This window comes from Tetrao urogallus (genome assembly GCF_951394365.1).
Source record: "Tetrao urogallus genome assembly, chromosome: 6".
In the NCBI taxonomy this organism is placed as follows: domain Eukaryota; kingdom Metazoa; phylum Chordata; class Aves; order Galliformes; family Phasianidae; genus Tetrao; species Tetrao urogallus.
In genome coordinates this window covers 58,372,449-58,657,710 of record NC_136819.1, presented here as the reverse complement: position 1 = coordinate 58,657,710, position 285,262 = coordinate 58,372,449, and the positions used below count along the sequence as shown (strand labels likewise).

The window sequence follows — 285,262 nt, the reverse complement described above, 5'->3', positions numbered from 1 at the left end:
CAATCAAGCCTTGCAAGGCTCGGATGGAAATCTTGGCTTGGATGTATATATGCAAGGTATTTAAAATGCTACATTCAAAACCCTGGTTAGCACAGGGTCACTGCTGGGTAGTGCGCAGCGCCCTGTGGTGTTCCATGGAGTCGGAAGGTGTCTGCGCACTTGCTGCTGGGCTGTCACTCTCCCACCATTGGCTGTTGTGGTGAAAAACATCCAGTCGAGATCTTTCAAGGGTATTTTTCCACATCTGTGAGCGCCAGGCAGATTAATCTATTTCTTTCCCCCGCACTCCCCGTTAGCCGTTTTATGACTATCAGACGGTTCACACCTGAAGAGCAGCCATGCCTCCTGCAAGCACCGCTGCGCACTGCTCAACATCTGCCCCTCAGCACGTATCAAATATCCCTCTCCATGTCAGCAGCATGAGGAAAACAGACAAGCTCACGGAGAAAATATAAATCAAAAACCTCTGCTGCAGGGCAGGATTTTGCTGGACATTTTGGCAAGGCTGAGTCCCCAGTGTGCTCTCCTGGAGGTGCAAGAGTCCTGCTGAGCACCTGCTGCAAGGGCATCCTGCGGTCCCACTGGCCTCAAGTATGTGCAAGCAAGGTGATTTCATCCAACCCATACCTCGCTGTCTTCCCGGGGACAGGTCCCAGGATGGCCCTGAGCCCGCAGCAGGGCCACGGCCCCAGAGCCAGGAGCAATGGGCTCGATTTCCATTTTGGCCACAGACTTCCTGTGTGGTCTTGGGCAAATCATACGCTGCAAGGCCCGCTCTCATTCTGCTGATATTTTGAGAGAGCCGTGGTTTGGCAGGTGAACGAGCTGCATATATCTGTGGGGAGAGGATGTTTTATTATTAGCGCCGGTCGAAACACAAGCGCCGGCTCCATGTGTGCGCAGGCGCACGCACGCGCTGCGATTTTGCAAGTGTCTTGGTGCAAGGTTGGGAGGAGAGTGCTGGTCGGTGCACATGTATGCCGGGGCTTCATCCCCCCCTTGTGTATAAATGGCAGCATCTCTGGGAAAGCAACCCTCATCGATGCGAGCGGCTGTGAAACGAGTCCATCATCACGTACATCCTCAGGAATGCGCACTTGTGTGGGTCTCTGTAGACAACCCTGATTCATCACCTCCAAAGCAATTAATAAAACTCGGCTGGCCATTCCCCAATATATTGAAAATGATTTGCAATTTGAGAGTGAGAGTCAGTGTTGTTTTTCACATGGAATCAGTTTAATTAATCACACTGTTTGAACAGCTGGGTCTGCCATGCCTTTCTGCTCAAGTTCAGCATTCCTAGAAAACTTGTCAAGTATGAATCAAAATAATACCATCTCCCTGCTTCCTATGATTAATCGCATATCTCTCCTTCTCATTCACACCTAAACATCAGCTAAATCAAAAGCAGCCTCCTTCCCCACCATTGAGTTTGCGGCGGCCTGCCAGTCCAGGATAAATTATCTGGAGAAGGCTCTGAAAAACTTTTGGTTTGCCCTGAAATTTTTGTTATCGATGTCTGTTGCAATTTCATATGTATTTGCAGTCTCTAGGAGCCAGGGACCGCACAGGAAATGTGCACATTCCAAAATTAAAGATTTGTGGTGCAGAATTAAAAAATAAAATTAATTTCTAGCATCTGGAAGTCCAAGTGAGGTCTTTGCGGGAGGTCTCCAAAGGGCGTCTGAACAAAGGGCCAGAGTTTTGAAGAATATGGCTCTGATTTCCAACATAAAGTCTGGTATGTCCCGGACATTTCTGTTTGCTTAGAGCAAGACTCTGCCTTTGGTTTTGTGGCAGTTTTCCGGCACAGATGGTGGATCTTGGTCAGTAACACCATGTGTGTGCTGTGAGCTCGGGACATCGGGGCTCGTGCACGAAGCAGTAATTGCAAGGACAATCACACAGGAGGTGAACCCATGAGAGATCTCTCCATGGGTCTGAGGGGCTATCCACAGCCCCGGATGCTTTGCCCAACAAACAGCATTCTGAGTGTGAAAATGTTTGGAGACCTGCAGGCAGAAATGAGATGTTTGGTACTTTGAGGGCAGAGGAGACCACTTTGGGTTGTTTGGATTACCAACACTGAATGGTGTCACGTGAAAGCAAGTCTCATACCAAGCCCTCACCACAGAAACCTGCTTTCAGCCCTGGGGTGGTCATGGCTTGTTTTGCTCCTACCATGCAAAGAGGCAGAAATATGCCACATGGTATGAGCCTTGAGAAAGCAAAAAGAGGTTAGAAATAGCTGAGCCTTCCCTGAAGACCACCCAAGAGGATTTAAATATGGGTGTTGTTTTTTTTTTTTAAGTGGAGTTGGGATCAAAGAAGAAAGGAGATTAGAGCCAATAGGGAGCTAAAAGGTAACATCTGGTCCTCTTCAGTAATCGCCAATAGAAAGAAAACTTCTCTGGAGAAGGCAAACTGCCCGGAGGAGACAGTCCTTGAGCAGGGTGGGGAACACGAGTAGGAAAACTGGGCTCAGAGACATTTATTTGGTGTCTTCTTGCAGTACCAGTATCTCTCCATGTTGAAGAAAAAAGCACCAGGCATGGGCAAATGGCCTTGTGACTTAGAGGCCACCTTAACACACTTCTGCTCCTCAGGAAGATGCTGTCTGGAGGCATTTGAAGTGTTCTGAAGTGAGGAAAGTGTTGTCTGTAGGAAATAAAAAGTGCCCGGGTGCTGCCCCAGCCCTGCCGCAGCGTTACAGGACCAGGCAAGGCAACATGCCCCTTCTCCAGGCAGTACAGCATCCTCCGTGGACAAACAGATGGGTAGGTAAGACCAAGGCCGCTCTCCCACCCTCCTCTCACTGCAGGCTCCCTTGACATCAATGACATGACCCATCCATCCCCCAGGAGTGCATCCTGTCCTGCATCCTGTGCGCTCCCTGATTTCCATGGGAAGTGCTGTAAAAGGGTAAGTGGGGGTGAGGGAGAGCTCTGTGTCATTTCTGGGCTTGCTGTGGAAGGTTCTGATGGGAGGCTATCAATCAACCCTGTCACCAGGGGTGCCAATTAACCAGAGAAAAGTGCCTCAGGGCGATAAGCAAATCCTGTCATTGACCTTCTGAGGACTGAGCGATAGCAGGACAAGTCCTTAACTTGACAGCTTAGTGGGGAACACATGATGAGTCCCTGTTGGTGCTGGCCAGATGGCTTTTCCCAAAGGACCCCTCTCTGCTTTTTCAGCCCACAACCCAGCATTTTGGTTGTGATTTTGTTCATTCTTAAGGAGTGGAAAAGTGCAGGCATCATTTTCCCATGATCATCATGTTTTTCCATCTTTGCCATCCACTGACCCACCTGCAAGAGTAGGCTTCTGGACATGCATATGTTTTGCAAGCTTTTTAATAGTGACCGTCAAGTAGGTTTGCCAGACTACATATGTTGCATAGAATGTGTCCTTATATTACACTGTTGGGTTTGCAAAAATCAGCTACAAAATGAATCTCACCTCAGTCTCATTTACTGCTGGTCAAATTTGCCAAGTAAACTCAGCTTATTCTGCACATCCCTCAGGAGCTCCATGCTGTGCTACCTAGTGGCCGTCTGCTGGTGTTGTTTGCAGCAACAAAGGGAGGAATTAATCTATCCCCTACATTCACTGTGGGTAGAAAAAGCAACCCTGAACTTATCATGGAGCAAACTCAAGGGAGTTTCTAGCAGGGATGCTAAAAATGTCAGGATGGGAATACTTGGGGAGGATGTGGTGTCTCCATCACTGGAGGGATTTAAGAGGACATTAACCAACAGTTGAGGTGAGCCGGGTCAAGCTGGTTCTGCCATGGGGCAGGAGGAGGAAGGAGGAGATGCCTGGAGTCCTTCCAGAGCTTGGACCCACAGGGATGTGCACATGAAGGATATGACAGTAAAATCAGTTTGCTGCTGTCTCAAGCTTCTCACCCACAAATTCCCCATCATATCCCACTTCTATGCATTTCTGGCAAGAAAGTGCATAGTTTGAGGGGGGAGAAAAAAAATAAAAAAAAAAAAAAAAGGAAAAAAGAAAGAAAAACCCTCAGTTTGCTCTCCATAATGATACCAGATATCTTGCCAACAAAAATACAAACCCTGAAATGGATCTAGTTCTTTTCCCACATTTTTCTAAATATAAGGTCTGAATAGCAGCCCCAAGCTCTCACTCATAAAGCTGCAGCTGGAGCTGGGGTTGAACTCAGCAGGGAGATGATTGCCTCTGGTGGTACCTCAAGACTGTAACCTGGACAGGGGCTTCCCTGCAGCCTGCCGACGGCTGAGCTGCTCTATCGGGACTGAAGCACGTGGGCAGAAGGCAGTGAGCTGCACCCAGGCTGGTGATGACTTGCTGGGAGATTAATGGAACTACAGACAGGTGTTGTGGTCCTTGAGGTACCTGAGTGGAATGAGGTGCCATGGGGACTCACAGGCAGCCACTGCTGAGCTCAGCTCCATTCCTTGAGACTCCCTTACGGGCTGTGTTTTGATCACACCTCAAAATTGCCTATCCGTCTTTGCAAACTATCTTCAAGGGAGTCATGCATTGGCATGGAGCGTACTGCCTACATTAGATATTTCTGATACTTCCAGTAGGGTGCATGGAGACTCTTTTCAGTCTTTCTTCCCACTGCTGGAACTGCAACTAGAAGTTTAAAAATAAATAAAATCTTCAAAAAGAAAAGATAAAAACACATTGAAAACAGAAATTACTGTTGTGCACACCTAGTCTAAGCCTTCAGGTCTTGTTGAAGGGTCCAAGATGGAGACCATAGGATCATAGAATAGAGTCATTAAGATTGGAAAAGACCTCCAAGCTCCCCAAGCCCAACCATCAACCCACCCCCACCATGCCCACTGCCCCCATCCCTCAAAGCCACATCTCCATGGCTCTGGATGGTGACCCCCCAACACTCTGGGCAGCCGTGCCAATTCCTACTTTCTGAGAAGAAGTGTTTCCTAATGCCCAACCTGCTCCTCCTGATCTCTTTTTCTCTGAAGTGGCTGGGGATGCTGGAAACGTAGACCCTACCATTTCCACACTGAGCTCTGGAGGAGAGGCATGCATAAAGGCAGCCTGAAGAAAGCCTTCTTAGCAGCTGGAGATGGGTGCGATGGAAACGTGGGGAGCACTGCTGGACCCGTCCCCAGAGAAAAGGCTGTCCTCCTTGGCACTTTCTCCAGTCACACTTGTCAAGCATGGCTTCTGAGGAAAGAAATGACCCGCTTTTCTGAAGGCCTTTTGGAAAAGGTCACCGCTTTGAAAACCGCGTGTTTTATTTCAAAGACAACAGAAAGCACTGATTTTTTCATCTTTTTTTGCTCTTCGCATTTGTTTCCACACTTTCCTATTTCCAGTGTCTGGATCCCCCCCGTCCTCCTGGTAAGTGGAAACGTTGCTTTGAGTGGAAAGCTGCAGGGAAATGCCTGGGTGAAGCTCCCCAGGGACGTCTGGCCCCGTTCTGGGTGGGAACAGACACTCATTCACTCTGAAGGGGCTTTTTAGCGTGGCAGTCCCTGAGAAGTGCCCGGTATCTGCCTGTGCTGTCTCAAATGTCAGTCATTCAAAACATTCCCCGTGTCTTTTAGCTCATAAAACTGCTGCAGTACATCCTGTACGGTGAACAAATTACTCCGTCTTAGGCAGATATTTATGCTAATTATCCACGGGAAGCTGTTTCTGCCGTTGTAGTTTCTCATCTGCTGGTGTAATATTCGCAAGGTTTTATGTGGCGTTAACTATCGGCAGTAAAACCCCCCGAAAGTAACATGAGAAGGAAGAATCTGCTCTGCATACATTTATTTTCTTTAAATGTTCTTGATTTGCCATCCATGAGATGAAAGTGTTTACACTCAGCGCTCCCTCCCCACCACTGCAGCAGCATTCTCTCCCTGCCTGCTCTCGCCTCGGTTTATTTACTGAAGAATATTCATATTTTGTAAATCCCAGGTATTTATTCCCTTGATTATTTTGGCACGGCGCATTCTGAGGATGTTTGCTTTGTTTTAAGCAAATCCCTTTTCTGCCTTTGAAAAGCGGAGCGCTAGTAAAAACAAAGGCAACAGGAATATTTGTTAATGTAAGTCCACGCTCCTAAAATATTTATTCTTTTTTCATATGAAGAAGATTAAATGCTTGCAAAATTCTACAGACACATGCACATATTTGACCCAGAAGGACGTCTCTTGGGATTTGTAACAGCAAATGTGTGTTGAACAAAACGTCTTGGCCCCGTGCAAACTTACTTTGTGTTCTAAAAGCCAAAAACTTCATTTTAGCATGACCTTAGAAGAATAGTGATACTTTTAGTATTTCCTGGTATTTGGTGCAAGGAATGTTTTTATTTGAATGCAGATGTCATTTGGTTTACAGGAAGGATTTGGTAACATGTCCATGCCAGTACTGCACTTATCCCAAATTTCCTGCTATGGAGGAAGAACATATGTCAAAGCTCACTGTTTGTTAAATGGAAAAGATTCAGTACACCAGAAGCTTCTCTTCTAAACATTGTGACTTTGTGCAATTTACAGAATGTTCTATCTCCATTAAACAATAAACCCTTGACCCCTGGAGCTGGCTTTCAGGATCCTGCTATTTGAGAAGGTAGACATAATGGATGGCAATAATAAATGAAAAGTTCAAGAGGTTAAGAAAAACTGTTTAATTATTTCTCTAGAGCGTGGGCTGCAGAAGAATTGCATATCTGCCTTCTCTCTTGTAGGAACTGCAAGGAATGACTCCAGCAGTGCAGCTCGGGCAGGTTGCTGGCCTTCAGCTGTGTTTATGAACAAACGGTCTCTAGATACTCTTCCATCTCCAAACCTTTCAGTTTTCTGTGAGTTAACTCCCTGCCAGCAGCGAGCCCGTGCCAGCCCCGCAAACCTCAGCATCTGTTTTGCAAGCATCTTTTATTTGTTAGCATGTGAAAGCTATTGCTCGTATGTGCTTCCCAGCTGTGGTGGACTCAGGTTGGGTATCTTTAAAGAGATCTTTGCCTTATTTGCTTGTTAAATGCAGGCACACACACAAAGCAGGGGGTTCTCCCCCCTTACCTGAGCCAGCAATGCAACCTCTACTAACAAGACTTTCCCATGTTTTCCTTTTTTCTATCTTTCCTCTACGTGAAAGCAAATTCAGGACAAACTTTATTATGACAAAAAAGGTTTTTCTTTCCTTCTCCTGAGCAGGCATCTCTCTCTCTTGCACTCCTGGTTTGTTTCCGTCACATTGTATTACATTACTACAGGCTTTATCACAGGGCCAAAAGCCCTGAGCTAAAGTCATCATCCTGCTATGCAAATCATTGTACAAACACCTGGCTGCTCCCAAAACATTCTGAGGACTCACGCTCAAAGCCGAGCACGTGCAGGGCAGAGCCCCAAAGAGGAGCCTGCTCTGGAGGTTAGACCATCAGCCACTTGTCAGTGAGCATTTCCTCCCCTTGGACACAAAGTGCCCCCAGTTGTGATGTCTCCTGGGAGGTCTTCTCTATGCACTGAGTGAAGCAAGGCACGTTTGTGAGGTTGAATGCAATTGTAGGGTCACCCAAGGTGGAGCTGGAGCATGTCTCTCATCAGGGCACAGAGCTACGAGGGAGGGAACCACATCAGTGAATCTCTTCCATCTGTTTCCAAGGGCTAATGTTCTGCCTCGGGGTCACAGCCTACTCTGCAGGACATCCAACCCCCATTCTCACATAGCTCGCACGGCTCCAGGCAGCCCCTAAGGGTGCACTGGGAATTGGAAGTCATCACTTAGTGCAGGGGCCAGGAGACAGAGCAGACCCTCCTTCAGAGTAGAACAGCTTGTATTTGTAACTCCAAGGTGCTAGATCAGTCTGCATTGGTTAGAAAGCTGCCAAGGGCTTTTTATGGCAGGTTTTGAAAGGCTTTTAAAAGATTTTTGCATGCACTTTCTCCTTCTAAATGCCTTGATCTGCAACATATTTTATCAGCAGTCATTTTCCCAAGATGGGCCTGCTGTAAGAAGTATGGCTTGACTTTGTTCTTTCTAAACAAGTGCCCCCAAGTTGGCTTTTCCTCCTGCCTACCATACTGGGTATGAAGGCAGCCCAGACATCTCCCCATAGTCCCATCAAGTGGGTAGGAAATGACACATCAGGTTGTGACCCTGATGGGACTCTCTCTGTTTAAATAAACAGTTTCATGTAATGTTATACATCATCATGAGCCCCGAAACAATAACAGAGTGGGAACCATTCACCTGACTTCTCTGGGATATATCACCAAACAGCAGTGAGCAGTCAGGGCTCATGCTGCGGGTTGGATGGGATGCATTTGCAGCATGCCACCAGTTGAGCAAAACAGATTTCCAGAGCCACCGCCTGTAAAGCACGAAACCAAAAACCTGGGGAGGTGGAATATTTTGGCCCTGAGCAAGTCTTAAGAGGAGGTAGATGTGAGCATGGTTTCCAAGTGTAGACATTAGGCAATAGAGATCTAATGTTCATTTGCAGCAATTGAGGGGTCATCACCAAAATGCTTTTGCAAGCAGATTTGCTTTGCACCACTGAGCTTGCAGTGCAGTCTTCTGCACGGGTTTGGTTTCTTTCCAGGGGGTAGATGGTTTGTGTCCATTGGTTGAGTGAGAGCCTGCAACCATGGCTCACTTCTTGTAGATTGCATGTGATAAAAATAATTTTAAAAAAAGAAAATCCATGGAGGTCAGAGGTGTCATGGAGCAAGAACACAGACTGCCTGGATTGGCTGCGCTGTGTGCGGTGCAGGAGAGCTCATCCTGGTGGAGTGACCAAAACAGAGGGCTATCTCCTCTCTGTCACAGTCCTGGAGTACGTGCCACTTTCCTCACACAGGATAATTCTGCAACAAGAAAGCCGTGGGATTTTGAGCTCAGTATTCCTCAGTAAATTCCCCATCAGCTAATGACTAAAATAACGATTCCCCACCCTGTCCCCTCCCTTCCCCTTATGGGTGTGGTGGGACAGATTCAAAACCTCTCATTTCCACTCAAGAAGGTGTGAGGAGGAGCTTTGGCTCATGGTAAAAGCTGTCCCTGCCTGACCCAGCTGTCAGTGGTATCTGGCCGTTTAGCCTGGGAAAGTTGAAGAAGACTGGATGAGATTGTGCCCAGGTCCCTCTCTTGGACACTACTGGCCATGAATGCTGGGAAGGCTCGGGCTGGGAAGCTTCCACCATGCACTCTTGGTGCCACCATGGCCAGGCTGCCCCGGCATCCTGTCATTGCACAACCAACCATAGCACAGAGCAGCCTTTTGGCCATGCTTGAACCACTCACTGCAGCCCTAAAAAGAGGTTTAAGCACTTGTGATCAAAAATGACCCAAGGTCCTTACACTTTTCCCCATGGGTGATGTGTTCCATGCCCTTGGTTCTCCTTTCTGGAGCATCTCCAGATGTTCCTGTCTTCCCCGGACCCAGAGCCCAGTCATAACTCCAGCACTGGGGGCAGCTGAGGGACCTGCCTGGCTTACAGATTTCACTCCTAATTATATGTCACGGTAGGATGTGTGCAATGGTGACTCGGCTTGGCTTGTGGTTGTTTCCTGTGTTTGCACAGTTACAGATTATATGCAGAACCATTTGTTTGTCTTGTATTGATTTATGTCCAGTTTTTCAGGGCTTTTGCTGCACACAATGGACCAAAAGATTATGCTTGTGTATGCTGTCTTTGCATGCATTCCAATTGCATTCCAATCACCTTCATGCAAAACAGCACCAAGAGTGTTCTGTGGAAATGAAGGTTGCTACTGGAGAATGTCCTGAAGCTACCAGTCAGAGCTGCTGCTGCCCAGGCCCATGTCCCAATTGCTTCTGGAGATTTCCAAGGAGGAACACTGTCTCATAAGAAGCTGCTCCAATCCATTCATCATCTTGGCATCCCTCTGTAGGACTCTTTCCAGTGTGTCCGTGCCTGTCCTGTAGTGAAGGGGGAAGAACTGGACGCAGAACTCCAAGTATGGCCTCACCAGCATTTAACATCCTGCCTAATGCAGCTCAGGACACCATTAGCCTTCTTAGTTACAAGAGCCCATTGCTGGCTCACATTCAGATTGGTGTCCACCAGGACCCCCAGATTCTTTGCTGAGTTGCTCCTCCCCAGGCCAGGACTCTTAACTTCCCCTTGTTGAACCTCACTGAGTTCCTGCCAGCCCACATCCCAGCTTGTCCTAGGTCTCTCTGGATGGCAGCAGGAACCTTTTGGTGTTCCCATCACTCCCCTCTGTTTGGTGCCATCAGCAAACTTGCTTAAAGAGCTCTCAGTCCGTCATCCAGATCATAAATGAAGGTGCTAAAGAAAACTTTTCTTTTAATAAGGGAGGGATCCTGGGGCACAAGAGAAACATTACTGGGTAAGGATATGACTAAACTTCATGGTTCTATTTGCTTCACATCATGTGTCAGCAGTGATGTCTCCCTTCTACAGAACCACCCTTCAGTGCAGCTAGATACAACCCTATCATGCTCATGTATTTTTTCTTGTAGAATGACTCAGGTATCACCAGGGGCCCCAGTTCCTAAGCACTAAGTGACATCATACCTTGGCAATTTGATGTCAGAGCAAACCAGCCATCACTGCAAGTGCATACAGATAAAATTGGCACTGCTGGAGTGACCTCCTCACCAGGGAGGAATTGTCCCTACTGGCCTTTGTCCCAAAGGGAATTTTGGCTGCCCACAGCTCTGCCAAAGGGTTGAGGGGGAGGTAGGTGGCTCAAGAGCTACAAAGCTCTTTGGGACACCCCGGTCAGAGGACAGCCAATGAAAATAATGACTCAGTTGACCCCTCAGAAGACAGCCAGCACCCACAGTTTTCCACGCAGTATTGAAAATCACCACGTGCTGGCTTCAAATCACATTGCCCATGCCAGACTCCCACCTGTTTATGTGGAAAACTTTATGCGCCCAAAGCATGAAGTTGTTCAGAATAATATGTTGGGTGGATCAAGGTTTCCATGTGCTCCAGTGCTGTCAAAATATAGTGTCTTAGCCAACACAGGATGATATGAGGAGGGCACTGGAAGCTGAGCCTTCAGGGACTGTTTGCAGAAGCTCTTCTGGTCCTAAGGCAGTCATAGACCTTTCACCTGCTGCTGCTTGTGTGCAGGAGCACTGCAGGTTGAAGCCAGCTATGCAGGGAATAAAAAAAGCCCCATTCCTGTGCTTCTGTGTCACCACACCACACAGGGGAGCCTCAACAGGGGCAATTTCTTGCAACTGAAATTGAGAGGATAGGATGTGGAGTGCAAAACTTGGCTGGCATCAGGTCCCCTTATGAACTTCTGCTTTTCAGGCTTGAGCCCTCCTCCGCTGCTCCCCACAGGATGTGCTCCAGCTCATCTTGGTGGCCTCCTGCTGAGCCCAGTGCAGGTTATTCACATTTCATGTGCACTGCGGGCACTGCATCCCAGCCAGGATGTAATGAGTGCCCACTAAAGGAGAATAACCATATTGCCTCATCTGCTGTCTGTCCCTCTCTCCTGAGTTCTCCTCTCTTTACTTGTCACAGTTGCCACGGGTGCCTCTGCAAGCAGCTAGAAAAGCTGGAACAATGTCCAACAGAAGAGTGCAGTTGCATTTCTCAACCAGAGCAAGAGTGTCAAACAGTCATACAGCAAAGTGATGGTGTTTCACTGAAAACTACATGCCTTGATTACAACGAATTCTGGTGATGAATTGTCTTGCTAGGGAAACCCTGCTGTGAAAGGCTGGGCATCCTGGGGACAGTCACACTTACACAACACTTTTCTTCTTTGATACATTCTGCTCTTCGAGATTGCTGAGTTGAATGATGAGTTGATAGAGGTCCTGGGACTGCAGCAGAGAGTGACAGCTTTGTTAAGCAGTGAATGATGACCTTACTACCAAATTCTGATTAATGCTTCCTTCCAAACCCTCCTTGCCCTTGCAATATGCTGTCCATTAGCCCCTGCCAATATCTGCCTACAATAGCCTTTTTGCTGTGATAGGAATTGTGTGATTATAGTTATCTAAACGTGTGAATAATTGGGAGGTTATGCCATATTACATGCTTCATCAAGTTCCCTATTCAGGTCTCGGGGAAACATTTGAAGTTCAACACTATGTCTCAATTATGCTTGAATTTCTGGCAGGGGAAAAAAAAAAAAGTCACACTAACGAAGCTGTCAAAAACACATTCTGCTTTAAATTTCCTGGGACAATTGGACAATGAGACTCAATCACACAATGAAGAGCTGCCTTCTCCTCGCTCTATTAACAGACTCTTGAGTTTATTGAATTTCTTTCTTAGGCTCTGAAAATGGTTACTGATAAAACTGCATTGTGCAGTAAATAAGCGAGCTTCGTAAACAATAAATTCTGTGCTGAAACTTTTATCTCCTGACAGTTTCTATGAAGAGCAGTGTGCTTCTGTTGGGGTATGTAATGAGTTTGCACTGTGGTGACGTTTGTAAGCTATAAATGAAATAACATCAGTCTGTTATTGCAGCTTGGGTGCAATATTCTCATTACTGAAAGTGAGACTTCATTCTTCTGTGTGCTCTGGAGGTCACAGCTCTGGACTGGGATTTTGCCCCAGGCACCTTTGCACTTCAGGACTTTAACAGGAGACAAGCCTATCTACATTCTGACAAATTCTTTTGAAATTTTAGGAGAAAAGAGTGTTATTGTAGAGTTACTGATCTCAGTAGCGAGCAAATATCAATTGAGGGTGGCCAGGGAAGTCCAAAGGGTGTCCAAGAGGAAGAGTGAGAGGGTAGCAATGGCCATTGCCCCTTGAGCTTGTTCTTCTGCCCTGATTTCCAGTGGCAGACTGGTTTGGTGCCAGGAAGTCACCATCAGATTTGTTGTGCTAGAATTAAACACCATACGGAGATCACTTTTCTTTTATGGAAGCACTGAAGAGCTTTCCTTTGCATAGCTTCCCCATGAAGGATGCCCAGTGTACTGGAGCTGTAATTTTGTGAATGGGGGGTGGGCTGCTGCACCGTGATAATGGATACCAGGGAGGGACCTGTACATGGGCATTCATATACAGGCTCCATGAAGTAACAGAGGGCAGGAACATAGAATCACAAAATCATAGAATCACCGAGGTTGGAAAAGATCTCTAATCTCATCCACGCCAACCATCCGCCTACCACCAATATTTCCCCAATAAATCATATTCCTTAGTACAACATCTAAATGTTTCTTGAACACCTCCAGGGACGGTGACTCAACCATCTCACTGGGCAGCCTGTTCCAGCACCTAAGCACTCTCTCAGAGAATAAATTTTTCCTAACCTCCAACCTGAATCTCCCCTGAGGAAACATGAGGTCACATCAGTGGTATCAGGTAGAAATGGAGGATAATGATTTATGCTCCTGCTCTACACGTGATGAGCAAGGGCCACCAGCTCAGTAGACGTGACTGTGCAACACCAGGTCACATGTGAGATGATGACAGATCCAGTTCTATACCTGCCATGAGGTCTGCCCAATGCTTACTCTCAGGATGCCATCAGAGACCAGCATGACCATGGCCACCAGGCTCCCATTGTGGTATGTCAGGCTGGCAAGGTGCACAACTCACAGTATGCCATCAGCTGATCCTCCCATCCTTTGCTGGGGACAGTACCCACGTGGTTGGTGGCTCTTATCTCTTGTGGTGTGCCCCACTGCGAATCACACAGTGAACGTCCTCTCTCCAGCAAGGGGACAGCCATACCACGGGCTTACTGCTTCTGGCCATGCAGTGATGTTGGAAAAAACAAGGGGGTGAAAGGCCACAGAAAATCTTAGCAAGGTGAATGAATGCAGACAGAGAAATGTATTTATCTTTCCTGAAATATTGCAAAATATATCCAGGCTTGGCCTAGAGTGAATGAAGCAGTGAAGAAATCTAAAGAGTATACATGCATTACATACCAGCATGGAAAAGTGACAGCAACACAGGGCCAAAAGAGGCCAACCACACTCCCTTGGGAGTCTAGGAAATAAGTGAATCAAAGAGGGCTTAGGGCCAAAACAGGCCAAAGGAGGATCCCTCAGGAGTCCAGGAAATAAAATGAATCAAAGTGTGTTTGGGGCTGATACAGGCCAACCACAATCCCTCTGGAGTCCAGAAAATGAGTTTAAGTGTTGTCCAGGCCAAGACAGGCTATTAAAGTTTCCCCCACCACAGAACAAGTCAGCTGTGAACTGTAGAAATTGTAGGAAATTGGGCCATTAATACGAGCAGAACTCTGTTGCTCATCTTCCTTGCCCAGAACCCTGGGCCCTGGTTTGTGTAGCTGTGCTTTAAGCTCGAGTAACCTCCTGCCAGGACCCTCCCTTTGTAGATCTTCCCTCTGTTTCTACATTCCCTCAGTGAGCTCCCTTGTCATCTTCCAGCATTGTCTGGAGGACCAGCCACAGACACCTGGGGTCAACAGCTGTCCTGACATCTGCCTGGCTTGGAGTTTCCTCCTTGGTATGGTTGATTACATGCAACAGTGCAGTCCTCCCACCAGTGCAAACCTCACAGGGAGGATTTTGCAAGAACATGCCTCACTACAATTTCTTCTGAGTGTTTGCCAGGATGGCAAACAGTGGCCAGGCTGTCCAGGAGAGGGCCGTTGAGGGGCAGTGCTCATGGTGGTGGCACTAGTCATCACCCTCACACTGGTGCCGGCTTTCAGCAGTGCTGGCCATGTTGTAGTGTGTTTTTCCATGGTTCTTCCACTCACTTCCAAGGTGCTGCTAGTCATGCCTGTGGCAAAGCTAATTTCTGAACTGCAGAACTGAAAGAGGAACAGGAATAACTTGTTGTCCAGGAGCATTTCCACTGTGTCCACTGGAATCCATGAAGGTTGGCAGAGGATGAGACGTTGACTCCTATCTCTCATGCCCTGTGGCTGCTCTTCTGTTGTGTGCTGCAGACTCCTTGGGAGCCATGAGACTTTGGTAGTTCTAACTCCATTCTCTCTTGTCATGCTTGTGGTTGCCCCATGTCACCGGTTTTGCCTTTCCCTTGGTTATCATACATTCGGGCATCTCCATCTCAGGGGATTATTTTCTTTTCCTTGGCTGACAGTCACCACTACAAACCCTGGGAGGCCTCAGCACCTCCTCTCAGTGCTGTCATTGCTATTGCTGGGGGGTCACAAAGGGAGTAAATCCAGCGGCCGCTTCATTTTATTCATGAAGCAAACCAGCGGGCAAATGGAGAATAAATCAGAGGAGGTACTGACAGTGTGCAGTCAGGCACGGGGATTTACTGCAGCAGAAGGTTTATTAATAGAGTTGTGGCTCTAGCAGCACTGTCTGTAAAGGCTGTGGGATAATTTAATGACCAGCAAGGACAGAAAGCTGAGATAACTGCAGCATCCGTGTCAGTAATGTTTCCTCTCTGCGGTGCCTTAGCTCCCTCCAAAGGGCCAGCCAGAGAGGAAGTAAATCTTGGTGAGCCTCGAGTGTCCCTACCCTGAGCCTCTCCTGTGAGGCAAATTGCTGTTTATTAGTGAGAAAAGGCTTATGTGACAACCCCCACCTGAGGGCTATGGGCAGGTAAATATCCCCTCTGGATGAAGGGGACCATGGAGGCCACCAGGACCATTGATGTCACCCTAGCATGGCCTTCAGAGAGAGAGGTGCCACTAGTTTGGTGCTGCAGCTTTGAAGGGTGAAGCAAAGAAAGACAAATGCTGCCAGTCAGTACCTAAAATGGGAATTTTAAATAAGTGACCTAATCTTAGTCACCCCTGAAAGCCATAAACAGCTCAGGCAAGGTCATGAGGAGCCTCCTATGAGTTACCTGCTGCTGAAAATGCCACCATCACTCATGGAGCTTTTGATGACCTTCAGAGCAAATGGGTTTCTTAGCTTCCTCTGACGTGTTTTACTCTCTGAAGATGAAGCGAGAGCACAAATTTGGTACCTTTGGGGTTTCTCTCAGCCTTTTAGCTTTGGGTTAAATTGATACCAAGGAGGAGAATTTATTTTGTAGAAACAAGTAGGGGCAGAGATGGAGGCAGCAACATAAGAGGCTGTTCCATGTACCAGGCTGAGTTTATTGCTGCCTGTTTTCTTTCTGGACACACCAAAGCAGAGTCCACGAGTCATTCCCTCTCTTGTCTCTGCAATGCTACAGTAAGCAAATTGACCTGCAGTTTATAATTCAGTTTATACTTCAGCTTGTCAAAATAATTTTCTGGGATTGAACTGAATTTCTTGGATTAAAAATTCAAATACACTCAGTGCTGCAAAAGGAATGCAAGCTCCTCTTTATTTGATTTATCAGTGGATGCTCCCCGAAGTCTTCCCGAGGAAAGCCAAAAACCATGTGTGTCTTGTAATTAGATCTAAATGATTATGAAATTTTGGGAAATTGGTGTTTATGACACCTGCTGGGGTACACTTCCTCCTCCCGCTGAGAGACGACAACGCAGGAACAAGACCGAGCCTAACTCGTCTGACCTCCTCCTGACCTATGACAAAATCACTCAAGATGATTTAACTTGAAGAAGTGATGGGCTCTCGGTTGTTTGTTGAGCTGGAAAAAAATCTGTTTGACTTCTAAGTACTAATTTTCATTATTTTGCATCTTACTTCGGGGGAGATTCAGAGTTATTTTGAAACAGGTGACATTACCCCTTAAAATTGGGACGTAAGCTTTGGTTTTATGCAGCAGATGGATAAACTATCAGTCACTTGCCTGTAGGTGGAAAAATCTTTGCTTAAGCCATTAACACTCCCTAGTGTAACACTACCTGTGTTAAGCAAAGGGAAATCTGTTTTCTTACTGCTATTTGATATTGGGAAATAACAGGAGCAGATAAGCTTTATAGCAGCACTGGAAATGTGTTTGCAGTAATAAATGAGACGCATAACAGGCAAAACCATCTTTGCTGCTGAGCCTGCGTTGGCATGAGTCTGTCTTCCCTGCCTCCTCATGAGAAGCCTGGGGTCAAGATAGTCCCAGGATAGGCGATGGACGAAGGCAAGAAAGGATGAAGAGCACTGTGACTCATCCCATACTCTCACCATTTCACATGGTAGTGGCAATAAGGAAATTAGGGCTGGTTGCAGACCTTGTAGAGTACCCACCATCTGCAGCACTGTCATCTTGCTATGGAGAGCAATGCTTTGCAGCAGAAATTGTGTCCTTAGCTGCTCTCATTCATTTCCACACGATCCGAGCATCCGGATCCAAGAGGGGGATGGCTTCCAAGGAGAGGAGGCACAGATGTTGGGAAATTCAGGAAGGAGGCTCATCTAAGTACTTAAATATGTAGCTGCTTAAGTGCATGGCTTACCCATGGAAACTTGTGCTTCTGATAGGCCCATCCAATAGTCGCTGAAGTCGATGAAAAGATGCCCCTAGAGTCAGATGAGGTTAAACAGCACTTGGAGAAACACATTTATGCTCCTTTGAAATGCTGTAGTCTGTCCATCCATCACATGGCCCTTGACTTCCACATTTCCTCCAAGTTATTGGTTTCCATGCTTCAAACACGTGCCTGTTTCAATGTTGTTGGACAATTTCACTGCTATTTGCTGAAACTGATTTCTGCCCAGTAACTGAGCAAAGATCATAGCATCTTTAGCAGCTTGTTATACCTTTTTTCTTGTGGTTTTCCCATGTTGTTTCCTGAAACATCCCACATGGACACAAACAACAAAACTTTGCATGAATGAATGATAATGATTAATTAAAGTTTCAATCCTTACCTGTTTGTGAAAGCAATTTAACAGATTCCATCAACAAATTGAAGATCCATTTGCCATCAGCAACCCACAAGAGATCTATTCCAGCACTGTATCTGTACAGAAAGGTAGAGGAGTTCCCCAGCCAAGAGGTTCCTTTCTCCTGTGGAAATCTGGCTGGTAGAAGAAGGGCCAAGCTCCTAAAGACTTTATTCACCTGTGGAGGACAGCATGCCTTTGGCAACTGAGGTGGCCTTGGTTTTCCTGGCAGTGTTGTGGCAGACCAGAGGTTAACACCCATAACAAAAAGCCATTGCCCAGGAAGGCCTACATCCATCATATCCCATTCTCATCTATTTGGAAATACATTTTGTTCTCCCCAACTCTTGAAACCCTATTGTTTCGAATGCTGTCTCAGCCTACGTGGCCACCCAGACCGTATGTAACAGTTCTACCCCGGGAGTAACGAGTGGATGGATCTACCTTGTCCTCCACCATGGGCTGCAAAGAGTTGAGCACAGTGGCTCCCCACCCTCTAAGTCATTGCTGAGCATGCAGGGTGCCCAATTCCTGGCTAGCACAACTTACACCTCACCAAGCATGAGGGCAGGTGTGCTTACACTAATGGGCATGTACTTCCTCCAGAAGCACGTGCTTTTGCACTTCCCTTCTATTCGTGTTCTCTTTTACAACCGCTAGGGCCAAGTGTGCCTGATATAACTCAGGCATGCAAACACTGGAGCTCGGACTAGTTTGCCCCAGCTGAGGATCCTTGGAGCCACCAGGATCTCCATATTTGAGTTACTCGGGCTCTCAAAGTTCCTAAAACAAGAATGTTCTCCCAGTCCTTCCTTGTGCAAACCAGGTGAATTCTGTTGTTTTTCCAGACGATGCCTCTCCACCAGAACTCCCTCCAGTGCTGTAAGCTATTTATAAGGCGAGCTGTGACTGTACAGAACACGCTGGCTCTCATCAGGGTGTGCCTTACACGTTGGATGCTCCTCCAGAAACAGCCTCTACGTGTGCACGGTCTTTTCCTGATTTCCCCCCTTTCCTCTTTCCTTCCTCTGCTGCTGTTTTCAATCACAGCTGCCCGGGCAGCACGGTGGTCAGGCTTAGAGACTTGCTAGAACTGGATTCAAGATTTATGAGAACTAGATGTAACCAGGCCTCTCCCAGAGGTTTGGGAAGAACAGCTGGAGTCTGGCACTTTCCATCATGACAGGGACTATTAAAAACTAAGAGTTGAACTGAAAAAAGCCAGGGGGAGGCGGGAGGGGGGCAATGTTTAGGCTTAAAATGCAAAACAAGTGCCTGCAATATCCAGGCTGTCTGCGCAGGGGCCAATTCTGACAGCAAACGGCTTTCGCAGCTGCTGGGAGCCCAGCTTATTTTAGAAACCACTTCAGAAACAAGAGGTTAAAAGCAAGGAGGGAGGGCGGGTTTCGATGCGAAGGCTGTGTGTGTGTGTGTGTGTGTGTGTGTGTGCGATCCTACTGCTCAAAGCCCTGCCTGGATGCATGATGGAGCGCTTCACATCCTGCGCTGTCTGGAGGCCGTTTCGGCTGGGCCACCCCACCCAGCGCTGAGGTAATGGCCCCGGCCGGCTGTGTTTGTCGACATCGCTGAGGCGTGCGTACGTCCGGCCCGCCGCGCCAGGACGGCAGAGCTGCTGCGTGACCAGGAGGGAGGGGACGCCATCCCACCCCATGGTTGTCTTCCATCATGGCGCTGCCCCACCTGTCCCATGCCCGAGGGGTGCTGGGGTCGGGATGCCTGTGGACCTCCTGTTTCTGTCAGCAGGACAGGATGGGAGTCTGGAAGGAAGTCTGGAGAATTGTGAGGAGCCACTGGTACGGAGCGTGCCGTCCACAGAGTCTGCTGTGTGCAGAGCTTGTGCCTTCGCCACTGGCAAGGTGGGGGATGCACCAGCACAGCCGGGTGGGTTACATTCGTTCTTCCCAAAACCAGCCTCAGAAAAGCAACCAGAGCTAAGAAGTGCTTAACAGATTGTCGTTCCTCTTGGCGGACAAAGTGTTGTTAAAAAGATGCCCTCTATGAGGACCGAGTGAATTACATCTCCAGCAACCATCCCCTGGCGAAGCAATATCCTTGGTGTCAAGGCAGCCGTCACATACATCATTCTCTTAACCTGCAGGCCACGTGGAGGCTCTTTATTCCCGTGCAGTACCTCATGCTCTGAGGCCCAAAGTCATCTGAAGAGGCAGTGGTGCGTTTGGGCATGTGTGTCCCCATCTCCATCTGTGTAGGACCTGATGTCTGGCCTGGCTCACGCGAGACCTGAGGTTCAACTAAGCTGAAGTCAACAACCAGGAATATCAGAGAAGAAACAGTAAAAGAAAAAAAAAAAGTTGGTTTTTACAGGATGTACATTTTTGCTTTAAGAAATCTCCCTGACCCTGGAGATTCCGCAATATCATTTCAACATAGCTCTTAGTGGGATGTGAAACAGGGCACAGGAGGGCAAACAATGGGAACAAGATTATCAACACTTTTATAGAAATATTTGTTTCTGGCTTTCTCATGTTTTGTTGTTGCTGCTTGTTTCTTTTTTTTTTTTTTTTTCAGAATCTTAAACAATCAGTGTCTTCCATTAATTTTTTTGTTGTCTTTTTGGTAGTACTCTGCTGCTTTGGGTAAAGAGATATGAAGAAATTTGAAATACAAGAAATCCCAAATGGGTGACATTTTTATGCTTGGATTTTTCAGTTCAGGAAAATCTGATGGGAAAAAAACATTGCAGACAACTTGAGTCTCTACAAATCACTTGTCACTTAATTCTGCAAAACATATTTCTATGAACCCATCAGGCAATGCCTTTCCATGTATCTCAGTGACCTCTACTATCTCTACCTCTACTATCCATTATGCAAACATGGAGCTGAACAAGAATCACAGAATCCTAGAATGGCCTGGGTTGCAAAGGAGCACAGTGCTCATCCAGCTCCAAGCCCCTGCTGTGTGCAGGTCACCAACCAGCAGCCCAGGCTGCCCAGAGCCACATCCAGCCTGGCCTTGAATGCCTGCAGGGATGGGGCATCCACAGCCTCCTTGGGCAACCTGTGCCAGTGCCTCACCACCCTCTGGCTCAAAAACTTCCTCCTCATATCCAACCTAAACCTCCCGTCTTGGTTTAAAACCAAAGAGGCTCTCCAAAAGCTTGTAACATCTGCAGGAAAGAAAGCACAGGTTACTGCCCCAAACTTCTTGCTATTCCATGTGAGACAAGGACAGAATCTGGCCCCATGAGGTTTTACAGAAGTGAGATGTCAGTGTGCCAGGGCTGCAGGCTCAGAGCTCTGCTAGGGCACAAAGAAATACAAGCTCTGTCATGGTGGAGGAATACGAGAAGCACATGTTTGGCCAAGCTGGTGGGCAGTGTTCTTCCTGCTCCCAAGGCTGGCTGGGCTCTGGTATGTGCAGAAAAACAACCCCATTTCCTCCCATTGGTGTAGGGGCTTCAGAAAACGCAAATTTCAGCCAATGCTATTAAAACTAACAGTTGCCACATGTAAATATTTATGTTAGCCATCTCGCTTCATCTGTGAAGCTCCTAAAAACAAAGAGCCAAACTCAACCCTGGCTGTTAGAGTAGGACCAAGATGCGATGCAGCCTTCAGAAGCCAAACCAGCAGGTCCAGGAGGATGAAGGGAGCCTGAGCTTAGACACTTGCTGGTGGACCAGCGTGATGTGCGATGCTTGTGGAGTGATTCTGGTCCCATCTACCAATTGGTCACCACCATTGGTGATGCCTGAGAAAAGAAGAACCCTGGTTTCTCGGGGTCCCTGTGAGTGTGGAGTTGGGAGAACCATCGCAAGCACCAATGTGCAAGCTTGTGCTCTGTGTGTGAGAAACCCATGCCCAACCTCTGATTGTGAACCAGCCTCTCCAGTGCTAGATCCTCCAGACATCTCTACCAGTAGAAGCACAGGATGAGGAAGAAGTTCCTCAAAGAGTTCTAATACTCATCCATGCACATTGTACTGGTTGGTTTGGGTCCGGAGAGAGGAACAGAAGGACTAAAAGCATTCATGGTTGCTTGTGCCACTGACCTACATAACACTTACATATGATCTTGTGTATTACTCAGGCTTGTTTCAGTCCAGCACAAGCATTACAAATGAGATCTCTACTGTGCTTACCTCCAGGGGCTCTACCTTTTGGCATTGAGGAGTGAGGTGGAAAATTATACAAGATTTTTTCTTCCCTTGGGAAAAGATGTGCAATCGGGATCATTTCTGTCTTTCCTCGGTGGCTGTCCAAGCAGAAGTTAAAGCTCTCACAGCAATTTCTAAAATCCCCCTCTAGATAACACGGCAGAGAGGTTTCAAGGTTATTCTCAAGAGTGTAATGGCCGTGTTTCTTCTTCACTGCAATACTGTGATCTAATGAGCAGTTTCAAGAAGCATCAGGACAACGTGCAAACTGGAAAGTGTTTGGGGAAAAAAAAAAAAGAGAAAAGGAAAAAAAAAACCAAAACCCCAAGAAACTCTTAATTCCAGTCTGCTTTCTTTGCTTTCTTTGTGCTGTTTTGAATAAGTTAAAAAGCAAACTGGGAAAATTTAATTTACACCGGGGGAAAAAAATACTGCTGTTGAAGTCCATAGAAAGTCCATAGTGATACTGTTCCACTTCAACAAGTATTTGTAGCGTATCCTATATATTCGTATGGGTATATATATACATATATATATATATAAATGTTTTTCCCCCCGGGGTTTTCCTTTTAAAGATTTTTGCCTTTTCACATGTGAACTGTAAACAGACTGACAGATGGAATTCTTTTGTATAAACTGTTTCAGATACACTATTCTTCCATGCCTGTGTCAGTTGTTTACAGTATCAAAAAGCCACAGATACGCCTAAAAGTAAGGAAAGTTGGAATTTCTGCCAAACATTTGGATACCATCTATCCTTCGAGGCTATACCCTCACTGCATCGGGTGGTGCTAAGGAACTTCTTTGCTAGAGGCATCTCCACAAGATGCGTGTCAGCAGGAGACTGGGCTATCTTCAAAGAAAGAGCTGGGGAGGGAGAAAAGAGAGTTTTGCAGACTGTAGACCCCAAAAATTGCTGCTGCCAGTGTCTACACTTGGTAATGAGTGCATAATAGACGGGTGGCTGCTGGGCTGGTGCTGGGAATGTCTGGAGTTCTCCATGTGGGTGGTACACGGTCCCCACAGCTCTTTTGTGTGTGTTTTTCCTTCTTTTCCTGCCCTAGATGCCAGGCAAAGGGTCTAATCTGGGAGGCTGTCATGTACTAGACAGTACTCAGGGATCTACGAGGCTGTGACTTCTGGTGAATGAGCCTTTTATCAGTCTGGTTTGGGCCTTTGAAGTGTGCAAAAAAATGCAGCTTTTGAATAAAGTCCTCCCAAGAAGTCCCATCTAGAGAGAGCCTATTCCACTGGAGGAACTGGTTTAAGCTGCCCGAGCCCTGTCACAACAACAGCTGCACCCAGTGATTCTCAGCATCCTGGCAGTTCCACACTGACAACCTTCATTCGCCCTGAACTCTGTTTCTGACCCTTACCCTGAGAAATGCACTTTAATGGTCTTCAGTCATTGAAAATACCCTCTCATCCTTTGCACTGCTTCTTTTCTGTCTGAACCGTTGTAGGGGTTTCCCTGGAAGGGGAATGGCCACCATCATGGGACTGGGATGGGTTGCGTGCTAAACTGAAGTACTACCTTGAGTGGATTGCAGCTCGTGCAAATTGGAAGAGCTCTCCAGGTCTTGCATATCTTTGCAAATAGCAGCCACACCAGTGTACTAATCTCTGCAATAAGGATCAGTGGAAGTCAAGACATGCAGTGGGAGTAAATGGATGTCTTCTGCTAGAAAGCAGCAGGGAAAGCAAAGGGAGCAAGGAGGTCAAGGCTGCCTGAAGCACTGAGAAGGACGCTGGACCTTCAGATCTAAAAGCCTGAAATGGCCAAAAATTCTCCAGATAATAAGTCCTTCCCCAGGGTAGTGAGAAAGAGATCCCCTGATACAGAGGAACGTTCTGTTAGTTTCTGAGTTTAGAAAAAATGAAAAAAAGGGGCTTCTGAATAGAAATGTGTAGGATTTTGCTCCCAATAAGCTGTCCAGAAATTGTCTTGGTGGCTGACCCCAGTTCTTTCCCAGAAGGCACGGTTTGGCAAACATGCTGGTGTTGTTCACCAGGACATCTATTCACTTGGATGTGGAGATCAGGAAGGTAGCAGAACTAAACACTTAGGGAAAAAAATCTCCATTAAAAAAGAAAACAAAAACATAAACAAAACAAAAAACACAAACAGAACAAACAAACCAAGGAAAACAATCTCCAATTGGCCAACACATCCCACCCTAGGATTTACCATCAGAAGTTGCTCTCCATCAAGTTAAGCCTCTGTTGGAATAAAATCAGTCGGATATTTGTCTGCATGAATGCTGGCAATGTTCGGGCTTGGGAGTGTGAATCCAGCACTGCCCTCTCCTGGATGGACATCAGGAGCCTCCCAGGCACCCAAGAAATGCATGAGAAGTGCAAGAAAAGTCCTAAGAAGTTGCTGTTTAATTCTCCACCCTGCAAGGTACAAAAGTTCTCCAAGCTTCTTCTAGTCCACTGCATCACAAATGCTAAGCACTCACTTTGTAAAGACTATCTTCTTTTTCAATAGAAATTCTCAGCTGGAAGTCAGTCTGACCTCTATCAAAGATTGTTCACTGAGAAGCTGTAGGCGGGATGGTAGAACCCATGCTTGAGCATTTCTAGATCACTGTTGTGCTACCTTGGTGAGAGAACCAGAGAATGATAACTGCAAAGTGATGGACTTGGAAAATGGACAGGCTATGAGATGGAGAACACCAACACAGTAATGTGCAGGGTTCTGATGGAGTTTTAGTTGTGCAGGTTTTTGCCTAGTGAAGTTGTGGATGCCCCATCCCTGGAGTTGCTCAAGGCCAGGCTGGATGGGACCATGGGCAGCCTGATCTGGTGCCTGTGTAGTGGTTGGAAGCCCTGCCTGTGGCAGGGGGGTTGGAACTAGGGGATGTTTGAGGTCCCTTCCGAGGGATTGGGTTTGATTCTGTGATTCTGTGAAGGCTCTTCCTGCAACACAGGCAGCACTCAGCTGCTCACCCAGGTTCTTCTTGCTCAAGGGGCAGAGAGCTGCTTTCCCATGAGCATAAGGGCTGTTGTTCCTGAGTTCTGTGTAGCCATGGTGAGCTCTGTGGTCATGTAAACATTGCACAATGGAGAGCCCCTGCTGTCTGAGGGCAGCAGAGGCACCACAGGGCTCCTCCTCTTTGGACTGCTCTTCCTGGGGGAGTGCAGCTCTTCATGAAGTCACGACAGCAAGCTCTGAAGGTGCCAGCAAGCCTGCAGCCCTCTCAGAATTATGCTTGCATTGCTGAGAAGATGGGTCATGTTTCTGGGAATCCACCCTGACCTCCTCTGGTGATGCTCTGGCACTCTGAGGATAGAGACAGGGAACAAATAGATGCGTTTTACCCAGCTGCTGGTTCCACTTGAGGAACTTCACAACTCTGGGTGATTAACAAGCTCCTGCATTCTTGCATTTGGGGCCTTCCCTTCTGGACAGACCTCCAGGAATATGGTCAGGACAAGGCGATGGTGTGGGCAGCACCTGCTGGGGGTAATGGGGCAGGAAGAAGGAGCAGAGAGAGCGCTCTGGATCTTCCCTCATTCCTAAGGGTTGACAGCAGGACACATCTCCCCCTCGTTGTGCTCCTTGACTCGGGGGCAACATGACTTACAGGTAAGACCTCAGCCTTGTCTGTGATGGCGAAAAACCTACGGACACCTTTTGTTCCTCACAAAAACGTTCTCTCCTGCTTGGAGAAAGGTGGAATCCCGTCCCGTAGCTAAATTTAATACAGATTGACAAACTGTTTTGCCACCTACAAAGCTATTAATTTGCATGCTGAATTTTTCTTTTGACAAAATTGCAGGAAGAAAAAAAAATATAGACAGACATCTTTAGCCCTTCAAGAGAAGATAGCTGCTGGCTGGCCTGGTGGGAAGCGACGTGCCAAGGAGAAGGAAGATAAAAGCTCTGCCAGCAAGTCACCGCGAGTGCTTTTGTAGAAACAGTACGAGTGTGATGAGCAAACCTTTGACCGCCTATTGGAAACAGATTTTTCTCAACACAGAAGCAATCCCTTTGGAACGAGAGCCCTGACCAAAGCTGGGCGTCAGAGAAGGGCTTACAGCGAATTGTGGGGAGGAAGGAAACCCGCCAGTGGGACAGACAGCATTGCCTTTTGTTTTAGTTTGTAGCACTGATTGTTGACTGCTTTTTGATTTCACAAGAATCTCTGGATTTTGTCAACTTCCTTCAGAGATTTTGCTGGGAAAAAAAGTGGTAACTGTGCTTAATGTTCTCCTTTCTCAACAAAACCACTCCACGTTTTCATTCAAATCAAAATTTTCCATGGACAGCGATGCGTGTTCCCCAACCAGCAGCATAAACACTTTGGGCACTGCATTGCTCTCTAGATATTTGTATTCCAGCAGCAAGAACTCAGGTCAGAGTTTTTTTCTGCTCGACCTCACGGAGCAAGAGACAACTTTACTCTGAAGACTTTGTAATCAGAATGGGAAAGACAGAGGATGAGAAAGGAAGAAAAAAAACATTGTAAATATGCTTTAACAGATGGGGCACTGAGGTGGCAGAAGATGAAGTGATTCCTTTGACGTCATAATCATAGGAAATCTAAGCCAAAATGAAGAACTAAATCCATCCCTCTTGGAAGGCTCAGCACATATCTTTAACCACAGCCCATCCTTTCCCTCCAGTGCCGTTGAGTTCTTTGTTGTTTGCGAGGGGATGGCACTTGGCACAGTGCTACTTGCTGAGGATCTGTCACCTTACAGGGACATATCTTGGGTGATTCATGAAGTATGCCTGATGACCACTTGTTCCCATCAGCTCCTCCTGGGGAAATCCAGCACCTGAGTGAAGCTTTGCTTCATCATGGGTGTTGGCAATGTGGATACTGGGGATTCTAGGCTTCATCACCATCTTGGTGATAATGATAATCATGATAACTATAGTAACAACAATAGAAACTGAGGTGGATCCAGGTAGCTTCATCCAGCTGTCTGGCTTGCTACAGCCACGATGGTTGGGGTGAGCAAGGGTGAGCAGAGCACCCACGGCAGTGTTCCCTCTGTGGGGATGGCAGAAGAATGAGGGGTTTATCCATCATCTGGGAACCAGAAAACATGCTTGGGCTTGGTTTCATCCCACCTGGCACGCTGGTGGATCCCTGGCAAGGATCCTCTGACCATAATGGAAAGCATGCATAACACATGATCGAAATCTGGAGATTTACACCCATTTTGCTTCCTGTGAGAGCACAAACCAGAAGATAGCCAAGGGAGTCAACCCTATTCTTTGTCCCTCTCCCGTGATTCCTACAGCTGATGGACAACCTTCACAGCCCAAATGCACGGTTTGGTGATGGAGACACACCACCAGCCCCAGGACCCCAATGCTTTCCCACTTCAGTGGTGGGGGAGCACAGTGTTGCTGAGCCCTGTGCGGGCTGGCGTGCAGAGCAGCGGGGATTAGGGCTGGAACTCACAGCATTTGGGCCATTGTGCAATGCCGGGCAGCTGGAGGGTTTCACTTTTCAGAGGGGAAAAGAAAATATGAAAAACTAGAACCAGAAAACTCTTTTTTTCCTTCCTTTTTTTTTTTTTTTTTTTTTTTTTTTGGACCTATCCAGAGCTTTCCACAATGCTAGTGATTTAAACCAGACCTGGAATATGAATGCAATTCTAATATTTCTACCTTACTGAGTTACAATGATGAGTCAAAGGGCTGGCCGAGGCTGAAGGCAGCAATGTATGTATGTACAGCTACAGCTGAAATCTCCCCTTGCATAGACACCTTGTCAGCTAGAGCTGGATCCAGAAGGTTAATAATGTTCTGTCCTTTTGGCTAATTCTGCAGGCATGGGAAAGAGAATATGAATTTAATTTAAAATCTAGACATTCCTTCCAGCTCTGGGATGGGGAAGACAAAGCTAATTTCACCATCGGGCGTAGGGAGGCACATCCCTAGCTCTGCATCCAGGCTAAATCTGGCCTGGGAACTCACTTCTAGGGGTGCTTGAGCCAAAGATACGGGGAAGTGGTGCCATTCTGTGGGAAAGAATGAGGTTGCACCACAGTATGGGGTGGGGAAGAGGAGCAGGTGACTGGGATGTGAGTCAGGCTTCTCAAGGATGAGCAGCCCTTACTGTCTGGGTGCAGGTGCAGCACTGGGGAGTGTCCCCAGTGTCTCACCAAGGGAGGGATGTGAGCTCAGGGTTGAACTTTTGCAAGGAGTAGAGGAGTTCTGCAGACAAATGTCTGCCCAGAGCTGGGAGCAGGCATGAGGCTTAGCACTCCTCAGCTCAGCCAGACTCCTCTTTCACCCCTCATCCCTATCTTCTGCCTTCTCATCCTCCTGCCAAATAAATCTCCTTCGAGTTTAAATAAATGCCATAGTGTCCTAAAAGTCTTGCTGCCCCGGAGAGGAAAAAAAAAAAAAAAGAAAAAGAAAAAAAAGGAATTAAACTGAAAGAGAAATAGTAGATGTGCATCTTCTTCCCTTTGGTCTCTCTGAAGGCTATTAAGTGATGCTGGGTGACTGTGGACAGGTACATGCAAATAATAGGATCAAGGCAGCAGTACAAAGGTTTGTCTCCCAATCTTAATGCAGGTGTGGGAGACACAAACCAGGTGGCTAAAAGGCTCCTTTGTTTGAAGCTGTCAGGAGAAGAAGCTGATAATCTCATGCCTCATCCCTAAATTCTCTTTCAGCCGTGTCAAGGCATCTCCTCACATCAGGAAGTCTGCAATGACATGGCTATGTGCTAAGCTCAGTTAATGTGGTCCGAGGTTTAAACACTTCAGGTTGAAAGTGGATAATTGGTGGTAGTGGATTTTAAAAGCTCACACAGGTGCCTTTGAAAAGAGGTCAGGAGTCAAGTGCATCTCTCCTATGAGAAATGGTGAGCCTTTCCTAAGGAGATCAAAATTCTTCCACGGAGAGCCCCAGGGCCTTGTAAGAACTGTTATTAATTTAGTTCTGTATGTTCCAAATAATGGAAAAACGATACCACATGTGTACACGCCTAGGAACAGGGGCATGGTCTCTCCGACAGATAGGATTTCACCTGACTCTCATGGGCTGTTAATTAACTAATCAGCTCTCAGAAGCAGCACAGCAGCCCATTTCCCAGCTGGGACATCCAAGGATGCTGTGCCCTCGGCTCAAATGGGCCCCATGGGGACAAGGATAGGCTACCAGCAAGCATCTACCTCGGGATCTGAGGACTGTGGTGCCTCCCGTATGGATTTTCAAAGTAACACAGGGATGTGGGCTCCTGGGTGCATCTTTGCTGCCATGGGTTGCTGCAGCCCTCTGTTGTCCTGGTCACGATGCATCATCTGCAGCCCACAGGCTGAGACCACCCTGCCCCTCCCAGAGCCTTTCCTTGGCAAAGAGAGCTGTGCACCTAACTCATCTGCACCTTTAAAAGACGGCCGCTCTCCATCTTCACTCCATTATTATCCAGAATCATGCTTAACTAAGGGGAAGTTAGAGGAAATTAACATCATTTTCTTACTACGGTGGATGTTTTTTTTTGTGTGTGTGTCAGTTGCAAGACATAAGCTTGCCTAAACACGCAGCACATGAAAGCAGCTCCTGCCTGTGGCATATCGGGTTGCAAAGGCTCTGCGATTGCACCGAGCCTTGCACCTGCCCAGAGCACAGGGAGCAGAGCAGGGCTCGGCGTGGGGCGAAGACAGCTGGGCGGATCGAGGCCAGGAGGAGCTGGTTTTGTCCCATGCTCAGCATGTGTTTGAGTTTGCAATCCGAGCACCCGGGGTGACATGTGCCAGTAAAGCTGGAAATAGCATCGCTGTTACTCATATTTGCGTTGGAAGGAAGGGATGGCTATTGCTAGCTCCTAACCCCGCATGCACACACGTCTCTGGGTCTACCTATGCAAACAGCCCCTTTGCTTAGAAGATCACATAATTTGGTGGTTTGGAGCACGCAGCCCAAATAAGCACAGAGAAGGGCGTCACATGAGAGCAGGCTTATTCCAATTGTGAGAGAGAGCAAGGAATTTTCTCCTTGAAAATGTTCAGATGAAATTGTTGATGTCTTTTGAATGGGATGATATGGCGCTGTTGGCAATGACACACCTACCCATCCTGCTGCAAGCAGGTGGCTCTTTCGCCACCAAAATAGCTATTCCCATCTGTCCCCCTGAAGTCTTTGGCTCCTTTTTTGGCTGGGGCCAATGTGGGAAAGACTCCCACTGGTGAAAAGATGTTACAGATTTGTTATTATTTGCTGTACGCTTATTCGTCTTACAGTAGCACGTCAGAGATCAGCGTGGGGGGCTCTGAGCAGAAACAAAACCCCCAATATTGTCCCTGCTCCAGAAACTATGAGCTCCAGCTCCCTGTCCTCTGCACCAGTGCTCAGGGCTTACCCATCCCATCTCAGTTTTATTCGGCATAGTGTGAAACTAGAAATTGCTGGGACACAAAACCAAAGCCTTCCCCTCTTCAGCACGGAGCATGGGAATTACTGAAATGCTTCATTTTGTTTCAGTTTCTTAGATGAGAAATGATCAAACTGATGCTTTCTTGCAGGAAAGGTTCACTTTTGACAAAGTGATCTTTCCCAAAGGGACAAATAACTCATTCAGAGACATTTCTCCAGCTCTGTCTGTAAGGAACTTAAGAACAGCACTTCTCCTTTTTTATTAATATTGTTTGTTGGTGAAATGGCTTAATGGCCGTGGGGTCAGTTGACAGATAGGAGGTAACATTGTTCTCCTCCTCCAGCGAATGTAGTGTTTGGCATGACTTCAAAATAACCCTATTGTTTGTCATCTTCTCAGAGTACACTATAAAACCCCTGTTAAAAGGAAAGATAACGTTTTCTAAGCATAAGTCAAGTGCTGGGTTGCCTTTTTTCAAGCTGCCTGATGAGAATTAATGGTGTTGGATCTCCTGTTTTAAACACATTTGGCCAGGTTTTCTGGAGGCACCTAATTTATCTTGAGGCTCTTTCATCTATTATCTAGCTGTGAGCTTGTTCGTAGCTCATCAGCCATCCTCGTTTTGACAGGGGGCCTTGTGATGAGCAGCCAAGAGCGCGCGGCGGCGGGGCCGAGCATATCTCTGGCATGGAGGTGATGGGAAAAGGCTAACCTCCTGCCACTCCTCCCAGCACTCCCCGAAAACAGAAACAGAGCCCGAGACCATCACGCCGAGCCCTCTGACGTGTCGGAGTGAACGTCTGACAGATCCCACCTATCGAGCCACGGAGCAATTGTCACCTCTTTCCCTGTGTGGGAGCTTGGGGGAGCTTTGGGGAACCTCCTGATGTAGAGGGGATGTTCTGCCATGGAGAATTGCTTGGGTCAAAGCACAGATGCTGTCCACGGAGCCATTAATGCAGACGAGAGAGTGGCAGTAGCTTTGGAATAAAAATAACGTTATCTAACGAGGGGAGGGAAATAAAGATATTATGCAAACGCTCTTGAAACAAAATGGTAATTTTTCCATGGTTTGGACACCCAGACGAGAACGATCCGGTACGTGATTCAGGACCGTCACAGATGTGCAAGTTTTGCACATCAGCTCCAAAGCCCCGCCGGAATCAGGCGGAGAAGTTTTGCAAAATAAAGACGTCGCCTTCTTTTTTCTGCTTTCAGTGCGGACGGACGCGAGCGCTTGGAGCAGCAGCGACAAAGCTGCTGGGAAGTTTGTCACCATAACACTGGCTGTTTATGCTTTGTGTGGATGAAAGAACAGCTTTCTTCAATTAGGCTTTGTACTTCAGCTGGCAGGCGGGTGCCGGCTGCCTGAAACCCCAGCTCTCGCGCTGCTTGTCCCAGGAGCCAATGGATGCCACGCACGTCAATGACTTCAGCATGCCGCCCAGCCAAGCCCTCCTGCTTGTCCTGGGACAGAACGGGAGAAAATGGGAGACATCCAACCAGCAACAGCAATCATGTGAATTCTATTGTGTTCTATGATTCTCTTTGGATCGGGCCTCGTGCAGCTTTCTTAATGCTTTCCTTCTTTATTCCCTGCTCTGTGCAGGTGCAGGGAGCTGACATACCAGTGAGAAGCCTGCTGGTTCCTAAAGAACAGCTCGTTTTGAAGCCAATGGTCTTGTGGGGAAAGCAGGCTCTTTCCATTGACTTCAGCAAGTTTTGAATAAGTTGCCTGGATACCTAGCGTTGTAACAGCATGAGTGATCGGTCGATAGATATTTGTTTAATAAGAAACAGTGCATGTGAAAGGAACTGCCTCGATACTGATGTGGATTTATAAGATGCTGATTGCACTTTGTCATGCAGTTCTGCAGATTGAGAGAGCTGGAGTTTTATGGTTTACCGGAAGCTGATAGCAAAGCCGTGGCAAAAAATCAAAACGCAACACCCATGGCAGCCCTTCACAGGGAAAACTATTGTATAAATTAGGGCCTAGAGGAATTTGTGATATTGCCTTGGAATTCTTCTAGAGTGAAATGTGTTTCCTGGGTCATACTGTGGCAGAAAAAAAAATAAGCAGGGACTCTGAGGTGCATGAACGACAATATTTAATAATTAAAACCAAACCTCTCTATACCCAAGCAGGTCTTCCCATCAACAAAACTGTAACAACTGAGCTCTGATATTTCTTGTCTCTCCTGTGCTTGTGTAGCTCACCACAACCATCCCACAGAAGGAAGGATTCAGGGGTTGTAGTCTTCTCCAGCTGGGAACTTTGGAGGCATGGTGTGGCCTTGGGCACGCATGTTTCTGGTGACCCCATGTTGAAGCCAGGGTGCTGAAAATGGGCTCAACCATAGAGGATGGATGAACACCCCCAGGAAATATTTTCCCCTGCACATCTCCCATTCTGGCTCCTTAGATTGGATATTAGGAAAAATTTATTCTCCAAAAGAAGGTGCTGCAGTGGCAGGGTCACCGTCCCTGGAGGTGTTCCAGAGACATGGAGATGTGGCACAGCAGGCCTAAGAAGCTTGGGGTGGATGAGTAGCGCATGCAGAGGGAACAGAACTGTGATTCAGATGGCAGCAACACTTCTTGGTGGCACTTCATAAAGGGTTTCCATGGGTTTAAACACCACTGCCAGTGCTGTGAGACCCTGCAGAGAGAGAACTGGTCTTCACGCTCTCCATTCAGTCTGTCTAATTTATGTATTTCTTTCCTTCACACTCTTAATAATAACCAAAGGAGAAACAACGGGCACATGTGGATCTCCACATCCAAGCAAGGTCCAAATGCCACCAGGACCTGCTCCAACCCACAGCCTGGCAGACTCAGGTATGCTCAGCTCTCCTGGGGATTCCCAGTCTGACCCGAGCCAGGTAACTGGGCAGCTAAATCCCTTTAAGCGTTTGGGCCTCTTCCTCAGCTCTCACTCTGTAATTCCTTGTCTCGCAGGTGCGTTGTGAGATTAAACACATGAAAGACTCAAGGCACCGAATGCCGCCGTGATGAGACCCATCTGACAGAAAGATCAATTTGTGCTGGAAAATGCCTGAGATTTTTCTACCCAACAGTAGGATAATTTATCTCCCTCTCAAAAGACTTGAAGTGTGTTTTCAGGAAATGCAAACATGTTGATTTTCGCTACCCATTTCTCTCCATCCCTCAAATAAACTCTGCTTTCCTGCACACGGCAGCTTTGAAAATTGAAGAAGAATCTCATTAACTCCCCCGAAGCCTTAATTGTCCCATTTATTCCTAGGCACTCCGGAAGCCCATCTTTCAGTGGCTTGCTCGCCCTGCTAACAACTCACCGTAATCCTTTCCATAATCCCCAAGAATGCTGATCACTCGGGTGGCATTGGGCCTTCCTTGCTGATGAATTGCAGGGTATTTCATATCCCCTCATCAAAAAGAGCTCTTCTTCTGCCTTTACTCTTTCAGCAAGGAAAGTCGCTTTTATGTCACGCATCAGGCCTTCCCCCGCCATCAGCGACCTTTTTCTCTTCATACACAAAAGCAAATGTTCTGGAAGCTCTTTAAAATACCTGAGCAACTGGTAGTAAATGAGTCATTTCCTGTTGTTCTAACCTTTTTTTTTTTTTGGCTGCTGAGAAGTTATCTCAGCTCAGGATGTTAAGACCGTTGCACGATCCTCTGTGTTTGTGCAGATAAACATTATCTCTTCTCATTCCTGACCTGATCAAGCTGATTTTATAAACAGCCTTTCATAGTGGAAAGGGCTTTTTTTTACTCTTTGCAAACCTTTCGGGCTGGAGTTTGGTGGATGCTGGCATGCGGGAAAACTACTGTATGTGTGTTTGCATTGCGGTAACTGCAAATCTGTCCATTCCAATCTTTGTTGAGTTAACACACTGGGCAAACTAGGTGGTTTTGCAATGACCTCATCCCAGGATCTCAGCAGAAAACAGCCCGTGTACATAGCTGAGCCTGGAATGCGAGCGAGACCTCATTCATAAACTTCCTTACCATTCCTTTACACTCAAAGGCAGGAATAAAAATCAGCCAAAACAAGCAGAAATGGTGTTCCGGAGTTAACCAAGTGGGAAAATATATAGATGTGCTTTTTTTATTTTATTGTATTATTGAATCAGGATGCTTTTAACCATCTGTGGGAGGCTTTCTGTGGTATCACATTCATGCTGTCCCTTGAACTATGCTAGAAAACTTATCATGAAGCTGCCTTCTTTTCCTTTTATTGAAAGTTTTTTTGCGTGTGTGATATCACCTCCTTTGTTGGTGATAGCACCACCACCTGCTTAATGCCATTGCAAATACAGAGCTTGGAAAAATGTGTTACAAACAGCAGGTGGTACGAATATACTGCAGCTCAGAGAAGAGGTCTAAATACAATGACAGTTGTTTTGATTAAAGCTGTTAAGCAGCAAGGGGAGAAAAGCAATTAATTTTTGCACTTTTTCTAAGGACGTCATGACCTTGAAGTCCTTACATTGAGGCAGTCTGTGCACTCACTGTGGACAGTAAGTTAATACACAAAGATCTTCTGTGTTGTTGGACTGAGGACCGAATTCAGCCTGCAACATCTGGCCTGGAGACGTCACCCACCAGTGGCAATGACTGCCACACAATGGTCAGCACAAGGCTGGCACCACTGGGGTCCTCAAACACGTCCCCAGTGGGATGCAGTACTATTTGGGCACATTTGTAGCCCCAGCCAGTTGGGAGTTCCGCCGTGCCAAGCACTTCTAAGTCTCTCTTTGTCAGCTCGGTGGTGAAAATTGGGCTGGATGATAATTGCAGTCACTGAAAGAATTTGTCTGTGGTCTAATCTGAGTGCAACTAAGGAGCTCCGGCATGTGCCTCCAGCAACTTAGATGTCCAAGTGGTCTTGCTTTTCAGTGCTGGACAATCCCAGGAGGAACTTGATTTCCAAGAGAAGATGACAGTGAGTGTATTCAGTCCAACGCAGCTGTAGGTATGGTACAAACACACAATTAGAGACAGTTCCTGCCCTGGAGAGCTTGGATTCTAAATAGACAAATAGATCATCTCCAGATGGCAGAGGCTGGAGTTGAATTGGTGGGAGAGCACACAAGTGTGTGGTACTGCTGCTTCTGGATGCAGACAGCTGGCCACAAGGCAAGGGGAGAGAAATGCTGTAGATGCTGGGGGGGGCCAAATTCCCTGCAAACAGCCCACAGGATGGGGCAAGCATGTGGGGATAGCTGCAGGCCGTGGTATGACACATAACGGGAAGAGCTGGAGGAGGGAAAGGAGGGGAGAGGGAAGGAAGTCCATCTATGGCAGCTCCTGCTGAAATGCAGGGGGGGTGCCAACACACGCCAGTGCCTGGTGGTGAAGAATGGATGAGTGGATGTGATTTAACATTGTTAGACACTTGGGACTTTATTGTAGAAAGAAGGATTGATGAGGGCACGAATTCCAGCCAGTCTGTAAAGGAATAGGGCAGTGGTAAAGAGCTTTTTCACCTTTCACCACCATCACCAACATGGAGCGTAAGACTCATGCCTCGAGATCAGAGGATGAGTTGCTCCAATGGAGCCAAACCAGTAGGACTTCAACAATATGCATTACAAACATGTGAAAGATAATGGGGAGTTCAGTTCCACAAGCACTGCCAGGGTTGTGCTGGGGGATTGGGAGCCTCAGCAGCCCTGGAAAGGGCTGGTGTGGGCAGTAAGAAGCCCAGTGAGACAGGAAATGTTGCAGGGCCTCTGGGCAAAGCAAGGGAAAGGCAATGGCTTGGAAACAAGAAGCCCTGGAAGTGCCTGTGGCAGGACTCTGGATGTGGTGGGGATCCCACAGACGACTCTACAGAGGAGAAATACACTGAAGAGAGCTACCAGCAGTCATTGTTGGCTCAGAAAGTCCCTGGTCTGCCCGTTTTTGTAAGCTGAGTAGGCTCTCACTGAGGACAGTCTAAACCTTATACTCTTCCCCAAACCTCTTGAGGAGTTTGTCACTTCCAGAGGCAGGATATTGGACCAGGGAGACCTATGGTCTGATACACTGATTTGCTTTTACAGCCCTGCTCTCTATCATTTGCTCAGCTTTGGTCATCCCAGCATCCATTTTGAGGGAATACAGCTGAAGTGAAGAGAAGAAACCACCAGTTGCCTGGGAAATCTTCTGAGTATTTATTTCAGACCACAAGCACTGTAGGTGGCTCTAAGATTTGGGAGGATCCAGGTGAGAAGGATTTGTGGGAAAGTATTGGATTTCCAGTGGCCAGAACAATAAAGAATAATAAGTGAGAGGCACCTCTCCAAGCAGACATGGGTTTCAGCAGAGTGGGACAAAGAGCAGAGCGTCCACCAACAGTAGAATGCCACATGCTAATTGCAGGAGTTTACCACCAAACATGGGAAAGCTTTAGTATTTAACTTGGCAAGAAAGAGGTGATTTAACTGGTATAACAGAGATGCGGTCAGGCAGTATAAATCAGTGGGCCACAAATTACACAGGAAATTTAGGTCTAGCTTTCAGAGTTGAGGGAGGTGGGAAGATGGAGGAATTAAAACCTGATACCATTAAAATATTGCTTCAGGGCAGAGAAGAACTTGCTGTAATGCTGCTTAGGATACAGATTGCTGTTTAAAAGGGTCAGGAATACACAGCAGGTCATTCTTTTACAAGAACTATCTGGCAACACGAAGAGCAAATTTGGAGCAGGTAAGATGATGGGAGTTGCATATTGTAAGACATGGGAGCATTCCCAGTTCTTCAGAAGAAAAAACACTATTCTGAGTTAAGGTGACTGAGACAAAATGAACTCATGTAGCCCATCCCCTACTCTTCAGCTGGGCTAAATTGCTAATAAGGATGTTAATTGGAGGAGGGTTCTTATGAGCTGCAGCTGAAGTTAAACACACCAGTGCCTTTCTCTGACAAACCAACTGGCTGAACTCTGCTACGTCAGCATAAATGCAAAGCCTTCTGTGTGCATTTGGTTGTCAATGGGAATATTAGAACCTAGTAGAATTTTATCTACTGCTACAGTTGTACTGTTTTTAGGCTACTGCAAGTTTATTATTGTAGGCTAAGAGGGAATCACTATGATTGGTTTGTAAGGTTTTATAAATTATCTCCTTTGGAAAGATACTCTTGTTTTGCTTAAAGATTCTTCATGGCTGATAATACTTCCCTCTAGATGAACGGAAAAAATACACGATTGGTTTCTGGTCAGAATTTGTTTAGCTGCATGCTTCAGCTGATGGATCTTCTTTTTTTGTTTGCATGTTTGTTTTGCTGTTGATATATTTAGCTTTCCGTCTAGTCGGTAAGCCTATTCCATCAAGCCTAGATGGATTTTCCAGCTGCCTTGTGATTTGATTAAGTCAAGTTAATTCTCATCAGATGATTTGAAACAATCCGATCCAACTTCTTCAGATACCTTGGTAGTTGCAAACTGATCTCTACCGACTCAGAACTGCCCAGGATCACTTCTGATAATTCAGATCATCTGTGTTGCCTTTGGGGACTGATTCAAATTCTGCTAAACCAGCATAACAACCCCCCTTGATCTAACAGGCTTTGGACCAGCCTCCCATCTCTTTGAAACAGCAGGTCATATATCTGACTAAAGGTAAAGATTTTGGCCATATGCCTACAGAGTGCACTGTAATACAAGCCAGCAATAATCGGAAGACAAATTTTGTATATGTGCAAAGTATTAGTGCCCTTAATGATAAAATGTCCAAAATTCTTGGATCAGGCTTGAAAACAGTGGGCTTGAGCTACTTTTCACATGGGAATACCTTACAAGCAGTAAAGAGCAGATGGAAAAGATCAGCATAAAGGAAATGAAGTGCTCCTCATGCTACGGAACCCAAGATCTGTGGATGCAGACTACTGCCATTCTGTTATTAACTGCAGGCACCTAAACAGGAATCCTCACAACAAAGAAAAACCTTCCTGATGGGAAGAGGCCATGCTGAGTAGGTTGTGTTCAGTTGTCAGCTAAACAACTGAACCCACCTTAGGGACTATCTGTGAACATCTGCTGGTTCCCCCTCAGGAGGTTGTTCTCCCACTGAATTCAGCAAGGTCCAAGTCAAACTGAGGACCTTAGGCAAGGATGAGGCTCCTTTGCTCCCACCTCATCCGAGGGGGTTCAGATTCTTCTCAGAAAGAGTGGTGATGCACTGGAAGAGACCAGAGAAGTGATGGGGTCACCGTCCCCGGAGGTGTTCCAGAGCATTGGAGATGTGGCACTGAGGGACGTGGGCAGTGGGCATGGTGGGGTGGTGTTGTGCTTGGTGATCTTGGAGTCTTTTCCAACCTGAATGATTCTATGGTTCTATGATCTCCTTCATCTACACCGATTAGTACAGCACCCAGCATTGACCCAAGAACCCAGGTGTACCCAGAACCACGTCTCAGCTGCAGGCAGTTCTGACCATCTTCAGATACCAAAGAGCCTCAGAAATAACAACATACCAAAAAGTCATCTGCACATGGATTTGGGGGCATAAAGAAAATTTAAGATCTGCCATCTAAATAAAAAAACCTCCCCCAGCCATACCACACTGTGAGGGTTCCAGCCAGATGCTGCTGCTTCTTGGGCTGTGGGGCTGGAACTGCAAAGTAGCTGAATCAAGAGAGTGGCCACACAGAAGGAAGTTGTGGAGGAATATGGAAAAGATCTGTCTGCATCACAGCATCAGTTCATCTCCTTGGCAGGGCCCTTTCTATCAGCAGTGGTGCCTAATCATTAAACAGATGGGCTGAAAAACCACTTTGCAATATAGATGGGCTGAGAAGAGAAGCATGGTTTTAAATCCACGTATAGGCTGCTCGTTCACAGGGTTTTTCCAGGGGGCTGTCTTTCCTGGGGCCCAGCTGACCACATGGCACAAAGAGGTCTGTCTAATAACAGTGGAATCCCTGCCCATGCCTAACGTGCACACCTCCTGAAAAGCTTAAGAGCCGTCACAAGATGCTCCAGCCCAACTGAAGGTGGCACTTAGGGACATCTGCCTTTTGCCCGATGTCACCCAGTGAGGTTGGGACACTTTGCCAATGAAAGTGCATCTACACCAGGGTGTTTTTGCCCACTAAGTGTTGGCTACAGTTTCTTTTTTTTTCATGCATCCAACCAGCAGAGGGAAAAAAACAGAAGTCTATCTAGTGCCCAACATCACACTTGCTGAATGTTTCTTTCTTTTCCCTATCAGCTCCTTGTTTCGCTGTTTTATTTATAGTATGTTCCAGGCCACAATCAAATGCTCTGTTGTATAAGATGTGGGCAAAAAGACAACAAAAACCCCTTGGGGAAACTGAAGGAGAGATATCCCTGCTAACTGAGGAAAGACAAGGCTGGGGAGGATGTGGTAACTCAAGGTCTTGACAGCAAAATATCCCCGAACTCCTGTACCTACAAACCCCTTTTCCTTGGAATGGTCCTGGAGCATTCTCATCTCCCAGGAATGCAACATCCTTCTTAGAAGCACAAGATGGAAGAGCCACTGGGAGCACACAGCTTGGGAGAACACTGAGACTGAGGAGTTCTCAACGGGATCAGAAGAGCCAGTGTTACACAAAGAGATTATTCACCCACTTGTGCTTATCGACTTCTTAAAAATCCGAGTCTATTTTTTATCCTGGTCCCCCAGCTTCCCATTCAACACTGCTGTGTTTCAGCTTGGCGTTATCTCAGTCATCTCCACGTGCTCCTGCAGGAGCAGCTGTGCAGGACTGGTCTTGTCCTTCACTTGCTGCATCTCACCTCTAGTGATGTCATGAAGACATGAGCGCTTCCAGTGGAAATGCACAAGTAGAACACTTAGGAAACAGCCAGGCCGTCTGGTATTTCTGTTGCTCCTACTTACACTCAGCACTGCGTGGGTGCCTGAATGCAGTATCTGAAGTGTTTCTTGCCTGATTTTCATTTGTGTAGCATGCAGGATCAGCTGATGTTTGTCTTCATGTGACGTGCCTTTGATCCTTCTTTGAGCCCTGCTAAGTAACACTTGTTATGTGTCAAGTGACTGTGACTACGACTGCAGGAATGCACCATCAGAACACACAAGAATGAAGCTTCTGGCTCCTCTGATTGTCAAACAGAGGGAAAAGAAAGCGGCTGTTTTTCCTTTCTGTACATAACCACTCTATGTGGACACTAAACTGAGACCTGGGGCAAGAGCTGAGCTGCCTCATGCATCCACTTCCATTAAAGAAGAGTTGCTGGTGCCTAATAGAGAAGATCCAAACCACCCGTAAGGAAAGCACTCTTGCTTGTGTTTCATTAGAGATAAAAATTAGTTCAGCTACTATATCTATTCGTTTAACTGCATGTAACTTGGAGCCAGCAACTCAGACCTCCCAGAAGACCCGAGTGCAGCCTTCACTCTCAGAAGAAAACACATGGTGTGAAATCATCTCCTCTACTAGGAGACAAAGCTCAAGTGCTGTTTACTTCTGAATAGAGTACACAAAGATTTGCTAGGTGTATCAGCAAAGCATGTGCTCAACACGACCAAACCTGCAGGAGGGGATACCTTACCACTGGAGAGTGTGCCAAGGGCTGGGGAAGTCTGAAACAAGAGCAGGTCCTGTAGGACTGCTCAGGGATGTGGTAGAAAAGACAGTGCAAAAGTCCAATGAAAGTGGACAACAAAAACAGGTGTTTCTATGTGCTCAAATCAACTGAGACAGAAAACGAGGACATTTCTACTCACAAAAGGAATGGAGATAAATGAATTATGTACAGGGTGCAGGTTCCCTGGAAAGCAAGCTCCTATTCTACAAAAGAAAAAAACCTCATTTGTTTGAATTCCCTGAAATATCAAGTAGGACAAAGCACTGGGACATGAGTTACAAACGAGATAGCTGTTGCTATTTGCTCAGAGAGGCAATCTCACGCAGCAGCATCCAGAACGTGGTGTCTGCCAGTCAAATTATGATGGGAAGAGCTAGAGCTTACCATTTCAGCACAGGCTGAAAAGCGTCTCCTTCCTCTAGGGACTCTGCTTGCAGTTCTTGTTTGCTGGTGAACTTTTGGATAGTAATAAGTTGACCTTCAGCTGTTGCCTGGAAGCTTTTCCTCTATCTCAAGCAAGTGATTTGAATTCTTTCTAACTTCCGATCTACAGAATAGGATTCCTAAAATTTTACGGAGCTGTTGTGAAGATTGTTAATGTGCATGAGATACTCATGTGTTGGGACTGTGGGCCAAGGAAGCGTCCCAAGTCTGTTCTCAGGGGAAGAGAAACAACATTCTTAGATTTTGAAGAAGCATTACTGTGAATTACACAATAAAATAAAGAGGTCAATGTACCCATGTAACAAATTTCCTATTAATACTGGTGAACAGCAGGTAGCTTTGCAGAAACAGAAGCCAGTCCGTAGACAAGAAGACAGCAGGTGAAACAGATGCAATGGATTCTGAAATATCAACAGAAAGGGAAGAGTAACAGCAGATCCCAGAGTCTTGACTGCAGTCACAACCATGAGCCTTGACCTCAAGGAGCCAAGGGCCACCTCCCTCCCACCCTCTGCTCCTTCCTCCATTCTGAGGATGTAGCCATTCACACATACTGTGCTCCTCACGCAGCACTGCGCCTTCCCAAGTCCATCCCAAGATCCTGTTTTCCCACCCCATGCTGCCATGTCCCTGCTGGGTACCGTCAGTCTGCAACATGGGCTTCTGCCGGGTGCGATTTCATAAGAGTCAGCCACTGCACTCCAGCAAACTTTCGTTGCCTCTAAGTTCACAGCTATAAATAGGGGCTTTCATAAGGTGGTGCCCGCAGAAGTTCTGGCACAAACAATTTTTAACATTTTGAATGAGTGGGGCTTGATGGGAAGCCTGCTGCCTGCCGGCTTTGGCAAGCTCCACAGACCTGTTTGGGTTGAAACATGCCGATATCCAACAGAATGAGCTGTTAGCCTGGCTGAGACCATTTCAGCTTATTGCATAAGTGACTTAGGCAGATGTTTAATGGATTTATGTAAGGCTGGCTGAAGTCAAACACAGGTGTAAGAGATGAAAGGGGAATGGGAAAAATGCACTGTGAAGATCATTTTTCCATTTCTGTATTTTTTTTTTTCCCCTGGCTGTTGATTCTATTGCCCTTTCCATGCAATTTCTGTGCTGTGAGTCACCAAGAAAAAAAATACACACACACACACACAAAAACCCCACTATTTTTATTTACTACCAGCAAGGAATGAAGTTTTACACAAAGCTGTGCTGTAGCTGTACTCACTTCTCCTATTTCAGCTATCCAGTTTATTTCTGCTCCAGCCCAGCTGCATTTTGCTCCCAAGGTGTGCTGAGCAGACATTGCCACTCTGAGGAAGGGGAGCAAATGAAAGGTAGATCCTTGCTGCAGACTGCTCATTATTCAACCTTCCCAGCATGTTGTACATGACATTCTCATGCTGGGATTTGGAACGTCTCCAGCAGCGACAACATGAGCTTTCTCCTCCTGTGGTGCTCAGACTGAAGTGGGTCAAGATGTGGTACTTCAGGAGCGTTCATCACCTAAGCATCTCTTGCAGCCTCCTCCCAGGGCATCACACAAGAACTTTGTCTGTAGAGATAAAATACTGCCTTGCACCAGGTCCTCAACCTGCCCCCCCACCCCCCAAATGCTGGGCACCCACCACCAGGTAGCTTCAGTGGTGAGGAACAGAGAGGAAGGAGCAGTGACCCAGGATGTGCCAAAGTGGGCTTCTGCCAGCCCATCTACAACACATGGACAGTCTCCTGACTCTCCATGGGCACAAGGCAATGAATTGGTGTGTTTCACATAGGTGATTGAGGCACAAGGCAGGTCTGCAGTACTGATGAATATTTCTAGGGGTTTCTCATCTGTCAAACCATCCCCAGCAACTGAAAGCAAAACCCAGTGCATGTTTTTCTGTTGGTGAATCACTGAAATGTGCTAGCTGAGGATGATGAGAGAGTGTCTTTAGCCCTAGATAGCCAAAGGATGGTATTGCCATTGTTGCAATTGGCCAGGCAGTGGCAGTGCTGCCCAGGGAGGTGATGTGGTCACCATCCCTGGAGGTGATCAGGAACCATGGAGGTGTGACACTGAGGGACGTGGTCAGTGAGCATGGTGGGTGTGGGGTGGGGTTGTGCTTGGAAATCTTGGAGGTTTTTTCCAATCTGAACGATTCCAAGCTCAAGGGGGGAGATGGAGAGGATGATGATCCTGGAAAGTCTTGGAAGAGAAACAAAGCAGTAACTATAGCTTGGGGACAAATCCCCAGTGGTCAATACCCTCAATAACTGTGGTGATGTGCCCCCAGCCCTTAGGTGGAGCAGAGCAGCCCAGCCCAGCACTGATGTTGGCCCCAGAGCTGGTGGCAGAGCCAGGAGCTGAGCTCACATCTCCTGGCTCCCCAGCCAGTCCCAGACCCACAGGGCCGTTTTTCCTCTCTGTTCTGCCTCATTAGCACCAGTAAGCACTTCTGTCACCAGGGACATGCATGCTCTGGTGGGGAGTGTAACAGAAATGCCTATTAATAAATGATATAATACTTTCCAGTTTTCGAGGCTCTCTGTGGCGTCCACTCAGCAGCCCTGGCTGAGTCAGGCTCTTTTATTTACACCCTCAGCACTGCCAAATCTATTGTTTGCCATAGCCTGGGCTTGCCCAGAAGCTGATGAAGGATTGACTTGAGCTGGCCATATGGATAGGGACCAAGGTGCCAGCAATGCCAGTGGTAAGGCACGCATGGATGGATGGGAGATAACAGGAAAAGGTCCCCCATGCTGCATGGGAGGAGAAGGACAGCCTTGTAACAAGCAGTTCCTATTAGCCCCAAATCCCTCAGCCCCTGGCTGGGATGGCTCTGCATGCACAGAGCTGGGACGGGCACTCACTCGGCACGTCTTGGAGTTATTGATTCATTCTGCTCACAACAATGTTGCACAACGGGATGTGTTTTATGGGGACATTAACCCACACAGCAATGGCCTTAATGCGTCTCACCACCCGAGGTGTGTATTAGCTGCCTTTATAACATATATCCCAGCGGATTTTATTGTTATTGAAGCATAAATCCTAGGGTTTAGAACCTCTTAAAACTCTCCTCTTGAGATCTACCCTTCCAGGGCCCAATCCAGAAGATGGTGGAAAAAGCCCAAACCCCTCACCCTTACCCCATCTCCAGCTGATACAAGGTTGTCTGGGATATTAGCAGCACCAGAGCTCTCCTCCTGTGCTTTCCATATGGAAGCAACAATGATGAGGAGGTTCAGCATGTTCTTCCTTCTTTTCTCTTCAAAAGCTCAGTACAATGCATTTCCAGTGCCTACCAGTGTCCCTGAAGCCATATCTAAGATCTATATTCTACCAACACCCCAATTATGGGCACCCTTCTCATCCTTGAATGTCATCTTGAAGTGGATCCCCTCTATCTGTCTACTCCTCACTGAATTCCTACAAGAAAAGAGGTAAGAAGAGAGGGAAAAGGTGCTATTTTTTTTTCCAAGTCATTAAAAAAACAAACAAACAAATCCAAAGCTGATAGAAACAGTGATCAGAGGTTCTGCCCTGCCCATGTGCCATCCGTGCAGTGTGGTCATGCTTTAAAGCCACCCCACCATAGTACAGGGCTCCAAAGCCACTGCTTTTAACTGCAGACATGAAAGTTCCCCCAGAAGCTGTCTCCTCCTCTGTTTCCAACCCTTGTGCCTTGCACTGAGCTCTTCAATCCACTCTATGAGGACTAGATAGAGCCTTGTGTTTGCCATCAGAGGTCCCTGGATTATAGGCCCCACACCCAGCCATCTAACAAAGGGAAGGCCATGCACGATGGCCTTAGGAGGTTGTATTTTGGTACCCTTGGATACTTCCCATGCTTGCCCCACACAGCCAGGTCTGTCTGCCCCCACCAGAAAAACAACCCAGCACATTCCTTGCACCAGAGAGCTCCCCACTGCAAATTCACTTCATTGCTGAGAACCAAATTGCATTCATTCACAAAGCCTGCACACCTTGGCCCAGCTGCCACTCTTGAGGAGGTCTGTACTTAACATTTGACAGGAATACCAGTAATTCAGATGCCTAATGAAACTGGGGAAGGGCTTATCGGCTTATCACTCTAACTATGCTAATGTCCCTTCTCATCCATACCAATGTCACCATGCTGGACACTGTCCCAGCCCTATGTTGGAGTGTGATAGTGGCACCAGCCGGATAGGAGAGCAGATTTGGAGACAAGGATGATGGACTTGAGGCTAAGAAATCTGTTTTGGAGGGTTTGGCATGTAGGACCAGTTCTCCCCACATGAGCATGGCAGCCTCTAGCCATCATGCTGCAATGAGTTCCTTACTATCCTCTGTCTCACCAAAGAGAAGCTTTAAGAAGCAAGATGGTTGCCAATTAAACAAAACACCTGGCAACTCTGACAGCAGAGATTTTTGCCTAGAACAGGCATTAACTAACATCTCAATGTTTACCTTTAGGCTGGTGGCCACTTGGCTCAGGAAGGCCACTGAAATTGTCAGAAAGCCATAAATTTTTGGACGATCCCTTTTTCATGTTTATAAGAACACTGTGGCTCCCTGTTAAATCCCTTCTGGGCTGCGTCCACAGACAGATGTGGTTTTCTTCCTCTGATCTTCCATGCTGGGAGTACAGAGACGTGGGACCCTCCAATGGGGGCTGTGGTAGGCTGGCTTTCAGGGGAGGTGACCAGCAGCCCATTTGGGGGGTTAAGTTTTGCTACACCAGTCCCGTACCAGTGACCCTAAAGGTGCTAAAGAGGTGGGAAGAGATCCCAAAGGACATTTTGCAGTAGGACCGAGAGGCAAGACAAACTCACCAGTTTTGGGTAGCAAGGCTGATTAAGGATAGCAGGAGAACATCTACTGGCATTTTTCTTGGGACATCCCCCACCTCAATATAACCAACTTTACACAAATGCTTAGTGGATTTCTAATTGCTCACAGAAGCTGGTTTCTACCAAATGTCATCATTTCACTGTCTTTTTAAGAATTTCACCCTCATTTTAAGAACTGTTGCCTGCAGACCCCATCACACAGAGAGAACTTGAAACACATCTGTCTTAAGCTATTGTAACACTTCCCTCCGGATGCCACTAAGATGGGATCTGCATTTAACTCTTATTCAACTGTACTCCTGTGGTGTTGAGTGGCACAGAATTCTTCCCATCTATTCTTGAATGGTTTGTAATTGCCAGTATCATGGAGAGATGTCCCACCAGCTCATGAGTACATGCTAAAGAGGGAACCCCAGTGCAATAGTATGTAAGGAATTAGAACATTTCTCCCACTGCTGCCCCTCGGGATACGGAGGAGTCACCATGCCACATGCAATTCTTTTCTAGCTGGAAAAAAAATCCCAAGCAACTACAAGACAATAGACCAGGCCTGGTTGTCTCTCCTTGTTTCCAGGAGACATGTGTGGTGGATATGTAGGGCTATTTTTGCTTCACGCTGAACTGGCATCGTCACAGAGAGCTGATTTCTCCTCTGCTTTATGTCCAAAGATGATTTTGGAAGCTGAAAACTCACCATAGCCATGAACAAATACAGTTTTGGAAGGTCAGCTTGCTGCATCGCTGGCTTAATGAAGATATGTGTGCTTATCTGTTTTGGTTATCGAGTGACATAGTTTCTCCCTCTGTCATGGAAAACTCATTTACCAAGCAGAAAGGAATTGAAGCTGTAGTTGACCGATGAAGTGCTTTGCGTGTCTCTCTTCTTCCCACTCCTTCAGACGTGGTCACTGACCTCACGCAGTGACTGGGAAGATGAAGCTGTCCTGCTCTTCAGATGTGGGCTCATATGAGCCATTTCAGTTGGGTACACACTTCCATCCCATTCACATAAAGCCCATAGAAACTTCTTCCTCTTGTTCTTTTTGTCATTACACTGCCTACAGCTTTCAGTGGGGAGGACACTGCAGCAGTTTTGATCTCTTGGTTAAATCCTCCTCCAAGCCTTGAACAAAAGATCTAGCACAGGGAAAAAGAAATGATGAATCTGAATTAAGGACCTTTTTAACATTCTGTTGCAAAGGGAAGGGTCTTGTATTCACCTTCCAAGTGCAGGTAGTGTCACACCAGTAAACGCAACTTCTCACACCACTGGAGGTGGGGAAAGGTTGGGCACACAAGGGACGTGGTACCATGGAGCATGCTCGAGTTTGGTAATGATGCCCCTACAACAAACAGAGTGGAAATCTTAGCAAGTGAAGATGCAGACAATTAAATACAGAGGCTGGACCACATGTGACTTAAAGGCAGGCTTGAAGTTGTGTTTCCTGGTGTGAAAGGTCAACCTGTGAGCAGGTTCCAAGACTTTCAGGGTTTTCCAGCATGGCACAAGCCCAAGGTGATCCCAGCGCTTCATTGAAGACCTTTGGCACAGAAGAACTGAGGAGGGTGGAATTGACCTTGCTCCATTATCAACAGGTTTATATCTTGCCAAAGCCTTGCAAGGTATCACAGAGCTGAGCCAGGAGATGTTTTGGTTAATGGCTGATTGTGGCTGCAGCTCAAGCTGAAGCCATTGCACTCAGAACTCAGCGGCATTCAAAGCCCAGCTTTGGCTGGAGTGTGGTCTAAGAAAAAAGTCACAGCTCTGCTGCTCTTCCTGCAGGATGCGGCTGCTTGCACCATGCATGGGATTGCATGGGACGAAGGAGAGGATCTGGGGGGCACTCGTCTGCAAAGGAAGGGCTGCGCAGTTTTTGTTTAGTCTAGCTAGAAATGTCATACTTTATATATCCTTCACCATTTCCTCGTAAGGCTGCTTCACTAATGGATAACTGCACCAGGAAACTTCTGTGGCTAGACAGCCAAAATTTTACCTTATTCACTTTCAACCTTTCCTTATAACTCTGTAATTCCTCAGGATTTATGTCATTCCAATATTTGCCTCGTTCTTCCTCAGCTGCTGCTAGCCAAGCCAGTGATATTTCATTCATTTTAATCTTTCTTCCAGAACTTCCATTTTTCCAAGCTGAATCTTGGTGCCTTTTTTTCAACCTCATGTTCATCTCATTTGCCAAGGAAAAGCTAAGGTAATATTGCATTAGATCCAAAACTGAAAATGATATTAGAGTAGCCAGCCAGGCTGGAAGAAGAGCTTGTCTTAACCAGAGCTGGTCATCCTCTTTGCCTTTTAACTTTGACAACAGCAACAATGATTGAGACTTAAGTTATTAGCTCACAATGCTGACTGTAATTTCTATAAAGAAAGAAATAAATAAAGACACCTGGGACTTTTGGTATTGCTCAAATTACTCCTACATAGATACCAGCAGTGTCACATAGCAGAGAAATAATCGCTAGAAGGTGTTTTTGTCAGAAGCACTTGGACTGATTACACACATTACACACACTATGATTTTCTCATCATTACCATTTATAATTTTGTGTTTATGGATCTTTAACTTAGAGTCACAGTGCTCTGTGCACAGAGTAACACTTGGCTGAATAAATCTGAGAAACTGCGACCTGTTGAACAAACCCCACAAAAACCCCACAGCCGCAGTCACTGAATATTGAGGGGAATTGCTTCACACCTCAGCTGATGCCTCACGTTGTAATTATTTTAACATTAAATAGGAAAAAGAAAGCGGTTTGCACAGGTGTGTGGCCATATCAATACATTCTCTTTTGGTTGCTTCTGAATCGCTTTGAATTTGAGAAACAACGTGATCCACTTCTTTGCTAGAAATAGCGACCAGCCACAAAAGTTCACATTGCATTTTATAGAGATCGGCTCAGCAGAGTGAACGCAGGGATTTCTCAGGAAGCAGTACTGATTAGAAAGTCCTCAGTTATCATTACATCTTGATAACTTCCATTAAGTGCATTGATCCCGTATAAAATGTTGTGACTCATCGCCACAGGGGTGCAGTGGAACAGCCTCAGGATGAACACACCTGTCAAGGAGGAAGAGCTGCTATTCCAAGGTAGGTGAAGGAGAGGAGCGTTGCCTTGCTCCTTGATTTCTGGTGCCTGAGGTGGCACAGCAGTGATAGCGGTGCTCCACACTCCCTGTGGGAGATGCAGGCACGGCTCTGAGTGCTGCTTCCCACAGCTGCCCAAGGCTTTGCATGTGATTTTCCATCTTGTTCACCCTTGGGAACGGAGCCATTTATCGCTGTGCTGATGAAGACCCCACATCCCTTCCCTGCTGGTGAAGGAGCCCCACAAACCCCCCACCCAGCCCCTTGCCCCTGACCCCTATTTGCCCCATTGTCCTTCTTGCTGACCCAGCTGCTGCCTTCCCACCCCTCAGCTCTGTCCCCTTTCGTCTCCTGCTTCTCTTCCCAGACTCATGGGCTACCTTTCATTTTAAAATGCTCATATTCCAGTCCCTTTTCTTCTGGTGGAAACTTTAACAAATGCACCAACATCTGCTATAGTTAGTCATCACACTTAATGTGCAGGATATTCCAGCTGGATTCACTCTCCTTTTATTATGTATTGGAAAGACGTTTCATCTGCACTCCTCTGGCTTGGCCAGACACAAGCCCAGACTCACCTCTGCATGTTGTGGACATGGCTGGGGTGCCATGGGGTGCTGCATGGCCATGCACGCACAGCACATCCCACTCCAGAACCTCTCTGGACCCAACAACTCATACAGCCAAGATGGGTCGTGCCTGGGCTGTGGAGAAGGCATGATGGGCTTTGAAGGCAGACTGAGCAGCTGGTAGGAGGGTAGGTATGTAGGAAAGGATAGAGGGAGGGAGAGAGGGAAGAAGGGAAGGAGGGAGGGAGGGAGGGAGGGAGGGAGGGAGGGAGGGAGGAAGGAAGGAAGGAAGGAAGGAAGGAAGGAAGGAAGGAAGGAAGGAAGGAAGGAAGGAAGGAAGGAAGGAAGGAAGGAAGGAAGGAAGGAAGGAAGGAAGGAAGGAAGGAAGGAAGGAAGGAAGGAAGGAAGGAAGGAAGGAAGGAAGGAAGGAAGGAAGGAAGGAAGGAAGGAAGGAAGGAAGGAAGGAAGGAAGGAAGGAAGGAAGGAAGGAAGGAAGGAAAGGAAAGAGAACAAAAGAATGAAAAACAAAAGAAAAAGAAGAAAGAAAGAAGGGAAGAAAGAAAGAGAGAATAAAAGGGAAAAAATGAAAGAACAAAACAAAAGAAAAACAAAAAATGAGAGAACAAAAGAATAAAAAGTGGAAAAAAAACAAGAAAGAGAGAGGAGGAAGAAAGGAAGAGAGAAAGAAAGAAGGAGAGGGAGGGAAGGGAAGGAAAGGGAAGGGAAGGGAAGGGAAGGGAAGGGAAGGGAAGGGAAGGGAAGGGAAGGGAAGGGAAGGGAAGGGAAGGGAAGGGAAGGGAAGGGAAGGGAAGGGAAGGGAAGGGAAGGGAAGGGAAGGGAAGGGAAGGGAAGGGAAGGGAAGGGAAGGGAAGGGAAGGGAAGGGAAGGGAAGGGAAGGGAAGGGAAGGGAAGGGAAGGGAAGGGAAGGGAAGGGAAGGGAAGGGAAGGGAAGGGAAGGGAAGGGAAGGGAAGGGAAGGGAAGGGAAGGGAAGGGAAGGGAAGGGAAGGGAAGGGAAGGGGCATTTTCAAAGAGCTGGTAAGAGGGCCTCCCTGCCCCACACAATCTCTGGCCTGAATGGCAAAACATCCTGGTTTATGCTTGGGCATGAAAATTGTGGGTTTTGCAGGATTTGCAGGTAAATCATTTTAAAAGCTCATGTTTGCCTTGCAAGCAATCAGCCCCTTTGCATAAGAGGAGGGCAGAGCAGCCACCCTCTGTCTTTGACCCCAGGAATGAGCTCAGCTCCTTGGCAGAGGAAGGGAGCTGATGGAATGATGGGAACTCCATCCCAAAGCCCTCATCTCATGGAAAACATGAGCCAGGACAATCTCATACATCATCACATGGGCTTCCTGCAGATCAGGCCATAAGTGCAACAGCTGAACAGCTGCAAGGTGTGGAGAAGGGGATGTCTGGGGGCAGCTGGGGGGTGAGGTCAAAGTGCTGGGCAAGGCCTTGGGGAAAAGTAGAGCAAATCTGCTGCAAATAAATAAATATTTGGGGTTTTATTGCAAAATACACAATATCCTTTACCTTCCTTCTCACACCACTGTGCTCTTCAAGCAGTTGGGTGCATGTCCAGCATTGTCACAGACTGCCTTGGGGTGCTCGACCTTTGTTCAGAAAGATAACCTACAAAAAGAAGTCGTCACAAAATTATTGGACAAAACAGAAGTAAAAATGTGAAAAGGGAGCGAGGATGCAAGGAGTTTGAGGGGCACATGTGAAGCAAAGTTGCAAAGTGAGCAACTGCAGCAGGTTGGAGGTGTGTTAGTCACACTGAGTACGTGGTGAAGAAAAACAGCTACAGCAGAAACACACTGAGGCCACGTACGTCCCAAAACAGGTCTTGTGGCTGACTTCACACATGATCTGTGTCCCTGGGAGTTGCCATTTAATTCCCTTTGCTAGACAAGTGGTTTATTTGCCTTCCCAGATAAATACAGACCCACGCCATGCACTTGCTCCCCTGACAGCACTCTACAAAGGAGCATTTTTCTGAAGCGTTTGATGGTCTTTAAGAAAGAAATAGCAGATGGTTAACACAGTTGTCACTTTTCTCTAATTGTAGGTGGAACTCCCAGGTCAGGAGGATTTCCAGCTGCTGGGGCATTCTCCTCATTTCTGGTGTGAAATGAGTCAGTGTAGGAGCAGTGCTCCTGGTGTTGGTGTGCCTCACATCTGGGGTCTTTTGGTAAATGAAATTCTGGGTGAGTAAAAGCTGCCCTAGGACAGCTGTGTGTTTTTTCGATGGATCTGGTGACAAAGATGTAAATTCCTAACGAAAATACCATTGGCAAAAGGACCTGGAGAAAAGCTCATTTCCTTCTTTTGAAAGACAGAGTCTGAGGGATAACGAAACAAAAGAGCTTATCCGTGCTATCAATAATAAAGAGATCCAAGTGGAATCTCCCTAAGGTTAAGCTTGGCACTTCCAATTTGAAATACTGACAGTGAGTTGAAGAGCCATTCCCCTTGCAGAGAGTGACATCACCACAAATGGGGCTGTAGATGTGCTTCATAAATTTCCCTGAAGTTAGTGCAGGTGACAGACGGTGTCTTCTAGGAAATGAGGACTGCTCAAGGAAGCAATAAATAACGTCTGCACTGCCACGACCACAAAGCTCGATGTGGCGAAATATTTAAAAATCCCAATAAGTGTGTTTGGAAATGGCTGATTCGCCAGGGAAGAAGGCAAGAAACTCTTCCAAAAGAGCAGATCATGAAAGTATTGGAAAGTGCTAGAGCGCTAATTAAGCGAGATTAATTTCTACGTGGCTAAAAAGGCGTGGGAAAATAAAGAGAGCTCCACTGGAGGAAACATTTACCCTCCCTTGAACTCATAAACCCAGTGCTTTGCTCTTGTGAGTGCTACCTGAGACTGTAAATTCTATAAATGTTCAACGGCCATCCAGTTTATTTTGGAAAATTCAGGAAATTATTAATTCGAGTTCACTGATTGTAGTGTCCCAGTGCCCATTCACTTCAGACATTTACTGCTTTATTTTAATGCTGGAATTTGCAAGGAAATGCAGGGAGAAATTTATTTTTACATAAGTATATGCCCGAAAATAGATTGCAGTCTAAATACCAGGTAGCAAAAGTGTACATATTTTTAAGGAATAATCTCAACACGGTCTGACCTGAGTGCCATCGTTGCATAAGCTCTGGTATACAGGAATGAAAATCCCAAATATACATTTGCAATGGAGAACATTTGCAATGGAGACTTCCGTTAATAAAATAGGATATTGATAGAACATCACAGTAAGTGTTGATGCAAATCTTCCAAAATGTGTGCTGGATGTGGCTCTGGGCAGCCTGGGCTGCTGGTTGGCAACCCTGCACACAGCAGGGGGTTGGAGCAGGAGGATCATTGTGGTCCTGTTCAACCCAGGCCATTCTGTGGTTCTGTGATTCCGTGATTCTATCCCTGCTCCTCTCTGAAAAGAAATGTTAAATCTAACATGCGAGGAAACCATGGTCACTTTAATAAAAAAAAAAGGCTGTGATAGTTAGCTCTCCAACGTATATTGCTTCTTTTAGCAAAAGCAAACCAGCAGGGCCTTGGAACAGTGTCAGAACTGCTCAAGTTCAGAGGGGCAGTGCCTGAAGTCAGCCCAGCCCTGCTGGTCCATCACATTCTGCCCTCTGCCCTAATGCCCGTTGCTGGAATGGCCAGGCTGTGATTTAAGCCAATATGATACCGTAATTAAAAAAAAATACACAAAGGACTGAATTTAACTCAAAACCCACCATCCCTCATGCTTTACATTTCCTACAAAGGGAGTGAACTGGTAAGATGTACATGTTTATTGGTTTTCTTCTTTGTGCTTTTACAAGTATTTTTCTCTTTGATGATCTAAACCATATGTTGAGGTACTTTGGAGGATTATTTATCAGTTCCTCTACAGTAAGAGAGAAATACCAGGGCAGAGCCCATAGGTTTGCACACATACACGCTCCTAAATCATTTCTTGTTCCTGAGCAGCCAAGCTGCCATATTGATAAATAGTCCGTGTCACATTAATTCAATTCTGAATCACTCTGAGACATCATTTTGTTACAAATATAAATTTTGTGGTGTAATGGAATGTGTTAAGCCTTTAACAAATGAACATTTAATGTCTGCTCATGAAAAAACATAAATAATCAGAAGTAAAATTAGTGGGATTGCTAACGAACGCACAGAGCTGAGCAGCACCGCCTCGCTCCCCATGACAGGGGACAGGTGGGAGCACATCCACATTCCTTCCTTTTCTTTGGTAGCTGTGGCTGGGGTATGAATGTATGAACTTGACATACTAAGCGTTAGACCTATTTTTATGGACAAGCTGAAATCTAAAAAATTGGACTATTTTTTGGTAATGACGTTGACAATAATCCTAGTAACTGCACTGCACCTGCCCTCCTTTCCATTCCTCTCAACCTTTGCTCTCTTGCTATCATTCCCACATACCTTTCATTTATTCCTTTTGACTCCCAGATGGGCTTCAATGATTTCCAGAAAAAAACAACAAAAATCCAACTCATTTTCTCATCACGGGCTCTTAACAAGTTCATTTCATGCCTCATCTGTGTGTCAGCGTTTGCACAGTGCCAGGTCCAAACAACATATTTTTGTATTATATGTATATATATGCATACATAATATATGTATGTATGCATAGATACTATATATAGGTGTTTTTTTCCCCCCTGGTGAACCTCAGTGTTTGTTAGAGGCAGCAGCCCAAGAGGCTGCTCTGGCCTTGCTGGGCTCATCCATGCACCACGACTTGGAGAACCGTACAAGGATGGGAACCCATCAGTTCCTGGGTCAACTCCAGGGCAAGATGTTAAGCACAAAAGTGTTGCGTGATTAGTGGCAGTCATTGGAAAGCAGTTTTAGTATCTGTGGCTATAGGCAGTTGGTGGACTCCAGCCAGAAGTCTCTCTTTAAGCATCAGAAAGTATCCCTAAAATTGCAAGCCTTTTGAGACCGCGCCACTCCGCGCGCGCTGCCAAGAAAAGCAACACAGAGCGCATAAATATGAAACAATCACTTCTTCCAGCTATGGAGGGACCAAATGACAAAACGCTTAGCTAAATGCTTTTTATTTGCATTCATATTTATTCTGAAGCGATCCGAAAGTCGTTGTGCCTCTGTGTGCCCTGGCACGGCTGCTGTGCAGGAATTCCCATCCCCAGGACTGATGAGAGGACCCTCGCTCCCCTCTGCATGGCTGGGATGGGACACAGCCCCTGTGCACCTCACGCTTCTCTCTGCTGTTTCCCTTTCCTTTGCACCAGGAATAGCAATTTCTGCACACCTAAAGCACTTCTCCGGCTTTGCTCCCTGCACCCTTGTGCAGTGCCATCACACAGCATGTCCTCACTGTCCCTTCAGCTCCTGTTCTGTGTTTTCCCCATCCGAGGCTCAGCCCGGTGATATGTACTCAGGGTCCACTGTAAATCAGCAAATCTCTCTCCCTAGGATTTGCTCATGATTTGAAAATCTGACTTGAAACAATTGCCTTTCCCCAAGGGCACCATATGCAACTCCAATATATTAGTGGCGAAGGAAAATATGCTGTGCTTGGCGTTTACAATTCCCACTCTAATTTAGCAGACAGGTGTTTCTGAGGAACAGCTCATCTGGCAAGGAGAAGGAGGGTCGCTGGGTTGGGGCTTTTTTCTCCTTCCCTTTTATTTTCATTAGAGGTGCAGATTTGCATAGGAGGAATTATTTGGAAGCAGGTCGGGAGAAGGTAGCTGTGATTGCTTGGGTCCAACCCAAGTTCCATGACTTTGTGTGAAATGTCTCTCTGATTATCTCCACCAGAGAGGCCGTGGATGTCCCATCTCCACAGACACATTCAGGTTGGACAGGGTGGGTGTCCCCGATCACTGCAGTGGGGTTGGGGCAGGTGGTCTTTAAGGGTCCCTTCCAACTCAAAGGATCCTCTGGTTCTGTGATTATCAACAATGAATGGTGAGCCAGACTGCCCAGGAGGATGCCATGTGGTTGCCCGTGTCCTGAAACAGAGCCAGTTTCTGAAGCTTTCAATGGGATGAGCAATCACTGCATTGGTCCTGAAACTCGTGACTTGCATTCTTGCTCACCAGCCAGCAATTTATTCCTTAGAGAGGAAAAAAAAAAAAAAAAAGAAAAGAAAAGAAAAGGAAAAAATCTAAACTAAATTAATCCTGTTCTGAGAGCTAAATATGGTCAGGACAGCTGTGACCTCCCCCGACTTCACCCTGGCTGAGCGGGGACAATCACTGCCATGTGCCACCCTTTGTTGTTGAGCCTGGAAGAGATTTCTAATCCCTGAACAACACGTGTGCACCCACGCACGTAGGCAGGCACACACACCAGTGTGGTTGAACTCACAGTTCGCATCCAACGGGGAACCGTTGGCAGCAGGACTGCCCTTGCAGTGCTGGAGGGATGAAAGAGCCCCCGTCGGCTTCATAAATCCCTGTGTACACAAGGGTTTTTCTTTTGTCTACAGATGTCCATTTCTAGTGTTACAAGGTGCAAATTCCGAGGTTGGGCAGGCGCTGGGAGCTGTGTTCTCGTGTTGAAATGCCGGTATGTGGTCCGCGTGTCTCTGATCTCCAGAGCTTCCTAGCATGACATCTTTCATCATCATCATCAAGCCGGAGGATGGGGATACATGTGGCCACCAGATTCCTTTGCAGAATGAAGATGGGCCGCATCCTCTAACTCCCCTCTTTCTCTTCTTCCCAGCGATGCTTTAAAGTTGCTTCATAGGACGCCTGGCCTTGTTGCACTGAGCCAAGAGAATCCTGTAAAGAGGGCACGTGCCCAGAAAAGAGCTTGGGGCCCTCTCTCTGGCCAGGGATACTCCAAACAACACCCATCCTCTTTGAAGGGTTGCCCCGTGAGCCCCCAGCACTCATCCCATCAGGAAGCGGGGGCCTTTTGGTTTGTTGGAAGGAAGTGGTTAACTCTTCCTTCACCACCCTTCAGTGGGACATATTAACAAACGTGCTCTACAGTCAAGAGCAAGGGACACCACAGAGTTTGTTGCTGTGGGAGGAAAGGCAGGTGGGAGTGGAATCCCATGGAGCACAACAATGACCACTCACCATAGAGGTTCCCTTCTGGGGGCACTCAGAGCCATCTGAGCCATCCCACCACCCTGTTCCCACAGGTTCCCCATGCAGGAGACCCGCTGCCCCTCTCACACAGCTCCCTCCGGTGCTATCATTTGCATCCAGTGGGTGCTTCTGATTCACATCAAAGTGGAAACTGCAGCAAGCGTGTGTCGTGTCAGCTTTGGCAAGTCTTGTGGCCCTCCCTTTTTTTTCTTTACTTGTTTTTCCCTTCCTTTTTCTTGTTGCTGCTCAGCCCTGCAGAACGTAATTAGAAAATGAGCCATTTATAAAACAAATGTTTCCGGGAGAAACTCCCCTGAACGCCCGTGTCATAAAATTATTGAATGCGGCATCTGAGAGCGCTCAGGATCCAAAACTTCCTCGGGGCTCACCCCTATCCATTATTCTGTCACTCCTTCAACTGGGCGGTGACATTTTACTGGCGCACCCCGTTCTCCTCCCAGTGAAGTTGGCCTTCTGGCTGCTCGGCTACTAAACCAAAGCAGTGCTCCGTTGGTGTCCTCTTCCATCCGTTAAAACGGTGTTGGGGATGCAGGGAGCCTGGATCATTTCCTGGGGCTTTGCTCCCATCCCCCTTCCCAGCACATCCCAGAGGACGAAGAGAGGCGATGGTCCCCAACCCATCTGCTGGTGGCATTTTCAGGGCTGAGCAAAGCCCTGGGCTTTGGGATGTGCCCTCCTTCAAGAAATGCTTGCAGCTCAACAAAAGTATTCAAAGTGATCACTTTGGGAACGTTCTATAGTTCACCCTCCACTGAGACTGCCTTTGCCCAACACTGCAGTTCCCACTGGACCATCGTACAGCTCGCCAGACTTTCCAACACATTCGGAACCTACGAAGTGCTTTGAGATCACTGCCAGCTCCCTCTCTGGTCTTCTGGCGCAGCTCAAGAGGCAGATATTAATCTTAACAGCTATATGCTGGCCAGGCCTTGGTTGCCTAAGAGATTCTCTCTGAATTTATTTATTTGGATTTATACAAAAGAGCATAAGAAGGAACACTCCTCCCGGACTCCAGGCTCACCAGCCATAAATCACGAAAACAACTACAATGAAACCACCCACAGTACCTCCCGCCTCTGACACGGCTGTTTTCCTCCGACACCCAGCTCTGCAGCAGCACATCCAGCTTCCCTGCATGCCTTGGCATCCCCACGTGGAGCTGTCAGCTGCAGCCGGCCCAGGGCTCAGCGCTTCGGGAAGCCTTGTCCTCGTCCTGCTTTGGAGCTGCTCAGCACTTATCTGAGAAGTGGAAGAAGTGGTGGATGCGATTTCCAGCCAACGTCTTTTAATAAGATTCCTTAATAGTCCACCTTGACTAAGCTGAAGTCGTTAAAGTGAATTTGCATCAGACAGATATAACCAGATAGACCTCCAGAGGTTCTTCTAGTCCCTACGGGTCTTCTCATCACCTAGTCTGCCCTGACACATAGCTAAGCAATTTCTCCTTGAAACCCTCCAGTGATGGAGTTTCCACCACTTCCCACACAAGGAATCACAGTTCTCACCCTTGGAAAATGTTTCCTAAAGTCTGACCTCAGTCACCCTTGCCCTTAACCTGATCACTTTATATGCTATCCCCAGCAGACGCCGAGGACTGCTTCCTATCTCCTATCCAGGGGGGAAAGTCAAAATACTTGAAGGCTGTTATCATGTTTTCCCTCGGTTTTTTTCCTCTCTAGACAAAACAACTCCATTTTTTTTCAGCGTCTCCATGCAGGTCATGGTTTCTAGAGCTCTGTTCCCCTTTGTTCTTCTCCTCTGGACCCTCTCCAAGGAGTCCGCATCTTTTCTCAAGTGCAGTGCCAAAAGCTGGATTCAATATCCAGCCGAGGTCTTCCTGGGGCTGCGTGGAGCAGATGGATTGCTTTGCACGTCTTTGGCATAGCACTGCTAGCCTGATGGCTGCTTTGCCTGCAAAAAGCAGAGCACTGCCTACTCCTCTCCAGTCTGTGATATACTATTCCCTTCCCAGTGCACCAGAGCCTCAGACAAGGTCTCCCCTTATCAGGAGAGTCTTCTCTGACTGAAGGTTATTTGGCTTTGCTTTCAGCTCTTTCTGCTGTTCATGCTGAATTTTGGCAAGTTTAGCATAGCAGAAGCAACCCCTTGAGATCTGGGTACCCCAAGGACCAGGTTCCTGCAGTAGGAAGGACGACAGCTTACTCTCATTAAACATTTTGCTCTCACCCCCTCTCTTTGCATCAGGGCCCAAGGATCTATCCCAGTCAGGTGGGAAGTTTCCCAGGGCTTGTTTCCCCGAACCCAGAAGGATGCTATGGATGCTCTGCTGAGCTGATTTTTCAGGTCAGCCCATTTTCCTTTCCATGCTGAGCCATCTGAAGAGCTTCCTTCTGCCCTCTGATGTGAACACTCAAACCTTGCCTTGCCCTTCCTTGAAGGTCTGCCTCTGCCTTGGACCGCAGAAAAAGAAAAAAGTAGATGTGTCACTGAGGGACGTGGTCGGTGGGCATGGTGGGGGTGAGTTGGCAACAGACTTGGGGATCTTAGTCATCTTTTCCATCCTTAATGATTCTGTGATTCTATGATTCTATGAAGGACAGAAGAAGAGAGAAAGGAAAAGCGATGAGATGGCTACCAGTGTGTGTGTGGATGCCCTGATGCTGAGGTTCTGACAAGGAAAGATCCTAGCAAATGACTGGGGCCAGGAGAGTGAGCTTCATTTAGGGACTGAGCTGCAAATCACCTAGAAAATGACCTGATAAACACAACCAGGGTAACTCAGGCTGGAAAGAGGACCTCATCCAATGTCTGAGCAAATACCAGGCTTAGAACTTTATCCAGTTCAACTTCACAAACTTCTAAGGATAGAGACTGTGCAACCTCCCCGGGCCACCAGCTCCAATGGCCAGCTGTTGACTGCTATCATTGTGAAAAAGTTTGTCCTTATATACAGAAATTATACACAGAGATTACACTTGATATTTCTTCTCTGTACATTTGTCTCAACCCTAAGGTCTAGACATAGATTTAAACCAATCCTGGTTACTGCTCGGTTGACTTTTTGTTGCAGTTTTGTTGGCTGAAGGGTCAGAAATGCTGCCCACTTTGTCCAGAGCATGGCACCAACATGGACTTTGTGACAAATGGAGTGCACACGGTGCTATAGGATCCAAATCACAGTGTCAGCAGGAGAAGGAAGCAAGAAAAGAACGTTGGAGACAGCAGGTGAACCTCAGCTCATGCCTGGAGCCTCCCCCTCAGAAGTAGCTAAATGTTTTTTGAGCTAAAACTTCCTCGTTGGCGCATGTTGGTACAAATTCTTGCACAGTGGGGCCTGGTCCTGGAGGGAATCTTCAGATATTGCTCCAATTGCAAAAAATATGCAATCTCAAGCAGGAACGCGGGCTGAAGCACAGGCTGCAGGTGGAGTAACACCATTACAGAGATGTTGGATGCATCCCAAGCCCCAGGAGCTGGGGTCAGAAAAAACAAAATTAAATTGAGATGGGAAAGAAATCCAAACCAGTCCAGGGTGTGTTCATTCAGGATATTCTTTCTTTCACTCTGCCCTACAGTCAAGAAGTAATGACGCAGTTATAATTCAAGCATGGTTATGTCTGTAGCCCTTGATTCAACTAATTAGATTCAGCAAAGATTTTTCTTTCTTTTTTTTTCTGTTTTCCTTTATTCTCTTTAAATTTGCGGTGTCATTTTGGGAGGATGAAGGCTGCCAAACAGTTAATAAACCAGCAAATTCTCAGAACGATCGCCTCATTTTACTCCCAGCAGACCAGAGATGCACATGGGGGAGAGCAGACTTTGGTTTGCTGTTGGCATTGCCCAGCCCTCTGGGACAGTACCTGGGCTAATGGTGAGCCTGGCAAAATTGCAGCTACAGTGCTGGAGGTCTGGTGGATTGCTTGTGGATTTTTTTCATAGTGCTACATTATGCTATAATCCATTTTTGTTGTGCACGAGCCCAAGAGAGGATAGGGCTGGAGATCCCAGTCCTGTTGGACCAAAGAGCGGTGACTCATTGGCACAGCTGCCCAGGGAGGTGGTGGAGTCACTGTCCCTAGAGGTGTTCAAGAAAAGGGTAGATGTCACATGGAGGAACATGATTCAGAACAGTCATAGGCATGCGCTGGTGGTTGGACTTGATCTTATTGGTCTTTCCAACCTTAACAATTCTATCGCTCTAACAAAGTGCTCAGCAGAAAGTGGGAAGGCAAATGCTAACCAAAGCCAGTAAGCTCTGAAGAGCTGGAGGGCTGCTTTATATGCTGAGCATCAGAACAGTAACCATCCCTGCTAGGTATATAATGCAGCATGGATGGTGGTCGGCAACATGAGATGAACAAATTGCAGGAGGCAGAAGCAAGTTGGAGCTACGTAACTCCAGATTCTTGATCTTACTTAACTTACTTACATCTTAAAGGTGCAACAGCCACAAGTTTCTGCTTGAGGACTCAAGGGAAGAACTTCAAGATTTGCTAAAAGTTCAGTTGAATATTAAAGAATAGAGTCCACCAAGTAGTGCAAATGAGAGCAAAATGAGCCTTGCTCATTTTGGAATTCACAGGAGTGGTGACAGCAATAGCATCATGGGCTCTCACTCCCTAAATGTCTGCTTTAGAGTGGGAAAGGAGGAACAGGAAAGAGAGATGTCCTCAGAAGAAGCCCCCACACAGCCAACCTCAAAAGGGTCAAAAGTGTGAACTCTCCAGGTTATACAGGAGCTGATGTTGAGGCACTGCACAGGATGCCCAGAATGATGATGCTGCCCCATCCCTCAGACAGCCAAGGTGAGGGGATGGGTTCTGAGCACTGATGGAGCTGTGGGTGTCCCTGTGCACTGCAGGGAGTGGGAACAGAGGGCCTTGAAGGGTCCCTTCCAACTCAAACCTTTCTGTGATATTGCCCTCCCCAGGGACGTTCCTCATTGGAGGCATTGGAAAATAAGACACAGATTCAGGGCAGGAAAATCTCAGCTGAGCATCTCTTCATAGAGTGATGTTCTGGCTGCACCATGCTCTGCTCTGCCCTCTCCCTACAGATGTTACCTCGCTACCCAAACTACATTTTTTCAGCACTATCAACTTTCTTTAAAACCAAGTCTGGCTCCCTGAAACACTCAATCAAAAAAACCAGCATGTTTTTAAAACATATTTTTTGTTCTTTCTACTGTAAGGGTTTTGGAGGTAATCTCAGGTTTCACACCTTGCTTGAGAAAAGTTTTTAAACAAATACTGAAATTCTCATTTAGTCACATGACTCCATGAACCAAGACTTCAGAAATACCACAGAGCTTGCAATAAAATCCCACAAATTGGCAGCTCTGTCTGTCTTTAAGCTTTACTCAGAGCAATCAGTGTCAGATCTGCAGTTCCTAAAAATACAGAAAAATCCAAGCACTGCCCAAGTGTCCCAAGCCAGTGCAGGAAAATGCTTCATCCCTCTTCAAAACATGGACAGTGCAGCTCACACTTCCTCCAGCCTTTGCTCTCCTGCAGGAAAACCCTCTGCCAAGGCAACACTCAGCACACTGACAACAGCAAATCCAAGGACATTGGGCCAACGTGTTCATTTTTTGCTGACAAAATCATAGACTTATAGAATGGTTTGAGTTGGAAGGGACCTTAAAGCCCATCCAGTTCCCACCGCTGCCATGGGCAGGGACGCCTCCCACTGGCTCAGGCTGCCCAGGGCCCTCCAGGGATGGGGCACCCACATCAATCTGGGCAACCTCACGGGGTTTTGGCAGAGAAGCAGAACCATTGTCCTGGATGAGGTCTGAGACATCCCTGACCCCCTGGATTGTTACGCACACTGTGGTCAGATTAATTTAGCTAAAATGGATCTGGGTGATGGCCGAAGGCCAAAACACACGAACACACCTGTACCCAGCCTTGCTCCAAAGATGACACCTTGGGACAGTAAGCAGAAAAGGGTGAGTTTGGCATCGACAAGCTGATTTTCCCAGGACAAACAGCGAGGATCTCTCAGCCAGGACAGCCACAGGGAGACCCACGGATGCCAGCTGGCTGAGCGGGTAAACGCGAGTGAGAGCGTCATGCATTCCTCTGAGCATCCCTCACCTACAGCTGGGCTGAAGGAGGAGGTGGCCAGCTTGCTGCGGAAGGGAAGGGTGTGTTCAAACAGCATCCCCACTCCCCAGTGAGCCCAGCTATTGCTTGATTAATCAATCGTTCAATCCAGCTCCCTGCCTCCCTCCGCATGCGGGGAGCATCAGCTGAGCAGCACACACTCTTGTGGCCTTCAAGGGCTGGCTTAGGCAGTGCCGATAGTGCTGTTTATACAGCTTCCCGATGGAAACAATGTGGATTTTATTAAATGATCCCATTAATGTTTCTCCATGTTGTCATTGCAGACTTCAAACGATGATTTATGTTGGCTCGTAGGTCTTTGTCCTCGCAGCCGCACCGCGAGCAGCATCCAAGGACAAAGTGTTCTGGGACAGGACGGTGGGAGTCCTGTGCTCCTGCTGCTCCGGCTGCACGGCTGCACCGAGCCCTGCTCTGCCACTGCCACATGCTGGGGAACAAAGGGGACCACTGGGGACAGCGACCCTATGTGAAGTGGCCAGGCTTCTTTTATCACGGGAAAACTGTACCTGCTTGAGCCACGCTGGTTCTTATCCCTTAGGACAACACTTACACCACCAGGCTGCTCTTTCCCTATTTGCCTCTTTTCCTCCCCGTCATTCCTATTCTATCCCAAAAACTATTTTGCCTCTTTGCTGTTTGTTTTGCATGTATGTCTGTTTGCACCAAAACAAGGCGCTCAGGAGACAAAATACAGCCATGGAGAAATTTACCTTTCTTTTGGGTACATGCTGCAGAGCACCACAGAGCAATGTCTGGTGAGATTGAGCAGTTGGTACAGGTGGAGCCAGGAGAGCATATACCCAGGGTAGCTCTCTGTAAGTGCTTTGGGAGGTATCAAAAGCACTGCAGAGCCCACTTTCTTCAAAGCACTCACCTGCAACATTGGGTCCAGGGCCAGCATTCGGGTCTCAGGCTGTGGGAGGAAGGCTTCCCATCCAAAAATAAGTAGGATTTTCATGTGTGGATTAATTTTGTCTGCATACACGAGCCTCAATGGTTTCCTTGGCCTTCCTGTCAGACAGCAAGGAGCTCACTACCCTCAGCCAAACCACTGCAAGAACATGGTACAAGATGAATGCTGGGACCGTCAAGGAGATCTGTAGCTAAGCTGCCTTGCAAGCAGCTGGGACAGCAAAGTGAATCTGTTCCTTACCCTCTTTGCCTTCTGAAAGAGTGGTTGGACACTGGCACAGCTGCCCAGCAGTGTTGGGGTCACCATCCCTGGAGGTGTTCCAGAGCCACGGAGATGTGGCACTGAGGGATGTGGGCAGTGGGCACGGTGGGGTGGGGTGGGCTGGGGTTGGGGATCTTGGAGGTCTTTTTCAGCCTGAATGATTCTATGGCTCTGCAACAGTACCAACACACACAACCAGTCTCCATTCTCTCTCCAATGGAAATGGTAGCACAGAATCCCAAGCCTCAGCTGGTTTGTGGAGCTGCCCAAACTGAGGGCCATTTCGAGAAAGCTGTGGACATGCCTGCATGAGCCACAGCAAGGTGCCTGAGCAAGGTGAGCCCCTCTCTTGGGGTTCTGCAGGAAGATGTTTCTCCTGAGCACAGCATAAAGCCTTTCCATATTACAACAGGCTAACAAAACCCCTAAAAAAGCAAGATAATGCTGAAGGGAAGACTGTGTTGGGAAGGGACTCATATGGCTGACTGGGAAATGCAGGGCTTTAAATGAGGATGGGGAGGGACAGGAAGAACATTCCTTTCTCACTACAAACACTGAGAGCTGCTCAGGAAACATCCAACAGGGCTGCCTGCTCGCACCCTGGGGCGACAGATCCCAGACCACCACCATGGCTGAGTGCTTGGGAGCAGCAGCCTGAGACCAGGTGTCCCAGGGAGAAGTCAGTGTGGTGTGAGCTCCAAACTCACCTTGGCTGCAGTCATCACATGCATGGAGCAGAAGGAATGGGGACGGTGGTGATGGGTCAACAGTTGGGCTTAATTCTCTTGGAGGCCTTTTCCAACCTTAATGATTCTATCATGAGGGATGTGTTTTGCAGCTCTGCATAGGTGGCTTCCCTCTTTCCTAGGAAGCAGAGTGGGTGTGGTGGTTTTGTGCTTTCACCCCAAATGGGAGACCCTTCCCCTCCTTGCTGGGGGCACAGGCCATTGACACCCACTGCAGAGAAGGTCTCCATCACCTTTCCCTCATAGCTCTGCCCCTGTCTATCTCTTCCCCACTGTTTAATTGGGTTCTTCTGCAAATTGCTGAGCTATTGCCAAAAATGGGGTTTGTAGCTATATGGAAGTGAAGAAGATTGCCCCTCTCTGATTCTCCGTGCCAACAAAGCCATCACCTGGGACATCAAGGCCACCCCAAATGACCAGATGAGGACGGTGATTCTGAGCTTCATTCAGGCTCCCCCAGATCCCTTTGTTTGGACTCCTCAGAGGCCCAGGAGAAGCGGTGAGGAAAGGGGCCTCAGCCCTGCCCCCTTATTCCTGCATGTCGTGCCAACAGAGCAGCCAACAGGTAATACCCAGTCCCACAGCGGCTGTATTTTTTGTTTGTTTTGTTTTTATTTTCTTCCTCTATATTTACAGAAGGCTGACATTTCCTTTTGACTTTTCCTTTTGATATTTATCGGTCACACTGATGTGTTTTTGCTCCCTTTGAAGTCGCTTTGCATCTCCACACATGTTTGCTGCCGCTTTGAGCCACGTTTTATCCCAAACTGCTGAGGACACCCATGAAGAGTCATGGCAGGGAAGTGGCTCCACTGACTGTTCCCTGGCAGAAAACTGCACGGGGAAGGCCTCTGCTCCTTCCCAGACAGATTCCTGCTTCCCACCAAGTGCCAAAGGCTCATTTCCTGCAGGTATGCCATTGCGTGAGCTCTTTTTATATAGAAACCTTTACTCAGAGGGCAGTGAGGTCCTGGCACTGCCCAGAGCTGTGGGTGCCCCATCCCTGGAGGTGCCTGAGGCTGTGGATGGGCAGCCTGAGCTGGGGGGCACCCATCCCACAGCAGGTGTTGGAAATGGACGGTCTTTGAGGTCCCCTTCCAACCCAACCCATTCTGTGACTCTACAGTCTCCCCTACGGCAGGCACTGAGTACAAGGCAGAATTCCCCCCTTTATTTTCTCTTCCAGACCAGAAAGGAAGATTTTTGGAGCTGCCGAGAGAGGCGTAATAGTTCAAATCAACAGTTTGCTGCTAGTGCTGAAGAAGCCTGCTCTGCACGTTAGCCAGTAAACAAACCGCTCCGAGGAAGAAAGGCCTGTTTATAAAAGCTCCTCCTGACATTCGCCTCCTCAAACAGAGCAAAGCATGTGCTAGAAACAGTTGCATGAATGATCGAGTCTGTTTTGAGTCTCCTCTCTTCAACAACCAAGGAAATCCCTATGTACAAACATTTAAACTGTAACATCTGGAGCGCAGTAATTTTATCTTGAAGATCCACATCAAACAAACTTGCAGCTCAGCCCAAGAAGATATACAAATACTTCCCCAAGGAGAGCTCGCTCTTACACCCTGGATACCGGGAGACTTGTGATTTAAAAGAAAGATAATTCAGCATCCCTTTATCCACACCTGACAAGAGTGCCTTCGGTGGGCGTTAGCATGAAATTATCGCTCTTAGCGATAAAAGAGATTGTCCCAACTATTCAACGCAGGCTTTGAAACACCCAGCTTAAAATTTACAACCCCAGAAGCCCTGTGTGCCATTTGCAGCTAGAGCTTCACCCAAGAAATTTCACTTGGGCTGCGCTATTCTCTGTGCAGCTGAATGGCTAAAATAAGCACCCTGCCATATATAGCGCACTACGTTGGCACTCGCAGCGGTGGGGAGCGACTGGATTCAATTTTCCATGGAAGATGACAATTAAAATTGCTTTCTTTGGTCTATCCCATCCTTTCTGTTGTTCTTCTGCGCTCTCCAAGTGCAGAGTAAATTTAGGACGCCGAGCTCCTTTCCCTTCAAAATCTCACTTCCAGTTTCCATCTTATTAAAGACATGACTAAACTTTAATGTGTGTAACATAAACGGTATCGTAAAGAGGAGGAATTAAAACAGCATGGGAGCACTTGTAGTTTCAGGAGGGGGGGAAATGGCACAGCTTATTTCCTTTCGGGTTGTTGTTGTTTATCCAGCGGATAAACCCTGGCGTTCCTCTCCTACCGAATTGCAATAATTGGGAATTCCACGTTTTGCAGAGTTGTTATATTATATCCACAAATAATCCATCTTGTCAAGTCCATCTCGTACGTCGAAGATAAAGTTGGAGCTGAGTCACTGCAGACATCTGGAGAAGGTTCATTACTTGTAATTGCGAGCCCCTCTGTTAATGCACCCCATGAGAAAGGAGCTGACAGGCTGCATATTTCTGCAAACCGTTCCCAGAAAGAACCAATTTCCTGACTTCCATGTGGTGTCAATAATATAGGCATGAGATGGAGCAGTGCTTATGAAATATTAAATCTGCTTACAGGACCCGGCTATAAGCAAATGCAGACCACCTGGGAGATGGAGCGCTGGTACGCAGTTTGGCACTCACCTGGTACGTGGGACCAATGGGCTCTGAGCGATGCGTTTTGGCTTCTGTGCCATGCAACTCCCTGACATTACTGGGGGGGGTGGAGAAGAAAGCAGCAGGCAGAGGGGGTGAAGCACATTTCTTCACGTTTAGGATTCAAACCTTTCAAATCGCTGACATTATTAAATTTACTATCACGAGCGGCCAGAGATCTTATTATTCATCAGCAAAAAAAAAAAAAAAGAAAAAAAAGAAGGCTGATATTTCATGGCTTTGGAGTTAGATCATTTTGCTCCGTGCCAATGAAAACAAAGCATTAGTGTTTTGATGTTTTAATATAATGATTTAATTCTCTCATTGATATGAGAACCCAGAAACCCAACCAATGCAAAGACCCCTTCAGACCCTCGAGTCGGGGCAAAGGCTCTTCAACCCCTCCAGCACCCCGACCTCCCGTTTTGCAGCGTATTTCATGCCGGAGACTCTGCAAAGAGGGGGTCTTCAGCATTGCAAGCCTGCAGCTTGGTGTTGCTGACCTGCCTTCGAGCCTGCCTGTGCAGAGAAACATCTGGGCTCTTTCTGCTGGCAAAAGCAGCATCTCCCTGACCTCGGAGCAGATGTGGCCGCTTGAGAAGCAAGGCAGCTTTTTCTCCAGTTTGTCCCCAATTTTCCACTGTTTTTGCAGGGTCCCCAGCACTCCTGAAGATATGGAGACACAGCAGTGGGGAGAAGGGAGTGAGGAGAAGCCATGTCTAGCAGCATCGTGCCTAACTCCTGGTGTTCAGGGCTGGGGGTGAGGATCTGTTTCCATTTTCCCTAGCTGGAGATAAGACTTTTCCCCTCAAAAAAACAAGGAGAAAAAGAGTGGGGGGAATGAGCTTCTTGTAGAGCAGCAGCAAGATGCCAGCAAGCCTACTGGAGATTCATCCCCTTAAATTCAGCACTGTGCTGCATAGAAAATAGAGCTAAAATATTACATGGGACTTACTGGCACAGTTGCCCAGGAAAGTGGAGGGGTCACCGTCCCTGGAGATCTTCAAGGACCATATGGAGATGTGGCACTGAAGGACGTGGCTAGTAGGCATGGGGCAGGTGGGCTGGGATTGGGCTTGGAGATCTTGGAGGTCTTTTCCAACCTGAATGATTCTGTGATTCTATGATTCTGATGCTATTAACAGCACCCTCCAGGAGAACGGGCCATCTGATGGTGGGGACAGGGGCTGCAGGTGGTGAGGGAGGAGAGGTGCACAGAGTCCTGCAGGCCAGGAGCTGCCCAGCCCAATGTGGGTGAGGAGATGGAGGCTGAGGCCATTCTGCCCTGCTGCATTGACCACTCTGCATCTACCCCAGGGTCACCCATCCCAGCCATGTGCACAAGACATGGAGATCTGGGTGCATGGACACCTTTCCATCCATTTATTTCATGTGGGCAGGTAGGGAATACTTTTGGTTGCTGGCCTCTTTGCTGAAGCCAGCATCTTTCATCAGGACATGATGTATAGTGCTGCACGATGGCTCAGCTCCCCTCTCCAGCTGCAGGAATGCCTCCGGATTTCTCTCCTCCAGGCTGCACTGGGGCTCAGATGCAACCAGACCTGGCAAACAAGGCATTCCATGCCCCCCTGCACATGGTCCATATCCCAGTGGAGAGCTAGAAGTGTGTACATGGCAGCTGGAGAAGTACACTAAAATCTTCTCCCACTCCTCATTCTCATCCCAGCAATGATGACTTCCAATGACTGATGGGCGCAGGCTGAGAAGATCTGAGCTGGATTTAGCTCCTGCTATGCTGCTTGTACCCAAAGGCTCTGATGTTGCTATCTTGGGCTTTCTGCTGTGTTCACATCCTGCATCTTCCTTCCATATGTCCCAGAATCATAGATTCATTAAGGTTGGAAACGACCTCTAAGATCACCAAGGCCATCAAAGTGCCTCCAGCAGCCATGTCTCCAAGCGTCCAGAAGGATATTTAGCAGCATTCACATCCAGTTGCAGATGCCACACACTGGTGAGATGTAACGTTTCATGCTTCTCATGCAACAGGCATCTTGCACTACCCAAACAAGAAAAATGGGAATTGTGAATGAAATAAAGAAGAATGGCCCTTTGTGTTCCTCAAAAGAGGAGAACAAAATCAGGCTCTGGTTTAGTGATGGATGGCCTGCTGCTCCCAACAGTGAAGACTCACACTGGGCCTGTTCTGAAGCAAGCACAGCCCAGCTGCTGGTGGTACAGGCAGCACAGAAGTGCAGACAAAAGCAGAGACGTGCAGCAGCGAATCTCACCGTCCACTTACTGCCTGAACAAAAAGAGCTTGGTAACAGGCTGTTATCTTTAGCAGTAAGCAGCAGCAGAAAGAGGACACCAGAAGCAGTCCCCCATGTCACCTGCCTGGCCTGTCCCTTATCAGTGATCGGTGTCTGCAGCTCTCCAGGTGCTTGGTGAGCAGAGATACTGCTCCCCACCTGCAGATCATCTTACCCAGGGACCAAAAACCCAGGCAGCACAGCCAGGTGCTGAGGACCTCCAGCACACATCCAGGCTTCTGCATGCAAAGGTTGGAGCTGCACGACCCTTAACCACGTCGACTTGCCCCAAAAGAGGCCTGCACCCCATGTGCCCTCCCAGCACTGCAATAGATCCCAACGTCCCTCCCTCGTCGGGAATGAGTCACATCACCCCAGCCTCCCCTCTTCTTGTTGCTGATGGATTGTAGGGGCTTTTTCAACGTATTTCCTGGAATGTTATAAGCGTTATCTGAACGGGCCTCTCGCAAAAAACACCATAAACCAAAGCAATTTGGGTAACGATGGCCTTTTGGTCCAGTTTATCCCACCCCAAACTCCATAAATGGCAACTTTGAAAGTTTCCCAGACCTTCACAGTAGACCTTGGAACTGTCTGTCTGATTTATCGGTTGTTTCACAACACATACATCTCTCCTATATAATCCCAATGTTTTACTTATAAGACATATTATAACTGGGAATCAATCTTCTTTATTTGAACACTTAGGACAGATTCACACATCATTTCACCATTAATTAGAATAGACTCAGCCTTGCAGATCCTCCAGCCTGGCTGTGGTGTTTCACTTCTTTGCCCCTTGCTCGCATCACATCAAAGACTTGTGGGCTTCAGGGCTTTCTGCTGCGACTTGAAGAAGAACACAGGTTGTTCCTTGCTGGTTAGGAGACACGCTATCCGGATCATTAATTCACAACAGCTCTTGTTTTCTCTGCCTTTTCCATGCTGATCTGATACACTGGTGAAGTCCGGGGTTGTACTGCAAGTGATTAATGCTGCAGTAAAGTCTAATAAACTGAGATTCCAACAAAAAGTGTGAAAAATGTAATCTCTAGTGTTCTGAAAGCTTACATATGACAAAACCCATAAATCACCCCAGAAGTAGTCATTATGGTGAGTTACTAACTAGATTATACAGCTGCATTTGTCATAATTTCCCATTACGTAGAGAATAAACCTATCAGCCTGATTTATGGCAGAGGGCTTCACAATATGGGAACTGGGACCTGTACTGTTCTGTGGCAAATGAAGAGAAATGTTGTGTCTGTTCAACTGCAGAATGGAAAAGGAGGGAGGGGAGATCTTCCCTCTGCTCGCTTTCATTTGGAAACACTGATCCAGGACCGATGAACCCACCGAGTGGACTTGGGTCCATGTCCATGGGATGGCAAAAGAAGAGGGAACCAGTCTGCCCTACCACCAGCTTCAGAAGATCGTAGAATCACAGAATCAAAGATGCTCTCTACAAGTGTGGGGGAGGGAGAATATTGGAGGTCTTTTGGGGGGAACAAAGTTGGTCATGGGGAAAGTGGGTACTGTAGTCATATCCGGGCATGTGAAAGTTGGCTGTGGGGAAAGTGGGTTCTGCAGTCTTATCCAGGCACATGGAAAGTTGGTCATAGGGAAAGTGTGCACTGTAATCATATCTGGGCCCCTGTTATCTCCAGACCCCTTAGATACATCAAGGAGTCTTGCTTTGAGCATGGAGCTAGGCAGAGCTTTCACAGTTTATAGAGGAAAAGACAGGGAGGGCTGGTATAGGGCAAAAAGGTTCACCCTCAGCCTCCAGAAAAGAATTTAGCCAATTCAAAGAGATGGTCCCATGGCCAAGGATAGGCTGCATTCCTCCAGAGGCCCAGTTGTGCTTTCCAGACCACTACAAAGTAAGCTAACCTGCATCTACCGTGACCCCACATGGCCACACCGTTCTGGATTGCACAAGAATTCCTGCCAAGATTTGAGACTATTCCTGGGCCCTCTGCAGCAGAAAGCAGCACGCTGAAGTGGCTGATTTACAGCAAGCACAGCTGACGAAGGCGGCATCAATAAGGACACTTGGCAAGCCCAAATCCACACAACCAGAGCCTGCCTGTCTGCAGTGGTACAGCCTGTAATTTGCTAGCACTCATCTGCTATATGCAGTGAGGATAAATATTGACAAACTTTCCAAGGGGCTCTGCTTATTCGGCAGCTGCTGGAAGCACCCTGTGGTGTGATGGCTGGGTGCGTGTCTGTCACCACAAGCTGCCATCCCCCCCATGGCAGCTCACAGATAAGGGCAATGGAGAGAATGCCCACATCCTCCCCTTCCAATTAAGTACCACAAGGTCCTGTAATGAGGATGGAGTAGTGTGAGCTCCTCATGGCCTTGTAGCTAAGCGGCACAGCCTTCTGTGTTGGGTTTTGAGGGTTGGTTTTTTGTTGTTGTTGCTGTTATTCATGTCACTTCCTGAGGTTCTTGAAGAAAGGAGGGGTTTGTGGAGGATGCTCTAGGAAAGCAAGTGCCAGCAGTGGGTGCTGTAACCCGAGTGAGGTGTGTATGGCTGTGACACCTGGAAGGCGACCTGCTGGTAGGGTTGGCCGAGCACTTCTTTGATCTACCAGGTGGGAGCAGAGGGAAGGCATCCTGTGTCCTTCTCAGGAGATTTCTCCCTGCTGAGCCCTTCCTGCCCACCTGAGCCCATCATCAGCACACAGCTCTGTCTCAGATTCCCACCCCAGTGAAGCACCTGTGGAGCTCAAACCTACCTTGAAAAAAACAAGAAGAAAAAAATAAAAATCAAACAAATAGGAAAATAATGTTTTTCTCTTTGCAGCCCAAGAGCTGAGCTTCGGCCGGGCAGCAGAGCCCTCTTCAGCACAACAGTGGGTAGTGAAGAGCTGGGTGAACCAGTTGGGCCTCAGTGGGCTTTCATGGTGATGGCACCACTGGGACACAACTAAACACCCCATCACCAAAGTTCTCACCATAGACTGAGGGCAAACATCCACCAAAAACAGGGTTGAAAGCGTGTCATATAATCACAGATCACAATTCTAGAAGGAAGTGTTTTTTCGTGGAGAAATCTTGGGGTGGAGGAGGAAGAAAGGGGAGAATGGGAAGAGACCCACATTCTGAAGCTAATAAATACAAAAAGTGATTTAACAAAACATGTCACCATGTGACAAGGTACTTTTTCTTGCAAGCAGGTGCACCGCAGTTTTAGAAATATGAAATCTCAAGAGGTTCGTGTTGCACAATAGATGGCAGCTAGAAAGCATGTTGATGTTTTTTGGCAGTATTTCAGATGTCATGGTATTTTTTTTCTTTAAAGCTTCCATCAGCAGGAGGGAAAGCTGTGCCAAGGAAAAGGAATCAAATCTGGATGCAGCAAGGCTCGCGTTCAGACGGCGGCTCCCTGCCAGATGCTACGGGGCCAAATCGGAAACAACCACATTGAGTTCATTACGACAACTGCATAATCAAAAGCCTGCACAAAGGCAAAAGGAAAAAAAAAAAAAAAATTAATCTGTTTAATACTTAGCTGAATTCTCAACTGTTGAAATAGATTTGATGAAAAATTCATCACAATCCTCTCTTCCTGTTGAGAAATTCTGTCTTGTTCTCGGAGATGTCCATGAGATGGCAGGAGCGCACTCTCCTCCGGTGGCCAAAGGGACCACAGCACAGTGATGACCCCAGAGCCACCGGTTCCCAACCAGAAGCTTTGCTCCAGCTGCGGGCAATACTGAGAAAGCACTTTATCTTTCTATTTATCCCTACTTGAAAGAGATGGAGGAGCAGCACCAAAGGGCACATCTTCACGAAGTGAAGTGACTGATGCCAGCTTCCCAGGGAGGTGGGAATGGCTCCATTTGCTCCCCTTGCTTTCAGCCCCTGTTTGGGCAGTGCAACCCTGCTCAGAGCAGACTGCTCGATGTGCTCGCCCTGTGCTGTGCTGGGCACTGAGGAACTGTGAGTGTGCAAGGAGAGAAGGACCCGGACACCCGCCAGGAAGAAATCTGGAGGCTATGATTTAGAAATCACAGCCCTGGCATTTATGGCAGGGGAAGGCTGTGGAAACAAAGCCTCAGGGATGTCCCAGTTTTCAGCTCTGTTTACGATCCTGAAGCCTCCACACAATTGGGGCACATCTGTATGCTCTGGTCCTGAGCACCAGGACAAAGGATGAGCTGACAGTTGTGCATTGCTTCCCTTGGCCTGGCTGCAGAAGTGACAGTCCCAACCAAAGGCTGCAGCGTGAGCCTGGAAAGCACCTGGCTGCTCCAAGAGCTTCAAGGGAGTACGTTGCATGAAAGAGCTCCCTTTTTTGGGTTTAAAAGACCCCTGAGCTGCTCCCAGGTCTTAAAAGAAGAAGGTCATCCAGTCTTTCACCTGCTGTTTTGCTAAATCCATGCTCAGTTAATAAAGTCACAGCCCGTTGTTTTGGTTTTCAGGGGGAGGAGTAGGGTCATGTTCTGCATATCTCAGTTCTGCACCAGGTTCTCACCTGCTCCCTCCAAGGGCTTAAGTGAATTATTTTATTTATTTGTATAGGAGGAATAAAATCATGGCATAAACCCCATCCTATTGCCCCCTGATGTCAGAGGGAAAGTCCCTAGCAATGTTAATGGTCTTCAGATTGGGCTTCAGAAGAGCAGCTGCAAGATATTAACCAGCAGGCTCAGGCTTCAGCTTTGCTTTAACTCAGTCTAAACCTTTGTAAATAAGTCACGGTAGGTCAGGGGAAAAGAAGCTCCTCTCTGGCTGTGCTCCCCTGTCCTACAGAATAAGCTCACACTGTTAAGAAAGAGGGATGCTCACTGAACAAAACATTGAGCAGAGGAGTTCCCATTTCACAAACCCAAGCGTTCAGGAAGTGCAGAAATTGCTGCAATGATTCCTCACCTTTTTGCCATGGCTGATAACAATTTCCTCCTTGTTCTGCTTGGCATTCCCACTATGGCCATTTCCTACTGCTCTCGACTGCCAAGAAATCCCTCTTGCTGTGGTAAGAAGTGTCACTGCTCTTTCTGGCACATAGAAGCAGGATGGAGCAGGGAGGAGAAGCAGGTACTTTGGAGATGCCCTGGGCTATAGGGAGCAATGTCAGAGGGGCATGGGTTGGTGCCTCCTTCCTCTAGCTCCACTTGTGCAAACCATTCAGCCATGAAATGAATTGTAAACTGACTGCCTTTATTTCTTTACTATTTTAAGGCCTTTCTGAAGCAGTAGGTGCTAATCTGTTACCGATTACTGCTCCTGCAATATGCAACGTGATTATCACTGCTCAATGAGGGAATGCAGAGCTGCAACGGGCCAAAGATGGGCAGCACGAGCAGCACAGCATATGGAGAGCTTATGTGGGCTGAAGCATGGAAACATTAACATATCTTCCATTATGCAAATAATAGGACTTCTATGTCACACTGGCATACGCTCAGCAATTGAGAGACATTGGCATAAGGAGTGTCATGCTGTCACTTGTGGCAAAAGCAGCCAAAGGCACATCCAGATCGATGCCTTGACCTCTATGTGGACTCTTGGTGATCTTGGCCACTGGTTCCAGATGGGCTCTAACATCTCTTCCAACCCTAGCCTTTCTACAAGTCTGTGATTCTATGATCTTAAAATCCGTCCATGTAAATGTTCTTTTTTGTTTTTCCAGCCAGAGCATTCACTTCCACCCTAAACCTCTGTTTCCCCGTTTGTGTTTCCCCAACTTCTGTGAGGACCGGAACAAGGCTGAGAGATATCAGCACAGACAAAAAATCAGGGAAAATAACCAAACAAAAACATAGAATCACATCATAGAATGGATTATGTTGGAAGGGACCTCAAAGACCATCCAGCCCTACCCCTGCTGTGGGCTGGGTGCCCCCCAGCTCAGGATGCCTGCGGTCCATTCACGGCCTCAGGCGCCTCCAGGGATGAGGCACCCACAGCTCCAGGCAGTGCCATGGCCTCACTGCCCTCTGCATGAAGTATTTCTGACCTCACAGCGCAGCGTACAACCAGATGCACTGCTGTTTTCCTATCGGCAGGGATTACATTGCTTAAACCGTGTATTTGATACTGACTAATCGAGGAGGGCTCGGAGGAGCTGAGAGATGAAACGGGGATTGGAAATTCTGAGCGCACACACGCAAAGCATTCGAAGTGAAATGGTGCAGGTGCACGTTCCCAAATGCAGGCTTTTGTACAGTTCAAAGCAAATGATGGAGTTTTCCGTGGGAGCTGCTGTGCCAGTGAGCCACTTCTCAGGCTCTGGCTGCCATCTCGTGGCCTTGTGAGACATTGTCCTCTTCCCTCTGATTGCCATTGCAGCCCCAGCAGTATTTTTCCAAGACTGGTAATGGCAAAAAATTCCAGGAAATGTTTCCCCTAGGAAAGCCCTACTTGGAAGGCCCCCATTCCCATACTGCAGTGCTTTTGACCTTTTCACCATACATGAGAGAGAATGCTTTGTTTTCCACCAAGTGACATTTGGAAAAGGTGGAATCCAAGTAGGTGAGGGTTAATGTTATTTGTCCATCTGCTTGTCGCCCTTGGGGAAGTTCAAGCAGTGCTCAGCAATATGCTCAAAATTGAACTTGCTGCTGCCTTTCCCAGGTGCTGGTAGTGGGACATGGCAAGGCACAAAATGGGTTGGCACAGCGTGACCCAGCATGGCACAACACAGCTTGGCAAAGCATGACACGGCATGGCAAGGCATGGTGTGGTACAACTCATCATGGCATTGCATGGCCCAGCATGGCAAGACACAGCTTGGCAAAGCATGGCACAGCACGGCATGGCATGGCATGGCAAGGCCTGGCATGGAGCGGCACAACTCCTCACGGCGCAGCATGGAACACTTTGCCTGCACTGGTTCCTCCCCCTGAGCTCTCATTCCAGCCCCACTCCTTGCAGCAGACCTCAGAGCCATCTGCAGCCTCAGAAAAACCACCAGAGCCCTGAGCAAACCCCAAGGTCCATCTGCACAGAACAACTTGCATGATGTAGAGCCCTAGGATGATGTCCTGGCTCCAAAGAAGCTAAAGGGAGTTTGGGTGGGTTTTTTTTTCAGTTTTGAGGTTTTCTTCAGTCAAACCAAGATTTTATCACTGCTCTCCTTTTTTCAAAGTATCAGTGGAACTTACAGATCCTCGTGGGCTACTTTGCTCTGGTGTATTCATTCACTGACGTGTGAAACAATCGTGTTGTACCTTGCACCCTTGTCCTGCTGCATGTCATCCTGGCAGAAACCATCCAACTCCTGTGCAAATCAATCGATTTGTACTTAATGACATCTGTGCAGTCACCACTGACTTCTTCATACACTCTACATTGATAAACATATAATGAATAAGTATGAGGTACATGAGTGTAGTCGGGTCAGTCTCTTCTCCCATGTAACTAGAGATAAGGTGAGAGATAATAGTAGCCTCAAGTTGAGCTGGAGAAGGTTCAGGCTGGATGCCAAGAAAAATTTCTTCTCTGAAAGAGCAGAGCTGCAGTGGCACAGCTGCCCAGCAGTGGTGGGGTCACCATCCCTGAAGGTGTTCCAGATCCACGGAGATGTGGCACCGAGGGATGTGGGCAGTGGGCAGGATGGGGTGGGCTGGGGTTGGGGATCTTGGAGGTCTTTTCCAACCTGAATGACTCTATGATTCTATGATCCTATGACATGAGTTGGAACAGCTTCCTGAGAGACAGCCAGTGGTGGCATCACAGTTAAAGAGAGATCATCTCTCATCTACCTTAGGTCTGTTGGCTGTACACCTGTAGCAGTGCTGTGACAAGAGTGTTGGCAAAGTTTGTGCCCAGTGCCAGGTACCTGAGCAGTCCTAGAGGCATCAAGCTGTTCCACATCATCTCTTCTCTAGTAGAGATTTAGATGGTAAGGGAGGGCAGATTGAGGTTGGATGTCAGAGGGAAGTTGTGTGCTGTGAGAGTGGTGAGGTTGTGAGCTGCCCAGAGAGGCTGTGATGCCCCGTCCATCCCTGGAGGTGTTGAAGGCCAGGTTGGATGGGGCCCTGGGCAGCCTGGGCTGCTGTGAAATGTGGAGGTTGGTGGCCCTGCATGGCACAGGGGGGTTGGAGCTTCGTGATCCTTGAGGTCCCTTCCAACCTGGGCCATTCTGTGATTGTGTGATTCTGTTATGGTAAAAAAAAATCAGTGCCTTGAGGCTGGCACCAAATTTAAGTTCTAGACTTGCATCATTCTGAGCTTACAAAACACTCTCAGAAAGGAAACTTCTATTTTGAGTATCTCCAAGGATCACATCCTTGTAGGACCATTGGACCAGCCGTTACTATAAAATGTCCATGGCTGTGTTGTGTAAGATCCTAATTCCAAAAAAGGCCACTTTTATACATCACTCATTTGGATTAATTTTGGACCAAACCTTCATATTTCGTGATAATAAAAAAAATCCAAGTCTTCCCCCGAAAAACTGCAACCTGTAAACAGCAAAATTAATGGGATGTAACACTGAAATTGGGCAGTGCACAGGGATGCAATCACTGACAGCGACTTCTAATGCCCCAAAGAGCAAGCCCCTGTCACAAGCGCTCAGTGCTAGGTCATGGGGCTGGAGAAGGTGAGATCATGGAAAAACTGAAGTAACACAGAACCTGTTGCATGGATGCATGTTCCATCTCACACTGGCCAATCAGTTCCTTCTCCACTCAGCTTGCCACCAGACCAGGCAAAAGCACATTTTGTGTACTCCATTCCACTTGGAGATAGAAGTCCCTGGGAAGAAAGGAGGGAAATCTGCCTTTTTCCATTCCCTTTCTGGATTTGAGGGGAAGGTTTAACTAAGTTTGGTGCTGTCATGGGGCACGAAGTCAATGCCAAGCCTAGGCACAGGCTGTGTACATTACTGAGCACCCTTGCACATTTCCCAGCAGAGTTGTGCAATGGATCTGATGTTTCTCCGCAATAGTGGTGGGGAATCTTTGCTTTTCTCGGGGTAAAATAGGCATTGCTAGCATGTTAGCTGAGATTTTTTTGTAAAACCACATGATCTGGGCTGTATGAATGAAATTCCAGCCCATCCGTAGCCTCTCAGGCTGCAGTCTCCCCACCCTGGTTTACAAGCCTTCCTACACCACGACTTCCTCTGTGTTCATGCTGGCAAACAGCAAGGCTAAGACCATAGTCAGTTTACTACACAAGGTTCTGATATGCAAACCCTGTCCTTTCCAAAGGGCTTTTGCAGCAAGCTTGGTCTTGCTGGGTGCCACAGTTCCCATGAATTACAGAGGAAGCTCTTGGCAGTGTGCAGGACTTGGCTCATACCATATGAAGGAATGTCTCAGCATCTGTGGCACTTGGACTAGCAGGCTTCCTGCTGCCAAGCAGAGCCAAAGCCGGTTCCTCACACCTTCAACTGGATTAGCCTCAATCTGATTAACATTGCCTAATAAGAAAATTTCAATTTACGGTCATTGACCTTCAAGAAATCACATATGATATAATTTTTTGCAGTGAAAGTCAGGTAACTGCCCTGTGCAGTTTCAATTCCTCAGACTGCAGACATGGCCTCCCCAGGGCAGAGCACAGGGAGCAGTATCTCCCTTGCCCTGCTGGCCATGCTCTTTGCAACTCACCCCAGAACACCGCTGGCTTATGGGCCACCAGGGCACACTGCTGGCTCATGGTCACCCTGTTGGCCACCAGGTCCCTCATGTCCTTCTCCTCAGAGCTCCTCTCCAGCAGCTCAGCCTGAACCTGTACGGGTGCATGAGGTTACATCCTCACCTGGTCCATCCCCAGGTGATGGACCCTACACTTGTCCTCATTGAACCTCATTACGTCCTCTCCACGCAACTCTTCATCCTGTTAATAAGTGCTGGTTTGTTGCAATTAGACTTATTGCTAATTGCTAATTATTGCTTACTACTTACAGTTCTGTGTGGATTTCTAAATCACTCCCTGTATTATCTCCTGGTGGCATTCCACAGAAGATACCTGACACGAAAAATCAGCATTCATCCATCAGTGACGAAAGTATGGGTTTCCAATAGCTACTACTGGTGGATAAATCCGGAAATAAAAGTATGGAGATGGGGGGAAAAAAAAACAAAAACAGAGCCAGAGTATTACAAGGGTAGGCTTGAAAAGACCCCCTTCAGTGATGCCTGTGGAGCCACAGAGGGCAGGGAGTTTAAATCTCTGACCCCCTCATCAAGTGCTTCTGGACAACATTGGCTGCTTGCTTTGCTGTTAGCTCAGATTTCTGGCTTTCCCCAGGCACTACAAGCAATAGGCTCTTGCTTCTTTTTACAAGTAGATACAAGAATGCAAGGTAAAGTAGAGAGAAAAGATGAATAAAAACAGGATCACTGCTTGACTTTGACTCTCATTTGCAATTTGGCTGCTGGGGAAAAAGATACTTCCCCTATCTTAGCAGCAGCCCTCAAACCTGACATGTTTTTGCTGGCTTTGGGTGCTTTCCTTGGATATCAGACTTCGAACAGTTGCAAAAATATGGATTCTTGGCTGGCACCATTAAGTCTTAGAAAAGGAAAGAAGGAAAGAATATGCAGTTATTGAAGAATAAACAAAGACCTCAAAAAACTGTAGCAAAACTGTAGTGGAAGTTGTGTCTCTCGTTTTGAGCAGTTTTCAGGGCACAGAAAAAGCAGCAGAAAGGACAGATGCTTTCTCTAGGCTGCACTCAGTGGGGTCTGCCTCCAGCACAAGGCAATAAAAGGCCCAGTGCCAGCATGCTGACGTGTGCATAGGCTCCAGGACGTCACGGATGTGGATGAGGACAACTCCCTGCCTTTCAGATGCTTTCACCTCTGGAAATCTTCTTCCCTCCTTTTTTTAAGGACTACAGCAGAAAGTATTGAACAAATGGACCGTGTGCTGGGAGTTTTGGCAACTGCAGCCTATCTGTTTTGCTCAGTTGTGCTTTACCATTTCAAGTCATGATCTGCAGTCCTGGCTGCCCACTGAGGCCAGGAGGGATGGCAATACAGAATGTGCCCCTGATTTTACTCCTCCCACCAGAAAATCCTGATTTAAAATCACTGTAAAAAGAGAACAAGGCACAGGACATTACATTTGAGTACAGATGTCCACATCATGAAACCTGTCCTACTTGTGATACTATGGAATACTGACACCAGGTTTGGATGTGTGCCTCAGTCACCACCATCCTCCCTTACGAAGCACAAATCCCATGTAATATCCGGGTGATGAAGTCCCACAGGAAAACCTAACCCTCCAATTGGGGTGTGGGATCAGATGCAGTGAGTGTGACACAACCCATTTGCTCATCCCTCACCCACCCAAAATCCCAGACTCACTCCACATCCATTTTTGAGGGCAGGTACCTGTTTTCCAGTACAAGTGCCTGTGTGGGGAGCAGGGCAGGGATCATAACAGGCATTTGCATTGGAAAACACTGTTTTGCAGATCCTCCCATTGCAGCTTGCTTTACAGATGTGATGTAAAACTCTGGCTGTAAGCTTCTAACCATGCACAAAGTTCACCCGAGGTGAGAGGGCTGTAGGGCCCTATGACTACTTAAGCCAATAAGCCTTTGCCCAGGCTTCTGGAAAGTGGTAGGATGGGAAAATATTCTGCAAGGGTTCGATTACTGCATTTATGCCAACTCGGGGACAGGTCCAGTGGTCAGAAGTGGGAGGGATCTTGTCCCTGGCCACGTGGATGGTGACACTGCTTGGCTGTTTCGAGGCCTTTTAAGTAACCTGAGCCATGACGATTTTCACTGCAGCCAGTTTTGCTACAGATTTCCCATACCAGATGCTTGTTCCTTCCTAGTCTGGTCTGTGATTCTGATTCTGGTCCCCCTGCACCATAGGAGTGCAGGCTGTCTCGTTTCAGCCCATAAGGTAGCAGTGATCTGAAAGAGTGGAACTGAGAGGAGCTCACTCTCCGAGGCCCCTCTTCAATGTTTCTTGCCAGGTCCTTCGTTACTGGCTGCAGCGGGACTTCCACTACAAGAAGAAAGGAGCTCTCATGCCAGACGTGACATGAAAGAGGAGACCTCTTAACAGCATCTAAGAGAAGTGAAAGCATCTGACAAGAGAGACTGAATGAAGTAACAGCAACGTTCAGCGAAAAGCAAAACTGGAGTGTCCAGAGGCTTATGTATTTAGAGGCTTCTGGTGAAAGCACTTCCATGAAATGAACACAGTGTGGTGTATTTATAGCAGGAATCCAAGGCACTAGCTGTCACCTGACTGACATCAACTCCTTCTGGCTGCATGCTGCCAGAGCAGCTTTCCACAACCCTCCTGCACATTTCCAGCTGCACACAGCAAGCATCCCACATTACCCAGTAAAACACAAGTCACGAGGACATTCCCTCTGGGCCAGTATGACTGAGGTCGCTCACCTGCTATTTGGTGTCAGCTTACCGAGACGCAGCGTCTGCATCTCCCTGCAGCCTTAAGGTCTTCTGAATCACACTCTGCTCCAGAAAGACATTTAAGACAGTATCTGACTTTACAGGAGTGTTTCCATTATTGCTCTCCTGCCTGAAGCTACGTCCTTTGGTACCTCCATCAAGGATGCAATGACAAGCACTGCTCTATGCTTTCCTAGAATGGCATGTACTGTGAGGAGCGGGTGATGCATTTTGCATCTCTTATGATTCGTCGTGCCTAATCTTCTTATATTTGAGCCAGAAATGCATCCAGTGGACTGGATTGTGACAGACTAACAATGAACATTTGGGAGGGGAAAGGATGAAGCACAGAGAGCAGCTGAAATCTGAATCCTGATGAAACCAATGGCAATACAGTACAGGTCCCAGTAAAGCCTGCATTTCACACACCACCACACTGACAGTGACTCCAAACTCACTTCTAGTGCCAAGTGTTCTCAAGGTCCTGGCACTCCAGCAACGCTTTCTGGCATCATGAGACAAAACATTTGTGTGTAGTCCTCCAGAGCTGGCACAGAGGGCTTTGAAACGTCTCCAGCCCCCATCCGACCCTGCTCCTGGGATCCTTGCTGTGACCTCCAGCACAGCCCCACACAGCTACAAAATCCTTTGTTCCTCCTTACAGCCCTTTGAGCAGGAGTTCTGGACAACTTATAACCACCTCTCATCCTTTGCTTTTCAACCACTCACCAGCCTGAACTTCTGTGCAGGAAAAAGGTTTTGTTTCTTTTTCCTCTTCCTGATGGCATTTCTAACTTGCGCTGCGTGTATTCCATCCTTTCTGAATGCAAGGCGTAAGGTGCAGGAGATACAGTGGCCTCCAACTCTTTATTTCAGCATCTACAGAATGGAACAAGGTTTTTATTTTCCAGGTCGATGATTTCCTCCAGGGGTCTTTGTGCTTTATCTCTTGGCCTAGCCATTGGCACAACATGAATGCAGAGCCCTTGTTTGCATTTTGATCTGGTCAAGTCCACAGTCAACACTTACCAGAAGGTTACACAATATTCCCCTTCTCTCCTCCAAAATGCCTGTGTCAGCTTTGTTGGCTTTGGAGCTACAAAACTAATTTGCTTTCCACGTGCACACACTTGAGGCACTTCCTACATCCTGTTACATCTGGAGAAAAAAACACCATAAGAATTACCTTTTTCTATCATTTTTATTTGTTCACCACCCCTAGCAAGGAGGAAAGAAAATCAGTAACAGCCCTTCCAACACTGGGAACTGCCCAAATCCCAGAGCAAAGGAACAAAAAAACATTATTGGAAGAGTACCTAGGAGGAAGGAAAATACTACAGGATGGTGTGTATCTGGAGTAGCTGTTGGCAAACACGCAGTTGGGCAATGTCAGTGCTATAAGGAATGATAGAAACATTTAGGCTGGAAAAGACCCACAAGATCATCAGGCCCAAAGACCCGTTAGGAGAGCCTGGATTTGAAAGGCTCTCTCTGATGCATCTGAATTGCAACCACATTTCTGGGAGAGGCCTTTTATCCACGTCTACAAGCACAAATACAGCATTAATTAAGTGAGCCCACATATGACAAGCTCTTCTACAACAGCTCTCATCAGATGAATGCTGAAGGGTTCTGGCTAGAAGACTGACATGGATCCCTCCATTTGATAGTTTCATATCTTTCACATCTCCATCTCCTTCTTTCACAGGGAGACGAGTGCGGAGCCAGGCTATTTTTTTAGAGAAAGAAAGAGCAACATATCCATTACAGTGCTAGCTTGTGTGATAACAGATGGACTCGTGATCAGAAATTCTTTCTTTAGTGCCATCAACCCCTCTTCATCTTGTTGAAGAAGAATGATGTGGTTGATTTAGGTTGGAAGGGAGCTCAAAGCCGTCTGACTGCAACTCCTGCCACAGCTCCCACGGATGAGGAGCCATCCAGCCTAGCCTTGGGGATCTGCAGCGATGGAGCAGTCACCCTGCTCCGACTCAGTCCTGCACAAAGGGCAAAATATATACCCCCAGAAGGAGAGAACAGGAGGAGATGGGGCAGCTGAGCCTAGGCATGGCTCTAGTTCAGCCTTTTCTTTGCCAGCAGGCTGCCTGTGCGTGGCTTTCTGTGGGTCTCATCAGTGCACAGACAAGCACCTAATCTTCAGTCCATGCAAGCTTTACCAGACCAAAATCTGAAAGGGCAAACACTTCTGTCAGGGGTCATCACTTTGCTTTCTTCCTTTTGTTCGCCCTGGAACAATAGCAAAAGAAAAAGAGGGGGGAAAAAACTGTATGATTGAACAATGCTGCCTTGAGAGGGACGGTATGTGATATCTAAGAAATGACCCCTCCTTGCCCCCAGCTCTTGTCTTTTACAGCTAGCAGGATATTCTGTGTCTGCTGGCAGCAGGGGAAAAGAGAGATGAAGCCGTAGCTTTGGAAGAACATCTCAGTTCTAGAGAAAGGCACAGCTGACCTTGGCTCAGGAGATGGACCAAAACTGCTGGTGTTCAAGTAAAAGGAAAACAAGCAGACAAGCTTTCCATGGCTGAAAGCAGAACCGAGGTCTATTTTGGAGGAGGGGTTAATCCAGTTAACCAACATCCTTTCTAAAAGAGCCCGGAGTCAGTGTCTTCTGAGCAGATAATATCAAGATGTAAGCAAAGATTTTTGGAAGCCTGCTCAATTTGATGAACAATGTTTTAGCAGAGTCCAATTCCTAACACTCTCAGTGAACCCAAATATATTTGGATAGCTGTGAAACTGAAAAAAGCAGAAGTGTTTGATAAATATTTCCCGCCTGTATTTGGGACAAAGTTGAATGTTGTTTCTACGTTATATAATGATGATGAAATGCTTCCCATGCAAACAACTTAAAAAAAGAAGAACATTAAACAGCACAGCTGACATTTGAAAAGCAGCAGGTCTAGAGGCCTTGCACATCAGGGTTTTAAGAGCTCGCTGTTCAGATGACTGTTCTCACACAAGGTGGGAAAGTGAGAGTTTAGAATTGGGCCAGAGGACCATTTCTAAGGTGAAACTCTGCGCTGTGTCAATATTTGAAGTGTGTGACTGAGGTAAGCTCATGTCGTTTCACGTTGGTTCGTCTGACACTTCTGACCTACCTATAGAGAAGTGGCATGTACCAATTAATAAGGAGACGGAGAGAGGGGATGTAATGAGATGGCCATCAGCAGTTTTCATGGGAAATGTAAACGTTCCTGTCAAGGAACCATTTTCATTCTGTTCCTTGATAAAATCACAGGTACAGTTGACAGCAGTAACCATGTTGACTCTGAGAGCTGCACAGTATCCAGATTTGAAGAAAAAGTTATGTACAAAATCAATACCAGTGCATAAGAAATGGTTTAAAAATAGCTAATGGAAAGATCTTAAAATGGCTTTGTTAGAAAGGATTCATCAATGAGTAAAGACTGTTACTAATGGACTCCTGCAGGCACTCGGCCTCGTGCTGTTCACTGTATTTGATTTAGGATCTGGAAGAAATCACAAGATGATGGCATCAGTTGTGCATTGTGATCATTTCAAAACTGACCACGCTGTATAAAGTAGCACCAACAGGAGCAGCTGCTCTTGAAAACAAAACTGTTGGGATGTGGATAATTAGAATAGCAGCGACAAAAGGAATCCAAGCGACTAGGTAAAATGAGCTTAATTAAGGGAAGCCCTTTACACTTTCAGTTATAGCTGTGCTACCCAGCTTCATGGGGAACCGTGTTCCCCTTGCCTGGAAGTTGCCAACATGTTTGGGTATAGATTGATGGTCTGTGGAAGCTTTCTGTGAGGGTTTCATGACATACAGGACTGATCTTAGTCTGCATAGAAATTCACGGAGCTATACAAACAACACTTCAAAATTAATGCAATTTGGTTTTAAACCTTCCACGTAGACACTCACATTCTTCCACATATTTCCTCTGTGAGGGAACTTCTGCCCTTGCACACTGACTCTTACTTTTTACTTGATATAAATCAGCAGCGATGGGAGTAGAGTCCTGTGTCACGCCAGGAACTTCTGTGCTACTCCACACCCACAAACTGTGTGTTCCCAACCACACAAAGAGGAAAATGTTCCTCTTCTGAGCTCTAGAGAGAGAGGTCTGGGCTCCCAACTTCCATTCACACCAGTCTACCCCAGCAAAGATCTCCCCCAGAAATTCAAAGTGAGCAGAAATTGGACATTTCTGGGAAGGAACTTGAGGTTCTGCAGGTCCCTTCACTTCACATTCAATAAACCAGTTTTCTGCCACTTGTCTTTCTAGGTCTCCAAAATGGCTCTGAAAAAGAAAAGTCAAATTGCAGCTCTTGATGCTGTGGTTCAGCCTGATGATGATGAACAATCTCTGTTTGCCTATAGTCTACAGGGACATTGCAAACAAGAAAGCAGCGTCTGCAAATGGACAGCAGACATACACTCCCAGAAATGCACAAGAAGAAATAAATCACAGAATCAGAGATCAAGTCATCTGAAATAATACATACATGAGATAAAGAACATGATGTGTCCCTTGGTCATTTAGGCAACCTTTCCTTGTTCTCTCAAACAAGGAGAAAAGGAGGGAGCATCTGAGTAGGATGACATAAATGAAGAGGGGTGAAACACTTGCTGAATGACAAAAGATGGTGAAAACCCCACTGGCTTTGACAGAAAATGAGATGGAAATGGAAATGAGAATCTCATGGGATGTGTCTTCAAAGCAATCGACAGCCTCCGTCCCTGGAGGTTCTCAAGACCCGTGGAGATGTGGCACCGAGGGACGCCTGGTCAGTGGGCATGGTGGGGTGGGCTGGCAGTTGGACGAGGTGACCTCAGTCATCTTTTCCAACCTTAATGGTTCTATGACTCTGTGGCATTCTCCTCTTCTTCCCCCCTGTTGAGGAAAATCTGGGGCAGGTTTCACGGAAAGCATACCTTGTTGAGTTCATTTAGAAATGCAAAATGAAACAAGTAGCTCATGTCCCTGTTGCTAGGCTGATGTGGATATGAAGTCAAGCACAGCTTCCTCTGACGGCTGCCTATATTTTATCTCCTCTCTTTTTACTTTTTCCCCACCTGAGAATGCAGGAGGTGCACTCACAAAGCTCCCGTGGCGAAAGCGTGTGAATGCTAACAAAGTTTTGTGGAGTTTTTAGGATCAAAAAGTGTTGCCAGGCATTCAAGATGCATTCACCCACAGCAAACATTTTTTAAAAGCTTCGCCCATCCTTCCAACCTGAACTTCATCTGGCCTCTTTCTGTTTTAATGCAGTCCATTAACAGGATTCCCCCGCTGAAAGTGGATCTAGCAGGTAGGTCACAAACCTATTTTGGGAGATACAATGCCATGCAATACACGGAAGTTCCCTCGCAGGACAGAGCCAAGCAGAAGGGAATGGTGCATTAAGCATGTGGAATCCCAGTTCCAGGAGGAGATGTGGGAATTGGGGAACACGCGTACTGCATCCTGTTTTTTTCCACAGCTGATGTGCAGGTAGGATAGGAGCATCGCTCACATACCCTCACCCCACCTCCTTGTTTCTGGGGGTGTTGCAATACGGGGGGTTTCGTACAAACAGGTGACCCCACCCCAGTATTTCAGGGTGTGTTTCTGGGAAGCTCTCCCTCTGCCACCCCCACAGCAGCCACGAGATAAGACGAGGGGGACGTACACACAGCAGTGATCCATCTCTGGGTGTGTGTTGGGGACTGAAAACCATCCCTCATCCTTGCTCCTGACGTAACAAAGTGTTTTATCACCCGGCACCGATACGCATCTCAGCACCCCCTCCTGCCAAGTGCCAGGTGTGCACAGGGCAGGGAGGTGGCTGGTTGTGGCTCACACACTCCAACAAGCACAGGTGAGCCCCAGCACCTCTCATTTTGGGGCCCAACACTTCCCTTTTTGGTACTCATAGCAAGCATTCGGAGGACTGGGATCTCACACTGGGCTGAGACATCCCCAAAGCAGCAGGTGTGGCCTCACCTCGAGCACCAGATGCAAGTTGAGCACCACAATATCAGGAGGACATGAAGCCACCATCCACTACGGGGATGGGGAAGGGTCTGGAAGGCAAGGTGTGTGCAAAATGCCTGAGGCCCCATGGTTTGTTGGGCCCAGAGCAGAGCAGGCGGAGGGGAGGCCTTGCAGCTGCTGCAGCAAGCTGAGGGCAGTGCTGAGCTCTATGGGAAACAGCATGGAGCTGCGAGGATAAGGTTGGTCAGGGCAAGGCTCTGCTCCAGAGGCAGTGGGTATGGCCCTGGGCTGCCAGAGCTGAGGGAACACTGGGACATGGCTTTGAGTCATAGAATCCTAGAACGGCCTGGGTTGCAAAGGAGCACAATGCTCATCCAGCTCCAACCCCCTGCTGTGTGCAGGTCGCCAACCAGCAGCCCAGGCTGCCCAGAGCCACATCCAGCCTGGCCTTGAACGCCTGCAGGGATGGGGCATCCACAGCCTCCTTGGGCAACCCTTTCCAGTGAGCCACAGGGCTCGGGTAGTCAGCATGGAGCCAGGAGCACGGCGATCCCTGCGGGTTCCTTCCAACCCGAGATATTCCGCGATTCAGTGACACACGTGCGGATGCCACGTAACCCTTGGACGTGCTGGGGGTTGACGGGGATAAACGCTCGGCAGCTCCCGCAAGCTGCGTAACGCAGCCCAAGCACACGCAGCAGCCGCCAGGAAGCCCTCAGCGCTCAGCCCAGGCCTCCCTTTCCCCCCCCGCCCCGCACCGCCCCCGGCCGCGTCGCGGTGCACGTGACGATGCGGCGCCGCCCCCGGCCGGGCGGAGGAGCCGGCGGCTGCGGCAGCCGCGAGCCGGGCGTGAGCGGGGCGGCGCGAGGGCGGCCGAGGTGAGGCGACGCCGGCGCGGCATGGATTACCCCGAGCCCGGCTCGCCGCAGGGCGCCTGGGAGCTGCCTGGGGAAGGCGGCGGCGGCGGCGGATACGGCGACCGCTACGAGCGAGCAGCCGGCGGCGAGGAGGAGGAGGAGGAGGAAGCGGCGGAGCATCCCCTGGCCCGCCCGCCCCGCCGCCCCCGGCAGCGCTCCGTGCCGCCGCTCCGCGCCGCGCTCTCCACCTCCTCCGAGGAGGAGGGGGAACCGGAGGCGGCCACCCCGAGCGACTCGACCGGCGGCGGTGAGTTCGATTCGGCCGAGTCCGGCGCTTCGCTGCGTTACTCCTCCGGCACCGGGGAAAGCGGCGAGGGCGCGGGGCTGGCGAGCGGAGAGTGCGGCGGCGGCTCCGCGCTGCCCGAGAGGAAACGGCAGCGCTCGGCGGCGGGCGGCGGGCGGCCCCGCTATGAGGTGGTGCGGGAGCTGGGGGCCGAGGAGGTGCGCTGGTTCTACCGGGAGGACCGGAAGAGCTGGAAGCCCTTCATCGGTTACGACTCGCTGCGGATCGAACTGGCCTTCCGAGCTCTCGGCCCCGGCCCCGAGCGGACGGCGGTGGAGCCGGTGTGCGTGCGGAGCGGGCTCTACGAGGTGGACGTGGCCAACGCCGAGTGCTACCCCGTCTACTGGAACCGTGAGTGCGGCCGCTGCCGGCCCGGGGACCCGGTGGGGGGCGGGAGGGGTCCCGCAGTGCCAGCGAGGGCGGCTCACGCACAGGATCCCCGTCGGCTGTGTGGGACCGAAGGACACGGATCTGACGGGGTGCCTTTCCACCTCTGGAAGGACCGGACCCTCACGCCTCAGGCGGCGGGATGCCATCTGCCTCCTGCCCTCCCTAAAAAGTCACTGAGTGTCCCCTGCCCGCACAGGGAGCTGCTATGGGGAAATGGGTTTAGCAGGCGGCCCTTCCTGCCCCCCTGGTATGGATGGGTGCGGGGCTGAGCGCTCCCTGTCGCACCCTTTTGATGCTGACATTTGGGGTAAGGGATGGGGGCAGCTGGGCATCGTGTCTCATACATAAATGGGGCAAGGAGAGACACGCAAGGAGGGCGTTCTTCCCTTTTGGCATCCAGGGGTATCGGGCAGCCTCCTCGAGCCAATGCTGTGCGTCCAGGAGTTGAGGGGCTGTCCAGTGCCATGGAGAATGGGGTACTACTCAACACGGACTTGAGAGGGTGGGCGATGAATCCCCCTAATGCATCCTGAGGATAGGAGGTGCTGGGTACCCCCGCGCTGCATGCGGACTCATGGGAAGAGGAGACCCTGTGCATCTCTTCACGTGCTTCTGGCAAAAAGGGGATCTGGGCATCTTTCCCTCTCTTTCCTCCCTCTGCACCTAAAGGAAAGGGGCATCTGGGCATGCACTCCCTGGCATACAGAGATGATGGAATGGCATTCTCTTGTTCCTTGATAGGTACAGAGGAAGGTGGCTGAGAATGTGCTTCCCATTTCACAGAATCACACACAGAATGGCCTGGGTTGGAAGGGACCTCAAGGATCACGAAGCTCCAACCCCCCTGTGCCACGCAGGGCCACCAACCTCCCCATTTCACAGCAGCCCAGGCTGCCCAGGGCCCCATCCAACCTGGCCTTGAACACCTCCAGGGATGGACGGGGCATCACAGCCTCTCTGGGCAGCTGTTCCAGCACCTCACCACTCTCACAGCACACAACTTCCCCCTGACATCCAACCTCCATCTGCCCTCCCTCAACTCCAAACCATTTCCCCTTGTCCTGCTGTCATCTCCCCTTTCAAAGAGTTGACCTTTTCCCAGATGGGAAAGGGTGAGTGGGATTGGAGATTTGCTGTCCCTACTCCCCTCAGTATGCATACTTCAGGAAGAGCAGGGGGATACCAGGCAGTTATTTGTCCACTGTCTCCCTGCCACGTGCATGCTTCTGATCTCTTTTCTTTGGTGAGGAACCATGGAAGAGCGGGCTGAAACCTGGCTTCTCTGCTACTGTCATCCTCTTTTCTAGGAAAGTGATGGACTTCATCTCCCCAACCCAATCATCCTTCCACTGGGAGAGGCATGAAATGGAACTTTTCTGCTTCAAGGAGATGCAACAGGCATCTCAGATGCGCAGTCCTTGCTTCTTATCCTTCCAAGTGAAGGGTGTTTGCTTTACCACCTCAGCTTCAAAAGGATGTGGTGATGTACACTTTTCTCATCCTTCCTCAAGAGGCACATCTCTTGCATTCATCTGTCTCTATCCCTAGAGGAGACGGAACCTTGAGGAACAGAGATGAAAGGCTAGGCACCTTTCTTTGGAGGGAACGTGTCCCAGGGTCTTGCTGGACAAGCATCAGCTCTCCTGGAGCAGACAGGCTATGCTGCTGCTCACCCTCTGTCCCTGAAGACTTGCTTTCCAACTGTGTTCCTTCAAGGTCGAAGGAACTGTAATGGAGTGTGAGACATAGACTGGTCAAGCAAGAGACGTTGTCTTGGCACGGGCAGCAGGCAGTTTTCTCTGGTCTCTGTAAATTTTTGAGAATTACTTGGGAAATTTGGGGCTGATGGGAGTCACAGAGGAGCAGATTTGAAAACTAGGGCTCTTGCTTGTTTCCTCTCTTCTTTCTTGTCATCTTTACAGGGGGGAGATCTGTAAAAGACTATAGCAGGTGGTACAATTCATTGAGGTGTGTGAAACCTCTGTTTTTCAGCTCACCACCCCAAAAGACAGATAGTGAGCACAAGGAGCAAGGAGAGCTCTCAGTTCGCACACGATTTGAGTTAAAGAAGAGTCTTAGCACAGCTCCATGTTTGGACAGTGGGGATTTTTCTATCACCACTCAGAAGCAATGACTGCTGGTGATTGTTGCATCTGCCACGTGGTTACAGATCACCCAAGGGATGAGGAAACTGCTGCTGTCCCTCTTGCTGCCTGTGCCATGGGGACAGAGGCGACAGAGTGAGCAGAGCTGCCAGGTGAGGCAGGATTGCTCCTGGTAATAGGAGCAAGAGGCTGTGCTCATCAGCAGCTTAAAGGTTTAATTTCTTGACCCTTTGCCTGGTCCATTTTGGAAGCTGATTCAGTCTCCTTAAGCCTGAGGAGCAGATGTTTCAAATAATAATGTGTGCTGCGCAGAGACAATTTCTGATGCTTGGAAGGAGAGATTTCCAGAGGTTAGCACCAGAAGCAATGCTAGACAGAGAAATAAACTCACAGCGCTAAAAATGGGGATAATTTTTTGTCCTCAGAAAGCTGATTAAAGAGTGCTCGAGTCTTTTCTTCTTATCTGGTCTGCTCATTTGCAAGACTAAGATAAACTTCTGGTGTTCCAGGGATCTGTCAGTGTCTTCTGACCTAATGCCTCCTTTGCTCGCACGTTTTGTTGCCTCTTCCTGTAAATGTGAGAGTTCTTGCCTTTCTCCCATTCTCTCCTCCCAGGTGAGGCGGTGCGTTCCCCTGTAGGCAGATGGCCAGCATGGCTCTGCTGCGCTGCCACCTGGTGCTCTCTGCCTGGTTCTCTGCTGCGCCCAGGCCACAGAAGACTGCAAGGTCAGATCCCAAGGATTCTGTCTCATCTCCTGCTTCTGAAGACCTTGGTGTGGCTGTTATTCCCATCTAATGGCGTGCGTGCAATTCTGGATCTGAGGGGTAGATGCTACTTTGGTCTTGTGGGAGGGAGCTACTGATGGCATACCAGATCTCGCGCTAGATACATGTGTGGGTAAGGGAGACAGATCTTACTCTCTGATTGCACGAGCATGACAAACAGCGAGTACAACTGGCAGAAAATATGCTGAGCTGCACGTTAAACAGTACATAAACTGCTGTTTTTGCTGATTCATGTTTTCAGTTCAGAGCAAAGGTCAAAAGCTTTTATCTTTGTTCTTCCCTGTTGTTCTGTTCCACATATGTACTGCTCTTCAGGGACGGCTGCTATCTCACAGCGACAACGTTGGGTGCCCTGACAGTTCTTCAGCTGTTTTGTAATCTCAATGACAGGAAGATGCTGATCGTAGCTCGGCTTCTGCTGAAATATCTTAGGCTCGCCACAGGATTCCTTTGTAACATCAGAAATACCAGACTGAGTTACAGTTTGAAGAGATTAATTACTGAGAATTGTATCCTTACCTTGTGACCTCTGGGATTTATTTAATTAGAATTGTGGAAGTAGCAAAGACAGCACAAGAGAACTGAAATTACTAGTGGAGGCTTCCAGATAAATGAGTAGCTTGGAGCTGGGCTTCTTGTCTTCTGCAGACGTGGTGATGAGTGGTATTTGATGTGCAAGTTCTGCCCTTTGAATCCTCTTGGAGTGCCCAGTCCTCTCTGCCCTCCTACTCAAAGAGGGCTGCTTTGCAGCTCTTTTTCTGTAGATTGACTTAGTCTGGTTTTCAAAGCCCTGGGTGAATCTGTTTAAACTACAGACTTCGGGGTGACCGTCCTATTCATTGGCTTGGGACTCATGCCTTTGTCTCATGCAACTGTTGCCGTGCCTTTCCCTTGCTTTTTGGCAATTACACTGTCAGGTTACTGATTTCTTACGTATTAATCCTCTTGCACTCTCCAGGTAGTTGTGCTCATCTCAGCATGTTCATAGAATCACAGAATGGCCCAGCTTGGAAGGGACCCCAAGGATCATGAAACTCCAACCCCCGTGCTGCAGGCAGGGCCACCAACCTCCACATTTAATACCAGACCAGTTCTCCAGTTCCAGACCATGTTCTCCAGTTTGAATTCAGGCTGTTGAGGATGCATCGCCTCTACTGCTGTCTGTCATGCAGCAACACCTCTTAAAATTGAAGTAGGACTTCTATACAGATCTGTCAGTATGTGGGGAGAAGCAGACCCAGTGAGAGTTTTGTTGATTTCTTTTTGATATATATGCCTTTGTATCTAATAGCTTGCAGGCACCTATTAAGTAAAATACTACATATTGTATTAAAAATAAGAATGCTTCATTAGGACTGTCCTTGACTGAGGATACGGAGGTAATTTCTGCTGCACTGCTTGCTAGCAGAGATTCTGCTTAGTCCATGTGTGAATGCAGAGGGAGTCATTGGATCCCCAGCTACAGATTTTAAAATCCCTGAACTTCAGCCAGGTTGGACGGGTTTAAAATCTGTGTGAGATCCCTTTAAGCTTGTAGTGAAAGAGATTTCCAAGAACTCCATAGTTCTTTTGTAAGGTGTCTGTGAGCTGTCATGGTGAGAAGCCTCTGCCAGGAGAGCTTCCTGCATAACGAGACACGAGTGCCAGGGATGTGTTATCAACCCTTTGAACTTAGAGTTAGTCAGAATCATTGAAAAATCTTGGGAGTATAGTGGCTAATGCTTGGCACCAGATGTTACAAATGGCTGTTTTGTCAGTGGGTTGTTTTGCTGCGCTTGTTTTGATGTAGGAGATGGAGGTCAGCAGCGAGATAGAAACCCTTTTGTACATCAGCCCTGGTGGTTGTTGCAGCTCTACTGTGGAGACTGAAAATCAGCGTGCAGGAGCTGCCAGGTGCTCCCCTGCTGCCTGCTTTGTGCAGGAGTGCTGGCTGCTTGTGCCTTCTCCAGGCAGTGCAAATTTCCACCTTGGCTTCTGACAGGTTGGCACCCTGAGCCCATCCAGAGGCACAGGCCCCATGGCACCGCTTCCCTGGCTGCTTTAATTGACATCTGGTATGCTGAGCCTGCGTGATTGCTTTCTGGTTTTTTTTCTTCTATTCTGAAACAGAAATAGCATTAAAATACATTTATGAGGTAGGTGAAAACTGAGGATTTGGAACTAATAGTTACCAGTATATAGTTTGCATTTTTTTTTAGTCTGTCTTCAGCAGCAGAACACTTCTTCAGTTGCTTCACAGTGTGCCTAGAACATTGCTTTTGGTGTTAGATACTCTTTGAACTTGGTTGATACCATTTCCTAAAGGAGTTTTTCATTGAAGACTGAACTCCTGAATGCTGTCTTCTTGTTTTTCTCACCAGGCATGTTATTCTTCACTTACAAATAAAATATTGATAGTTTCCATGGCAAGGTAAAGCACTACTTTTGCTAACTGAGATCTTTCCTGGGTTTTACTTTCCTGCCTCTCCTGTTAATTCCATTGCTCTCTTCCTTCCCAAAGCGTCTTGCTAGTTTCAGTCCAGCCATCTCCTTCCTGATCAGAATGCTTACGTGACGGCGAAGCAGTTTTCAGCTCTGCAGTGCTCAGTGTGCATAGCTTCTGCTTTCTGGTGCTTTCCTCCCTTTCAGTAGGGGTGAGTTGTGACTTTCAGGATGCTTTTCTAAAGCAGATGGGAGTTATTGGTACTTTTCTTGGATGTGCCTTTGAAGATGAATTCCTTCTGCAAATTCAGCTTTTGTTGTTGTGATTTACAAGCATTGTTTAAGGAAAACTAATCAGTTTTCTTTAAGTGATGTCAGAAACCCTGTCTGCTGAGTGTTGTCAGCTCCAGCTGAGTGATCCTGCTTAGAGTGAGTTGTGCTCACCCACTGGCATGGTCCATCACTTCTGGTGGCTATGATGAACAAGAAGGAAGGCAGAGATGCTAGGAATGCTATGGGCGATTCTATCAGTTTATTTCTAAGGCTGAAAAAGATGTAGGTATGTAATGGCTTTAAGTGTTGGCCAGAAAGAAGGTCAGTAGGGTGGCATGCTCTGTTTGAGTGTGGGCTGCAAGTAGCTGTGAAGCTACACCAGAATGTGCCTGGCAGGAGGCTGGAAAGGAGGCACTGCAGAGACAGTGGGCTTGGTGAACAGCTTAATAAGTGAGCAGTGGGACGGAGGACAACCCTCTGCAGAGAAGGGAGAGGGAAGATGAGAGAAGGAGTTGGTGTGCCCTGAATGTGTTTGTTAGTGCTCTGTGTAGGTGTTAGATATGCACAGGAAAAAGCTTGCGTTTTTTAAGTACAGATATTCCTATGGAGGGACCTGCTTTCTGAAACTGCTCATACTTGATCACTGCTGCATGGTGCTGGAGAGAGCTTGCTAGCAGGAGAGCGCTTCCCAGGAGAGCACAAACCCTCAGCGCCGTGGTTGCGATTGTGCAAAAGTCCCATGACTTTCAATGGGATCAGAGCACGTGCTCAAGTTCAGGAGGTGCTCACATCTGTTTGTCACGTGGCACAGTCATTCAGCTTAGCTTTCACCTAACGCCGTTGCAAAAAGTGCAAGCTCTGTGTGTTAGAAAAAGGCTGATAAGGGACTATTTGCTAAAACTTACCAGCCACAGCCAACAAGTGCTGCTGGTGCAAGTGCCTCACTTCAGAGTACTGGTATTAACGTTGGGTAAACTGTATTAATGGATAAGAATTCAATAAAAATAAGGCTCTAAAGTTAAGGCTGCAACCTCTTCTCATGTTTTAATAGTCCAGGGTTTTTTGATGAGCGTTGTTCCGTACGTCATTGAGGCAGCTGATGAGGTGAGCTGTAGAATTCCGTGTTAAACCGTTGGCTTCAGAACTGTGTAGAGAGTAATTGCAGTGATCTTCCTTCAGCTACCAACTTAAAAGGGAAATCCTGCCTGAAAAACATAATGCATGCTGTATTTCGGGGGTTACTTCCACCTGTTATCGTGAAATTGGCTCAGTAAAGTGAATTAGAATTATTTGGTGGACCAGCAGCATGATATCCTTTACCACTCAGCGAAGGAAATCTCTTGATGTTGGATGCTCAGTAAGATTCTGGCTCTGTGAATTCAGTGGTTGTTTCTATGAAGTTTTCTGAGGGTGGATTTCACCCATGAATTCCTCTTTAGGTGATGTTGGTACTTCTGCAAGAGCAGAACAGGTTGCTGTGTTTGTGGTTAAACAAAGGGAAGTCATTCTGGCTGTGATTAAAGGAATGGTGCCATTTGTTTAAATATCAGTAATCTGCTTTATACTGCAATAACGTACTGGGAAATAGCTGGAAAGCTGCAGAACACTGAGCTGCAACAAAAAGCCTGTTCTGTTACCTAGCAGTCAGGAAATAATGAAATTTTAGCTTTTGTCTATTTCATTACATCCGTTTGTTCGCCCTGTGTGCATGATCACATCACTGCCATTAAATTTAGGGATCTCATTATCAGCAGTCACAGCCATCACTTCTCTTAGTCGAGCTTTCTGTTCTCTTGCATTCTTCTCCCTTTGTGGGGCTCTGCAAACCCTTCCATAGGGGAGCTAGGAGGAACAGATTGCCCTGCAAACTGTGCTCTGTGTATTTGCATCAGCACAAATCGAACCTGCACGTTGCTGTGGCTCTATAAGCAGTGCTGGTGATGGCTGGTGGGTGTGAGGATGCACTCTGGTGCAATGTGAGTAATTCTGGACCTCATACCTAAGTGAGAAGTCTTATGGGTCATGCAGCAGTGAACGTACCTGAAATATCACTGTAAGCACTGGTGAAGTTGGAACGAATGGCTGATATGAAAAAGTCCAGAGTAGCATTGAGGGTGCAGCTGTAAAAGACATTCATTTCAGTGTCACGTTAACATCCAGCTTCTTGTGCCCAGGCTGTTACTGGCAGTGCTGCACTCCAGGGCACAGAGTATTCAGCCTTCTTAGCAGGACTGAAAATAAAATGTCAAAGAATGGTTTTTGCCTAGGTTTTCCCCCTCTGTTAGTAAGTGCGTGGGCTTCTCTCTTCATTACCTAAGGAGCTTTAAGGTTGAGATACCACAGCCTTGCAGATACTTCAGCTTGCACAGATGTTATCCTCATGCACTAGAGGTCGTTCACAACTGTGGTGATAAGGAAGGCAAATTAAAGGAAGAGAAATGACTGCTCTGGAAAGCAGGAGTCCTTGGTATCAAGTCAACAGCACTTCATGGACCTTTGTTCCACGTCCAACCCTTTGGCTTTGTAGGTTTCAGCAGAGCGTAAGTTTTAATTTACATTTTTGAGCCCCTAAATGCCATATTAACCTTTCAGATCTCATTGCTGGGTAAATTGTTACGGCAGTCCGGAGCTTCATGAGTGGATGGCACTGGATGTGGATAGAATCACAGAACGGCCCGGGTTGGAAGGGACCTCGAGGATCACGAAGCTCCAACCCCCCTGTGCCATGCAGGGCCACCAACCTCCCCATTTCACAGCAGCCCAGGCTGCCCAGGGCCCCATCCAACCTGGCCTTCAACACCTCCAGGGATGGACGGGGCATCACAGCCTCTCTGGGCAGCTGTTCCAGCACCTCACCACTCTCACAGCACACAACTTCCCCCTGACGTCCAACCTCCATCTGCCCTCCCTCCACTTCAAACCATTTCCCCTTGTCCTGCTGTTATCCACCCTTTCAAAGAGTTGAGTCACCTCTTGTTTGTTCCCTTTAGGTACTGAAAGGCTGCAGTGAAGTCACCCCACATCCAAAGCTCACTGCATCTTTCTTTCATACTGTTTCATTCTGTCTACATGTCTTCCAGGTTGCATGCTAGTTCAATGTTTCTGAGAGAGACCTCCTTTCATTTTCTTTTGCTTTTAATTAGAAGTTTGTGCGGTCTTATTTTTGCAAGCTTTCTTAGTTCTGAATCAAGTGAGGTGGAAGGGGCCAGTATGAGGCACAGTTTGTGCTGTGTGCTATTAAATTTAGGTATATGCAATTTCAAGCCATGTGTTGGCAGGGAACAAATGATGATGATCAGTGAGTAGTACAAGAAGGAAAAAATGTAGCCGAAATGAGTGCCATAATTTGTTTTCCTGCTGTGTTATGATAGATTTACATAGGTTGTGGATGCAGTTTTTGTTTGGGTGAGGATCTCACAAACACTGGGCAATGAAATGAAGTGGTTGGGGTATGTATGTGTATAAATTACAGCATGGGTGTGCTGAATCATGGATTGTTGGAGTTGGAAGGGACCTGTGAAGGCCATCTGGCCCAACCCCCTGCAGTGCACAGGGACACCCAGGGCTCCATCAGTGCTCAGAGCCCCATCCAGCCTGCTGCAGCTTCTATTTTCCCAGTTCTTCCCTTTGAGAAGATTTAGGAGGCTACGATGGTGTAAATTGCACACGTTCCTGTTTCTTCACATCATTAATTACAGCTTTTGTGTTCTTAGAACTTTTCAGGGAAAAAAAAAAAACAACGACTTTTTTGTTTAAAAATTTATAAATCCTTTGTTGCCATTGCTGGAACTATTTTTCTTTAAAAGTGGTGAAATAAGTATGACTAATTAAAATAAAGTGCCTTTCATTAGCTCCTAATCTCTGCCATTCCAACTTAGGAATCCTTGTGTATGTACAGCACCAAGTGTGTACCGGCCAAACACGTGGGGCCTCACTTTGAAGCACGGCCAGCTGCAGATTACGTGGTGTAAGGCTTAAGGCAGTAAAGAAATCAAGGCAAATCCTTTCCTGGGGATCAAGGTTGGAATGACAAAGATAAACTCTTAACATTACCTCCTACAGAGTTTGAGTTCTGTATCGGAGGAGAGAGAAATCAAATTCTAGTTGGATGTGAATATTTCATTCCTTTTGTAGAAGGAAAGGATGCAGGGGGAGCTTGCCTTACGCTTCCTGAAATCACCGGTGAATATTCAAGACATGAATGAACGAGTGGATAGGAATGCAATTGGGCCTTAAAATAGCAGGTTTGGTACTCTGCTGTTTCATGGCAATTACTGTAATAGCTTGTATCGTGCTGGATGAATCACAGGGTAATCTTGGTGTAATCTTGGTGCACCTGTGTGAGATTAGCGGGGTTGTTTACCACAGCGCAGCTTTGAGGTTTCGCTCAGCCAGGTGATACGGAAAGACCTGCTGCTGTGTTGTAAGTCCCTGGGCTCCCCACCCAGCCTCGTGCCCGCAGCCATTGCCTCAACACACCACCCTTCCTTCACCACCCAGTGCCACGATGGCAGCCGGTGGCCTTGAGGATCAGGAGGTTGCTGTTGCCCTGCCTGGAGCGTGACCTGAGTGCAACCCAGCACTGTGCACTGGTAATGCAGCCATCATAGAACCACAGAATGGCCTGAGTTGCAAAGGAGCACAGTGCTCATCCAGCTGCAACCCCCTGCTGTGTGCAGGTCGCCAACCAGCAGCCCAGGCTGCCCAGAGCCACATCCAGCCTGGCCTTGAATGCCTGCAGGGATGGGGCATCCACAGCCTCCTTGGGCAACCTGTGCCAGTGCCTCACCACCCTCTGGCTGAAAAACTTCCTCCTCAGATCCAACCTAAACCTCCCTTGTCTCAGTGTAAAACCATTCCCCTTGTCCTATCATTGCTTGGTTTTCACAATCATCAGGAAGCTGTTTTTTTCCCCGCTTTGCCAAGCCTAACAAGCAGTGCTGTGCTGCAGTTCATTGTCATCTGCAACAAATCTGATGACTCTGAAAGACTGCGTTCACTTTTATGAAGACCAAACCGTGCTCCTGAGGGCAGGAAGGGGCATTCCCTCTGTACTGGATGGTCTTTTTGCTGGGGTTTCCCAGCAGTGTAACAGTGATCAAGCCTGCCACGCACCCAGGATGAAATACAGCGAGCTGAGATGCTGTGGCTGCAGGCACTAAAAGACACAGAGTGGTCGGGCTTGGAAGGGACCTCTGGAGATCAGCTCACCCAATTCCCAGTTGTTAAAGTGTTGGTGGGGACCAACTCCTGGGTCTCCCTAAAATCCCACTGAGCTTTGGAAAACCTGGCTCCCTTATGAAGCCCTGCTTTGAAAACGAAGCCCTGTAATAATCTATCTCTGGATCCGAAAGTGATTTACAGATGAAGTGTTTTCCAGATAAATGCCCTTTCCAGCCCTAGAGCCAGATATATTATCTCTAAACCAAATTAGGCTGTAAAGATTTTACAATAAATGTTTTCTTATTTCAGTCGTTCCGTTTTTCTTTTTCCTGGCCCAGCTTCTCTGGGAGAGCCTGTTGCCCATCTATTATTTGAGATTTGCTGTTTGACTGCTGTGTTCTACTTTAAAGAAACTCAGTGGGAAAGTTTTTTTTCCAGCAGAAAGAGCCTGAAAACGTTTATTTTAATTGCTAATGCTTCGAATTTTAGAAATCTGTAGGTGGAAATTCCCATGTGAAAACCTCGAAACCCTTCAGAAATGAAAAAGAGGTGTGTTGTCTTCATTTGGAGTACAAAATAGTATTCACATCATTTTTTATTTTTTTTTTTAATTTTTTTAAAATCTTTTTATGGATTCAGTGAATGGAGCCTCATCAGAACGCTTGGTGAAGAATTAAGGAGCTGCTTGCAGATTTTTCCCAGCGAGGATCAACATCTGACACAGTTGTGCCTTTGCTTCGGCAACAATGGGATCCTTTATGCTCACTGCCATGCCTTGTGTGCTTCGTTTCTTCCTGCAGGCAGAGCTGTGCTGTGAGAGCAGCAGAGCTGGATGTGTGTGCATGAGCCCTGCAGAGCAGCGTGGCTGCGTGACAGGTGTAAAACATTGGGGACACAGCCGAGGTGAAGACCAGCACACGATGAGCAGCTACTGCTGGAGTTTGCTTCTTGTTCTCCGTGCTGCAGTGATCAATAATGATTCACAGTTGTGGTGTTTAACGGGTTGAGTTTGAGAAAGTTCATTCCAAAACCTGATGGTTGGCACTCCGTTCGTGGGTTGTCGACTCTAAAATGAGTTTAGTTTTCACAGACAACTGCAGTTTGTGTCCTTTTTCATGACGATTAATTCCTGCAGTTTTGAGTTCTTCTGGTTGTTCGGATCCCTTTTCATTAAGTAACCGTGCCTTTCCAACAGCCCAGCCTTTTCATTCATCTGGTCGGATCAACGATACCCAAAACATCAGAAATCCAGGGTGGAACAATTCAGTGCTGTCTGGAAGAGCTGTTTTAGCAACTGAATGGCAGAAGTGGGTCCTGTGCTGCGCCACGGAATCATAGAATAGGTTGGAAGGGAGCCCAAGGATCATCAGGTTCCGACCACCGTGCCAAAGGTGTCTATTGGCATTTTGGTCAGGCCAGCCAGACTGGTGCGGTCTGGTGCTGCGGCAGTGGTCAGAGCATTAAAACAGGCTTTGAGGATCTTGGAAGGGAGGAACAAGAGGGGATTGGGATGTGCAGGAGGCCGGGATGACAGAGGCTGGGGGTGATCAGAGCCTTTGTTTCAGGGGATTTGCTCCCTGCATCACGCTGCGTGCCTGCTTACGGGGCTGCCTGTGGGTTTCCCAGTCGTGAGTACGCTTGGGTAATCAGCAGAGCACCCACGCCAGCACCCAGCCGTGATGTGGGCCGCTCGCTCTGGTTATCTGCCCGCAGCAGCTGCTGCTTTCCCTGCTGCTCACCTCGCTGTGCTGCAGGAGCTGCCCAGCAGTGCCATCACACAGAGCCTGCCCTGCTCCAGTTGCAAGGCCAGGGCTGTTAGGGGATGATCGGCATTTCTGGTATTGTAGAAACACTGTTGGACTGTAAATCTTCTATGGTGAAGGTTTTGAAACAGGCTTTGGAACATGGAGTGTTCCTGCCTGGAGGGGAGATCACTGCAAGGAGATTTCCCTTTAGTCTTCCTAGCTTGTAGCTGTGTTGGTCTAAGAGATGATGAATTCAGAATAAATAAGGGAGGTGCTTGCAGATCTCTGCTGCTTTTTGTTCTCCCCTGTGAGCACCTGGTATGAAAGTACTTCACATCTGACAGGCTGGGCATCTCTGCTTTCTGTTCCTGTGCTTGGGAACTCTTTGTGCTCTCTGTTGGTTTTTCTGTTTGGTTGTTTGTTTTTTTTTTTTTACTTGGCATTTATGTACCTAGTTTTCCTTTACTGTTTTTGTTTGTTTTTGCATCTATTGTTGCTTTTCCCAGCTGCCCTTATCAGCTGCTTTCACACCATCTGTGTAGGAACAGTTCTTTGAGTAGCAAAGCCTTGGTGCTTTTTTTCCCTCATCTCCTTTTTTAAGTCTCTCCTTTTGTGGCTGAGTGCTTCGCTTCCTTGGAGAGCTGAGTTTGTGTGGTGTGTATTTACACGTGTACAATGTTTGCATTTGATTGAGTCTCTTCCAGCTTGTACTGGAAGTCAGTGGTGGGATTGCTTTCTTGGCCTTGGGTCTCAGCCAGACCCATGGCCACAGCCCCAAAGGCTCTGGAACCCACACACTGCTCTCCTTGATTTTCCAGAGATGGAAAATGGATCAGTCTGGAGAAGAGGAGGCTCAGGGAGATCTTATCTATAGCTCCGTGAAGGGTGGTGGTAGCGAGGTGGGGGTTGGCCTCTGCTCCAAGGCAACCATGATAGGATGAGAGAGAACGGCCTGAAGCGGTGCCAGGAGAGGTTCAGGTTGGCTGTGAGGAAACATTTCTTTGCAGAAGGAATAATTCAGCAGTGGCACAGCTGCCTGGGGCTGGGGAGTCACCGTCCCAGAGGTGTTGCAGAGCCCTGGAGATGTGGCACTGAAGGATGTGAGCAGTGGGCACGGTGGGGTGGGCTGGGGGATCTCGGAGGTCTTCTCCAGCCTGCATGGTTCTATGAAGTCCTGAGCTAAAATGGATAGTGTTGTCTCATCGTGCTTGAGGGTATCTGTGCAAGAGGAGAGTTCTCACTCCCTGCAGTCACAGTACTGAATCTGGGCATCAGTCGTGGTCTGTTGAAGAACCATAGGTGCCAGCACTCATTTTGGGGGAGAATTCTGTTGTATCACATGGACAACACATGCTCAGCACCCAGCTTCCTCGTTCGGAGTGCCGGAAGTGAAACTAGAGTGACAGTGACTGAAAACAACCCCCACTGCAGACTGGTTTTAATTAAGAAGTGACTTCACTCTTTAAAATTGTCCTTTATGTTAATTGATACACAGATGGAGTTATTTTAAGTGCAGTTCCCAAAAGAAACAAAGCTCTGTGCTGTCAAGGCAAGCGTATGTGGTTTGCTTTCTCCTCCTTGTTCTGCATCTTCTTTACAACTTTAAACCCCCAGTTCCTATCGGTCGAATTGTATGCAGGAACATGAGCCTCACAAAGTTCCTCGTTCTTTTTGAAAATACAGGGCAGCCACATAGAGAGGAGTATAAATCCCATTTTTAACCCAACACTCAGGTTTGCAGAATATACATCTTCCTGTCTGTTTCTTGCATCCTCAAACACGCTCAGCTCCATGGGGAAGAAGCGGTGTTTCTCAGTGTGTGGTTGGGGTTTCCTTGTTGGGATTCCCAGCACTGGAACAGGCTGCCCAGGGAGGTGGTGGAGTCTCCTTCTCTGGAGATGTTCAAGACCTGCCTGGATACCTACCTGTGCGACCTGCTGTAGGGAACCTGCTTTGGCAGGGGGGTTGGACTCGATGATCTCTGGAGGTCCCTTCCAACCCCTACAATTCTGTGATTCTGTGATTCTCTGCTGTCAGTTTGGGTTCTGTCGCATAAAAGAATCTCTTGTTTGGTTTTCAGAAACGGAGAAGATCCCCGTAATGCGAGGGCAGTGGTTTATTGATGGTACGTGGCAACCTCTGGAGGAGGAGGAAAGTAACCTGATAGAGCAGGAGCACCTCAACCGCTTCCGGGGCCAGCAGATGCAAGAGAGCTTTGATATGGAAGTATCAAAACCTGTTGATGGGAAGGAAGGTAAGATTACTTTGCATAACATGTCTTCTGGACAGCTGGAATCTTCTTCTTAACTAAGAGCTTGATCTGGGATGGTTTTCTGTTCTGCATAATGGGGAAGGTTACAGGGTGCAGTTTGCTGTCCCCTTCTCCACTGTATCTTCTTGTAGGATTTCCTGCTTTAGCACATTAGGTGAGCACTGTGGAATTATATTCACAGATGGACCTCTTGTTCCCATTTTGCTTAATGTTTCATATCTTTTAATTGTGTTTGAAATCTCATTTCAAACTGTAATCCCTTTATGGGCTAAGAAGTGTGTCAGTGTCTGAAGGCAAACTGGCTATTAGTTCTCTGGCTGGCGTTCCTAATTTCTGCCCTAAAGGGAGCATCCGTTTTACAGATCACATTTCATTTTCCATTCTAGCTCAATCTGTGACTTTATTAGAGTAGTTTTCAGCCAGTCTGAAGTCTCGGGCATTCATTCAGTTATGGAAGTCCTTACGTTTTAATCACCAGGCTGAGGGCGTTCAGTTAGGATTCTTGGCAATCTCAGTCAAACGCATTTAACTTTGTTAAGAATAGTCTTCTGAATTTACTGTGCAGTTGAACTGATTGCTCTGGGCAAATGTAGCACAGCAGAAGTTTATTATTTTTGGCTTTCACGCTTTGCTTTTGTATGTCGGTTGTCCCTTGTGCAACTTTCTCAAAGGAGGAGCTGCAAGCGCAGAGCCCTGGCAGTACGTTTTAGTAGCATTTGGGGTTATCCTTTACAAAGCAACTTTGTGGTTTAAAGGAGCTTAAACAAAACTTGGAACAAAACGGTTACAGAGGTAGAAATGGCTGCGCTTTGGTGCAGACATGCAGTCCTCACGTGGGAGCTGTGCCATCACGTGCATAAAAGCTTGTGAATTATTTAGAAGCCAGATAGCATTCGGGGTTCTTCTGTAATGGGAAAACCAGAATCGCATTTTTTGACTTCAGGGGAATTGTTAGGAATACAGAAAGCAGCAAAGTCCTAGCTCCCTTCATAGCCAGTGAGGACACTGAACTGTCCTGGTTTTTATTTTGTATTTGTGCTACTTTAACAATTCTTTTCATAGAATGGCTTGGGTTGAAAAGGACCACAGCGATCATCTAGTTTCAACCCCCCCTGCTGTGTGCAGGGTTGCCAACCACCAGACCAAACCATTTTTCCCCTGACCAACCCTGCAGAAGCCTTCTGCTTTAACAGCTCTGTCAGGTGGGTGCCTAAAGTCGGGTGACCTCTGACCCCCCAGCACAGTGCCCACAGCTTCTGAAGGGTGCTTTTACCTGGGTTTGGTTGGCCTGTGTCAATTTATCATTTCAGTGCACTGATACAAATGCCAGCATTGTTATCGCAGCTGTAGTCCTGCTGAGAGCACAGTGTCATTTCTGGTTGGTCAGCATGAATTTGCTTGGAAAGCACATCCTTATGGCTGCTGAGTGCTTCCAGCCTTTAGTAGCATAATGTCTGTAGGAAGGAAGAGAAAATGCCTTCAGCTGCACTTGGGTTCACCTCATCGTGTAAGGAATGGGGCTCAGGTGGGCTTTTCTTCCAGCAAATGTCTGGGTTGTGGAACAGAAAAATTCAGATTTGAATCGAGGAAAGGAATGGGAAAGATACAGTCCTTGTTATTTACAGAAATGTAAGAGATCAGAGAGCCTCCAGCCCCCAGGGCCTTTTCTAAAGCTGAACTAGAACAATAACAGTGAGGTATGCAGTCACTTTAAAAGGGAGCGTAAGTCCCAACTCTCTGAAGGCTTTCTCCTAGAAATTCGGGAAGATGCAGAAAAAATGATCAACAGTAAGTGTGAAAAGTGGATTTTTCATCTTAATTAGCCTCTCAAAACATTTCTGATTGGCTGAAATCTGCGATTTCCATCTGCAGGTGGCATGGGGAGAAGCTTTACAACTTGCATTATCCCTGGTGAGGTAAACATCATTAGTTGGAGAAGTGCTGAGTTCAGCTTAAATTGCTTAATTGCTTTGTTGCTGCAACTTGTTGTCATTGCATCCTGTATTAAATACATCTCGGCCCCGTCAAGGTTTACAGGTGACTGTTACTTAAGACTAATGAAAGCTAGGATGGACCTGTAGATATCACTGGGAGGCAAAATGCCTCTTCACAACACTACGATACAACCTTGTAAATGCTGAAAACCTAGCAATCTTATCTGACCCGTCAGCAAGAGGGAAGGCAGTCTCTGCTGATTTGCTGCTACAATGCCTGTTATTACCTAGGAATAATTGCTTTATTATTTGATCGTGCCTCCTTGCCTCACAAATAATGAATAACAGTGAGGCTCTTGCTGATATTCAGCTGACAGTCTTGTTGGGCCCTGATCTTAGGCCAGCTGTGCTTTAAAGCAGTGGCAGCAGGTTGAAAAGTTAAGCGTAGATTTCAGTTATTTGCTTTCTTAATTCTGCTCCCAGATTGAAGCATCTTAAGAAAACATGGATAAGCTTTATCCATGACTTCCAGACATCCAGAACTTTTGTTGACTGCCAATGAATAATTACCCCATTATTAAACTGCCAGTCCAAGAATGCCTTCCTTTGAAAGTGCACAACGTTTCAGAACAGTGGTCCCCAATCTGGCCTGCAGGGATGATAATAATGCTCATCCTACTCTTCAGTGCTCATGGAGACCAAGTATTTAATTTCATGCACTGCAAAATGAAGTGCGCTTTTGCTGCCTGATGTATTTGATTCCTCCTGGCCTCTGATCCTCTGCAGTGGTCTCTGAGTGGTGATCTCAGCAGTGACGTGACTTCCTTGGGTGAATCAGTCGTCAGGTCAGAGCTCCAAAATGGAGCACTTTGCTTATTTCTTGGCATCGTCAAAGCAGATTAATGTGAGCTTTGGTTTTTCAATATCCAGCTGATACTTGGATTTGAGATTTGGGTCCCAGAAGACTGAGTTCCAGAGCTGTGTCTGCTGCTTGTAGAAATTAGACAGATTCCTGATATTCCTGGAGGGGTGGTGAGCACCTGCCATGCTTGCAGGAGGCCACTTACCCTCACCAGAGGTTTCTGAAGTGCAGCATCATGTATATGAGATGCTGGCAAGTGACAGCTGATTTCTCAGGCCACCACACAGCAGGCAGTGTGTGTGTGTGTGGCTGTGCAAGATGTTCTCCTTCCTGCCCCAAACCAGGCAGGAGGAATGCTACCAGAACACCAGTGCAAGCAGAAGCTGCAAAGAAATCACCTCTCACCTCCTTAGCCTGACTGCCCTCAGAGTTTGTTTTGATCCTGGCCAGATTCTGAATACGTTCTTCAGCTCTAAGTGTTAGTCTGATTGTTGATAGACAAAGAAACATTGCAATTCTGCCTATGAAGAAGGGATAACCTTTAGAACTACAGGAGGAATCCACATTGAGGATGAGGAGCAGAGATTTGGCCGCATTTCTCTGACTGCTTTGTTGTGGAAGAGACGATCTACAGCCTGTACAAATCACAAATGTGATATTGGCAGATTCAGGACAGTATCTTCTAGCTTGCCCTCACTTGTGTAGCTTAGAAATCAATTTTTTGAGCAAGAGTAGTGCTGGTGTTGTCCTGTGGCAGTTGTATGGGAGCTCGGTGTTTGCTGCTCAAGTCTTTCCTACAGCAGTCCTGTCTGAAGCCTTCAACCACTCAGTGAGATGCTGCACTGCTGAAGCTGTATCTGTGGGCTCCCACCAACTACCAGCTCCGATTTTTAGTTCTGCCACCGTGCTGATAGGTAAGATAGGATGATGTTGGGGGCTTTTCGGGCCTCACGTTCATTTGCCCATGCGTTGATTGGTTTTTTTTTTTCATCCAGGCTTTTTTGATAAGAACAAGGGTTTTGCTCGTCTTTCTTAGGGAAGGTTCATTCTTCAAGCTGAGCATGCATAGGTTAATATCAGCATGAGGTGTAAGGTGACATTTTTGTTCTTAGGTTCAGAATTTTAAATATAGATATTGACCATTGAAATATGAAACTAAGGAGTTTGTTTGGTCACACTGAGATGGCTGTCACTGCCTTCCTGCAGCACTACTGACCTTTCTTGTACTGTGCTTCTGCCCATGTATTATGCTTGAATATATTGTTGTTAAATAACTCTATAAATATTTGAGACCTTTATTGTAACACTTGTGCTGTGAAGCAGCGTTCAAGGTGAAAACATTTTGAAAGGAATACAAAAAGGGTATTGTAATACCTTGTTAGCAAACAGTAAGATTAAAAGGTATAGAATAAGTAAGATTTAGAAACTTATTTTCATACATGCTTAGACAGCGAGTTTAGGACTTGCTCATCTGAAGAGCAGCATTCTCTAGCAACCTCGGTGAGATCAAGGCCACTGTAAGATAAAAACAAAGCCATGAACTTGGATAATAGCAAGTTCTGAAAGGATCTTAGGCTAGATGCTTTGCTAACATCATTTAACCACAGTAAAGGCAGGAATGTTCTGCAACTGAAGTGTTGCTTTTTCTCCCTTGCTGTGTGATCGAAGCCCACGCATCCCCTGCTGTGTGCTCCTGCAGCACAGAGGAGCTGTTAGCAGGCAGCACAGCTCCAGCTGCAGAGAGGGAGGAGCAGTGTCTGCAGTACAGAGCAGCCTGCCATTGAGCTGCAGGTTAGCTCTTAGAGTCAGGTATAGTTAGGTACCTGTCTTTTGTTCTTCTGTTAGCTTTTCAAGAATATTCATTTAACTGGGGAGAAGTGATGCTGGAAGTTTAATACACATGATGGTAAAATAGGGACAGATGTTTAGAGAGGGCAGATGGAGGTTGGATGTCAGGGGGAAGTTCTTTGCTATGAGAGTGGTGAGGTGCTGGAGCAGCTGCCCAGAGAGGCTGTGATGCCCCGTCCATCCCTGGAGGTGTTGAAGGCCAGGTTGGATGGGGCCCTGGGCAGCCTGGGCTGCTGTGAAATGTGGAGGTTGGTGGCCCTGCATGGCACAGGGGGGTTGGAGCTTCGTGATCCTTGAGGTCCTTTCCAACCTTGGCGATTCTGTGACTCTGTAGCTGATTGTATTTGCAGAGAGGTGGTGGAGCATCCGTCCTTAAAAATGCTCAGATTTCAGCTAGAAATTGCCAGAGCAACCTGATCCAAACGTGATATTACATTCAACTGAAAAGCTGATCCTGTCTGTGGGAAACTGGAGCAGAACCCCCAGCAAGTTCCTTCAATGGAAATCAACTCTGTGATTCTGTGAGAGACTGTAAGAAATGTAGAAATCCCCACGAGTCAGAATCAGAACAGATTTTATAATGCATTGATTTTGAAACCGCGTGAGTTTCTTGGGTTTTGCTATGGGCTTCAGTGTGTCATTACATGCCATGAAAAGTATAGAAATTGTGTTTGGAGTTTTTGCTGTTTTGCCTTAGGCTTCAAATACAGTTTTCTCTGTTGATTAAAACAGAAAAAACCATTAACAATACATTTTTGTTGCAGCTGACTATGCTAACCTTTAGTAAGGAAAGTCTCATTCACGCAGTCACAGAATTGCCAGGATCAGTAGGGATCTGTGGAGACTGAGAAAGCAGCAGAGCCAATGAGGGCAGGTTGCTCAGGATGTTTCCATGGGGTTTTGATTATCTCCAGCAGAGGAGACTCCACAGCATCTCCGTGGGCAGTCTGTTCCTGTATTGCCACAGCCAGCACAGTACTCTGTAGGCTGAATTGTTCCATCGAGTCCCAGTGCAGGAATGATGAGCCTAGTTTCCCTCCCTGTAGAAAACTGATGCGCAACAGTAATGTACAGCATCTGTATGAAGGCATCTGCTGACAGAGCTGTGAGCTGAGAGCATGAGGAGGTGTGAGATGCCCTTGACAGAAGCATGGAATATCACTTGTAAGTTACTGGGCTGTAGAGCATTAATTACTTCTAATGCCTGTAAGGGAGGGTGATGTCAGTTGCATTTTCCCATTCCCCAGCAGGCAAACTGATTGCAGTCTCAGCAACTTTATGGATTCAGAAGCCCAACTGGAGACTCTGATTTCTCACTGGCTTTAAGCACACACATTCTTGACTACATAAGGTTTTTGAGGCTCCTGTTGTTTGCTTACAATCCAAGGCTATTTGTACGAGTGCAGAAGGTGGGCTGGTAGGAGCTCACCCTCAGCCTTGCTGTGTAAGTGCCAAGAGAAGCAGCCACATGACTGCATAACTCAATCTGCTTGGCAGCAGTTTCCCCTTTCCTTCAGGCATTCCTTCCGCAATTGCACAGCACTGATGTGAAGGTAAGTCTGTGAAAAAGAATCTTTGGCACAGCTATGTGGTGTTTCAGGGATGAAGTAAGACGAGTGAACGTCTAGTAGGAGCTGTGGGCTTGCCTTGCCATCCAAGGAAAGCTCCTGCTCACAGTGGGAGGGCTGTCAGTGGCACGGTGTGTGCTGCTGGGTTTCTCTGCTGAAGGACTCACAGCACAGGTTAACAGTGGGATGTCGTTTCTTGCAGTCTTTGGGGAAAATAATAGAGCTGTGCTTGAAGATGAGTTGTTGTTTATTTTTCCAAATGTTTAGAGTCTGCTTAAAAGTGCCTTTGTTCTGCCCTGTGCCAACGTGTGTGTTAATGCTTTGGTACGCCTCGATGCAAAGGCACTCAGTGAAACTGCATGCACTGTCACAGCTTTCCTTTCCTAACGCCCTGAGCTCTGTTGTGATGTCATAACTGTTTATGAAGAGCAAAGAGACTGAATGTGCCTAACGTGACCTGACGCTCATGCTACAGAACCAGTTTAAGTGTGTATGCTTTTTCAACAAATGTATCGACTCTTTTTCTTTTGTGATGGAAATGCTAATGAAAAAAAATGACGCTCCTTTTAAAAATTTTACTTTGAAGCTCAGTGTTTTTACTTTTAGTTCTCTACTACCTCCCTCCCTTCTCCCTCCCTTCTTTGTTCAAATGGAGAGGATATAAGGAGAATTCAGAGGCTGCATGTCTTAAACGAAAGCGTTCCCAAGGTACAGTAATTGTAGATTATTATTTTTTTTCTTGTAGTGCTCCTGGCATAGGAAGCTTTGCATTCTAGTTTGCTCGTGTCAGTTAAATGTGCTAGAATTACATGCTTCACTTTCTTGCACCGTGTTCTTGCCATTTCCCCCACATGGGAAGGAAAAAGCACTGAATCTTAGGAGAAAAACAGCAGTGCTGCGAGTCGTAGAGAAAAGTAGATGCTAGCAATACTGTGCTCTAGTTTTATTATAATTGTTTGTGGCTGTGATTAATGACTGTAAACTTTTGTTTCTTACACACTCACTTTGTGGTTTGACTTTCTCAGTAAAATAGAAGCAACACTTTTAGAACCTCTGTAGGCCCAGCGTAAGGGAGACTGTACTGGGGAAGGAACTGAGTAAAGAGTTTTGTAGTAGGCAGAATTTGGCTGGCCAATCTTGGGATGATGGATGCATCTCTAGTTTTGTGTCAAAAGTTATTTTTACTGCAGCTTTTGTATCAATATTGGAATGAAGTAAGTCACCAGACATAGGATATGAAACAGGGAGGCTGTAGAGAATGCACCATCAAGGCTGCTGTAACACAGGAGGAACTTGGAGCTGTGGAACAGCTGATGTTGTGCCAGTTTGCTTCAGAAGGTGGAATTAGTTCTTACAGGAGCCATTAAGGATTGCAGAAGGTTCCAAAGCACTTTGCCACACATCTTTGGCATTGTTAGAGCTGGCAGTGATTAAACTTCTACTGACCACAGTGACATTGGAACCAGCCTGCTGCAAAAGGCACCTTTGATTTAAAATGTCAGTGCATCTGGTAGGTTTAGAGTTATTCCTGTCATACCGTATATTTTTGTAGTTCCTAGGAGTATTCTGAAGGGTGAGGATCTACTTTGGCATGCATAAGTGTTTGCCTTGGAATTCCTACCATAATATTTTTCTGTAGTTGAGTCTAAAATGCAAATGTCTGAAAGCATGGAGATGCATAGGAAATCATTTCCTGCCTCTTCTCACACATGGAACTCAAATCTGTAACAGGTGAAAAGCATCGTAAAAAATATGATCGTAAAAAGTGAGAAAACTTGTCATCATAATTTTGAAATTATTTTATACATTATTTTTTCTCCAAATCATGTTCGTTTGTAGTGTCAAATGGGTTTGAATTAAGATTGCTTATTGGGCAATTAGTGACGTTCTTGAGTCAGAAGGTGAAAATTCCTGGGGGAAAAAAGAAGAAAAAGAAGACAAGCATGGATTTCAAGCAGTATAAATCTGTTCTCTGGTCTTTTAGCCCTAGCCAGGATGCCAGTGCCTTTGTGGAGTAGATGGAGAGCAGCTCTTAACACTTCAAAGATGCTTTTCCTTATTGATTTTGACTTGCATTGGCACTCTGGTGGGAAAGAATCACCCCACGCTTCGGTCTTGGCTGGTAGATGAAAGTGCCAAGTTAAAACCAGGTGCTTACCTTCAAGGGTATTTAATTTTAAACTGCTGGCCCTATGAGATGCCAGCTTCAGGTGCCTGTCTGCAGGTGCCTTCTGCTGGAAGCATTTGGCTCCTGAAGCACTGGAGCCAGCATGCTGTTTGTGCTGGCAGCACACCTGCAGTCTGCACACCCCAGCTTCTGTGCTATGATGCTGCTCCTCAGCTATTCTCCAGCTGTTGTGGCTTGAGTTTCTGCTGTCTAACTGAGATCAGGTTCTTCAAGACTGGAGGAATATGTACTTTAGATTTTCTTTACCTCTTCGTTCTTAATATTTGAACTTTATAGAGGGACGTTCTCCTCTGTGCTCATCTGGCTTGGTGAGACTGGAGATTTGTGTGATGGCAATTCCTTTCCTATCCCTCACACTTCACCTATAGAATTACAGAATCGTTCAGGTTGGAAAAGACCTCTAAGATCACCAACCCCAGCCCTCCATGCCCACTGGCCACGTCCTTCAGGTGCCACATCTCCATGCCTTTGGACCACCTCCGGTGACCCCATTGCTCCATGTGCAGCTGTGCCACTCCTTTCAGAGGAGAAATCCAACCTGAACCTCCTCTGGTGCAATTTAAGGCCATTACTGTGCTTCTCTCTGCTGTCTTCCATCTGCAGCTGGGCTGGGGCTTCCATTTGTTTGTACTCTAGGTGTCTGTTTGCTTGGTATTCCTGAGGGGGTAAAAAAAAGGAAGATTAATTTCTCTTTCCTAGATACAGAAGAAACCAAAACTTGATCTCATTTTCAAAGGCTTTGGGTTTTAATGCCAAACTGGAAAACTGAGCAGCGTGCAGAATACTGAGGGGTTTTGGCAACAGGGGAAGGGGCATATGCAGTGACTCCTGCTAAGAAAGCTGCACGTGTTCTTAATGTCAGAGAAGGTGCCCATGTGAAAACAAAGCTGCAAGAAGCCTGATCCAGAGGGATGTTCCTGTCCCATGGCTTTGTCAGGAGATGCCTTCGTCTTCTGTGCAATCCACACGTACAGCATGCTCCTGGAGGACCACGAGGCAGAGCTATGAACATGAAGGGCATTCCCCTGTGCCCTACCTGCTGCCTGACCTGAATTCTGCAACTTGCTTCTTCAGTGAAACCACGGCATGCCTTGGTGACTTTGTGACACTCAGTGACACCTGATGGTATGAACAGCTCCAGAGATGTCACTTTGACCACCTCTGCACCGTTTGGGTGGTTTACATCACAGCCTTTGGGTCTGGAAAGAAAATATAAATCGTTATCATCTCATCTTCAGGAATATTTCATTCTTTCTTCTTTGGGTTCAAAATAGCAATGGCAGCGTTTGTTATCCCCTACCTGGAAAACGTGTTTACACTTTTTTGCTTTTATTTTCTTTTTAAATGATTATTTTCACACTGCTATCAAATCTTCTCCAAAGTCATGTTTGCTTCCTGCCTCGCCATTAACAAACTCTGCAAATGTCAGCAGTGAAAGCCCCTTTTATTGGGGCTCTTGATTACCATGAGAATCATAGAATCCTAGAACAGCCTGGGTTGCACAGGAGCACAGTGCTCAGCCAGCTCCAACCCCTGCTGTGTGCAGGTCGCCAACCAGCAGCCCAGGCTGCCCAGAGCCACATCCAGCCTGGCCTTGAATGCCTGCAGGGATGGGGCATCCACAGCCTCCTTGGGCAACCTGTGAACAGTGCATTGAATTTTCTCATTTTAGGAGATTTATATTCTCGTGATGGACAAGGCAGCCGGGGTTGGAGGATGAACTGGCATCCCAGTATTTCTAAGAGTCGGAACTGGGAGACAGAGAATCTCACCCTATCTCAGAAAGAATATGGGATGGTGTTTGGAACAGGTCCGTTGATCCTCAGGCAGACTGTTTAAGCAGTGCATCCCAAGAAGGAAAACTGAGAAACAAGAACCACTTTTTAAAACACTTGAGTGTGATGGGGGAAAGGAAGGATGTGTAATCCAAGTGCTGAAAAAGATATATTGATATGTATTTGTATCTGACCTTGAATGCAGTGTGTGTCTGCCTTGACAGCGTGTCTCAGAGAGGTAAGTTATTCTGTTCCCAAGAGGCAGGGAAGCACAGTCCTGAGTATTACTGATAGTTTCACGTGGTGCTCTTGTTAGAAGCAGACCCAATTTTTCAGGTTCCCTTTTGAATGCACTGCTAAATATCCATAGTGTTGGATGTTCATTTGCAGTTCCTTTGTGCACGCATGCATAGGTTTTAGTTTATTTCTGTGTGTCCTTCAGCAGACATTTTTGAAGAGTATAGAAGTGGAAGTTAGACTTTATTCTTTCCACGTGAGAATAAATAATGCAAAATCAAGAAAATCTACCACTTCCTGTATTTCCTTCCCAATGGAGAGGCTGGCCTTGATTCCAGAAAGCATTTGAGAATTGCTGCTCTTCACACTGCTGTTCTTCCAATGGTAGCAAGCAGTTGAGCCACAGACTTCTCTACTTCTTCCTGTGCATGCTTAGAGTCTTGGGCATGGCGTTCTCCGAAGGCATCGTGCTTCCAGTCCTGCTCTGTCAGCTTCCCCAGAAACGTACTGAGAGAAGGATTTCACAGAGCTCACATGGAATAAACCCCTGCTGTTAAAGACCTGCTGAGTGGATGCATGAAAAGTCTACAGTGGTCGTGGATTCGTGGGTAGAGGAGTCAGCAGCCATGCAGAAGGAAGCCTTTGCCCCTGCACTGCTCAGCTCTCAGCACATCACAGCCTGTTGCATTGGCTCCACGTCTGAAAGAAGTCTTGCTAGGAATTTCCTTTCTTCTCTGATTCTAAACTGAGATCTCTGGATATGGGCTTCTCTCTTCACCTGCAAGGCAAAATCGGTTTGTTGTTCATTGGGTTCTCGCTATATTACTTCTTGCTCTAGCCACTCATCAGCCCAAGCTGACACATCGAAGCCACTCTGGCTTCCCTTCTTCTTCTATGCCACTGTAAAACAGCAGTGTAGTTCTACTTTTTGTGGATCAGCTGTTAACTATGGCGGAAAGGGGTAATCCTTCTCTAATCTCCTTGTTTCTCAGAGACTTAATTTGGTTTTCCTCAGGCTATTTTGGGTCTATCTGCCTTGGAAAAGAAAGAAAAAAATGCTTCAGGGCAAAGGTCACACGACATTTAATTAATTTGTGCTGGAAGAAAGTTAAAATATGAAACCATGACGGCTCATGCTTTCTCAGAATGTTTTTTGACTACAAAAAATCAGAGTAGCTTCAAGTAGAGGACAGATTAGAGCCGAGCTTGTTATGAAAAAATAGCATAAAACCCCTGTGAGTGTTTTCCATGGCTTCACAGCCTTTTTTGCAAGACCCATGATGTGGTTTAACAGCATTTTCTTTTCATAGGGCTATTGCTGTTAGTTGTCAGGTCTCCAAGTGCTGAATGTTGCACACTGGATGAGAGCTAAGCAGCAGGTTTCCAAGCACAGGTGATATCCATGTTGCTGGTAATGCAGCAGCTGTGATGCTGCTTTGTACACAGAAGCTCAGCTGGGAGATTCTGGCTTGCCTTATTGTGTGCCTGCTGTGCTTAACCCCAACAGTCAGGCAGTGTGTCATGAGGTTGGTTCCTGAGTTCAATCCGTTCCAAATCTGGAAAGCACAATCACTGCACAAAAAAAAAAAAACACTAGAGCTCTTTAGGAGCTTTTGAAAGAGCAAAATTCTGTCCTGTGCCAGAAATTACTCATTCGGAGGCTTTCTCACTGAACCACATTTTCAGCTCCTGGACGTTTCTGAAAGAATAGCAGAAGCAATAGAGCCTTCTCATAATGGAGCCTTGAAAGCCTCTGTGTTACTCTGATGCCCCGTAGCCTTGGTCGAAAGCAGGGATCCCACTGTATGGCTGCAAAGGAGAGAAGGTAGGAGTGCACTTTCCTAGCAGAAGTGCATCGGTCTGCAGTATTGTGGGGGTGCATCTCCCTTCCCCCCCCGTTTTTTGCTTTCAGTTAAGGATATGCTTTAGAAGCCTACCAGGCTGCAGGAGGATGACGTGCAATGTCCTCTCCAAACTGCTCTTTGTTCTGGTCAGATTAATCCTCAATGTAAAAGCTTTCCAAGGTAAGAAGCAGTATGGATTTAGGTATAATGGAGCACTAGATATAAATGTGTGTGTGTGAATTACCCTTCTCTCTGTTTGAAGAGGCTTTTGTTTTTCCCCTTACCCATCTAAATTCAATGTTGTTCCTTTTTGCTGCAGCTATTCATAGTCTAAAGTTGAGTCGCAACCATGTGGACTGGCACAGTGTGGATGAAGTGTATCTGTACAGTGATGCAACAACATCTAAAATTGCAAGAACTGTTACACAAAAGTTGGGGTTTTCCAAAGGTAATATTTCTCAGAGTTTGTAAAAAAAACATAATGCAAATATCTGTATCTGAAGTTTTAATATGTGACTGGCCCCTTTTTGCTGGCGGGGTTTTGCAGGGGGGTGTAATAGGTTCCTCAGGTTGCATAATTGTAACTGGACATGGAGTGTTTTTGTTACGTTTGTTCCTTGTTACTTTGGAAGCAACAGTTCTCATGTCCTTACTGCATAATGCTGCTACTACAGTGGCAGTGTCTGATGGCCACAGTGTAAGAATTACAGTTGCCTTTGCAACCTTAGCTTTCTCTCTGTGTCCTTACAGACTGCGATGCTCTCCTTAAAAACACGGTTGTGCCTCCCCCTCTTGCCAGCTTGTGCTTTTTTCATTTCATTGGACAGACCTATGAACTGAGAGGAGGGGTGAAGCACTTAGATCTAAATGGAAAGCATTTTCTGTAGGAATCCAGGCTCATTTGAGCTCAAAATGACCAGTTTTATAACCAGTGAAGCTGAGACAGTTATGAGAGAGGATGTTCCTCCTCAAATAAAGGCAGATTGTTGTCCATCTGGAATACTGGGACGTGTCCTCCCTGCCATGCTGCTCCTGTGCATTACTGGGCAACTACAAAAACAAGAAGAGGCACAGGTTGCTTTTGTTTTTCTCCTTGGTTTCTGAAGAGGCCAGGTAACAGGTCTGGCTTTAATCTGATGCCTGTGTTCTGTAATTACTGCCCTCTTAACCCACAGGGCTCTTGGGTGGATACTTAATTAATGTTTGCCAAGAATTAGTATAATTTAAGGCTCTCGTTGCCCAAGTTTCCAGAAGAGATGAAGTATTCTGTATCCACAGTGTGATTTTGGACAGCATGAAACAGATAATGTAAACATTCTGTCCTGAATGCTTTGGGAAGAAAAATAGCAAATAGAAGCTCCTGTGATAAACCTGTCACGTATAAGAACTGCTCTCACTATTTCTGTTGTGTTTTCCTCCTCCTCTGAAACAAAATGAGTTGCTTCTTGCTGTTTTTTCCCCACGAGGGATGGTGCTGCCTTGCTCTGTGTTGCATCCGAAGGGCTTTGCTGAATGCCAGCTTTTCTGGTGTTGCACAGCTAGCTCTCATAGGAGGCCGTTGCCTTCTGTATGGCTCTGTCACTAGAGGGGGATGAAGCCACGCTGTGCCCTGGGTTTCAGCAGCCACCCACAGGGCAATGAGAGGATACCCATACCTGCAGAATTGATTTTTGCTTTGGCCACTGAACTGGAGAATGCCTGGGGAAACGTGGGGTTTAATTGGCTGGAAAAACATGTACAGTTTGTCACTTTGTAGGAGAAATCTAAAGTCTTTCAAGCAGCTCCTCTAATGCCATCAGAGATCCAATGACAGTGAGTGCCTGTTTTATGGCAAGATCGTTTCAGTGATCACCTGCTGGGGAAGTAAGGTGGAGATACAAGGAATTTTAATGGCTGAGGTGCGTTGAAGAAGAGCATTATGTAATAAAAGTTAATGGGCAATCAGACAACTGTTCTCTGAAAAAGTTGTTTTTCAAACCAGCTCTGAAATTGGTTCTTTTTGCATTGGAAATGGCTTTCTAATACTCTAATACTAATACTAATACATTGACTGAGAGAATGAATGTCACCTTGTTGCTCAGATCTCTCAGGAGTTGAAAACTGCAGATTGTTAAATTGCATACTAATCCTTTCTGTATAATTGTATTTTCAGAATACTTTTTAATGTATTGGTCTCAGACAAATTAAGCTTCTGTCAACGTGTAAGACCATTGCATTTCATGAAATGTAACTGATCTAGGATCATGTTTTTTCTGCAGCTTCAAGTAGTGGGACAAGGCTACATAGAGGCTATGTAGAAGAAGCTACCTTAGAAGACAAGCCACCACAAACTAGTCACATTGTGTTTGTTGTGCATGGTATTGGGCAGAAAATGGACCAAGGAAGGATCATCAAAAATACAGCTATGTGAGTCCTTCATTGTGTTTGCAGTAGCAACTCTAACCTGAATAAAATGCTGACATTGTAAAGGACAGCAGATCCTTCAGTTTAAGCTGCATCTCTTCCAATTTCCTTCTCCCTCTCTACCCCTGAGTCATTACTCTTTGTACTGGGAGTGCATTACTTCCTATGTTAGCTCAACTGTATGAGCCTAAGGGAAAGCAGCTGCAATCAGGAAGAGCAAGGATGTATTTTGTTTTCATGACCAACACTTCTGACTTGTAGGGGACTGTCTAGTGCATTTCCAGCACCAGTGCTCAGTGACTTTGTCAAGTGAGGGAAGATTTTCATTTGACCAAAATCAAGGGGAATCTCCATTGCTCCTGTAGGTTGTCAGAGCAGTGAGCAAGTGAAGTGTGTGCTGGTAAGAGTGAAAGTGAGGAGCTAGAATGAATGCTGGCATTTGTAACTGTGCCGAGTTACTTAATATGGTGGGAAGCTGTTGCTGAGAATCTGCTCGTTGAGTTCATGGAAGCCTGATGAAAAGCAAAACATAATTAAATGCTTATGGGGTCTTTTCATTAAAAGTCTTTTGTGAAGCTTGGTTTGCAAATGGGTTTTGATTTGACATCCGAGCTAACTCAGGAGGCCACTTACAGTGCTGGTGAATAGGAGGGCAAAGTCCTGAGTTAATGAGAATGCTATCCATGAAAATAGTTCTGTTGAATATTAGGAGTTGTGAACTCCTGATGACAGAACTGAGGAGACAAGCTGGTGCTAGGGAATGCTTGATTAGCTGAAAGAAGAGGCTAAAATGTGTGAACTGCAGATCTGTGTCGTGCAGATGGTTTAGTACGTGCGTCCCAAACAGTTCCACCTTCCATCAAAGTCAACAGCAGTAGCAGCGTGCCTGCTGCCTCTAGAGAAAGTGCCACGTGGAGCTGATGTCATGGTAAGGGTCTTGTGACACTGCCTTTAAATCCAGAGCAGCACTGGAGGTCAGTGCTTATGTGAGTGTCTGAGGTGCCATTGCTCTGCTGTGTGCCATCGTGTCGCCAGGCTCCTGAGTTCTGCAGCTCACTGTTCTGCTCTGTTGTCCTTGGCTGTGGTGCAGCAGGCCTCTCGATTTCACTGCTGTCAGTTGTCATCTCGAAGCAACAAGCTGCTCTTTCCTGCTCTCCTCATTCTAGCACTTGACCGCTCTTATCTGTGGTGTTTTAGGAGCAAGCAGGCAAAAACACTGAGAGAGAAATCCACAGCCCTTGATAAAAACCTGAAGCTGGTCACCAAAATATATGTAAAACCTTTTATTTTTTTAGGAGCCAATTGCACTGGTAGTGCAAAGGTCCTAAATATGAGTTGCTGGTTTAGCAGCCACCAGCAATCGTTAAGTCATTAAGATTTTCTACTTTTTCTTTCTGCTCTGTTCTTCACTGAAAATGCAGATGGGATTTGTGTGTGTGGATTAATTTCAGCTCAGCACAGAGTGCGCAGGTGTCCATTCCACGAGAAGTCTCACTACAGATGGCAGCACATTACATGGAATCATAGAATCACAACATGGCCTGGGTTGCAAAGGAGCACAGTGCTCATCCAGCTCCAACCCCCTGCTGTGTGCAGGTCACCAACCAGCAGCCCAGGCTGCCCAGAGCCACATCCAGCCTGGCCTTGAATGCCTGCAGGGATGGGGCATCCACAGCCTCCTTGGGCAACCTGTGCCAGTGCCTCACCACCCTCTGGCTCAAAAACTTCCTCCTAATACCCAACCCAAACCTCCCTGTCTCACTTTAAAACCATTCAAACAAGAGTTTTTGTGCTTCAGGTAATTTCCCTCTGGTCTCACATTCCCTCAAGAAATATCAGGCAATCAGATGGCATTGCATAAAGCTGTAAAATGCTAGTTATTGGCATAAATTGTGTAGTCTGTACAAAACCTACAAAGGAAAGCAGCATGTTAGATGGAAATTTGTTTTTTTTTTTAAGAACTTATCAGTGGGGAAGATCCCATATGTTCTAGGAAGGCATTTTAGAAGAAATGTCTTCCAGGCCAATGCAGTGGCAGTTCTCACAAGCCATGCTAACACTTTCTGTTAGCACTTTCATCTGTGATACGACTGTGTATTATTTTTTCTTCTTTTTTTTTAAACATTCTTTTGCACCAGGGACACAAAAAGTCAAATGCTGCCTTCTGAGAGTGGATAAGGGTAGGGGGATGTATTTTTTGACTTTTCAGACTTGTATGATCTAAGGAGAAAATATTTCAGTATTATTCCCTTTAAAATGGACATGATTTTGTAGGAAAGCTGTAGTTGCAGCCGTGCTAACTGTATAACATAAGTTATTGCCATTGTTGTCACCATTCCTCCTTTCTTCCCTCACCAAATCTGGGTACTACCAGCAGCTGCAACACATTAGCAGCCCTCGGAGCTCATCGTTGTCTTGGGCTGCGTGCAGCTTTGATAGGTTTGTATGTCACTTGGGATATTGATGTTCCAGTGTGGGAATTTGGGATACAGACTGGGAGAGAACAGAGACAAGGCAGGTTAGAAGGAACATGTAGGTCAACTACCAGGCCTATTGCAGATGGCTTCTCCTGGTGTCTCTTCTCCTAGGCCTTTCGGAAGTGCCCAGGATGCTAGTTTAGTGTCACACTACTTAGTTGATTACACATTATAGGATGCTGCTTCAGGCATGAGCAGGTGGTGTCCATGTCTTTGATATGCAAGTAAGTGTAGAGCCTGCTGTAAGCTGTTATCCCAGTATTCAGGTGTGTAGAACGAAGCAGCACACTCCATGGTGCCTTTCATTGGTTTGGTATGGTGCTTGTGGGGTCTCCAGAAGGAGATCTCCCTTTTCCCAAACCTCTCTTCTGCACTACGTCTTTGCCACATGCACACATTATGGCATCTTTCAGTCTACCCTGCTATAAAACCTTTGTATTTTTTTCAGCCTGTATGAGAGCAGCACTTCTATTCAGAGCACAAAACCATAGCCCCACTTGAGCAAGTGGCCTTAAAAGAAAAAGAAAACTAAGTGCAAAAATGCAGCTTATAACTCAGATTTGGAGTTCTCTGCCTGTAACCCAGTGGGCTGAGAGGCACGACCAGAGCTCATTTGATATGCTGTCCTCAGATTACTGCCTCAAGAAGAAACTGGTGCACCTCCTGATGTAGCTGCATCATTAGGCAGATATTGTTCATCACAGAGCTGAAAACAGAACTCTGTTTCCAGGGTAATTTAAAATTGTATGCACTAATTTCATTAAGAAATGGAGTTCAGTCTGCTCATTAATGTGGTTCGATGCTAGGGTTGCAAGGTGTCCTGTAAGTAGGTAAATGGAAAAGATGCATTCTATCAATGTTTGAGTGAATGTGTCTTTGGGAGATGTGACGTGATTTTGTTTCTGCACGGTGCAGTTAAACACATTTATTGTCTAAATGTAGCATGGCAGCTGGTACAACAAGCTGCTCCTGTCAGTGCTGATATTAACAGCAAGACTTGTCTGAGAAGAGACAGTACCTCCTCCAGGCTGGAACAATGATTCAGCTGACCTACTGTGAGCAGAATAATGAGCTGTGAGTTGCTCCAGCAGAAAAGGGGATAGTTTCTTTTAATGGAAGAAGATGCCGTATTCTGAATTTCTATGTAACATAAACCAAGATAGGATGGCTTAGTGTACTCTGCTGGCATTTTTTATTTCCCATCAGGTGCATTATTCTGGTGTTACATGACTTGTGGTACGAAGCAATGCTAACATTAAGAAATAGGAATAATTTGAAGCAATCCCGTTGTCTTACTGCAGATTGATCCTACCATCTTCTAAATTCCTGTGCTTAAAAATTGAATGGAGTAACCTCTCTGCATATTTCCACAACAGCTGTGATGTTACGATGCTTCTCGATTGCCCTTTCTCCAGGCCTGGTGTCTGTCTGCCTCTCTTTGAATCTCTTGTTTTGATTCAGATTCCTATTTGCCTTTGCTGCTGCTCACAGCACAAAAATTGCTGTCTGTGCAGTCGCATCATCTTGGTACTGCACAGTCACCAATTACGTTTTTATTGCACGTCCCCTTAGTAAGCTTTTTAATTGTGGATTGTCATTATAATAATTACTTCAGAATAGCAATTTTGGTAAATTTCCAATGATATGCAAGCTCTTGCAGAACACAGAGCCTCTCAGAGGCCTTCCAGTGCCTTTAAATGCTTGGATCTTAAATCAAGATTTCCTATATGCTTCTTTTTGTAAGCTTTTCAGGTGTTTGGTTGTTCTGTTTATTTTCCATTTAAAAGCTTACATTGCACTGCGTGCACGTTACATGTTTGTTTTCCATTCTCTGGTGCTGGTAATAATTGCGTGTTCTTCTGAAATTAAGTATGCAAATAATAGTGGTTGTTGTACCCGTCTCAACTTGAGCTTTCTTTGGAAGGCAGATGAGAAGTTCAGCCCAAGAGGTAAAGGGTGATGGTTAGGGTATTAGTACTCCTGTAGGAGCTTGTTCTGTGTGCATTAATTAGTTATCTAACACGTGGCTGCATGTTGGACCAAAGCTACAACAGTCATTACGTGCATCTCTACTCACATCTGTCCTTCTTCCCTTCTTCTCCCCAGTCCTCTCCTCTGCCCAAAATTGCACTTACGCTACTGCTGACTCTGTGCTCCTGTTGTAATCCAGATCACTGCAGTTACCAAAGAGCGAGAGCCCCATCCAGAATAAGGGAGAGAGCAGTGAGGAGGCAGGGTAGAGCAGCAGGAGCAGGGAATGTCTCATCTGCTTTGCTGCCAAAACCAGCATCAACCAAAGAGCTGCTTTGCTGCTGTTTGTAAGCTGTGCCAGGTAGGGAGGCACTTGGTTTGGAGTACCTGAACTGAACCTCTGCAGCCTTCTCTTGGAGATCCTGTTGTCGTAACCTAGAATTTTGGGTTCTTTTGATCATGCAGAGTCCCATTAATCTTGAAAAGGATGAAGTATGAATCACAATTACGTTCACTTTGATGGTCTCCTAGAATTTTCATCTTTCTTCTGAAGTAAAATGAGTCTCCATATGTCCTAGAGCAGCACTCTGAGTATCTTAAGGCCTGAGAGCAGAGGAATCCCTGAAGAGCAGTGGCAGAGGACAACACGTGTCTCACAGGTGCTCTTTGAAGTCTGCCTTGAAAAAAACTGCATTTCTGAAACGCAGCTGAGCTTTTGAACGTGGTGTCCCTTTCATTTCCCCTGGCTTCAGTAGAACTCAGTATTTAGTGCTCGTGCCCACTGCTCTCACTTGACTTAGCAAACATAGCGTAAGCCAGCCCCCTGTTTTCCCAATAGCTTGTGGTATTCTCAAGGAGGCTGGGAGTGCTGAGGTCAATTTACAGAGCTCCAGAGTGGTGAAACCAATGCAGGAATGCTTTTGAAGCATAATGTCTCTCCTGCGAAGAAAGGTTGAGGGAGCTGGGCTTGTTTAGCTTGGAGAAGAGAAGGCTGCAGGGAGACCTCATGGTGGCCTTCAGTGCTTGAAGGGAGCGGATAAACAGGAGGGGGAACGGCTGTGTGTGAGGGTGGGTGGTGATGGGACAAGGGGAATGGTTTTAAAGTGAGACAGGGGAGGTTTGGGTTGGATCTGAGGAGGAAGTTTTTGAGCCAGAGGGTGGTGAGGCAGTGGCACAGGTTGCCCAAGGAGGCTGTGGATGCCCCATCCCTGCAGGCATTCAAGGCCAGGCTGGATGTGGCTCTGGGCAGCCTGGGCTGCTGGTTGGCGACCTGCACACAGCAGGGGTTGGAGCTGGATGAGCACTGTGCTCCTGTGCAACCCAGGCTGTTCTATGGCTCTGTGTACAGGTGTGTGACCCAAACAAGGCATCAGTTTGTTTTGTTCCTGGGTTAACAACAGAAAGAATAGAGAGCTGCTCTGAGTGAATTTCTTGTTCATCCCAGGTAGAGTGTAATGTTGTGAGAGTAAAGGTATTTTGGTTGATGAAGTTTTCAAGCAAGCAGCAATGCTACCTGATTTATTTATTTTTTCCCCCACCTTTTTACTGGGGTTCGTTCCTGCTTTTGTGATGAAATGAAAATTGTGGAATGAATAGGAGAAGTTGATTCTTTTATCTTTTATTAAGTGTGCCACATGTTCAGCAATCAACACGGTGTTATTATTCCCACTTTATGAGTGGTGTCATAGAATCACAGAATCGCTTGGGTTGGAATGGACCTTAAGGAGCATCTAGTTCCAACCCCCAAATAGGTGTATTCCCACCTTATAACAGGTGTATTATTCCCACTTTACAAATGAGTGCATGCATTTAGAGCACAAGGAGAGGACGGAAAGCTGTTGAAGGTCGTCCTGTTCCCAGCCACTCACCCTACTGCTCTCTATCCTAAATCTTAGAATCCTAGCATGGCCTGGGTTGCAAAGGAGCACAGTGCTCATCCAGCTCCAACCCCCTGCTGTGTGCAGGTTGCCAACCAGCAGCCCAGGCTGCCCAGAGCCACATCCAGCCTGGCCTTGAATGCCTGCAGGGATGGGGCATCCACAGCCTCCTTGGGCAACCTGTGCCACTGCCTCACCACCCTGTGTGAAAAACTTCCTCCTCGTATCCAACCTAAACCTCCTCTGTCTCAGTTCAATCATGAGCTCAGAGGCAGAAGCTGATGCAGTGGCTCCGAATCCGAGACCATTCCTCATGCTTGGCTGTGGATTGTCTGGCTGAAGAGCATCTGTAAAGATGGTTTGGGAACAAGCAGTGTAAGATGTTCTACCCATCAGGTGTTTTGCAGTGTTACCAGCTATCAAGGTGATTTTATAAAATCTGTGTAGTAGATTGATCTTACTGTAGCTGGTTTCTTTTGTACAAGTTGTGTATGCTTCACAGAAGTAAAATGAGTAGCGTAATGATTAAAAAAAAAATTAGAAGTAATACTTGTCAATATGTTAAAACATCCTTGGAATAGACTTTCTTATGCAAGGATACCTACCTATGTAAATATAGTGGTGTTATTTCATTGCATTAACCAGAGAGAGGCAGCCCAGTGTGTTTTATTTATGGTGAGTCTCAGAAGTATTTATTTTCAGGCCATTGCTCCTTGCTTGCAGCGTAGCAATATGTCACAGTGCTTTCCAAGGCATGCATTGCATCTGGGCTCAAGTGCATTTTCGCTTAGAAAAATCATAAATTCTAGTTGTTACAGTGTGCTGGGGTGTATAGATTTAAGTAATTGTTGCTCTGGGGTCAATATTTCAGCTTCCGTTTGTATTGGAAAGGGGAATAACTCTGCATGTTTAGATGAGGATTTATCACTTCGGTTAGTGTTAATTTCACAAGTGGCTGGAGAGCCTTGCCAGCTAATAAAATAGCTAAAAACATGATTTTTCTTTAAGCCAGAAGGCATTTAATTAAAAGAAAGAAAAAAAAAAATAGCAAAGCAGAGTGAATTGATGTAGCAGGTGTTTTGTGTATGAGCATAGCCACACTGCTTAGCAATTACATCGCAGCTTTGATCAACATTTGTCATCCAAAACTGTTGATGAAAACCAGTGGGAGATGCCACATAGTGCCATTCGCTGGGAATGAGATGTGCTGCTCTGGAAATTGGCCTTCTGATGTGTTTTGATGCCATTGTGACTCTCGGTTGGTATCAGGAGATCGGTGTGACATTGCTGCTGTAACATAGTGGGGGATCTTTCTGATTGCTTTTGGCCAGTGATAGAGCTGGATTATCTCTAAGTTTTAGGCAAAAAATATATATATTTTTTTGTAACTGCGTAGTTTGTGATCTGCAAAATGTCAGTCATGTGTTTTGTAGCATTAACCAGCTCTTTAAGGTTAAGTGGCAGTGTGGGATGGCGAGCTTGGACATACACTGAGAAATGCATTTGCTGCACACTTGGTCAGTGAAGTGGCAGTTAACAAAATCTGTTGAAACAAAACTTGTGTGTACTTTGCTGGAGTGTGTTTTGCAAGGCACCAGGAGGATGCATTGATTTTTCCAACGCGCCCAGGTGCATCTGAGCATTTGGCCTTTTCAGCAGAAGCCTGGAACTCTGTTGCCAAAGGGCGGAATGCTTCTGGGCAGCCACAGCTGATGTGGGGGCAACCCCCAGATGTGGGTAAAAGTTGGAACTGTGCTTTGTGTTTAACAAAGTGTTGTGATTTGGTTTCCTGGCAGGGAGTTCCACTTTAGCTCCTCCTTGTCTTTGGTGTGCAAGATATATTCAAAAAGCACATGCAGCACTGAGCAGAGGAAAGGTTTGTCAGCCTTAACTGAAGCAGATCCTCTTGCCTTTCCCCCACCTCAAATGGGAAGAACGCTGTGCTGTATGTAAACCTTTGGACTACAGACTAGGAGATTAGAAGTGCAATCAAACCAGGCTTTAAAAATAGAGATGTTGATTAGCTGCATTTCTTGGCTGCTTGGTCATGCCACTGGTAACTATTTTGAAACACTGTGTGCCAAAGGATGTTCTCTCCTTTCCCTTTCTTTCCCTTTCTTTCATTTTCTTTCCCTTCCCTTCCTCCCCAGAAAAGCATCAGTAATGGAAAATATTTTGACAGCCCACTTCCATTAATATTTTGGTGCATCGCAGAACGACTTAGTACCATATGAGCTGCCAGTAGGAGCTGAAATTCAGCTCTGCATTTGTTCCTCTGCACACATCTGCCTTCAGCCTTCCTGCACAGCATAAATCCTGTTAGGGAGTTGGGTCTGCACAGGGCAGCAGCTACACTGGGAAATGAAGGATGAATTTCGTCCACACTTCGTTCTTTTCATCTGTGCTGTCACCTCCTGTGGCAGTCTCATGAAAGAGCTTTGAGCAGCCCCTGTCCTGGTGTGGCAGCTCCCTGCTGCCTACTGCTGGCTTTGTTTTGAAGGGGTAAAGATGGACTTGATCTCAAGGCAGGAGTTTGACAGTTGTCTGTATGGGATACCACCAAGTGCTGACGCTGCTCTGGTGCACACAGTTTTGCTCATCAAACAGAGGAGCTTCAGTGATTACTGTCTCAGGTGCTGGTGATCCAAGCTGAATGATTGCATTTCTGTCAAGCAGAACAAGAGCACTCATACTCAAGGAAAAGTATCTCAGCTGGGGGGGGGGGGGGGGGTTAAACTTCCCAAAGCACGTCTGGATTGGTAGAAGTGCTGATGGGAGATTAATGTCACCTTGCATTTGGTCATAGCAGTCATGAGAGGGAGGCTGGCTTTGAAAATAGAAAAAAAAAACCCCACAAGGCTTCAAAGCAAAACTCTGATGGCTGTAACTGGGAAGCAGCTGCTGGAAGCTGCAAGTTGAAATGCTAATAAATCACCCTGTGTCTCTCACTGAGAACTATTAAGCTTTCCATTCTGATATGTGAAGTTAACATTCTGACTTATCAAGCACTGTTTTTATTAGTTTTCTTTGTGTTTAAAAGCACTGAACTGTCTTCCTTAGTGGTCTAAATGGTTGATTTCAGTGTGTTCAGGATTCCAAGACAGTAAAACTGTTAGTTTTCAGATCATATGCTGCTCAAACCAACCAGAGTTAACAGATGTTTGTCAGTTGAACTTGAATGGTTTGGATCAGGCTCAAAGTGAAATCACAAAGAGCTCTGAAGCTCTTTGGAGAATGCAATGCACACAGTTTTCCACTGTATGAGGATTTTAGCACTTTTTAACAAAATTGAGAGGTGAAGTAATTAGCAGTGTTGGTAAGCATACACTGACATACCTTGAAAGCAGTAAGGAGAGAAACGCATTGCACCTGGATGCACTGAATTGTCTGCTAAGAGCACCATTAGCAGCCTTAACAGGAACATATTCTGTCTGTGTTTTTTTTTCAAGGATGCGAGATACTGCAAGAAAAATAGAAGAAAAGTATTTTTCCAACCTTGCAACACATGTTGAATTTCTTCCAGTTGAATGGAGGTCAAAACTCACCCTGGATGGAGGTACATTCTTTGGCTCTTTGGTTGTTCAGTAGCTGCAGTCTGCAAAACTGTCCCCAGAAGTTTTGTGCTGTATTCTTTGCCTGTGCCTTGTTTGGATTTTATCCTTCTCCTGCATGTAACTTAAGCCTCTTTTCTTTCAGACACTGTGGACTCCATTACTCCAGACAAAGTGCGGGGTCTGAGGGACATGCTGAACAGCAGTGCCATGGATATCATGTACTACACAAGTCCTCTTTATAGAGATGAAGTAAGTGGATTTTATATGAATTTTACTAGAGCAGGGCAGAGAGGCTGAAATGAACTGGATTTAGTGTTATTAAAGTTTCCTTCTGAGACCCTGAACTGAGCAAAGACCTGCAAAGGTCTTCGAGATATGGTTCAGTAGCTTGTGGTACTAATAGGAATGGGAGGGTGGTTGGACTAGATGATCTTGCAGGTCGTTTCCAACCTTGCAATTCTGTGATTCTGTGAAGGGAGCAGGAGCTTAAATGCATTTTATTTAGATTGAACAAAGTAAGGCGTCAGTGCCACAGCAAGTGGCGTTGCTTTTGTCACGTCCTGCCAGTCCTCACCTCCTGTATCAGTGACTGCATGCAGCATGCCAGGGTCAGGGATTCCCATTCTCAAGTTGTGGTTACATGTCTATCATCTGGATTTGACAGCATTCATCCTGGGTTTGAAAGAGGAACAGCCAGGCTTCTATGCCAGATGGGCAATAGAAGTGTGTCTTTTGGTATTCTGCAGTGGAAAATAAGCAATATTATGTGTGCAAGCATATAATAGATGAGGGTGATACCACTGAGAATTAATCAGCTTTAAAATGTCCTGAAAGACATTTTCCTTCTGAAAGAACAGGGATTCTGGGTTCTCCCTGTCAGTGAATGTGTAAAGGGTCTGGAAAACATCCAGCATGAGGATCCTCATCCCTGCTGTTTAGGGACTCTAAGTTTGGTATGTATTTTAGAGAAATTAAATGAAAAGCTGATGTTTGCGCTTCAAGTAATCAAAATACAGAGTTCTAATGGGAGAAAAGTAGAAAAACAACAACTATAATCAGTGTGGTTTTAGAGCAGAAATGGTTGTCTAAAATGGGTCTTGATCAGATTAGAAACAGAAGGGTTTTTCACAGCTTTTTCATGCATCTGTGTATGCTGAGCTAAGGAACTCCTTCAAGGTGAGATCCTTCTTACCTCCAACAAACATGTGCTGTTGGTTGTATACTGGAAGTTGCTGTCTTGTCTTCCTGTATAGGCACACATGCTTTAGTCTGTTCAGATGCAGTGTGGCCTCGTTCAATGGAAAAGCCTCAAAGGTTAAAAAAGAAAAAAGAAAAAGAAAGTACCCCAAAGATTAAGAATTTCAGACTGTTGACATAATTACCAAACCTAAAACTCCTAATAATACTGATTTCCTTATAGCAGCCATGGCTGTGAAATTGCTGTGAGCCTTTTCAGCTTCCAGTGCTAGAAATAAGCGTACTGAAAGCTGTGCTCTTGTTGCTCAGTAATGCAAAGTTTATTGTTCAGGGCTTCTGGGTTCTCAGCTGTGTATCAGGTTTCTTTGTTGTGGAACTGAGAGCAGCCTGAGCTGCTGTAGCAAGTGAAGAAAACTTCTCTGGCAGCTCAAAAATAGATTTTTAAAGTGCATTAGAGGCTCAGCATGTCTTTTGGGCAGTGAATTAGCTAGCAAAGGTTAGGTATGCAGGCCACCGGTGCATGAAAAATTCAATTTGTTGCTCGGTAGAGCTGTAGTTTTACAGGTATATCGCATCCCTGAGGTATGAGAATTGGCAAATACAATGAGTGTACTGTGGCTGTGCTTAGATCTGATTACACAAGTTGTTTTCTTCACTTAATCAAGTGAATTTTCCTGAAACGTCTGCAACAATACATGCCAGATTGCCATTACCCTGCCTTATTCAGACTGCACCAGTACATCTTACACCTTTCTCAAAGCAAAGTTGGACAGTTTGAATAGGAGGCAAGAAACAAGAAAGCAATCTTACAGGTGTAATGTTAAAACCTTGAAGAACAGGTTCCTGAAATGAATGCCTGGGATGCAGGTTTGCTGCTTCACTCAGCTGTTCCTGTTCTGACCCTGAGGTACCAGGGATGCAGCTTCTGGACTGATGCCACTATTTCACATGGAGCTGTGTAAGCTTCCACTCAATGCACGGTTCTGTTCATCTTTTCACCTTTTATTTTGCCTTTAGCTACAGAAAGGAGGCTTGTATTTTTTTAGATCCTGCTCCTCGTCCCATTTCATTTCCTGTGCACAGACTGAACAGTGTATTACCAACTAACTGAGCACTCCTCTGGAAAATCAGCAGGTTTTTTTTTTCTTTTTCCTCAGTGTTCACTTTGTTCCAAGTACTCATTCCAGCTGAGAAGAGAGCCTTGTCTTCAAGCATTCACATGGTCACATGCAGCTCAGAATTAGCATGCTCACCACTTCACAATACCAACCCGCTTCTTTGTGTACTGTTGGCACTCCTGAAGCTTTCCATCCAGAAATCTTAGAATCACAGCATGGCCTGGGTTGCAAAGGAGCACAACGCTCATCCAGCTCCAACCCCTGCTGTGTGCAGGTCACCAACCAGCAGCCCAGGCTGCCCAGAGCCACATCCAGCCTGGCCTTGAATGCCTGCAGGGATGGGGCATCCACAGCCTCCTTGGGCAACCTGTGCCAGTGCCTCACCACCCTCTGGCTGAATCTTGAAAAGAATGAATGAAACTTTGCTGTGCCCCATGAAATAAATTGAACAGTACAGTGAGTTTGCCCTAGAGAAGAGTAAAAGCTGTTATCCACCTGAGAGCGCTTAAAAATACTTTGCTATTAATTCTTTTCTAATTCAAAGGACTTTCCCCACATCTGGAATGTAGCCATTGCTTTAAAGCTTCTGATCACTCTTTTAACATCTTAGTAAGGGATGTTCAAGTGGGTATGTGTTGAAGAAAGAAAAGGAGAAGCTTTGTTGTATTGGCTTTCACCTTAGATAGCAGTCAGCTGCTCCAGATGCAGCTGGATTGTTCAGCGAAGCGTTATGGGATCCTGGCAGGTAACCCCCTCTCTGATTGCAAGTATAATTTTCTCCTGCAACACAGTAGAATATCCCAAAGGTGCCTCTTACTTGTGATGTGCAACGTGATACCAGCCAGATATCAATAATTCAGCAAGCATCTCGGGCAGCCTGGGCTCAGAGCTCAGGGTGGAGGATGTTTGCAGCCCACACATTCAGCGGTGGCATTTGTGTGAGCTGAGCGTGGTGCTGTGCAGCTCCTCATCTACGCTGAGGTCCCTGAGTAAAACGGGATCAAAACTGTTCAAATATTGCACAGATGCCAACTTAGTGCTTTTCTTTATCTTTTGAGGCATGCATGCCTACCTTGAAACGAACAACTTTACACTGATCCTGGTCTTGCTGGTGCAAGACTTCGCTTCACACCCATGTCACTGTAGCTTCGTGTTTCTTTAATAATAAATGCTTGTGGCAGAGATTGGAAAGCCTAATTGACACACTGCAAATTCAGCGTTGTCACCTTTGTTATATTGTTAAGTGCTTATTTTACTGGTCTTCAGTGTGCTTACTTCCAGCCTAATTGTAATTCTATACATTATTGATACACCTCGTGGCAGAAAGTGCCTTTTGTGCAGGCTGAATATTATTTCCACCCATCTTAGAAAGACCTTTAAGGATTCATTCAGACAGTGCAACAGTCTCGGAGATCAATTGATGTTTATGGGATGCTTCCGCCACAGCTGAAGTGCAGGGAGGGCAGAGGGTCCTGCATTCCTCACCAGCTGAGGGCGGAGGGAATGAAGGCTCTGGGACACAGTGGCTGCAGGCTTGGTGTTGGTGGAGCCTGGCAGGCTGTGTCATGCAGCCGACCTAGCATGGCTCCACTCTGAAATGGCCTGGTAGTCTGCTGTTACACGTGTATTAAAATCAAGGGATTCACATCTGTGAACCTTGGAACTTGTATTCGTTCTTACAACAGGTTTCATCCCTCTGATACGAGGTCTGGCAAAGAAATGTGCTGCTTTCAGCAATAAAAGGAAGTTGTTTCTATGTCTTTCAAAAGGAGAAGGGGTTGAAGCAGGAAATCTTTAGCTGAGACTGCTTGAGCACTGTCTTTGCTTATTCTGTTGAACCTAATAGGGAACTGCCTGCCAGTGCTTTCATGGCTTGATTAATTCATTGGATTGTCAACTTTATAAAGTGGTTACTGGATCTGCTTTCTGTGCAGTCTTGAATGCTGCGACTTGGATACGAATGGCTTAGGCTCAGCTTCTCAACCAAAAAGGGGTACTGAGGGAGGCGTTGGGCTGTGTGCTTCCTTTTAATGTAAAATGACTAATAGATGAAGCCTTTCCTGCCTGTTCACCCCATGAAGTCTCATTCTGGCCTCTCATCTGTTGTTGGGACACACTACTGGCCCCCATCCATCAGGATATATGACAGCTTTGTATTCGGGAGGGTCAGCAGCCTCCCGCCACTGTGTGCTGCCATGTTCTCCTGGTTCATGTGAAGCAAACTCCTTCTCAGTGCTTTTATCATAGAACCACAGCATGGCCTGGGTTGCAAAGGAGTACAGTGCTCATCCAGCTCCAAACCTCTGCTGTGTGCAGGTCGCCAACCAGCAGCCCAGGCTGCCCAGAGATTTATCAATCTATCCTTGAGCCGCAGGTTTTTGTTGGCTGGTAAGGACCTTATTGTACCTCCAGTAGGCCCAAGCACTTTCTTATTGCCTGCTTGTTGAACAGGTTTATACTTCTGAAGTTCTCCCGGCGCTTGGAGTGAGCTGCTGACAAAATTCTGTTCCACAGATTGCTTTCAGATTCTTTTCCCATGAATCCTACAAAAACATTCCTGCTGTTCAAGCTGGAGGGGTGCAAAGGTCGGGTTTCCTGCACTCCTTTTTGATATGTAGCTGTGCTTCGAGTTTTTTCCTCTTGGACTTTAAGCTGTTCATGTGAGAAGACTGTTCAGTGGTGAGCTCCTATGGAGAGGCCAGAGAAAGGCCCTGGAAAGTTACAAGGGGAGGTTGTTGGAGCTGACTGCTGCCAAAAAAGGACCATCAGCAGAGCCCAAGAGCAGCTTTTTTTGTTGTCTTTGACAGATCAAAGAGCTTGAGACCAGAGAGCTGCATGCAATTTTCAGCTGCAAACAAGTCACTGAAGGTTTGAGTAGCAGCCGTGCAATGTCTGTGTCACTTCTGTGCTCGGGGTGCCAGCGGGGTTTTGTACTCCTTGTTCTCTTGGAAGAACTCATTTCCTCTATATTGAGGGAAAGTGTTATTTACTATCCTGAAAAGCCAGCTTTTGCCCCAGCAACCAGCCTGCTGGGATGTGCAGGATCCTGCCTGGAGCTCCTTGGTATGGACCAGGAGGTGTTTGTCTGCCTTGTGCACATTCTTCTGCATTGCAGAAAACAGGAGTGCTCATCTATGCTTGAGTCTCACAGGGCTTCTTTCCATCCGAAGAGGATGAACAGCTGTTTCAGATGTCGGTGGCTGTGATTTAGAGGCTTATTATGTTCCAGCTTCACACAGGATGCAGTTAAAACCTTCACATAGGAGCTTCAGCCGAGACAGGCAGCAGCTCCGGGTATTTCACTGCTTCCACGGTTACTTATCCCCTTCATCTTTTAACAATCCAGGCTTACCCAGGTACCCAAGAGCTAATTAGAGACATGATCCTTCTGCCTGTGTAGTCAGCATCTTCACAGAATCATTAAGGCTGGAAAAGACCTCTGAGATCCCCAAGCCCACCCCACTATCCCACTGCCCACGTCCCTCAGTGCCACATCCTCTGGAACACCTCCAGGGACGGTGACCCCACCACTGCTGGGCAGCTGTGCCACTGCAGCACTGCTCTTTCTGAGAAGAAATGTTTCCTAATATCCAAGCCAAACCTTCCCTGGAGCAACTTGAAGCCAGCACCTCTCATCCTGAAGTTGTTATTTTGGAGATGAGAGCAGTGCATCTCCTCTGGCAGAGCCTCTGTGCCTTGTTCATAAAGCATGTACCCTTGCCACCTGGACTCCTCAGTGGTTGGATGGACTGCCATTTTTCTGCACGTTGGAAGCAATGTGGCAGACAGGCATGTAATTGAAAGGCAGATGGGATTTATGGTCGGATCAGAGCAGGCCCAGTGATCCATTCCTATACCTTGACTGTCAGTCTTGGTTTGCCTTCCCCTCAGGCTGCAGGAGTGTCACTCTGGCTCTCTACATGCGTGCAGGAAGATTCCTTGCTGGGCTTTTATTTAGGCTTGTGAAGGTCATAGAGCATTTAACCTCAGTTTGTCAGAATCAAAAACAGTGACATCTGAGCAACTTGATCCTGTGGGCTTCAGTTTCCTACATGGGAGATGCGCTGGCAAAAGTTCAGCAGATAAAGGAAGCTTCAAGCAACTGGATTGACTTCTCATGGAGCAAAAAGAGAATTGCTTCCCAAAGAGCTGCACAGTGGGTAGCAGTGTGCTGCATCTGCTTGGTCCCCATGGCATTTTTCTTCCTTTGCTCTGCTTTGCTGAAACCTTTGACTGCTGGCAATCAAGGCTCTTGCTTGCCCTCTGGGACCAGAATAAAACATGTAGGAAATGCATCCATGACTCGGACACAGCTCTGTCAAACTGGTAAAGGCTGTGTCTCGGGTGTCTTTTGCACCTCTGGAAATGCAGTAATGCATATTGGCTCTCTATTCAGTCTGAGGATTGTGGGCTGCTTAGTGTGCCTGATTATGACTTGCTATAAAGTCTTTGAAATTTGACTGCATTAAGGGCTCCAGGCATCGTAAAGCTTGCTTTTATTTGTATTTTATGCATGAGTGTTAGTGGCACATCTGCATGCTTCATAGCATTTTAATCCTACACCAAACTTTTGCACTGAAATAGTTGATCTGCTTGCTGTGCTCAGGATTTATTTCTCCCAAAATCACAACAGGGAGAAAGGGCTTTCCTAGGAAGCAAGACAGAAATGTTGGAAGATTTTCGGTACCTTTGTTTCAGAGGTTGCTGCATCCTCAGTCTGATGCAGTCAAAGGGCCAGCTGGGGTGCAGGGATTTGATGTGGCTGTTGCTGAAGGGCTAGCAAGTGTTCCTTTTGCTGCAGTGGTTCTGTCTGTTCTACAGGCTGCCTGCTTTTCACTGGTCCCTCCTGGAAGAGCTGAGCAGAGCAGGCAGTGGATTAGCCATCAGAGCAGCAAACAAGGTTTGTGGGAGCAGCTGCAGGAAAATATTGACTCAGTACTGCCTTTTGTGGGGGTATTTGAGCTTGTTTAGTCTGTGAGAAACTTTTAGGAGATGATGATAGCGCGTTGGGCAAGCATTCAAGGAAACTCAAACCTTTTTGTGGGTTAAGTGCTACCCAAAGCACTGGGGAGCAGCTGCCAAAGAATGACACTGAGAAATGGCTCTTTGTCAATGATTAAGGTGGAAATTGGGAGGGAGGAGGCAGGAGAGGAGGTGGGAACTGAGAAAGGTTTCTGTTCATGCTTGCATACCACTATTTGTGTGGATGCCCCATCCCTGCAGGCATTCAAGGCCAGGCTGGATGTGGCTCTGGGCAGCCTGGGCTGCTGGTTGGTGACCTGCACACAGCAGGGAGTTGGAGCTGGATGAGCACTGTGCTCCTGTGCAACCCAGGCCATGCTGTGATTTTGGATTCATTCTATGAACCAGTGATTTACAAACCCTGTGTGTCAGATATCTAGTCAAATTAAGTACTTGTACTCTGGTTGGCAAATGTAGAGCTATTTGGAAACCCACAGACAGTTTCCTAGACCTTGTTTTTGTCTAGCTCTTTAATAACAACAAGTTTCTAAGGATTTGGACACTTGTAAAAGAGACTGGACATAATTTCCAACCTGAGTTGTCTTACTCCCCAAAGCAGCAAGAGAACATAATCCTATAACGAAACATGACAATGCCAGAAGGTTACTTGCCCACTCTGTGCCTATGGGCTGTGGGCAGACTGATGCAATGTTGTTCCTGAAAGGAATCTGCTTTTCCAGGGAAATAGGAAAGTAGGGTACAGGACTGTTGAGTAAGTTGGGCAGTGCTCTGGGAGCACTGAAGGACGTTGCTGAGTTGTTGTGCACCTTATTTTTAACTTTCCATCAGGAAAAAGAAAAAAAAAGTGGCTAATGCTGAGATATATTATGTAAGGGTTTCAGAACTAGCTGGTTTAGCATTTTTAAAACAAGATGGCATTATTCTTTTCCCCCCTTGTATAGATTGAGTACCTGGGAGCCACGGTGAGTCTGGCGCTGGAACATGGCTCTTAGGGGAGCAACTGAGGTAGCTGGGGTGGGTCAGTGGTGAAAAGGAGAGCCAGGGAAGACCTCAACACTGTCTACAGCTCCCCAGCAGGAGGTGGTGATGAGGTGGGGCTCAGCCTCTTCTTCCAGATCACAATGATAGGACAAGAGGTGATGGCCTCAAGTCATGCCAGGGGAAGGTCAGATTGGATACGAGGAAAAAGTTCTTCTCAGAAAGTCTGGTGATCACAGAATCACAGAATTGCAGGGGTTGGAAGGGACCTCCAGAGATCATCGAGTCCAACCCGAATGATGCACTGGCACAGCTGCCCATGGAATGGTAGAGTCTCTGGAGGTGTTCCAGAGCCATGGAGCTGTGGCACTGAGGACATGGGCAGTGAGCATGGTGGGGATGGGTTGGAGTTGGGTTCAGGGGATCCAACCTGAATGATTCTATGATTCTGTGCTGCCTGCACTGAAACCAGGAGCCAGTGCTCCATCCGGAGCATCCACTGTGTGTCTGGGGTTGTGGGCTCCCTGCTGAGGGCCCTGCGGGCAGGACATAGTGCTGTCTCCTTGGGGGTACCTGGAAGCCAGCCTGGAAACTGCAGGAGAGCAGCGTTCCCTTTTTTCCCTGAGTGCTTGGCGATAGTCCTGGAACACTTTGATTTCAACAGATCTCTGTTATTTTGTTCTGGATTGTAATCAAAACCTTTTTTTTTTTTTAATGGAGAAAGTGCCAACCAGCCGAAGCTAGCCCTGATTGCTATTTGCAGCCCTTGCTAAAAAGCTCTGCCTGTTTGTTCATGTGTGAACGTATCTCCCAACGTCTGCACAGCGCCAAGCACAGTGGGCAGCATCACAACAAAAAGACTTGAAAATGGGAATGTTGATGCTTATTTCTCTGAGCTCCTGCAAAGCTTTGTTAATCATTTCACAGTGCTTTGAGGCACAGGGCTTGTGTGGTTTCTATCTCAGCAAAGTGTGTATCAAACACTGACAGTGCTAGCGTCATTCATATTTATATTCAGTAATGATTCAGGCACTTGAAAAATCATGTCCAAATTACATGTTCTATAGCTTCAATTTCCTGTTGTTAACAAGGGAATGATTTGCAATTTCGTGTTTGTCCTCCTCTACGCAGCCTGGAAGCATTGCTCAGTTTCTGTGTTGAGTGTTGCAAGCAAAGCTGGTTTCTTTTTGTGTTGTCTGTTTTCCAAATCTTGTGTCTTTCACCAAAAACAGTTCTCTCTAAAAAAATATTTCAGTGAATCCTCCTGTTCTTATATACATGTACACTACTATAGGACTCGAAGCAGATAAAACTCCGGGAGATTCAATTAGGACCAAAATAGGGCCAATATGTATTTATTATGGTAGCATCATAGGGTTAGCTTGTGATGATTGAGAACTGTGTTGCATTGTTGTTTTTCCCTCATACCTCCCAGTAATCTATAGCCAGAAAAACATTTTGTTAGCACTGCTTATGTCAAACGTTCAAATTCTGGCTCTGCTTTTCTCATTTGTGCTTTTTCTCCTCCTGTATCTTCCTTTTGCCTGACATGAGACTGCTTTTTTCCTGTACTAGCATTATCTCATTCTGAGGAAACATTACATAGGTGCAGCATGGAGGAGAGGAAGTGGAATAGGAAGCTCTGGTCCCTTCATACATGAGCAATGGGCAGAATGAATTCGAGTATGCCTTACAAAGATCCAAAAGCAATTTGGGATATTTTCCCAGTTACACAAACTGAACACGATGCTTGTCTTACATGCATGCTCAGGAGGCTGATGTATGCGCTGTGTGAACAGGAGCAGTAAGATACGTTGTTATTAAACCTTCTTCCCTTACCACCTTCACACAGCTTGTCAAGGGGCTGCAGCAGGAGCTGAACCGCCTGTACACACTGTTCTGCTCTCGGAACCCAGAGTTTGAGGAGAAAGGAGGGAAAGTCTCCATTGTGTCCCACTCTCTGGGCTGTGTCATCACCTACGACATCATGACTGGCTGGAACCCGGTCAGCCTGTATGAACAGTTGCTGCGGAAAGAGGAGGAGGAGCTTGAAGACACTTGGATGAGTTACGAGGAGCGGCGTTTGCTCGAAGAACTTTACATAACCAAACAACGGTAATGCATCCACTTTGGTTATGAAAGGATAAAACACAGCCCTATGTGACGCCCTTTGGGTGTTTCCAGAACCCACCGTAGCTCTTATATTTTGCAGCTGATGTTCCTCTGACGATGCTGAACGGCGGTGGCAAATGCTAACCACAGAACTAAGCAGGCAGGGAGCTGGCAGTGCTAATGAGAGCTCTGAATCCGTATCCTACAGACTATACCAAACTCAAACAAGTAGCTGCTACTCACTGCTCAGATGCGCTGGGAGCTCCTAGCCAAGAAGAAAGGACAGGGTCAGGCCATGAGCCCCGCAGATATTTGAGGTAGCTCACAGGTGTGCAGTGAGCTGAAACACGCAGAACCTGAGCAGCGAAATGCCCGAGTCTCTAGAGAAAAACGAGAAGTGTTCTCTGAGACTGAGCTTGGAAATTGAGCTCCACCAGCTGGGTGCAGATGTTGTGGTTGCTGTGATTGGGCTTAGGGGATTACTGCTGTGCTGCAGATCATTTACCAGTTTCTGCCTGCTGCCATTTAGAAATGTTAATGCAGTTCTTAGTGCAGAGCAGCACTGCCCATTGTGACAGATTGGATCTTGGTTTCATTGCCTTGCAAGTGTTGGTAGGGATTCTCAGGATGAGGTGACCATGTAGATAATCACTCTGCCCCCACACTGTTACGGTGCTTTCTCTGTTCTAACCTGGCTTTCAGGGTACTGTGAGACTCTATAGACAGAGAATCTAATGAGGAACACGGGAGCATGAATTTCAGTCTTTCCAGTGGTGCTTTGGGAACGTTAGTATTGCATCAGATCCGCTGTGCCTGAGATCAGTATGTGTGTAATTAGGGATGGGTACAGGACATCTCTGACAGCTGCAGGGCTGGATAAAGTGTGGTCTTTCAGAAAGTAGAGAAGTAAGAGACCCAAAAATCGTGCCCAGGGGTAAGGTGACCCTACAGGCATATTACTGATGGAAAATTACAGTTTTTATAGCCATGCTCTGGCTCCTTAGGTATGCAGATGCATTTCACTTTTCATCCCCAGTAATCCGAGTACCATTTGACACAGGCACTTGTGTGATAGTGGCTCCCCTGTTCACAGGCCATCGTAGTGTCATTCAGTCTGGAATGGTAAAGGATGTTTCTATCTCCTGGATTTCTGGTGTTGCAGGGCTGTCAAACATGTAGTGGATTTCTGAAAATACTTATGCCTGAGTGAGGTGTGTGACAGCGTGCATAAATATACTGCAGTGTAGAACGTGAGCATATACATTTTATTTATTGGAACCCTTCAAGAGCAGCTTACAAGAGTCAAGAATTCTGCATGCCTCCTTTTTTAAGACCAAATCACGTTCATTGAAGCATACTAACTGGTTGAGAGGAATACTCTTCAAAAAGCTTTAGCTCCAGACTAGTATCTTTCTAATCAGGGCGACAGAGGTTAACCTTCATATTTTTGCTTGCAGAATGCTTTAGGAGAACTTGAAGAGGTGCTTTTTGCTGCTTTGACGAGGGCATAATGCTCCAGTGCTGGGTTAGATGTTGTTCATCCCACAGACTGGTGAAAGATAAAGGACCCTTTTTAGAGATAGCTGAAAATGCGAGACCCTGTCCTTCAGATATTCCACTGCAGTACAGAACTCTGTAATGGGCCATGGATTCTCCTGTGGCTCTGGCTGAACAAAACAAACTAAAATCAGGCGATGTGGCTGCAGAAACCAAGGAAACAGGAGGTGAATCACCTGCTCCTGAGCAGGGAGGATGGGCAGATGCTTGGGGTGATGAATGTCTTGATTGATTCCTCCCGTGGTCAGAGGAACAGGATTTCACATGCATTGATTCTTAATCAACTGGGCTGCCTCAGAGGAAGAAACAACGCAGTCACTCTCTCTGCCTAACAGGCAAACTGTTGGACCTTCCATGAATGCCTGTTTTGGATCAGGTCCCTTAATATGTCTGCATTGTTCTGTCTCAGAAAGATCTCCTTATTTTCCAGGTTGAAAGAGATAGAAGAGAGGTTACAAGGCTTAAAGGCATCCACCATAGCAAAAACACCTGTCTTAAAATTTAAGGTATGTATATCTAGATTTTCACTGAATGTCCTAATCACACTAAAAGCACACTTGCAGTTAGAGTTATTCTACTTTCTTTTTTTTCCCATGTCACTAGACATTGGTAAAATGGCATGAATGTGTGTGGATGTACATAAACACACTACTGCATTCATGTGCTACTATTTGTTGCAAGTATATATGTTCCTATGTGAATACATAACCCAGTGTTTGAATAGCTATCACTCTACACACACTTGTGGGAAGGTAAAAACCATTTGACAAATTGCACCAATCACATACCTTGAACAACTGTACTTCTACTTTGTCAATTGAACCATCTGCCCTGGGGACTGCTTCTAACACATCACACCTCTGAGTCAATCGGAGTGAATTTCCTCCAGCAGTGGATTTTCCTTCAGAATTACTCTGGCCTGACAGGTAGGGCAGGTTACTTTTAGACTCCTGAAAAAGACTGCTTGCTAATTGGCTCTGTCAATTGCTAGAATTTCATGGCATTGGAAAAAGACATTTCTAGCTTTGTGGTGGGATGTGCAGTGCTTTCTGGTTGCTCTGCTATATCCTAAAATATGAAACAATAAAAATGTGACGTGGTAGATAAGAAGAAAATAGATTATTGTTCTTAACTTGCCGTTTGTCTTTCCTTCTGAATTCAGAAGCACTCCCAGAAGCCAAGGTCAATCTTGAGCCGTGAAAAAGAGGAAACTAACTGTAATTCAATTTGTCATAGCCTCCTTCTTTTATCACAGCTTAAAAACGCATGTTGTGCTATTATCTCTACCATCAAAGAAGCTGGAGTCAGACATACTGCTCTTGCTGTGTGCAAAGATTATTCTTCACTCAGCTGTGTTTAAACTGAAGGTTTCTTTGAACAGATGCTTTTTAGAGAGAGCAGGAGGGGAGGGGAAAAGAAGGCAGAGAGAAGAGAGAACTATATCCAAATTACTCTTAGGTAATTTCCCATTGATGTGCATCCTTTTTCTTACCCTTACTGAAAAAAAACAAAAAGACATTTTGTTTTTTTTATGTCAGTACTCCTAGCGTAGAGCAAAGCTAATGACTCCTCCTGCTTGAGTACTGTGCATGGGACAGACCTCAAGGGGAAGAAAGGAGACCTCAAGGGGAAGAGGAAGGCTTTCCATGAATGTGATAGCAAGGTGCTCCTGCCAAAGGAGGATTTCTGCAGGATGTCATTGAGAGATGATTGCTCATCAGCAAGCTTCCTGAGGGTGACTAGCTTGTTGAAAGAGAAGTAACTGCTTTGTAGGCACTGACTACCAAGCACCATGGCTCTTGGCAGACAGAGCTCTCGTAGGATCTTGAGTTGTTATTCACTGCAAGTGCTTGATCCACAAATTGCTTTGAGCTGTGCAGTGCAGGAGGCTGGAGTCTGATCCCTGATCTCTTAGGCTGTCATACACAACCAAGTGGCTACATGCAGTTGTAATGGAAAGGACTAGCCAGAATATGAACATGTGGGGAATGGTGTAATACCTGCTTCTGCTTAACGTTAAAATGAATCCATTAGGTCTTCTGTTCGTGAATCATAACCAGGAGAAAAGTGCTATCCTGAAAAGTGGTGTTCTTAAAAATTGCTTCCCTGTTAAACATTTACAGGAGTGTATGTGGAGTGCCTCAGTCCTGCTTCATGCAGGAACACCAAAATTGATAGATGCCACTTTGCTGCAGTGCTGAGCGTCTAATGACTGCAATTTAAAGGGCTTTATTTTTGGAAGGCTTGCTTTTGATTTTTAGCATTGGTATTGATTTATTGCCACCCTTCGAGGTACCCTGCAGTTGGCACTTTGTCTTTGTGAACTTTACCAGAGATGGAAGATCATGTTGAAAACTTGTGCGTGGAAGAAAATAATACAGCAAAGAACGCTGTGCTCCAAGAAAAAGCATCTGTCTATGGACACTGTTAATGTTTATTGATAGAAACCTGCACCTCGTGACCATTTCAATTATTTACCTTTTTAAGGATCTTTGCATGAGGAGAATTCTGGGAAGTATCTGCCAGCAAATGTCAGCTGGCAGTCGCTTTCTGATTTCTTTCTGAAGCACAAAGACCATAACTGTGTACTCCAAATGCTGTATATGGGCAAGTCAGATGGACAGGGTTGGAAGTGATGTACTCACTTCAAAGGGTAACACAGTGAATATCTGTTTCTGTCGTATTTGAAGATGAGAAGGCTTTTTGTCCAAACTGCAGAAATGTGAGGGTCTCTGTGAAGATTAATTGAAAGAAGAGCTGCTTTGAACCAGACTGGAGTAACACTACAGATGACAGTGATCTGTGCTTTGCAGCATCTGACACTGAATAGCTCTGCTGAAGACCTAGGGCTTTTTTCCATTGAATTGGAGCTCGGACATTCTTTTGGAAAGAAGAGGTGGAGTACCAGTGCCAAGTCAGAGGAGGAGGAATGTTTTGTTCAATGTTGGAATCTGGTGGATGAAATGGACCATTATTTCCACGCCTTCGCTCCGTGTGCTGACATACAGCAAAGGCGTGTGGGAATCCAGGCATTCTCCTCATGTACCCAGCAAGAATAAACTCCTCTCACCAGTTGAGTAGCAGCATGCTGACAGTGCCTTGGTTGCAGTGCCTTCTGTTCCTTGGAGACAATATCTGAGGATTGGTAATGGGATACAAAGGCATTCACCTCTTGTTGAATCCTGGCCTATGTTGGCAGTGACCAGAAGTCATTACCACTGATGTGTGCTCAGTGATGTATGTCATATGGGTTCATGGCTGCAGTGCAGGTTTGCTCTGCCTGCCCGGCAGTGCTGAGGGCAATCCTTGCAGAGCAGGTCGCAGCAGCTTTGCACAGCATGAGCGTGAGCTGCAAGGTAGCTCAGTGTGCTGTGCTCAGGCAGTGCTTCTGTTTGTGACGTGTGACACTTCTGATGAGCACCATTCTGTTCACTTAACACCGGACATTTGCAAGAGGTTGTACATATCACCAGCTTGTATGTGTGTGTGACTACCAGGAGGGTTTTCTGGAGGTCATCTCCAGTGCTCAGTGCAGTTGCACTGAATGGCTTCTGTAGCAAAGTGAGTCAAGGAGTACTAGCTGAGGATAAGGTTATGGAGCTGTGGTGAGCTTTGAAAAGTTGCATGAGAAGCAAACTTTAATGATGTGAAACATGTCACATTTCTTTCCTTCTTCTAAGTGTCTTCGTGTCTTCTAAGTTCTTGTATTACTCCTGCCAGTGTTGGTAGACTTCTTTCAGTTCAAATACCCAACATAGTTTCCAATTCTCAAACGTTGCAGCATCACAACATGTAGCTCTCTTCTCACAGCAAAAAAAATCAGGAAACTTAACTTGTTATGTTGCACTATGTATATTACAGTGCTCTTCCCTGTTTTAATTTACCAATACTATACAAGTCCCTTGGTTGAAACAGAGAGAAATCAAATCCAGCCATGTTAGAAAGCATTATTTCCACCCTCATTCAGGCAGATGAAATCTCTCCTTAGGTTGAGAATTTCTTCTGTATGGGATCTCCACTAGCAGTGTTTTTGGCATTGCGTGGCATCCGTCCAGGAAACAGCGGGAGTCAAGATCATATTCTGCCCAGAACAATTTGTAACCGCTTACTGAATATCTTTCATCCAACAGATCCAGTGGTGAGTTGTAATTCCAGTTGCAAGCTTTTACCTTTTTTTGTTTCTAAGTGTTGGCTGTGTGATAATGAGTTCTTCAAAGTGTGTGAGTCGACACACGTGTGTTCCTGCACTGCACTGGCTGTTCATGATTGCTGTGCAGTACCTTGGGTTTTGTAGCAGTTGAGAAACATTTGCTGCAAATGGTTGCCTTCAGTATCGTGCATTTTGCTTCTCTTTTCAAATTAATAAGGGTCAAATTTGAGTGTGCTCAACTTGCTTTTTTGCAAAGACGTGAAATAACCCTTCAGTCAAGTTCCAACGTGGCTTTAGCTTACTGGCTTCCATTAAATGTCGTAGATCCAAATCTACTACTGCCATCATAAAAAGGCTTCACAAGCAGTTCACAGAATACTGTAGAAAAACAAAGACGCCGTCGTTTTCCCTAAGGGAGTAACAGATTGTTAGAGGGTGGGATAGGCCTTGGGAAGGAAGTATTGGTATAGCTTTGTGCTGTCCTTGTGCTCCTCCATAGGCAGCCAGTGTTAGCTGTCATCAAAGGCAGGATGTTGGGCCTCTGATCCGTATGGCCTTGGCAGCCTCTTTGAACAGGAGTCTGACTGGGGAGTTTCATGCTTTCCTATCCAGACTCTGGTATATGGTATTGTAGTACAGTCTGGTATATAGTATAGGGTATATAGTTTTCAGTCTTGTCACTCTGTTTTCTTTCTTGAATTCCTCTTGCAGGCCTATAGATTAGAACCTTTAATCCTGAAGCACTACAGCAACATTTCACCAGTCCAGATCCACTGGTACAACACCGCAAACCCTCTACCTTACGAGCATATGAAGCCAAGTTTTCTCAACCCAACAAAAGAACCTACCTCAGTTATGGATGGCGAAAGTGCTTCAACTGCACCAAGCCCAACTACTTCACCAGTCATGGTTCGGCGCCACTACGGGGAGTCCATAACCAACATAGGCAAAGCCAGTATACTGGGTAATTGCTCCTTGTCCCTTTTTCTGCAGGGGTCTTCTCACACAGCATCACTGCTATGTGGTGTTTAAGGTCCAACTGTCAGCAAGTCATTCCTGCCTGTTTTCAGTGCTTGTTTTGCGTGGGGTGCATTGCTTGTTCTAATCCAAACTAACATTTGCTTTGAAGAAAAGGCAGTTTACATAATACACTGAAGTCAAGGAAAGGATGCGTTGCAGGGAGAGGATGTGGGTCAGAGAGTTTGTGCTATTGCCGCTTTATTGTCTGCCTTCTTATGGTAACATCCTGGGGGCTTCCTATAATTTCCACTGTACTTCATGTTTTGAAATACTTTGAAGCTTGTTTTGTGTTTGCATTCTGTGGTATTGATAAACAGAAGGAAAAAAATCACTCCGTATAGGTTAAATGGAACCCAATACTTTATAATTTTACCAAGGGAGATTCGGGCTAGTTCACTGTGAATTCTGTCCCTTTCTGCCTTTCTGAATCAACTTTCCGAATCAGAGTAAGCCCTGATTTAGTAGAGCTTAAAATCACTTTCACTGGAGCTTATATTTGAGCACGCACATGCAGTTTTTGTTGACTCAAGGACTTTCTTTAGCTCTCTGTGTGGGATCTGGAAGAAGGTTAGTGTGACCTAGTGCAAGAAATCCTGCCAACCCAACAAATAGAGTGTATAAAAGCAGTTCAGTCCTTAAGTGAAAGCGTGCAGCATTTCAAAGCAACGTTCTCTCACGGTACACTGCTTTTTGCTGTTTTACTACAGCAACTTCAGTGTCTCGTCCATACGGTGGCAGCAAAGTCAGGAGAAAACATCTCAGATCTGTTCCTAGCTTTTACACCTTCCTGAGCAACCAAAGGAGTCGGACTGAAGGACGATAGAGCATTTCTAAAGCTCTGTAGGGGTTATTTCATCCTGAGGACCACAAACAAAAGAACTCTCTTCAGTATTCCCATGGGATTCTTAGGTTCAGAAGGCAGCATCACGGTTATGAAACATTTGTCTTAAACTTTCTACAAAGGAGGAATTACAACGCAGACTTAAAAATTCCAGATTCCTTTCTGCAAAAGCATTCCCATCTATTTTTTTGTTCCCCATAACTACAGGTTCCAAATTACAGCCTTTGCCTGTCCACTAGATTAGCATCGCGATGAACAGTGTACACTTCAGTCAGATAAGCTGTTCCCACCCTAGAAAAGCATGAATAGTGTTTTCCATCACCCCGCTCTAATTGACGGGTGCAGCGGCGGCTTTAATTTGCAGTTTGAATTGGCTGACCTCGTGCTTGTTTTCCTTTTGTTTGTTTGTTTTTGCTGAGCTCAGGAGCTGCGAGCATTGGGAAGGGCCTCGGAGGGATGCTGTTTTCGAGATTTGGTCGCTCAAGTACGCAGACTGCAGAGCCAGGAAAAGATGGAGCGGAAGGGGACGACAAGAAGAGCGCTGTGGGAACGCCGCCTTTCTCACAGAGCAGCTCGGGCTTCCTCGAACCCACGTGTTAGTGACTAGCACACCTTACGTCCCTTGTGGGAGCAGGATCTCCTGCGTGTGTGTCTTGTGGGAGTGAGTGGAGAGAGCCCAGCGTAAGGCCAGCGAGGTGCTGCAGGGCATGAAACAGCTCTACTGTGAGGAGGGTCGAGAGCTGGGGCTGCTCAGCCTGGAGCTGAGGATACTCAGAGATCCCATCCGTGTCCGTTAATACCTGAAGGGAGGTGTGGGGAGGACAGAGCCAGGCTCTGTGCAGCGGTGCCCAGTGCCAGGACGAGAGGCAGCGGGCATAAACTGGAACACGGACATTCCCTCTGGCCATCACTCTGTGCTGTGCGGGTGGCAGAGCACTGGAACAAGCTGCCCAGAAAGGCTGTGGGGTCTCTCTTTGGAGATCTCCAAAAACCACCCATGCACAGTGCTGGGCTCCAGCTCTGGCTATCCCTGCTTGAGCAGGGCAGTGGACCACGTCAGCTCTAGAGGTCCCTTCCAGCCTCAGCCATTCTGCAATTCTTTGAAGGCTGCACAATTACTGACTTTGTTCTCCCTGTTATCTTTTTTTTTTGTCCTCTTAAAAAACATTTATCTGTGTATTTGTGCCTGTCACATATGCTCACACACATCTATGTGTGTGTGAGTTTTAGCAAACGGGACCTGTCCATCAGTAGTTCCTAGACTATCTCTAGGGAAAGCAAAATGATTGCTTCAAGAATTTCAGCCTCTGTAATGAAATGGATTTATGTAAATTTGCCCATACATTTGCAGTTCTGAAGCAATCCCTATTTAAATGCAGGTATGGCTGGAAACAGAGGCTGTCCTTGTCCTGCTCTGAACCCCCCAGAGCACAGAGTGCAATTTTAGCAGCTGGGTTATTTTTTTAAAAGTACATATACTTCCTTTACAGACATTCATACTTTATTTTTAAACTTCTCATCGCAAGGCGGGGCTTTTGCAATCTAAGCAGTCACAAGCATTAGCACTGTTGTATCTTGTGATTGCATTCACATGATGCATTGCAGTCTGTTGATTGCTGCCACTTCCAGCAGATAACCTGCCTGAGTCACTGCTGCGGACAGAGAGTTGGTTTTGAACTTCAGGGAAATGGAGTGGTGTGACAGCCAGCACTGTGGAGCTCTTGATGAGGTCCCTTTGCATGGTGGCATGTTGAGGTCTCCTGCACAATTCCCACATCCCTCTTTGCAGAAATCGCATCTGCAGTGCTGTGTGCAGGTCTGAAGCCCCCAATATGGGAAAGACAGAGAGCTGTTGGAGAGGGTCCAGAGGAGCCACAAAAATGAGCAGGAGGCTGCAGCATCTCCCCATGAAGATAGGCTGAGGAAGCTGGGCTTGTTCAGCATGGAGGAAAGAAGGCTGCGGGGTGACCTCAGTGCAGCCTGCAGTACCTAAAGGGAGCCTGCAGACGAGGGAAATCAACTATTGGAAAGGGGAGATAACAGCGGGACAAGGGGAAATGGCTGGAAGTTGAGGGAGGGAAGGTTGAGGAAGGATGTCAGGGGGAAGTTGTGTGCTGTGAGAGTGGTGAGGTGCTGGAACAGCTGCCCAGAGAGGCTGTGATGCCCTGTCCATTCCTGGAGGTGTTGAAGGCCAGGTTGGATGGGGCCCTGGGCAGCCTGGGCTGCTATGAAACATAGAGGTTGGTAGCCCTGCCTGTGGCGGGGGATTTGGAGCTTCGTGATCCTTGAGGTCCCTTCCAACCTTGGCCATTCTGTGATTCTGTGAAATCCCGTCTATAGGAGGAGAACTTGGAGCAGAGGCCACGAATCTGTGGGCAGAGTGATGCAATCCATGGCCAGAGTGTCTGCTTCCGAGAGAGTGGCCGCACGGCTTGCAGTGGGGTTTGGCTTCCTCCCAAGCTTCTGTAACAGAGACGGGGTTGGTCGGGGTGTTTTTGCTGCAGAGCGACTGGTTCTGAATGCATGCATCTCAGTGGAAATGACTGTGGTTGTCTCCTGGTATGCAGAGGCTCCGACTCCCTTTCCTTGCTGTGTTTGGAAAGCAGCGAAACGCCGCTGTGAGAGACGAAGGGCTGTCACTCCCCCGTGCTGCTGCGCCATGACCGCGGAGGCAGCGCTTGTTGTGATGCTCCATTTATGCTCTCTCCCAGCCAAGAATTAAAATTCCTTGAAATTGCCTATGATAAATGGCTGCATTTTTTACTCAATATGGGGTTTTGGCTTTTGTAGCTAAGCAGGCTTTTAGTTTTGTCCTTTTCATTCTGTTGCTCCTTGCAGAGATTTTCTAACCGCTGGAGTGCCTTCGCAATAGGTCAACCATCCCAGTGAAACGCGCAGTAGGAATTGCTCTGAATGTGGTATTAATCAAAGCAGCCATTACAATGAAAAGATAACTGCTGAAACGTATTTGGAATAATCTGAAAATCAAAAAGAGCTATGGTTTTCTGAAAGCACGTCGTGCTGCATGTAGTCTGAATGGGGATTCGGCTGCCAGAGGTACAACAGATCCCTTCATTGCTGCAGGCTCTGAGCATCTCCCTCCTGACAGAGTTTGCTGACGGGATCTCAGCATCTCCTGGGTATTTCTGTGCAGTTAGGAGCATAGATATATTTCTATAATCAGCATACAAAGATTATGTACAGTTACTTCAATATATATATATACCAGCTCTTTTCAAGCTTTAGGTTTGGTTTCTGCAGAATCAGAACGTAAAGGTGGCAGACAAATAAGCAAGGATTTCTTTTCCTTCCACTGACACACAGTTCTAACAGCATTTCTCCTTCTTCTCCAATTTCTAGTGGAACTGGAGCACAGGATTGATTTCGAGCTCAGGGAAGGTCTGGTGGAGAGCAGATACTGGTCTGCAGTCACGTCGCACACTGCCTATTGGTCATCTCTGGATATTGCTCTTTTCCTCCTCACCTTCATGTACAAACACGACCAGGACGATACTGACAAATCCAATTTGGACGCTATCTGAATTTTTGACTGGGGGTTGGGAGGGATGGGAAAGGAAATCTGAAAACCAATGGCACAAAACAGATGTTAAACCGCAGTATGTATGGCATGGAGGTTTCAGGTTTAAGTGCATGTTTGGGTTTTTTCCTGTTTCTAAGGAGCAAAAACGATTTGTATGGAAAAGCACTTTATAGTTTCAAACGTTTTGCAGTGCTTAATCAGACCTGAAGTTGTTCCAAATTCCTGTTGACTTTGCATAAAGAGACGACGCAACGTGCAGCACCACTTACGCACCATCGTGCATTGTGCTCGGGTGACATTCTTGTTGATGACCATAATTGCTGTTCAGTTCATTAAAGTATAAAAAGAGGAGTTGATTTAAAAAAAAAAAAAAAAAAAAAAAAGCGAAATTAATTTCCATTAACGAAGTATGTGTTACTTACAAACCTAAAACTGCCATGTTCCAATGTCGTGTGTGTCAGTCAGTAACGAACGGTGGTGTCGTTTCTCTAGGATCTGTTCAGCTCCACATCCTGTTACCCACAGTACCATTCTGAGGGCTGGCTGCTGGGCCGTGTTCTGCGTGGCACGTGGAGAAACCAACGCTGAAAAGCACCACGAGGATCTGAAATACTGTAATTATAATTTATTATCTCCGTTTCATTTTATCCCAGTGTATAAATCATTACTTTTTTACTGGTTTCTTTTGACATAATTTAAGAACCACGTTTATTTTCTACAGCGTTAAGACTTTTTCTCAGAAATGCATATCTTTGTACTACTATTCAGATGAATATATGGACACTGTGGCACACTTTAAGTATTTTTTCATTAAAATAAATATTTGTGGTTTCACACAAATGACGTTAATCACCTTCTTCTCAAAGGTGAGTCATTGCTTGGCCAGGTCCCACGTGTCTCTGAAACGTATGAAGGCTTTGACCTCAGTGTGTAGAGGGTGCCTTTGCCATGAGTAGAGTGAATATATGTGTGTTTCTGTATGGAAACATATATTTGTGTATATAGACATGCAAGGAGCCGTCAAGAGGAAGGAGAGCAGCAGTATATAAACTTGGTGAGACCTGAGGATACCAGAACTTAGACTGGATTTGCATCTGAAACTAATTCAGGAGCCTCCAACAGGGACGTGTTGTGATGAAAGGAAATGTCTCCCAATGAAACACTACAAGGTCACTGCTGGGATCTGAAGCCATGCACAGCTCTAGAGCAAAGTGCCAGATCCACAGCCTCTGCACTGCCTCTGGCTCGGGTATCTGTGGTCTGTATGGCATGTTTAGAAGCTGCAGAATCTCAGCTTTCCTTTGCAAAGGATGAGGCCGTGGTGTCAGCAGATAGCCGCGTTCTCAATGTAAACAGATGTGGAACCAGCAGCCCCAACCAGCATCCTTCCCTCCTGGAGTTTGGGAGGGGGAGGGCAGCAGTGCTGCTGCTTGGGCTCTTGTTTGTGCCCGAGCTGTGGTGCAATGGGGGAGGAACGGGGCGTGAGGCTGTGTGTTGTGGTTAGGGATTTAGCAGCAATTACAAAGGGATAAACAGTGCAGAGGGGGTAAAGGGAGGAATGGGAGGTGGGGGGGGAAGGGCAGAAGATGATGGGAACGGTGCTGCTATAAATGCAGCAAGACATTGGGTCTGTGGAACTCTGGCTATTAAATCCTTTTGGCCTCAGTGAATGTAACTCATGCCTGGCAAGTTCACCTTGGTTGATGAGTAATCATTAAAAATTCAGGTCTGCCCTTTAAGCGGAGGGCAGTTTGACACCTCCAGAAAACAGGCTTTTGTTTTTGCGGCTGCTTTCCTTGTTCAGTCAACCCTTCTTAATTAGGAGAACTTGAACATAAAAGGAGAATCCCCTTTTATATTTGGAAACATGCAAAACATTTCCGAATGCGCCCTGTTTGCGCTCGGGGTTGGATGGTGTCACAGCTGCGCCGTCCCTTTCCAGCTCTGCATCTCCACGAGATCTTGTTTTCAGCCCTGCGAGCAGAGGGGGTTAATTCCTACAATTCTTGTGGTCTGCGTAAACTCTGCCGTTGTCCAGAACATGTTTCAGATTTATGGGATGGCTCTTTTCCCCGCACCGGGACGTGCTGGAGCCTGCGGAGCGCGCTCCATATAAGGGCTGGGATCCTGGTGTACCTCCTGTGTACCTCTGGGGCAAGCAGGGAGAGGGGCAGGAGCTGAGCATCGCCTTGCCTTCGTCCTGCTCTCATGGAGCCAATTCTGGTCCAGCACTTGAGAAGCATTCCTAACATTGTGACAAAGACGACGCGCCTGAGGAATTAAACGGAGGTTTATTCTAAAGCGCATACAAGCGTACGATGCGTGTTATAGGCTGATTTTCATCTTTCTAATTCTCAAAAAACCTCTCTTCCCCTCTTGCAAAGATGATTTGCTCTTTGATAACGGCACTTTAAAGCCATCTGACAAAAAAAGGGCTGCCCCATGTCTGCAGCACAGCACAGCCTCGAGCAGAGCCCCATCACTGCACGCTGGATTCTAAATTTCACGCTTAAAACTTTCTGGTCAGATGGCCTGCCGCAGAATATAGAGCTGGAATGTGCTGGCTTCCAATGACCGACTTGTTTTCATTCGCAGAGTGATGTTTAGCCTTACAAGCTGTGTTGGCGGGTGGTTTTTCTTGAGAACCCAAGATAAGGGCAATGAACCGCCTTGCTGTCGTCTCCTGACCGATCCTCAGCTGTTTTCCTGCACTCGTCCTTGTCCAAATTTGATGCTCACTGCTTGGCTGTCTTTTTTAATACGAGGTCATTTTGCAAATAACCTCTTTCAATTTTTTAAATTATTTTACTGAATTTCATCCCTTTGCTCCTAATTCTTCCGTCATAGCTGCTCGGTGACCAGCAACAGGGCGAGAGGTGATGGCCTCAAGTTGTGCCAGGTGAAGTTCAGGTTGGATATTAGGAACAACCTCTTCTGTGCAGTGGCACAGCTGCCCAGCAGTGGTGGGGTCACCATCCCTGGAGGTGTTCAGTGGAGATGTGGCACTGAGGGACGTGGGCAGTGGGATGGTGGGGTGGGCTGGGGTTGGGCTTGGGGATCTTGGAGGTGTTTTCCAGCCCTAATGATTCTGTGATTCCATGCTTGCATTCTGCTGCTGCTTTATTTTTTGGTGACAGCCCAGCTGGACACCTGCAATTATTTCAGCTCCTTATCAGTCTGAGGCTGATCAGAAAGAAGTGTCCATTCTCATGTCTGTATTCCACCTGGTTGCCACCTCCTGCACGATTCTGTTTGTTCTGCTGCTCCTTTCCCACACCACTCATGCAGAGCTGGCTGTGCCTCGAGCTGAATGGTTGGGAATTGATTTCTTTTACTTCATTCATCACTATGTCAACTGTTTGCGGTTAGATAGTTAATGTACATTTGTGTGCCCTCTGCCCCACGAGTTTATTTCAAATGTCATTCCCTTTCCTATTTTTCTGTTGTTGGCTTGGAGTTGAGGTTTCTGCCTCAGAGTCCCTCTCTGATGTCTTCGCTGATTTTCATCGAATCACAGAGTGATTGGAGTTGGAAGGGGCCCTTCAAAGCCCTCTGGCTCCACTCCCTGCAGTGCACAGGGACACCTACAGCTCCATCAGTGCTCACAGCCCATCCCCTGACCCTGGGTTTCTCCAGAGATGGGGCATCACCACCTCTCTGGTCAACCTGTGCTGTGCTCACCATCTGTGGTATAAATAACTTCTTCCTTATATCCAATCTAACTCTCCCCTACTTTAGTTTGAAACTATTTCCTCTTGTCCTATCACAACAGACCCCACTAGAAAGTCTGTCCCCCAGATTGCCATCCATGCAACAGTCCCATTTTCTGGTTTATCAGCCTGACATTTGTATTAAACTCTGCATTTTGCCTGCACTTAATAAGCATTTTCCAAAAAGGCAAACTTTGTCCAGGTTTATTTTTCCCTCCCTCTTCCCCAGGTACGTTTCAGTACCACTTCCCTACTGCCCATTATCTCAAACCTCTTCTGAAGATTTCTGATCTAATTTCTGCTTTGAATTCAGTTTGCTGGCATTGAAGTTTGCTTGTTGCAGCACAGTCTGTGCATTCTCAAGACGTACAAGTTGAAGCCCTGCAACCCATTTGAAATCCAAGAGACGTTTTGCTGTCGTGATCCAGGAGACTTCTCCTAGAGCTCAGTGTCAGCTCAGCCCACATGGATGCATTCATCCTCCAGGATGATAAAATCCTAGAATGGTTGGGTTGGAAGGGACCTCAAAGCCCGCCTATTTTCAAGCTCCTGCCACGGAGTTATGGAATGGGTTGGGTTGGAAGGGACCTCCCAGCTCCCCAGTCCCACCTCTGCCATGGGCTGGCTGCCCCCCACCAGATCAGGCCCAGAGCTCCATCCAACATGGATGATTTGAGTGTGCACATTCAGTGTCTCCAAGGAATAGGAAAAGCCCCAATATGCCTGGCTGTTGAGCTTCTAGATCACCCTAGAGGTCAGTGCTCTCTGGTCCCATTAGAAAACAAATTCCACTCTCAGCCCTTCCACTGAAGATGCCCCATCTCCCTGCAGCAGCCCTCAGCTGCATCCTTTCTCTTTGGGTGCGAGAAGTCACTGAGTGCACAGCAAACATGGTGCCATGGTTTTCCATGCCTCGTTGATCCTAAGTGTGGAGGTGGGAGAGGTGATGTTCAAACCTCCCTGCCCCGAGCTCTGCAGACCCCACACCTGCTTTGTTGTTCTTGCTTTCACGGCTCTTTCAGTTTCTTTCAAAGTCTGTATCACATCCCAGAGCAATGCCATAGTTTGCAGTTGAAGAGCAGCCTCTTGAAGGGTCTTGACATTTCACTGTGCCGTTTGATAAAGAGGATTCTTGGCCTCCAGTTTAAAACAAAATGTCAAGTTTGTTTGCGCTAAAGTATCTAGTTTGGGGGTTTTAACTACTTTCTGTAGTTTGTAAGAAGTCTCTTTCAGCATAGGTTTTGAATTAGTAATAGCTGTTTGAAGTAGAAATGACTTCATCTTATCCAGTTCCTTATGAATCCAGACTTTTGCCCTCTGATTTGCCAGCAAAGCACAGGGAGTGGTGGAGTCACCGTCCCTGGAGTGTTCCAGAATATGGTCAGTGGGCATGGTGGGGCTGGGTTAGGGCTGATCTTGGAGGTCTTAGAGAGCACCCACAGCTCTCTGGGCAGCCTCTGACACTCTTGGCAATGAAGCCAATGGACCACATGTTCCACAATGCGTTCTCCACGTTTGTGCTCCCGGAAGTGAGTTTCCACAGTGGAAAAGAGAACTGTGAATGATTGAAGAGGATGGGTTGGGTGGGCTGGTGGAAGTGGGCACAGGGCGGCGATGCCCATGGGGCTGCAGTGCAACATGGGGATTTGCAGGGCTTCATTGCTGGGAGCCAAGCTGGGCAGGATGCTTCCCAACAGCTGTGGGTGGCCCAGGACCATGGATGGAGCCTTGGGCAGCCTGGTGGGGGCACCCAGCCCACAGCAGGGGGGTTTGGGGGGACCCAACTCAACCCAACCACGCTGTGATTCCACGATACGATTCTCTCAGTACAGACATGGTGAGACTTCCTTGCTAAGGAGGATGGCTCAGCCCCAGACCAGCACTGCTCAGCTCCAGCTGCTCCCACCAAGGGGTACCAGCGCTGTGTCTCGTTGCTGCTTCACAGCACTCGTGTTCAGGTGTGTGTGTGTTCTTTGCAAGAAGGGCTCATGCTGAAACAACAGCCAAATGTTTTCTGTTAACAAAGCGTGTCGCAGTGGGATGGGACGGCTCTGCCTCTTGATGCACTCCTTGGGGTTTCTCCTGTATGCTTACCAGACTGCCCCTTGCATGCAAGCCTTATTTTATAACATTTTCCTATAAACAGAATTATTAAAAATCAGCAGGGGAAGGGAGGGCGGGGAAGGCTGCAGAAAAAAAAAGGAAGAGGGCAGAGCCATTCCTCCCAAAGCTGCGTGCTGTGCTGTCACGAAAGCAACCTGTGTGCTGCAGCCCACATCTGTTCACCAGGGGAATTAGTGCTTGCTTTCCATGGTCGCTGACCCAACATTGCATTTCTGACATCTGCAATCACAGCTCCCAGGACATCAGTGCTGGGTGCTTGCCACTGTCCGGTGCAGGGATGCTGCAGTGAACGCCTTGCCAATCGCCGGCTGTATTTCATCATCACAATGGCATTCTCAGCCCTCTCGGATTCGTGAGTTACAGTGATGTGTTCGTGGTCTTAGTGAAGCACTTCTGGATGCAAGATGTTGCTGCATGAAGCATTGAGGTCCTTGCAGGTCTGGTCTGTGGGCTCTGTGAAAAGCATGCGTGCACAGATTTGTGTATCCCACTTGTTTCTCCACACTCGAAGCAGTGTTTTGAAGCAGAGCTTCCAAATGAGCCTACGAACTTCTGCAAAATGACTTCGTCCTCCTGAACCATTTAGTTAATTAACACACTACATCGCTGGCTGCCCCCTCCTGAGCGAGATTTCTCTTTAGATTTGGATGAAACGCAAAGGTTGAGTCATGATTTTGCTTTCTGGCACTGCTGTCGGAGCGGGGAATGTTGCTCACATCGCTGGCTGTTGCCATGTGCTTTTTTCATCAAGCAAAAGGGCGCAACTTTCTTTTTGCTTCCCCCGCCCCCCCCCCCACTGACTCACTCCCCAAATATGTTTCTGGTTAGGATGCTTGCTGCCTCCTTCCTGACATACGGTTTTGCAGTTTGCGATGCTCTCTGTGAATCGTCTCCACCAGCTCCAAAATCCCCTGGATGGGTCCTGGGGAGCAGAGCTGGAGCTGCCCATGAGCTGCATGTCATAGCATGGTGGAATCAAAGGATCGTGGAATCACAGAATAAGCAGGAATCTATGGAATTCTACAGAATCATAGAGTAGGATGGGGGCAGTGGGCAACTCCGAGTGCCAGGATGGAGCAGCTCCCCATGAAGCAGACCATGTATCCACCCAACAATAAGCCCAACCTTGCAGAAAAACAAGCTTTGAGCACAGGAGCTGGGTTCTGACAGCCATGCTGTGGGGGCTTTTGCACACTGCTTGCATTGCAGCCCCGTCCTGTGATCCCTACTCCAACCATCCTGCAGTGCTGGGGCTGCAGTGTGTCCCATCCTCACCTCCCCACGCCTGAACAGCTCAGGAGAGGCCATGCAGAACAGCCGTCCTGCTTCCAGCTGAGGAACTGAGATGCCAAGAGTTAAGCAGCTGGCCCCAGGCCAGAGTGCTTGGAAACAAGCCCATCTCTCTCTTGTATTAGCTGGGACATGACCGTGGAGCATGCCTTGCCCTGCTGGAAATGTCACCCACGTTCTGTGGAGCGGCTATTCTGCAAAGAAGAATTTTGCTTTTTGCTTTTCTTTTTCTTTCTCCTTAATGATTCTATGAAAGGAAGGCATTTGCTCTTGGATGCCATGTCCATACCAGATCCCTTATGAGAAGGGGACATTGCCAATGACCAACCCTTCTTGGTTTTCCACATGGTACCAGTGAGCTCTCCTTGGACACCCAGCAGTGACTCTTCCATCTCCTTTCCATAGGATTTGATGAACTTTGGTTTCTTGCCGTCATTTTTCTTTTCCTTATTCTTTCCTATTGCTATTTTTCCTGGCTGGGTGCTGCCATCGCTGCGGAGGCGAAGGCTTTCCCTGCAAGGAACACATTGCTGTAACCCATGTGCTCATCTGGCAGCAGCTCCACTGCCTGAAGCAAAGCAAAGAAATGATGGCAACACTGTGGTCCCAATAGGAGGGATGGGGCATTTGTGCTTGGATAAAACATTGTGACAGCCAGATCTTCTGGGCTCTGCCTTGAAAAAGAATCTCTCAGAGAACCTAATGGAGCCCGATGTTGGTGTTATTTAAAAGCAAGCAAAATAAAGAGCTAGAGGCTGCAAGCCCAGGATAAACAGCAATGGCTTCACAGGATCTCGCTTACAAACCCCCAGGGAGGAAAAAGCACATCGGGCAGCCAAAATAGGTCTCAGCTCCTCTCCATTTCCATGTTTCCTTGTGGATGGGAAAATAAACGAGGTCCTGGGAAGATCGTTCTGTGCTGTGCATCCTGGCACGCTGCAGAGCTGCTCGCCTCCCGCTGCTCCCCCAGCCCCATCCCTGCCATGGCCTGGGTGCCCCCCAGCTCAGGCTGCCCAGGGCCCATCCATGGCTTCAGACACCTGCAAGGATGGGGCACCACAGCTGTGTGGAGAGCAAATGATCTTCTGATTGGGTTATTCCTTCTCCAGCCTCCCCTGAGGGCTCACCTGAATCCCTCTCTAGCAGATCTCCCCATCGCTTTTTGCTTCTCTGTTGTGGAACTGAGCATTTTCCACCCCTTTATCCCTCCTGCTTTGGGCAAACCCTCTATTATCTGCCTGCAGATGTTATCACTGCTCTTTTTCTCTAGGGCAAACAGCCCAAATTCCTCCAAGCCTCCCTCATGGATTACATACCTCCTAGGAGCTCCCAGTTCTGTGTTTTGGTGAGCTTTGGGGGATGTTCTGGGGAGGAAATTTTTTACTTTACAGGGACAGTGTGGCCCTGGCACAGGTCATCCAAAGAAGCTGCAGGTGCCCCATCCCTGGAGGTGCCCGTGATCATGGATGGGCCCTGGGCAGCCTGAGCTGGGGGGCACGCAGCCCACAGCAGGGATAGGGCTGGGGGGGGGCTGTGAGGTCCCCTCCTACCCACTCCATCCTATGACTCTACAACTCCCAGATGTCCCCATGTGCCCATTCCCACTGAGCTCCCCACACGCTCCAGCCCTCCTGCTGCTCTGCAGAGTCCATCTGATTCAATCACACCCGCCTTATTACACCACCCAGATCAGCTCTGCCTCTGTTTCTCCAGCATTAGCTGCAACACTGCCTGCTCAGCGCTCACCTCTCCAGTGAGGACTGATGCCAGCCAGCACAGAACCACCAGCATTGGCATCATCCACCTCCGGAGCTTGGCCGCTGCTCACTGCAGCAATGCAGATGCCGTGGGGACACTTAGGGATGCCCAGCTGGAGCTCTCACATGCTGGTTGCTCCCCATGTGCCCACAGCATGGGCTCAGGGGCAAACTGGGGTGACTCCTGCAGGGTGAAGCAGCACCATCGGGGCTCCATCAGGGTGGCACGAGTGCCTCGGTGCCCACGTGGTGTTGGTGTCTTCTCTCCCATACCTGTTATCAGCTCTGATTTTGCAGCTCTGTGACGACGTGCTGTGATAAGAGCACTCACTCGAGGCTGTTTCTTCTCCAGCAGCATGTGAACAAGGGCAGCCAAACCCCATTGGTGGCCAAACCCCATCAGCTCCATCCTCAGTGCCTTCATCTTCATCCTCCTCCTCTTCCTCCTCTCCCTCCCGCATTTGCCAGCTTTGCAGAGCTTCCCAGGTGGGGATGGGATTTATGGGCAAGATGTGATTTATAGGGCCAGCTGGAATTACAGGCCTACTGCTCTACTTGCCTGACCTGTGGGGCTTTTCAGCAACTCCCTGCTCACTGTGCTGCTGTGGCATGCCTGGCTCCAGGTCCTTTATTCCTCTTTGAGCAATGGATGTTTGCTCTCAGCATCCTCAGGGGGATGGATTTCCCTGAGCTGTTGCTATTGTAGCTGGGACCATGGGAGGTGAAGCAAAACTCCATTTCCAGAACATCTTTTTGGGGCTGCAGCCCAGAATGGAGCACTCCAATACCCAGACTGCGTTTCTGCAATGGGAAAACCATCTCAGTGATCCCCCATCCCCATCATCCAGCCAGTTCCCGCAGCTATGTTTCCAATCCTGGTTGGATTTGGGGGATTTTTGCAACGCTGTGGGGTCAAGCGGTGCCCTGGGAAACTCACCATCCAGGATGAGGGGATTTTATCAATCTGCTTGTGTGAAACATTAGATGGAGCAGGACACGGCGTTGTTCCTGTTGGGTTTTGCTGCTGATTTGCTCCAGTCGATTCCCAACCACTCCATACAGACACAGAGCAGGGATGCTCCAGCTGTGGATCCCCAAACACAGCACACAGGGTGAGCTCAGCCTGGCTGCTCCCTGCAACCCCAGAGGAAAAACCCGTGGGCACAAAGCCAGTTTCATAGGGCCGTTGGGGAGGGGAGAGCTGGGGCTGCAGAGATAACGGGAAATGCAGGGCAGGGCGTGGGGCTGCAGCTTGAAAGCACACAGATGGAGATGTACGGGGTGCGTTTTCCCGCAGCTCAACTTCTCATCCTAATAACCGCCCTGGAAGGGCCCAAACAGCAGCTAAGAATCATTCATGGTGTGATTCAGGGAATATTCCCCGTCCCTCCCCCCCTTGCTGCATCCAAAAGCCATGCAAATGGATGCTCTGCACTCTCTGGCCAGCTCTGTAGATAATGGTCTCGGAGCCATCAGATGAATTATTTGTGATCCTCATTTGTTCTTCTTGAATGCCAGGTGTTCCTCATGGCACCCAACAGCCGCCGGCTTTGGGGCTGCTGATGGAGCATTTGTGGCACATTTGGGTTCTCCAACCCAAACAGAGCCCAGCAGGGCCTCTGCCCCACGGCAGGAACTCAGCCTCAGGGCAATGCTTTGTGCCAAATGAATGGGAGCCTTCTGGAGGTGGAGAGAAGCCAGAAGGGGTGTGACAAAAGCTCCAAAAATCAGAGGGACAATAGAAAGTGGTTGGATGTGGATTAGGGGAGAACATCTGGGCTAGAGTTACTCCCTTTCTCTTGGGCAAGTGCAAAGCAGGAAAGCACTTTGCAAAGTCACCTCTAGCCAAGAAGCTCTACAAACTGCTTGGATTCTTGGATCTCCTTCTGGAAACAGCATTTGCCAAAATGAGTTGCACTGACCTTCATGGTGCACTCTGTGGCAGCAGGGAAGGGGCATTTTCAGCCATAGGGTGAATTAATTAGGGCAGAATTTACCAGGTTTCACCCAATTCTCCATCCCAAGCACCCAAGCTTTCTGCTAACAGCCCGCTCCAGCTCATCTGGAGGTCAGAGCCTGCTCCAGGAACATCTACATATAATGACCATTGGGGTCATCTGGATGACGATTCGGGGCAAACTCCCTCCTTTCTGGGCCCAGGGAAGCGACAGGCAGCAGGAGCAGCTGGAACATCAGAAGGATGTGACGGCGGGATCGAAAAAGCTCAGAAGATAAACGGCGGTCGAGGGATTAATGTCAACAGGAAACTCATGCCTGACACAGGTCGGGAAGGAGAGAGCGGGGTTACTGCTGCAAACTGCTGAGTGCGGAGGATTGAGGCTGGGAAGTAAAAATCCCCACCCGGGATTTTGGGAACTGAAGTGCCTGCAGCTCCTGGAAAGGAAGAGAGAAGGAAGAGCCCTGCAGAGAGGTTGTGGTTTGAGCAGGGGTGCAGCAGGGCACCGGGTGATGCTCAGCAGTTTGGGGTGATGAACCCTTGGCTTGGCTTGAGGGAGGTGCTTGCTCTGCCTCTTCTGTGGGAGCAGCTATTTCATGCAAGCTAGGATATATTCTAGCCTCAGGGATGAGTTTTGTAGCCTTTGGGCACAAAGGACCACACCGATGGCTATGACTGTCTCAGCATCCTCAGCCATCAGGAGGGCAGATCTGGCCACGTGTCCCCACTAAGACAGGAGGCTCTTCCAGCACCTGGTTTCAGCAAGAATATAATCTTATAATCACTTAGAATCATAGAATTGCTCAGGTTGGAAAAGACCTTAAAGATCATCGAGTCCAACCACAACCTAACCATCCTACCCTAACTCTAACAGCCCTCTACTAAACAAGCCTTGGCACCAGGATCACACATTTCCCTTGGAAGGACGAATGGCCCATCCTGAAGACACGAGGACATGAGTCTGCAGACCTACAAGTCCCACCTGGATGGAGCTGTCTCCTCAAGGAAATAAAGTTGTATGAATGTGGGAGAGGTATGGAGATGCTGATTCATCTTGGCAAGGTCACAAGAGTGCTACAACGATTCTCTCATTGCCCCATCCCAGGATGGTGCCCCATCCCAGGAGGTGCTCGAGGCCACGGATGGGCCATGGGCAGCCTGAGCTGGAGGCACCCAACCCACAGCAGGGGTGGAACCAGATGGTTTTTGAGGTTCCTTCCAGCCCAACACATTGTATGAGTCTAGGATTCACTCTAAAAAGACTGAGCTTCCACTTCTCCAGTGTTTCATCCATTCTCTCCAACGCAGAAATGTTCCATGCTTTTATCACTGGGATGCTGACAAACTCAGTGCCTACACCACCTGTTGGTTCCTTATGTACAACATGTAGCTGTGACACAGCTCCATCACTCCGATATACATTCAGAAAAATGAAAAAGCTGCTTCACGTGAACATTTCCGAAATGGCAAAGCCAGGAAAGAATGAATGTGGCTGGGAATAAACCAGGAAGCAGAGCTACCCAACGCACTTCCCTTGCCAGGAGTGTGACCTTGTCTCTGCTCGGAAATGGCCACGTGTGGGAAAGAACCTTGGCTACATCCAAAAGGCTGAAGGAGATGGGGATGCACGGGGAGACTGCCCAGGTGGGCAAGGAGGAAACGCCAGTAAATGCTTCTCCTTTTCTCCTCCTCCTGCTCCCATCACCCGGTGGAGCTCAGAGTTTAGATTTCGGTCATCCTGGAGGGAGCCAGTCTGACCGGCTCCGCTGCAGCGAGGTGGGAAAGCGAGCTGACTGCACGGAGTTAAACATTAAAAATGAAATAAAATTAAAAATACGTTCTAAAAAAAAAAAAAAAAACAAAAGGCAAAATGGGTTTAACAAAGGCAACTTCATCCCGATATCCATTGACTCGTTTCTTGGGAAAGGCAGAAGGACAGCAGCGGGCTGCTGGGCATCACCTCCGTCCCGATGGAAGCGGCCGTGCGCTCCGGCACCTTATTTGGCTATGGCTGCATGGAGGGAGCACGGAGCTCTGGCAAACAGTGGGAAGAGCCGGGGATGCTTGGCTGCTTCTGACGCATGAGCCCACGCCGTGCCTTTCTGACCTTGCCCCAAATCTCGGCAGCACATTGGTGATGTGGCCGCCCGCCTCCGCGCACACCCACGGCATGGCATGGGGACCCTGGGGACGGCGTCTGCCGGCCACCGACACCCTGAGAGCAGGGAAAAGGAGCAGCAAGAGGTGCTCAGGGCAGGAGAAACCAGCAGCAGTCAGCTGTAGTGAAACAAGGCGGCCGCAGCAGGGCTGCGATGCATTGCATCAGCTGGGAAGCTCGGCCAAAAGGCTGGAGCACAGAGTAACCCTTTCAGTGTATGGCCCTATTGTTTGGCACTGGAACAGCACTGAGATAGGATCTGAGAGCTCTGCTGTTAAGGGCTGGTGTTCCCCTGCTGGCACCCTGCAAGCTGGGCTCCAGCTCCCAGGTTTGGAAGCAGAAATGGGGTTCTGCTGGCCAGGAGCGATGCCCAGGGAAGAATTGAGTTGGATTAACGTTGGAAAAGATCTCTGAGATCACCTGGTCCAACCATCTGCCATGCTAGCTTGAGTTCTCCACGCTCTTTGTGTGCTAAACCTCAACGCTTATAGGAGAGGGGATCCCATCATAACAGCAAAAGGGAAGAAGTGGTGGGACCCCATCATCCTCACCATGAGGTTTTTGTTGTCCTACCAATTATTCATCTCCGGAGCCATATAGGATGGGCACGCAGGAAGCTGAGGACAGTGCCATCCCCAAGGCAATGGAATGGCTTTCATGGGACACGGTGCCACTGCCAGCCACATCCTGCCCTCCATCCTGCTCCCTCCACACATGACGGATGGTCAGGAAGCCGGGTTGCCTCGGCGGGACGCATGTATCATTGGGTGGAGAGCTGCAGGAAGCGGATAATAGGGGTTTTTTTTCAGTATTTGTGCCGGCTCAGGCTCTCTGTTCAACCAGTTCCCATTTCCTAAGCTCTCGGGCGGTCGGGATGGAGGGCGGCAGCGCATCGCCCGGCCTCGGCTCCACGAACCACGACGCCAAGGTGAGGCTTTTGTCTTTGCGTTCTACCAACGGGACAAGACGAACACATCCCAAAGCCACCAGCAGCCAGGCCGTAAGCGCGGGCCGGCTCGGAAAAACCCCACGACCTCCACCGGCCCCAGCGGAGCCGCTCTTCGGGGCCTCCAAGGCACCGCACGGGGCCGCGCCGCCGACGGGAGCCGCTCCGAGCCGTTCCGTGCGGCTCCGAGTCCCGGATGTTGGAGCAGCCCCGGCTGCGCTCAGTCCTTCTTTTCCATAAAAGGCCAGGGGCCCGGCGGTCGTTTTTCCTTTAATTATCCCCCTCCTCCTCCTTCGTCCCTCCTCCTCCTCCTCCCATCCCATCCCATCCCTGCCCGCCCCTTCTCTCCCCCCGCCCCCCAAACGGCGGCCCCGCAGGCAGCGGTTCGGGGGCGGCCGCGCTGTCCCCCCCCGCGCCCCCCGGGCTCCGTCCGTCCGTCCGTCCGTCCGTCCCTCCCTCCCTGCCTGCCTGCCCCGCTCCGAGCCGTGCCGTGCCGGCGCTGAGCGCTGCTCTCTGCGCGCAGGAGGCCGGGGCCATGGCGCTGGACGGGATCCGCATGCCGGACGGCTGCTACGCCGACGGGACGTGGGAGCTGAGCGTCCATGTCACCGACCTGGGCCGCGACGTCACCCTGAGGGTCACCGGGGAGATCCACATCGGGGGAGTCATGCTGCGCCTCGTCGAGAAGCTCGGTGAGTGCCGGCGGCCGTCCTGCCCCAGCATCCTGCCGCGGGGCTCTGCCCCGATGCTTTGCGTTAGCGGCCAGCGGCGGGACGCTGCCCCGACGTCCGACGCCCTGCTCCGGCAGCCGGCTTTGAGTCCCAGCACCCTGCCCCAGTGCTTTGCTTTACGACCCAAAGCCCTGCCTGCACCGCCTCGGCACCCGGCCCTGAAGCTCTGCCTTAATGCCGTGCCTTAATACGCAGCACCCCGCTGCAATACTTTGCTGTAGCGCTCAACACCCCGCAGCAGGATTTTGCTTTAGCATCCAGCCTGCGCTCGGGGCACTGCCCCAAGTCTGTGCTTTAGCACCCAGCACCTGGCAGCCAGCGCCTTGCCTGCACCCCGCAGCCAGGGCTCTGCTCAATACTGTGCTTCAGCTGTTGACATGAAGCCCCAGAGCTCTGCCCCGACGCTGTGCTTTGGCACCCAGCACCCTGCCTGTATGCAGCACCCAGCACCTCGCTCACATCTGGCATCAGGAGTTGGACTCGATGATCCTTATGGGTTCCATCCAGCTCAGGGTATTCTGTGACACACCTCGACCAGCACCCTGCCCAGATCCAGCATCTGCTCCTTGCCTGTCCCCCTGCATCCTGCACCAGTGCCCCATTGCATCTCTCTGCATGCCCCAGGGTGCCCCTGCACCCTTCTGAGCTCCACCCAGACCCCCAGCAGCACCCACCCTGCACCCACTCCCATCACCCCGGGTCCTGCTGGCTGCAGTTTGCACGGAGCTCAGAAATATCATTGCTTCGGGCTGTTCGGTGCAAGTTCTGTGATTAACAAAAAGATCTAATTGGCAGAGTTTGCTCAGAGCACAGCTGAGCATGGTCAGCATTAGGGGAGGTGGCTCTTCGTGCCTCTGGCTATGGTCTGTGTGTGCTTACCCAGCAGTAGTGCTGGGGTGGCTGCTGTCATTGCTGGGATAAAACATGAATGTTGCACTGCAGGCGCATGCCTGGGGCTGTGGGAGTAGCAGAGCTGTCAGCCGTGCCCGTGGGTCCTGCTTAAATCATAGAATCATAGATAGAATGCAACGTGTTTGCATGGCTGTAAGAGCAGCGTCCTGCTTTGGTTGTCATTTGTGAATTGTCTGGAGTTCAAGGAAGGAGGAGATGGACTTAAAGCAATCATTCGATCAAAGGGTCTTCTGCTGGAGGCAGCCCTGGCTCCAAAAACCCATTTGTGTCTGTTATTTTTCTGCTGGAGCTGCAGAAAGCTCAGCCTGAAGCCAGGCCGAGTGCTTGGGGAAGCAAAAAAAAAAAAAACCAAAAACCCCCCCACCAAAACAAAATAATAGGGAAGAAAAACAACAACAACCCACCTCGATGGCTTTCTAGAAATGGTAAAAACTGACCCCTGGGTGATGGAGGGCTCTGCTCGGGGCTGCCGAGGGGACCCGAATTAGAGGCTGACGTCAGACGTCCCCGCGCCGTGCTGGTTAAATTAGGCATTGTATTGAGGGGAAGGAATGCCAGCAGCACGGAATGGGATTCTGCTGCTCTGTGCTCAGCTGTCGGCACAGCCCACGGCCGCTCGGTTCCATGAGTCCAATTCCCACTGCTTTCCCCCATCCCGGGGCTGGTTTGCTTTCTTAACGTCTCTGTGTTTAAAAAAGCAAGCAGTGTGATTGTTTCCTGAAGGATCTCCCTCTCCCTCTCTCTCTGTTTTTTGCTGTGGGCTTTAAGGAAACTTCCCAAAGCTGACGTTTCTGGCAGTGCTGGGATGCCTGGTGGTGGATGGCTGGGATGCTGATGGATGGGGCTGCTGCTGTGGGCCAGGCTTGGCTCTTCCATGGGCTCTTCCATTGGCTCTCCATTGGGGAGCTTCCATGGAATGTGGGGCCAGGCTGACCCTGCTGCCTCTTGGTGGACCCCTCGCATTGGTGAAAACAGTTGATGGCTTTGAACATAAACCCTCTGCATTCCCTCCCTGCAGCTCCAGCAGCTTGCAATTAAAACCTATTGCGATTGGAAAAACCCCCAAGCGGGGATTCTGGTTACTGAGTGAATTGCAGCGACCTGCGTGCTCCCCTGTTATTCATCACCCCTGCAGATTAAGACACTGTGTTAATTGAGCTGTGCCATGTGGTCGGCAGAAAAATGGGCAAAAAGTGCTGAGGTTGGAAGAGCAGCACTATTTATTTAGTAACCTATAAAGGTCCGGGGTAAAATCCTGGTCACAGCATAGGAGCTGTGCAATGAATCCTACCCGTGCTGTTGTACTGTGTGGCACCCATCAAGTCGGGATGAATTCTTCTCTCTCTGTGTATTTATATGTAATTTGTTAACAGGGGGCTGCACTCCAGGCTTGGCCCGTTTGCAGAAGACAGCTGATTGCATTGGAAGTAGGCAGCAGCTGCTTGGCTTTGCCCAAAATCCCGAGCAGGGCTGCTGCCTTGTAGGAATTCCGCCACTATTGCCTGACTTACAAAGTCAGTGCGAGAGGAGGAAGGAAGGAAGTGAGCAGAGGTTATTGTTGTTGTCGGCTCGAGGCTGTTTTAAACATATGCGACCAAAATGTTGCTTCCATTTATTTATTCATTTGTTTGAAATGTGCCTGGGAGGAGCTGGTGGGACGTTCCTGGGGAGGTAGGAAGCTCGGGGACGGGGTGTTGGCTGTGCGTGCCAATGGGGCTGGGGGACCGAAGGGCGCCGGTGCCATCCAATGGCGTGGTGGGAGCCCAACTGCTCAAAGGCTTCATGTTGTGGTCAGTCAGGCCTCTTGGAAGGATTTGGGCAGCAGATTCCAGCTCTGCCATCCTCTCTCAGCTCTTCGGTTGTGTCCTCATGGTGTGTCCCCTGTGGGAGGGCAGGATCTCACCTGGACACAAGGGCTGATCCACACAAATTTGGGGTTTTTGGTTGATGTAGCGCATGGAGAGCTCTTTCTTCTGGTGGTTTCAGCCTGCAGATGCGCCTGGGGGAATGGTTTTAAAGTGAGACAGGGGAGGTTTGGGTTGGATATGAGGAGGAAGTTTTTCAGCCAGAGGGTGGTGAGGCACTGGCACAGGTTGCCCAAGGAGGCTGTGGATGCCCCATCCCTGCAGGCATTCAAGGCCAGGCTGGATGTGGCTCTGGGCAGCCTGGGCTGCTGGTTGGTGACCTGCACACAGCAGGGAGTTGGAATTGTGCTCCTTTGCAACCCAGGCCATGCTGTGATTCTCAGCACCTGGTGACCCACATCCTCCTAGGGAACGTCACGCCGGGCTCGTTAGCTGGGCTGGGATGTGGGCACAGTGCCGGTGCAGCAGGCAGCACTGGGCTGTGCTGGGGCAGGAGCATCTCCTGGGGTAGCCAGCAGCATCCCAGCTCTCAGTGGGGTTTCGTGTCGCTCCGTGTTTTGCTGTCAGCACGTGGTTGATATCTCCACACTGAGTCCTTGTCCCTGGAACAACGCATTTGTAACAGCACTGAAGTGGAACACGCACGTCGCCGGTAATCGGAGGACGCATGCAGGCTGCGTGCTGTACATCAGCCCCTGGCTCCAGGAAGCTGCTGCACAGGCACGCAGCGGATCGCGGGGCTGCAGCTGACATAAAGTCCTCTTTGTTGGCGTCAGTGCAGCCAGCGAGCAGGACTTGGGGGCGGGGGGAGCTGGGTGCTGTACGTATGCTGGCAGGTCCCAGTGATGCGTGCTCCCATCCCAAGCGGCGATGAGTCTTTGGAAGCCTCCCCAAAGAATTAAAATCGAAACGAAGCAATCTATTTCTGCCGTAACTTCCTCTCTGTCGGCTGGTTGTTCTTTGTCCGTGCGGCGGCACGTGAAGGCATTGGGGTAGCGGCCGTCCCACACCTGGAGGCAGAACCCATCTGCGGCGGTGCTGGGAGCGTTTCCCTTCCGACCCAGGCTGGGGATGCCGGGGGGTTTGCGATGCCCGAATTGTCGGTGACCACAGACAGGAAATTGTTGGGTTTGCTGCTCAGACCAGCCGAGATCGGCGGCTTCCTCTGGGCACGCAGTCGGCTGTGGCACAAAGTGTGGGATGGGGCTGGGGGAGCACGGCTCACACCCTTCCCTTGGTTTCATATGCTGTGTTTGTTCCTGGCGGCGGCCGGCCTTTCCTTTTCCCCACCCTCCTCCATCGGGCTCTGAACGCGGCGTTCTGCATTGAGTCTGACTGTGTTTGATGTGATGTCGGCTGTGTGTGAGTTGCTCCTTAATATTTAAAGGGATGGATGAGGAGCTGACTGCCTCCGGGTGGGAATTTCCAGAGGGATCCCTCACCGAAACATTGCAAAAAGCAAACCAGGAATCTCCCAGTTTGCTGAATGGGGGAACTTTATTGCAAGAAGAAGCCAAGCAGGGCCAGAAGGACGTGGTTACTGCATGGAGGGATGGTGCTGAGGTGGGGAGTGGGTCAGGTTTTGGGGAAGGGATCTGTGCTCCAGAATGGCCTTAAGGCAGTGCTGGGCCATCAGCTTCCCAGTGTGCATATAGGGATTCATAGAACCACAGGATGGCCTGGGTTGCAAAGGAGCACAGTGCTCATCCAGCTCCAACCCCCTGCTGTGCGCAGGTCGCCAACCAGCAGCCCAGGCTGCCCAGAGCCACATCCAGCCTGGCCTTGAATGCCTGCAGGGATGGGGCATCCACAGCCTCCTTGGGCAGTTCCTGGTGCAACCTGTGATGGTGTTGGGCTTTCACCTTCGCTCTTCTGTTTCTGTGGTGGGGTTGGGGTGGGGGGACAAAGGGTGTGTGGCACCGCTGTGGAGTTCTTGATGCAGGGAGTGTTTGCTGAGTTGGGAAAGAGCACAGGGAGTGTTTGCACTGCATGCTTGGCTCATTGCAACATCACCGATTGCAAAGCTGCTGTGAGCCCGCAGTTTGGGCACTGGGGGGGGTTATTGGGTGGTGGGGTTTTATAGAAAGGCTGCCTGGATGCTGCAGCAGTTGCAGAGCTGGCTTTGCAGGGGTGCAGCTGTTACCAGAGGGATGGGTGCTGAGCAGAATGAGGTGCTGGGGTGCGGGCTGCCTGCTCAGCCCCGCGTTATCTGCGTGCTGCATGCATCCTGCACAACGTCCTCCTGCTGCTATCATCTGCAGCACCTCCTGGCACAGCTTGCACAGGCGCTGGGCATGAGCCATGGTTGCACCTCTAGGGATGGAGCACCCACAGCTCTGCAGGTAGCTGTGCCAGCTCCTCCCCACACTCACTGTCAAAAAAAAAATTCCCCCTCCACTTCACCTTAATCTCCCTTCTTTTAGTTTAAAGCCATTCCCTGTTGTCTCATCACTGTGACCCGATGCTGCAGTGCATGGGGACGGAGGGATGCGCAGTCATGGCAGCTGGAGGCTCCCTGCAGAAGTGCTTTTCCTTCCTTCCTTCCTTCCATCCTTCTGCTGTGTATCTGGGCAGTGCATTAATCACACCAGCCCCACCGTAATCAAGTTTCCTTGCATTGCTCCTGGTCCCATCCACCGCAGCTCTGCTGCTATGCTGCTGGATGGGGTTTGTGGGAGGAGCACCCTGCTACAGCAGGGCATGAACCCTGCTCAAAAACCTCGTTTAAAAAGAAAACCCCACCTTTTGCTTTCCTTCATTCTCTCCCTTAGGAAAATGGGGGTGTTGGGGTCACAACGACATTTGTAGGGCCAGGACTGGGGAAGTGGTTGCAGCTGGAGCAGGAGGGATATATGTGCAGGAGTGCAAGTGGCACCGTAATGAATCAGATTGCCAAGTGCTAGCTGAGTAATCCTATTAATACTGAAAAGAGCTTCCTTCCTAGAGCTTGCTGCAGAGCAGGAGCCACTTGCATGCCTGCAAGGCTTTGTCCTTGCTGGGGGTGCTGCCTGGGTTCTGCAGAGTGACCATCAGTCAGTGATCATCCTGAGCAAGGATATGTCAGGCAGCTGTGCCCCGCATTGCATCCTGCATTGCATTTAGGGGCATGGCCAGTGCAGATGGTGGTGATGGGTCACATCCTACATGCATTTAGGAGCACGGTTAGTGCATGTGGTGGTGATGGGTCAGCTCTTGGACTTGATGATCTTAGAGGTTTTTTCCGACCTTTGAGGTTCTATGAACCACTCACAGAACCATTCATAGAACCACGAAGGTTGGAAAAGACCTGTAAGATCAAGCAGTTCAATGGGTTTCTCATAGCTGGCCTCATACAGGCACAAGATTAAAACCCCTTATTAAATCTTAGGAGTACTGAGAGCATCACGTTGCTGATCGCAGCGCACTGCAGCAGCCTGGTAATGGTTCTTAGAGGCTGTTTGTCTCTGTGTGCTGCAAAGTATAATTTTTCAGGTCTCATTACCAAAGGGCAGAAGGATTTTATCTTTGATCCTTTTCCATTTAAAGTCCCAATGTACGCTCCTAAGTGCCCCAAACCACACCAACAAATAGATCGTTCCTGACCCCATCACCCAGCCGAACCCACCTGACCCCAGATAAATGGAAACAGCTCATTTTCTGCATTTTTTTTCCATGATTGTCCAAGAAGGAGTGGCTTTGGCATGTTCAAAGGAATCTGGGTGTATGGAGGTCAGCAGGAGCAGGAGGTGGTGCTGGCAGGTCCCAGCCCAACGGGATCAATAGATGGACGTGTGTATGTGTGCATGGTCGTGTGTGTATATGCAGAGCTGTACACATGTGTGTGCATTTACCAAGAGAGAATGAACATACATGTAGGGAAATACACTGTGTGTGTGTATCTATAGCATGTATGTGATAAATACATCCAGGTGTGTGATATATATATCACATATGCACACGGTTATATACATATATATATATATATATATATATAAACTGTGCAGACATAAAGGACTGAAACCCTATCACAGCCTGTGCCCTTCCACTTGAGCACACACACATAGACACATATATATGCGTGTGTATATGGAGAATCAGAGTCATTAGCATTGGAGAAGGCCACTAAGATCATCCAGCCCAACCATCAGCCCATCACCACCATGCCCACTATGTGGGTAAATGTGTGTGTTTGTGTATGGGTGAACATGAAGATATGTACATGTGCACACACACTGTGCTTTCCCATGTGGAGATATATGTGGAAATGGTCAGTGTTTGAAGATAGTCCTATGTAGATGATACATATAGATGTGTGTGTGCATGATATATAATGTATATTTTAGATACGTGATTACTTAATATATGGAATATTGATATATTTGTATGTATTTATATATTTTATATCTATATTATATATTTTGCATACATACCAAGCTATATCTTTGTATTCTTATCTTTATATGGGTCCATATGTATGTGTATGGGTCCTTATATGTACAGATAGCTCTACCATATGCGTAGATAGATATAGTGCCTATATTCCTTGAGCTTGTGCAGGAGATTTTAAATCGTTCCCAACCCACATCTCAGCCCTGTGTGGCTGGCTGTTGGCTGTTGGTCCTGCAGCAGGAGGGCCCATTGAGGACAGGAGATATTGGGATATCCCCAAAGCAAGGAGGCACAGGCAGCGTTGATGTGACACCAGGGTCTGGTGTGCGAGTGCCAAGGAGCTGCTGCAGGGCTGGAGATCCCCACAGGTCCTTCTGGCCTCCCTTAAGCAGGTGCTGGTGAGCTTGGAGTATCCCTTGTTATTTTCTGCTGTGTGAATCCCAGATGGGAACTGTTGGCAATGGAAACGTGCCAGTGGCATTGGAAGGCACCCATTGGGATCACAGAATGGCTTGGGTTGGAAGGGACCTTAAGGCTCATCGGGTTCCAACCCCCCTTTGAGCCCAGCCCCAAGGAAATCACAGCTCAGTGCTCAGCCCTCAGCTTGCTGCTAACCATTTCCAAGGCTTCTTTATGTGCAGCTGCTCCCCGGCCATCTCACCGTTAACCCAAAGTGTTAATTGCTCTCAGGCTGTGCTTGCCATGCCTGAGAGGTTAATCTGCAGCGAGAACCCAAATCCCCTCCTGTGCTCTGTTACACATAAGTGTTACTGATTCAAGATGCCTTTTTTTGCTTCCCCCACCCCCTAAACTTCAGTGCCAACCTGTTGAGCTTCCAGCTGGGCACAAGTTGGACCTCCTTACCAAAGTCCATTGTAATGATTTCTCAGATTTTTCTGAGAGTAGCCAAGGCTTGTGCAAGTTTGCATGCTTTTCTATATTTGGTTTTGTTTAATTTGATTGCACAAAGCTGCTGAAATGTCCAGCTTAGCATTTCTACTTTCTGGCTGTGTGATGATGCCGTTTTGTCACAGATTAAAAGGAAAAACAGACAGGGATCAAAAAACCCCGTTTGTCGTCCCACGCTGCAGGGCTTTGGGTGTGGGCTGGTGGTCACAGAGTGGCAATGGCAGTGGGTGACAGCTGGTGGCTCCTATGTGGGAGTCCAAGGTCACAGGAGGGTCTGGGGCAGAAAGCTTAGTGCCATGCCAGGGTTTGACCCAGAAAGTACCTTGGCTTTAAACCTCTTTTTTTACTGCGGAAATTAAAGTAATCCTACAAAATCCATAAGCTCAAAACTTCCTGCTAACCCCATTCCAAGGGTAGAAGTGTGTCCGTAGTGTCCTGCATCCTCTTGGGGTTCTTCTCCACCTGCCCACGTGATGTCCTGCAGCGACGTTTGGGTTTCCCTCTGGGAGGAGGGCTTTAATTCCCCATATGGCTGTTGATGCACCCCAGTGGTTTCGGAGGTTCTGAGCCCAAGGAGAGCTTTGCAAAATGCAGCTCCAACTTTGGATCATGAATATCCCAAGTTGGAAGGGACCCACGAGGATCGTCGAGTCCACTTCTTTCCTTTGAGTAACATCTGGGAGTTTTCCAGTTTCATTTGCAGGGACTGCAAGACTTGGCAGGAAGCTTGTTTAATTCCACTTAATTTTGTTTAATTCCATTTTCTGTGCACGTGGACATGGCTGGGCTCACCTTTGGGTAGCATGGCTGTGGAGACAGGGCAAGCCAACAGCTGATACCAAACAGTAAAGTGAAAATCCCTCCTGGGAACACGAGGAGTTGGCCATGAGCCCCTTGGTGTCCCATCAGCTGGGACCACAGGGACCCGGTGTGACTCTCCTCACTGCTTTTCCTCCTGCCTAGCCCATTTCTGGGCCAGTGGTAGAAATGTAGGATGGTGTGGGTTGGAAGGTTGGAATGTCCTGAATGCTGCATGATGTGCAGAAAACAGCCTTTTTTTTTGGCATTGGTGGAAATGACAGCCGAGGGGAGCTGTTGGAGAGGGTCCAGAGGAGCCACGAAGATGAGCAGAGGGCAGCCTATGAAGATAGGGTGAAGGAGCTGGGCTTGTTGAGCATGGAGAAAAGAAGGCTGCAGAGTGACCTCATTGCAGCCTGCAGTACCTAAAGGGAGCCTGCAGACAGGAGGGGAGTCAGCTCTTGGAAAGGGGAGATGACAGCAGGACAAGGGGAAATGGTTTGGAGTTGAGGGAGGGCAGATTGAGGTTGGATGTCAGGGGGAAGTTGTGTGCTGTGAGAGTGGTGAGGTGCTGGAACAGCTGCCCAGAGAGGCTGTGATGCCCCGTCCATCCCTGGAGGTGTTGAAGGCCAGGTTGGATGGGGCCCTGGGCAGCCTGGGCTGCTGTGAAATGTGGAGGTTGGTGGCCCTGCATGGCACAGGGGGGTTGGAGCTTCGTGATCCTTGAGCTCCCTTCCAACCTGGGCTGTTCTGTGATTCTGTGATGAGGAGGCAGTGACATCCTTCAGACCCGTTGGTACATCCCATAGCAAACAACTCATCCCCGAGCAAAAAGCTCACCTCCGAGCTGGCTGCTATGGAGTGCAAGCAATTATTTCTGACTTTTGAAGGTTAATTCTGGTCTTGGTTTTAATGGGTGAATGCTGTGTTTGTTGCAGATGTCAAGAAGGACTGGTCGGACCACGCGCTCTGGTGGGAGAAGAAGAAGACGTGGCTCCTCAAAACACACTGGACGTTGGACAAGTATGGGATCCAGGCTGACGCCAAGCTGCAGTTCACACCGCAGCACAAGCTGCTCCGCCTGCAGCTGCCCAACATGAAGTACGTGAAGGTGAAGGTCAACTTCTCCGACAGAGTCTTCAAGGCGGTTTCCGACATCTGCAAAACCTTCAGTGAGTACCTTGTCTTCCATTTGTGCTCTCGTGCAGTAAAACTCATTAAATCACTGCTACCTTCCACCTTCAAGCACTCAACAGCCAACCTGGGGATCAGGCAGCCCAAATGCCTGCTCGTTTTGCCTTTCAGTTCTGTGTGTTGATACCTGCAGAGCACTGCAGATGTAACCCACAAAGGGATGAGGTTTCCATGCTGAGTGATGCTTTCAGAGCAGAGCTGCTCGCAGTGCTGCACTGGCAGCAGCACCCTGCTCCCTGGTAGAGTTATTGGTGCTGGGTTGTGATTTCTATCTGTATTTTTGCAAACATAGGCGCTAGATGAAGAACAAACCCTGCAATAGGAAATCTGCCAGATCCCTGGGTCTTCTTCTAGGAGAAAATGGTATTAGGGATTAAGTGATGATGCTCTGCTATAAAACTGTCTGGTGGAAGGAAGCAGCTGATTCTCCCTCCTTCCTCCCTGATTCCCTTCAGTAAGAAGCCCCAGGAGGGGTGGATCATTTGCTATACCAGATGTGCAATGTTTGCACTGCTTTTTACTGATCTTCCCATGTTTCTTATTCCACCTCCCCCAACATGGGCCGTGGTCACTCAGCTCAGAGGGACCAAGCAATGCCCACGCTGCTGTAGTAAATCTATTTCTGCTCTTCTAGAGCAGCTCTGGTTACTCTTGGCTGACCCAGTTGTGTGAGCAGGAAGCTGGAAGGGAGCTGTTACGACACCCGCTGCGCCGGTGTATATATAGCTGGTGATGAGTCTTGAGAGGGCTCTGTGCTGTTTCTTTCCTGTTTTGGGTTTGGTTGAGTTCTGGGGCTGTCTTGGATTGTCTTTTTTTTTGAGTTTCATTTCGATAAATATTGGGAAAATTCTCCTTAAAACAGGAAAAGCTTAGGCAGCGTTATTTCCAAGCAGATTTAGCATCCCACCCCCATCTCCCATTGCATCTCCTATTGCCATTTCCAATACCTTGCTAGACAGTGAGGCCACGAGCGTCTGCTTTGCTGCTGCTGATTCTAGCAGTGAGTCATGTTGGGAAATTCTGCTGGAGTTAATCATGTAATGAGAGCACAGAGCAGCCAGAACCTTACATGGGCCTGAAGCAGCTCTTGATTTAACTCCAGGCCTCCCTGTGTATTTATGAGTAAAGCAGGAGGATAACACTAATATTTAAAGATGTGCAAAGAGGGGAAATCTGCTCAGAGAGCTGCAGTGAGCAGCACAGGAAGCGCTTTGACATCTGTCGTGGGTGTTTCTGCCAGGTGCTGGGGTACCTGATGGTGGGGAAGGAACAAAAGAAGAGTTTGGCTTAAACCCAAGCTGTTTGATGGCAGATGGGAGCTGTGAGGCTGAATGTGGGGGTTGCATCTTGTTTAGCCCTTCTGCTGGTGTGTACTGGAAGCCAGATGTTCAGCGGTGCTCAGTGTTGGGAATGGGAAGATGGGACTGGAGGCTCTTCATGGAGATCTATGGATGCTTTTCTATCTGGTTATATGTACAGATATATATATATATTATAGATATCTATAAGATTAATATGTATATGTGTAGAATCATAGCTTGGGGAAGACCTCCAAGATTTCCAGCCCACCCCACCATGCCCACTGCCAGCATCCCTCAGTGCCACGTCCCCATGGCTCTGGATCACAGTGACCCTCCATGGGCAGCTGTGCCACTGCAGCGCCACTCTTTCAGAGAAGAAGCGTTTCCTAATTGCCTCCCTCAGGAAAACCAAGCACATATTTCAAGGTAGAAAGGGAAGGAGGTAATCCCTGCTCTAACATAGCTCTTTTCTCTGAAAATCCCTTCATTTCTTAAATTACCGTCTGCTGTGGCCTGCCTGAACCAATGCTCAGCAGAGAAAATTGTGTTTGTGAGTCACTCATAGCTTGGATCTGTTTGCTGTCTTTGCCCCCAGAGCATCCAATTACATACTTCACTAATTTTAACATATGGCATGATTAAGGAGTAATTAGAAGTAATTCCTCGTGTCGCCAGCACTCTAGCTGGTTGCATCTCTGCAATGCTCCATAAGCAAGCAGGATCACGCTTGCGTATGTTATTTAGGTTGTGCTTTTGCTTATTTTGCCTCTAAATTACAGGATATGCCAAGATTTAGAGTTAACGACCCAAAAGATTGAGAATCCAACCCAAAAGATTGGGAATTCCTCGAATTGTGCAGTCGTGTTTGCTGTGCTGTGTTTGGCAGCCCATGGAGGCTGCTCACAACAGACATCAGATACAGGCTGCTGCTGTGCAGAGAAAGCCTGGGAAGGAGGATGCAGGAGGGATGTTTGTGCTGTAGAGCTGTGGCACATGTGGTGTATTTACAGTTGGACTCAATGATCTTAGTGGTCTTTTCCAGCCTTAATCATAGCATGATAGAACAGCCTGGGTTGCAAAGGCGCACGATGCTCATCCAGCTCCAACCCCCTGCTGTGTGCAGGTCGCCAACCAGCAGCCCAGGCTGCCCAGAGCCACATCCAGCCTGGCCTTGAATGCCTGCAGGGATGGGGCATCCACAGCCTCCTTGGGCAACCTGTGCCAGTGCCTCACCACCCTCTGGCTGAAAATGAGTCTGTGGTTCTTGGTGATTCCATGCAGTGCCACAGCACAGGGCAAGGATGCTGCCCTAGCTTTTGTTCTGCAATTGGTCTCAAATCAGAGAGCGATGGGGAAGGAAGGAAGGAGGCTGACATCTGTGGAGTGTTTCTGCCACTGTCCTTCGGTCCTTGCAATGGCTTTGCTCCAGTGCGGTGCCTGAGATTTGCATTTCCGTCACAGGCTGCAAAAGGGGAATTGGTGTTACAGCAGATGATGAATGCTGTCAGAGCTATGTGAAATGGTTTGGAGGGGACGTGGCAAGGCAGAGCAGCCTCCATTGCAGAGCTGGCCCATTGGGACTGGCCAGTGAGGTTGCTTCTGTTCTGCATCTCTTTTAATTAAAATGAGAGCATTATTGCTGCTGCCTTCTGGAATACAGCATGTCACCAGTGGGATTTCTTTTCAGAGCCCCTAATCTGCAGATGGAAACGGTCTCAGAGAGCAAAGCTCACCTCTGGGGATCCTGGGGGTGGATGTGGGAGGATTCTAGAGCTGCTCACACGTCCCCCAGTGTCCGTGGAGGTCGTGTGAAGCTGGAAAACGCAATCTCATTCCCAGTGGAACAGCCCCTGTGTTCCCCCTGCAGCCGGTGGGGAGGGCACTGGGATGGGAGGAGGGTGGAGAGAGCAGCCCGGTGCTGGGCCTGGCTGTGTGCCTGCCGTGAGGGCAGGCTTTGGTCTGCAGTCAGAAACCACAGAAAGAGAAAGTAAAAGTTCCCTTTTTTGGTTCAGGGATTGCTGAGGGATGGGGATGTGGTGCTGCTTATGAGTGCCCTATGTGTTCCTGTCCCATCGCTGCCCTGCTGGGGAGGTTTTCCCTGCCCAGCAGACAACCTAGAAGGTATGTGAATGCAATTCAGCATGCTGCATATCAGCAGCTGATTGGTATGGGGCGAATTGCAAGGGGAGGTTCAGGCTGGATGTTAGGAAAGGGACTTGAGTAGGGACAGCTTTGAAGCTCTTCCTTCCAGGCTCAGCTATGACCCAGAATCAAAGTACAGCTTTGAGCTGTACTTGGAGCTCCCAGATCTGTTTGCAGGCTCCCATCACTGCGGTGAAATGGCTTTGCCCCCACTTGAGCAGCTCCCCAGGCCAGTTCTGACCCACCAATCACATGGAGCTCAGAGCAGATGAAGTCCCTGCTTCTCCCATGGAGAAAGGACTGAAGAGCATTCTCCAGTCCAGTGATGGTCCCCCTGGGCTTCTCTTTCCTGGACACCCCAAAATACCATTGCCTGGATAGGAACCCCCAAGAATCCAGAGCAACGAGAGCCCGGTGATGGAAATGTTCTACAACTCTCTACAACTGCCTGAAGGGAGGTGGTAGCGAGGTGGGGATCAGCCTCTTCTTGCATTTGACAGCGATAGGATGAGAGGTGATGGCCTCACATTGTACCGGGGGAGGGTCAGGTTGGATATTAGGAAGCATTCCTTCTCTGAAAAAGCAGTGCTGCAGTGGCACAGCTGCCCAGCAGTGGTGGGGTCACCGTCCCTGGAGGTGTTCCAGATGTGGCACTGAGGGATGTGGGCAGTGGGCAGGGTGGGCTGGTTGGGGTTGGGTATCTTGGAGGTCTTCTCCAATCAGCCGCTGCTGAGCAATCATCCCGTGTAGCTGCAGACAGACAGAAGCTCTTTGCCATCACGCCATCACTGTGTGATTAGAGATGATGCTTTCCATCTGCTTTTTTCTTAAGCTGTTTCCCTGTGGGCGCCTCGTGCTGCTCTGTAGGTTCTCTCCCTGTATCCTGGGCTGCAGGCAGGATGCACTGCTGCTGCTGGGCACGTGGGAGAGGAAAAGCAAACAGAGCTGCAAGCAGGAAGGCTTTTTTCCCATGCCTCTGCATTTCCTGCCCCAGCAGCGCTGCGGGTGTCCCAGAAATGGAGAGTTGTTGTGGTGGGGAAAAGCTGCTGTCCTTATAAGGTTCTTCCTCGTATTCTTCACTGGTTGTGCGTTCGTACCTCGGAGAGTGGTGGTCAATGGCTTGGTGTCCAGACGGAGATCATGATCAGATCATCCCAGGCTGGATGTGGCTCTGGGCAGCCTGGGCTGCTGGTTGGTGACCTGCACACAGCAGAGGGTTGGAGCTGGATGAGCATCGTGCTCCTTTGCAACCCAGGCCGTTCTATGATGAGTGACAGCTGATGTGCCCTGCTTGTCCCAGCCTTCGCCTGCAACCCGAGCCATGCTGCTGGTGGCATTTGGGAGCAGCACGGTGTGAGCTGGGCGAGGTGTCACCCCTGGCTGTCTAGACACTGAATATGACCCTACCTTATTTATTTATTTATTTATTTATTTATTTTGCTTCTCTTTATAAACTGATCTCTCCCCCAGTACAGAATGTCCTCTGCCTTCTGAAGTATTTGTAATATTTCCACGCCCTCGGATGCCAAAAAAACTTCTATAAAAAGCTGCTATTTCTGCAAAAGTGAAGCCTGTTGGTCCTCCCGGGGCTCTGCCCAGCCCCATTAGCACATAGAGTGCTGCTGGCTGCCTTGGGAAAGGCACGGGGCAGAGCTGGGGATGTGGGACAGCCACCCCTCTGCCCATAGCTGGGGTGCACCATCCCTGGAGGTGCCTGAGGCCACGGATGGGGTGGATAAGCTGGGGGGCACCCATGTGGACTGGATGATCGTGGAATCCCCTTCCAACCCGACCCATGCCGTGATTTTAGGATTTAAACTATTTTTTTCTTCCTTTATGCCCGGCTCGAAAACAAAGCAGCATTTCTCCTAAAATATCGAGACCAATTCAGGGTTTTGCACACGAGCAGCTGGGGGAAGCAGCCCTCCCCCAGCACAGTGCTGGGATGCTGGGCAGCACTGCGGGGATGCTCGGAGCCATCGCTCCCATCCCAGCCCCTGGGCAGGGTTTGCTGCTGCCTTCTGCTACCGCCAGCAGAGGTTTGGCAGTAGCACAGCTATTTCTAAATATGTCTAGGGGATGGGTGTGGAAGGAAATCTTACCATTTAGAGAGCCTGCCAAATTGCAGTGGACTCAGCTTTTTAAATCGCAAAGGCCGAGTGCGCCGCTGCCAACTTCTTCATTTTTTTCACTCTTTTTATTGCTCTCCTGTATGCGTCTGCTGTGTTCACGTAGAGTCTGAATGCACCCCAGGACCAAAATAACGACACGTAGTCCCAAAGTGACCAAAATGGAACAAACTCTTCCCCCCCCCCCTTTCTCCTCCCCATCCCTGTCCCCATCTTGCTGTGGAGCAGCGTCAGGCTGTATGTCACCGTGTGAGTCAGTGGATTTTTTCATCCTTACTCTTCTGTTGACAGAGCCCCTTTAAATAGACGTCCATCCCAAAGCCATGAGGAGCTGCTGGCAACCCAGCTCCACGCCTGTTCTCTCTTTATGGCCCGATGCTGAGGCTCTAAGTGGATTTATTCTCTTGTTTGTGGCGCTTAATCGAATGAGTTTAATTTGACTTCAGCAACTTCAGGGAAAGGCTCAAAGTGCTGTCTGGGCTCCAAAAGGCATCCGGATAACGGGAGGCTGGGGATTTCATCCCACTCATGGAAAAATCATCCAAACATACAGCGTTTGGCTCCTCCTGTCTCTCCTTTTTTATTCGCCTTACACTAACGCTGGGTTCCATCAGTGCTGTCTCCTTCCTCTTCCACCTCTCCCTTAGAGGCACCTCCAGTCCAGTGCAACCTGGTTTTGACTCTGGGCACCACTCAGCGTCAATAATTTGGCAGATGACAGCAAGCTGTTAGGAGGTGTCAACCTGGCTGAGGGTGGGAAGGCCCTACAGAGGGATCTGGAAGGGCTGTCAGTGTGCTGAGGCCAATGGATGAGGTTCAATGAGACAAGGAGCTGAGTCCTGCACTTGGGTATTGGAGTCCCCATCCCTGGAGGTGCTTCAGAGCCGTGGAGGTGCAGCACTGAGGGATGTGGGCAGTGGGCATGGTGGGCTGGGGTTGGGCTTGGGGGATCTTTTCCAACGTCAGTGATTCTATGATCCCATGATCAGGTCTCCCAGGCACACCATTTTTAGGTGGTTTTGCGCTTCTCTGCTCCAGCAGCGCATCGTTCATCCAGCTCTCAGGTTTTCCATATGGAATTTTGGAAGGCAGAGCCCATGCCAGGGTGAGCCCTGGTTTTGCTCTGCAGCACATCAGGTGGCTCACGGGATGTCCTGACCGACCTGCTGGCCCATGACTGTAACACAGAGCTTGGCTTTGGCCCAGATAAATATTTAAACAGCCAGGCAGCTGAAGAACCCATAATAAAATGTTCTGAATGTGCTATGGGTGAGGAGCTGCTCCATGGTCAGATGCTGCAGCACCACAGCACAGCCACACTCTTATCTGCAGGCGTTCCCAATGCTATGCGCTGCTTTTTATTTTTTTATTGCCTTGGGTTTGTTTTGCAGAGCTTTATCTTGAATGAGTTAAAGATAAGGATAATACCTGGTTCTGTCGACTCACGGCGGCAGACAGAATTTGCTGATTCCCTCCCAAAAAATGTAGCTTGAAATCTGAAATGGGAGGGACGTGGGTTTTGAGGTCTCGTTTCTCTAGGAATCGTCGTGTCGGAGTGCAAAGGCTGTAATTTTTATGAGTCATTGGTTCGAGGCATTGGTTATCCAGTGCAGAAATATCCCACTTCAAAACACATGTCCTAGCTGAGGGCAACTGGATGAGCATTAAAGCGAGGATTTCCCCTAAACGTTGCGTCTGCTGCAAGGAAAATGATGGAGTTTTCAGTGTTTCAAGAGTAAGGTTAACCTTAAGCTGTATGGATTTTAGGCAGCCAGAATTGGAGTGGAAAAGGGAACAGTAACTTCTTTGGAGGGTTTGATCTCTTGGCATGTCAAAACCGGATACTGGATGTGTTGCAGTGGACAGCACTGGTAGTTGGTGGAGGGCTGGACTAGATGATAGCAGAGGTCTTTTCCAACCCTAACGATTCTGTGATTCTAAGTAGTGTGATTTCCCATAATTTTAGATTTGGGGGAAGCTGATGTATCCTGAGACAGTGCTTCCACTGGGTGATGCCAGCTTGGATGGACACAAAGGAGCAAAATCCTTCTTCCGTGCCAAAACCCGTGGGTTTTGTTCCTGCCTCTGCTTTCCCACAGCTGCAGTGCACCTTGGTGTTAAGGATGCAGCGTCTGCGTGGTTTGCTTGATGGATTTGGTCCAAAAATGGTGTGAATTTGGAATTTTACCGCCATCAGAGTGGCTGTTTTCCTTCAAAGCCAGTTTTCCAGGAGCAGTCAGTGCACTGTTCTGCGGAGAAGGAGGATTTTTCATCCCAGCTCTGCTGCTCATCTCTGGGCAGGAGATAAATGGGCACAGCTGGGCCGGGTGGGCTGTGTTTGGGCTGGAGCAGAAAGGAGAGATTCCAGGGGAATGAAAGGCCAAGAGTTTGTCTGCATCAGCACAGCGCAGCCACGGATGGGATCTCCATAGGCAGCACCCAGCAGGATGGGCCGCTTCCAGCCGCGCCGCTGAGGGAATAGCTGAGATTTCACACGCTTGCACAACATGCAGAAATTGAAATGCTAAATGGATCGTGATCATTTACAGTAATTTCAAGCAGACTTCGCCACCGCCATCTGTCTTGTGTGTACAGACAAGGAGTCTCTCTTTAAGCAAACACAGTCCCTGCAGATGGTAACAAAAGCAGAAATTGGAGAGCAAACATTGCACCGCTCGGAGGTCAGCACTGCAGCTCTGCGGGACCAGGACTCAGGGGGGGCTGAAATGGGGGGAGATGCGGATGGGGTTTGCTTGGCTTTGAGGCTGCAGTCCCCATCTGGGGAGATGTTTTGCCCCAGAGGAACATCTCCAGCGGATGGCTTTCTGCAGGCACAGTGTGACCTATCCAACAGCACGACCTGCCATTGGATTTCCAGTTTTTCACACCGCTTTAAAGACGTATCTCTTGCCTTTATGGCCAGAAAATGGGCTGGCGCCCTCAGCAGCTCCCTGTCCTGCTTTCCAACTAACTGGAGCACCACCATCTGCAAACCCTTATACCCTGGACAGTCTCTGCTTTAGCTACAGTAACTAAACACCGCATTTGCCAAGCCTGTCTCTATTCAAAACACGCTTGAGGAGCCTTTGTAAACTTATTAATCACAGGCAGTGTCAAGCGTTTTTTTCCTCCAGTAGTTTACTGAAAGATTGAGAAGCACAACCAGCAAAGTGCTCAAAGTTGCTTTTCTTTTTTTGCTTTTCCTTTGGCTTTGGGGTCGGAGAAGCAGACGGCGGTGCTCACTCACTGCCTGCATGCTGCACACTTACAGCAAGCTTCACTTTTGCTCTCCCCATTGCAGCCCAAATGCCTGCAGTTGGCTTTGGGAGGGTTGTGAGATGACGGCGTGTCCAGCAGCTGGCCGTTGGGGTGAAATTTGGGATTTATCTCTGTAAAACGTGCCCAGCCACAAAGGGGCTCTTGCATGCCAAGGATGCTCCGCTGTGCCTCGTGGCGCTGCGCGGCTTTGAAGCAGCTGCTGAAAACTCACAGCATCCTTTGTAATCCGAAGAGAGCGTCACGAACAACTGAGGAACTATAAAAAGTCACTTTGAAATCAGATGGTCAAGCGTTGGGCCGTCTCCAGCAGATTGCTTTCAGGAGCAGAGCTTGGCCTGCAGCCCTTCTCTTGGCCTCTTTGAATGGTTTCAGCTGAGCGGCAGCATCAGTTGCTAATGCACCATAAATAAACAGCCGAGTATAAACCTTGCTAGCAAAATACCAGGGGAACTCCTCATTTTAGGCACTGCTGCAAGTCATCCTGTGCTCGTGACCCCAGTTATCCCAGCAGATTTTTTCTTAATGAGATAAGCTGGAGGCGAGAGGAGCGAATCGGAAGAGCTGTCTGTATTCCCGCATCGGGCGTTTGTTGGGAGGAATGGTTGAAGCACTGAGTGATGGTGAAACCTGAGTGGGTGCAGGGAGGGAGCTCAGTGCCATGGGTGGTGTTTGTGTCGTAATAATGAATCAGGGTGCACTTTAATTAATTAAAGCTGTGTTAGTGGATGGTTTGAGGGTGGGACACCCATAGAGTGGGAGATTCTGGCCATAGTATGGAAGATTCTGCTCAGAGAAGTTGTGGATGCCCATCCCTGGAGGTGCTCAAAGGCCAGATTGAATGGAGCTTGATTTACTGGTCGGCAAGCAGCCTGTGGCATTGGGGTTGGAACTGGATGATCTTCGAGGTCCCTTCCAATGTTCTATGATTCTATGGGTAACGTGGAGGTGCTGGGTTAAGGGGTGCTGGGTCTGGATGTCACCAAGGACAACCACAGCCCGGGTGTGGGTGGAAGCAGAGGTTGTACAGATAGCATTGTGGCCCCACAGCGCTCACCATGTCTGCAAGCAGGGCAGCAAAGTCTCAGAGCAGGACACAGCCTGCCAGACAAGCCATGCTGTAATAAGGCTACAAAATAAAGTCATTTTTGGAACGTGCTGTTTATGATGGCAGCCGTTCCCTGGCAAATGTGGACATAGCAACCACACAGGGGCTGGGGCAGACTGCATGACAGCAGTGCCAGGGCCTCGCCACTCTAATCATGAAGAACGTCTTCCTTAGATCCAATCTGAACCTACATTTTAGTTTTTAAATGTTCCCAGGTCTTTGTCCTCAGGGCTGCTCTCTGCTCATTGCCCAGCCTGTATTTGTGCTTGGGATGGCCCCAAGCATTGCACTAAGCCTTGTTGAACTTCCCAGTCCTGTCCACGTCCCTCTGGATGGCATCCCTTCCTTCTGTCATGTCAGCTGCACCGCTCAGCTTGGCGTCATCCGCTGTGGGTGCACCTGGTCCCACTATCCGTGTCATTAATACTGGTTTTTGTATGAAACCCCCAGGGGAGACCACTCATCAGCAGCCCCCTCCTGTTTGCATTGTGCATGGGAAGTGCAGTGTTTGGCCCCAGTGCTGTGTGAGCTCTCCAACCATAAGAAAGGTGTTTGTTCCAGACAGGCTTGATCTCGACTTCATTTTTAGCCTCTGCAAAACAGGAAAATCAGCCCAGGTATTTCGAGTTACTGGATGTGGTTCCTTAAGGAAGGATTTTCTCTGCTTTCCCCATTTTTTTTCATCTTGCCTTTGTTAAAATGGTCCATTATTGCCCAGCAGTGGTGGGCCACCATCCCTGGAGGTGTTCAGTGGAGATGTAGCACTGAGGGATGTGGGCACTGGGCACAGTGGGATGGGCTGGGGTTGGGCTTGGGGATCTCGGAGGTCTTTTCCAACCTTAATGATTGTACAAATTTCTCCCCAGACATCAGGCATCCAGAGGAGCTCTCTCTTCTGAGGAAACCCAGAGATCCATCGAAGAAAAAAAAGAAGAAACTGGATGATCAATGTGACGACGAAGCCTTTGAGCTGGAGGGCCCACTGATCACACCAGGGTCGGGTGAGCCTGAGCGTGCGCACTTTGCAGGGCTGCACGTATGGGGAGCAGGGACGAAGAGGCAGCTAGACAACGAAATGGGAGCATATAGAGGGAAAAATGTGTAGTGGCATTGATCTGACCTAAGTCCTTACGGTCTGTGCAAGAAATGGGCCCCACATGATTTCCATGAGCTCCCTACACTGGTGAGCGGTCACGCCGGCACAGATCAGTGCCTGGGGCAGAGGTGTGTAGGGAGGCAGAACAAGGCCAGGCTTTATAAAATAAAAAAAGCAACCAAGCGTGACCACATCAATGCACAGATTGTGTTACTGAGATGTTTTCTTACCCTAGTAAGAAAGAAGCCAAATGGAAAATCATTCCTAATTTCACATTCCAGGTGTGTTTTAGGCAGTGCCACTGCTCTAAACCTTATTTATGGCCCAGCAGAAGCAGCCTTGTTATTAATTGCATTAGAGCTCCCTCCTGCAAAGGGTGTAGTTATGGATTGGGATGGTACAAAGCTCTCGTGGCGGGGGGGGGGTTCTTGCTGCTGTGGGATTTTGCCAGCCTGTCTCACAGAGCATCGCTAACAAAGCAGCACCGCTAACGGAGCAGCACCGCTTGCCACAAGCAGCACATGGATGCGGGGTGTTTGCCAGCAGAGGGTTGTTCTGGCTCTGCTCCACGGGGCTGGGATGAGGGAGGCTGCGAGTGGGAGCACTTAACCCTGGTGGAGTCACAGAGGCAGCCGTGGTGCTGCATGCCTGCAGGCAGGCGAGACGTGGCTGGCAGCCAGCGCTGTGGGTTTCAAGTCCTGCACGAGAGGGATGCAGGGCAGCAGGCTGTGAGAACCCAGTGCCTCGGGGTTCAGTCGATTGGTATTAATTGCCTTTGAATTAAGCGAGGTGAGAGCGAAGGTCGCAGCAGCGTGGTCAATGCTGGCGGTGCTCACCTCTGCAAGCAGGGTTGGCATCTCCACCTGGGGACAGGCAGCGTGGACTGGCTTTGTATCCAAAGAGAAATACTCCTTTTTTTTCCCCCTCCTTTGTCACTCATTCTTTTCTAAATCACTGAACAATCCTTCTGGACGTTTCCTCTCCCATCTGGAGGAGATCTCCCTGTGTCTTTCAAGGCTCCAGCCAATGCTCATTGTCATTTGGCACTTCCATCAGGAGAGGCACTCAGCAGCCTTTCCGACAGGCAGTGTTTGCAGGGAGCATCTCTGTTAGATTAATTCCAAGCCCTTGGCCCTACTTGTGGGAAACGTATGCAGAAGACACTTTTTAATTTAAATTATTTATTACTCTTGCAGTGAGTCACTTTGAACTGTCTGCTCGGTTTGTCTTTCTCGTACTGCATCTGTGAATGCAAGGATTTTTGCTGCAGGTTTAATTGCTGCAGTTACCTGTGATGTTTAGGTCCCATTAGTTTGACATCGTCTTCTTAATCTGAATAAACTCTTGTCAGTGTTGTTCCAACGCCTGTCTGTGCGCTGGATGCTCATGTAAAATGAGTTGGCACTTCATGATCTGCTTATTTCAGTGCACATAGATTCAGTTTTTGTCACCGAGGATGTCTGGCAGCACAGCCAGCTTAAGCCTCTGCAGGGCTCATAATAAGCCTTGCCCTACAGTCTCCATTGAATCATAGAGTCATTCAGGTTGGAAAAGACCTGTAAGACACCAACGCCAGCCCATCCCCACCATGCCCACTAAGCCACGTCCCCCAGCGCCGCATCTGGAGTCCTGTATTCGCTTACAAAGAAGTGAGTGCTAAAAGCATCCTTGGCTTTCCGAGGCTTTCTTATCTTCATTCCCATTTCCCTTACTACCAGGCAGTTTACAGTTGCATTTCTAAACTATTCAGGTTTCCTTGCCGTGGCATTGGCTGTGTTTGGTACGATGCCATTGACCAGCCTAAAGCATCAAGGCTAATTGTGGGGGCGATCCCATCAAAGCTGCATGAGTTTGGCTGACTGATGTCAGCTGTGTTGTTCTCCACAGAAGGGTCTATCAGACGCCCTATCATTCCAGATCAGACTGCTGGGACCAGATTTATGCATCTGATTCCATTCTGTCCTAAAACTGGGAAAACCCGATGGCGTCCTGCATCGTTACAAAGCGCTTGGAATAATTCATAGAATCATAGGATCATAGGGTTGAAAAGGACCACAGTGATCATCTAGTTTCAACTCCCCTGTATAATTCTTCAGTGTTCTCTGAAATTTTGTAACACTCTTCAAAATGGCTGGAGATACAGAAGATATTTCGCCTATCTGGACGCGGGTTCCCAAAATGCAGACCACGGGTGTTGTGTGTGATCATTCACATCTTTCCTGCATGATGGATTCGGACCATCCCTGTGGCTCAGCCTTCCTAGAACTGTAGAATCACCAAGGCTGGGAAAGACCTCCAAGATCATCCAGTCCAACCATCCACCAATAGTTCCCCATTAAACCACGTCGCTTAGTACAACACTTATATGTTTCTTGAACACCTCCAGGCACGGTGACTCCAACACCTCCCTGGGGCCTCCAGGGAGGCAATGCTTTGTAAGGTAGATTTGGAGTGCATTGAATGGCACGTCTGAGCAGTATGAATATGGAACTGGATTCCATAAGGACACAACTCGTTTCCAGAAGGCCAAGTATTGGTCCTCCTGAGTGATGCACACATTTATTCCCAGCAAACGACGTTGAGCTCATTGCCTGATTTCATAAGCAGTGGAGTCACTGACATTAGGACGCGCTCAATGAACATCCATTACGCTCAAAATATGAATTTTATACTCTTAACATAAAAATCAATGCTCCTTTGAGATCAATGGGGACGATTTAGCTCTCAGCTATTTTGGGTATGAGATGCCAAGTCGGGTCAGCTTTCTTCTCTAGGTAATTAGTAATTTTAAAAGGCTTTTTTTTTCCCCAACGTGGAGCTGTATGAGCTGTAAAACTTCAAAGCGTCTGGGAGTAATGCATGCTTTGGGATTGGTTTTGCACCAAATAGCACCACTTGCTCGGCGTATTAATATCAAATTGGCCACATAAGCAAGCTTCTCTGCCCGTGAAATGCCACATTTCGGTGCCTGGCCATTTCTTGTAACACGAGCAAAAGAGCTGGAGTCACTCGGGTTACTTTGCCTGCCGGCTCAGCTGGCACTGCTGCAAACACTCGGAAAAACCAGAGCTTTTGGTGCAAGTTGTGTACCAAGAGAACTTCTGGGTGGCTTTGCAAGCGTCTGACGTGTCGGTACAAAACAAGTGTGCAGGGTGCTGTACTTGGGGCAGCACGGGAGCACGCATCGCACGGCCGCATCGCTGGAGGAGCCTCCCCTGCAGTAAATCAGGGTGAAAACACGGCGGTTTCGGGTCTGCGTTGAGCAGTGATGGTTGCCAAAACCATGGGGTCATCTGGGTTGAAAAAGACCTTGGAGATCACCGAGTCCGACCGCTGAGCTGAGCGATCGCAGCAGTGGGGTGTGGGAAACTCAGAGAATCCTCATCTCGAGCGGTTCGGCGTAACCCCTGGTTTGGCAAACGCACCTGAAACGCCTCCCCTGACTTTAAGTGCAATCAGTGTAACGAGGGGAGTCTCAGCCACAGGCCAGCTCCGCACTGGGGTCGGGTGGCTCAGCCTCACGCGTGCTACTCAGCCCTCTTAACCCACACTTGTATTTCCAGCTCTCCTCCTTCCCTGCCGACCCGGTGACTTTCTCTCGCCTTCTCACTTCCCTCCTTTCTTTCCCTCTCCATAGGCACCGATATTCTTTACATCGGCCCCGTCAAAGGTGAGCTCCACCTCCTTAGGACTTTTGTGTTCTGCCTCTGGTCTCTCTGGCCGTGCCCTTAGTTTATTTTCCTGCTCCTCTAAAACCTTTGACTTCCAAAATCTTTAAGCTCCAGGTAACACCGGTAAGTGGGGGGTGGCCCAGGGAGACCCGCGGGTTTTCCCACGGATTCGGCTCGGGAATGGCTTTTCCATCAGTTTCGCTCTTGGAGAAGAAAGAGAGAGAGAGAGAGAGAGAGGTTGGGGCAGCTTGTCATGGGAAAACAAGCAGCGCAGTGTTTTCCAGCTGCGGAACAAAATGGTAAAAAAGAAAAAGGGAAGGTTTGACATCCGCTGGCTTCGGTTTTGTGTCTGAATTGGTTTTGTGTGGAGCTGGGCTTGGCCGCCAGCTCACAGCCGGCCTTTCTTCCTCTCGCTGGTAGGAAACATCTATTCCAGCCCAGGACTGTACAGTAAAACCATGACGCCGACTTACGACGCTCACGACGGCAGCCCCTTGTCCCCCACGTCCGCATGGTTTGGGGACAGCGCCTTGTCGGAGGGCAACCCGGGCATCCTGGCCGTCAGCCAGCCCGTCACCTCCCCCGAGTCCCTAGCAAAGCTGTACAAGCCGCAGGCGCTCCTCGACAAAGCCAAGATCAACCAAGGGTGAGTCCACCACTTGTTTGTCTTCTCTCGTCGCGATCTCGCGGGAGCTCTCTGTGTGTGCTACCCCTTGCTGATGATTTGCAGGTGGTTGGATTCGTCCCGATCCCTCATGGAGCAGGAGGTGAAGGAAAACGAGGCTTTGCTGCTCCGGTTCAAGTATTACAGCTTTTTCGACCTGAATCCAAAGGTAAGGAGTTAGTTTCTTGGCTTGCACCTTGCAGGCAAACGGTTTGGGCGAAGGATGCCTGTGTCTCCAGAGTGCATTTGTGCTGGTAAATATTCCACCACATTGCAAATGGGTGCTTGCATCAAGGGCAGGTGTGCATGCTGCCGTGCCCTGGGATGAAAGGCATTGCAGGGACTGCTTTGTGGCTGTGAGCCTTGTCCACCCCGGGCTGAAGGGAGCATTGAGAAAGGGTAATCAGACGAGGGTGTGTTGTGCCCAGAGCGAGGGAGGTGGCGGGTCTTGCTGTGGCACCTCTCTTATGAGCTGCGCTGTTTCTCCCTGTGCGCAGTACGACGCCATCAGGATCAACCAGCTGTACGAGCAGTCCAAGTGGGCCATCCTGCTGGAGGAGATCGAGTGCACGGAGGAGGAGATGATGATGTTTGCAGCGCTGCAGGTAGGAGATGGCCCCCAACGCTTGGTTTGGTCAAGCTTCATTTTGTGGCTCTTGTAGACCGCTCTGTTGATGGATTGCTTGGGATTCCTGTGCTGATAGGAGTTGGACTGCTTCTGTCTCCTGTCCCACTTATTGGGCAGTTAGCATGGTGGCTGCTGTTACTCCTTATGAAGAGGAATGTAGCCTTCTTTTCCCAAACATGTTTATGTCTGCCTGGACTTGTCGCTTTGCCCCGTTTGACAAAGCCAAGTGTAAGGACAGTAAGTTCCTGAGCTGCACATTGCTGGCATGCTGCCCCCCAAACAGCTGGTGGTAATCTGTGGGTTTCCTGGAACGACGTATTTATCTGCTTTATGAAGTCCTTGGTGTGATTTGGCATAAATACTACACCTGCTATTGACTTCTGTGGGACGGACAGTGGGCAATTTCCTATGTGTGGTCTGGCGCTCCTCGTTGCTGGAGGATGTAGGAGCATCCCCAGAGGGAGCCCGAGTCTGCTCTTAGGGCCCCTCCCAGGAAGAAAACGGTGAAAACAAAAATATAAAGATTGAGCCTAACTCTGTCAGCAGCCCACGTTGGGCTGTGCTTAGTGCTTGGAGTGAGGTTTCACTGCATTTTTGTAAAAACAACGTGAGACAAGAGAGGCTGTGGATGCCCCATCCCTGCAGGCATTCAAGGCCAGGCTGGATGTGGCTTTGGGCAGCCTGGTCTGGTGGTTGGCGACCCTGCACACAGCAGGGGGTTGGAGCTGGGTGAGTTCCTTTGCAACCCAGGCCATGCTGTGATTCTGTGATGGGAGATCTTTGTGCACGTTGCAGCCTCATCACAACAGTTGGGCCGTTTCAGCAAAAGTTTGTGCATCCAAAAATGCTGAGCGGTTGTCACTGGAAGAACACGGTGTGGTGCACGTCCTGGTGGATGAGGGAAGAGCAGTGGGTGCAGGCCGCCTTTGCTCACGCAGCCATGCCTTGCCTTTCAGTACCACATCAACAAGCTGTCCATCATGTCATCAGAAAACCACCTGAACAACAGTGACAAGGACGTGGACGAGGTGGATGCTGCGCTCTCCGACCTGGAAATCACCTTGGAAGGTGGCAAAACGTCGACAATTCTGGTAAGGGCTGTGGGCACGGGGCCGTACACATCCCCTCCTTGCCTCTTGCAAGCAAGGATCACTGTTCTGAGCATCCATCCTGCCTTATTTCCTTCGTCTCCCTTTTTTTTCTGTTGCCTGCAGCCCAGTGGAGCAACACGTTTGGGCGTGATGATCCTTTTTTCCAACCTTAATGACCCTACGGTTGTGATGCAGAGCATAGAGCCCAATAGTACTTTCATATTTTGAAGTAGAACTGCCACCCTCAGCCTGCAGAGATTGGCAGGGAGAGCAGCATCACTGGGATGCAGCAGAAATAGTGGGTTCAGTGGTTGGCAACCCTGCACATAGCAGGGGGTTGAAACTAGATGGTCACTGTGGTCCTTATCAAACCAGGTCATTCTGTGATTCTATGATCGAAATAGGGCCTGGTTGTCAGAGCCAAGAGACCGTTCACAATTTCTTTGCAAAGCAGAGCTGAAGCACAGCACTGAGGAGCAATCCTCACCAGACAGGAGTGAAGAAGGCAATGATTCGTCAAAAAAAAATCCATCCTTTTCTCTACCGGTTGCTCCCAGTAGCCATTTCCAGATGCATTCGAGTAATTGAATACGGATAATGGGCAATTAGTGGATTGTTTGTTTAGATTCTGCATTTTTTTTCCCCCGTTGTATCTGTAAACAGCATTGCTCACTGCAGACAGGAAGTAAACTGTCCCGCTGCTGGAAACTGCTGCAGCGCTGTTTGTGCTCCGTGTCGTTTGAAAACCCTTTGGTTGGAGCTCGTGGGAACTGGAAATGCCATTCAGCGTGACAGCGCTCAGCAGGAATCCCATAAAAACCATCGAATATTGCCCTCTGCTTTCCAGGCAGCACTCCCATGCAGTAGATGCTCTGTGTGCTTCCTCCCCCAGCACTGGAAGTGACCGTTTGGTGGTCGGATCTGGGTGACCTTTGAGGTCCCTTCCATCGCAGCCCGTTCTACGATCCTCTCCTTTATATTTTCAGGGTGACATCACTTCCATCCCGGAGCTTGCTGACTACATTAAAGTATTCAAGTAAGTACTGCTGGGAAGAGGTGGTAGCAATGAATAATTCATGGTCCTGCTGCCTCCTGTCCATTTCTTCCCCTCCTGACTCCAGATTTTACTGTGTTACCATGCATGGAAACCGCAGAGCCGTTACCCTGCAGTTTGCAGCACCTGGGCGCCGTGGCTGTTAACACATTTTGCTTTCTCCAGCACTCAGCACAGCCACTGGGTATTATTCCACGTTGTTCCCAACCATCCCATTTGATCCTGAAGTTCTTAAACGTCAACCCCTGTGCATGTCCCTGCGCTCAGGATTTATGGGTTTTGTTCATTCTGCTGCAACGTGGATGCCTGGGAATGGCAGCAGCTGGACGTTGGCTGGTGCTGTGGCAGCTTCCAGTGTTTTGCAGTTCTCTGCAGCAGCACAGGTTATGGTGAACGTTCTGGAAAATGAATAAACCCAACGGGAGTTGACAGGATAGGTACAGGGGCAGAAAAGTGATGGCAGTGGAATAGCTCCATAATGAGCCCCTCTGTTGTAATTGTCTCTGCTCCAACTGGGGCAAAGCCGCAGGACTGGAGCCCGCGCCATGCTTCAGGGTGGGTGGTTTTCCCCTGAAAGCAAACCATCGCACAAAAACCTTACTGTTTGCTTTGACGTGCTCGTTTGCCAATAAAATCAGGCACAGCTCTAATTGCTAACTGCTCGCCAGTTGGAGTGTCAGTTGTCAGGGAGGGAGGAGGTGTTGCTGGTTCACTCCGCTGAGTCGGTGCAATCTCTGAGAACTGCAGCTTGGATAAACTTCCAAAACTCCATTAAGGCACCAGTGGTCAGATTGGGTGCTGGGCACCTCACTGCTGCTGCATGCACATTTCTGCCAGCCCAACTTCTACATCTCCTTCGGTGCTGCAGTGGCACAGCTGCCCAGCAGTGGTGGGGTCACCATCCCTGGGGGTATTCCAGAGCCGTGGGGATGTGGTACTGAGGGATGTGGGCACTGGGCATGGTGGGGTGAGCTGAACTGGGTGATCTTTTCTAGCCCTAATGATCCTGTGATTGCAGGTGGTCATTTCGCAGCCCAATTTGCATCCCACCACCTGGTTAGCCCCGTGTTTGTAACGTCCCACACCCTGTCTCACAGGCCCAAGAAGCTGACCCTGAAAGGTTACAAGCCATACTGGTGCACCTTCAAAGATACCTCCATCTCCTGCTACAAAAGCAAAGAGGAAGCCAACGGAACTCCTGCCCACCAGATGAACTTGAGAGGTAGGAGCAGCATTCACACACTTGCGTGGCATTCCAGTGGTCATCTGCCACTGCAGCACCTTGCTTTTCCACTTGTGTTCCTAGCGTGCCATCCTGGGTGTGGATAAACGTGTGAAAAGGAGAAAGTGGCTGGGCTGGTGTGTGCTGAGATGTCTACCACATGGCCCACGACCCCGTTAGGTGCTGCCAGCTCCCCAGTAGCATATCTGTTTGCCACTCACCTCTCAGGCTGGACCATTTTTTGGCTGCAGAGTGAAGTCAGAGTGAAAAAGGTTCTTGCAAGCCCAGGGAGACAGCCTGGGGAAGAGAAGGCTCCAAGGAGACTTCATTGTGACCAGGCTGGACGGGGTCCTGGGCAGCCTGAACTGGTGGGAGGGGCAGCCAGCCCACAGCAGGGTGTGGAACTGGATGGGCTTTAAGGTGCCTCCTAACCCAAACTGTTTTATAATTATGGGGTGCTGTGATTCTGTGACCTTGGCCATCCCCATTCACCACCCATGTTGGCACAGTGGCTCGTAGCATTTCTTGAACACCCAAAGTGGGATGCTCATAGCACTAAACATCGCAGTGCACCCACACAGAACAGCACATGGGTGTTCAGGACCTGGCCAGTCACATTTTCCTGCACCTTTGTGAAAATCTGGGGACCAAGTGGTGTTTACCATTAGATCAAGGCCAAGGTGTGGGAGGTGAGTCCTGGGGGAACCTGTCAGCTTCAGTCTCTCTGCTTTCCATTTTCCCTTCACTGGGAAGAGGAGCTAGATGATCTTATAGGTCGTTTCCAGCCTTGTGATTCTATGATTCTAATATAGCTGTGTGCCACAGTTTGTGTCCCTGTGATGCTGTCCCATTGGATGATGCATTGTGAGATCTGCAATTTGGCAGCACCTAGCTGGAATGCTTTGCCTTTTCTTGTCCATTTTCCTTGTTTTCTCCGTGTTAGAACGTCCTTCTGAACAGTGGCTCCCATTGCAGGTTGTGAAGTCACTCCCGACGTGAACATCTCTGGTCAGAAGTTTAACATCAAGCTTCTGATCCCCGTTGCAGAGGGAATGAATGAAATCTGGCTGCGCTGTGACAACGTAAGTCTGTCCCCTCGTCCATATGGGTGACAGCACCCATCTCCTCTGCTCGGGTCCATCCCGTGGCCACCGCTTGGTTTCTGCTCAGCTGTGCAGGCAGGAAGGCTGTCGGGTGCTTGAGGGGGGTGGGCTGATGCCTCGTCCCCAGCTGACAGCCACGCTCTCCCTGTGCCACAGGAGAGGCAGTACGCCAGCTGGATGGCCGCCTGCCGCCTCGCCTCCAAGGGCAAGACGATGGCGGACAGCTCGTACAGCATGGAGGTGCAGAACATCCTCTCCTTCCTGAAGATGCAACACCTCAACCCGGACCCGCAGCTGATCCCGGAGCAGATCACAACAGACATCAACCCCGAGTGCCTGGTGTCCCCGCGCTACCTGAAGAAGTACAAGAGCAAGCAGGTAGGGCCGGCCGCGGGGCCGTGGGGTGGTGTGTTGGGATGCACCCTACTAAAACACAGCACCCGCTGAGATCTGTGCTCCGGCGTCAGGGAATGGCACCCACCACCATAATGACACTTTGTAGGTTGAGTGCACGTCAGCAGCGGTGCCCGTCCCTCGGTTGAGCTGTGTTCACCCCAAAAGGATGCTGCAGCTCAGCCACGCAGGATCCCGGTGCTGGCACCACAACCTGCACTGGGCTGTGCAGGAGCCCTCAGGATGAGCGGAGCTGCAGTTGCTTGCAGTGCTTTGTGCAGACTTGGCTGTACTGCGGTTTGCATATTTCTCTCTTTGCTTTCCCCCTCCTTCCAAATGCCAGTCCTTGAAACATTGCTTCATTTTACATCGCCACGACTTGTGCTTGAACTCGGCGCTGCATTCAGTCCGTGCATGACAGAGCTGATCTGTTTCGTGATGGAAAAAAACGCATGGCTTTCTGAAAGACATTACACTCCAGTTCAGCAGCAGAAATAAGGAAGGCATTGCTCTGTGGCCTCTCACTGACATGAATGGCTCTGCAGCCCGAGTTCTTGGGCTGTGGCTGCGTTCGACCTCTGCAAGCCAAGAAGAAGGCTGCAACTGAGAGAAGCAGGAAAAATATAACTTTTTATTGGCACAGCACGATGATTTCCTGGCAGTGGAGTTATATTTTATATAGCCCTTGTTCTTCTTCTGAATGAGCCTTTATATCCATTTGGATGGTGGAGAGGCTGCATAAATATCCAGCTTTGACATACAGCACCTTCCAGGCTCCGGCTCAGTAAAATGGGGGCACCTGGAAAAATAGTAGGATAGAACTTACTTAGTGTGCAGGCATCCTTGCTATGGAAATCAACCACAGGGCATGGCCCCATGGGGACAGTGGGCATCAGAATGGGAGAGCTGGAGAGATAGGGGCAGTTTCAAAGGCTGTTTGCTAGGAAGGACGGACGGACGGACGGATAGATGGATGGATGGATGGATGGATGGATGGATGGATGGATGGATGGATGGATGGATGGATAGAGGAGGGAATGCAAGGAATTTGGCTGAGGGTCCCCTTGTGCCCTGGCATAAGGAAGAGGATATTGAAAATGGGAGTTGGCATCCGGCCTTGTGAGATGATTTATGGATGTGGCAGCCCCAAACCTGCTTAGGCTTTGGTTTTTTCCATGTGCTGTTGCAGCAGTGTAGGGCTGGCATGCTATGTCTGGGGAGCATCAAATCTGAAACGCAAAAGATAGCTCAGGAGAGACCTCACTGCTCTCCACAACCCTGTGAAAGGAGATGGTAGTGAGGTGGGCTCAGCCTTTACTCCCAGGTAATGGCAATGGGATGAGAGGTGATGGTCTCAAGTTGTGCCGGGGGAGTTTTCAGGTTAGGTATAAGGAAGCATTTATTTTCCAGAAGAGTGGTTGGACAGTGGCACAGCTGCCCAGGAGAGGTGGGATCACTGTCCCTGGAGGTGTTCCAGGGCTGTGGAGATGTGGCACTGAGGGACGTGGGCAGTGGGCACGGTGAGGTGAGCTGGGGATCTCAGAGGTCTTTTCCAGACTGAATGATCCTGTGAATCTGTCTTCATCCCTTCTCCTGCCTTCCTCAGATAAAAGCAACTCAAGGCCCTCTCCATACAAATAAATAGAGCTGAGTTTGCACAGTGGCGAGGAGAGGAGGGGGTGAAGGGCATTTCTCCAAGCAGAGCCATTCCCACAGCAGTTGGCACCAGTGTTGACCCGGCTCACCTGTCCCTTCCCCACACTTCCCTTCACTTTAGCTGCTTTTCTGCCTACAGAGTCATGCATGGGTTTGTTGTTTGTTTGGTTTGGTTTGTTTTTTTTTTTTTTTGCTTGAACTTTGATTTGCAGATGATTTGCACTTTTTCTTTGCTTTGTTGCCATATTTCTGATCGCTTTTTTTTCTTTCTGCCTCCTTTTTTTTTTCGCCTTGCCATCTACAGCCAGGCTATGTAAGAGACTTGGTAAGTGACAGCGACCATCCAACTAAGCTGAAAAAAAACCCCACTAAAATAGTTTAGAACCCTTTTGGTTTTGAAAACAGCAATGGAAACACTAACACAGCCCATCCTCCCTGAGAAATTCCAGCCCTGTTTGTTTTTTTGCAATGGTCCCTGGTGATTTATGCTGCACAAGTGGAAACCCTACACCAGAAATCTGCCCTGCTGCTTGCTCACATCCTGCGTCTTCGATGAAATGAGCCCGAGTGCCCTCTGCCTTCAGGCAGGTCGGAGCTGGATTTGCTTTGTGTGTCGGGAGATGTTAAGCAAAAGCAGCTCCATCAGCTGGGCTCCCACTCATTGAGCACCAAACAGCAGAAATATATCCTTGGGATAGAAACGGCCATTTCTTTGCCTTGCTGACCCATACTGTTCCCAATGGGGTGAGCGCGGTGCCGGGAGGGCTGCTGTGAGCCCAGTGCCTGATGCTGATGTCTCGCTGCATAGCTCACGGCGCGGATCTTGGAGGCCCACCAGAACGTCGCCCAGATGAGCCTCATCGAGGCCAAGATGCGTTTCATCCAAGCTTGGCAGTCGCTGCCCGAATTCGGCATCACGCACTTCATTGCCAGGTCGGTGGGCGTGCGGAGCTGGGTGAGAGCATGGGGCCACGTTGTGTAGGCAGCATCGTACTGGGACTGGGGTTGGAATCCTTGGGTTGAGTTAGCTGCTGAATATAAGACATTAGCCTTTGGTTCCTAATCCCTCACTGTGCTGTAGGTTCCAGGGGGGGAAGAAAGAGGAGCTGATCGGCATCGCCTACAACCGGCTCATCCGCATGGACGCCAGCACGGGTGATGCCATCAAAACGTGGCGATTCAGCAACATGAAGCAGTGGAACGTGAACTGGGAGATCAAAATGGTGAGTGGGCAGAGCCCAGGTGTGTGCCGTGCACAGATGTGCGCCATGTCCAGATGTGTGCCTTGCCCAGCTGTGTGCCATGTCCAGATGTGCACACTGCAGTTTCAGTGCCATCTGCTCATTATTTCACACGTGTAGGCTTCTTCCTCACTTTCGTTGCATGGGAAAGTGATTGCTTTCCATTTTCTCTGGGCAGCCTGGTCGTCTGGTTGACGACCCTGCACGTAGCAGGGGCATTGAAACTAGATGATCACTGTGGTCCTTTTCAACCCAGGCCATTCTATGATTCTATGATTCTTGAGCTAATTGTTAAAGCATTGAGAGGTTTTGTTGCTGTTTCCCAAAATGCATGCATTGGGGTTTTTGCATTACCAGCAAGCAGCTCAGTGCTATCATCCACTGTGTGGAATGGGCAACAGAAGGAGAAGAAGTAAACAGCCATGGGTTGAGATAAAGGCATTTTAGTAAGACAGAATAGGAAGGGGAAATAATGGTAATGACAGTAAAATGTATATCTATATTTATAAAACAAGTGATGCGCAGTGCAGTTGCTCACCACCAACTGACCGATCCCTCACCCTTTTTGGGGATCCTTATGAAAATGCATTTTATCTGTGGCACAGCTTGGTTGTCTGCTGATTAATTTGTGAGCGCTCCTGTGTGGAGCCAGGAGTTGGATTCAGTGACACCTATGATGTCACTGGGATACGTGGAGATGTGGCCCTGGGGGGCACAGCCAGTGGGCATAGTGGGATGGGTGGGGTTGGGTTGGGTTGGGTTGGGTTGAGTTGAGTTGAGTTGGGTTGGGTTCGGTTGGGTTGGCTTGAGTTGAGTTGTGTTGGGTTGGGTTGAGTTGAGTTGAGTTTGGTTGGGTTGGGTTCGGTTGAGTTGTGTTGGGTTGGGTTGAGTTGAGTTGTGTTGGGTTGGGTTGAGTTGACTTGGGTTCGGTTGAGTTTGGTTGGGTTGGGTTGGGTTGGGGATCTCAGAGGTCTTTTCTAACCATAATGATTCAGTGATTCTAATCAGTGGTGAAACGCTGCCCTCCCCCCACGCCATAGGTGACGGTGGAGTTCGCCGACGACGTGCGGGTGTCCTTCATCTGCACAGAGGTGGATTGCAAAGTGGTGCACGAGTTCATTGGTGGTTACATCTTCCTGTCAACGCGAGCGAAGGACCAGAATGAGAGCTTGGACGAGGAGATGTTCTACAAACTGACCAGCGGCTGGGTGTGAGCCCCATGTACTGTAAGCCAAGAGGAAACCCCGTGGCCGTATTAATATTTAACTTTAAGAAGCTGTTATTTGAAATATGCTGCTTAATAAAGTAAGCTTGAAATGTATCTTTTTTTTTTTTTTTTTTAATCATGAACATTTTTGCATTACCAGACCAGTTAATCTGTGTGCACTAATGAGCACTTCTGTTAATTTGCTATAACGAGACCGTGCCTGGGCCAGGTGATGCTGCCTGCAGCCTTACTCCAGAACATGCCTGCAGCTGGGATAGGATTTGACTTAAAGAGCCAAATTTCCGAGAGAACTCTAAGCCATCTTCTTTAAAAGCCATCCGGGGCTTAAACGATATGAAGTCTATTTATCATGTTTAATGCATGAGTGTTTTATTTCCTTTTTTTTTTGTGTTTTCTTGTTGTATTTTTTTTTTATTATTATTCTGTACATTTGACCTGTTTGGAAGTTGTCCTCCCCATATGTAGAGTTCCAATCTCCTTTCACACTACATGCACCAGGACTGCTACGGGTGCCTGACGTTCTTCTGAAGATATGTGGCCTTAAAGATGACCTTCTGTTAGTTTGTTATAGCTTGGATTTATGTGTTAACTTTCCTTTTTTGATAATCATTTATATTGTCTTTTTATTTTATTTTATTTTATTTTTACACCGTATTGTGTTACAACACTTTTAGTATTCACCAGCATAGTCCACTGTTCCGCCTACGATATGCAAACGTTTTCATTACAGTATGAAGTAAAGGTCTATGAAGTATAGGTTTTGTGTAACTAATGTAAAAACACAAATTTTATAAAACTGTACAGTTTTTTAACTAGTCTCACAAGCCAGCTAGAATATCGCATAGATATCCGCCTTAACTCTAGTATGCCTGTAAGAAATAAGGGGATTAACCTAGGGAAAACTAAATACAGCCAAAAAAAAAGCCAGTTTCAGTTCAGTTTTTATCTAAGTTAAGCAGGAGCTGGGCTGGGAGCCCCAACCCAGGGATGATGGGTGCAGCTCCCATCCCACGCCGGGGGCAGCGCCAGCGGCCGCCGCATCTCCTGATGTGAGGAGTAAGCAGTGTTGTGTTCCCCCAGTCTGTGGTTTCAAGGCAATGTATAAATGCATTTTATTTTAAATAAAAGTCGAATCTTTTATTTAATGGCTGCCATCGCTGAGTGTTGTGGTCGTGCTGCAACCCGAGCCCTTCTCCCTTCCCTACAGCTCCTGTGATGTTGGCACTGCAGGTGGTGCTGGCTGTGCTGGGCTCCATCCCTGGAGGTGCCCCAGTCCGAGCTGGGGGCACCCAGACCATGGCAGGGTGGACTGGAAGGTTCCTCCACACCCAGCCACTGTATGATTGTATGATTCATAGAATCACAGCATGGCCTGGGTTGCACAGGAGCACAGTGCTCATCCAGCTCCAACCCCTGCTGTGTGCAGGTCGCCAACCAGCAGCCCAGGCTGCCCAGAGCCACATCCAGCCTGGCCTTGAATGCCTGCAGGGATGGGGCATCCACAGCCTCCTTGGGCAGCCTGTTTCAATGCCTCACCACCATCTGATGAAAAACTTCCTCCTCATATCCAACCCAAACCACCCCTGTCTCACTTTAAAACCATTCCCCTTGTCCTATCAATGATTTTGTCATTAATTGGTGCTGGGCTGTTTGGTGTCTGATGCTCACAGCATGGCTGAGGCTGGAGGCACCTCTGGGTCCCTTTGGTCCAACCCTGGCCCAGCAGGGCCACCCTGGGCTGTGCCCAGCCTCACATCAGTGCTTTTGGATGCCTTGGCCCAAGGGAGCCGTGGTGCAGCAAGGCACCCAAGCCCAGCTCCCATCACAGCACTCGTGCTGAACGGCGACGCCGGGATTTCCTGTGCTGACACAGAGAGATTTGATTGCGGTCAGCCTTTTTGGGCCAAGAAAGGGGAAAAGCCAATCAAAAGCCACAAAGAGAAACCCATCGCGTGGGCGCCTGCAGCCCTCGGCCGTGACTCAACCTCAGGCACCAGGAAGCACAGCCTGCCTTGGGGAAGTAAATCGCCACCAACTCTTTTCCATTGCTCTTCATGTGGAGGGATGCCAGGGCTGAAGAAAGTGCAGCAGATGGGTGTGAAGATGGGGTTCCTCCCTACAATGCAAAGCCACTTGTCTGAGTCAGGAATCAGCTGAGTGCCCATCAGCATCCGTACGGCTTGATAAGATCAAAGTCATTTAATTCTGTTGACTTCAGGGGCAATGCAAGTGAAGTCACATCTGTGGGGCAGTGCCTGGGATTTTCCAGCAATGGGGATGGGGAAGGGGAAGAGATAAGATGGAAATGGATGGGGATGGGGATGGGGATGGGGATGGGGATGGGGATGGGGATGGGGATGGGGATGGGGATGGAATGGGGATGGGGATGGAATGGGGATGGGGATGGGGATGGGGATGGGGATGGGGATGGGGATGGGGATGGGGATGGGGATGGGGATGGGGATGGGGATGGAGATGGGATGAGATGGGGTTCCCCTCCTGCTCCAGCCCAGCAGCCTAGCTTCAGGCTGCTCTGTTCCATGCCCACGTTCACATGGCTTAAAACCTTCCTGAAAACCTTTGGCTTTTTTTATTTGTTTGCATTAAGTATTGTAAAAGTCTTGCATGATTTATCTGTAGCACAGAGGCACTAAAGAGATAAAAAATCTATAAATATCTTCCGGATGTAATACATTAAAAAAAAAAAAGGATCCCCTTCTTGCTTCTTTTCCTGTCAGCTCATTGCAGTGCTGCCCAGCCTCATGCCTGCTCCCACTGCCTTGCCCTTCCTTTGGAGCTGCCCATGCCCAGCCAGCTGTTGGGCAGACTGCAGGCCCAGCCTGCTCCCAGGAGCTGCACCTTGTCCCCAATCCCCATCTGGTTCCCATAAGGGCCCCATGCAAACCAATGGCTTTTCCCAGGGTATCAGTGGTGTGAAACCCTGAACTCACAGTGCTGATGGATGAGCATAGGCTGGGGGTGGGAAAGGTAGGTTTGAAAAGGATCCCCAAACCCTACATGCCCAATTCCCCCAAGCAACTTTTATCCACACACCAGTTGGATCAGCATTTTATCAGATCTGAGCATTTGGACTTTGGGGTTTCTTTTTTTATCTGGACACAGGAGCATCAAAATATTGCCCCAGAATCCAACAGACATGGAAAGGCTGGTGTTTGTCTGAAGATATATACAGCAACCTGTCAGACACTGGGACCATCCGGAAACCTTTGGACTCCAGGTAAAGGAAAAGCTTTGAATCAGAGCCAGCAGAACCTTCCCATCTGCCAGGGGGGATTTGAAGCCCCATGGCCCCATAGCTCTAAAACACCCCAAACTCCCTTAGAACACCAGCAGTAGCACATCCCTCCCTCTCATAGACCAGCAAGCACACCCCCGAATCAATGCCCTGCACTCAGCCTGATGCTTGCAGCTCCTGGTGCAGCACTGGGGTGGCTGCTGGGAATCCCCCATCTGCAGGGCTCCCACTGCCCCCCCCAAGCTGAGAAAGCAGCAGCTTCAGCAAATAATTTGCTCTGGGTGTGTTTTTTTTTTTTTTTCTTTCACTCTTTTGGCTTTCAATCAGCAGATGGTCAGACCTAATGAGTGAGCTGCGGTTTGATTTCCTGCCTGGGAAAGGGGGTGTAAAATAAATGAGTATCTGGGTCAGAAATGTGACTCACAGCAGCGTCCAGGCTGGGAACTGCTCCTTTGTCCCTTGCCCGAGGACAGACACAGGGGACCCCGGGGAATTCCTTGCTCTGAACAGATTTACACCAGAGCACAACCACAGAGCTGTTTGCTCTCAGTCAGCGTGGGGAAGGAGGCAGTAGCACCAGATCTGGGGATGCATTTGCTCTGAGATGAAGACGACCCACGCAGGAGATGGTGGCCTTTGTTCATGTTCTGGCTGCAGAGGGTCCCATGTACAGCCTCAATCCATGGAGATCACATCTCGGGTGCTTTCCAGCCTCTGGACTCCAATGGCAAACAGCCACTGCAGGCTGTGCCTGCTTTATCTCCTGAATGTTTTCCCCTTCCTATAAACAGGAGGAGCAGATGGGAACAAGCCTGAAACCAAAGGGAAGCGACACTGGGAGGGAGAGTGGGGAATAACCTTCAAAAGCATCCGAGCGCTGGATCCCGGGAGAGAATGTGGGAGAAGGGGCAAGGCGAGAGCTCCGGGCATCCACCCCCAAGGCAAGCTTCTCCTGCCCACGGCAGCTGGAGGATCCTATTGTGATTTTCATGTTGTTTTTATGCAGTTACAAAATGCTGCAGCATTCCCTATCCTCCCCTCCCAGCCTGGCCCCGCTGTTGTCTCCCAAACCCAGAGCAACCCACGATATCCCCCGCACGTCTGCAGCCCATGAACTCACTGCAGCCAGGCCAATCCCAGCCCCTTAATGGCTCCACTAATTAATCCCAAGCTCAAAAATAGCCCTGCAGGATTTCCTGCCTCCCCTCCCGACAAAGCACAAGGTAGGAGGAAGGGGAGAAGCTCGTAAAGCAGGAATAAGGACAGATGCTTGGCGCAGTCCATTGCTCGGCCCCACGGTGTTGCTGCCATTTCATTTTGAGCAATATCTGTCCTGCATTATGTCATGAGCAATCCCCATCCTTCCTGTCTCATGCTCAGGACAAGCTGGGCTTCATTAAGTTCATTACATTCCTGGGAAAACTGGCACTGAGTGACATGGTTCAGTGGGCTTAGTGGGTGATGGGTTGATGGCTGGACTAGATAGCCTTAGTGGTCTTCTCTAAGATTCAGTGACAAGCCCACCTGGGGGCATTGCAGGATTTTCATGCCTCTTTTTGCTCCAAAGGCAGATCCATCTGCAGTTGTATCAGAGACAGCGAGAGCTGGAAATAACCCTCAGGTTTTGCACCTTGCGCAGAGCCAGTAAAGACCCCACTGGAGCCAGGGTTGGTATGGAGGCAGGTAACATCCCTGCTCCATGTAATGGGTAAAAGAGTCCTCCAGGGGAAAATTTGGGAAATTCCTGCTAAAGAATGTGAATACACATAGGTACGGATGGATGAGTGGGTAGAAGGATGGAGGGATGGATGGATGGATGGATGGATGGATGGATGGATGGATGGATGGATGGATGGATGGATGGAGGAAAGGAGAGGAGAGGAGAGGAGAGGAGAGGAGAGGAGAGGAGAGGAGAGGAGAGGAGAGGAGAGGAGAGGAGAGGAGAGGAGAGGAGAGGAGAGGAGAGGAGAGGAGAGGAGAGGAGAGGAGAGGAGAGGAGAGGAGAGGAGAGGAGAGGAGAGGAGAGGAGAGGAGAGGAGAGGAGAGGAGAGGAGAGGAGAGGAGAGGAGAGGAGAGGAGAGGAGAGGAGAGGAGAGGAGAGGAGAGGAGAGGAGAGGAGAGGAGAGGAGAGGAGAGGAGAGGAGAGGAGAGGAGAGGAGAGGAGAGGAGAGGAGAGGAGAGGAGAGGAGAGGAGAGGAGAGGAGAGGAGAGGAGAGGAGAGGAGAGGAGAGGAGAGGGGAGGGGAGGGGAGGGGAGGGGAGGGGAGGGGAGGGAAGGAGGGAGGGAGGGAGGGATGCATGGTGGATGGATAAGATATGCAACTACCATGAGCTCTGATACCCTTCCTCAGCCCTCACTGTTTGCTTCTATTGGTGTCTGGTCAGCACAGGGACACAGCAAACAATGGGGAGAACTTTGTTCCATGCTGAGGATATGGGAGCATCATGAAGGAGATGACATCAGATTGCATGAGCTCAACCCACAAGAGGGCATGTGGCTGGGGGGTTCTTTGGCTGCCATTCCTCCCAATAAACCCTGAAATCAGGCAAATGGGTGGAAAGCAGCAAGCAGCAAAAATAAAAATAAAATAAAAAGTAAGAATAAAAATTAAAAAATGGGCACAGTGAACCTCCCCAAGCCCTGTGCCCAGGACTAATCCTCACAGTGCAGCTGATCTTCCCACTGCAGGCTTGCTGCATGCAGTTGGGAGAAACCAAAGGTGTTTTCTCCTCCCGACCTTCCCAGGTGCTCATATCTGCCTACCAGCCTCCTCCTGGCCCTGCTTTCCCAGTGCAGTCCTGGTGCCCTGACCCAATCCATGCAGCCAGCTCTGGGCACAAACTTCAGCCACCATTTGTTTTCTTTCTATAACCTTGAAAATCAGAGACCGGAGGAACACTGGTTTCTGTTTAACAACCAGCTCTTATCATTGTTCGCACAGTGCAACCCAGGTGGAAGATAAAGCATTTCCACTGTGACTGACAAACAGAGGTGGAGCTTAACAAATGGCAGTGCTGTCCCCGGACCACGAGGGGTGTAGAGGGGCAGAGCAATGGGGGGAAAGTGATGGGGAAACGTTGATCCTCGAGTTTGATCAAGGTCATACAGACAGGACCGCCAGGAAACAGAGCAGTCCTTCACTCATCCACTGATGTGATCACGGGTGAGACAGCACAGGCACTAGGCAATGCCGTCGTGGCTCCATAACATCGCACTGAGGGAAAGGTAGAAGGGAAAAGCTCTTATTTACTCCCTAATCCATCCAGAGAAATTGGCTTATCGAATCCACACCGGCTCAGGGCTGCTTTAGGAACAGCAGTACGGCTGAGGCTGCATTCCCCATTCCTCAGCATGAGCTCAAACCCATGCTTGACCCCACGTGTCTGACCCCAGAAGCCATCCCCATCTTTGGGGCACTTTGAGTGGAAGCTGGGACATTTGAGAAGGATGATTTGAACTGATTTGAGAACTGATGAATGGTGATGCTGTCAGGTGGAGAAAAGCCACCTTCCTGGGCCATGGTCAGAAAGAGCAGAAAACCTGAAGGAAGCAGAGACATGCTTCTATCAGCGACATCCTCTGAAAGCAATGCCTGGGGCAGGGGGTGCTGCACACCTGTGCTCCCTGACACTTCCCTTTCCCCTGCTGTTAAATGAGACTTGGCTTCTTGGCTAAAAATCAAATCATTATTTCCAGCGAGGTAGACAAGTTCCAGATGCACTTCTCCTTCCATAACTGCACTAACGTTATCATAAGCCCCGAAGAAATACCATTTCCCAAGTTCCAGGCAGCCATCTGGATCGCAGCAGAGCCTCGCGGAAGACTGCCAGCTTTCCCCTACAACTTCATAAAGTTCTAGCAGGTATTCAGTTTATCGCCATCCACCCACAGGCAACATTTGGGAGATGGAGCAGCATCTCCTTCTCCTCTGGCAGACGGATCAAACTGAAGGCTCCGGGCCCTCTGTGAGACGCAGTGCCTGGAGTGTTTTACGGAGCAGGCGTTATATGCACCGCTCAGGATGTATCTGTGGGTGGATCCAGCTTGATCTATGAGCAAAAAGAAGCAGAGAGGTCGGTCCCTAGGTACAGTGAGCCCTGAGCATTGTTTCCAAAACAGAACATAAACAATTTGATTGTGGCGAGGATTTATTCGTTCTTACTGCGTTGTGTCATATGGCAAAATGAAAGGAGAGTGCTTTTTGTCTCCTCGTAAAGCAGGGTGTGTTCCAGACTCAGACGCTTACATCAAGCAAGTGCATGGCTCCCTTCCCATCTTTCTGACTGTCCCGAGCTCACCAATTTGCAGATTTCCCTGCCTCGTAACCTCCTTGCTCCAGCGCTGGCAGATGTGGAGCAGCCAGAGGATATCACTTTGCTGTTGGTTTTTTTTTCCCTCTGAAACAAAAAGCGTTACAGTGGAAAAGGCGGAGATGAACGCATCTGTGACACAAGTGGAAATGTGCTGTTTCAACTTTCCCCTCGCTTTCCAGCAACGAAATCCTGGCTGCGGCGGTTCCGTGGAGATTTATCTGCTGGCTGCTGTGAATCCTCACTGACCCAAATCACTTGACCTCTGGAAAGCCACCGGGTGGGACGTGGAGAGATGTCTCCAGGAGAAGTGAGGGCTCCTCGGTGGCCACGTGCCTTCCACCATGTATGATTCTGCCAGCAGGGCTTAAGGGCCTTTCTCCAAAATACTGCTGAAATGGAGCAAGGCTTCTCAAGGAGCTAAGGTTCAGTTCAAACCCCTCTGCCTCCATCGGGGCAGGTTTAATCACACACTGGTTGTAAACCCAAAGAGGGTCCGTTCCCCCCTCTATCTGCAGCCTGGCAAATTCACCTTTCTTTGCTTTTTCCAACCACGGACGGTTTTCAGCCATGGATGTTTTTCCATTCAGAACGTTTCCCTGCTCTCCTTCAGGCCCACGCTGCAATGAAATCCACATGCAGAAATGTTTCTGTCCTCGAGCCAAACTGAAGTCCATACACGTGGCTGTAAATACAACAGGACTGATCTCCGGGACTAATAAAAGCAGCCCTGCTGGAGAACGGCAGTTTTAAACAAACCTAAGGATTTTTTCCCCATCCAGCAACATTACGCTGGGAGCACTGGAGGTCAGAAGCTGAGACACACGTATGAAAGATAGTGCTGTACAGCTATTAAATGCCAGGGGCCGGATGAAACTCCAGGGTCAGGATGTCCCTATTCTGCTGATCGCCGGAAACTGGGAGGATGTGCCTGGATAAGGCTTGACCAAAACCTGCCCCATTCTGGTGCAAGGCTCAGCCATCTGCTCCCAGCCTCGCTGGGGAGAGCTGGGCTGACCCCACGTGGCCATTCCCACATCACTGGGGTAGTGCACTTTTTCTAAGCCTCGACTTTGGTTAAACACATCTACCTCATGCTTTTAAAATAATTCCATTGCAGAAAAGGCATCATGGAGGGAGTTAAGCTAAAGCCAGCTCTGTCATTTTTTACTCAGCAGAAATACACCCAAGCTCAGAGTTGCCCTGCTTCATCAGCAGAGCAGCACTGCCCGATTTCTTTTAAGAAAGCAAGATATTGTGTTGGCTGTGAAGAAAAATGACAGTGCTGCAGTGGCACAGCTGCCCAGCAGTGGTGGGGTCACCGTCCCTGGGGGTTCTCCACAGCTGTAAGGATGTGGAACTGAGGGTCGTGGGCAGTGGGCATGGTGGGGTGGCTTAGGGCTGACCTTGGAGGTCTTGGAGAGCACCCACAGCTCTCTGGGCAGCCCATGATCAGGGTTGGGGATCTTAAAGTGCTTTTCCAACTTTAATGACCCTACAGAGCAGGGTACACTGTTCATGTTCTCATAGCATCCTAGAACGGCCTGGGTTGCACAGGAGCACAGTGCTGATCCAGCTCCAACCCCCTGCTGTGTGCAGGTCGCCAACCAGCAGCCCAGGCTGCCCAGAGCCACATCCAGCCTGGCCTTGAATGCCTGCAGGGATGGGGATCCACAGCCTCCTTGGGCAACCTGTGCCAGTGCCTCACCGCCCTCCGGCTGAAAAATATTCCATCACGGATGGACGCCCTGCAGTCCCTCATTTCTCCTTGGAACGCGGTGCTTCTCCCCTGCACCGAGGCTCGGCGGTCGCTGCGGTGCCTCACACGGTTTCCATGGCAGCGCAGCGATTCGCGCTGAGGGCGCAGACGGCAAATGGCGGTGGCGGCCCAGGATCGCGCTGCGCGCTCATCCCGCTGCGCAGGCCGCTACGCACGCCTCGACTTCGGCTGTTTATAAAGCAGAGCCCTCAGTTATCTTTAACTTGTTTATTTTTCAACTGTAAGCAAAAAAACAATCTGTGCTTTCTCTGCGTCCCCCCATCACAGACACTACCTCACACCTCCCACGCACCAAACCCCAGTCACCCCTCCTCCCTTCTCCCCGCCCAGACCGGCCCCTTCCGGCAGGGAGCACCGAGCGGAGCACCGAGCGGAGCGACGAGCGACCGCCTCTCTCCGCGCCCACGGCGCCGCCGCCATTTTGCGCCTCGGAGGGGCGGGACCTCACCGCTCTCTACTAATCCGAGAGCGTAGAGTTAGAGCGGGGCGGCCGGCGCGGCCGATGATTGGCTGTGTCGTGGCGTGCGTGCGCTTTAGGCCCCGCCTCCTGCCACGTCCGTGCGGCGCCTGCGTGGGAGCCGGTGCGAGCGGCGGCGGCGCGGCCTCGTGCGCTGTGCGGGGTGAGTGCGGCCGGGGGGCTCCGGGGAAAGCGGGCTATGCGGGGAGCGGGAGGAGGGCTCCGCTCTCTGGCCTGGCCCGGAGAGTGCCGCCCGGGCTCCCGGTGTAGGGTTAAGGGGCCTTGAGGTGTGAGTGCGGTCTATTGCCGTGCGTTGTGGCGGCGGGTTCAGGCCTCCAGCGCCGTGCCGAGCCGTGTTCATTGCCGTGCCGTGCCGCCTGCAGGCTCGCACCGGCTCTGCTTCGTCCCCCTATGGGGTGGGGGGTTGGTTGGTTTGCTGCTGTAACTGCGGGCAGTCTGTATTTCCTAGCGGGGGCTGGGGTGAGAATGGGCGCTTCGAGGCTTCTCTTTATTCTCTCTCTCTATTTAAGTGCTTTCCTTAGTGAGTTTCCTAAATCTGCCCTCGCTTTGAGGTCTGGGTGCTGCTGCTGTGCTGAGTTGGGGCTGTGCTCTGTCTCAGAAAGGCCTGGGTTGCAAAGGAGCACAGCGCTCATCCAGTTCCAACCCCCTGCTGTGTGAAGGGTCGCCAACCAGCAGCCCAGGCTGCCCAGAGCCACATCCAGGACTTCTCAGCAGTGACTCCTGCAGTGCTCTCTGTTGGTACCAGAGTACTCACCAGCAATTCCTGCTCCGTGCAGTCGGAGGTGTCCCTCTGCTTCCTCTAGCCTTAACTTCCCGCATCTCTTTAATCATTAACAGGTGCTTCTGGCAGTTCTGTTAAGGGGCGGTGAGGTGCTGTGCTGGGATGGCATCTGGTTCTGTAAATACACAGAGCAAACATGACGTAAATGAAACCCTGGAAGCGTGCCTGGATGCTGCGTGTCACCTGCGTGATGGAAGCGTGTGTCTGTGTGATGAGGCTGCTTGGAAAACGCACCTTCTTCCTACCACCAGTCTGAATGAATGGGGAGAATGCTTGTACACACTGCTTTCTCCATACACTTGGCTAGTTTCCTTTCCAGGGGGCTGTAGGTGCTAACTATCCAGTTCAATGTCTGTTATTTTTTGCACTCCAAGAGAAAACCCCTCTGGGTGAGCACAGTCTGTGCTGACTTCAGCTCACGCACACTTTGTTTATCCCAGCATCTCGTCTGGTGAAGTTCAGCTCTCTGATTTCACACAAAGTCAACAGCAGCTTTGGTGTCGTTCCCTTTTCTTTACATCGCTGGGAGGAAAGACTCTTTGGGAGAGACTCTTTGGGCATTAAGGGAGTAGTGAAATGAAAGCATTGCTCACGTGTGTGCTTTGTGTTCCAGAGCACCTCTTGCTGCCATGCTGCCCATAGCGACCGCCATGCCGGACGACACGCCGATGTTTGACCCAAGCATTCTGCACGAGCTCGACTGGAGTGAGAACACAGCCATGTTTTCTCCTTCTATTTCTCCTTCGGAGCCAGGAGATGGGCTGGTCATGAGACCGCTGTGCACAGCTGATGTAAATCGAGGTAGAATCCTGTTGTGTGATCATCACAAGCAAAAATGGGTGCTGAACTACATCATGTGTATTCCTGCATTCTCTCTCATTAGGTTAGGATTATGTGTTTTATCTGGTTTGGGTTATCACGAAGGAATTTGAGCACTTGGCATGATGGATGAATAGCTGCTGTGTTGCTTGACCCTCCACATTGTTTCTCCTATCTTAATAACCTGAAAAATAATCTTAAAATTCAAGTATTTCAAATAATCCTCAGCTTCCTATTCAGCACAGTTCTAAAGGCTGTGTTGTTCAAAGGCTGGATGTGGCTCTGGGCAGCCTGGTCTACTGGTTGGCAACCCTGCACATAGCAGGGGGTTGAACCAAGATGATCATTGTGGTCCTTTTCAACCCTGGCCATTCTATATAAGGGGGAATACGCTTGTTTGTGCTGTTCCTTATGGTATAGAAGTGGTGTAAACCAGTGTGATTATGAAGCTTTCACATCTGTAGCCTGGGGGGGGGAACACAAAAAAAAGGTGCTCTGAACAAATGGCTTAACACTGCATAATGTTAAGGCTGACACTTCTCTTGCTTAAACATCTGTGTCTCTTCTTCTGCATTCAAGCTAGTTCACTGATAAGCTGATGAAGTACTGAGCATTGCTCAAGGTGTGAGTTTGATTTTAAGATTACAGTCCAGGTCTGTAATATGCAGAGCACAGGCCTTTAGATACAGCTGAACTAGGTGATGCCATGGGGAAGTGAGCTCTGCAGACAGCCATGTCAAGCTGTTCTGTGCTATTTGCATGTCTCTGCCCTGCAGTGAGTCTTTCTCCTCTTCTGTAACAGGCTTTTTCAAGGTCCTGGGTCAGCTGACTGAAACTGGAGTTGTGAGCCCAGAGCAGTTTATCAGTGAGTATATCATCGTGTCTTGGCACTTCGTAGAGGTTGCTGAGAACCAGGAGACAGTGATGCTGACAGCAATCTACCTGGCTGTGATGCAGAGGGATTTATTATCTTGTGTCCCCTGAGGCAGATTCTGGCACTCAGCTTTGTATTCAGCTGCAGTTATCCTGAGGGGCTTCTTGGCTGGGACGTGTTTAAATTGTATACCTGCTTTTGAGGCTGAGCTTTCGATGCGTGGCAGGAGGGAGCGTTGGGTGGTGGCTTCTTTTGGCTGAAGCAGAAGTTTGCCTTTGATTGCAGCTCAGTGACATTCTGAGCTTGCTTCACTGCTTTGACTGAGTGATAAGAAAGCTTACAGGAGGTGCTGCTGCCTTCATTGGCACCCATCTGCTGAGGAGGGAGGGTTCTCTTGGTGGTTAGGGAAAAGGCACGTTCTTCATTCTGGGCAGCTTGGTCTGGTGGTTGGTGACCCTGCACATAGCAGGGTGTTGATGATCATTATGGTCCTTTTCAACCCAGGCCATTCTTGGGTTCATTCCTGCTTTTCCTGGCTTCTATCTCAGGGTTAATCTGACTGGGGCTTTAAGGTCCTGGTGCCTCAGGTGCATGCTTTGTGATCCTGAATTCAGATCTCAGCATTCAGAATCTGAATCTGATCTGCGTTCAGAATTCAGCAAATTAATCGGAGGCTAACAGTGTTCTGTCTGTCTGCTCCCACAGAAACCTTTGAGCACATGAAGAAATCTGGAGATTATTACGTTACGGTTGTAGAAGATACGAATCTTGGACAGATCGTTGCTACAGCAACGTTGGTGATAGAACGCAAGTTCACTCACTCCTGTGCAAAGGTATCTCCTCTGGCTGCAGCTGTGGTGAGGAAGAAGGCAGTGTTTCCAGCAGACACGTGTTATTTCTGCCTTGTTACTGTGTGATGAAACACCTGCTGAGTCAGTGATGAGGGCATCAGTTTGTGGAGGAATTGTGTCTGACTAGACAGGAGAAAATGCAGGCGTGGAGCCTTGAGCAGGGGGGAGACTGCACAATGGTGTTGTGCTGCATTAACACTCGTCTGTATTTTCACAGAGAGGGAGGATAGAAGACGTAGTAGTGAGCGGGGAGTGCAGAGGAAAGCAACTCGGGAAACTGTAAGTATTTGTTACCTTTGCAATTCAACACCAGGCAGAGCAGCAAGCCCTCACGGAGCTTCTGCCCCCCAGTCTGGGCATGCTGATCAGTGCCAGCAAACACTGCAGTGGTGATGACTGATGTCAGTGCAGGAGCTCTCTGAGAAGAGGAAGGTTTGCAGCTGCCATCAGTGTGACAGGACAGAAGTCAGCTGTGAGTGGCTGATGTTTGAAGTTAGCCCATCCCTTTTGCTGCTCTCGGGATGCCATCTGTCTGTCCTTTGCCCTCGGTAGGCACTGAAGGATCTTGGAGCGGGATTTCAGTTCTGCAGGTTAGTGGGGCAGATCCTCTGCAGCCAGACAGCTCACACACCTTTTGCTAAAAAGTCACCACTGAAGTTTTAACATAAAATTGCCTACAAACCACTGCTACTTTTTTTTTTTTTTTTTTTTTTTTCCTTTGGGATAGCAGCTATTGTGTGTATTGAAGAGAAACGCAGGTTGCTGTAATGTTTCAGTATTTTATGTCTAAAGGTGGGGAAGGGCTGCCCTGTGGTCAGTAGGCATCAGTGAGTAGGTGATGTAGGTGGGTCTGCCAAATGTATCCTGTGGAAAAATCAACAGATATCTGGAGTACTGCTTACTACAGAAGGTATAGGATCAAAGCAGGACCACTGAGCGTACTGGAATGGTTCTAAAGTGAGACAGGGGAGGTTTGGGTTGGATACGAGGAGGAAGTTTTGGAGCCAGAGGGTGGTGAGGCACTGGCACAGGTTGCCCAAGGAGGCTGTGGATGCCCCATCCCTGCAGGCATTCAAGGCCAGGCTGGATGTGGCTCTGGGCAGCCTGGGCTGCTGGTTGGCGACCTGCACACAGCAGGGGTTGGAGCTGGATGAGCACTGTGCTCCTTTAAAAAGTGTCACTGATATCTTTTAGCTAACTAACTGTTGGGCCTTCCTGTGTTCAGGGCCATCCCACTTAACTGCTGTTCTTCTGTCTTTTTCAGATTAACGTCCACTCTTACATTGCTAAGTAAGAGACTGAACTGTTACAAAATCACACTCGAGTGTCTGCCAAAAAACGTGGCCTTCTACAAGAAGTTTGGCTATTTGGTATCTGAAGAAAACTACATGTTTCAACGGTTCTTTAATTAAGAACTTGTAGCACTGTTTTTGTACAGACTGTTGGTGGAGGAGCTGGTGGTACATTCTCTTCATGACAAATTTATATAGTTTATTGCTGCAAATATAACGATCCCTATAAATACTGAACATCAAACGTGTAAATCCTGCAAAGAAAAGGCAGCGCACTGACATTCTAGGAGGGTTCTGTGGGTTAGCTCTTAGAACTAATTTTTACTACTGTTCAGTCTAAGTGAAGCTTTTTTTGTTCTAGCTGAGTTCAAAGGACTCTTGTTAAAGGGATGGTTTTTAACCAAAGGTCTATATTTTTATCTCAAATCTTTTCTTGCATTGTATTTTTCTAAAGGTTTGCGCTTCTCTTCTTGGTAGCCAAAGTACAGCTTTGTGGGGTTGTGCTCCTGTCTGTACTTCAATGAAGGGTGGTGTAGGTGGGTAGGGATGCTTCTCGTATGCAGTCAGTAATACAGGATGGGAATTTGTTCTGTTCTTTCCATGAAACCTCACTGAAGTGCTGTTGATGTTCGTGTACCTGAAGTTTTGTAGGCACTGCTTTCTGAAACTGGATTCGTTGCTGTTAGTGTCGTTGGGGGGTCCTTATGGGCTCTGTTGAAGCCAATGTTTTGGAGCCTAAATGGATGCACAGTCCTCCATGCAGGGACCCTGCACTTTAGCTGATAATTTGTTTTCAGGACAATTATGTTTTATGACAAACCAACCCATGATTTGCAACAGAAATAGGAAGCTGGAATGTCTGACAGGCAGAATACACCTCATCTCCAGTGGGCTTTTACTGGTACTCAGTGGGAATGCTAATGCCTGTACCTATAAGAAGGTACCAACACATTCAGCTTCACCCAACGCATCCAACCAACTTGCTGTACTTGAACTCCTTTGGGCCAGTTCAGCTCTGGTTTTGCTGGTAACCACTTCTACCTATTGCATTTCAAACCAGCCCCAAGATCCCAGATCAGTGTCCTGAGGGATAGCTGCTGTTTGCAAGCATCCCTCTTCTGTAAGATTGGAGAAATGATTTTAGCACTTTTGCCCCCAGAGGCAAGCAAATAATATACAAAGCCCTCACTTCAACAATCGTGTTTTGTGCAAGGAGAGTGACAAATCCTCCATCTCTGAATAGGGCATTATGAATAGGCAAAGGTTGGCACAGAGCAGCCAGCCTTGTTTGTGAACAGTTAGGCCTTAAGGAAAGTCCTTTCCTTGTGGTGAGGAGAGCTACTTTAAGGTGTGTGTGGGGTTCTGTTTAATGTCCCTGATGGTACTTCACTCAGTACAGTGTCCCCTTGGTAATGTCTGTTTTATTTATTGATTATTTTTTAAAAAAATCTTTGTTTAAGCTGAATAAATTAAGACTGCCAACTACATCTGCTCTGTTTTTGATACTGCTGTACCTTCGATCTGCTTTTCTGAACTGAACTTTGTTTTTTTGAGTCTTCATGTTGATTTCAAGTATGGCACCTCATGAAGCATGGCATCTGTGAAGCAAGATGCCTTTCGTGGATGCCTTTAGAGGAAGGCACAAAACCTGAGGTGTGCATCTGCACAGCTTGATTGCTTACAGATGCAGCCACGGGCTGCTGGGAGTGGTGAGAAAATGAGAGCAAGTCCAGCTCTGAGCCCTGCACGCCTCAGGAGCCAGACTGGAGCTTCTCACCCACTTTCTGCTAAGCTGCAGTTAAGCCTGGGCACTCATTTCCTAGGGGTGTGTGTACCTGAGGGGGAACTGGGGCTCTGCTGACAGCTGAAAGCAGCTAGAGCCCCAGCTCTGCACTATAAAACATCTGCTGATGTGTGCTGACCCCTGTGAGCAACATGGAATGTTTTGCTTCTCCCTGTTTAAATCAGTTCTGCACTTCCACTACTTTGAAGTGGATTATGTGAGCTCTGTGATACTGTGCCACCTCAGTAGCTCTAGGCTCTCATTAAGAGCTGATGAAATGATTAGTGCCAGTGAGGAGTGGGTGATGATGTACTCAGCTGAGATCATTGTAAAACAAATGAATGAGGTTGAAAGCTCGGTTTTGTGGCTGCATGGCTCTGTTCTGCTGGGAGGAATCCTGCTTTAACATGGAAGGGCCCCCTCTGCTCTGTACTAGAGATGACATTGCCAACCTTGGCAGCCTCACCTTTTGGGGATGGTTGGAGGTACAGAAGAGCTGTGCTGTGTGAGGAAAGGTGCAGTTTAACTGCTGAACTGTCAGGAATCCCTCGGGAGGAAAAGCGTGAGAGCTGTAGGGCAGAAATGAGACTTCAACAAGTTATTCAGCACACCACCAACCCTGCATGGTAGGGAATGGCTCTGTTAAGTGCTGGCAGATGCTCTGAGGGGTGCTAACAGTCTGGCTAGTGACATACAAATGTCACTGCAGTTTCAGCCAGCTGGAAGAATGCATGGCACATGCAGGCACATGCATTTTAATCTGTCAGTTCACAGGAACTGGCAATTGCCACTAAGAGCAACAGAAGCAGGAGATATTCAATTACACTGTGTCTTTTGAACCGATAGAACTTCTTTATCTACAGCAGCACGGGCTGAAGAAGAGGGACAAGGCCTCCTGGGAGAACAAAGGAACCACAGATGTTGTCAGAAATCAAACAGGGAGATGCTTTCCAATAGCCTGGACTTCACCACCAGATTCTCCAAAGCTCAATGTTAGCTGCTCCTTAAGCCTTCAGTCCTTGGTTTGTAGTTCTCCACACACGGTATGCCACCTCTAGCTCCTTCCTTCACCCAGCTTCCCCTAAAATGGAAAGGGAACTCTTCTATCTTAACGTACAGTTGTGGAATATAAAGACTTCAGTGCTGCAACTGTACCTCTGAATCTGAGGAGGGAAAAAAGTTCAGCCTGCAGTGATACCTAAAGACCCCAGGCAGGGATGCTTGCTGCCAAATGCCACCTCTAGTTTAACCTCAGAAAGCAAATGGTAATTGAAATACCTACTATCAAGAAGCAAGAAATGACAGCTTCAAATACAAAGCTACATAGTAGTATGTAAGAGAAAATCTCATCTCAGAATCCCTTTGGATCTGAGAGGCTGTTATCTGCAGGGCAGCAGGCACACACCACAATGACTTCAGCAGTCAGAGGAAGGTGGTAATGGAGTGAAAAGACAACTGGTGGGAAATCCTTAGTCATGAAGCCTAACAGTTGGTGAGACAGTCTCCCCAAGTAAACTGCAGAACCCCAGTGAGGTAACAGAACCAGACTAGACATGAATAAGGCTCTCTGGCAGGGGATGGTTGGATGAATCAGCAGCGTTCTTTTGTCTGTGTTTCATCTCTACTCTTGCCCAAGGAGGCCCGTGGGAGCTGAAGGAGGAAGCAGCTTTACTCACAAGTTCTGCTTCCCAGCCCTGCTTCATCAGAAGCTCGTAGCTGGCAGCAGTTGGTGCGCTGCACGAGGGAGGCATCCACAAACTGCACAGCCAACTGGGAGCATTGGAGGCTAAGTGGTGAGGTGCCTGAGGATTTCATTTCCCAGCAGCCTCAAAGCTGTTCTTTTAAAGCTGAAAGTTTCCTGACTCAAGCACAACACGTTTTCCAAAGACTTTTTTTTTTCAGCACACAGCACAGGACAAATGGCAGTAAAGGGAAAGTGCTGCTCTCCCAGCTCCACTGAAGCTCCCTGAGTGACACAGGGCCTTCACCTTACACATGAGAGACTGTCAGGCTACAAAGCCTCAGCCCAGGTGTCCTGGCTCAACTAAAAGCCTTGACTTACTGCAGGAAGATTTCCTCAGCTGTCACCAGCATCTGTTCTAGCAGCACGCTTTAATCCAGGCAGTAGATTTCAAGCCAGAATCTGCTATTTGTAACAGGTCTCTAAGTAGCCTTGACACAGGCTAAGAAGTTCAGGCTTGCTCTGGAGGGACTGTCCCTCAGCAAAGCTTCTGGGGAACTGCAAGAGAAGGCAGAGAATCGGTGACTAAGCAAAGCTCAACAAGTCACAGGCGTGCTCCACTTGCCTTCAATACACCGAGGCAGAAGTCCTGCAGGGTAAACAAGCTCTCAGTCTCTCAGCAAAAGGCAGCTTCAGAAGAGATCCTCACTGCTCAGATTCATGCCCTTACAGACACCTGCCCCCTCAGAGTCCCCCATCCAGCCACCACTTCTGCCTTCAGCACAGGATGCTCATTCCAGGACCGACAGAACACAGCTCTACCAGTACAGGGAACAAAGCTGGGTGCTCAGCCTCCCAAATGTCTTCTATATTCATTCCCCTGTCTTCAGCCCAGCTGTTCACAGCCAATTTCCCAAACAGACCCATTCAATTCCAACAGCTTCCCAATTTGCTCAGTCAACACCACGCTCTGAAAGCATTCGTGCCTGGGAAATCAGTAACTGCCACCTGTACTCATTTAGCACAGGACTGTTTTATTAACTAATCAGGAACCAGTACTCTGGTAAAGTAAACCAGCTTGCATAATACAAGCAGAGAATTTTAGAACAATATTCTCTCTTCGTATGGTCTCAGTGCCAGCTTCAAAATAATTCCATATGAGATTTCATAACCAAATAAAGGGTTAATGCTGAACAGAGCACTGCCATTGCTCAACTGTCAACAGCAGTGCACAGTGCAGCCTGTAAAACACATATCTGAGTGTGACCATGAGACAGTGAGAACAAAGTGAATTTTAGCAAACTTTTTCTTTACTAAAGTCTCTTGTTATAAATTACACAAATAACTTTATAAACAAACCCCCCCAGCTTGCATTTTGTTTAAAGTAATAACTTTATATCATACAAATAAAGAAATTTCAAGTATGAAAAGTGCATTATTGCAATAATACCTCTTTGCAAGTCCAAAAATCTTGGTTTAGAATAAAACTGTAAAGTGTAAAAAAGGAGTAAAACAATCAGTGCCATCTATTCATTCAAGAAGTCCAACATCTTAAAAATGATGCTTAGTGTGTTGCAGAGGCAGATTTGCATCTGAAAGCAACATGTAATTGAAAAGAAGCTCTGTGTGTTCATTGTTTTGCATTAGTTCTCTTTTTTCCCCCTAGCTTTCTTCACCTTTCTCAGCAGGAGCTCACAATGCAAACAGTGCTGTCCTCATCCATTCTGTGCTGCTGCCACTTGCATGGTTCCAAGCTCTTCGTCCTCTTCATGCATTCGCTTTAGACTTCCTACAAAGAGGCAGGAGGACAAGAAGACAAAGGCATCAGCTGTAACAACACGTGGCTGGGAGTAGGGCTACAGGACAGGTGGAAATGTCTTCTTGGAGGACGTGTCATGACATTCAGCTTTGAGACAGCCAGCTGCTCACTGCACTCCTCTTCCCTCACCCACCTCCACATGGAGAAGTTGTTTTTTGGAGCCCACTATTTTTTGGGCTTCCCAGATTTTTTCTCTCCCCCATACTCAATTTTTCTTCCGTTTCAAGTGAGCACACACACCTCTTTCCCAAAAGTCTGAGGTTCTCAGCATGGAGAATAGAAAGCTGTGGAGTGACCTCAGTGCAGCCTGCAGTACCTAAAGGGAGCCTGCAGACAGGAGGGGAGTCAGCTCTTGGAAAGGGGAGATGGCAGCAGGACAAGGGGAAATGGTTTGGAGTTGAGGGAGGGCAGCTGGAGGTTGGATGTGAGGGGGAAGTTGTGTGCTGTGAGAGTGGTGAGGTGCTGGAACAGCTGCCCAGAGAGGCTGTGATGCCCCGTCCATCCCTGGAGGTGTTGAAGGCCAGGTTGGATGGGGCCCTGGGCAGCCTGGGCTGCTGTGAAATGTGGAGGTTGGTGGCCCTGCATGGCACAGGGGGGTTGGAGCTTTGTGACCCTTGAGGTCCCTTCCAACCTGGGCCATTCTATGACTCACTGCTGCTGGGGGCTTGCTTTGGGTGTGAAGCATTCCCCACACACCAGCAGGGTCAGCAGGTGGCATCACACACAACAGAAGAGGCTGCTGACCTGTAGTGCCAGGCGGAACAGAGAGGGATCTCTCCAGCTGCAGCGGTGACATCATCTGGATGGTCAGTTTTGCTAGATAGATGGCTTCGTATTCCTGAAAAAGTTTAATAATACACATAGCTGTTAATTCAGTACAATACCCTGTGAGGAGGTGGAGAGGACAGGTCAGGGGGTATCTTACAGAAATGGCAGAGGGTTTCAAAGCAGGAGTTTTTTTGCTGCTTTGATATGAACAACAAAAACCATCAAGAAAGCAGAGCAACAGAAAATCTAAAGGATGACAAGAAATGAATTTAAGAAACAGAGAAAGATTTCCACGATATTGAAAAACTGTGGTTTCAGACCTTTGAACTTCATCAGCTATGAATGGGAGCATCAAGAAGGAACATGGATGTGTGCCACAACACCCACTTTGCACTTTCTTTGGCCACCAACTAAGCTGTTTCAAGAGCCTTTTAACCACTGTGCACAGAGCTGTTTTCAGTTATCTGCCATTCCTGGATTTCCTTTGTCTAAAGTTTAAATCTAATGAACTAAGATACCTGCTCATTTTCCTCCCCAGGTCTGCTATCAATTCCTGACACTCACTCAAAGCATAGCTTCACAGGAAAAGTTAAGCCTAAGTAGAAGAGTTGGTTTTGTAGCAAGATGACTCAACAAATGAGTTTTGATGTGTAATTAGAAAAACAGAACCCTAGAATGGCCTGGGTTGCACAGGAGCACAGTGCTCATCCAGCTCCAAACCCCTGCTGTGTGCAGGTTGCCAACCAGCAGCCCAGGCTGCCCAGAGCCACATCCAGCCTGGCCTTGAATGCCTGCAGGGATGGGGCATCCACAGCCTCCTTGGGCAACCTGTGCCAGTGCCTCACCACCCTCTGGCTCCAAAACTTCCTCCTCACATCCAACCCAAACCTCCCCTGTCTCACTTTAAAACCATTCCCCTTGTCCCATCACCATCCACCCTCACACACAGCCGTTCCCCTCCTGTTTATCAGCTCCCTTCAAGCACTGGCAGGCCACCATGAGGTCTCCCCTCAGCCTTCTCTTCTCCAGGCTAAACAAGCCCAGAAGTAAGAAATAAGAACAAAGCTTCACCTGAAGTTGATGGACAAATCCAGCATTAGGATTAATACAGAACCTTCTTTCTTGAACGTAAGTAAACGCATCCCTAAACAAGAGAAGGAGACAGAAAATACTTGAGTGGAAAACAGACTGTGGCAGATTTGTGGGGTTTCAGAAGTTTAGGTTACCAGTTCTGGGAAGTACACAGCCTGCTCAGAACTGCTTTGCTTAGCTGAAGGTTTCTGGGCAGAACAGAAGGCAGCAGTTGTAGCACGCTCTTTGCCCACCCCAACCTCCAGCCTTCTACTTGCTGGCCTGTTTTCAACATGCAGCTTAAAACATGTCTTAAAACATGGGTCCCTCTTACAGAGTGTGACAGCCAGGCACCGGTGTGTGTGGGCTGCATTGAGCAGAAGGTGCCTGCTTCTTCATGGAAGGGCGAAAGCAAACCTGGAAATGGAATCATCTTCCCCATGTGAAAGACTTCACCCAGCCTCAGGGGTAACGACTGGCTCATATGGCAATACAGCACTGTGCACTGCCCCCAAGATTATTATCCACTGCAATTCACGTGAATTAAAACTGTTACACCTACAGATGTATCAGACTGCTTCTCTGTTCTTAAGTACCCTCTTACTTCTGCCCTATGGGACAGACCATCGATTGTACAAACCCTGCTCTCACCTGTACTTCACGCCAAACGTTTCCATTATGTATGCAATAACTAAGGCAGCACTGAAACAAAAATAAAAACACATTTTTCTAAGTCACTGAAATATATTCCAGTGGAGTAAAACGATAATAAGCAGGATGGATGTTTTCCTACCTTCTAGAAATCCCTGCGTTTCCATGGACAAGAACTTTTCCTGAGGAAGAAAGAACCCAAAACCACACTTGTACAAATGGAAGCTCTTTGAGACGTCGTTTTAACTTGTTATGAGCAACTACACATCAGCAAAGTACAACATGAGAATAGCAGGAGTGCTTTACACTTCAGTCTGCTACTAACTGCACTCTGTGCATCAATACTCTGGGACACAGAAACGTGGATCCTCACTCCTCTGAGGGTTTTGAGTAACAGGATCAGTATCCTGGGACCACAGTGCAGATTTAAGCTCTCCATTGGGGAACACACACGTGTCTCAAATGAAGGAAAGATGTATGAAGAGGTTTGTTTTGCAGTTGAAATCAAAAGAGGAAAAGAACAGCCGACTCTGAGTTTGTGTAATCCAGTTCAAGTCAAACAAATTTACACCCCCCTAAATTTAAGAAAGCTTCATATTTAAGAGCATCTACCACACACAGCTTCAAGGCTTTAAAGCTTTAAGAGCAATGTACTGGTCAATAAAGGGAAAAGTCAGTCTGATTTACCTCCACTTTGTAAACTTCCATCAATAAATTCTTTAGTCTAAAAAGAGAGGAAAAAAAAACAACCATCAAAAGACTCAAACTTTTGGATTTCTTACAGATGTTCCTACTGCATGCAGAATTTGTTGCCTTGCTCTTCACACAGCAACAACCATTCGATTTATTTATGCAGGCTTAGACTTCCCTTCAGCTGAGCATTTTGATTTGAACTACAGCTTCTCATCACCCATAAAACAGTCAGTGAGATGCAGCAAGGCACGTTAGGGCACTGTGATACAAAGCACCTTCCAGACATCTTTGGTGGACACTGTGGGGCAAGGAGAAACCACAAGCATCAACACCAGCATGGCCTGGACCGCACTGCTGTTGCCTGTGTCCCCCTATGGCTCTCCAACGACATTTTCAATTACAAAAGCAGCTCTAAGCAATCCAATAAGGCATGACGTGATCCAGTGAGGCCTGCAGAACAGTACCAGGTTGAAACAGTTCACCGAAGGAACAGCAAAAGCTGGATTTTTTATTGTGGGGAAGATTCCAAGTAGCAATAAAGCACAGAACCATAGAATGGTTTGGATTGGAAGGGACCGCAAGGATCATCTAGCTCCAACTCCCTGCTACAGGCAGGGACTCCTCCCTCTAGAACAAGTTGCTCACAGCCCCATCCAACCTGGCCTTGAACACCTCCAGGGATGGATGGGGCATCCACAGCTCCCTGTCTTTCTTGTCCTGGGGGCTCCACACCTGGACACAGCACTGCAGAGGGGCCTCATGAGGGCAGAGTAGAGAGGGACAATCACCTCCCTGTCCATGCTGGCCACCCCTCTGCTGATGGAGCCCAAGATACCAGCTTCCTTTAGGACAAGGGTTTCCAAAATAACTATTGTTCTCCCATGAACTGTCTTCTTTTGGGGCCATCACAAAGTACAGCTCTTGGAATTCCACCTTCATTTCTCTACCTGTAGGAACAAGCTGATCACACTTGCTGCAGGGGCAATAAGAGGTCACTTAAGAGCTCTTCACCTGCCTCAGGCTGGGTTCCCCACATCTGAAACCATGCATGTTTTGGTTCATAACGATCTTACTGGGCAGCCCTATTTCCAACCCACTCCCATTAACCAACACTTACCATAGGGAAAAATCGTATTATATTCTCAACTGGATTATCTGCAATATCCAGGACTAAATACCTGCAACGAGAACAGTCACTGAGCACACAGTGTTCCAGTGTGTGAGCACACAGTAACACCGCAACCTGCAGGACACCAGGATAGCCCACATGGCTCAAACCATTGCAAAGAACACACACACATACACACACACACACAATCTTATCAATGCAGAATAAGGTGTTTAAAATCAAACTATCAACTGCTTTCAGGTCAGCACATCACGTTTGTTTCTCACCTAAATAGCTGCTGGAAGTTTGGTTTAATAAAATTGGCTTCGATGTTTTGCCGTATGCATATTACATGGGTTATTCCATGCTTCTGAAGTATAGGTAGCTGCAAAAAAAGGAAAAGAGATTTTTGTTTTAGGCTGCTGAATCCATCCATTACACGGCCATTAAAAGAAAAGTCATACTTTAATACATAACGAGTGACACCAAGTCCTCAAGGGAAATCAGAGCTGCTTTTCTGACATTCAAAGCGTGGTGGGAAACAAAATGGGGATACGTGTGTGTTTAAAAAGAGGAAACACCACAAAGGTTAGAATTTGCAAGAAAAGCATTTCTAACAACGATAAAGGGGCAGGCAATAAAGGTGCTCAGGGAACTTGTTTGTGCCCCCCTTTTTGTTTCCCATGAAATGATTTCCACCTCCCCCCACCCCAAGGTAACCCATTAGCTCTCAGGATCATTAAATAAATGCAGCTTCTGCAAGTGTCTGCATGGCTGCAGCGTTCAGACCCCTCTCTGGAAAGAGGAAGGAATCGATACCAGCCCCCAGGGCTAAGAAAGCAGCCCGTAAATGCACCACGTGCTGCCTGCACCCTGCAGGGAAGGTGCCACAGGGCTGCATGAATGCTGCCACCAAATGTGTACCTCCACACATACACACGCACTCGGACGTATCGCCACGGCAAAGCTCCCTGCGGAGATACTGTTCTGAAAATCATACCTTGCTTTTCATAGCTGAAGAGTATGGGCCTAAAAATAACCCAGGTAAAATTTCCTAAGGGGGGGGCAGAAAACAGACATTTAATATCAAGGCAACAGGATTTGAAATAACACACTGCACTGCGCTCAGACCACGGGCAGGGAAACAAATAACTGAGATGTTAGTGAGGGACATCACCCAGCCACACCTCCCATGGGACAAGGGGACAAAGTCAGTTTGGCAAAAATAAAAGCAACATGATCTGCATGCAGAGGATCTTCTTGTGGAACAGGAATTCAGTCCTTCATTCGGAATAAATTCCAGTTTGATTACAACCAGCCCCAGAATTCAAGTTAAAAAGCAAAGCTGCAATACGTAGCTCCAGCAACCATCTGCTACAACACTCATGGAGACAAGACTTTGATCCTTAAGGCCCCTTCCAACCCAAGCCATTCTATGGGAGGGCTGGAGCAGCTCCCCTATGAGGAAAGGCTGAGGGAACTGGGCTTGTTCAGCCTGGAGGAGAGAAGGCTGAGGGGAGACCTCATGGTGGCCTTCAGTGCTTGAAGGGAGCGGATAAACAGGAGGGGAACAGCTGTGTGTGAGGGTGGGTGGTGATGGGACAAGGGGAATGGTTTTAAAGTGAGCCAGGGGAGGTTTGGGTTGGATATGAGGAGGAAGTTTTGGAGCCAGAGGGTGGTGAGGCAGTGGCACAGGTTGCCCAAGGAGGCTGTGGATGCCCCATCCCTGCAGGCATTCAAGGCCAGGCTGGATGTGGCTCTGGGCAGCCTGGGCTGCTGGTTGGCGACCTGCACACAGCAGGGGTTGGAGCTGGATGAGCACTGTGCTCCTGTGCAACCCAGGCCATCCTAGGATTCTATGACAAACTATAGTGTTTGTACTTCACCCCTGAAGATCAATCCTGACAGCAGCTTTTGTCTGTAGGGCACTTTCCTTTTCATACAGAGGGCACCGAGGGTTTTGACTTGAACAAAAAAGGAAAGTGTGCCATACCTGCATCTCTCTCCTCATGGGATAGGTCCAATCCTTCAAAGAAAGCAAAAATAGTTCTGTGAGCACAGGGAGGGAAAAACAAAGCCAAGCAGAGATCAGTTATATGAAGACAAGGCCGTCCTCTGTAGGTTGCATCCTACAGGAGAGGCACAGTGCTTATAAGCCCTGTGTGAATACAGGAACACACGAGTGCAAGGCACGGCACCCTCACTGCACAGTGATGTGCTGCAAAACTCGAGATCCGTTTTGTGGAGCAGCCAAAGCTAACGGGGAAAATCCTTCCTTACATTCTGCTCCTGTCTTTTCTTTCTTACAGCACCTGCTGCCCTCACCCCACAGCCATCCCAACACAACAGATGTGGGACAGCAGGATGGGTGTTGACCTGAGGGTGTGTGAACACAACCCTGCTACTTCACTGCACGTGAGGCAGCATAACGCGTTCATCAAAAAGCAAGGGAATCCTGGGTTTGTCCAAGTATTCAAACAGTGCAATGAGAAACCACTTCTGAAAAGCTGAAGTTACTCTGCAGGAGCACACAAGTGTGTTTACTACTCTATTTATATACCTGGAAAATTTACAGCCTTCATCTGGAGTGAAATGAAAACATGAATTCATCACCACTTTAGTGAAGGGGACTCGCTGTGTCCAAAAGTTCCTCTCCATCACGTGGAGAGCAGGGAGCTGGGCTGTCACCATAGCTGGGGCTGTGCAAAGCCAGGAGGCGAGAGCTCAGCAGTACCAGGTCCAAAGGAACACACAACCCAAAGCAGGACAGATGCCACAGAGGTTCAGAACAAGAATGGGAGCTAATATTGGCCCCAGACGTTCGGCTTGAGCACAGTCCAAAAAGGTGCAGCTTCCTGGGGATTACCCTGCAAAGCAAGCATCTAAAAGATGCTATCTCAGATTCAATGCTGTCTTTATCCAAGGGCAGAATTGCTCCTAGTTGGTGTCCATTTCCTGACAACACTGAAAGGCTTTCAAAATTAACATGATTAACGAGATTACGGTATGCAAAATGATGCAAAATGCCCCCCAGCAAAGCTGAGCTCTCAATTCACAGCTCTTCCAATCCATCACAGCCACACTGCCTTTACGATGCCCTTATGTCACTACCCAGAATTTGTTACCTGAAGTGACGTGTTAAAGAGCAGAGCCCTACCAGCCACCTCTCTGCCATGTGGGAAAGCCTGAGCTGGCAGCAGACAGGGAGCTGATAACACACCCAACCTCTCACTCTCCCTGGCTCTCCCATTCCATTTCCTTCTAAGAGTGCTCTAAGTCAGCTTCAGTGGGCCAGCACTTCGCTGCAGTTCTTTGAGGCTGACATTCCTTCTTTTAAGCTTCCAAAGCTCTTCCACTGCAACTCCCCTGCAATGCACAGGGACACCACAGCTAGATCAGGTTGCCCAGGGCCTGATCCAGCCTTCCTTGAAAGCCTCCAGGGATGGGGAATCCACCACATCACTGGACAGCCTGCTCGGTGCCTCACCACCTTCACTGCAAAGACTTCTTCCTTGTATCCAACCTAAATTGCCCCTCTTTGAGCTTGGAACCCTTTCCCCTTGTTCTGTCCCCACATTCCCTGCTGAAGAGTCTGTCCCCTTCTCTCCTGTGGCTCCCCTTCAGATATCGGATCCCCTTGGAGCCTTCTCTTCTCCATGCTGCACAGCCCCAGCTCTCAGCCCGTCCTGTGGAGGTGTTCCATCCCTGGGACCGTTTTTGTGGCCCTCCTCTGGATGCACTCCAACAGCTTCCTGTCTCTCCTGTACTGAGAATCGTATGCTTTTGAAAACACACAGAGCTACCAAAGCAGCAAAGGCAGAGCTCTGCTTACACCAAGCACGTGGCCAAGTGGCAGGGCTGCTTCATTTTTTGGCTTTGTCGTGCAGAAACTGAGACTCCTGCGAACAAATTCTATCAGTACCAAGCAGACAGAAGGATGACATTCAGATTACATGACATCAGGACAGCTGGACACATCCCTTCTCGTGCCCTCTCTGCTCACAGGTGAGCTGGGCCCCAGCCTGTTGGCACAGCATGGGTTGAAATACCCTCTGCTCTGCTTTGTGGGCAGGCAGAATGCACAACACCACAAGCCTTCCTACTTCTTTTCCAAAGCCTGCAGACGAGGGGGAGAGCTGTAGTTTTAGTTAAGGGGTTTTCTAGTGATGGTAAGAGGAAGAAAGCTCAGGGAATTTGTTCCACCTTTAGTCAGCCTGTGCCGCCGCACTGGTTGAAAGCAGTCAGACATCAGGTAATGCTTTGGGCTAAATATAGCAGAATGGAAATGAACATTTCTTTAAAAAAGCATGGGCTAAAGAGAGCTCATTTTTACACGCACAATAAGAAAGGCAAATTGACTACTCAGCCACCTAGCTGATACTTCCACTACCAAAAGCATGGAGAGCCTTGATCACAAATACTAGTTGATGCTCAGCCTGCTTGCAGGCAAACATACTGGTGTTCGAAGAAAAATAATAAATGGGCAATGACTGCTGTGTTCCCATCATATATCCCACCACTATCGTTCTTCATTTAAGGTTTCATAGAATCATAGAACGGCCTGGGTTGCACAGGAGCACAGTGCTCATCCAGCTCCAACCCCCTGCTGTGTGCAGGTCACCAACCAGCAGCCCAGGCTGCCCAGAGCCACATCCAGCCTGGCCTTGAATGCCTGCAGGGATGGGGCAAATTATTTCAAAGGATAAGAATAACTGACATTAAATTCCTTGAACCATTCCAGCCCTATGCCACCTCTCCAAGCACGCTGTGATGTGGTATTGCACCCATACAGCAGCAGGCACTGCTACCAACCCGACCCTCTTCTAGAAGCTCCTTAGCTCCTTCAACTCTTTGAAAGGGGAGATAACAGCAGGACAAGGGGAAATGGTTTGAAGTGGAGGGAGGGCAGCTGGAGGTTGGATGTCAGGGGGAAGTTGTGTGCTGTGAGAGTGGTGAGGTGCTGGAACAGCTGCCCAGAGAGGCTGTGATGGCTGAGAGGCTCCATCCCTGGAGGTGTTGAAGGCCAGGTTGGATGGGGCCCTGGGCAGCCTGGGCTGCTGTGAAATGTGGAGGTTGGTGGCCCTGCCTGTTGGAGCTTCATGATCCTTGAGGTCCCTTCCAACCCGGGCCATTCTGTGATATGATTTTATGATTCTTAGCCTTTACAAGTTGGACTTGATGATCCTCATGAGTTCCTTCCAACTGAGGACATTCTACGACTCTGCACTACAGGAGAGGCACAGTGCTTATGCCCTGTGTGGATACAGGGACACATGAGTGCAAGGCACGGCACCCTCACTGCACAGTGATGTGCTGCAAAACTCGAGATCTGTTTTGTGGGCCAGCCTTTACACAGGGAGAGAAATGCCAGCATTCCTGAGATTTACGGAATTTTTAGGCCACACCTAACCAACCTAAGCACAGAAACCACTTCTAGGCTATGTACAATCGGTATTACCAGTAGGGTTTGACACATTTGCTGTCACTGATCTATAAAACAACGTGCGTCGTTACAGACACTCAGAGCACCTACTGGAAACAAAACTGGAACAACCCAACTGGTATAAGGACCTGCAGAACGGAGGGCAGCTCTTAGCACGGGCTTACCAGTGAGTAAGGGAAGCTGGCTTCTCTGGGCTTCAGCAGCTCACACTGCAGGGCTGGACAGACAGCCAGGCTGCAGCTGGGACAGCAGGACTGGGAGAAGCCGACACAGCCCCACAGCAACACGTGGCAGACACCAGCATGTACCTGTCTGTGCCTGACCTGTAGCAAACATGCTTTCACTGCCTGAATGAGCCCTAAGTACACACGAGCTACAGGAAAAGAAAGCAGCACACGTCACAGAGCACTCAGAGCAAACTTCTGGCCTGTCAATTCCGCTGATGTTATCAGGTTTGGGATGAGGAGGAGGCAGGCAGGGCTCCCTCCAGCAGGCACATTCCGGCAGCGTGTCCCAACATAGCATTTCACAAACTCCTACAGGTACTGCTGGCTGAGGCCAGGAGTTCAAAAACCACAGAATGGCCAGGGTTGCAAAGGACCACAATGATCACCTGGTTCCAACCCCCTGCTGTGTGCAGGGTCGCTAATCAGCAGACCAGGCTGCCCAGAGCCACATCCAGCCTGGCCTTGAATGCCTGCAGGGATCCATACTACATGTGGATTAGGGACATCACAAACCACCTGCAGGGCAGAAAAATCAGTCTGTTTCACGACAGCACTTCACTGATTAAGCCAACCCAACCACAGGCTGCCATCAGTCACCCAGCAGACGGCCTTACCCACTCTCTCACTCATCCTTAGGCCAGCACTACAGCAAAGCTGTGCAGGCAATCCTATCAGCTCACCAATTTGGCTTTTTTGCTTTGTTTATAAAAGATTGTCCCAATGTCAGCCAGGACAAAGGGGCAGGCATTGGAACCACCTGAATACGAGCACAGAGCTGCACTTGCCCTCGGGCAGCCTACAGCAGGACCAAAAGCAGGCACTGCCTGAGCTCAACCTCTTTCCCATCAATATCTCAAAGTCCAACCTACCAAAACAGCACCAAACCACACACAGCCATCCCCCTGCAAACAACACTCGCGTGCTTCTGATTAAAGAGCCTTCCGGCAGCAGGACACAGGGCTCGACCCTCAGCTCTCCACCAGTTTGGAGGCAGAACGGCTTCAGTTTCCTCTTCCAAAGCATCTTCTCAAGAGCTGTGCTGGAGGCCCGGGGCTGTCAGCTCTCACCCTGTGCTTCAGAAGTTCTTGCACAGCCAGCCTGGATATCCTCACACCGACCACAACTTTTCTGCTTCCCCCACACGCTCCAGCTGCAGTGCTGGGGTCAGACACAAAGGTAAGTGCTGAAAAACGAAATAACTCCCAGGTTTTAAATGCTGCCCTTGACATTCTCCGCTACGGTTGCACAGAAATGGAAGCTCTACCATTACACACGTTGTATCGTTGAGAGATTACGGAAACGAGACACAAAACCCGCTTAGCACTGCGTTACAACCCGGCTTCCAATTAGAAACGAGTCCAAAGAGCAGCGCACGCTTCCCACAGCACAACTGATCCCAGTGATGCAGTAACAGACGCTCCCGTTTGCGGGACGCGGAGCAGCGGCGGTGCGTGACGGCACGGCACGGCAATGCACTCAGACATGGTGCTGAGCCGTGCCGGCCGGCAGCTGTCCGGAGCCACAGCCCGCGCTCGGGCAGCCCGCCCGCTCACCAACTCGCTCCTAAGCGAGCAAGCGCCAACTGTCGGACGGGGGACGCGCAGGTGCTCGCCGGCTTCCAACCGCCCAACCCAGCCGGCCGGAGCTCGGGGGCTCCCCGGGCGCACGCGGAGGCCGAGCCGGCCCGGATCGCGGCCCGAGGCGGGGACAGGCCGGAGCGCGGCGCGGTGCCGGGCGGCGGAGCCGCGGACCCGTCGGTCGGGCGCGGAGATCCCGCGGGCGGCGCCCCCCCCCCCCGACCCCGGCCGGGCCGCCCTACCTCCGAATCCTCCTTGGCCTGCGGCAGCGCGGGGAAGGCCGGCTTGGCGAGCTCCATGGCCGGGCGCTCTCCGTGCGGGGCGGGGCCGGGCGGGGCGGCTATTTGGGCAGCGTCCCGGCGGGCTCCGGCTCGGGGGCGGCGGGGGGAAGCGGGGGAGGCGGCGGCGCTCCCAGCCGCTCGCTCCTGGCCGCCATGCTGCCGCCGTGCCGCCGCCTCCTCCTCCTCCTCCTCCGTCTCCACCTCCTCCTCCTCCTCCGCCCCCGGGCCCCGCCCCGCCATCCCGAGGGCGGTGTGAGGAGGGACGCGGCCCCGCGCTGCCGCCCCTTCCGAACGGCCCAACCGCCCGGCACCCGCAGCGGGACCGACCCCGAGCCGCGGTGACGGGAGGCTCCGTCTGTGAGAACAGCGGCGGCGACCCGTGCGGAGCCGGGATCGATTCAAGCCCGGCGTGCCGAGGCAGGAAGGGCTTTCCAAGTGAGAGCTGTGCCCGTCCCGCACCTCCACTGCCTCTGCTGTGCCCCGCAGGATGAACTACAGAACGGCCCGGGTTGGAAGGGACCTCAAGGGTCACGAAGCTCCAACCCCCCTGTGCCATGCAGGGCCACCAACCTCCCCATTTCACAGCAGCCCAGGCTGCCCAGGGCCCCATCCAACCTGGCCTTCAACACCTCCAGGGATGGACGGGGCATCACAGCCTCTCTGGGCAGCTGTTCCAGCACCTCACCACTCTCACAGCACACAACTTCCCCCTCACATCCAACCTCCAGCTGCCCTCCCTCCACTCCAAACCATTTCCCCTTGTCCTGCTGTCATCTCCCCTTTCCAAGAGCTGACTCCCCTCCTGTCTGCAGGCTCCCTTTAGGTACTGCAGGCTGCACTGAGCTCACCCCGCAGCCTTCTCTTCTCCATGCTCAACAAGCCCAGCTCCCTCAGCCTGTCTTTGTAGTGGAGGTGCTGCAGCCCCCTGCTCATCTCTGTGGCTCCTCTGGACCCTCTCCAAAAGCCCTCTGCCTTTCTTGCACTGGGGGCTCCAGCCCTGGCTCTCACAGCAATGGGGAACAAACCACTCCCACAGAGGTGCTACTCAGAACTGCTTTGCAGCAAACCAGGGGTTAACCTGACATGCTTGTCTGTCAGCCAAGTGTGCCTGAAGTAATCCAATTAGAATAATGAGAAGTAGCCAGAAGTAGAGGCTGGTGCACTGCTGCTCCTGTCTAATGCTGCACCATGGCTGTGCTGTGCACCCAGCTCCATGCACAGCCCTCTGAGCAGAGCCCACGAGGATAATGCACACTGATAGATGGCATTAAGGAAAAGAACATCTTCACCAATGTTTCATTTCCATCTGAATGATCACTCCAAAAGCTGCAGAATTCCTAGGGAGCACAAAGTCAGCTTCACACAAGGCCAGCTTGCAGCCACGCCAGACACACACAGCAAGGACAGCACTGGCACAGGTTGCCCAAGGAGGCTGTGGATCCCCATCCCTGCAGGCATTCAAGGCCAGGCTGGATGTGGCTCTGGGCAGCCTGGGCTGCTGGTTGGCGACCTGCACACAGCAGGGGTTGGAGCTGGATGAGCACTGTGCTCCTGTGCAACCCAGGCCATTCTATGATGCTATGAAAGCACACTGGGATAAGCTGATTTAAACAAGTTTTATTCCATTGTTTGATGGAATGAAATTTACTGATATAAAAAAAAAAAGTCAAGAAATGAACTTTAAGTCTGCTAAACCATTGAGGCAGGCTTATACACTCACACGGCAGATGCTATGAGAACACACCTCCACACCTTTCCTTAACCTGGGCTGTAATGAATTTTGTATTTCAAAATTGCACAGAAAACACTTCTGTAGCCCCACACTTGCAAGCAGTGTTACCAAATTACTAGCTACATGTTATACAAACACCTTATGTTTGTATTATGCATTATTTCTCTTTTTATACATTAACCCAGCACGCCCTGCACAATCAATCACAATTGGCACGGTTCATTTAAACAGGTTTGTAGTCAAGCTTGGACTCCAGCTTCTTGGAATCAGCCACTTTTCTAACAGCCTTCATGAAGTCTTCCTGAACTACAAAGTCATGGTCAGCACGGATGGCAAACATACCTGTAAGAAATAATTGGGCAGTAAGCTGGCGCTCCTTAAGAACACAGTGTTCAGATGAAAGCAGAAGGGATCTGTCTTACACCCCCTGCACAAACCTTCACACAGCTCTTTTATGCAATTAATAAAATTAACCCGCCGGGAAGAGGATGAAACCATCCTTAAGAAACGGATACACAAAGCAAGTGTAAGCACAACACTGCCAACTTCCTGGTTTTAATGCACTCACAGCAGAGTGTGGGAAACAGCTGGAGTGATTAGCATCCATCAAACGAGCCCAGCAAAATTAAGAGTGTACCTGCTTCAGTACAGACGTTTCTTAAGTCCGCTCCATTAAAGCCATCAGAAAGCTTCACAATTGCTTCATAATCTATTAACAAAACACAGATGTCAATCAGAAGTAAATTCACATTTCTCCATTGGATGTGACTGAAATACATGTCCAGCTAATGATGGAACACAGCTTGGAGAAGACAAGGCTGCAGGGAGACCTCATGGTGGCCTTCCAGTGCTTGAAGGGAGCATATGAACAGGAGGGGAACGGCTGTGTGTGAGGGTGGGTGGTGATGGGACAAGGGGAATGGTTTTAAAGTGAGACAGGGGAGGTTTGGGTTGGATGTGAGGAGGAAGTTTTTCAGCCAGAGGGTGGTGAGGCACTGGCACAGGTTGCCCAAGGAGGCTGTGGATGCCCCATCCCTGCAGGCATTCAAGGCCAGGCTGGATGTGGCTCTGGGCAGCCTGGGCTGCTGGTTGGCGACCTGCACACAGCAGGGGGTTGGAGCTGGATGAGCACTGTGCTCCTGTGCAACCCAGGCCATGCTGTGATTCTGTGATTTCAGCCTACAAGGCTGGTAAGTTACATGAACTGAAATAATCAGTTCTATTAACCCATCCATTAACAAATAAATGTATCTGAGCTGAAAGTTCATATTACGTAGTGAAATCCCAAGTTACTGATTTGGACACTATGAGCATCAACATGAAATGCAAGGATCAAGTAAGTGTTGAAATCATCATGTGAACAATAAAAAATACCAGAAAACTGAAATCCAAGCAATCATCTCAGTCCCTTTCCTCTTATTCAAGTGCAACTACAGAAGATATGAAGGTGCCCTGGGATACAAAGCCTGATACTTTATGCATACATTTACCAAGAGCAACAGCTACGGTTGTGGTTTCTGCAGCAGGTTTTCAAAATGCTGCCTGTTGAGCCTTCAGTGCTGCACACTAAAAGTCATTTCTTAATCAGGTCTTTATCGCAGGGTTCCAATGCCACACACAGCCCATTCTGCTGATGAGATCATTGTGGACTTCGTTCCAGGAAGTCACAGCTGAGCACCACTGCCCTCCCACAGGACGTTCAGAAGTTTAGCTGTAACTCCTTTACACCTCCCTGTGCTAAACGGTGTCAACGACCCCACCTGCTTTAGTTTTAGCCCCCAAACATACAGTGAAACAGGCCAAAGCACATCACACCAGGCTCATGATTTGCCTCGGAGCATCTTTTGTATCTTAGCCTACAGCCTGACGCACATTTATGCCAACAGCACGGCTAAAAAGGCAGCCCTCATCACTCTCACCCTCCCCCAGCTCATCCCCGCTCCTGAGCCACCCTCTATTGAGCTGCAGCTGTTTATGCAGCCAGATGGTGAACGAGATCAGTTCCACTACCCAGCTCATGCAGGCTGGCTGATGAATAGCTGGTGTCAGCAACGAGGCGGGGGCAGAGAGGGGGCGGCAGTGGCTGGCAATAAGCAGGCAAGGTCTGCAGAGCCCCGCTGAAATAAAAGGCAGCCAACATTGTTTTCAAGTCAGATCGCAGTTACGGCTTTCTTGAGGAAGGCTCTGAAACTCAGCTGTGAGAACACAGGCTGGTCAGCAGAGAGAAATGCAGCCATCAGGTGAAGCTCCCCAGATTTATGGTAGTTCTCCCCTGTGCTGTAGAGAATCCTCTACACCAGCGACCAAAGACAAACTCATTTTCAGGTAATAATAAGGTTTTCATTATGCCATCTCTAAACTCCAAAATTAAGTTTCTCTGACTTCTAAAGCTGCTTACTTTCAGCCCGTTATTGCAGTAGGGTGGGATTTCTTTTTTTAATTATTGTTTTTATTTTTCTGGCTAAGAGAAATGCTGCTTGTTTGCATAACAGGAAACTACCTGATGAGAATCACGTCAGCTTACTGATTTACAGCCATGCTCTTCCCATTTTTACAAGCTGAGGTAGAATATCCAGGCAGGATATCAATAATTACAAATACTTACCTATTTCCCCATGTTTAGTGATGGGACCTGCATGAATCTTCAAAATATCTAATCTGGCTTGTTCATTTGGCAGATCGATATCTGGAAAGAATTACAGCTTGAATAAAAGCAGCAAGGCATCACTCACACACAGCCAACATCCTTTCAGCCACTGTAACTCACGGATCTTCCTATCCAGCCTTCCAGGCCGCAGAAGGGCAGGATCCAGAGTGTCTGGTCTGTTAGTAGCCATGATCATTTTAACTCTGTGCAGAGTATCAAATCCGTCCATCTGATTCAACAGCTAGAAGAAAACAGAAGTTTGTATTTCAATAAGCCAAAAACTCCATCTATTGCAACTTACTTCCTGCATGCATATTTGCACTGAGTTGTTAAAAGTGGTACAGACAAACCAGAAAAACTCTACAAGCCTTGTAAGAGAAGGCCACAGCTCGCCGTGCATTCTGCAAGCACTAAAGAAGAGCTTGAGAGAGACACTGCAATGCTTTGTCCAGAGAAAAAGATAGGGAACAAAGCAGAGCTCCAATGTGGAAGACTTGGCTGAAGCCATATGGCCATGAAAGCAGCACAAGTACCAAAGGACCCAACGGTTGGCTGACACATTTCAAGTGCAGTGCACTAAATCCAGGACATTCAAATTAGATTTGGAGGACAGCCTCTAGAATGCTAATAAACATATGAAGGCATTTCATTGTGAAGGTTCGAAGTACTTGCTCTTTGATCACAATGATTTAATTCTTTATGTAAGGCAGATACGCTCTTTTGCACTGCACAAACTGTTGGCAAGCATGGGCCAGTGAAGTCTCTGCTAGCTTCAGAACTCTTCAATTGTCACTAGCTTTAGGAATTCTCTTCACACAGCCAGGTTTACCAGAGCACTGAGTACAGAAACAAAGAAATAGCACTACTCCTCCTAGTTCTGAGAACTGAATTGTGAAAGTGTTAAGATTCTATCAAACAAGCATCTTTGGGATTAAAAGATACAAGCCCTCCTTTTCTTCTTGAAGGAAGAGAAGGCCCCCCAGCAACCAAGAAAGATGGAGAATGCAAAGCCACAGTAAGGAGAAGAAACATCCTTGAACTATTCCAGCAACTGAAATGGAGTCACAGCTGAGTTATCAGGACATGCAGCTGCCTTCTGTAAAAGCAGTGCCTGGATCAATTCAGCTTCAGACATTAAACATTAACTCTGAAAACATTCTGCCAAGCCAGATCACAGTGCAGCAACTCACAGCTGTCTCACTTAACAGTGACTATAGGAGATGTAGCTGAGGTGTGGGCACTCACCTCCATCAGAGTCCTCTGAATTTCTCTGTCAGCTGAGGTGCCTTCAGAGAAACGGCGGCCACCTGCAGCACACCAAACTCCAATCATTACTTTTGCCTCCACATAACGTCATGTAAGAAAACAATTACATATCCCTCTTAATGAGAGAGAGATTGGGGAAGAATTGCTCAAATGCCTCCTGCTTCTTGGTATAGTCAGAACAATCTAAGCCATGTGCAAATATGATGGTTCTAAGCTAGCTGTAACAGCTCCAGGTGGAAGGACATCTTTGTCCTGTTACACTTCTTCTCTACAGACAGCATGCACACATTTGCTCACAAGAGAGACAGCAGCTTGATGACTGAGTTTAACAGTAGAGAAACCTCCAGCCACCCTCCAGGCCACGAGCCTTACCAATAGCATCGATCTCATCCATGAAAATGATACATGGCTGATGATCTCTGGCATAATTAAACATCTCTCTGATCAGTCGAGCACTTTCACCAATGTACTTGTCCACTATGGAACTCGACACCACCTTGTGGAAGATGTAACACACGAGTGAAAAGACAGTACAGCAAACAGATCAAGCACACCTACATGAATGTGTGTGAAGTAAGGTTACACTACCTTTAGGAAGTTGCAGTCAAGCTGGCTAGCAACAGCTCTGGCCAAAAGTGTTTTCCCTGTACCTGTCCAGACAAGAGAGTGATGGTGTTTAACTGGTAACAACAAGCCTGAGCATCACCTTTAAGCCTTGCCCCACCACACTGAGCAGGAACAAGAGGCAAGATCTGTCAGTAGCCAACTACTCACCAGGGGGGCCATAGAGCAGGCAGCCTTTTGGAGGTATAATTCCCACACGCTGAAACAGTTCTGGGTTTGTAAGTGGCAATTCTATTACCTGTGAAGGCACAAATAAGTGAATCACAGAACCACGGAATGGCCAGGGTTGGAAGGGACCTCAAGGATCACGAAGCTCCAACCCCCCTGTGCCATGCAGGGCCACCAACCTCCACATTTCACAGCAGCCCAGGCTGCCCAGGGCCCCATCCAACCTGGCCTTCAACACCTCCAGGGATGGACGGGGCATCACAGCCTCTCTGGGCAGCTGTTCCAGCACCTCACCACTCTCACAGCACACAACTTCCCCCTCACATCCAACCTCCAGCTGCCCTCCCTCAACTCCAAACCATTTCCCCTTGTCCTGCTGTCATCTCCCCTTTCCAAGAGCTGACTCCCCTCCTGTCTGCAGGCTCCCTTTAGGTACTGCAGGCTGCACTGAGCTCACCCCGCAGCCTTCTTTTCTCCATGCTCAACAAGCCCAGCTCCCTCAGCCTGTCTTTGTAGTGGAGGTGCTGCAGCCCCTGCTCATCTTTGTGGCTCCTCTGGACCCTCTCCAACAGCTCCCTGCCTTTCCTGTACTGGGGGCTCCAGACCTGGACAAAACGGTGTTCAAGTCTGGGGTGACTGTTTCAGTTTTAAAACAGACAAGAGGTCTCAGGAGGATAATGGAACACTTGGCAGCCTGTTTTCCTGATACCTGTACTTTTAGCTCTCTACACAGCATATTTTGGGTGAGAAACCATTTAATAAGATGTGTAATTGACCTAGTTGATCAATCTGCAATCCTGCCCTCACTGGTCAGTCTTCATTCTGCAATTGCTCATGTCTCTTAATGCTTGTTGTTACCACGCATTACCACTGCCATAAAAGCCAGACCAATTGCAGCAGTTCACATGTAAAATTAATCTGCTGGCTGCCAATCCTAACCATGCCCTCAGTACTCCCTCAGCCACAATGGCTATGCATCCTTCAAACTCCCTTTAAAAGACTCTCATAATTTCAATCCAAGCTTGTGTAACAGCAGAGCTGAGTTACAACCACCTGAGGACTGGTCAGTGGTGCTCAGAACAACCTTCCACACTGCTGGAAGGTGTGTACAGCACACAACCTCTGCTAAAGTCAGCTGGCTCACAACAGCATCAGCCTTTCAGCTCCCACATTCCTGGGCAGCTCTGCACAGCCTGCCATGCTGATGCCCAAACTAACAGGATTACTTCAGTATGAATGCACCAGCATCCTGGAATCACACTGCTGTTCACCACAGTAACAAAGCTGAAAAACATTTAAACACTCAGAAGTTCACTTCTAACATAGGGAAGATGCAGTGCAAGCTAATGAAACATGTAAAGCACTCAGTTGATAGGTCCTCTAGCAGCCTGTCTCACAGTTCAGGACAAACATAAAACATTTATGCACTGGAAAACTTGGCTCAGAACACATCCCACTATTTGGAGCATTGTTCACACTGGAATACCTCTCTCAGCTCTCTGATTTGCTCTGACAACCCTCCAATCTCAGAATATGAAACGTCCCCTGGATCCTCATGAGACATATTATAAACCAGGGGATCCACTTCTCTCGGCAAATATCTGGAATAAAACAAACAGGAGTAAGCAGGCTTTATTGTGCAAGAGTTTATATGGTTATTGAAACAACCCTAGAGCAAGTACAAGAATTATTGCTTTTCCTTGCTTCACCTTGAAAACAAGGCAAATATTTGTTGGGGAAAACAAACAAACAGAACAAATCCCAAACCTGGCAAACTTTTAAAAAGCTTTAAAGCAAATGGAAAGTGCTGAAAAGGCTGAGTTGTAACTGAGTATTTTTTTCCCCTAGAAGACCAGGCAACTCCTTTTTCAACAGATTCACAAGACTTCCCTCAAAGTACTTGTCTTAAACACTGCTTTACTGAAAACTGTGACAAAGCATGATGTAACTGACTGCTCAGACTCTTGCATTATCTGTTCAGAGAGGAATTTCCCCCCCCCTTTAAGTGAGGAGTACAACAGAGCAGAAGCTTACCTCATAATAGTCAGAGTGGTCATATCCAGAGCAACTCTCGTGCCTGGTTTCAGCTTACTTTTGTCCAGCTAGTAACAAAGGAGATAGTTCTGTCAGAACACACAGCAAAACAACGCTTGGTTTTCGCCATGATGCTTATTGTGCTCAAGAAGAAAGAAGGGCGCTGCGCTACGTGCCAAGCAGCTGCTCTAGTAAACACTGCTTGTGGCTCAGCACCATTTTTGGGAATGGTGAGGCTGTGAAAAAGCAGGTCAGCTATTTCACAGGCACCCAGAAGTGAGCCAGGAGCTGCTCCAGACCAACAACCCCCTAAGCTGCCACAAATGGATGCCAGTAAGGCTAGAACAGGAACAATTCTCTGAAAGGGATCTTGAGCAGCAGGGCACTAACTTACTTCTGCTACTTTTGAAAACAAATCCTATTCTCTAGACCATAATTCATATTCATACGTACATCTAATTTGCTTCAAACTGCTGTCAATCTGAAAGGATTAGTGAGAGGTCTAATCCTCCCCTCTGCTCAGCACAGCACAGAACCAGCTGCCTCAAAACAAGCAAGCAGCCCTTCAGGCACACAAGGAACAGCCTGTTCACTTGAGACTGAACTTGCCACCCATCTACTCAGTGGCTTCCTTATTTCTGAGCTGCCAGGAAGGCTGCATAGATATTCCCGACCTATTTTCTCCAAGCCCTTCTTCATCTTTACACACACATTTACACCTCTTCTTCAAAGTCAGCAGCTCCAGTTGTTGTTTCCCTGCTATCACTCACCTCAGATGCCCTACCTGCCTGCCTCTGAAGTTTTTGCCTGCCTGTTCCACTTGTAAGAGTCTTAAATGAAGCCTGATACCAGCAGTCCCATCCCAGCACTCTGCAGTACCCCCTGATAATTTCAGCTGGGTTTAGAACTGCTGGTGTGCATTTCTCACCCTGTTTTTGGGTAACCTCATCCAGGACAGCAGTCTTATTTCCCCCAGCCACAGGCAGGAACAAGAAGGATGGAAATCACCTCGTGGCTGCTTTCATTGCTTTGTTTTTAAAGAGGCACTCAATTTACCTTTGAGGAATATAAAACATTTTCATTCTGAGCTTTACCGACCTAGCATCTGAACAATAGGGATTTCTACAGCTGTTTGCAAGCTTCCCAGCTCCCCTGCTGGGAGATTCAGGTCCTGTGCCCACGTGGATTATTCAGTCTCCCATCGCTTTAGGATCAAGCTGTCACTCCTCCCTGATTGGAGTCACTGATAAGGCTCTGTTCAGCTGCCTAACCATAAGAAGTAAGTAGGAGCTTGAAATCATATCAGATTTCACACAGCCCAATAGATTTAAGCTATTCTCTAGCAAGAAGATGAAAAGAAACCACTTGACCTTGAATTCCTTCTAAAGCACACTTCAGATAGGGAAGTAACATTGCTTTAATTTCCACCCTACGGCTCTCCTTCCTCAGCAGCACAGCACAGCCACGAGGGCCTGGATCAAAAGCTATTCTTTCAGGCTGAAAAACTCCCTGAGTTTTCAAAATGCCAAAATATCAAGGCACGTATCACCATTTTTTTTTGGTCTCTCCTATCAAATCAGGGATCTTTTAAGATCAAAGGGTGCTTTTTGGGCAAGAATAAACTCCAAAGTTCACGCTGAAGGTCAGACTCATCCAACCACAACCTATTCCTGAGCATTTCTCTCTGCTACGACACAGAACCTCAAGACCAACACATCAAACCTTTCATGTGCCTCAGTGGAATTAAGTAGGCTCGTCTCAGAAGAGTGCTCTGGTCATTCCAGGGATAGGCTGCCCACTCTGTCACTTCTTGGTTGCCTCAACTCCCCCTACAGTGCATTGCAGACGAATCATCTAAATAGAGTTGGTTAAATCGTGCATTCAGGTTCTATTATGAGGCTCGAGGTCACAAGAAGGAACAAAACATTTTTCTGAGCCGTAAGAATCCTTAATTCTGAGAGAATCAGAGCACTGCAAAACACCTGCAAACATTTTCTTTCAGCAGAACGAGTTGTAGGGTCAGTTTTCCTTCCAAAAGGTATTGCCATTATACAAGGGAAAGTGCCACAACCACGAGGTCTTAAAGTGCAGCTGCTTTTCCTTTTCCTACAGCACACGAACCAGCTCAAAATGAACAGAAAGGTCACAGCTGCTCAGAACCACTTGCACTTATTTATGCATTAAAACAATTAAGCAAAATGCTGCTGCCTTCTCAAAATAGGTGATCCTTTCTCAGTGTCATAATTCTATCCAGAAGACACCTTACAGTCTCACATTTCAAAGCTGTGCTGCTTTGCTCCTATGCATGAAACTCAGGGATGAGCCTGAGGATTCCCTCACTCCCCAGAACGACTCTGTGTCGCCAAACACTCACTAAGTTCTGTGGTTCCTCAGCAACACCAGACTTTTGTAAAGAATTCCTGATCTGCAGTGTTTTTCTTACTGTAAATGGGTCACATTCACCAACCAGCAGCTCTGCAACGCATTACTTACACTTCTGTGCACCTTTGTACAAAAAGAGACAGTCAAAAGCACCTCTAAGCTGGTTCTGGCTGTATCAGAGGATGGGCTGTTTTGTAAGCAAGGTTCTACACTACTATGTCAGCTTTTATGGTGTACCTAAGAAGTGCTGCTGAAGCACCAAGATGCTCTAAGTTGTTAAAGACAAAACTCTCTCACGAAGTGTTCAGGGGTGTAAAGTGAACAGGGGTGTTGCCTTCCATAATTATTCATTGAAACGGAGTGCAAGTAGTATTAGAAAGAGATATAAATATCTAGTTCTAGAGCAGCAGATCTGCAGCTCAGCACAGGACCATTACTGCTGCAGGCTGCATTCACAGCATGGCGAGGGAGATTCCTCACAGATTGAAGGTGTGATGATTTATTTTCAGAGTTTAAGATCTGGCACAAATACTGAGCTTCAAACAAGTGAAAAGGATAAATACGTGCAAAGCTCCAGGAGCATTCAGAGTCACCTTATCCTTACTAAGACATGCTATTGCCTGATAGGAAGGCAGAGAGCAAGCAGGCACCTGTATCAAACAGCCACATACAGCTTAAAGAAGAAAATGCTTAATGCCATTCAGAACTCAGCCAATGAAAAGCCACGTTAATATTCAAGAGCAAAGCAACCTCTTTCTGAATATTCACACAAGTCAGCTACCTGACGGCGACAGCCAACCACGTATCTTGGTCCATTTGTAGCCTTCACGATGACTAGAGAAAAAAGATCACAGAAAAAAGTCAGTTAGCCTGATTCACAGCTCCAAATTACACCTCTGAACTACTGAGGATATCCTATTTTCCTGCCAATACTGACATCACTAATGCTCTGATTCTTTACAATTGCCCATCTTTAGATGGGCTTCAACTGCAAAAGCTGACTTACAGAACTTTAGAACAGGCTGATGTACTTACATTTCTCTTCTGTTAGCTGTTTAAGCACCTCGCCAACGATCTGCAAAGGAATAAATGCGGTATTAGCCTACAGATTAACTCACCCTTGCCAAACAATATTTAATGTATGCTTCAGCACACAGAAGATGGCTTTGAAATTCTTTCTCCTGCTTCAAGTTTTACATTAGTGCTTTAATTTCTTCTAACAATTTCTATTAGCAAGGACAAACAAAGAAAACCTTTCTAACAGATATGTATGGTATGACAGCTCCTGGTGGTGAGGTCCTCCTTTCTGTCTGCTGCACCATCCCCACTTTTTCTTTGTAATAATATGAACTTAACAACTGCTAGGCAAGTTGTTCCAGCTACTTCTAGGCAAGCTCACCATCCACAGCCATAAGCTGTTACGACTTTGCCTCTTACATACCTGCCCAACACTCTGCAAGGCCTTGAGATCATTTTCTGACTTCTCATACTGCTTGGTGAGCTCCTTCAGCTGCTCCCTTACTGGACAAAGAAAGAGGAACACAGGTTTTGATAACTTCCAGCCCTCCAGGAAACAGGGATCAGCAGAAAAGCAGCAGGTGGAAGCCGTGCACACTCTGCAAGTCACCCTGCTGCTCCAGCAATTACCAAAGCAGCCATTTGTGAGCACAGCCACAGAAGGAGGCTGTGTTAGAAGGACCCTTAAACCTCACTCAGTTGTGCGGCAGGGACAACTTCCCCCAGCCCAGCCGCCCACAGCCTTATAACTACGGGGCGCCCACAGCTCGGGGCAGCGCCTCACCGCCCTCCGATTAAATAACTCCCCCCCGGCGCACGCCCCAAACCCCTCCTCTTTTACTTTAAAGCCCTCTCCCCTCCTCCTGTCGCCATCGGACCGCCATCTCCCGGTTTACGACCCCCCTCCACGCACCGATGGCCGCACCGAGGTCTCCCCGGAGCCTTCCCTCCCCGCGCCTTCCCCCTCATCCTCCCCGCACGGCACAGGCCCATCTCGCGGCCCCGCCCGCTCCCCTCAGTCGGCCGCCGTCCGCGGGGCCGGGCCCATGACGAGGCGCGAGCAGCGTCACGGCGCGGCGGCCCCGGGGCTCCGCTCAGAGCCCTCACACACCCGACGGCCTTCCCGCCAGGCCGCCACTCACGCTCTTTGAGGCGCCCGTCGATCTCCTTGTGCTCCAGCAGCTTCTTGCGATAGTCCTGCAGCGCCTTGTCTCTCGGGTCCGCCATGATGAGCAGCCGCCGCTCATAGGGAATGCCGGGAAGGGCCATGGCCGCCGGGGGGCCGCCCCGCGCCGCCGCCCCGCTCCGCCCCGCGCGCGGCCCCGACCGCCCCTCCGGCACACGCGGCGTGCGGCAGCGCCCCCTGCCGGCAAGGAGGGGCGCCGGGCGTGAGCCGCGCCTCGCTCCACGCGCGCGGAGGGGCAGCGCTGCGCATGCGCGTTCTGTCAGGCGGGAGAGGGCAACGCGCGTCGAATGGGGCGCGCGCCTTCCGCTGTGAGGGAGGTTGTCGTTGATCGCTCCGAAAGTAACGCCTGCATATTACAGAATCATAGAATCACAGAACGACCCGGGTTGGAAGGGACCTCAAGGATCACGAAGCTCCAACCCCCCTGTGCCATGCAGGGCCACCAACCTCCACATCTCACAGCAGCCCAGGCTGCCCAGGGCCCCATCCAACCTGGCCTTGAACACCTCCAGGGATGGACGGGGCATCACAGCCTCTCTGGGCAGCTGTTCCAGCACCTCACCACTCTCACAGCACACAACTTCCCCCTCACATCCAACCTCCAGCTGCCCTCCCTCCACTCCAAACCATTTCCCCTTGTCCTGCTGTCATCTCCCCTTTCCAAGAGCTGACTCCCCTCCTGTCTGCAGGCTCCCTTTAGGTACTGCAGGCTGCACTGAGGTCACCCCGCAGCCTGCTTTTCTCCATGCTCAACAAGCCCAGCTCCCTCAGCCTGTCTTTGTAGTGGAGGTGCTGCAGCCCCCTGCTCATCTTTGTGGCTCCTCTGGACCCTCTCCAACAGCTCCCTGTCTTTCTCGTACTGGGGGCTCCAGACCTGCACACAGCACTGCAGCTGGGGCCTCACAAGAGCAGAGCAGAGGGGGACAATCACCTCCTGTCCCTGCTGCCACCCCTCTGCTGATGGAGCCCAGGACACCATTTGCCTTCCAAGCCACAAGAGCGCACTGCTGGCTCACGTTCAGCTTTTCATCCTTCAGGACCCCCAGGACTTCTCTGCAGGGCTGCTCTCAAGCACCGCTCCTTCCAGTCTGTACGGATGCCTGGGATTCCTCCAGCTCAAATGCAAAACGCTGCACTTTGCTGTGTTGAACCTCATCAGGTTCACCCTGCCCACCTTTCCAGCCTCTCGAGGTCCCTCTGAATGGCATCCCTTCCTTCTACTATGTTGACTGCACGATTCAGCTTGGTGTCATCAGCAAACTTGCTGAGGGTGCACTCGATTCTGTCATTGATATCATTAATAAAGACGTTAAAGAGCACCGGTCCCAAGACAGACCCCTGGGATGCTGCTCGTCACTGGCCTCCACCTGGACACAGAGCCATTGACGACCAACAGCAAATCATTCCTTCACTCCTATGGGAAATTATTCCATTATTCCTACGGGAAACACGACATGAGAAATACAACAGCAACGTGCGATGGAGCGAATTCTCAGCTACAAGCCGCAATTTTTCAACGCAGTCACCACCGCCGTGTATTTTCTCTATCCCGCCCCTTTGCTCCGGTGCCGCTGTGTCAGCGAGCCCCTCCGCCGCCGTCTGTCACAACGCCCCGCAGCGCGGGCACAGGGCCGCCGCCCCACCGACACGCAGCCCCGCCGCTGCGGGCTGACATCGCAAAACAGCGGGTTGTTACAGTTACTTTTGGTGCGGCCCTCGTGAATGGAACCGGCTTTATTTCGGGCTCGCGTTCAGCCCGGGGCGGGGGAGAACAGCGCTCCGCCTGCTGGGAGCCCCGTTCGGCGACGAAACGCCGCCGGATCGCTGCCAACGCAGTCAGTGGGCGCGACGTGCCGGCGCAAGGCGGGACAGAAGCGTGCAGCGGAACGGGGCGGAGCGGAGCGCGGCTCCTCCGACCCTCGGCGGCGGCGCTGAGATGGCGGCGGGCGGAGCGCTGCTGCGGGCGTTGGGTTTTGCCACCCTTCTGCTGCCCGCCGCTCCCCGCGGGTCGCCCGGATCGGCGGAGCGCCGCTGCTTCTGCCAGGTGAGCTGCGGCGGGTTGGCGGGAGGCTGCGCTCGTTGCGTGGGGCGGCCCGAGCTTGGGGACCCCAGCACGCGGTGCCTTCCGAGCTGCCATCCTAGAGGTTGTGGATGCCCCGTCCTTGGACGTGTTCAAGGCCAGGTTGGACGGGGTCCTGGGCAACCTGATCTAAATGTGTATGTTTGGTGGCCCTGCTAGGCAGGGGGGTTGGAACTACATGATCCTTGAGGTCCCTTCCAACCCGGGTGATTCTGTGATTCTGTGATTCTGTGATTCTGTGTGGTGCCTGGAGGTGGGTCGCTGCTCGCTTCGCTTTGCGTGAGTGCGAGTGGCTGTGGTGCGCTGGGCGGCCGACGGTCCGCTCAGAACTGCGTGAAAATCAGTGCTGAAACGTGAATCGGAAGCCGGCAGTGGGAAAAGAAAAGGCGCGGGGCTGGGGCTTTGCCTTCTGGGTGGTTCGTGATGGAAACGGCAGATCAAAACCAGTGCTGATAGAGAGCTGAACCTGTGCTTTTCATTTCTTTATCGCTGTGCTTTCCTGCTTCGGGAGGTTTGCCTCATCAGTCTGAGTCAGGAGCACGGTGTGGTGAGCAGCCCTTGCTGTTAGAAGCTCTGCTGTTCTGGCCACGATGATGGCTTGCAGGCTTCGTTCCTTGGGCACAGAGAGCTGGTGTTGTGCTGTGGTTTGTTGCTGTTTTCTTCGGGGGCTGTTCCTCTGGCCATTAGGGGTGATTCTGGGCACTGACTTCCTTGTTATCTGAGCAGACTTTCAAGCCACTCTTGCATTCTTGTTAAACTGGTGCTTCCCAGAGAGCTCTGCCGTCCCTGTGGGAGGGAAAGGGGGTACTGCCCAGAATGGCCTGGGTTGCACAGGAGCACAGTGCTCATCCAGCTCCAACCCCCTGCTGTGTGCAGGTCACCAACCAGCAGCCCAGGCTGCCCAGAGCCACATCCAGCCTGGCCTTGAATGCCTGCAGGGATGGGGCATCCACAGCCTCCTTGGGCAACCTGTGCCACTGCCTCACCACCCTCTGGCTGAAGCTGGAGCTGCAGATTCTTTTCTAAGAGATGCTTGCAGGTGCTACATACTCTCTGTAGTGTTCCTGTGCTCTGTTCTAGCTGCAGGTGGGAGATGCAGAAAGGAGTTTGCTCTGTTTCCTGCCCAGCTGTGCAGTAAGTGGTAGTGTATGGGTTAGGGAGGGAGCCTGTAGCGAGAAAAGAAAGCTCTAAATCCAAAGCCCAGGAGCATTTCTGTGATGTTGAGTGAACTGGGAAGAGATGAAGATCGCTGCTGGAGCCTGGGATGGAGACAAAGGAGAACAAAGCAAAGGCCAAACCTAAGGATGACGCAGAGTCCACGTGAGGTGATGTTCCAACCCGTGGTATGCACCCATGGAGGATACATCAGTGCTGTGGCACTTTGGAGAGCCAGCAGAGCACATCCCTGGCTGCTTGCTCAGCAGCTGGAGCCATTGGGGTGTGCGTCTGTCCCAGCGGCTCCGTTGCATCTCTCCCCGCTGGGCAGACCCAGCCCTGCTGCCCATCCCATGCCATGCTGGGCTCCCACACCCTGCCTGGGTGGAGCAGAACCCATGGCTGCTGCTGAGCTCAGTGATTTCACAGGTGCCAGGAAGCATGTGGCACCTGTTTGGGACTTGATGAAGTTCTGTTTCATCTGAAACAACTGTTCACATTGTTGCAGGCTGAAGACACATATTTGGGGAGCAGGGAAGGTGTCTTAAGGCATCACCCTCTCAGGAGAGTGCTTACCTGGAGTTCTTTACAGGGTGATATTTGTGCTGGGTTACTTCTAGCTCGATTTGGCCACTACATCTTGCAAATTCAGGCCTGGTACAAACATTATACAGAACCATGGAGTGGGTTGGCTTGGGTGGGACTTGAAGACCATTCAGTCCCACAACCCCTGTTGTGGGCTGGGTGCCCCCAGCCCATCCACAGCCTCGGGCACCTGCAGGGATGGGGCACCACAGCTCAGGCAGTGCCAGCTGGAGATTCTACAGATGTTTCTGAAGGTAATTTCTAGAGCAGCTGAGGCATGGCCCAGTCTGCAGGCTGCCTTGCTCAGGGGTTGCCAGGTTTCCAGGAATGTGTGGTTTGGGGTTTTCTATTTTTGTTGGTTAGCCTTCTTAATTTTGAAACAGGTTTACATTGGGTAACTGGATTACTAAATGGGTGCTGGTATTTTTTTTTTAATGGGGGTGGTTTAGGCTAGTGGAAATCTTAATTGCTATGCTGACAATCTTAGTTTCCATTACTTTGCAAACTTACTTTGCAGAGTACAGTACAGTGGGGTGTTGGGCTTCAGTGAGAATGCAAGAAACAGAAGCAAACCTGCACAGCACAGTGACTTAGCACTAATGATTGCTCAGGTGGCAAAGGGCACTGGGGCTCACTGTATTTCCCTTCACACCCACTTAAATCAGCGCGGCTCAGTCTAAACCATCAGTGCCTTCAATGAAGAAGCTTTGTTTCCTAAGCACTGAGTCCCACCCTGGGTCTGAGCGTGGCTTCCTTCCCCTCCTGCCTGGGGGAACCTGCAGTTCCTTTAAGGTGCTGGCTGTCCAACCCAGGCTGTGGTTTCTTCCCCTCCCCTTTCTGTGTGCTCTGAGGGCGAGGGCTCATTGCCTTCCTTCTCGGAAAGAGGGCACGGAGCTCTGTTGCTGCAGTGGTGATCGCTGTGGTTCTGGGGAGATTGATGTGTGCCTCTCTGAGTGACCTGAGGGCTCTCGGGATGTGCATCAGGCCATGTGTTCCACGCTTCTCACGTGGCTCTTCCTCTTCTCTCCACACGTAGTAATTTGTTTTGCCCTAATTGCAAAGGACACTCTTCCTTGGAGGCTTTTCCTTGAGGCTTGCAGGGTTGTGGTCTGTGTGCTGGGGGATTGCTGCTTTGTGCTGGCTGCTGCCAGAACCTGCCGAGCTTCTGGAACAGAGGCAGCCAGGGGATTTCTCATTGTGAATATCCCACACTCACTTCATAAATCAGCAGTACCCCTTTAAAATGACCACCTTGGTCCTAAACTGATCTACTCCTGGTGGATGGCAGCTGCTGACTGTTGTATTGCTACCTCAGCACGCGGGGAAATTCCCTGGTGCCCAACTGAGAGGGAATGAGTGGTATGCTGACTTTGTGCACACGGTGATTTCCCTGAGTGCTCATCATCGGGCTGGGAAGCAGCAGACCTCCTTCTGCTGTGTGTCTTTCTCACGCAGGCAGTAAGCTACGTGTCAGAAAGCCACAGCTGAATTTGTGTTGCTTTGGTTTTATTTTCCGCGGGGCTTTCACACAGCATGAGTTGTTCAGGATGATGCAAGGAGTATTGGCTTCCTGCAGCAGATCTGCAGCAGATGTTTCCTTGCCAAACGGCTGCCAGGGGCACAGGGAAAGGCTGTTGCAGTCTCTGTGTTTCTAATCACATCACATGGCTGCAGCAGGGACTTTAGTTGAGTGCCGTAACCTTTGGTGGCATTACTGTTGCTTGATTAGACCCTCGTGCAGATGGCAGCTGTTAGCTGTGTGCCACCCTGCCCAGAGTGGCATGCTGGTGTCAAACGAGAGCCTGGGCTGCTGTGTCAGCTGGGTTTGGTCTTGATAAAAACATCTGTGTCTTGTTTAGCTGTGTGTTATCTCTGCTCCCCGAAGAGATGGCAGTGTCTGCCTGATGCCTGTTGCTCTGGCATCAGTAAACTCTTAACATACCTGGTTGTTTACTGGTAAAGTCTTAACATACCTGGTTAGGGGAAAAATGTGTTTAATCACAGAACCACAGCATGGCCTGGGTTGCACAGGAGCACAGTGCTCATCCAGCTCCAAGCCCTGCTGTGTGCAGGTCGCCAACCAGCAGCCCAGGCTGCCCAGAGCCACATCCAGCCTGGCCTTGAATGCCTGCAGGGATGGGGCATCCACAGCCTCCTTGGGCAGCCTGTGCCACTGCCTCACCACCCTCTGGCTCCAGAACTTCCTCCTCATATCCAACCCAAACCTCCCCTGTCTCACTTTAAAACCATTCCCCTTGTCCTATGGGCAAAAATTGCTTGCCCCCAACAACAGGCAAAAGACAGGTCCTAAAGAATGCATCACAAGGAATTCTTTGGCGATTCAGCACATTCAGCTTTATTGAGCCATTAAAGTAAGAAAAGAGCTCTGAGATCATCAAGTCCAACTGCCAACCCATCACCACCAGCCCACTAAACCAGTGCTGTTTTGTTCTGGTCAGATTTAGGGCAATGACTCGCTGGAAAATGAAAGAAAATCCTGAATTGTGTTACCTGTGCTGACCAACTTTTTTGTGCTTGATGTTCTGCACCAACAGGTCACTGGCCATTTAGACGACTGCACGTGTGATGTAGAAACCATCGATGCCTTCAACAACTACAAGCTGTTTCCTAGGCTGAATCAACTTCTGGAAAGTGACTATTTTAGATACTACAAAGTAAGTTTCCCATACAAGAAATAGATGAATATTTCTCAATGATTTGCTATGCTTTTTTTTTTTTTTTCTTTCTTTCTTTCTTTGTCCCATGGAAGTTATTGCTGATCTCTTACAATCAGATACCCCTGTTTCAGCCAGGCTGCCCAGGATCCCATCCAACCTGGCCTTGGATGCCTCCAGAAGTGGGGCATCCTCAGCCTCTCTTCGTTCCTCAGCGTTGTTTCCTCTGAGGAGCTGAGGCAGTAGAACAGTTTGTTGAATTAGGGCTCAAAAGAGCTGATGACAGATGTCCAAATTGCATGATGAGGATGCTTTTGGTGTCTTCCTGTCAATGAGGAAAGCCTGGTTTAGCTGTCAGTCAGATGAAGTGATTGCAGTTATGCCAGGCCATCGCTGTTAGATGATGTCTGCTCCCATTCAGTGAGATTGCATCTGTGTGACTAACTGTGGGTTTGTTTGGGTGTGCTTGGGTTGTGGCCAAATCTTACCTGCCAAGGTCATGTGCTGAACAGAGACTGTTTCCTGATTGCTTCAGCAGACAAAAAAGAATTGATGTTCTTCCATAAGAAGGGTTTAAAATGTTCTCAACTTCTTTTTCTATGAAGAAAGGTTGAGGGAACTGGGCTTGTTGAGTTTGGAGAAGAGAAGGCTGAGGGGAGACCTCATGGTGGCCTTCAGTGCTTGAAGGGAGCATATGAACAGGAGGGGAACGGCTGTGTGTGAGGGTGGGTGGTGATGGGACAAGGGGAATGGTTTTAAAGTGAGACAGGGGAGGTTTGGGTTGGATATGAGGAGGAAGTTTTGGAGCCAGAGGGTGGTGAGGCAGTGGCACAGGTTGCCCAAGGAGGCTGTGGATGCCCCATCCCTGCAGGCATTCAAGGCCAGGCTGGATGTGGCTCTGGGCAGCCTGGGCTGCTGGTTGGCGACCTGCACACAGCAGGGGGTTGGAGCTGGATGAGCACTGTGCTCCTGTGCAACCCAGGCTGTTCTGTGGTTCTGTGAACTTTGCTGCACTGCAGATTTGAACAGCTCCAAATCACCAGCAGACCTGCTGGCTCATAAGATGTACAAAATACCCAACCAGAAAGGGCTGTCAGTGCTCAAAGAGCATCAAGGTGTGAGCACAGAACGTCCAATAGCACAGATAGTCTTGGCTGTACTGCACGAGTACACACATCCTGCATGGGAGACACATGAATGAGTTTGGCAGGCTGAGATCAGGCCTTTGAAGTGAAGGACCTTTGCTTGCACTTGCACTGCAGTGCTCAGCTCTGCGCTGTGTTAGCAGAGGCCTTTCAGTGAGCTAGCGGTGCGTGCTGGCAGGCTGTGGTGTGGAAGGTTGGCTTGGCTGCACGGAAGAAGCGTGTAACAGGGTGATGTGTTATTTTTAGGTGAACCTAAAGAAACCCTGTCCTTTCTGGGATGATGACAGTCACTGTGGAATAAGAGACTGCGCTGTCAAACCCTGCCCGTCTGTGAGTAGAGAACCGGTCGCTTCTCTGTTTTCTCTGTTGGCCTTTGCAGCAGGTAAAGATCTTTCTGTGCTGGCTGCTGAGCCGCAGTTCTGCTGTGGCTGCAAAAGAGGCTTCCTCAGGCACAGTACTGCTGGGATCCCTAAAGAAGAACTCGAATGGTGAATTCTGACACCTTGAAGAAAGGCTGGGCTTCTGACAGCCAGCCCTCCACCAATGGAAGCTCTTGGCCTGGCCCCTCTTTTATTTGATGCATTAGTAGAATGATTTTAGGGGCAATCCCCTGGTGCTGTGTACTGTGTTAATTGGCACACGGTCAGCCCGCTAGCCTATGAGCTACACAGCGATTTGTTTTGTCTGATGAATTCAGCCAAGCCCTTTCCAGCAGTCTCTATACATAAAATAGCTCTTTCAGAGTCCTGTTTCCCAGCACAAAAGCAGATACCTTTGCCTTTGCATCCTGGACAGAAGGGGTTTGTTCACTGATCTGGAAGAAAACATGGTGACTGCAGGGGTCTGTCTGAAAAGAAGGGGAAAAGAGGGAGGGAATTAGGACATGGTTGCTGGGCTGGTAGATGTGGTGAAAATGCCCCCAGCCTGGCTCTGTGGGGTGGCAGGCAACTGCAGGCTGTCTTACACGCTCCTGCTGGGGTCTCCAGAGCACTCCGTGTGCTGAGGCTGCACTGGGATATGCTGTGCTGGTGGTACAGTGCAAGGGCAGGAGGAGACCCTAATTGCATGCATTTACCAAACAACTGCAGCTTATTTTTGTGCACAGCTTAAAGTATAATGCCATGGAGATGTCTGCCCCTCACCTGGGAGCTCTGTGAAACCTGAAGTAATGCAGCTGCTGGCTTGGCTGAAAAATGTCTGATATGGCAGCAACAGAGCGCGGTGTGTGCGTGTGAGAACAGCACTCCTTCTATACATTCTGATCTGTGTACTACATTCACCTCGTTCCCCTCTCCCGTGCACTTCCCTACCCTTCCAACAGCTCCTTTGGTGGCGATTCCATACAGCTGCTGTGGGAGGCTTCAGGATGATGTATATCAGGGCTGCAAGAGCTGAAAAGAGGCAGCTGGGCTTCTGCCAGCATCACCTGGAGGTGGGGTGGCAGCCAGCAGCTGCTCTGGAGTCTGGGTTGGCATCTTCTACCTTGTGCTTGGTGAGCAGAGCACGGCCTGGTGGAGCACTGTGGAAGGCTGCTGAGCTATTGAGAATGAGATTCTTGCGAAAAACCAAAATAAAACACTGGGAATATTGCTTAACTTTTGTCTGTGGAGGAGCCAGCAATTAGAGATGGTGTAAACTAAGCTGAGGGATTTGATTGATTCCTTTTAAGCCCTGGGAGCTGCTGTAACCTTCCTAATCTTTTTCAAACATTAGACTGAAAGGCTTTGTCAGCTTCAGATGTAACACGTGCCCAATTTTGTCTTTCAGGACGAAGTCCCTGATGGAATCAGATCTGCAAGTTACAAGGTAGGTTTGTCTGCATGCACAGAGTGATGCTGCTTGTGGGACTTTGAGTCACTGTGAGTGATAAAAGCCCTTTGGAGGCTTCCCCAGGGTCCAGTGTGTCAGAGCCTGCTGTGAGTCCCTGCAGCAATCCCCACAGCTGAGCCAGGCCCTGAGTATTTGCAGACATCTTGTGGAAATATCAGTTGTTAGACTAGAAGTGTTTCTGATGCTTAAACTATATGTGCAGCAAAGGCCAAATTACAACATCAGCATGCCCATGTTTTGATCTGTGCTTCTCAATGTAGTATTCAGAGGAAGCCAACAGCCATGCTGAAGAATGTGAAGAAGCCAGCAGGCTTGGGGCTGTGGATGAGTCACTGAGGTATGACTTCTTCCCACAGCCCATACTTGTCTTGAAGGAACCTCAGCATCAGTGCTCTGTCTGATGCTCTTCGTCCTTTCTTTGCAGCAAGGAAACCCAGCAGGCAGTGCTCCAGTGGACGTGGCACGATGACTCTTCAGACAGCTTCTGTGAAGCTGATGGTATGATGACCCGTTTGACCTGACCAACTCTAAGCAGCTCAAGTTCTCTGCAGAGCTTTGAGGCTAAAGTGTGGTATTCCAGCAAGCCTGAATTGTATATGTTGTTTCTTCTCCCCCCCCCCCCCATGCCCTATCCTGTAGAAAATAATCAAAAGCTTCACTGCTGCTCAGGGTCCTGCAGCGAGTCAGTGAGCTCAGTGCTCAGAGTCGGCTTTGCCATCTGTGGCGCTGCAGGGGGTCAGTGTGCAGCCAGTGCTGTGCAGCCAGTGCTGTGCACCTGCCTTTTTGGAGGGCTGCTCGGTACGCAGAGGGGAGGCTGGGTTGGCTTTGGAAGATGCTGTTTCTTTAGAAGCTGCCGTCACTGACCGGCGTTCTGCTCCACAGACATCCTTTCCCCCGACGCAGAGTATGTGGATTTGCTCCTGAACCCCGAGCGCTACACTGGCTACAGAGGGCCGGATGCCTGGAAGATATGGAACAGTATTTATGAAGAAAACTGCTTCAAGTAGGTGCTTTGGGACACAGGTGCCACAAACCTTGAGTCACTGTGAGCCCTGACTTCTGCAGAGGGGCCGCGCGTGCTACAGCTGCTCTGCTAACCCCCATCTTCCAGTGTTTGCTGTGAAGTGCAGGCTGTGGGAGCAGGGAGGAGCCGTATGGCTGTTCCTCGTACCACAGCTCTGCAGAGTGGGATCCAGCAGGGTGTGCATCCCTGGTGTGATGTGGTCCTCATCACGCAGCCCTGTTCTCCCTGGTGTCGTACCACGAGCTCCCTGCCCAGCCCTTGCCAGTGGGATCTGTGCTGAGCTCTGCTCTTGGGGCTGTGCTGGCGGACGCTGCTTGTAGTCTTGTGTGCCTTGTGTCACCTTTCCAGCGATTTCCTCTCTGCACACTGCAGCATCGTTTTGCACCAGGGCCGTGAGATGATGTCCATGAGCACTCCTCTAGGCACTGGATTTTCCCCTAGCTGTCTTTTTTTTCTTTTTACAAAGAAGGAAGAAAAAAGAGAAAACCTGATCTCTCTTTACTCTTTTTCTGTTGGAGCAGGAGGACCTCTTAGATCTTCCTAGGCTATTTGGCTGCAGAAAAGTAATTTCTTCTGCTGTTGTTTCTGCACAGTAAGGAGACAGTCACGTGTTTACTTACCTAAATGATCTATTTTTTTTTCCTCTTAGGCCTCAGAATGTGAAAAGACCTTTGGCATCTGGTAGAGGTGAGTCACGTATTCATCTTGCTAAGTGGTTTGGTAGCGTACTGCTCGAGCTCAACAGCTTCCTTTACAACAGCAGCAAATACTGTGTGAGCTGCTTTTGCTGAACGAGGGCTGTGTTACAGCTTTTCATCAAGTCTAGAATAGTTATGGCCAATGGAATGGGTGTCCAGCACCCAGAAGGAGAAGGAAGGTCTGATTCTCAGGGTCTTGGAGAGGCTGGGGACAGAGCTGAACCCTGCATCAGTGCTTTCTGTGCTCAGCAATGCCAAACCATCCGGGAGGGACTGAAATGAGACCCTGGCTGGGATCCCTGGGGGAAAACATTTAATAGGAGAAACTGCCTTAGAGGCAAAGACTTAACAGTGTAAATGAAAGTCAGGAGGGGTCTCAGGAGCATACAGACAGCTGCGGGCTCAAGGCTGCTAAGAGAGCCTGTGTTTGCTGATGCCACATCATGCCCAGACATTTGAACATCATCAGTATGCTGATGGCCTGAACTCCAGCAGTGTCCTCTAAGGTGATGTCTGGACTTTCCCTAACCTCTGCAGGTGTTTTCCCACTCCTTTCAGCTTTGCATGGAGGAGTGACACGTTAAGCATGGCAATAATGAGCTAAGTACGCCGTGCCCTTTAAAATCCCAGTGTTTGTCATGAGAGGTGCTGCTGTTTGGGGCAAGGTATGGGTGAAATATCACAGGCACCACGGAAGGACTGCAGTTCTGTCTGCAAGAAAAGAAACAGGACGTGAGAACAGGGTCAGGCCTGATGCCTGTGTCGATGCAAATGGCTGGTGAGTTGCAGGAAGCAGAGAGTATCTCTGAGTATCTTGTCAGAGGTCATACAGGAGGCAGTCGCCTTTCCTCTTTTCCAGTCTCTGCTTTAACTTCCTTTACAAACACAGATCCCTCCTGTGTGGGTCAGGTTATTGGGAGCATTGCTCACCAGGTACCTCACTGCTGCACTTAGTGAGATGGTGTTTTGTGTTAGGAAGATGTATGAACCTCCTTGGGAAGGCTCGTCCTTCTGCCACAGCAGGTTAGCAGAGCAATCTTCATGTTTGTGCTTGGCCGTTCAGCTTTGGCTGTGTGTAATTATCTCCTTTATTGTTTTCTCTCCCCACCACTCGTGCCTTCCTCTCATCAGGAGACGACGGAGGTGAGTTGCACTCTGTTTTTGCCCATACCAGAAGCAGGTCGTCTGGTTAAAAACACAAATACTGGGAGTCATCAGGATTCATGGTGTGGCTTTTTCAGTGCTGGTTGCTGCTGAGGAAGCAGCTCTCAGGCTGTGCTTTGGAAAACCCTTGGTGGGAGCAGCGTGCCTCACTGCAGCTCCCTGCTGGGAGGGCTGAGCCCCGGAGCTGTTTGTGCTCTGTGGTACTGGGTCTGTCTGTGGGACATCCTTCCTGTCTCCAAACTATTTCCAAATCCTTTTCTGTTGTCCAGATTATTTTCAAGCAGGTGTTAGCAGGGGCCAGTGTGAAACGCTGCCTTGTGTGATTGTACACATTTGGTTGTGCTGTTTCATTTCTTTCCAATAAAAATACCCCCTCCCCACACTCAGCAGTAAAGAAAGCAATCTGTGGCCTTTGTTTCCCTGTAGGTCACAGCATCACGCAGTGGTTTTGCCCCCCACCAGCTCTTGCCAAGGTGGGTGGGAAGGATCCACGTGTTATATCTGTCTGCTGCCACCACTGCCTTGTAGAGACATCAGGCAGGCAGAAGAGTGGGGAGGAAAACCCTTGTTGCTCTCTTCTACCACCTCTATCCCTGCTTCTGCAAACTGGAGTGAGCAGAGTTGCTCTAGGTGTAGTGTCAGGTTTTTGGCTGTGGGAGCAGTGGTGGGGAGAGGAGGGCGAGGGGTGTCAGAATCACAGAACAGCCTGGGTTGCACAGGAGCACAGTGCTCATCCAGCTCCAACCCCCTGCTGTGTGCAGGTCGCCAACCAGCAGCCCAGGCTGCCCAGAGCCACATCCAGCCTGGCCTTGAATGCCTGCAGGGATGGGGCATCCACAGCCTCCTTGGGCAACCTGTGCCAGTGATCCAGTTCCAGAGCCCAGCCCTGTCATGTTGGTGCATCATCCTGTTGTCCCCTGAAAAGTGTTTCCAACTACAAACAAAACTAAAAATGCCATGGTGTGGTGGAGCCTTCCTGCTGCTTGAAGGCACTTCAGACTGACGTGCTCTTTCTCCTTCTGTTTGCAGGGCAGACGTTTTACAAGTGGTTGAAAGGTAATCCTTCTCTCTAAACCTGGCATTTCTTCTTGGGATGAATGCAGAATGGCCGTGGAGCAGGTGGGGGCTGCTTGCTGCTCTGGGGTTGGGTGAGATCCGTCTGACAGTCAGGAGAGGAAAATTCAGTATATGCTTTCAATATCTTAAAATGCTTGTTGTTTATTTTCCCTTTTCCTTCTTTCCCTCCAGGTGTCTGCATAGAGAAACGAGCTTTCTACAGGCTCATTTCTGGTCTCCATGCAAGCATCAACATTCACCTGAGTGCCAGGTACCTCTTACAAGGTAACTGCCACTTCCTGCCTGAGCTCTCCTGCATCAGCTCTTAATTGGCACAGCCTTCAGATCTGTGGCTCAGCTAAATGCCAGTGCAGCCCTGCCAGCAGGGCTCAGGCCTGCTTCTATGCTCCTGTTCTCTCTCCCTCAGCACACAGGTTGTGTAACAAAATCAGGAATGCACTTGTTGCATGCCTTTGGGTGTGCAAATGCTGGGCTCTGCTTGTGCTGAGCCTTCCTGCACATATGCCTTTTATTCTTCCCCCATGGTTATTTTGGAGTGTGTTTCTAATTGCATATCTCCCTAGCCTGTTCTTACAGCAGTCAGATAGCAGTAATTTCATCCAGACTGAGAAATGCTTGGCTGGGCTCCTCCAAGTCCCTCGAGCTATTTCCGTGTGCCATTCCCACTTTCTTTGCATCCCTTGTCCACAGGCAGCTATCTAACAAATCTCCATTTAACCCTGGGGTTGGAAATACAGGGTGATGTGAGAGCATGATTTGCTTATCCCACACGGCCGGGGTCTGTGCTGAAATGGAATAAAGCTGGTAGGCTTGGTGTACAGACATCACTCTCAACTCCCACAGCTGTATCCTTCAGGAAGTCTGAGCTGTGCCCCACACTGCATGGACAGCGTAGGCCTTGGCCACGGGAGGCACCTTGGAAGAGTTGGGGTTGATGGAAGGGCTGTGGCTTCTGAAAGCTTGGAGCCCTTCGGTTAGAGATGCACGTCACCATTGAGCTTGGGACACTGGGAGGGAGCGAAGCAGAACTGTATCTGCCCACCTGGTGTCTTTGTTTCTGTGCTCTCAGATACGTGGTCAGAGAAGAAATGGGGCCCCAACGTTACGGAGTTCCAGCAGAGGTTCGACGAGGTTCTCACCAGAGGGGAAGGCCCCAGAAGACTGAAGAACCTGTATTTTCTCTACCTGATTGAGCTGCGGGCTCTATCCAAAGTGCTGCCCTTCTTTGAGCGCCCAGGTTTCCAGCTGTACACAGGGAATCAAAGCCACGATGCAGACATCAAGAGCCTATTGCTGGAAGTTCTCCGCCTGGCCAAGTAATTACGTTCGGTACCCGGGGAGAATGGCTCTTTCCACCCTGGCATCTCTGAGCCTGCTTAACCTTTCGCTTAAAGCTCCTAGAAAGGCAGGTTGTGGGTTCCTTCTTGGAGTGGGATGGCATGATTTGGTAGCGCTGCTGGGAGCTCGTTGGTATCTGCATTCAAATTGCAAAACGGGGTAATTAAGCCCGCTGTTTAATAGCCTAGGCTGGCTTTTTGATTTAGCAGAGTTGAACGTAATAACCTCCTACACATCAGTCCTGAAATTGGCTACCTGGTTGAGTCATCTGTGAAATGCCAGACCTGCTGTCATGTTTTTTGCTGGAAAAAACCCCAGCCGTGCACCTAATGGGGGGTTGGGCTGATGGGCAGCGCTGGGAGAAGGAGGAGCAGGAGGCACCAGAACCAGGTGGAAGTGGGTGTCTCTAACATGGTGGGTGTTTGAATTTCTCTCCTCACGCTGCCATGCCTTCGCTGCTTACGTCTGTCAGAAAACAGACTACAATTGCTTAGAAACCACAGAGCAATTGCTGAGAGCGTCTCCAAGGTGAAATGCAAGCTAAAATTGAAAGCCTCCAAGAGATGGGAGAAGCAAGCAGCTTGCAGTCGCACACAGAAAGTCTCCAGCTGTATTTTAACACCTGTCAGCTCTGTTCTCATACCTAACCAAGTACTCCTGTGAACCTGAGTTAAGCTGCACAAACTGCAGGGAGATAAAACATTTTTGTTCCATTTCAGGTCTTTTCCACTGCATTTTGATGAAAACTCCTTCTTTGCAGGGAATAAAAAAGAAGCTGCTAAACTAAAGGTAAGTGCCCAGCCCTTCCTTTGGGGATACTTTGTACCCACAGAGTATTCTGGATGTGTCTGGAATAGTACTGCATCTGAAGGGGACCCAATAGGTTCAAGGAACTGGATTGGACATCTCCAATTCATTCTGGTTTGGGGAGCTGCATGTTGTGGGTGTTCCTTCGTCACAGAATCACAGCATGGCCTGGGTTGCACAGGAGCACAGTGCTCATCCAGCTCCAACCCCCTGATGTGTGCAGGTCGCCAACCAGCAGCCCAGGCTGCCCAGAGCCACATCCAGCCTGGCCTTGAATGCCTGCAGGGATGGGGCATCCACAGCCTCCTTGGGCAACCTGTGCCAGTGCCTCACCACCCTCTGGCTCCAAAACTTCCTCCTCATATCCAACCCAAACCTCCCCTGTCTCACTTTAAAGCCATTCCCCTTGTCCCATCACCACCCACCCTCACACACAGCCGTTCCCCTCCTGTTTATCCGCTCCCTTCAAGCACTGAAGGCCACCATGAGGTCTCCCCTCAGCCTTCTGTTCTCCAAGCTCAACAAGCCCAGTTCCCTCGACCTTTTCTCACAGCAGAGCTGCTCCAGCCCTCTGCTCATCTCAGTGCCCTCAGTGGCCCCGCTCCCAGAGCTCCACGTCCTTCCTGTGCTGGGGGCCCCAGGCCTGGACGCAGCGCTGCACAGGAGCCGAGCAGAGGGGACGATCACCTCCTTGTCCCTGCTGGCCGCCCCTTTCTCATGCAGCCCAGAACACAGCTGCCCTTCCAGGCTGCAGGCGCTCACTGCTGCCTCACGTCCAGCTTCTCTCCCACCAGGACCCCAAGTCTGGCTGCTGCTGAGGATCTGCTCCAGGATCCATTTCTCCAACTTGGTTCCACGGAATTTAGCCTGAACAGAATTAACACACTTGGGTTTGGATTAATGCATGGAAGCCGTGGTTCGTGTGTAACTGTGATCAGTTTACATCTCTTTTCCCCTAGGAGGAGGTCAGGCTACACTTCAAGAATATTTCCAAGATAATGGACTGCGTTGGCTGCTTCAAGTGTCGCCTGTGGGGGAAGCTGCAGGTGAGCTCTGTCAGCAGAGTGGGGCACGACTGGGAGCAGCTCATTTGATGGGACCGTGGGGCACAGAGGCGGTTCTTAGATATGTCAGCTCCGAGGTCCAGACCAGTGCCAATGAGCAGGAGGCTGTGTGAGGATCCTGGGGCTGCCAGCAGCTGCCCGTTGCCTTTGCAGTTGGAAACTGAGTGAACTTCCTGCAGCTGCAAGAGGGACACAGGTGCTGTGGGACCGGGGCTCAGCCAGATCCGTGCTGTGCCTTGTGTGTGGTCAGACCTGGGCAGGAAGCCTTTGCTGGGCAGCTCTGCTGTCTAAATCATGCCAAACAAACAGAACGTCCTGCTCTGTCCTGCTTCCTTCTCTTTGCTGTTACGTGAAGGCCGAGCCTTGCCCTGTTAAGTTGATGTCAACAGGAACCTTTGCAAAGACAAGGAAGGGAAGCAAGGCGGGCTCACGTGCCAGGCTCTGGATGCCTCTCGTGTTAAACCATCTCCTTTTCACACGCAGACACAGGGCCTGGGCACAGCGCTGAAGATCCTCTTTTCTGAAAACCTGATAGAAAAGATTCCTGAGAGCGGCCCTTCCTATGGATTCCAGCTGACGAGACAAGAAATCGTGGCTCTGTTTAATGCTTTTGGAAGGTTGGTGTGAGACCTTGTGCATGCTGCTGCATTGCATCCCTCTGAAGCTTAATCAGCCCATTGGCAATATCGGTGTTAGCTGCTGGTGGCACTTTCTTACAGAGAAGCCCTCAAATGCCCAGTGATGTTCATGTGGAACAGCAGCGATGAACAATTTAAAGCAACTTGTTTATATGCTGTATTTTTGTAAGGAATTGAAGGAAGTGCTTGGATTAACACACAAAGAACTCAAGAGTCTTTTAAGAAACGCTGTGACTGCCCAGGGAGCACGCTGTCCCCAGACAGAGGTTGCTCTTGTTACCCATTTTTGCTCCCTCCTTCAAGCACTGCAGTTCTACCAGTTTGTTCCCAGCTCCACCCTCCAGCAGTGGCATTTATTGGGCAGCCATCAGCCCCGTCCCCAGGGGGCAGCAGGATGAGGCTTTGGCAGAAAAGGAGGGGAGCTGTGCAGGTCCTCATCTCTGCTTTCTGTTAGAAAGTGAGCTGGGTTACTCAAAATCATCTTAAAACAGAAGGCAGTCCTGGCAGGGAGAGGCAGACCCTGTCTGTAAGGAAGAGAAAGTCCCAGGCCTTATCCTCAGAGCCCAGTCCTGCATCTTTACTGATGCTCTGCGGCCACAATGCATTGAGCAAGGAGATGAGGGGCACGATTGAAAGAGACCTTCAGAGGAAGCCAACTCCTCCTGCAGGGAGACGCAGCCATCTGCATGGCTGGTAATGCTATGGTCTGTTTCTTGACCTCCAGTTAATGGGTCTGTCTGATGGCTCCTGAGCTCTGTTACATCCTGTTCCTCTGTCTCTCAGTAACAGAACCTCATGTGTACTTGCTTTAAAAAGAGCCTGGCTGTAACCAAAACCTCATTTAGCTGGATTTCTAAATTCTCTCCCTCCAAGCTGCTCAAAGCTCCCCTTGCCAGCGCTCCCTTTCTTGCTTTATTCAGAAGGCTGTGATGCAGACGTGGCTGTAATGCTTTTGTTGCCCTCAGGATTTCAACAAGCGTCAGAGAACTGGAGAACTTCAGGACCCTCCTACGAACCATGCGGTGAACGCAGCACAGGAAGGCCCAAGCTTTCCTCCCACCTCCTGGGTTCTTCAGCAATAGGCAAACGCCTCAATTCCACTGCACTGAGGGCTGCAGGTGAAGGCCACTTGCTGAGCCTCAGGCTCCTGGTTGACTGTCTGTCTGGAAGCTGCTGGTGCCAAATATTTTGTACAAGACCAAAAACCTGCTGTTTTGTATAAAAGTGAGGCCGTACGTAAAGTTTATTTTACATAGATCGTTCTGAATGACTTCTCTAAATACTGCTGTGGTGTTTGAATGGGTGAGGCTGCTCTCTTTACCTTCAGAAGCTGAAGGCAAAGCCTGAATAAAGTTGGGGAAAATTCCTCAATCTGGTCCCTGACTCCATGCTGGCCCTCACAGCATCCTTAGAGAGGCTTAGAGGAACAAATCCTAGAACGGCCTGGGTTGCACAGGAGCACAGTGCTCACTCAGCTCCAACCCCTGCTGTGTGCAGGTCGCCAACCAGCAGCCCAGGCTGCCCAGAGCCACATCCAGCCTGGCCTTGAATGCCTGCAGGGCTGGGGCATCCACAGCCTCCTTGGGCAACCTGTGCCAGTGCCTCACCACCCTCTGGCTGAAAAACTTCCTCCTCATATCCAACCCAAAACTCCCCCGTCTCACTTTAAAGCCATTCCCCACCACTCTGGGACAGAACAGGGTGTTGCTGCACTTTTCTGACCTGCTGCTTTGCATCGCATGCTGCTGGGTGAGCAGATGGTGTTTCAGGCCAGTGCTGCAGGGGGAGCAAGGCCCCTTCTTCCTTGCAGAAGACGATGGGGTTTGCAGCATGCTGAAGGAATCCTGCAGCTCACCATTTGGCCACCTCGTGCCTCCATCTTGTGTGAAGACAGGCGAGCAGCAGCACAGGCCCCGCTCCTGCCAGGTGCTGAGCTGAAAACGGTGACTGTGGGTTTTGTTCTTACAAGAAAGCAGAGCGTGGGCATAAAGTAAGGCAAACGCAGGGCCGGCACAGCCCCCCTCCCCAGCTCTGCTGCCAGCAACCAGAGCCATGAAAGAAAACAGGGCTTTGTTAGAGGCAAGCTGCAGCGCTTGCAGCAAGTGCCTGAGGGCACCCACCTGCCTCAGGGCAAGGGGAGCTGAAAGTGAGGCCCCTCGGCACCTGTGGCAGCAGGTTGTGCCAGGAGCTGAGCTGGGGCCTCTGGTGCAGCCAGTATTGGAGCCTTTCAATTTTCCCAGCCCTCCTCAGACCATTAAGCCATTAATTGAGGATCAGCTCATTATGCTGGAAGCCGGGTGAGGCTACAAAAGGCGTGGATGTCCCTGCGAGGGGCTGCCACTGCTCAGCTGCCGACGCAGAGCTGAATTCTGCCACTGCAGGGACAAGAAGCTGGGGAAGTAGGACAGAGCTGCCGGCACAGAGCAGAGGCTGCAGCTCCCCCCCTCCTGGGCCAGGCGCACCCGGCTCTGCTCTCAGCTCCCCGGCAGCCCCGTCCCACAGCCCTACAGCCGTCTGCTCAGTGCCGAGGCCTCGCTCGCACCCAGGTGAGCGCACGCTCTGGTGAAGCAGCTGCGATCTGCAGGGAGCTCAAGGCCGCGGCTGATAAACCCGTGGTGTAAGGAAATATGGGAACACGGAGTTGCTGAGATGAGGGTTTCTGCCTCCTCCGCAGCTCGGTGCCAAGGAGATGCTGGCTGGGTCACAGCCTGAGAGTAGGACAAAGCACAGCCCACGCAGAAGCATCTCCTGCCCTGGGAGCTGCAGGCACAGGAGCAGAAACCAGAGAAGGGCAAAAGGTGCAGCTTGAGCCCCTTGTTCCCAGGCCTGGAGGAACAGCAGTGGATAATTCCTGCCATGCTGTAAGGTGGGGGGGCTGCAGACCCCTCCCTCAACCCACCTGCAGGCGCTCCCAGCACAGCCATGCAGACGCAGACCAAGAATGGAGGCTGCAGGACAACAGCTGGAGCTGCCAGGAGCAAAACTCAGCAGGACCTGTGGCAACGGAGCACAGAAACTTGTTTTTATTTCAACATAGTAGTGCTTGGTTACAGTTTAGTGAAGAAGAAATAGGTACATTCATTGGCCACAGCTTCCTGTCGCAGCCAGCAGCTGCCAGACTGCAAAGCCAAAACACTGTTAAAGAACACCAAAAAAAAAAAAATAATAATAAAGAAGTTCAATGAAAGGCAACTATGCATTAAAAAAGTCATTGTACTTCTCAGCTATAAATTACTTCAGTAAAACACGAGACGACCCCAGCAGGAGCAGCCAGAGTTGTGAAATTAACGGCCATCCGTACAAGTGAATAAAAGCAAACCGCTCCGCCACTCACTCACGAGTACATCAGCAACGAGACTCACTGCCAGCCCAGCGCCAGGAAGATCGAATGGTTGTGTGCTTCAGTGCAATACGAACAATGAGCCTGTAGCCCTTTAGTTTTTTATTTTTATTTTTTTGCACTACGCTCCCTTCCCTCCAAAGAAAAACTTAAAGTGCTCCGAGTGCTTTGGAATTTAAGCAAGAACAGGGGCCGCTAGTGTCACTTCTTGTCTTTGGTGACTTGTGGCAGAAGAAGGACAGGACGGGCTGGGTCCTTCGTTAGCTTTGCTGTAAGCCAAGCAGCGATTGAGATGGAGCAACCTGTTTGTGCAGCCCGGAGGGAGGAGGCAGGTCTGTTACACCAGGGGACAGCAGCCAGGGGAGCAGTGGCAGTCAAGGCGAAGATCTCTGGTTCAAGTACGAAAGGAGAGGGATGCGCCCAGAAGCTGTGGTCTCAAAACCCTCCCCGAACAGCAGCAGAGGTTGCTCTTTTTCTGGGCCAGTAAGAGTGAGGCAGGTCAGCACGGAGGCCACACGGCAGCACAGCGAGAGGAAAGGTGTTCTCAGTGCAACCAGTGACATCAGCTCAACGCAAGCAAGGTGGGAGACGGGGCGCCTGCCATGCGAGAGGGCAAGGCTGCAGGAGAGGCCAGGGCTGCCCCAGGGCTCCTCGCACACTGCCATGTGGACACAAGCTGCCCAGGGCCTTCAGCACCCACTGCCACCCCTCAGGCAGACCCAGGCTGCACTGTGCTGCTCCTCACAGGTGCAGGTGCACAGCCTCCAGCCAGCTCTCCCAGCATCAGGTGGGTGTTTGAGCAGCTTCAAGTAGGTTAAAAGCAGTTCCAGTTCAAGTTTTCACTAGAGGTCAGAGCAGCTGCTTGCCTAAGACCAGCACCTCCCACCCAAGCATGTGGCCAAAGCTGCTCTGCTCATCCCACAGAAGGCTCAGAGACATGCTGGGAGTAACATCCAGTCTTAAACAGTCTCATCTCCAAGAGCCCAGAGCTGCAAACCAAGTCAAACCTGGCCATTCCAGTTCAAGAGAGGGAGAAGCATCTGGAAAGCAATCTCCTCCTCACCTGACCCAGCACACTCAAGCCCTGCGAGCACTGCTGAGCCCCCAGCACAGCTGCTGCAGGACTCCAGGTCCCCAGCCTGCGCCAAGGCTCAGGAGAGAGGCAGGAGAGGAAGGAAAAGAGCCCAGGGCCCAGATTTCTGTAGCTTTACCACTGCGTGTGCTGCCACCACAACAAGAGGCATCCTGCACCTCCACGGTGACCCCGCTGGTTCACATTTGGTCAGCTTAAAGTCTTGTCCTCTGCTAAATGCAACTCAGTACTGAGGGGCGACAGGAGAAAGTGGGAAAAGCAGCTCTAGTTTTACATGCAGCTCAGGCCATTCGTGTTCCTGGGCACACTTTTGCAGAGGCTGCTCCAGCCCTAAGCTTTCCCAACAGGAAGCAGCCTGCAGAGCCTCGCTCCCTCCCTTCGCTCCAGCCCAAGGCAGCCCTGCCATAACACCGCTGCACGTCACCGACACGCCAGCAGCAGCACTCGATCTCACCATCACAGGTCTTTGCTACGGATATGCTTTGAGCTCAGCTCCAAGCCCACCGCCCCAGGCAGGATGGTTCAGCCTCCAGGTGGAAGGACCAGCAGTCAGAGAAGGCCCGCTCTCAGCCCAGAGGCAGCAGCCCCCCAGGGTGCGAATATGGCACGCGAACACACTGCAGGAGGCCCTGCCCATAACACTGTTAGCCCAGCTTCACACTCCCACGTGAGTCAGGATGCAGAGTACTTCACGGAATACATCTTTGCAGGAAGACAGTGCCTCTCCCAGCTATGGATGTGCAATTAAAAGAGTAACTAGAACAGTCTCAGACCAGGCACAGTCTGAGCAAGATTCATTCCTTCCAAGTGTGCAGATAAAAGTGCAAATATGCATTTGATGTTTCTTTTCTAGTGAGGAAGCTCTGGTGCATTTAGCTGCCAACATCTTGAAGACCAGACCAAGAAAAAGCTTCCAGAGAGTTCAGCTTCACTTTGCTACATGGTACCTTGAAGTCACAGTTCTCTCGCTTACCACCTGCAGCCATAGGCTCCGTCCTGCTTACGGCTGCAGCAGGTAGTGGAATGTTTGTGTCGATGAGTTAGATGCTTCGGGGAAGAGGGAAAGAAAACCAGGTTACAATCCTATACATGAATGCCACTTCTGGGAGAAAAGGGGCCTCGCAGCCTCTTCAGTTCTGTGCTGCAGGCTATGAGCTGTGGTGGTTACTCAGCTCCGAGCTGCCTGCAGCAGAGAGCAGCGGGGCACTGTCGGTACCAGTTCCACTGGGGGGGGGACCCGCTGTGTAGCTGTCGTTCCCAGCCAGAGACCCGTAGCAGCCAGAGCACTGAGGGGTGGCCAAGCTGCGAGGAGAGAGGGAGAAACCAAACGGGGACTCAGGCAAGTAATTTGATTGCTTATCCCCCAAGCAGCTCAGAAAAGACTTCTGCCCCAGCACTGCCCACGGTGCAAGCCTGCGTACCCCAACCTGCTTCTGCAGATGTGGCATCTCCAAGGAACCCGGCCTTGGGGTGTGAGGAGAGGAGCAGCAGGCCCTACAAAACCAGCTAAGAGATGCAATCTCCCCATTCCTCACTAGAACTCCTGGTCCTCAGAGCCCCGAGCAGCAAGGCCAGGGTTGCCAGACTTCCCTTTATGGTCTTGCTGCAGACACCAGACCCTTCTCCCCCAGCCCAGGCTTTCCTACAGATCTGTCCCAGCTGGCTCCCAGACTGCAGCACCTCACTTTCTAGAAGAGCTCCTCTGCAGTAATTTAGGGGCTTCCTCTCCTCAGCTGAAGAAAGATCCAAAGATCAGCCTGCCTCGATGAGGTCTCCTGTCCACAACCGCTGCACTTCCTACTTACAAGCACCCACTGTGGATATCCACCTCTCAGAGGACATCACTCCGAGTAGAAACAGCTATGACTTGCAGAAGGGGTAAAAGTAAGGTCATTCACAAGCCTCCCTGACCATCCACCTTGCCCAAGCTGCCTCCTGTGTCAGAAGCAGCTCTGTTGCTTCCACGCAGGCCAGTACCTAAGTTCTCACTTTCTAACACAACTTACCCTCCTTCTCTGGCCCCAAGCCGTGACAAGTCATCATCGCTGTCGTAGCGCCTTGGATTGTCAAAGAAGTAGGCTCTGGAGCTGTAGCTGTGACTATTGACCATTCCTGCTGGAGTCTGTTAAAGAGAAGGGAGTTAAGCCAAACGTCCGATTTCTGACAGCCTTGAAGTCTGATCTGTGCACCAGGCACCTCGGGCTCCTCCCTGCACAGGGCCGTTCCAGCTGCAGCAGCCTGCTCAGACCTACCAAATTTTGACTCAGCCTCTGAGCTCGGAAGAACAGCACTACGAAAGTCGTTGGCACCAGCTCCCAGAGGAAAAGGACCACTCCAAACACCACGTATTCTTCACTGCTCTCTTCCACGTGCACCTGCGTGGAGATGTGAGAGATGTTTACAGCAAGTCATCAGCAGGACTATGCAGCTCCCAGAGCTGGGCACAGTGCACAGCTTAGCAGAACTAAAGTGCAGCAAAAAAGTGCTGCAAAATCCTTATGAAGACAGGAGTCCCCCTAGAACAACAGTTATTATCCTTAATTCATTACCATTTCAAGTGAGAGCTAGCAGCTCTGGTCAGTGTGCCACCAGGTACTGCTAAGCTCCCTCCCTACCTGAATAATTCTCCCTTGCACACAGCCATGCCTTATTAAGCACTGCTTTTCTGCTCTACTTGACTTGTTCCTCCTCTTCCCCAAAAGAAAGGTTAGCAGACTGAAACTGATGCACACAACAGGGAATCCCTCCTGAAGGAGCAGACAGACTGGGGAAGATTATAATGGGAATAAGCAGGGCTTCTGAAGGCAAAAAATCCAGTTGTCTGGAGACTGAGAGAAACAAGCACCCCATGTAGCACCCTCCTCCTCTACCCTCTTGTGAGAGGCACGCAGCCCCCTGCCACAAGTTGTGGACTTGGAGGAATGATGGACAAACTCACCTTGTCTGAAAGGTTGTCCCAGCCATAGTTAAATGGACCAGGAACACTGTCTGGAGATATGGCCACAGCTACCAGGTTATAGCAAGCCCTTGAGGAATACAGAAGAGCAACTACAGATCCCACAAGAATAGCTTGACAGACAGATGTTCCCTGGAACAGAAAGAACCAAGTTTTTAATACAGACCTTCCTGTAGAGCTGGGACTTCACCTCTCCTCCTTAAGTGCACGAGAGGCTGCACAGTGACCTAGAACATCCGTATGTTGCTGCTAAAATATTCAGACCTGGTTAAGAGCTTCCCCCTGTGATGAGTTCACAGGAGCAGCAGAGTGAGGCAACCAGCACTGCCTGGGAGCAGGGCTAAGGCACAGGAGCATTGTTCAGGACTTTATTGATAGGCAGAGATCAAAGATGTTCAAGCAAGCTTCAAACAAGTGACCCAGAGGTGCCCTCCCACCCATTGCCTTTCTGTGGCAGCTTCTAGAAGGCCAGATAACAGCCATTAAGAAAATATTGCTGTTTTTTTTTTTTTACACCCTGATCAGGCACAAACTACAGAGATGTCAATCTGGTTATTTACTCTGTAGCAGCTCAGCACCCCACACACACTGAACTTAGGCTGGAAAAGAAGTCCAGATACCTGGGGAAGGCCTCAGAGGAGGTAGGAAGAATCAGCACCTGAGCCTCAGTGCCACAGTGGGAGAAGCCAAGGCCAGCATGCACAAAGCACCATAGCAAAGGGGGGCTGGACGTTGAGCCACAGCCTTCTGCCAGCTGCCCTGTGCTGCTGAAGGAGAAGAGCAGTCTCCATAACCTTCCAGACACAGCGTGTCAGAAAGAGGGCTGCTGTGAAGCACCCTGAGGTCGTGGTACCGACCTTCCCACTATGACTGGCTTCAGGAAAGGAAGCTACGTGATCTGCAGAGATAGAGACACATCCAAGCAAAATGCAGCTGGCTGCCTTTATGTAGGGAGACAATCCACTCAGGCAGCTCACCTCTTCGACCTTCTCCACATCCAAACCAGCTATGCCATCTGTTTTCCCAGTCTTAAAGCTTTGCAAGACACTGCCTTAAAAAGTTGGCATGAATGTGCTTTGAACAGACCAATTCCTGCTATGCCAAAGCACAGGGACGCAGGCTGCTCTAGCACCATTAGCACAGCCCCCAGCATTCAGGAGAGAAGAAAGGGGCAGAAAAGCTACTGAAGCAAGGCTCCAGAGACAAGGAGCATGGTGTACAGCACAGGATCTGGCAGCAGTCTCCTCCTCACATGTCAGATGGCTCCAACCTTCCCACACTGTGGCAAAGGCAGCAGTCTTACCAGGCCTTTCCAGACTTGTTATATTGCTTTGAGAGTCAGCAGGTTTACAGCCAGAGTTCAGGAGGCAGGGAAACTTTTTCAGGCACTCGGGTAATGCTTCTGCACATCCCCAGCCTATTTTCGCAGCCCCTCCATAACCCTGGAAGTCAAGATATGTCTCCAAGGTAGGAAATGGAGACAGCATTTGAATGTAAAAGAGCTCTGTGAGTCAGGTTGAGTTCTCAGAGATAAAGCAGGCTCCTCCAGAGTACACTGTGTAAGAGCAAGGCCCCACGGACAGCCTCAGGCATGGAACCAGAGTCAGCTGCCACGTTCATAAATCACTGCTGAGAGAGGCTGATACGTTAACTGGTGTCAGGGCTGGTTAGAGCAGGATACCTGGCCCTCAGAGGCAGAGATGCGAGCAGGTTGTCAGCTCAGTTATGGCTCCTGCCTCACTCGGCTGGGCTACAGCCTGCAGCCCCTGGGGACACTTGTTACCAGAGCCTGGCAGGCAGCCAGTCCCAGGCACCTCCAGCATCCAGGGCATTGAACTGAACCCCTCGAGTGGTCCTGCAGATGAGCTGCTAAGGAGCAAGATGCCTCCAGCCAACACGAGGCAGCTGTCTTGACCAAGATGTCTCTGTAGCAGTGCCTGCAGCCAGAAGGCTTATCACCCTCTTCATCTTACTCCTGAGGGGACAGAAGCATTCAAAAGCCTTCACAAGCTCCATGCTCTGGGTGGCCTCTTGCCTGAGCCAGGCACAGCAGCACATAAAGCCCACAGATACACCTGATAGAAGATTCCAGGACTCCTTCAAACACGTGGAAATACAGAATTCAGAAGATGTGAGGAGGAGAAGAGCTGTACTGCTGTGAGAAGACAGTCGCTCAAGAGTATCAGAGCCAGACAGCTGGCTTCCCTGCACCCAGCTCTTCTCAGATCCTTGAGTTGCTTAAGCCAGGCAGCCAACACCAGGCTAACAGGAAATCCCCTTTGCAGAGAATTGTTACACATCTGTCAGAGTTATCAGTACCACGCAGACTTTTCTGTACTCAATGGCTAATACGCTGCAAGAACCACATCTTACTTCTTAGAGAACCCTCTCTTCCAGTCAAATCCTAAATGAAACCTCTAAACCTGAAAAGGAAAAGCAGCACTTCCACCTCCCGTAGTGCCAGCAAAGCTGCAGACATGTTTCCCTGAAGCACCAAGGGCAGAGCTTTCCTACAGCAGGAACGTGCACCTTCTGGAGGGAAAGCCCAAGAGCTGCCACCAGGCCAGCACTGCTTGAAGCACGCAGATCCTGTTGGGAATCCAGCTACTGGTTACACAGCCCCACTGCAGTTTACAAAGCTTTCACCTACCTTAGACTCGAGGTAGACATTCGCTGAAGACATCTTTCCCAGTTTGCACATGCAGCAAGCCAGCGAGATGGCACAGAGGATGAAGAGGCTGTCATTGACTAGAGCACGGGCAAGGACTGTCCTCCTCAGCTGGTTCTCTGGGACTTCACTGTGGATTAGCATCGCACACGTCAAGTTCACAACTAGGAAGAGGAGGCTGGTAAGTATGGAGCCCAGATACAGTAGAAGCCTGGGGAGAGGAAGGGGGAAAGAAATGGAGTTCAAGGCAGTTCTGGGGTCACTCTTCACCACCCTCCTGCTCATCAGGCAGAGGCCCCACCGCTCCACTCACACCTCAGTACAACTGCTGAAGCTTCCTGAGTATCTCAAGTGTGCGGAGTCTTTCTGCTTGAGCTGCTTCCACAAGGCAGAAGCTGCATAAGTAGCCTGAGTTACAAGACTCATCTTCTGACAGTCAGGTTCTTATCTCTCAGATTTTAAGCGTTGCTGTAGCTCTGCATTAACTCCAGTCAATACTCTGTGAGTCATCACAGTCACTGCCACCGCTCTATTGAAAGCCACTGGAGCTTTCATCTTCTGCTGCGGGTTTCCCTGGAAATGGTCAGCAAGCACCTGGGCTGCACAAACACATCCCACCTTTTGCTCAGTGTTCATCCCACAGGTCTTTGCTGTGGATGGGCCCCGCTCAGAAGAACCTTGAGAACTCATCTAGCTTGCTGCTAGCACCACCACTACCGAGCTGCTGCTGCGTACAGGGGCAAGCAGCATCTTTCAACCTCCTCAGTAGCCTCAGAGCTCCCAGTCCTGCTCCAAGGCATGTCTTTGTCAGAGTGCAGCTAGCTGCATTAGCTCTGTTGCTCAGCCTCTGGGGGTCCAAAGCTCCCATTCCTAACACTGCAGCATCCGTTCATCTTAAGCTGTTTGAAGGCAACATTAGAGAAGTGCCACTTACTTGTACTTGTTGAAATCAGCTGCACATTTCACTTTGAATATAACCTAGGGGAAAGATTTGCAGAGCATTACTTGACATGACCTATAGTTTACCTCTAAACTTAATAAAGATATATATATATAACAGGAGAGCCAGCATCCAGTAGACTTCTTGAAGGATTACATCACTTACAGAACTCCTTTGTACCCACTCACAAGAGACTACAGTGCTCCTTTTCCTGCAGGAGCCAAGCTTGAATGTAGGTGCCCAACTGGCAAGAACATTTATCACCCTGTAAGGGACTTCAACATCTCACCTGAGGTCTTTAAGGGAAAGGAGTTAGCACCCAGCAGTCACTAAGAACATTCAAAAACACATTTAGTTCACCAGTGTTGTGCTGTATTTTCTAGGGGTTCAGTCACACTCATCTCCCTGTTACAGAGGGCTGCTTCAGCAAGACCAACAGCTGATCCAAAATAGACCTCTGGTATTGGATTGTGGACCTGCAGGCTCTAACAAGCATGTGCCTTTCTCAGCTCCTCCATCCTGAAGATGTTTGTATGCTGAATACACCTGAGAAGCAACTCGAATGGAAGGCAGTCCTGCAGAGGTGGAAGGCCCAGCTTGCCAAGTTGTGTGGCACACCTGACACATGAGCAGATTAGCAGACAGTCATTTGCAGACTACTTCACTCTTCAAAGCAACACACACTCTGTCCAGAAGAGAATCTGGGTTGTGAGCTTTCTCAACAGCAGGGATTAGCAGACAAGCTGCAGATTGCACAAGGACTGGTGCTTCAAAACAAGAACTCCGCAGACTGCAGGGTACTGAAGCCATGCCTGCAACCCCAGCTGGTGGGGCTGAAGGAGAACTGCAAGCTCACCCTCAGACACCCTACAGCACTCCCATCACCCAGCAGAACTGTTCCCACATCCCTCCAGGCAGCAGGGCGGCTCCTGCTGATGCATACTGGGCCAGGACTCCGAGTACAAGGAAGAACAGACTGGTAAAGGGTGCAAACCCTCCCAGGATCAGACACGAGCATCACAGCACTGCTGCAGGGGGGCAGGAGGTCACACGTGGTCAGGATAAGCAGCATGGGGGCAGCGCTGCTCAGAGCTCACTTGTCACGCAGCAGTTCAGCACAGCCATGGCAGGAGCTGTGAGAAGACCCCACCAGGAAGGATGCCAGCGCTGAGGGTCACACTCAGCCTGTGTGCAGACTACACAGACTGTGAAAGAACTTAAGAAGCAGAGACCTCCACAGCCAGATCCAGCACAGTGCACTTGTGCTGAGCCCACCAGACCCATCGCTCCACAGGCACAGGTTTGGTTATGGCACTTCTGCAGTCCTCCCTGTCAGCTCCCAGCCCATAACCACAGTGAAGGATTGAAGGATCACTCATCTCTTACGAGGCACCCTTACTCAGCTCCTCTGTGATAGGATTCACACAGAATCACCCGGGTTGGAAGGGGCCTCAAGGATCATGTAGTTCCAACCCCCCTGCCTAGCAGGGCCACCAAACATACACATTTAGATCAGGATTCCTCAGCTCTCGCCTTCTGCTGAGGGAATGATGGCACTACGAAGCCCCAGAAATCAGGCTCCTGCCAATAGGATTTCCAACAGTTTTTGGCATTTAAGGGTTGTCTGTCCTGTTACAGGAGTTTCAGGAATTGGAAAGCCTCCCCCCTCCACTCACAAGCTATCAGACAGCTTCAACAACCCTGCTCCTAAAGCCAGTTCTTATGTTCGACTCTTCTCCCTTTCTGAGGGCAGATGAACTCCAGTAGACCTCAAAGGCAGGGAAGAGGCACATTAGTTGAGCACAGGGAAGCATGCAGCCTCCAGAGCAAGGAGGCACAGTACTACAGGCAATCCAAAGCCCTCTACTCTGCTCCTGGCTTGTATCAGCAGTACAGGAAACACGGCATAATCCACACTAAGCCCAGAGTCAGAGGAAACCTGGGCCTTGGTAGGAGGAGCACGGCCACCCAACGGTGAGAAATCCAAACCCTGCCTTATCCTCTGTTTGTCTGTAGGCTGCATTCAGGTGCTTTGGGACTGTGAGAACAGGCATTAAGGACAGCCAGCTGGGAAGCGACTTGGCTCAGCCCTGATTTGTGCAGCATGGAAATCCATTTAAGACATTTGTACTGCTGCTCTGACTCCCAGAAGATCAGCCCATAACCACAGTCTCTGAGCAGCAGTGCAACTAGTAAGCCTTCACCATTGTGTTCCAGTGATAACCCCGGGTAGAACAACTCATCAGCTGTGCAGGGAGAAGCCACTGGTTAACAGAAAGGAGATTCTGGCTCCAGCAGCCCCACTCAAGCCAGAATCCCTGGCCTGTCCTACACCCTGGGGAATGAGACACACCAAGCTGTCTCAGGGTTAAGAGTGCAACAGGAACCTGAGACTCACGCTTGGACTGCTGCCACAGAAAGCAAAAGGACAGCATGGTACCAGCCTCAGGCTTTTCTTAGCCCCTACTATGCAGTCCTATAACTTTAGGAAGAGAGCAGACACCACTCAGTTTACAGTGTTTGCATAGTTATAAAGACACAACTCATTGATGACATAACTCACTGCTTCTCCACAGCGACGGACGGGGTCAGTAGGTGATACCAGTTCAGTTCACAGTGCACCTCTGGGATTTATCCTTGAACCAGTGCTGCAAGGCTTTCAGCACCGGGCTATCTGCTGCTCTCAGAGCCCAAGGACAGCTGATGTGGAGGGCTCTGCTGTAAAGAAGCCAGCACGGAGTGCCCAGGAGTAGTTCTGCTCCTTGTAAGAGCAGGAAATCCAGGCCCCTGTCCTCAGGCAGGCACATCATACCCAGTTGCTAGTAACAGTCCCCACAAACAGGGCTGGTGTTGTTCAGCTGGGTAGCCAGCCCAGGAGCCGTGCAGTTGCTGAAAATGGAGAACAGATGTCTCTGCTGGCCTAGAGCAGCAGGGCTAGGCAGTTTGCTGCTAAGCAAGCCTTTAAGCAAAGTGAAGCAAATCTCAGTTGTTTTTCTGGAAGCAAATCCTTCCTGCACTTCCCATCAGCTACAGACTTGGGGAAAAAAAGTGAAGCTAAAAAAAAAAAAAACAACCAACAAAACACTACAGACCCAGAGGGCCCCATAAAGCTAGAGGTATTTCTGTGACAAGAGCAGGTATTTCACAAAGGCCATCTCCCTGCTCACATCACTGACCCCAGAAGGTGAACTTGCTGCAGGCGTGCTCTCAGAGAATCAGAAACACTCATCCTTGAAGGTGTGCTGGAGATGTCAGTTGCTAAGAGATGACAGGTAAAAGACCACATCCCATAGATGGCTGTGGACCAGTTCCAGCCCTAATGCTCACCCAACTGCAGCTTCACTGAGGTACAACCACTCACAACAGGTCTGAAACATCCAGAAGACTTTCAATCCTGTCCCTTTTCTGACAGAATCAAAGTCCTTTTTGCTTCATAAAGTTAATGAGTTTGGGCTCTCCTGATGCAAGGTAGGACTGTGTTGTGCCTTGACATGAGGACAGACCTTACTGCAAGGGCAGCCACGTTCTCTCACCACAGTCATTCAGCACCAAGCTGAGACTTCTTTGGGACTGCATTCCATAAACCCTGTTCAAGATCCCCCCCCATCCACTCCTCTGAGGAAGAGCTGGAAGTGACCTAAAGGAGGATCTCTCACCTGCCCCATCACCAACACAGAACACACTACAATGTTCTGGAATAGCTGCTCGCTGGCACAGCCACCTGTTCAACTGTGGGGCCCCAGGGAATCTTCAGCCCCTGTACGGAGCAGCTCTGAGTTTAAGTGACCCTGTACCAGCAATTCCACCAAGGGAAAGCTCACACACCAGGTGTGCCAGACAGGGAATGTGGAAGACTGTAGAAGAATGTAGGAACGGATGAAGGCTTTTCGAAATCTCCATCTGAAAAGGCAGGAAGACGTTACCCTTGGAAAAGGACAAAGAGCTCCCAGGCTGGATGCTCTCTCTCCATGCATGTCTGCTCCAGCACAATTAGAACAACAAGGGATGAAAGAGGCTGATGTCATCTAATCAGATGGACCACTTAGAGAAACCCAGACAGGTTAAGGGTTACGGCCACACCAGTCTGGCAGAGCAGCCTGTCGGATCCACCACAAGCAGAAGGCCTTACTCATTGCTGCACTCAGCTGCTGACTCTCAGGGGAGCCGAAGATGCCAAGTGTTCAAGGTCTTTGAAAGGGTCAGGGTGGAGGCTGTGGCTACATTTACACGTATTGTGCTCCTGACAATGACCTGGGGGAAGCAGTAATTGGCAGGCTCTTGGGAAAGGTAGTATTGCTCAAGCAGATGCCTAACTGGCAGAGGAGCTATTCCACACAAGGCAGACAAACATCCTGGGCTGAATATCTGAGCCAGCATTCTGATGGTTTGAAGCAAGGCTGAGGAATTTCTGATGCGATGCACCATAATCCTCCAATTTCCCAGAGAGAAACTGGTTGTCACAAGCTGAAGCAGAGGGAAGAGATGCTCCCAGACAGAAAGCACAACATCTCCTGATGTTCCAGGTGAAATGAAAGACACTTACCACCAAATAAGCAGCCCACACACATCTTGTCAAACCTCCCCATCCTCTCAGGAATCCCAGGGACCGAGACAGGATAGGGACTGGACAACCTTACCCCCACAGAAGGGATGAACACCAGGCAGCTCCCTTAATTTGGATTTCATCCCTAGTGTTAGCTTGTGCCCTCAGCTGTTCCAACTCTTCATGTACATTTGCTGCTTCCTGAGGCCGGTCCCCCGCTCAGCATCATCTCACCCTCACCCTGAAGAGCTCTGCAAATCAAACGAGATCAGTGCAAAACAGCACAGGCCACATTTGCTGCCACTTCTCCAGCGTCTCCACAAAGAATGCTCTGTGTACAAAGATCAGCTATGCCTGCAGCACAGAAGCAGCCTATGCTTTCACCCGAGGGCATCTCAGACAAGGATGGCAGCCCCAGACCACCAAAAGCCCTGCACTCCTCTACAGGTTGCTGTCAACTGGCCTGTAAGAATGGAGAACTGATGGGCCCTCCACACCATCTCCTAGTCCACACCATCTGCTAGTCACACTAGTAGACATAATCATCTCTAGATCTTGAGCCTCTTCAGCTAAACCACAGTTCTTCCACAACAGCTTCACCTTCTTCCAGACAGAGCACTGTTGTTAACATACCTTAATGCAGCTCCCCCATGCTTTAAGGAAAGCACTGAGCACATCCCAGCCGAGCATACACTTGGCAGAAGGGCACCATGTGTTGGTAGCTAAGAAAAGGACGGGCTAGCCTTACCAGCCTGTTATCCAAGCAGAAGAGACCAAATATCCCTATATATAGTTAATACTGTTGGTTGGGCTTTTTCTTTCCCCCATTAAAATGGAAGCCAGAAGAGCAGTGAGAGCTTTCAGTCCATCTAGCTGCATTTTCTCCAAACGCCAGCAGCTACAGCTTTCACCACTTACCACCACTGTGAGATCACTCAGACCACAGCATGCTGGACATCCGTGCTGCTCAGGATGGCCAAGTGTCAGGCCCTTCTCCGTAACTAAGCACGCACACCCATCTTAATAAGCCATCTTATCCTTTCCCACTCTAGATCCTGAGCTCCTATTTCCTCAGACAGGATTTCCCTTGGCTCTAGGTCTTCAAGGAGAAAGAAGCAGAGCATACCCAGCCCAAGCCTGCTGCAAAACAGATATCATGGGAGGAAGGGCAGCCTGAGAGCCCAACTGAATTTACTGTATTTTTATTAAAAGCCTTTAAAAAAAGCCTGCAAGGAGGTGAGCTTGCTATCAAGTCCAGCAACTTGGAGGAAAACTGAAATCAAGCCAGCCTGCAGCAACAGAACTTGGGATCCTGGGTCAGCTTGCCTGCTGGGTGACATAAACACCCACTGGTTGGAGCAGTTGGTAAGTCAGGCTCCCTTTAACACACAAGATGGATCATGCACACCACGCAGCATTTGTTACTCTGCTTCCACTCGACAGGCAGCATACCCAGCACTAACAGCTTTCAATAGGGGCAGTTTACCCCCACTTCCTCCAGGTGTTTGTGTCAGGAGGGGAAGAACCCAAAAGGCAGAAGCACCCCACATCTCCCAACCTGGCATTATCACGTGCACATTGATATCCTAGGGAAAATGAAATCATAATTCCTAGTGGTGACACATCGGAGCGACGGAGCGATTCCGCTGTGTGTTAGCGATTCCTTTGTGAGGCCGGCAAACAGCTGAGAGCTGCAGAGCAAAGAATCCGAACAACAAAGCTGGAAGGAAAGTACTGTCTATTTATGAAACAAGTCACCAAACGGGAAGGCAGGCAGGCAGAGGGCCGCTCACGAGAAACTGGAGCAGAAGCAAAATATTCAGAGGGGGGAAGGGGAGGGGAAAGCTAAGACTAAATAAAAGCAAGTGAACGGAGGGTAAAAAACCACATAACGAATGATGGGGAACGGCAGAAAAGGAGGAATGCAGCTGGGCAACAACAGCCAGCACCCCGCATCGTCCTGAGCGCCGTGTGGGGAGGGGGCTCAGCAAGAACCCCTGCCTGGGGAGCAGGGCAGAGGGATTTGGGGGGGGGGGCGCTGGGGTTCTGCCTGACAACAAGGAGCACAAAAACAAACCCGAGAGGAGGGATGGAGAGAAGGAGGGAGCGCAGCAACAATAGCAGAAGAGGCTCTGGCTGGTGACGTAATGCTTGGCAGCACTCCAGGCCCGAGCAGCCCCTGCTGCTCGCTGCCACTTTCTGGTCCTTTTTAGAGGAGGGGAATGAATCAAACGAGACAAAACCAACCCCCCGCACCCCCACCTCCCCACACAACCCCCACCGCGGGGCCCTGAGGAGGAAAGCCCGGCGAGGGCGCACGCAGGCTCCCACCTCACTCCAAGCGGGGTCACCGCCCCCAAAAGCGCCCTGAAGCGCTTCGCACCCCCAGCCCCCCACCCCACAGCTCCCTCGGGGCGCAGCCCGGCCCCGCAACGCCCCGCCCGCGGGAATTCACCTCGGCGAAGTAGAGGTTGAGGAGGCAGAGGCCGGCGAAGAGCAGGCAGCCGGGCAGGCAGTAGAGCAGCCAGTGGGCGAAGGGCTGCTGGAGGCGGAGGGCCTGCAGCGAGTTCTGCAGGTAGAAGGAGAACAGCGTGGTCCTGAGGGCGGCCCAGAGCAGGCAGAGGAAGAGGCAGAGCGTGTGGTAGCTGAGCCGCCGCTCGCGGTAATAGAGCAGCAGCCAGAGCTGCAGGTAGGCGAAGAGGAAGAGCGCGGCGTACAGCGCCGTGTGGAGCACCGTCAGCCCCAGCTCCACCGCGTAGGGCACGGCGGGGCCCTCGGCCGGGGCCGCCCCCGCGGCGAGGGAGCTCATGGGGCGGCGGGAGGCAGCAACGATCGCCGCGCGCCCGGCCGGCCGGCCGCCCTGCCCTCAGCCGGACAGCGCCATGCAACAAAGGGGCGCCCGCGCCGCCGGCCGCGCCGCCGCCGAGCAACTCGGTGCCGGGGACAATCAGCTGAGCCCGATGATTTGAGGCGCTCGCTCCTGACAGCGCGCGCTCCCCATTGGCTCCCCGCCGCACCGCCCCCTCCGCGCCCATCCGCCGCGCCGATTGGCCGGCGCCGCCCGTCGCTCACGCACCCCCCCTGTCCCTCCCCCCCCCCCCCACACACACACGCTGTGAGCGGGGCGCTTCTCTCGCCGCTCGGGTCGCCGCCTCCCGCCTCCTCGCGGGAGGAGGGCGGCGGGGGCGGGGCGAGGCGCGGGATATCGCCGCTGATTGGCTGGCGGCGCTGACGGGGGCGGGGCGAGGCTCTCCTCAGCGCCGCGGCCCGGCTGTTCTGAGGGTCCCCGCAGGGGCAGGGCGGGGGGTCTGGCGTCGTTAAGGGCCTGATGGGTTTTGCGGTTCCCGTAGCGGCAGGGCCGTTGCCCCGGCAGCCCTCGGTTCCCCACAGCCGCAGCACGGCTCTGACGTCTGGTTAAGGGCGGAAGGCCTGGCAGCTCAGGAGCCGATCCTCCCTCTGCGTGGGGCTGGGGGCAGCGCTGCTGTAAGGCCTCGGTTAGAAATCCCTGCTGTTGTAAGGGAGGACTGGGGGCCTTGACGTTTGTTTTGCCACAGCAGGGCCAGCAGAGAGATCTCTGTAGGTGTTGTGGTGGGTCTGAGCCTCTGCAGCAGATGTGGGTGGGGAAGGGCTGCTGCTGTAGGCGCAGGTTGGGTCTCCTGTGCTGTGGGAGTGTTTGGATGTAGGTCAGGGACCCTCTCCTCTGTTTTTTTTCTATGCAGAGATCCCTGCGGCTATAGACACAGCCAGCAGGTGGGTAGCTTAGAAATTCCCCTCAGGACCAAGAGATCTCAGTTCAGGGCTCTGAGATCACTGGAAGGTTCAGACCAGCACAGCTTTATTTCAAACATCCCATAGGCAAAGCGTAGGACAGGGCTGCCTGCAGGTTCTTGTGGCACGCAGCCAGGCCACAAACCGTGCCGGACTGCGGGAGCCTCCAGGAGTCCTTCGCACGTGGTGCTCTGCTCGCAGCTGGGGACGAGGGACGAGCACTTCAGCCTGCTGCTGGAAGCAGCGCCTGCCAGGTATGTGACACCCCTAAGCCATCTTACAGGCAGCTCAGCAATAACAGCTACCTGCACAGTGCCAGCTGTGGGAGGAAGGTCCTCGGGGACAAGCTGGGCAGAGACATGGGCAAGGCGTGGGGCTGTCAGCTGTGCACCAGCAGTGCAGACTTTCTCTCCTTTTGTAGGCAGAGGGGTGAGGCTGCTTTGGCTGCAGGACCAGAAAATAAGGAGTTCCTGGGTGCTGGGGGAAGTGGGACGTGAAAGTGAAAATGAAAGTGAAACTCAGGGAAGTGGCTGAATGCCCCTTTCCAGGGTGCTCTGCAGGAGAGGAGGCCAAGCTCCAGCAGGGAGCCTGCATGAGGGCATCACTGAGAGAAACCCAGTAAGGCAGAGCACACTGGGCAACAGGCAAGGATTATTTTGCTGTAAATGTGTTTTCCCATCCCTGTTGATGACCCTTGAGAAATCAGAAGATTCCTTGTGCCAAAAGATGCAGCTCCTGTAGCTCACAACAGCCTGCCCTATGGGCCCCCTTTATTCAAGCCCCATATCTTAAATGCCTGCACCAGGGCCTCTGTCCTGCCCAGGTCTTGTGCCTGCCTGATGTGAGGTCTGAGAGCTCAGCATGTCTGGTTTGTGGATCACAGAGTAGGGGAGAGGCAGCGGCACAAAGAGATACTGGGGGAAGTGTTACTGTGGGAGAGGAGCTGTTATCATATGACTTAATGTGCCAGATGTGCCTCCAGTCACATGAGCTGTCCTGGCGCTGCTTTGTGCCGCAGACCGATTACATAGCAGTCTGCAAGGTCCTTAAAATGCTGTTTGTAAAAAGTGTAACTGTCTGTGCACAAAAAGCCTCTCAGCCCTGGGGCTTGAAAGTGTTTGTGGATAAATACTGGAGTAATACTGTTGCAATTAGGCTCTTGCTTCTCTCTGGATGCAGCGCATGGGTCTGCTTTCAGCTCCTAGCATTAGTTACACGGGGTTGGGATGCTTTTTGATATGCTCATTGTAGAAATAAACATCTTTCTGTGGTTGAAGGGGCAAACCCGTGACAGCACGTGACGAGAGAACGCTGCAGTGATCAGAATTGGCCAGGATGGGAACATCACCTGCCTTCTCCTGGTCACAGGCCCCAACACATGCCTCCTTCACAGGCCAATGTGCAGAAGGGGCAGGTGGAATTGGCCAGCAGATAGTTCACTTCCATGGCACGGGTGAGCGTGGCCCCATTCACAGAATCACAACGTCGGGGATTGGAAGGGACCTCAAAAGATCATCTAGTGCCATCCCCTGCCCGTGCAGGAACACCTGGATTGGGTCCCACAGGAACGGGTCCAGGCAGGTCGAAGAACTTGTCCTCAGAAACGTTGAGGGAGGCTGACTGATGAGCAATTTATTCCAGCAAAACTATGTAGTGATAATTAACTTTAGAATTGTCATCAGAAGTAAGGGGATCCCAGCCCAAGGTTACCACTGCAGGAATCCCAAGCAAAATCAATGTAGCACAAGCAAATTATGCCAGTGTGTCTCTGGTGTATTTATTCTTATTTTAGGTCATCTGCAGTGGCCATTTTACCTGGCTTTGTCTAGAAGGCATGACAGTGAACACACAAACCAGGCCTTGCACACTGGCTGCAATGTGCACGGCCACGGCCTGTGGGTTTGAGGGCTTCCCACAAGTGACACAGAGCCCTTCCTTGAATGACAGCAACCAAAGCAAGGCTGCAACTTGTCCCAGCTGCCTGTGGTTGTTTTTAGCTGTAGCCTGTTCCCTGGATCCTCATGGGTTCTTGGTGAGATCCTTCTCCTTGGAGTCATTCCTGTAACGAGGGCCAGTTCACACATGCCTGGTATTTTCACACATCCCTGGTAATCCTGCAAGCGGCTGCTGTAGGGAGTTCGGGCTGTTTCCAACCCTATGGTGTTAATCTTCCCTCATTGGAAAAGAAGTGGCTCAGGGAATGGCCTAAAAGCTGAATAATCCAGCAGACACTGAGTATGGAAGGCTGGATAGCAGTGGTGACACTGAACACCCAGGTGGAGCTGTGATGGTGTGCTGGAGCACTCCTGTTCCCAGTCAGCACATGGCTCACTGCATAGCAGTCTCTCCAGTGGCGTTGCACATTGCCTCTCTGAGCCTGTGTGAAGTTCAGTGCAGGAAGAATGCAACTGGGGAAGCTCCCAGAGACCTCTGCCCTGAGACTGCACTAGATCTATCTAAACTGTTCTTTGGCCAAGCTGTTCTCGATATCCTCCTCACAGGTGGTTCACTGCTTGCTTTATGAGCAATTCCAGCACTCTACCACGAAGCTTTGGGTGTTTTGAAGACAGTTTTCATCCCCTGGTGCTGTTGGTCCCTAATTGAGTCTGCTTTGTGGTTGGGCATATTTGGGCTTTATTTCGACTCCAGTGAAGTATTGGAGTCTTCAGACTTGCCAGGAAACCCTTAAGCCAGGTTTTACCAAATGTGGGTGGGAAGGCCAAGCTGGCCAGAGACTGCACCTCTAGGGCAGGGACAGGCCTGGCTTTAGAGCAGTTTAAGGCAGGATGTGCTCAGGGGCCTTACGTGTGATTTTGGGACAAAATGGGAAATGGCAGGAGGAGGAGGACAGGATATGAGGATATGAGGGATATAATCACTGCCAGATTTCTAGCTGGGCGGGTAGAGGCTGTTGTAATACTGAGGCTGAAGGAACAGTCAGTAGACTGACAACAAATTCTTCTCCTGTGAGGAGATGTGTTTTCAGTGGTTACCAGCTTGGACACATTTATGGGGCACATAGGGAGGAGAAAATCCCAAATCCAGGTGCTTCCAGTCTCTCCTGAACATGGGTGATAAATCTTGACTTTTGCTCCCTCCACTGAGTGCTTCTGAAGTTCTTGTTTGCGTTGCACTGTGGAACCAGAGGCTGGGCTGGGAGAGCCAGAGGGCTGGGAGCTGCAGAACTCAGCAAGAGCTCCGAAAAGAGGATGAGGAGATCAGGGCTGGGAAGAAGTTAAAGTTGTGTCTTAAACTGCAAGCATCCTCCTCCAGGTATCAGGCTGCAAAGTATTGGAATCATTGTGGGCTGCTCCTCTGGCTTTGCCTCCTTGGTAGTAAACTTTCCCATTTGACCTGGGCTCGTTCCTACACGCCAGGATTGAGTTTATTTTTCCATCCTGCTGTAGCCAAGTTTGTCATTCAGTAAACATCCCCCCATCCCCTTGATCTCTGTCCCCTCTGTAAGCCAGATGAACAGATGGGAGGGCAAAGAACCAGAAGCGCCTGGCACATCCCAAAGTAGGAGGGAGAGGACTGGAGACTTTCAGATGAAAAGATTTCATTCCTTTCTCGGCTGTCTTTGTTCCTTCGTGCTGTGAAGGCCTTATCCCAACACCTCATGTGCGTGAGTGAGAGAGAAGGAGGCCTTTGAAGGTGGAGCATGCCTTGCTTTGTTGCCTGCTCTCGGAGCAAGGCAGAGGGACTTTGCCTGCTTGTTTTTGAGCATCTGACTTTGGGTTCATAACAGAGCAGCAATAACAAGCTTACAGCATCTGACGCAGCACTGGAAGGAATAATAGCCCATGTACACAGGGACATTTGTTAAGGAAAACAGCTGCAGCTCATAATGCAAAGCAAACAGCTTCTTCGAGGCTTGAATTCCAGCTTTGTCTCATTGTTGACCAGGAACCAGCCTTGCTCTTGCATGCTCAGCAGCAACGATGGGTAGCCAAAGAGCGGGCTGCAAGACAGCTTGGTATTA

The 285,262-nt window shown here is 48.9% G+C and overlaps 7 protein-coding genes across 8 annotated transcripts; 4 read left to right on the top strand and 3 right to left on the bottom strand.

Annotated features, from left to right (window-relative positions):
- Positions 1-88,880: 88,880 nt before the first annotated feature.
- DDHD1 (DDHD domain containing 1) lies at positions 88,881-150,372 on the top strand (the record flags this gene model as incomplete). The annotated part of the gene is made up of 14 exons (XM_079536926.1): positions 88,881-89,532; positions 92,292-92,501; positions 104,145-104,318; positions 111,155-111,256; positions 116,912-117,040; positions 118,851-118,998; positions 128,770-128,876; positions 129,017-129,123; positions 139,003-139,265; positions 141,250-141,325; positions 144,808-144,957; positions 145,681-145,933; positions 147,255-147,425; positions 150,191-150,372. The coding sequence occupies 14 exons, from the start codon at positions 88,881-88,883 to the stop codon at positions 150,370-150,372; spliced, it is 2,724 nt and encodes a 907-aa protein (XP_079393052.1).
- A 14,476-nt stretch (positions 150,373-164,848) lies between these two features.
- On the top strand, positions 164,849-200,079 carry FERMT2 (FERM domain containing kindlin 2; the record flags this gene model as incomplete). Of its 2 annotated transcripts, XM_079537310.1 has the most annotated exons (15): positions 164,849-165,005; positions 174,835-175,068; positions 185,913-186,047; positions 190,234-190,459; positions 190,544-190,646; positions 190,975-191,082; positions 192,062-192,196; positions 193,183-193,232; positions 194,348-194,472; positions 195,448-195,554; positions 195,732-195,953; positions 197,929-197,949; positions 198,433-198,557; positions 198,706-198,847; positions 199,906-200,079. In XM_079537310.1, the coding sequence occupies 15 exons, from the start codon at positions 164,849-164,851 to the stop codon at positions 200,077-200,079; spliced, it is 2,064 nt and encodes a 687-aa protein (XP_079393436.1). The 2 variants fall into 2 exon arrangements, with proteins under 2 accessions (XP_079393436.1, XP_079393437.1); XM_079537311.1 differs by lacking the exon at positions 197,929-197,949.
- An 11,248-nt stretch (positions 200,080-211,327) lies between these two features.
- On the top strand, positions 211,328-214,654 carry GNPNAT1 (glucosamine-phosphate N-acetyltransferase 1; the record flags this gene model as incomplete). Its single annotated transcript, XM_079537574.1, has 5 exons — positions 211,328-211,499; positions 212,320-212,382; positions 213,097-213,224; positions 213,460-213,521; positions 214,507-214,654. The coding sequence occupies 5 exons, from the start codon at positions 211,328-211,330 to the stop codon at positions 214,652-214,654; spliced, it is 573 nt and encodes a 190-aa protein (XP_079393700.1).
- A 5,059-nt stretch (positions 214,655-219,713) lies between these two features.
- On the bottom strand, positions 219,714-231,654 carry STYX (serine/threonine/tyrosine interacting protein; the record flags this gene model as incomplete). Its single annotated transcript, XM_079536940.1, has 11 exons — positions 219,714-219,787; positions 220,562-220,655; positions 221,657-221,729; positions 222,308-222,358; positions 222,450-222,489; positions 222,995-223,031; positions 224,118-224,178; positions 224,396-224,493; positions 225,109-225,162; positions 226,102-226,134; positions 231,598-231,654. The coding sequence occupies 11 exons, from the start codon at positions 231,652-231,654 to the stop codon at positions 219,714-219,716; spliced, it is 672 nt and encodes a 223-aa protein (XP_079393066.1).
- Positions 231,655-233,591: 1,937 nt separating this feature from the next.
- PSMC6 (proteasome 26S subunit, ATPase 6) lies at positions 233,592-244,775 on the bottom strand (the record flags this gene model as incomplete). The annotated part of the gene is made up of 14 exons (XM_079537238.1): positions 233,592-233,710; positions 234,006-234,077; positions 235,974-236,054; positions 236,136-236,256; positions 237,261-237,322; positions 237,654-237,777; positions 237,870-237,931; positions 238,056-238,143; positions 239,560-239,674; positions 240,108-240,175; positions 243,271-243,323; positions 243,525-243,564; positions 243,931-244,010; positions 244,649-244,775. 14 exons carry the CDS (start codon positions 244,773-244,775, stop codon positions 233,592-233,594), a joined length of 1,212 nt encoding a protein of 403 aa, XP_079393364.1.
- Positions 244,776-246,628: 1,853 nt separating this feature from the next.
- ERO1A (endoplasmic reticulum oxidoreductase 1 alpha) lies at positions 246,629-262,998 on the top strand (the record flags this gene model as incomplete). The annotated part of the gene is made up of 15 exons (XM_079537887.1): positions 246,629-246,736; positions 251,068-251,187; positions 252,579-252,662; positions 254,100-254,138; positions 254,423-254,499; positions 254,587-254,660; positions 255,045-255,165; positions 255,836-255,882; positions 258,078-258,104; positions 258,297-258,389; positions 259,195-259,441; positions 260,183-260,252; positions 261,230-261,316; positions 261,818-261,951; positions 262,938-262,998. 15 exons carry the CDS (start codon positions 246,629-246,631, stop codon positions 262,996-262,998), a joined length of 1,389 nt encoding a protein of 462 aa, XP_079394013.1.
- Positions 262,999-267,553: 4,555 nt separating this feature from the next.
- GPR137C (G protein-coupled receptor 137C) lies at positions 267,554-280,321 on the bottom strand (the record flags this gene model as incomplete). Its single annotated transcript, XM_079537556.1, has 7 exons — positions 267,554-267,707; positions 268,412-268,527; positions 268,658-268,780; positions 269,344-269,493; positions 272,012-272,240; positions 272,964-273,007; positions 279,968-280,321. The coding sequence occupies 7 exons, from the start codon at positions 280,319-280,321 to the stop codon at positions 267,554-267,556; spliced, it is 1,170 nt and encodes a 389-aa protein (XP_079393682.1).
- Between the last annotated feature and the right edge of the window lie 4,941 nt (positions 280,322-285,262).